The following is a 224,375-nucleotide window of genomic DNA, read 5'->3' on the forward strand; positions in this document are numbered from 1 at the left end:
CTGGAGCGCACAACCCTAGTTGTTTCTCTTCTAATAAAATTATTTTATTATTTTAAGCATATTGGAGATCTGCACCTCTTTGCACATTTAAACTCTGCCACCAGAGTTATCGTTGGGAATGTTTTTTCTTTAGTTTATATGCTGCTTTAATAATGAACCATGCAAAGAGACTGGTTCTGAAGTAACAGCACTGAATGCCGATTTATATATGGTATATTTCCCTAATAAGTGATGACTTATGCAGCTGAGTTCCATTTCCTGCATAGAAGTCTGAAAAAGTGCCAACAGCCCACTGTGACACCTACAGGTTTTGAATCAGTTACATAATGTATTTGCCTGAGCATCCAAATGTGAGAATTGCTCACAAAAGGCACCCTCAGTATAGAGAATGTAACCTTTACATATTGTACATTGGGAATTTTTATTTGTCTTTAAAACTCAGTTTTTAATAGAGAATTCAAGATTATTAAAAAGTTTCCAAGTACTGATTGGGATGTTCATACGAATGAGTCCATGTTTCAGTATAATGCCAACTTAACATTGTGGTAATTAGGTGTAAGGAAGAAACCACCTCTCACTTCTAGAAGTTGGTGGTTTACATCTGAATGTGTCCCTGATCCGGTAAACCAATTTAAGCAGAAACTAGTTGATAATTTGACAAGTAACAAAGTTCATAAGTCTTAAAAATGACAACACTGTCAAGATATGTTGAAATAACAACAAAATACTAATGGATTGTGTGCATTATAATATTTCACTGTTTGCCGAGTCTGAAAAGTCATAGGGTAGAAACAGCGCTGGTCACCCTGACAGAGGACCTCAATCACCGGCTGGACCAAGTCAGGTTAGCACTGATTGTGCTACTAGACCTCACAGCAACATTTAACAACATTGACCATGAGCTTCTAGCCCACTGCCTTGCCAATGCCAGAATATGGGGACAACCCTCCATTGGCAGATCTTTCTTTCTCTGGGGTCATGGACAGAGGGTAGCAATTGGAGAGAAGCAATCAAGCCGCTACCATTCACATGTGCAGTCCCACAGGGAGCAGTCCTCCAATCTTATTTAACAAGGCCAGCTTGTGTGGAAGTTCAAGCTGGGATGCTATCAATATGCAGATGACACCCAGCTCCTCCTCCTGATGGTTGCAAAATTATTTAGGACTGCATTGAATAAATCTCAAGAAGATACAACTTTTTGCCTATTGGTTTTGTTTGCTTTGGGTGTATTTCTACGAGAAACCACATTGTTTCTTTATATGGACTCCCTCTCTATGGATCACAAGAGCAGCATGGTTTGCATTCTACCACTTGTGCCAAGCCAAACTACTAGTGTCCTACTTGGCCGTAGAACACCTAGCCACAGTAATCCATGTGACTGTTGCCTCTAGACTGATCCGGAAACTACAATTGGTCCAGAATGCAGCAGCTACGGTCCTCACAGGAACACCGTGGAGATCCCACATCTGGCCTGCTCTCCAACAATTTCAGGGGCTACCAGTTGAATTCCAGATCAGACTTAAGATCTTGGCAATCACCTTTAATGCCATACATGGTCTGTGCCCAGTGAACCTGAGGGACCACCTCTCTGACTATATCCCCTAAAGAGCTCTACGCGCCACTACTTCCAACTAGCTGGTGATCCCTGGCCCAAAGGAAGCATGTCTGACTTCAACCAGGGCCACCTCTTTCTCTGTCCTGGCCCCCACCTGGTGGAATGAGCTCCCAGAAGAGATCAGGGCCTGCCAGATCTAGCACAGTTCCACAGGGTATGCAAAATGGAGCTCTTCCGCCAGGCATTTGGTTGAAGTCAACTGAATCAACATCTACTGGGCCCCCCAGGCCCCCTCCCCCAAACTGAATCATGAACTGACCAACCTATGAAGTCATTAACATGTTAACGTCGCTGCGTCTAGTTATTGGAATCTTATTGAAACCACTGTGACTACTGTTGTTTTATTTGACGTAATTACTGAACTATACTGTACTTATTCTTATGTTCTCCCATGTTCTATGTAAACTGCCCTGAGTCACAAGGGAGGGTGGTATATAAATATAAGAAACAAATGAATAAATAAAATACACAGTAATAGTCTTTAGGGTGTTCAAGATTTGTTGTAACGAAGCACCGAATGTTGGCCATACTAGCTGTGCGAATATAGATAAAACACTATGTTGATTGAGTAAAAAACAATGATGGTATCATTATGGCCTATGACATTGCCCATACGTGTTGAGAACACCCCTACTTCTCCAACTGGCTAATTTGTTTCGTGATTTCAATAGATATTTACATGCTGCTTAAAAAAAAATGGCATTGCTCTGACTGCATCCAAACAAACTGTGTTCCCCCCCCCTTTCTCCAAGACATTAACACAGCTGGAAACCCTGTTCCTATGGAGATGCTGACTGGAGGGCCTATTTTCTTGAATCAGTGAGGGAGTCTCACATACAACTTCCATTAACGCTAATCTCTATGCATGGAGAGCAAAGAGAGATCAGACTCCCGAGGTGGTGCTTTCCAGCTGAAATCCAGATTGTGAGGGAATCTGCAGTGTAATCAAGAGAAACCATATTGAGTTCTTGTCTTTTCTACAGCTTGAAAATGAATTACTGGCACAGGGAGGGGGGCTCGTGCTAAAATAAAACCAGTTCATTTATGGAATAGCATGCTGCTCTCTGAAAGTGTCTAGGATAACGTGTGAAGTATCAAAGAGCCAACTAAAGCAAGGACAATGGGGCTGAGAGAGGGGTGATTATGACAGGCTTTCTAGAACATCTGGTAATTAATCTTCGTTTTGGATTATTTTTGAGTGTGGGCAAATGTGCCTGCTATTCCTATTCATGGTAGGAAAATGTACAACAGTACATTTGTGCAACAGTACATTTGGCGAGATAATTAAACTTGTTGCTTATAGTAGGGAGGGAGGGAGAGAGGGAGGGAGGAACATTTATTTAGCAAAAAGCATACAGTAAAAATGCGGCAGGTCTTGAAAAACAATATTCAGGCTAATACTAAATGTAAGAATTTCTGTGCTGTGTATTTTTTCAGATGTTTCATAAGATCAGAAAACTATATCTGACCCTGTTTAGCAACACATGTATCCAATCGTTTCTCTTCCAATATGTGAAAATCTGAAAGCCACGATAAAATTCTCAGATCAGTTATATGGAAATATCAGACCAGGACAGCTGACTAACATCAACAACCAGTAACATGGAGGCCAGTGGAAGTCAGCAAATAAGTAAAACAATTAGCAATCCAGGGTTAACTCTGCATTATTGCTTTGCCATTTCTGTAGCCAACTTAAAGGGACACAAAGCAGAGATTTTTCTAGGTCGTCAAGCAATTGCCCTTTTTTTTTCCAGGGACAATATCTATCCCCCTCTATTCCTCTCTTCATCCATCTTGGGAATCTCTGTTCCTCATTGCCTGAAGAGCTGCTTTTGCATCCAACTTTAACTGTTCATATTTGTCAGGTTAATGTCATACATCAGGGGTAGTCAACCTGTGGTCCTCCAGATGTCCATGGACTACAATTCCCATGATCCCCTGCCAGCGTTTGCTGGCAGGGGCTCATGGGAATTGTAGTCCATGGACATCTGGAGGACCACAGGTTGACTACCCCTGTCATACATCATCAACTAAGGTATGTTTTGAAATGTTTCCCCTAAAATAATTAAGTATTGGCAAGGAATATCTTTACATTTTTTACTGTTAAGTATCGATGACATTTCTCACATGGCTGTTGAGTGTTTTTACTTGGCTGTTCTCCCTGAACCCCAAACTTACTCTACTGGATGAATGGAAAGTCGGTTTTAGAGAACCATTCGTGCCCCCACCCACCGCAATCTGAAGGACACAGATACGGATTTCCTTCTTTGAGGATTTTCTAGTAGCTAAGCTACCTTGGAGTACGCATATGTGCACATATCAATTCCAGCATTTGAGGTTGGAATTACTTTGGAATTACTTTGCCCATTTGTGGATATATCTTTAAATTCCTATTTGGACCTAAACGCTAACCATATTTCAAGTTTTAGGTACTGGGGTAACTAAGTATTGCTTTAAGACATGTTACCTTTTGAGGTATCAATACAGATGTATAGGAGGGTGGTAAGTATTTCACAAAGTGTGCTGGAAATTAGTAAGATACCATAAGCATAATCAGATAAACTGCTATAAAGAGAGAGCTCAGATTATTCCAGTTTTATTGAAGGTCCTTGGGAGTTTTTGAGCAATTAGTCCTAGAAGCCTATTTTTAAAAATTGCAGTGAAAATGCTCCTGATGTATTACAGCTGTCTGCATTTCTTTGAATCAGCATAATCATCAGATGCATGTTTTGGCTTGGGATGAGCACAAATTGCAGTTGGGCTTGCTAATGAAATGTAAATTTCTACAGCCAACTGTAAAGTGCTATCCTACCACTGTAGCAATAAAATAATTCCTAGATTATCTGGACTCCATAGTAGATGAGAAGGCAGTATTTCATTCTACTTGGGAGGCACTTCAAGAATTACGTACAACATTGTCATCCCCTGTGTTCCTTTGATTCTTTCTAATCTCCATTAAGAACTAGCAATCATCATTACAATCTGTGTCAACTGACCTCTCCAATGGTAGAGGGGGTCTCTATGGGTCGGATGGGTCAGACACGACTACACACCTAACAACAACAACAACAACAATTAATGCTTCTCCAGTCATTGTCTGGCTTGGCTCTTCTCCATGGCCTGAGTTTCCAATATGCCAGAAATCTCTTCTTGTGCAATCCTAGGATTTCATAGGCTTTTCAAAGCCACATGTTGAGGTTCTATCATCCACTGTAGGGGCAGCATATCCCAATGTGGTCACTTTGAGCTGAGATTGCCACCAAGACCTCCCTCTAGCAAATGCTCCAGATCATCATGGTTACATCAGTTTTGTGAGAACAGCACAACATAGACACCCCAGTGCTTAATTATATACTGTTCACAGAACAAGATTCAAGCAAAAAAACTTAATACAGGGGCGTGGAGGGGAGAATATGCCTAGATTCATTTGGAGTCTAGCATGGCTTCTGGGTGCTGCAAAGCATTGTTACAAGAGGCCAAAGCAGCCTGATTCTGCTGGCTGATGATATTGCACATTGCTGCAAAAACTGTGATAAACACAACTTCTGCCAAAGAATTCTGAGAACTGTCATTGTCTGAGAACCCTCAAGTGACTTGGAGATGCTTCCCTCCCTTCACAGAGCAACAGTTCCCTAAGAAAGAGAAATGGTTGTTAAATCTCTTTATGTAATGCAGATAGCTTCTTAGATTATAGAGAGGAAAGAAACACAAAAAAATAGATCCTGTTGTCTGTATAAAAGAGAGACTTCAGTGCGCTGTAGTCAGATTGTATTCTGAGTAAGAGGGAACAAAGCTTTTAGTTAGCTTCTCTCGGGATTGCAGAATTCACTCAGTTAAAAGGCATACATAAATCGTATCCTTACTCCTTTCTTGTAGTAAAGAACAAGTAGATCTTGATTTGTACATCTAAACAACCTAACAGGGTTGTTATTTAAAGATACAGATGATGTTTCCTTTGGCCTTCAAATGGCACTTATATATTCAGCAAGTAGACAAGAAAGACAATAGCTCTGATAGGGAGGTACAGTGAGGATGCTTTGTTTAAAGATTTTTCTGACTTCTAAACTACTTATTTGCTTTTGATGCAGATGTAAATTTAACTTGTAGTATGTCAGTTACAGAGCCTCTTGTGGCGCAAAGTGGTAAGGCAGCAGACATGCAGTCTGAAAGCTCTGTCCATGAGGCTGGGAGTCCAATCCCAGCAGCCGACTCAAGGTTGACTCAACCTTCCATCCTTCCGAGGTCGGGAAAATGAGTACCCAGCTTGCTGGGGGGGTAAACGGTAATGACTGGGGGAGGCACTGGCAAACCACCCCGTATTGAGTCTGCCATGAAAACGCTAGAGGGTGTCACCCCAAGGGTCAGACATGACATGGCTCTAGGAATTTTCTTATATCAACCATCTAGAATTGCAGAGAGGAAGCTGAACAGCTCGCTAACGTGAATGCCCTTGCTTAATAAAAAATACTAGACTGCAGCACTGTTTAACTATGCTGCTAAACCTAGGACCCAGATTCTGGTGTGCTTATACCCCACACAACCTGGTGGGCTCACGTTGGGGAAAAAACAGTGAAATGCTTTCACTGTTCCATAGAGAAGCCATTTTGTTAGCCTCAGTTCATCTGTGCACACAGTCACTCCATACTATACTTATCATTTGAAATTTTAAACTTTTGTATATTAATTTGGCCTCTGTGACGTAAAAGCAGAGCTTATTTCCAGTGTTGATCTTTGCTTACTAGATCATAGCATATATTAAAGGTCATGGAATGAATGGTGCCTCAGTACTAATGGAGGAAATATTGGCAGAGCTTTATTATAGCTTTCCATTGGTTACTATTCTGACCATTTCACGTGGAGTAGAAATGCATCAGCCATTCATTTAAAACATCTTAAAGGAAGTATAATGGCCAGTTCAGATATGCTAATATCCACAGATCATGGAATCTATAAAGAACACATTCTTTAATACCTCTTGGAAGTCTGCAAGGTGCTTTCTAATTATACGATCTAGTGCCAACATCATATTTGGTGTAGCAGAAATGTATTACGGTACAGAAGTGAACACTTTTTGTATATTTGTCCTGCTGTACCGTTTCCTATTATGGATGCCAGTTTTAGCAGGTATTATTTTAATGCTTCCTTTTGCTTTCAACCAAATTATAAAGGGGGGAAATCTACTTTAATATGTAATTCAAAGCCATTAAAATCAAGGGGACTCTTTCATCGACACAAAAGGAGATGGCAGGAGCAAACTTCCAGGAATAGCGGCAATCTCGCGAGAGACAGCACCTCTTCATTTTATGGACATTTACCTGGTTCTATTGTCAAAAGGAAGAGGAAAACTTCCTCAGGGGGCAAGCTTTGATTTGTCAATTGTTGTTGTTAGGTGAGAAGTCGTGTCCCATCCATCGCGACCCCATGGACTATGATCCTCCAGGCCTTCCTGTCCTCTAACACGGGGGTCATCAATCCCTGATCTGGTGATGGGCCGCCACGCCTGCCTCTCCCCCCCCCACACACACACACACAGAAGCTCACCAAGAAGCTCACCAGGCCTTAAAAAGGTTGGGGACTGCTACTCTAACATTCTGCAAAGTCCATTTAAGTTTGCACCAACTGCTTCAGTGACTCCATCCAGCCAGGGCAGCAAATTGCCAGTTGTGATACTGTAATACTTAGCAATTATATAGTGCTATTATCACACTAGTAAAAGCTCTCTAAAGTAATAGTATTATTTTAACATTGTGGATGAGAGAATGAGGCTGAGAAAGTGGACTTGCCTAGGCCCATTTAGCGATTGTGTGGGTAATATGTGTGGGTAATCTGAGACTAGTTTAAGGCCTGATTTGGATAGCCCAGGTTAGCCCAATCTCGTAAGGGTTGACTTTGGTTAGGATTTGGATGGGACACCACCAAAGAAGTCCAGGGTTGCTATAGCAGTCAATGGCAAACGATGTGTGAATGTATCTTGCCTTGAAAACCCTACAGGGTCATCATAATTCGGCTACAAATTGATGGAATTTTATACATACACACACATACACAAGACTAGGACTAGAACTCCCAGACCACCGCTCAATATCTAAGGCACTATACTCCATTGGCTTTCATCCCCATAAAGGATTTTCCCCTTTCATCCCCATAAAGAACCTTTGGATTTTCCTTCTCCAAATCAAACAATTTTGGGAGTATAGAGCACATATGAACAAAATTATCAACAACTGGCTCATCCTAACTGAATCCATGCCTAGCACAGACAATATAATACATATTTGACAAGATATTTTCTTAGTAGGTTCATTTATTTTGCATATTTCATATATTATTTCACATTATTTCATGTTATTTTAAAGGATTCATTTAATTCAATATAGTCGGTCAGTCTGGAAAACTTAGAACTTCATGAAGTCTTAGAACTTCATGAAATTGGTATATCTTTTGGCCACATAAATCGGAGGCAGGTTAGAAGACTGTGTTGCTGTTCAGTTTAAATTTTTCATTTCAATTGCTGTATCTAAAATTTATAAATATTTATTAGAAGTGTCATAGTACATAAGATTATTTATTTATTATTTATTACATTTATATACTGCCCTCCCTGGAGAAGATGATTTGTAGCAAAAGAACCTAAAAAGTTTGTTAAACTTTGCAGATAAGTAACATTGCAGATATGGGGGAAATGAAATAATTCCGCTGATAAAACAGCAGTTGTACTAGTGGAACAGCACTTTGGTTGGCAGCAGATGGGTGGATGACTACTGCCATATTCCCAGTTTCCCCTGAAAATCTCTACTTTGCCCTTTACTGTTCCTGAAGGTCCTTCATCTCCTAGGAGCAACATGTGTGTGTGTGTGTGTGTGTGTCTGTGGGTTGCATTGGGGAAGATGAGACAGGGAAATCATCTTTTGTTCTTTGGATCCATCCAATATATTTAAACATTCCTAAATCCAAAAAAAGAACAGATATTTGAACCACAAATTAATATATAGTTAAATAGGAACCTTCTTTGCTTACAATACAAATACAACAACAATTTTATAATAAATTCATAGTTCACATTGAACTTCTTCAGTTGTGAATTCCATTGACATGAATGGGAGTTGTCCAGCAATCTGGTCTTTACGGACTACTTGTTGATTTATATTTTAATCTTGTGTTCATATATAGCTAGAAGAAAGAGACACAGCCAACCTAATAGTAACCCAAGGTTCTGTAGAAGAAACATCAGCCAGGGTCGCTGTGACTGAACATGAGTCATTTCAGGAAGCTAAAAAAAGAATAAGACATCAGAATGAAAGCCAAATATATTAATCTCGGGGGGGAGGGAGCCTGATGGGAAACATTACAAACTTCATTATTAAAAAACTTCTATATATCTCGTTCCTAAATAAGAGATACAAATTCTGCAGCTTGTTTGGAACATATTATTCTACAGCATCAGATGATAAATTACTGGATGTCGGATCTTTTATCATCACAACCAATAAAAGTTTATATCCATAGGACTTTTCAAGTTATCATTTCATGAAAAATATGATAGTCATCCTTCTTCATAATAAAGTAGGTTACATTCCTTTGTGTCTGTATTGTAGCTGCTTGAGGATTGATTAGTGGTGGCCAGGAGGTTGTTTAAATGGGCTTCTAGAATCATAGAATCATAGAGTTGGAAGGGGCCATACAGGCCATCTAGTCCAACCCCCTGCTCAACGCAGGATCAGCCCAAAGTATCCTAAAGCATCCAAGAATTTTAATTCTTCCATTAAAATTAATGTAGTCTAAACCAGGGGTAGTCAACCTGTGGCCCTCCAGATGTTCATGGACTACAATTCCCATGAGCCCCTGTCAGTGTTTGCTGGCAGGGGCTCATGGGAATTGTAGTCCATGAACATCTGGAGGACCACAGGTTGACTACCCCTGGTCTAAACATTCTTTTCTTTCATTTTGTGTTCACTGTAATTCTCCCTTGTAGTAAAAAAGGTATGCCATATATAGATTCTTCTTTGGCGGCTAACATGGGTAGAATATAAAGATGTGGTCTGGGTGGGACCATCTAGTCCAGGGGTAGTCAAACTGCGGCCCTCCAGATGTCCATGGACTACAATTCCCAGGAGCCCCCTGCCAGCGAATGCTGGCAGGGGGCTCCTGGGAACTGTAGTCCATGGACATCTGGAGGGCCGCAGTTTGACTACCCCTGATCTAGTCTGCCTGGTGGGAGACTAGGGCAGGACCATTAGGACCCATTATGCACGGGGGAAATAACGCACTTTCGGGGTGGAATGGCGGCGACTAAAATCACCGATAACGCATGGAGCCGACTGCAACCGGCCGCAGCTTTGGTGCATGCCGCCGAAAAAGCCGTGTCAGTGAAACGCGGAACAAAGCGCAGCTTCCGGGTGACCGCGGCGCAACCAGAAGCGGCGCCCAGATCGCCGCATGCATAATTGGTTACTCTGGGTTTTGCTGCCGCCGCGCCCCGCCCCGTGCATAACCGGTGTGCGTCGCGTCTTCCCCCTCCGCGTTTTCCATGTGACCCGAAATCGCCGTTTCGGCGGCCGTGCATAATGGGCCTAGGTGGTGACAGGGAGTTTTTAAAAGATTAAAAAGTACAAGATGATATTGCCGTGCTTACCATTTCTGCCAATGATAAATACAGAAACATCCCAGCAGTGACAGTAAATATCCAGTTTTGAATCCAAGGGTTTGTTGATATTGAAAGGCCAGTGTAAAGCCCTATGAAGGCAGTTAGGGCGCTTATGAAATTCATTAAAATGGCAATTTTTGAAGAAAGCCCTGTACTTAGCAGAACAGCAAAATCTCCTGGGAAGATAAGGAGGAAGGAGGAACATAAAATATTAATTGGCCATGCCAATAAAACACTGGTAGAGTTTCGCAGTAATAGCAATCTCTGCAAAACTGAAATTGTAATTCAGCCTCTTTTGCATTACTGATGTGAATTGTTAATGCAGAGGGCTTCATTTTCACTCATTCTTCAAGACAGTTTAGAATATGCAGAGAGATTTTTATTTCTGCTCTCTGTAATTAGTCATACCTTTTTATTCACCTAAACTTTTTGCTTTGTGAATCTGCCACCATGCTTCAGAGTTCTTGCATATTCCCACCTTTAGCATTTAGCACCCTCTTCAACAAAGATCCAAAGAATCTGTTTTGGCAAACAGACACTAGAAGTTCTTGGACTAAATATGTCCCCTTATTGCCAAAATGCAAACACAGTCGGAAGAAAATGTGTGAGTTAGCAATGACGTATAAGGTAAAGGTATCCCCTGTGCAAGCACCGAGTCATGTCTGACCCTTGGGGTGACGCCCTCTAGCGTTTTCATGGCAGACTCAATACGGGGTGGTTTGCCAGTGCCTTCCCCAGTCATGACCGTTTACCCCCCAGCAAGCTGGGTACTCATTTTACCGACCTCGGAAGGATGGAAAGCTGAGTCAACCTTGAGCCGGCTGCTGGGATTGAACTCCCAACCTCATGGGCAAAGCTTTCAGACAGCTGCCTTACCACTCTGCGCCACAAGAGGCTCAAGCAATGACGTATACCAGCAAGTTATTTAGGACCAGTCCTCATGTTTGTTCGGAAATGACACAAGGACTTTGTGTCAGACATACGATGGAAGCCTTGTGCCTCCCAGATTGATCCTTTTCTGCCCCCAACCACAGCATGTGGAGAAGAGCTGCTTCACCCCAGCCCCCTCCCCCCCGACACACACAGACATACTTTTTCCATATCCTCAAACCACCCAGTGGGGCTACTACTTAATTTGTCACTACAAATACATTAAGTTAGAGTTCTCACTGTTGGAAACATTACTAAGGTCGCCAACTTCCAAGTGGATCCTCAAGACATCCTGTAATTACAACTGATCACCAGACTAAAGAGATCAATTTCCCTGGAGGAAATGGATGCTTTGGAGAGCAGAATCTATGGCATTATATCCTGTCGAGGTGTCCCCCTTCCCTCCCAAGACTGTACCATCCCCAGGCTCTGTCTTCAAAATCCACAGGAAAATCCCAACCCACAGATGGCAACCCTATAAATATTTTAAAAATGGAGGCAACAGCAGTACCCAGAAAGCAATTTGAGAATGCAAAAATGGAATGGGGCAGGGGACGGACGGACGGACGGATTGCTGCTTCTCACATGCCGGAGTTGGGAGTATAATAGATCTAGCATCCATCTGGATAGAACTTCATCTACTCTAGATTTGTGCTCCCGCATGGGAACTGGGGCAGTGAAGTTCCCATTGCAGAAACAATTTCAGTTTCATATGTCTATATCTCCATGCCAGTGATGCCTTAGACTTCTCCTACTTAGCTGAAATACAGTGAATATGTTACTGTAGACACACACCATAAATGGGAGGAAAACATTACATGCTTCATTTATTCCTTTGTACTTTCATCAGTCATCAGCTCGGCAGCCCACCTACAAAGTGGCTATGACTCACAGCTAGGGCCTGACCCATCCTACAAAGATCAGTGATAGAATATTACCCAGCTGCCACAGATCTTTCTTTCTCTCCTAGACTGGGTTAAAGAGCATAATTTCTTCAGAGTGCATTGTGGAAAAATAAGTATGAATAATTGATGTCACAATGCAATAACAATATTCTTTCACACGTATGCTAGAGTTTAAACCCATTTTTCAAGAGGGGAAAAGTAATAGTCCTTTACTTTGTACCAGCTATATGAAAAAAGATGAACGTGCTTACCCATCTCATGGGGAATTTCATGGCACAAAATAGCAATTGTTGTTGTCACACCTGTTTCTGTTGCTGAAGAAAATGCTGCCCCTATTACCAAGCCATCAGCAAAATTGTGTAGGCTGTCACCCACCAGAATCATAATGGCTAGAAAACTAATTCTTTTACCTAATTGAAATAAAAAGTCAGAGTAAATTCAATCATTGTATTGGATCGCCTTTCTATAATCAATACATTTACCAATTTTCTGTAGTGTATTCTGTATTTACCACCGTATTGTTTGCAGTGAAATCCTGTACAGCAGTGGTCCCCAACCCCCAGTCCAGGGACCGGGACCGGTCCATGGATCAGTCGGTACCAGTCCACGGCTCCTCCTCAGAGGCTGCTCTGCCACTCTGCCGCCTCCTCTCCTTTGGTCCTCTTCAGTGACCGCCATGGCTGGGGCTCCCCCCTCAGCATGGCACTGCGCAGCTGCTGCTGGCAGTGGCCCCCAGTGGGTGGTGGGAAGTCAGGGGCGCCAGCGGGAAAGCAAGGGGAGCAGGGGCTCAGGTAGCGGTGGCGACGGCCCTCAGCAAAAGACTACCCCCCCGGGCCTCAGTAAAATTTTCAAGCATTGACCGGTCCCTGGTGATAAAAAGGTTGGGGACCACTGCTGTACAGAGTTACCTCAGTGTACACCCACTGAAATGAATGAGCTTCAGTTTTAGTAACTGCATAGGATTATAGTGCTGGCTTTATCCCCCCCCCCCCCAAATATAACTGTATCAAGAAAATTCCCCTTAGTTGCCTGGGAACTTCATGAACTATTGGCAGGATAGCTAGATTTCCTTGCCAACTTGCAGAACTAAACCTAGATATCCCCACTGCAAACAGTTGCTCCAATAACATGAAATACATATTATAGAACACAAGAGTAGCATTTTTGTGACCCAGATATAGAACTTTGCACTTCTCCTTACTGAATTGCATCTTGTCCTCATTTGCCCAATTTTCCAGTGTGCTCAGATCTTGTTGAGCTCTATCTTCTGTGAGCACAATGGCTCCTATAAACTGGACCTGAATCTACCTATATTTTACCTTGTTCAACAGTCCAATTCAGCCCATATATATAGTATTGTTTTGCAGATAATTCCAGCCAACACTCACTCCCCAAATTACATAGCTATCTCTTGAATGCAGAAGAAGAAGTAGTCAACACTCGGAGAAAAGGACCAAGAAAAGATTCTTGGGCAGAATTATCCCAAACACTGATACAATTATTTTATAGCAAATGGCTGTACCATTATGAAGAAGAAAAGTAGGTTTTTATACCTCTCTCTTCTGCACCATAAGAAGTCCCAAAGTGGCTTACAATCACCTTCCCTTTCTTTCTCCACAACAGGCACCTTTTTGAGGGAGGTGGACCTGAGAGAATTCTGAAAGAACTGTGACTGGCCCAAGGCCAACCAGCTGGCTTCATGTGATGGAGTAAGGAATCAAACCTGGTTCACCAGTTTACAGTCTGCAGCTCTTAGCTGCTGCACCCTGCTGGCTCTCATTTTATAGTATTAGAGTGTGATGACTGAACAGTATGAAGACATCCAGAGATGGATTAAGATAATGGCATGGAAACGGGCAGGGAAGAAAATGCAGTATTAAGTCCCCAAACTGAAACAGGCTTTTATATAGAGAGGACAAAACTAAGCAGTATTCAGAAGAGAATGACACTACAAAATGGTTTAGGGGTCATGTTCATACATTTTTTTAGATGAAGGGCAATTAAATGAGCAACCAATATTTATAAATACAGCCTTATCCTCTGGATTCAATCCAGTTACAATGGGCATTCTCAAGAGGAATAAAATAATTGCGGCATTGGAAAGAAATATTTGATTATTATTAGAACTAGTAGAATAATATGATTATTGATCAGTCCACAGTATCATATTGTTTTTAAAATATAGTGACAACATTATATGCAAAACTGATGACTATGGACTATACGTTATACATGTTCCTTTGTACTATTTTCACAAGAGACTTTATTATTATTATTATTAGTAGTAGTATTAGTATTAGTATTATTAGTATTATTTTCTGTTTCTGATCACTTTCTATTAGTAGAAATAATCAAGGATCTTTAATGAGAATCGTATGTCTTCCTGCCTGCTTGTATCTTTTGGCATTACATAAAAGTGATCATTGAAATAATGCTTTTTTCTAGCCTATGTAGTTTCCATGGAAGTGTGATTTTTCTGTCATGTAAAAATAAAAATAGTGGAAATGGTTTTTCAAAGCATGCAACGCAGTGAAGGTTTGAACTAATATGAATCAAAATGGCATTTTTTCTCCGAGCAGGAAATATAGCATCTGAAGCTCTAAAATGTGTAGGTTTGTCAATTGGCCTGGATGAAAATGTCCTATGCTCTTAATCGAGGCTTAAAATGACACGAGGAAAGGCTGAAACCCATATCCCCACATTGCCACATGCACCAGAATGAATCTGTACACAGGGGTGGCCCTTAAAAATATTCTGGGGGATGTCAGAAACTCTTGTCTGTTTTGGCTCACTATTAAAAAACATTGTTATTTTGTGTCAAATCTATGTAATGAAAATATGGAGCACAGCCATTTAAGAAATGTGATTAATGTTCAATTGTAACTTTGAGTTATTGTTTGCACTCTGAAACCATTTCAAAGTAGTCATATAAATGTCATTACCATGTACACAAGCATGCAGCACAAGACAGCACGAGCAAAATGTAGCACTGGCAAAGCTATATTTGCAGGGGCATACAAAAAGTTGATTCCAATGTAGTTCATCACATGGGGACAGCATCCTCATAATCATTTCAAACCATCTTACTTGGCTGGAATTAATCCTGAGATGGGTGTTTTCCTATGGTCATATTTAGATGAAAGTGAGAACAAGATTTCATATTCTTGAGCTACCAGTTTGTATTAAGTGTACCTTGAGCAATTAAGTTCATATTAATATACAGTTCCCATAAATGTTATAGGAGATCCTGGTACAATGTATGAAATAATGAGAATTTTGCTCTGACTACAAGATTTCTCAGAAGTCGTTGCTGGGGAAACAAATGAGAAGCCTATGTCAGTATAATGAAGCTCATAATTACAGGTTTGTTTGGATGGCAGCAAGTCTTTATGAGAAGATATAACTATATAACTGGACAGTATTTTGTGATTATGTATACAGAGACAGAGAGGGAATGAGAATGGATGTGAATTAAGAGAGATTACATACTTTGTTGGGGTACATTTACATTCAACATATTGGATTTCAGATTCCACAGTTCTTCTGTTTTACAGCTACATTATTGATTTCCTCTGTGCTATCTATTCGATAACATACATTTTTGCCACTTCAACATCCTCAAAGTAACCTAACAGTAAGTAATATATCAGAAAGAACATCTATTATATAGCCCATAATTAGAAAGTAAAGGATATTTCTGCTCAGGATCCACTTCTTTCTACATTCATATTCGAGATGTTAAATTTAAAACTGAATCTACCTATATTTCATTTTGCTCTACATTTCAATACATTTTGGTAACATTTTTTGAACTACTCATTCTAAATTTGTCTCTTGTTTGCATAATACACTCCATCTCTACTCAATTTTTGTGATTGATCTATTTCTAAGATAAATGGTTAATTTTTCCATTACTGCATATTTGCCAAATTTAATTTCCCATTCTAGGTGGGGGCAGATACCTCGTTTCTACTTTACTGTGCAGATAATTCTAGCTGCTGTCATGATGTATTTGAATATCTCTTCTAGACCTTTTGATAATTTATTAGGCAGTGTACCTAACAACATATTCTTAGCATCCATAGGGAATTGAAATTTTAGTGTGTTCTCCATGTATTTCCATGTATTTCCGTCCAATATAGTTTATGCTTTTTTACAAGCCACCCACATATGAAAAAAAGTTTCATCTGTCTTGGCATTTCCAGCATTTACCTTTGTAATTTTTGCCTGCTTTTTCAGTGCCTTTGGGATAATAGACCTTCTAAAAATATATTGAATACCAATTTTTTCTTAATCCCTAACTGGCTGTAAATTTGATTTCATTTTTCCATAAATGTTCCCATTGATCCATAGATTTCTGGTCTCTAAAATTCTGCATCCATTTGATCATAACTTTTTTTCAGGTCTTCTTCTGTTTCTAGCTGGACTAACATCTTGTATATCTATCACAGCAAATGATCTTTTTGTTTTGTAATCAACTGTTCAAACTCAGTCATATTTCTTAACATTCTGTGGCAATGATCTTCTTTTGTCATGATACTGGTGATAATATAGCAACCACTGAATATTTATTTCTTCATCTTTAATATCTTGCCAAGACTTGAATTTCCCTCAGTATTTACCATATTACCGTATGTTATTTTTATTTCTCATGTATTTATCATGATAGGCTTTTACTTGATACATAAATGGAGAATTTGAAGGACTCAGTTATTCTTGGTTTCTTACAATTCCAAATGAATTTGTTTATCTATCTCTGCCACTGTTTCAGTATTTTTTCTTTTTTAAAATACTTACGTTTTCTGATGACTGCATTCTTGCCTGATGAAATTTCAGTAGTCTCAGAATCCTCAGGACCTTGCTAATTAAATTATGAAATAATAAATAATTGCAACGGGTTTGATTTCCCTTTTGATTTAATAGACGTGCAGAACATAATTGTATAATATGTTTTTTTCCAAGTAAATAGTGATAATTTATGAATCGACATATTTGACTCATCAAGCTTCTGACAGTGTTCTGTTGAAAGCAGAGCTGAAGAGAATAGATCTTGTGCTCAATGTTTAACAATGAAAGTATGTAGATGTTGGTGACAGATGAGCAATAGAGGCATAGGCAACCTATATCTACAAGCAAAAAGTTGAGTAGGAGCTAGGGATGCGCATGAACCAGCTCATAAACCTTTGTTTGTCATTAATTTTGGCTGGGTTGTAGTTTGTGAACTGCAGCCTTGCCACAAACTTTCACAAACATTTAAGGTAGATCATTGAGGTTCTTAAGTTTATGGGAGCAAATAGCAGGGGGTTCAACCTCTGCTTTGTCCTCCTCACAAAAGCTGCCAAACCATCTCTGCAAAAGCCACCAAAATATCAGAAACAGCTGAGCCCTTGGGACAGCCTGCTCCTAGTGCTCAGCTGTTTCGGCCACAAACCTCACAAACCTGATTTGGTTTGTATGCAAACTGACTGGAATTGTGGTTTAGTTCATGGTGCGACCTATATGAACCATAAACTGAGTCACATTTATTTATTCATTTATTTTTGGAGCTTCTAAACACAACTAGGATATATTGAGGAGGTGAACAACACAGATTTGGTCCAAGATAATTAACATCAAAAACCAAGATACATAAATAATCAATAGAAGCATAGTTTAAAGCTTTAAAAATATAAATAATTTTAAGATGTTGGCCCCACAAGAGGTGAGGGGGGAGGGAGACCCAGATCAGATATTTCAACTGTTGTTCCCACTGACCTCAACTATAGGCTTGGCAGAACAACTCGTCTTGCAAGGCCTGCAGAACTTTCCAAGTTCCATCAGGGCACTGATCTCCCCACAGAGCTTATTTCACCAAGGGCAAGCCAAAAAGGCCCTGGCTTTGGTTAAGGCCAAAAATACATCTCTAGGGCCAAAGAACACTAGATGTATTCAGATAGGCGATCTCTCAGATACACAGGGACCAGATTGCATATGATCTTGAAGGTTAATATCAGAACCTTGAACCAGATCTAGAATTCAAATGGGAGCCAGTGCAGCTGCTGGAGAACTGGCCTTATGTGGGCCCTCAAAGGTGTTCAGGTGAGGACCTATGTGGTCATATTCAAGACCAGTTGCAGTTTCCATAGCAGGGACAAGAACAGGCCCATGTACAGTAATCAAGCCTGGTGATGGTTATCACAAGGATCACTGTGGCCAGGTGCTCTGGGGCCAGATATGGCACTAGTAGCTTAGCTTGGTGAAGATGGAAAAATGGCAGCTGTGTTACTTTTGTAACTTAGAGCTTAAGAGAGAAAGTAGGTCCTTAGTTATCATTATGAATGCTAATTAATTTTCTGAAATAAAACCCTTATTCCTTCACAGAACAGGTGAGGGTGTATTTCCTATCATTCTGTTTATATATGTTTTTTGTATATTGTATTATTTGTTAATAATAATAATTAGACCTATTCCGCCCTTTGTCAGCCAGCTCAAGGTTCTCTGCTCTGTGTAATGTTGTATGCGATTTGCCTGAATGGATGCTAATCATGTATCATATGTTTTTGGGTAGATCACTGAACTGTCTTCATCACTGGCTGAAATCGTATTTCACTCTTTTATAATATTTGAAGCATGGGAAAATATTAAAATGTATTTTTTTTTGGTATTAACTGACACATTTTCATCTCATCTGTGTTTTATGGCAATTGTTCTCCTAAATATCGGAATTTTAGCATATGTTTCTGAGATAATATTTGGTATAAGAGATCAGCAATGTAAGTCACAGATTTATAATTATGATTCCATTAGGATATGAAAACATATGTTTTGCTGAAATTCCTTCATTAGTTAATCCAATAAGAAGCATTATGTTCCAATAGGCATGTCTTGTCAGATCTATTTGGGGGGGGGGGGAGTGGCATATTTCGAAAGATACTGACAGGCTCTAGATTTTACCTGAACATATTGAAGCCCACATTTCAAAATAAATGAATAAATGGATATCACACTGGCAAAAGAAACATATAAATATGTGTCAGTGTTTCTGATTTGCATAATCTTTACGGTTTTTCCCCACAAGTCTGAGATGTGACATCTTTTTTAACCTATGGGCAAGAAAGAAGAAATGAATAGTTGAGGTAGATTTGCCTCTTGCCTGAATGGCCGATTGATTCACATTCCACTGGAAGGTCATAGGAATGCCCTGAGTGCCCATTATCTAATGAAGGGCCCTGCTGGATGAAGATGCTTGGCAATTAATTCTAAAGCTAAATGAATGGAAACAGGTGCCACGTTGTCAGTCAGTTTCACGTTGAGATTGTATGATTAACATGACCAGTGCACATGATTGTCTTTAAACAAGATAGAGGCATTCTAGTTCTGATAAACATTTAATGACTAGAAATAAAGCCCATTTTATTCTGCAATAAAATGGGTGCTAGGAGCCGGTCTTCTCTCGGCCCCGCTAGGAGCTGGTCTCCTCCTTGGCCGGGCGAAGCAGCCAATGGGGAGCCGTGCTTTGCACGACTCCCCATTGGCTGCTTGGGCCGGGATGGACACTCGGAGGGGCCAATCAGGAGCCTTCCTCCAAGTGACAACCTTTCAAACACTGACCAATAAAAACTGCTCAGGAAGCTGAAAGAAAAAAAAATCTAATTGTTGATGAACAATATAGTTCCCATTTCAAGCCATTATCAAAAATTATTGCGTAAATGAAAAAAAATTAACTTACATGGTCAGGTGGTGACACCAAAAGAACAAATCCCTTTTCAATCAGGAAAAATCCATGAATCCCTCCAATCAAAGCCAGCATCTTCCAAACGTGTGCTTTGCCTTCATAGACATCTCCAGTCTCTTGTGCCTCATGACTGTGCAATCCAAGAATCTAGAAATAAGGTCGGTTTATTAATTTTTGAATGATTTGTTGTGATATTTGCCTTTGATCTTATTAGCGATGCACAGTCTAAGATCAAAGGAGCAGATTCAACCTCTGGCCCTCACAATGACACATAAAAGGTCCCCCCCCCCGCACGACATCCACTCTGGGTAGATGAAGAAAGGCAGGAGGAGGATTTTTATGATGGCAAACCTTGCGGCCTCATCCCAAAGACAGCCAGAATAATTTCTGACATCAGTGCATTCTTGCTAGAGCTAGCAGTCATTCTAGGGATGGGCTTTAAAAGGTTCCCCTTTGTTACAACCAGCCACCTACCAAGTAGTGTAAGGGTGGGATAGATGTGCGGGCTTACATGTGTGCACCCAGGTATATACTTGCAGTGATATTTAGGGGAAATATGAGGGAAGGCAAGAAACAGGGGCATCGTTAAACTAACTGAATCAATCATCAATCTGTCAATCATACAGTGATGAACGGCAGGTAAACAAAACGCAAAGAAATCCATGTCATGCACAAATAGAGGGAATGCCATAGAGAACAATTTTAAAAGTTCCCAGAGGAAGAAGTTATGATGTGTGGGATGGGATGTGTCCACCAATGGCTAGTTTGGGTAAAAACCACCCATGGATGTGTATGCAGTCTCCCCAAAGAGAAGAGGGACCAGAAGGTATGATAGATCCAAGAGGGAAGGCCTGAGATTGAGTAGGACAGTGATTTGGGAGGATAAAACTTTGCAGTTAAATTTCCTTCTCTTGGATTTAGTGAATAATGGAAGCTGCTTCCACAGGAATGAATTATTTGTAGGGGCCATTTACAACCAGTTGGAACTATCCCCCCTCCCAGCATGATACCTAGTGTGTGGAAAGGCTTTCCCAACAGGATAATGTGCCCTTGGGTCATTTGGCTCAGAAAACAGCAAGGTGGAAATGACAAAGTACCTTTTTCCTCCACACCACAGTCCCAATTTGAATTGGAGCCCAGCAGTACTTCTAGATGGAGTTGCCACTGGGAACTGGACATAGTCATTGATTATCTAGCACTTTGCCTGAATTTATGGTCCCTGCCACAAGTAATTTTCACCAGCAATATCAGTACTGATAGATAGTGCATTTTAAATGTTTAATGTCTGGCTATCTGACAACCAGCTTGTATCTGCAGACCCCATCAGACCAGCTATTTAAATTATAGAGACATTTCCAAGTAAATCACTGCCTTAAAGCCACTGGCAGCCAGAAGTAAGCAGAGCCAAGTCCCAGCGGTTCTGCCAGCACTTAATAGGCCAGCTGGCTCAGAACCTCCAGCAACAGCAAAAATGGTGTTGCTTCACCAAATGCCTCCTCTTGCATGGATGCCAGACTTGAGGAGGAGGAGGACGCAGTGGATGATGCCCATGATTAGTACTGCTGGTCTGATCTGAGCTGAGATGCCCCTTCAGAAGTGGTTTATGATACTAAGGGGCCACTCAGCTTCTCTCGTTCCTAGGTTATTTTAATTTTACAGTCTACCCTGGAAGTCTTATGGACTTTAATGAGCTGGAAACACAACCTGACTAAAATGTTTTCTTAATTGACTGCTATTGACATTTTGCTTGCTCTGTGTATATAAAACATACTGCTAGACTAAAGGTTTTCTCAGAAACTGAAGTGTAGTGAAGTTTCAATGTAAAGAGATGTCTTCCATTTGAACGTGCCAACATGAACCATACCTGTGGAATAAGATGTAGCAGAGCATCTCCGGAGAGGGTTCCTACTGCTAGCCCCACAAAAAGTTGTAAAACAAGAGTGTAGCTTTCTTGACAGGAATTGAATAGAATGAGAGCTGTGCCAAACATTGATCCCACTGTAATAAGTAAGACTGCAGCAGTGCTGTACCCATATTCTGCAAAATAGACAAAAACCCCAAGAGGACTTAAAACCTTGTTTTTTTCTCATGAAATGAACTCAAAAAAGGTTTTTTTAAAGCCAACATACAAGTGAAAGATCTCATTAGATCAGCCTTTCTCAACTTTTTTACCATTGAGAAACCACAGAAGTCCCATGGATTACCAAAGCATTGATGACCAAGTATTTCTGGAAGATAATTAGGCAAGATTGTCATTCTGTAGCAGACAAAGCAATGAAAATAAATAAGCAAAGATTAGTCGGTAAACCTAGGTCAGATAACATAAAGGCAAAGCTCAGTTGAGAAAAGAGATACTAGTTAATCAGAAGGATATATCAGCCTTGCCTAGTGTAAGACAATATGTAACACATATGGAGACAGATTTAAACATTACCATTCTAAACCAGATATTATTCATTGTTGTACTGATTTCAAATGATACACGAATGGGGATTTCATGCAGCAAATTTCCTTCCATTAATGAGCCGTCTCTGAAGCACTATGGCCATTTGAAACAATGCCACCCCCACCCACCCTTTTCTACTGCAGGATTTTCCTTGTGTTTTTAAAGCATTTGAAGCTGAGCATTATAGCACTAAACTAATATAGCACCCAACTCCCTATAGCATGTATCTCTGTAATCTTTGGTTTTGGATGTGCATGTGATGCACATTTATTGTATATTGTATAGCATGTATTTCTGTAACCTTCAGTTTTGAGAGAGCATGTCATGCACATCCAATGGGTATTGTATACATCTCAGATGCTGGTTATGGTCTATAATCCCATAATCTTTCTGTAAAGATAACTCATATCTCCCTCTGCCCCCAGTCCTGGAACACGTCAACATAAAATGGGGAAGAACATTATATATGTGGATAACTGTTATGAGGGAGGAGATTAGAAGTTCCCCTATCAGTCCTGAAACTAAGATTTGGAATCTATTTATGAGGTGGCTTTCTCCATATTATTTATTTATTTAGAACAGCTTTAGCATGCCTCTCTCTATGCAGATTCAAGGCAGCTTACAGTTAAGTAACTGAAATAATGGAATCCTGCCCGGAATAGCTAAAGGGGTTCCAGTTAACTGATAAGAGCCAAGGTGACTAGTTCCTGTAACCTAATCCATATCCCAAAGGCAAGAAGCTGATAAAGTCTTTAATACAAATGCAGTTGCTTATGTTTTTTTCCATGGAGAAGTAAATAACTCACTCCAGCAATAAATATATGGCATCTGATGACTGGAACATCCTGTCTCGTACGGACCATTTGTGAACAAGGTGGTTAAATAAATGGTGGCTGGCCAACTTCAAAAGTTACTGAAGAAAGCCATTTTTAGATTCATTCCAATTAGATTTCATACTTGGTTACAGGACTAAAACAGCCTTGGAGCCCTGGTAGATGATATATGCCAGGAGATGAAACAATGTTAAATCTCCTGGACTTCTTTTGATACCATTGATCACATACCTTAAAAACCGCTTTCTCCCACACAAGCCTACTCATTTATTTGGGTCATCCTGGAAGGCCTTGCTTTGGCCTTGCTTTGGTTGCACCTGCCAGCTGAAGTCAAATGAGTGATCTCCATTTCCTCTCATTGACAGTTAGTAAAATAATAATAACAAAAATCCAACTAATTTCCCCACTGACAAAAAAAAGAAAAATGCTTTATCTTTGACCATAGGAAAAAAAGAAAACTATCGCGGGATATCACAGGACTTGCATGGACCGAAGCTGTGTGGAAAGGGAGGAGGATGTGTGCGCAAGGAGAATGGAGCAAGACTGAGGGAGGAGGGGACTGGCTCATGAAAAATCATTTCCCCCATCTTTAAGACAATTATGAGTGTTTCAGGGCTTTAAAATAGTACTTAGCTTGGTCATGCAACTTACTTTCTAAAGGTGTTGGTGGAGGTTTTGTTTGTTTGGGCTCCACAGACTCACAAGAACAACTTAATAACTGCTGAATTATTGCCGGACTTATTTGCTTGAAGTGTTCCTTAGAAATTGATTGATGACTGTCATGGAAAAATATTTTCACAAGCTCCTTTGCAGGTAGACAAGCCTGAGTGAGATTCAAGAAATGATTACTAAATGCAGCTTAAAACACCAATAGTAGATATAATTATCAATATATCTAATTCTAAATATGGCCTGATCTATGGATTCTTCTTCTTCTTCTCCTCCTCCTCCTCCTCCTCCTCCTCATCATCATCATCATCATCATTTATTAAGCTTATATCCCACTGCTTTCCAAGGACTCACAGCAGCTTATAAACATAAAATCCCCACAAAAGTCCCCATATAAACCCATTGTACACCAGACCCTGAGAACCCCTACAGACCACAAAGATTGGCAGCTAAAAAATTCCCTCTCCCCCGAGCAATCAACAATCAAGAGAGAGATTTCAATAAACCTGACAGATTTGCAGAAAAATTCAAAATCTAATCATAGAATCATAGAATCATAGAGTTGGAAGGGGCCATACAGGCCATCAAGTCCAACCCCCTGCTCAACACAGGATCAGCCCAAAGCATCCTAAAGCATCCCAAAAAAGTGTGTATCCAACCTTTGCTTGAAGACTGCCAGTGAGGTGGAGCTCACCACCTGCTTAGGCAGCCTATTCCACCGCTGAACTACTCTGACTGAACTACTCTAATCAAACTATATGAACATCATAGTACTAGAAAAGAACACTTGGGAGTGTCCTTACATGGCAGATTTTTCAAGAAAAAGGCATAATTGTTTTACAATGGGAAATATTAAATAAAGCAGTCTTGAGCTTCTTGAGTTATATGTGAAGTATCCCTGCAGGACACAGTAATTTATATTTATGATTGCAACCTGCCACAAGCCATGCTATGGGAGTGGTAGGATATGAATGGATGGATGGATGGATGGATAGATGGACGAATGGATGGGAATGGATGGATGGATGGATGAATGGAATGATTTCAACAAAGGAAATTCCTCCCTAATTTCCTTTGAGCCCAGAAACTGGGTTGTGCCTCAAAAGCATCATGAGTCCTTGCCATTGCAAATAGCAAGGCCGCCTTGATTTTTCTGCATATTTGGAAGCAGCTACTATTTGAAATCCAGTTTTTAAATTATAGAGAATATTTTGTTTTTATTATGGGACACTCAGTCTATAACAAATATATTTTCCCAAAGATCAGTGACCTATTCATGTGGCATTTTATCTGAGGCAATTAAATTTGGTATCTCAATTTAACTAACGGCAGCAAAACCCAGAGCTGTCTGTTGCTAATGAAAATCAATGGCTTTCTTGTGAATGTGTGAAAAACAGAAGGTGAATTTTAGTGACAACATAAAAATGTAACCCTCTGAGCAGTGACCTTCTCAAGGGAATATCGATGTATTTAATAAGACAATAGAATCCAAAAGGAAGGAAGACTATAAAATGTGTGCCTTTCTCCAAAACTGCTTTCTTCTTTTATAACCCAAAATCCGAACCTCTTTTAACCTCTCATCTTTTAAAAAAGAATAGCCACGTTAGTCCTAAAAATTATTTAATTGGGTAAATTGCTTGTGAAACAAAGGTCCTGGTTTTGTGGATTAAGCTGTGAGACTCATTTACGCCAATGCGGTTCTAAGAAGTGATGGGACTGCAAGATGGGTCAGCACATTTTTCCATTCCACTTTTCCTTTATGCAGATGCTACCAGAGCAGTAAGGGATAACCCTCAATGAAGTGGCAATCATAATGCTCGTATAATATGGAAACAGAGCCAAATCAGCTCAGTTTCAAGCACTGGTTCACTACACTATTTAGATCAGGGGTAGTCAAACTGCGGCCCTCTGGTCCATGGACTACAATTCCCAGGAGCCCCCTGCCAGCGAACACTGGCAGGGGGCTCCTGGGAATTGTAGTCCATGGACATCTGGAGGGCCGCAGTTTGACTACCCCTGATTTAGATGGTTTATATACCAAGGTCTGCTGCTTTTAAGTAATCTAAGATGAAGCAAACATTTGTGTGAAGGGAGGTGTTTTCTTGAAGCAGCCGTGACCCTGAACATGAAGTTCAAAGCTTTTTGAAAAACATATTAGAACAAGCAATAATGCTCTGACTGGGTTCTAGTTACCTTAAGGAGGTTTTTTGGAGAGGCAAGCAGAAATGTTCTAAATAAAAAAATTGCTGTTGTTGTTAGGCGCGAAGTTGTGTCTGACCCATCGCGACCCCATGGACAATGATCCTCCAATAAAGAAATACATATGATTAAAAACCATCTCCCCAAGCAGAGTTCTTCTGGCTGGCATTTATTTGAATTTTTGCATGGATTCTGTCACTGAAGAATAACGGTAAACTCAATATGTTTATAAAACGTTTTTATCACCTTCCTTTCATGAAATTAATCCCCGTCCTGTTTTTGCCAACCCAATGTCCCTTTTTCTTTGTATCAAGGAAATATGGTCAGCCTAGGATTTGAGCATAGGAAGAGCAAGTGAGCCAGTCCATTGAGTAGAAAGGAAAAGATGGATAAGAGGAGCAGTAGAAGTAGATGGTGGGAAGGTAATAAAAATGGAAGGCAGGAAGCCTTAGGAAGAAGTGGTGCCCAGGAAAGGATAGGCCATGAGCTCTCTTGCAGACCACAGCTCATCAGTAATGTTGCCCTTCCCACAGGTGCTTGCTTACCTGCTCCCATTTAACAGTATTTTCATTGCCATCTTGATAACTGGTCATAATTATCCCATTGTTTGGTTTTGTTACAACTGGAGTATTTTGATGTTCTGCATCTGCTATTGTCCTCCTGGGATATGTGTGTCCATTTGAGCTGCAGTTCTTTCCCGCCTTTAGCATGCTCAGAAGCTGGTCTATTGCTAAGAGAATTCATTAGGGAAAAAATGGGATTGCCTATTAAACTAAAATAAAAGGATTCAAATATTTTGTTTCTATAAAGTGATAATTGTGGTGCACTGTGTGTGCACACTTTGAAAGCTCACACCTTGAAGAAATCTTTGTTGGTCTTTAAGATGCCATTGGATTCAAATTTAGTTGTACTACTTCCGACCAACACGGCTACCCACTTGCATCTACTGTAGATTCTGTGTTTGATAAATTAACTGTATTTATGTTATTTTACTCATTGATGTTACTAATATTTCTATCCTGTTTCTTCTCATTCTTGTTCAGTGCAGTTTTCAGTCATAGAAATGCCTGCAGCCATATTGTAAAATCACAAATAAATAAAACCCCAAAGTCAGCTTCTTAAACAGTGGCATAAATCTTTAAAACATCTTTTAAAAACTGCTGCTGGTGTTCTTAAAAGCACAGTAGTGAAATTCCAAAATCAGCCCATAAAACCTGTATCGTACACCAAAACTGAAAACCAATAAAAATCCTTTTCGATGGAACACCGTACAGATTAACAACACCATGAATTTACAAAGCAAATAAACAAACTTCCTCTGGGAAGTTCACAAATTGTGTGACAAGAGGAAGATGATGGAGATTCCACATCTGAGGTCTAGCAACAGAAAAGGCTGGCTCCTTCATGGCCTCTGCCCCAGGGGAACACAAAGTAGGACTTCAGATGATGATCTCAGATTCAGGGCTGGCTCATATGGGAGCAGGCAGTTAGTGCTTCCAATACTCTAATCCCAAAACACTCAACATAAGAAACAGTAGTGTGCTTACATTGTCATGGATCCATCATTAGGGAAACTAACTAGGTTTGGCTGAGAGCCTGATTGACTAACCAAGGGTCACCCAGTGAGCTTCATTTCTGAGTGGTGATTTGACCCCTTGGTCTTCTCTGTTTTAGTACATTTCTCTAACCACCATACCACATTGGTTGTTCAGTAAGGAGAACATGTTTGTGGTACATCTGTTTCAAACGTAGACGTTCTTATATGTTATTGGAAAATGTTCTCTAGTTGAAACTACAGGAAAATACCAAATAACACCTGTCCTTTCATATGAATTCTATATACTCTGAAATCTTGGTGGAACAAGAAACAGGATAGTAGTGAACTGAATGGCTAGATGATGTCTAAATACAAACCTGGTATCGCTTGTAAGCCTGATCCTAAAGAAGAGGCACTTTACTTAGCTAATAGGAGCTAATTTAGTTTCTGAAACAAACCAAGATTCTCCCAAGCAAATTAAGCCACCTACATTCCATATGCAACATCATTTATTATACTGGCCCTGAAAAGTTGAAAGGAGGGAAGCACAATTTGTCATCCAGTTCTCTTTGAGTGGAGGCCAGCTCAACAAATATTTCACATCAAGGAGATAACTGCAGATCCTAAAGCAATGGTTCTGAAGTGTAAGCTTCCTGTCAACATATTGTCCATCCCCCAGCTTTAGCTATGACCAACTTCATGCAAACTACAGGAAGCGTGGAGAGTTCTTGCAACCATATCTATATATCACGGATTAGTCATCCTTGAACGTCTTAACGTTCAAATCTGAGTTCTGCCCATCTGTTTAGTTTCTTTTCATACTACTGCAAAACATTCTTGTTTGGATGATCCATATCTGCACATATTTACAGTGCAATTTGCATAAGCAGCAACTGTGGCATGGATGCAATTTCAAGTGATCTGTGTGCTGCTTGGATGCAGTCGGGAAATTGTCAAAAGTATTATATAAAAATAAAGAACCATCATAACGTCACGCTTCTCTATATATCCCAGTCCACTCATAGAGCTATCAGTCACCATGGCTTGCTCATTTCCTGCACTCTCTCAAAAGCAGTTGTTCATGTTGCAGTGGCTGCGGAAGCCTCTGTGGCTATGGAGCTCCTCAACTGATCATACAAGTCCAGTTTTTTAGAATGATTTGTTTGAGTGGGTGGGTGAACCAGCTTGGTGTAGTGGTTAGGAGGGCGGACTTCTAATCTGATGAGCCGAGTTTGATTCCGAGCTGGGTGGCCTTGGGCTCACCACAGCACTGAGAAAGCTGTTCTGAGCGAGCAGTAATATCAGGGCTCTCTCAGCCTCACCTCCCTCACAGGGTGGGAAGAGGAAAGGGAAGGCGAATGTAAGCCACTTTGAGACTCCTTCGGGTAGAGAAAAGCAGCATATAAGGACCAACTCTTCTTCTTCTTCAGTAATATCAGGGCTCTCTCAGCTTCACCTACCTCACAGGGTGTCTGTTGTGGGAAGAGGAAAGGAAAAGCAACTGTAAGCCACTTTCAAACTCCTTCAGGTAGAGAAAAGCAACATATAAGAACCAACTCTTCTTCTTCTTAATCATTGCTGTTGTTGTTGTTGTTAGGTGTGACCCCATGGACAATGATCCTCCAGGATCCTTCCATTCCCCGGAGTCCATTCTTAATCATAAGACAGTCCAAGGCTTCCTTTAAAAACCCTCGCTCAACAGTTATGAAGGCATCCCATCTCCAAAAGACGGTCCTAAGAGTTAAAAAGTATACTGTGTTTCGGAATGTCACTGTGTTCTCTCTCTCCTTCTGTACTTTTCTACTGTACTGCCTTATTTTCCATTCTTCAGGTTTTATTCCCCTTTCTCTACTCAGGTCATAAGAACTACCTTTTCCCACCTCTGAAAGGCAGATTTTGCACTTCAAGTCACTAACAGAGATGGTAGATTGAGATTTGTAAGCCACTCTACCTGTGACATGGAGTTCAGTAGTGCTGTTTAGAGAACTGAAAATATAGCTCATGAAGAATTCTGGCGATGGTAAACGTAATTTACCCAGGCAGGCTCCTTGCAGAACAGAGGTAAGAATGGCAGCAGCCAGGCGGGGCAGTGTGTTTGCATCCGCTCCACTGTTGGTTAGCATACCAGCTTCATTCCCTAGAACATGTACCTGAACACACTGAAAAGGGAAGAAAAGGTGTTAACGCTTACATAATAAAAGTGTACTATAAATAATTGGATGGGATGGATGGATCAAGATGTTTTCATACAGGAGGCTAAATGCAAAAAGTGCCTTGTCTAGAAGTTCAGAGCTGCAGAATTCTGGAGTTCTTCATTTAATTAATTAATTTATTTATTTAGATTTCTATACCACCCATTTCTTTGCAGCTCTGGGCGGTTTTTAGTGTTTGAGCAGTACAACTCTGAGGGTAAACATCCGATGAGGGGAGCTCTGACTTTCTAAAGCTTATGTCCTGGGAGTGTTAATGTTCTTTAAGCTGAAATGTAAAGTTATTTATCCATTAAACATCATGTAATTAAAACCATCAGTTAGTTCAGCTCAAATAGCTTTCAGAGCACATAATTCTCCTGTGTAGCATGGAAGGCCTACAGAATCGGTATCACTGTCTTCCAGGGGGAATCAGATACCAAGTTTATGGGCAATAGGTAAAGGAAGCTCCTGTGGGCCCTAGGCTCATTTCCAAGAAAGAGGATTTCCCTTCAAGAGGATACTATTTTTAGATATGAAAGCTTCATTAGATGGATATGGATGTAGGAGATTCTTTAGATTATTAAGATCTAGTCCATTATATGATTAAAAGATAAACACTGGCATGTTGAGCCCAGGAACAAACTGGAAGCTGATGCAATTAACCTAGAACCAACTAGTTTTGTTCTTTACAGTGGTGCCAATATGAATGCTCCAATTAAGAAATTGGCTAATTAGAAGCTGAGCCCGAGGCTCTCCAAATTCATAATAATTAGCTTGGCCTTAGCACACTTTAACTTCTCTTCCATTTGAAGAACTTATGTTTAAAGAGGAATGCATCTGAATGGTTTATTCATATGGATATTACCAAATCTTTATCCAAGGCATAAAAAGAGTTGTTGTTTTCTCTGTGGAGAAAATAAGAGCTTCCTTCAAAAGTTTTATATTGTTGATGGTTCATTTCCAGCAGAAGACTGTCATTACTTTTAGAACAATAGATGACAATGAAATATAGATTACTTCTTGGCAGTTTTCGTCATCTGTTTCAATTAGCCCACAGGGGATTAAGATGAGAAATCATTTATGGTGTAATCCAAAATTTGATGCATTTGTTACCTGATCCTTTTCTTCCTTGGGTTCTCCATCTCTTTATGTTCTTTTGAACTTAACTATAGTACTCTTTCAGATCTCTTTATGAAGTTAATTTCATTTTCTTACAGTCAGCAGACATACGACTGCTTATCAACCACATTACAGTTAACATGTGTGATGTGGCTTCCTATGTTATTTCCAACACTTTATATTGAATTATCATCACATCTTTTAAAACCACCAAGTCAAAAATGCATCAGGAATTGGTCTGTCATGTAGAAGAGGTAATATTAATACAAAGCAATGATTAGAATCCTGTCATCCTTATCTAAGCAGATAGCTTTGCATCATTAGTATATGTAATAATTTACTTTTACCTGATTTGCAGAGATTTTAAAATGTTTTCTTACTGCATCTAGCGCATCTTCAGTTTCGTTCCTTGAAAAATAGGAGGAATCCTCATTGCTTCTTAAACTGAGCATACTGTTAAGATAAAATGTATAATTCCAGTTGCTTAGACTGAGATTTGATGAGCAGGTGTCTTGGTGATGAGTAATATAATACAGAAGAATGAGGGAAATTTTCTGGAACACTTCTTCACTAAGATGGTATTCTAAGCCTCCACCAGCAATTAATACGAAATTATCTGATTCAAGGCACTATAAACAAGAAAAAACAACAACCCTGCAATTAATTTCATGTGGGGTCTTGCATAAAGCTTCTGTGAACACCAGATGGTCAAAACGGGACTGGTTTAGTTATTCGATCTAACCATAATTCTACTTAGACATCAAGCACAAATGTGAAAAAGCCCATTCTGTGTATGTTCATATTGGGCTTTCTTTTTCATTATTATTTGCATGGACGAAGGCTAAGCAGTGCAAAAAGTTGGTTCAAGGTGTGAACTTTTATAACATTCAGCATAAAGCATGCTGAGGCCCTAAGTTACAACTAGTTTAAACAGCACCATAATATAACCAAAAATGGTAATTTAGTCATTTTGAATGTTAACAAATGGTATTTAAAGGCTTCTCCTAATTAATATACGATCCTAAGCACTAACTTATTTAGCATGTGCATAAATCCAATCCAGCTGGAACACCCAATGGGTCCAATTTACTCACTCCTTATAGGAGGCAGAAGAGAGAAGCTTTTGTCATGTCAGGCACACAACGAAACACCAGGCTACACACCCAATTTGTTTCCTGACCAGTTTTCTAGTGCTCTCCAGGCATGGTAAATATTTCCGTCACCCGTGTGGTTTGTGGATCCAAACCTTACTGTAATGGCAGTGGTAGAAGCCATGAGGCCCCTCAGTCTTCTTTTCTCTGAAACATTTGCCAGTTTGGATTTGATGTTTGTGGGAAATAGCTAATTAAACTGAGATTACCACATTTTGACCCCTGCAACATAGATGGAGCTTAGGGAAGCTGCAGAGAAATTTTGGATTCTGCTCATCCCTAGCAGCATGAAAACAATGTCAACTCCCTAGATTTCTTATACAGTGTCCATTTAAAATCTACAATTGCCTGTTTGTTCAATTTTTTTAAAAAAATCTGAAATTATACAAACTAATAAAATGTAGTTGTCTTTTGAAGGACACGGTACCTTCTGAAAGCACTTTACATGATATATGAATCAATGAGAGATGAAAAAAACAGAGATTCATTTTTGTTGAACTGTGTGAAACACATGAAAAGACAATTTGTTATTATGATCTCGGTCCTATTTTCTCTTACTACTTGGAGTACTGACCAGACTACAGTCTTCTTGAAACCCATGAACCTTTTGTGGACACATAGTTCTTTCAAAGAGCATCCTGATAATTTCTCTCGATTGGTTCTGGTGTTGTTCTGTGAAGTCATCAGCTGAAAGGATACGTAAAACATCTACCAAATAGCTTTGGCGGGAAGCATCATTGTTTTTCTCAATCTGTTCTTCCTCAGGTTGTGTTCCTGCAGTGTTTGGGCCAAATATAAAAGTCAGGGATGCCATCCAAAGAACTGGATGCTTAGTCAGAAAACACATTTCCTCTTCTTCCTGCAGGCTGTGGCTGTGTTGGGTGTTGAATCCTGGTATGCAGCTCGCAGCTTAAAACTTGAAACCTGAGAAATTTATATAATAAAGGGTGGGGGGGAAACCCCTTAATTAGAGTGGCTGCAATATGTTTGCAAGGTTTTATTAATTGGTTGCCTAAGCTGATTTGTGGTGACAAGCTGTTTCCGAACAATGGGGGTCTGTAGGGAGTTTACAGCAAGATCACAGCAGGAAGCTAAGTTGATTGTGGCTGTAACAGTTGTGTAAAATTATACATAAAAGATTGCTGGAGATTAATCATTCTTTTCCCTACCCCCCAATACAAAATACTTCAAGCAAACTGCTCTTTTCTCATTAACAAATTGGTAATGATAGGCTTCTGTGATAAATTTAAGTAAAAGTTACTAGTTTCTCTTTCATTGCGTAATATAAGGACTGGAGAAATCCAACAACGACTTTGTATTAATAACAGTACTTAGCAAACATACATACCAGGCTTCATTCTTCTGTACCACTAATGCCTCCATCCATAATCAAGGAAAGTAAGACCTGACCATTTTAGGTTTAATATGATAACTTCCATAAGTCTCTATAAAGGGATGATCATCTGGTTATACCTATTATGGGTGTTTGCTAGGGGCAATGAAGACACGGCTTACAAGAACTGGCACTCACTGAACTACGTATGTGTCTCACAAATGCTCCCCTACAATCTTGGCATGACATGAGCAAGAGAGAGTAGAAATTATTCTCTCTCTGCACACAAGGCATTCTAGTCCCCACAGAACAATTTTAAATCGATGGATTCAGTATGTCAGGTGAGATTTCCTGCATCAGAAATTGCAAGCAACTTATTTTCATTGAGGCAACCCCATGCAGGGCCCAAAACTTCTGAAAGCTGTTCCGTACATGGATTGTTCCAGGCATGTGGGGAGAATTTCTAAGCCAGCCTCAGGAGCCATGAAGAATACAGTTAGTTAATTTACAAGTGGAAGAGCCACAAGGACATGCGGGGTCATATCATTTTCTCTTCCCCTATAATTTCCCCAGTCCCGGGTTGTGTGGATTAACCCTAAGAGTGCATGTCTGTTCTACTCCTCTCTTTCCCACCCAACATCTGGCCTACCTTTATCCTTCCCCTCTGTCTTCAGCTTCCATCCCCAAGCAAATTCTATCCAATGGCCCAGTTCTGCACTACCAGCCACTAAGTCAGGCTCAGTTGAATGGTGAAGCCCACCAGGTACTCCTAGTTTTACAGTAGGGAACCATCAATGACTTGTATGTTGCACCTCAGTTTCTCCTAAGAAAAATGCCATGAACACAGAAGCTAAAACAAGGAACAGCAATTTAGACACCATGCTCCAATTCTAGTTTGTTGATGGCTGAATATAGTCCAACAAACCGGGGCTTGAAGATTATTATCAAATATGGATTTCAAACTAGATTCGTAAGTAGTTTGTTAACCACCGTTTGTTAAATAATGCTGTCAAAAGGGTCAAACGGTAGACAAGATGAGCCAAAAAGCAGAAAGTTGGATTACTACATAATCAGACTTTTTTTTTTTACTTACAACTGATAAATTAACACAAGTGTGATGCACACACCGGTTTTAACTAACCAGAATGTATCAAGATATTCAAATGTTTCCCTAAACACTCTGACTGAAAATTGCTCCAAGACTAATAAGCGCTGTATTGGAGTGGGGTGCGGGGAGATGATGTCACCTTTCCAACCCAACAGGGCTCCCAAGGCAACAAACATACAAAACCTTAAAATATTTGAAAAATAAATTTTAAAATGGAAGAAGACAACTTAGTTTTTAAACCCCGCTTTTCACCACCTGCAGGAGTCTCAGAGTGGCTTACAATAAGCTTCCCTTCCTCTCCCCACAATACACATCATGTGAGGTAGGTGAGACTGAAGACTATTATGCATGGGCTGAAATGCCCAAGATGGTGGCAACAGGGCCTTGGGGGAAATTCCCGATTATGCTTGGCATCACCGCCATCTTAGGCGCCAGCGAGCCCTGGCCTTACTCAGACCCTCAGAAGGCCTGCATTAAGGAAACATGGATTCTTCTGTGTTTCCGGGTCTGCTGCGGGTGCAGGCGAGGGCTAGGTCGGGCTAGCTCAGTGCATTATCGGAAGAGCCGGGCCTTTGGGCGTTTGGGCCTGGCTCCTCCCCCGACCTACAGCATCCCTGCAGGGATGCATCTTGCCCCTGCCAGCTCTGCAGCTCCATGGAGCTGACAGGGGTGTCCCCTCCCACCTCCACCATAGTGGGAGAGCAGCTTGCTTCTCCCCACCATCATGCAGTGGGGCCCTCCAAAAAAGTCCCCTGCTGCTCTGCAGCATGGTGGAACAACACTTCCCCAACCGCCATGGGGAAGCACAAATCCGGGGCAGGTGAGGTGCAATGGGCCAAATGCTCAAGAAAAGCTGGGGTAACCTGTCTTGGTTCAAACACGAGGAGTCAGCATGGAGCCTCCTGTGTGGTAAAGGTTTTGCTTTAAATTAAACATATGCCATTTTATGTCATTGATATGTCCAGCTACCTATCAAAATCAACCCATTTATTAGCTCAGGTTGGACCATTAATTCATGGCACCTTTGGATCAGAACTTACCTTTGAGTGCAAGTTTAACAGTGCCGGTGTGTCAGATAACTATGACAACTGTTCCAAGATTCCATCAGGTTGATATAAAGAAAATAGTACACCAACTCAGTCCAGATGTATTTTTCAGATACTATTCCAATATTTGGCCACACCCTTCATCCTAATGTAGCACCATTGCATTATCAAACATACAGTTTTGCTTTTCATGTAGATGTTAAAAGCTAATTTTAGCTAACCAGTTCAGGGATATGTGCATACATCACTCTGTTGACAACAGTGTATATTTAGCATTTCTGGCCAGTGCGCACAGCATCGGATATGGTAAAGTAATACAGTTTTGTTTGCTAAATAAAGTTGTGCTGCACAGTAGAAGCAGAAGTCGCTAATAGCCACAGTGCGTGGCAGACAGAATGTTAACCTTGCGTGGATGTTAAGAAAGACTGCAACAGTTAAAAAGAATATTATCTTTAGGATAGGATGAAATAAATGAGCACAGAAAAGCAACATTAGCAGGAAATCCCCGTAGGGAATTGTCTCCTCTTACCTTCGGTCAAGAGGGGAAAGGGAGGATTGTATTTCTTTGGCTTTGTGGCCTTTTGAATCCTGCACAGCATTTAGCTGCCGGGAAGTCCCATGTTTTTTAACATTCCTTGATGGTGCTCTGGAAGCTGTGTAGAGGATTAGTTTATTTCTGCCTTGAAAAGTTTTTCGTTACTATGGAGACACCTACTCTTAAAGTAACAATGGAGGTGGATAGACATTTTGTACAAGTTCTTCGTGGCATGTTTCAGGAACCACATTATAAAATAAGGGTAGATAAGCATTTGTAAATATATTTGTCACGCAAATGACTTTAAATTAAGATCCATCCACCAAACCGCTGAATTCCTAATACAGTTGCCTAGCCTTTCTTTTTCTGCACTCTGTTGTGAAGGATTTAGCTCCAAAAACACTTGTATTTTCACTTGCTCTAACATACAGAACAAGAATGATAACAGGATTTAAAATGTTTTTGCTTTCATCTGCAGGACTTGATTTCCCCCCCCCCCCCTTAAAAGGACAGAAAGAATCTCCGGACTGTGGAAGAAAAGAAGGAAAACCATGTAAACTAACCCAGACAAACGTATCTTATTTTGTACTATCGTGCTTGAATGCATGGTTTGTAAAGGCAGTCAGGGCAAGTTCTCATAAAGTAATTTCCTAATTACAAATATATTATTGCCAGGGAAATTGTACCTGCCAACAATTTGGGAATCTATTCAAATACTGACAGATTTCTAAACATTTTTTTCAGCTCCGGTACATGTAAATGTGTACCTAAAAAATTGGGTTTCTGTTCTTGTGTTCCAGTGCTGCAAAATATGTGGGATGCTCAACTCACAAGAAGATGGTGCATGCATATGAAAAGGATCACGTGTAGCATTCCTTCTCAGTACATGGGACAGGAGTGCCAAACTGTAGTACTTGAAATAGACTAGTGCCTTTTGATCTAAGTTCCTATACACTCTACATGATACTCTACTACACGTTTCCAGCTAGACATTCTTCAGAGTAGGTCATAGAGCACTGTTAATGTACTATAAATGGAAAGAAAGGCTCATTGGATATATGAAAAGTGGACAAATGAGAACAGGATGCAATACAGTAAGGATATATGCAAAGCTCTATATCTGGGTCACAAAAATGAGAAGCATGCTTACTGGATGGGAGAAACGCTTCTGGGTAGCAGTGTGTGTAAATGTGATCTTGGGGTACTTGTGGACTGTGATGCAGTGGTAAAGAAAGCAAATGCAATCTTGGGCTGTATCAATAGAGGCTTCACATCAAAATCACAGTATGTCATAGTCCCACTGTATACTGCATTGGTCAGACCCCACCTTGAGTACTGTGTGCAGTTCTGGAAGCCTCACTTCAAAACAGATGTGGACAAAATTGAGAGGGTGCAAAGGATAGCAGCGTGGATGATCCAGGGCCTGGGGACCAAACCCTGTAAGGAAATGCTAAGAGACTTAGAAACGATCAGCCTGGAGAAGAGAAGGTTAAAAGGGGACATGATTGCTCTCTTTGTTTGAAGAGGGCAGGGAAAGAAGAGGGCAGGGAATTTGAAAGATTGTCGCGTGGAAAAGGGCAGGGAATGGTTCCTGTTGGCAGCAGAGGACAGGACCTGTCATAATGGCTTTAAACTACATGAGGAATGGTACCAGCAAGATATCACGGTAAAAAAATTCAGTCAGAGTAGTTCAGCAGTGGAATCGTCAGTCTAAGGAGGTGGTGAGTCCCTCCTCACTGGTGGTCTTCAAGCAGCAGCTGGACAGATACTTATCATGGATGCTTTAGGGTGATCCTGCACTGAGCAATGTGTTGGACTAGAACTAGATGGCCTGTATGTCCCCTTCCAACTCTATGATTCTATGAAGGAGTTCATTAGCATTTTAACCGAGGCCACCTTCAACCATCCCATTCACCTATTGGTGAAACAAAGTCATGTTGCTAGTCATTAAGGGCCTTGAATTGCTTTCCTACGCCACTTCCTTTTTTTGTAATTTGAATCACTTTAGCAATATGGAAATATTAACAAGTTTTCTAGATCTTTGTCCTTGGATAATAGCAGAAAGCCTTCTCTGTGTGCCACCAACTCAGCAAAGAGCTTAATTTTATTTACACAGTAGCGTGGGAGATATTTTAATGACACCCCCTTGGAAATGTGAAGCTTTCTGATCAAGAACAGCAATTGCTGTGCAGCTCCCATTACCGAACTGGTGAATAAGTTATTTTGACAACCTTAGCAAATGAGCTTTGAGCCTTCTTACTAAGCACGGCAATTATAAGGAACAAAGAAAGGGCCCTGCATCTTTCACATTTCCCCTATGCTATCAGTGTGTTGCACGCACATCTCCTGTAATTAGATCAGTGGAGGCGTATTCTGCAGGAAAGGATTTTATGTGATGCACAAAATAAAGTGGTGGTGGAGTACACCAGCCCAGAAGTGCCAGCCCAGAAGTGAGGCCATGAATTAGGGGTAGTCAAACTGCGGCCCTCCAGATGTCCATGGACTACAATTCCCAGGAGCCCCTGCCAGCATTCGCTGGCAGGGGCTCCTGGGAATTGTAGTCCATGGACATCTGGAGGGCCGCAGTTTGACTACCCCTGCCACAAATAGTATTCAGACTTCAAAGCCACACAAGAAGCACCACATGTCAGTAATTTTGATGAGACTAAAGTTGCCAGTCAGGAAAATAAAATGCCCTGTCCCTTTAAGCAAGGCTTAATGCCTGGAAGAGGGCGGTTGAAACTTTTCATGGCATGAAGTTAAAAAATACCGTCTACTAATTGCTTGCGTAACAAGCTGATATTAAAGAGATAGCTAGAGGGGCCAGTTTAAAAGTTGGCCACCTTGGGCAGGAGTCTAATTGAGGAGATGAGGCAGAAATCTCAAACTAGTGTTTGTAGCATTTACCACAGAGCTTGTTGAGCTAACCAGGGTGTAAGCTGTTAAATAAAACAGAGCCCTCTACAGCCATTCCCCCCCCCCCAAGAACAGTATGCTATTGTTCTATTTTTACTTTGATTTAATTGACCTCCAGCTAGCCAAGCTGGGACTGGTTGCCAAGAAAATATTTCTGCAGTCTAAGATGAAAGTTGCGAGGCAGTGAGGTGAATATGTAGAATGTCTGACTACTCGACTCACATTAAAAACCCTGGTCAGCCATTAAGCTTATTGCATTTCCATCACTTTTATGTCATCTGCTCCCAAGTTTTGGCTTTTTAATTAGCCATGTGTTTCTTATGTGTGGTATGTGGACCATGCTGTGAACAGGAGGTCCAACTCTGTTCCTGTGTTTGCTGACTGGAGCCACATCGTGTCTTTTGCTCATTAAAAGAGACCTGTTACTAGCCCCTCTTCTCTTTTAAATACTCTGCTCTACAACTGGGAATGCATCTGCCATTAATCACAAATGTTGACATTTTTATTCCCTCTACTATGTTTTTAACCTGGAGCTGAACCCAAAGGACCGATAACCTTATAAACTCATTTTGTTATTCTAACAAGGCTTATGAATTGGTTAAACTTGGTTGGTTATTTTCATGAGGCTATTTACTTATTTACTGCTAATTTACTCTCCCCTTATCTATCTATATAGTCTAGTGAGGTCCATTTCATTGTCTGAAGAAGTGTGTGTGGACACAAAAGCTCACACCTTGAATAAAACTTTGTTGGCCTTAACGGTGCCATTGGACTAAAATTTTGTTCTCCTACTTCAGGCCAACATGGGTACCCACCTGAATCTATGTAAAAACTAATAAATTCTGCCCCATAGGATACAACTATCTCTCCTTCTCTCTACATTCATAACACACTTCAGTCACCCAAGCAGCTATCCCTCTTTTACCCTAGAGGTCTTCATTTCCAAAAACTATAAAAACCTACATCTAAAACCCCATATGAAGTCTTAGTAATAAAACAGACACAAAATTTGTGTATCAAAACACCATAAGTCTTCTTCTTCCTGCCCAGAGCACCAGAGACATTGAAGATTCATGATTGGCTATTTTGGGAAAAGGGCAAAAGGGTTGTGAGTCTCCAAGACGGGCCTGGAGGTCTCCAGACTGATCATTTTCCCTGGAGAAAATGGCAGCTTCTTGGGGCAAAGTTTATGGTGTAGCTGAGTAAAATCCCTTCCTGAAATCTGCCAGGTCTATGGTTGAGGCTGGGGTCGGCAAGGTAGATCTACTGCCCCCCCCAGGCCTCTGGGCCTTTGGGCTTGGAATGAACATCATTGGACCTCCTTCTCTACCCCCCCCCCCTTAGTAATAGGGGTTAGGAATGTTTTTTTTTCTGCCATGTTGGGAGTTTTTTAACTCTTTTAATGGATGTTTTAATGGGATTTTTAGACATTGTGATCCACCACACGCTGTTTAGGGAGTGGCAGGAAATATATCAATATTAATATTAACCTTGAGTAAGGGGGTAGGGATCTGTAAGGAGTTGGTAAAACCCATCCTCTCCAATTCTTTGGGGCTACTTAGCAGGGCAGTTTCTGCCAGTGGGATGTGTTCCTACATGCTGGGGAAGGATAGAATATGCCACACAGTTTTTGAATAGCTTTTGTGGCATGTAAATGATCAAGATCTGTAAATCATGACTAGTAAATTATCAGGAGAATTATCAAGAAAATCTTAGATTGAAGTTTGGCTACTCTAGAGGACACAGAACAGAGGCAGAGCAGCTGAAGCCAGCCCTCCAACAAAGCCGCCCTTTGGATTTTTAGCCCATTTGAGGAAATGTAATTTAGAAAGTGAAATTCCTATGAGTTGAAAAGATTAAAGCAATAGCTGCCACAGGCAGTAAGAAAGACTGAGTAACAAATGGGAGGACTTCCCATCAAAAGGAGGGAAAGTATAAAGTAAACAAGAGAGGGGACTTTTGCTGAGAAGTTTACAGCAGTGCTTCAGTCCGCAGGCTTTTAAGGTAAACCAGGATTTGCTAAGGCACTGCTCTTGCTACATGATATGGAAGATCTGTTATCAGAATCTCCTTTGGAGGGGGGATTGAAATAAAGTAGCTATTGATATATAGAGGCAATGAGCCCTTTCCTCTGTGCAATTACCCCAATTTAAACCACCCACCTATGTGGTACAGAAACAACTCCCCCTCTGTTTAGATCATTAGCACTAAGCGTGTTGGCCTAAGGCTACCTTGAGTTTATGGCTATGTCACATTTGAATTCAAGACATCTCTATTTACCTTATGATAGACCAGTTTCCATGCAGTGCATGTAAAGGACATTGATTTCGGTCACTATAGTCCCAACATCTCATAGACAACACTCATCACTGCAAAGGAGTAATATTTAATACCATCACCAGCCTCAGCCCCAGACTATTCACAGCTGGAATCTCCATTGGCTTGTGTTTTAGCGCGCTATGCAGCCATATAGATGGTATAACTATAAAGGCATCCCTTCTTTTATATACATGTAAAGAGAAAGGTTATATATTCAAGTTATATATTCAAGAGAAAGGTTATATATTCAAGTTCAGAATCATTAAAACCATATCATTTTCACATTAACACAGTGGTCCCCAAACCCCGGTCCAGGGACCGGTACCAGTTCGTGGATCAGGCGGTGCCAGGCCGCAGCTCTCCTCCTCCTCCTCCTCCTCCCCAGCTGCTGCCTTGGGGGCTGCCTTGCTACTCTGCCACTGGCTCACCTTTGGTGCGCTCCAGCAGCCGCCATAGCTGGCGCTCCCCTTCGGCGTGGCACTGCGCAGCTCCTACTGGCAGTGCCCTCCAGTGGGCGGTGGGAAGTCAGGGGTGCTGGCGGGAAAGCAAGTGGAGCAGGAGCTCAGGCGGTGGCAGTGACATCCCTCGGCAAAAGACTACCTCCCCCCAGGCCTCAGTAAAATTGTCAAGCATTGACCAGTCCCCAGTGATAAAAAGGTTGGGGACCACTGCTTTAACACACTAAAAAGCACTGCTTGTTAAGATTCTTAGGCTACCTCTCTGGGGAACCGGTCTGGAGGTAGCTTACAGAGTGAAATGTACATCCCCTTTCTGACACCACAGACATACCTAACAGCAGTGTCTACAAACGTTGGATGAGTACATAACATGGTCCCAATTCAGTAATACATGTTGATCCAGTTAGATAACACATTCTCGCCTAGGCTTGGCATGAGCTTGACCCCCACATCTGATTTCCTACTCGTTGAGAATGGCAGCTGAGTGTGTGAAATGACCCCAATGAAAAACATTGTAGTTAAGATGTTGTTAGGTGATTTGCAGTGTTAGATCTGTAATATCTCATTCACACATTGGGTGTTACATTCAAAACATAGTGGATGTGTACATCTCAGCCAGTTAGTACCATGAACTTACAAAGTTTACATATTGTGTTTGTACCAGAAAATCCTGTAATGAATGATGCCATGACATCTGGAAATGGAAATGCTAGAGCAAACGTGATCTCCTATAATGTATTTCTGTTTGGGTGTTTCATTTGAAACCATTAAAAATATTATAATTGTGCATGTGATGCTGCTGCCATCTTCTGGGCTGTCTCTGTCTTGTTCCTGTTTATGATTTGCTACTCAGTGAGGCAGAAACAAGCTATTTGTAAAATAGCATCAATTACAGAGTGGAGATAAAGAGTAATATATTATTTTTCTTGTTTCCTGTAAAGTATATGCCAGACAGGAGTTTGCCCAATTAAAGAATAGCTGGGTCACTGTAGAAGAGATCTCTTCCAGATGTATGAAATTGTACAATCTAAACAATATATAATGCAATAAATTAAGCACTTGCCAACTTTTAGGAAATTGTGAGAAACAAAATTCTGCCTAAAGCCTGTATTAGGCCTAGGTATGGTGAATTTGTTTAATGCCCCTCTCACTCTCAAGGGTCACCTGAGGTCAACAGTATTAAGTCTGCAGGTTCAGTGAACACAGACTCCAGTTCTTTAGAACAGCTCTTTTTATTTAGCAAACAGGCAAACCCATGCACTTTTATACCTTTCAGGCAGCCCTCTGCTGCCTCTGATTGGCCCTAAGCAGCGCAATCCAATTGGCTCTAAGCAGAGCAATCTGGTTGCACCATAACAGGTTGTATTGATCGGTTAGTTTAGCTCCAAAACCACATTAACATGGTTAGTTCCTTAGCTGGCAGAAGCCCTCATTTGCATCAGTGGCCAAATGCGTACAGACATAACAAACGCCACAGGAATATATAGCTGTAGCATGCCAAGTAGCCAAGGCAGGTGAGTAAAGACATGTGCAGATGTTCTCTAATTCAACAACTTTATTCCCACAAGGCACAAACCCAGGGTATTACAAAAACAGCTCTAGGTGTACTAAGCAAAGTAAACCAAATCCATGGTCTTTGTTAGCTATATGATGTCCTCCCCCCCCCCCCACATACACACATCATTAGCATCATTCTCCTCTGTCATCATTCATGGCAAAACACAGAGAAGAGACAAACTCCAAAATAACCCTCAGACAAAGGACAGTTCCCCTTTCCCAGTAATAAAGGTGGCAAGGGAGATCTGTGGGTAGGGGGTCAGTGGCCCCCACCAGAAGTTCTAGTCCTGGCTATTGCTTCACCAGTGTGATGTGGTGGTTAAGGGCGGTGGGTTTGATTCCCTACTCCTCCCCATGCAGCCAGATGGGCCAGCCACAATTCTCTCAGCCCCACCTCCCTCACAAGGTACCAGTTGTGGTGAGAAGGGAAGGGGATTATAAGCTCCTCTGAGATTTGTTCAGGTAGAAAAAAGCGGGGGACAAAAACAAACTCTTCTTTTTCTTAGAGTATGCTGGCACCAGCCCTGCCACACATACATATTTGCATAAGGGTGTTTCTGAACTTGGCGTTCAAATGAAATTCTACAGTTGAGAGTTTCAGTGAAGTTCAGTTCAACAGAGTGAAGGACTGAGGAGGATCATGAATTAGGGAAATGGAACCAATAGTACTTTCTTTAGGGAAATAGATCCTATTTAAAAGGGGGGATGACCTCTACCAAGTGTTTAAGAAGGAAAATTGGAATTTGTGTGTATGTCCCTGCCTTAAAAGCCTTACATAATTTTGAGACAATTAAGTTTATGCCTGTTTATTTAAGCAGTGACAGCCAAGAAATCTTTCTCAACAGTAGAACAAATAAGTCTTGTGACACACATGGCCTCACCGGTCACCACTGGCCAGTGGATTGCATCCGTGGGGGGGGGGGGCAGAAGAAAATTATGGTTGGCCAGCCATGAGACGACTTGTGCAGGGCAGGACCGGTTCTGGATTCCGTGTGTCTGGCCTAGCTGGCCCTGCACCACGAAGGGAGGGTCTGGGGATGGCTGAGCTTAGCCCTCCCTATTAAAGAGGTTGTTCCCTTGTGCTCAGCCCCTATTCCTTGGCAGTGGCCACTCTTGCATTTTCTGGTTTGGGTTGTGTCTATATCTCAGGGTTGTTTAGTGTTCTGATACTACTTTATTGTAGCTTTGTGTTTGGAAAACACAGCTGGTGGTCTGGGCATGGGCGAAGCTGTTTGGGGGGCAGTCCAAGCCTTGGCAACGAACTTGCCCATCATGGGGGCCTCCATCAGCGGTGGATGCTGAGCCAAGGCTCTGCCCCTGCTGGGGCAGCCTGGTAGCCTGGTAGGCTTGTATTTCCGAGTGGCAGAGGGTACCATTTAGAGGCTCATGCCACTGCCTGGCATCCCCCCCCCCCAACTGATCCCAGTTGGATCTACTTCAAAAGTGTATTCAACGTGTATTGTTCAACATGTGCAGAATGAGACTAGCTGGGAGCACATTTCCTAGTAAGAGAAAGAAAAAGAATTTTGTATGGCAAAGGAGAAGTGTGTGTGAGAGAGAGGAGGGGAAGTTTTCCCCCTTTGCCTGATGTTAGGAGTTTGGGCATGGTCTTGCTGCACACGATCCTTACCATAGTTGGGGAAGGCAGTTCTTTGAGAGCAACTGACTGACATTTTGGTGTCCAAAATTCCTTCCTATTTATCTCTGAAATGTGTGACCCTTTGTTTTGACCAAGGTACAATATTGTGCTGTGACATATGCATGGTCATCCAGGGCACTGGGCTTTTCTTTTCCAGCCTCCCCCCCTCCCCCTGGAACAGCTCCTAGTTGATAGTTTAGGTGGAAGAATGAGAGGAGGACTGAATGCAATTTCCCTTCACTCTTTCTCTCCTTAACCAGAACATATTATTTAATTAATTAATTAATTTTTACATTTATACCACACCCTTCCCTAGAGGCTCAAAGCAGCTTACAAAAATTTAAAATATACAACAATTGTTTAAAAGGTTTTAAAAACATAAAATTCATAATTAATATCAATCCTATTTATAGAACCTTCATATCACCTCCACTTTATAGGAGGTTTTATGGTTGTTAGGAATCTTAGCTTAGATCTTTAATATATTCTGTATGCTTGGCAGAAAATATTTCCACTGATTCACTGGGATGAATCATAAATATTGTGTATTATCCTGAGGCAAGATCTTCCACATGTTTCTGCTGAGAACAATGGTCTTCAAACTGTTACTTGTATTGGTTTGTTCAGCTGGTAAATAGAAGACAGCTTGCTACTGTCCCTCCTTTTTGTCAGAGAAAAAAAGAAGGTTCATTTGACCTTTTAGATCTCAGTGTGTTTCATAATAAGCTTTGTCAGGGTACCTCAAGTGAAAACTTCTGCCTTGTGCTAGGTAGGAGCCAGCGACGTTTCTGCTTAAGATCCCCTGGACTATTTCCGCACCAGGAATTTGCCCTGACTTACCACTCATCCAGTGGTGGGGCAAATTCCCAGTTCTGCTCAATGCTGGCATCAGACTGGGGCCATCCCAGGCATGGCCTGAATCAGGCCTTCATTTACCAGGGCCTGGACAGTCCAGAAGGGAAGAGTTGGGCCATCCTGGAAAGGGCAAAAAAATGCTTCAGGTGGCTCTGTTGCACAGTAAGGTGGCATTTGGTATTGGATCCAAATGTTCCTAAACAACAACAAAGGCTCCCACCGGCCCACAACATAGAGGAATCTCGCCTCCCTGCTTCCTGTGTAGGAGCACAAATCAGGGGCAGATGAGGTGCAACTGGCAAAATTCTCTCCCACATGGGAGCAGAAAGAGCTGGGGCAACCTGCCATGGCTCAAACAGTAGGCTGCAGCCCGGCACACCAGCCTCCATGCGGTAAACATCCTGGTGAAGTGTACTGCAAAATGTGTTGGAATCTTAAAAAGTAAAATAAACTGCCCTCCCTTTCTCCTTGTTTCTTTCCCCCCCTGGTGAGGCAATATTTACTTCCATCCAGTTTTTTCCAAAAGAGGTTATGGGTTATTTGTCTGAAGCACGACCGTATTGTCAGAATACTGAGTGTTGACAAAGCCGTTAGCAATCACTGGCTGTCTAGGTCTTCTTTTGTAAAAAATATAGCCTGCAAAGCCAGCAGCAGTGATGATGATGAGAACAAGAATAACCGCCATGGCAATCATGGCGTGTGCTGACCAAGTATCACCTTTTTTTCCTGAGGAGAAAAAAGACATTAAGCATATTAGCCATACAGAAACTCTTATGCTGTTATAAATAAACTCCCTTTATGTTTAAGAGAAACATCTGTGATGGATCTCCTTTTACCTCAAGAGCCATCCCTATGTGCTTATTGCCATTCTAGGTTACAACTAAACTATCCTGTTTAAGTCCAATTAAGAATACTAAGGCAAGAGCCTTTTGTGGCAGCAAAAACAAATAGGAATTGTTACGAAAGGCAAAGAGGCAGCATAACACACAACATCTCAGGACACTCCCTGAAGAAGAAGAGGAGGAAGAAGAAGAAGTCAGAACAGCTTTATCAGTGCCGTGGCGAGCCCAAAGTCACCCAGCTGCCTGCATGTTGTGGAGCGGGGAATCAAACCCAGCTCGCCAGATTAGAAGTCCACACTCTTAACCACTACACCAAGCTGGCTTTACAGGTGTTATACATGAAGGTGTCTGAGAAGCTGCAATTGCAAAAAGTTGTGATAATAAGTGTTGGAAATGTGCAGATAAAGTAGGTTCTTTTTATCACATGTGGTGGAAATATGAAAAAATGTATAAGTACTGGGCTAAGGTTCATACAATAATGCAGAAAATGTGGGAGTTGAATTTTCCTATGAAGCCTGAATACATGCTACTAAGTTTACCACCACAGTGCCTCCCAACACACACAAGAAATCTATTCTTCTACGCGACGACGGCAGCAAGATTAGTGCTGGCTAGAAAATGGAAAACGCATGAGCTACCGTCAAAAGAAGACTGGTTGAGTAAATTGGCGGATCTCGCCAAGATGGCTAAATTGACATTATTGGTTAATGGAAAATCAGAAGCCTTCCAGGAACAATGGGGTCCTTATCTGAACTATCTAAAAAAGTAAATCAGATGGGAAAGGAGCGGTTTCTAATATGCTTAGATTCTAAACAATTGCTTCACTAATGTTTATTATATGTATCTATTCTATTTCTCGGAAGGTCGGTAAAATGAGTACCCAGCTTGCTGGGGGGTAAACGGTAATGACTGGGGAAGGCACTGGCAAACCACCCCGTATTGAGTCTGCCATGAAAACGCTAGAGGGCGTCACCCCAAGGGTCAGACATGACTCGGTGCTTGCACAGGGGATACCTTTACCTTTATTCTATTTCTAACTTTTCTGGAAAAATAAAAATTATATATAAAAAAAAGGAATAAAGGTGTTCGAGAAAAGAACAACAATGTTACAATTTTATTGTCACTGGGTTCACTTAAGGTTATACAACATATTAAGGGATAACTGAGAAAATTTCAAGGTATGAGCACATCAGTGACGGGTTGCAGGAACTTAGACCTTGCCAGCATGTGGGGCCAGTGGCTTGAAACCCCTTATGTCTGTGGGGACCATGATGCCTATGAACACCTTTCCCAGTGTCCACCAAATGTTTATAGAACATGGGTGGGGGGGCCAGGTGGGGCTTTTGCCCAGCGTGGCTTCTGACTGGCTACTGGTGTTTTGATTGGCTTGGGAGATTTTTCACAAAATCGTTGCTTTGGCAGCACCTGCTGCCACCACAGTACGAGGATCTTGACAATATTGTATGCTGTGGCAGCCATTTTGTATCTTGCCCACCACATCATGACAGAATTCTGATGGTGCCCACAGGCCCAAAAAGACCCCTGACCCAGTGGCCTCTTTTTTGGCTTCTTTACTTTTTTCTTCTGGCTCAGGGTTCAAGGACAAAGGTATCAGCATGGCTTCCCACTTGAAATATGCTCATAATGATAGATAACCCCAGTGCCTGCCATTTGAGCAGGGTTCTTTTCATAAAACAGTCTTACCTTCTTGATTAGTCGGAGATGTTTCAGTTGCCTGAGCGTCAAAAACTGTAAAATTTTATAAAATGAAAACATTTTATATCACAGCAAACATGAATTGCTTCCAGTCATTTATTTCTAGTACACTAGAGAGGCAGATAAGGGGTACTTTGGGAGGGTCACAGTGCTGATTAATGATAAGTTTTGCTGGTGAACTGCACTAAGAGTGCGGGTGACTGTGAGGAGCTCAGTCCTTGCTCTGCTGTGGAACTTGATCCAAACTGAGTGCTATTAACCTGTAGAAACAAAAGGGTTCAGCATCTGACTGGGATGGGGGTGGGGGTGGGGGTGGGGGTGGAGTGACTCTCAAGAATCTAAATTTGGCTCTTGGCCTGCCATCTTTTTAAACTAGTGTGCATTCTCCTGCAGTTTCTCCAAACAGTTCAGAGCAGCTCATAATATGATTTCTGGACCTGTATCAAGGCAGCTTACTCTCTCAGACTTAATGAGGTATAGAAGGAAAAAAACCTTCACCATGTGTAGGAACTAGAGATTTCCCAGAATTGCAACTGAACTCCAGCTGGCAGAAATTAGTCTCCCTGGAGAATGGGAAGCTTCTCCCCTCCCCACACTCCACCCTCCTTACCTCCTCCACCAAAAAATCTAGAATTTCCCAACCTGGAGTTGGCAACCCTAGTTGGGCCTGGCACAAATAAGTCGTCTCTTGAAGGCCATTTTTAAAAAAACACACACACACACACACACATATATATATATATATATATACACACATTTTTCTATGAACTAGGGTTTTCTACGATTTGTAGGAAGATCTGTCTTGCCCATTCACTGCTCCATTCACTAGATTCACGTATCCAAAACTTTTCTGCTTTTGCTATTAGGATATAAGATGATTATGATTAACAGTAAATATTTAAGACTTACTTTTGCGTGTTTTACAAATATATCCCTGGGTATAAAGATGGCAGGCTGTAGCCACCCACTTTCCTTTAGTGTTCATTGCAGCACATGATAAATCTGTGTCATAATAGTAACGGTATTGTTTGGTATAATTTCCAGGCTCCCCAATATCCCAGTTGACAAAATCGACTGCAGTGCCATCTGCCCATACCCATTTTCCTAATGATATAAAGAAATGCACTTTATTATGACGGAAACGGGAAACAGAAGTACATTTATGTACAGATTTTTAATTGATTTATGTAATACTTTGATTTATATGCCACCACTTATGGCAATTGCCATCTCATGGCAGTTTACAATATAAAACCAATAAAATCACAATAGAACCTCATAAATCCCCCCCCCCCGAAAAATTACAAAAACTAGAAGCTATAAATGGCAACATAGACTTTACTAAATCTTTCAGTCCCAGCTCTGCTATTCTAGCCTTGGGATCAATACAGTGTCTCTAGATAGTGTAAAGCCCAGGGGGTTCATCTCAACACATAACTAGAACAGGACCTACAGCTGATAATTCCAGTTATACCCCTGGCCTCAACCAAATGCCTGGCGGAAGACGTCCATCTTGCAGGCCCTGTGGAACCTAGATAGCTCTGTCAGGGCCCTCAGCTCTTCTGGGAGCTCATTCCGCCATGGTTGAGGCCAGGCAAATGTCCTGGGGTCCCAGGACAACCAGCAAAGTTTATTCAGAGGTAAGTCCATCTTAGTTCAATGAGACTTACTTCTAGCTATGGTATTGAAAGGCTACTTTCTGATTATATTCAGATATACAGGGTATGTATAAATTCTAAAGGTACAGGTATCCCCTGTGCAAGCACCGGGTCATGTCTGACCCTTGGGGTGACGCCCTCCAGCATTTTCATGGCAGACTCAATATGGGGTGGTTTGCCAGTGCCTTCCCCAGTCATTACCGTTTACCCCACAGCAAGCTGGGTACTCATTTTACCGACCTCGGAAGGATGGAAGGCTGAGTCAACCTTGAGCCGGCTGCTGGGATCGAACTCCCAACCTTATGGACAGAGTTTTCAGACAACATGTCGCTGCCTTACCACTCTGCGCCACAAGAGGCTCTATGTATAAATTCTAGGACTCAATATAATGTTCTGGGGTTATTTGATTTTAAAGCTGCCTTTTGAAGCTTCAGTGCCTACAGATATTACTACCTAATTCAGTACAGAAATGTGTCTGGTTTGAAATATTCATCTGTGATTCAGCCTTGGCACCAATATCTGTAAACAGCCCGTGGCGCCACGGGCGCCACGGACTGTATAAAGGAGTAAGGGGTAGTGGGGAGGAGTTAGGGCGGGACCGGTCCGGGATAAAAACTCGGGGGGGGCCAATCAGGAGCCACGAAGCGGCTCCTGATTGGCCCCTCCGAGTGTCAATCCCGCCCCAAGCAGACAATGGGGAGCCGCGCAAAGCGCGGCTCCCCATTGCCTGCTTCACTCGCTCGGAAAATGGCGGCCCGCCTGGTGAGAGCCTCGGCTGGGGGGTGGGCCGGGAAGCCTTCTCTTGGCCGGCGGAGCGGCCTCGCAGCGTTGTGGACGCTGCGAGCCCGCTCCGCCGGCCGAGAGAAGGCTCCAGAGAGCCTCGGGGGGGGGGATGGGTGGGGGGGGAAGGGAAGCCTTCTGCCGCCCCAAGGAAGCCCCCGCCGCAAACACAACACAAGACTCCAGCCGCCGAGAAGCTGCAGAGAAAAAAGAAACACCCCCGGAGGAGCCTTTAGCCGCTAGCGCGACGAGAGGCAGCAGAAAAAAAACCCCCTGTAGGAGCTCCAAGCCGGCGCGCCGACGAGAGGCAGCAGAAAAAAAAACCCTGTAGGAGCCTTTCGCAGATCCAAGCAGCAGAAAAAAAACCCCTGAAGGAGCCTTTCCCAGCTCCAAGCAGCAGAAAAAAAAACCCCTGTAGGAGCTCCAAGCCGGCACGCCCACGAGACCTAGCAGAAAAAAATTAACCCTGTAGGAGCCTTTCGCAGCTCCAAGCAGAAGAAAAAAATTAACCCTGTAGGAGCCTTTCGCAGCTCCAAGCAGCAGGGGAAAAAAACCCTGTAGGAGCCATTCGCAGCTCCAAGCAGCAGGAAAAAAAAACCTTTAGGAGCCTTTCCCAGCTCCAAGCAGCAGAAAAAAATTAACCCTGTAGGAGCCTTTCGCAGCTCCAAGCCGGCGCTCCCACGAGAGCTAGCAGAAAAAAAAAAAAACCCTGTAGGAGCCTTTCGCAACTCCAAGCAGCAGAAAAAAATTAACCCTATAGGAGCCTTTCGCAGCTCCAAGCCGGCGCGCCCACGAGAGGCAGCAGGAAAAAAAAAACCCTGGAGGAGCCTGTCGCCGCTTCAAGCCAGCGCCCTGGGAGCCCCGGCAGCCGCGCACAGCGCTGCTGCTGGCGGCTCCCTGCCCTCATGGCCCCAGAACACAATGGAGCCGCCGGGAAAGCCGCAGAAGAACAAAAAAATGCAGAGGAGCCGCCGCAGCCCAGCGCACCACACCTGGTGCTCCTCGGCAAAAACTACGAGACGCCGAGGAGCCGCCGCCCGCCTCCTCTTTCAGGTAGCCTGTCCCTCGCTCTGTCCCTCGCCTGCCGCTCGCTCTGGTCCCCACCTGCTAGCGCCCATTGTCTTCTTCATACAATGGGCTTTTTTACTAGTAAAACCAATAAAACAAGTTCTATTCCAAAAGTGTTAAAAAGATCATAAGGGTGAGTGATCAGATCGCAAGAAATCTTTGTAGGCATATGTACCAAAGTTTTTTTTCCTTCATTTTAATCCTCTTTTATGTTGACTCCCATTGCTTTCTGTAAAACTAGGTGATCCAAGACCAGGAAATCTCCTTTCTGTGTGCTGGGGCCAAAATTCTTTCATGCTAACCACTAACTCTTAATGAGGCTATATTTCCAGACCACTCGGCCAGAGCAGTCTACTAGTACAGCCATTCTGTATTTGTGTCAATGGTAGGAAAGGTGGCATTGATACAGTCCAATCTCATTTGTTCTCAGAAGCTAAATAGGGTTGGTACTTGGAAGGAAGACCATGAGGGAGCCATGAGACCACCTGTGCTCCACTCCTGCCTTAATGGCTTCTTGTGGGGTTGCCATAAGCTGGCTGTGACTGGCACATTACACATATATTCACATTGAGTCAGTCTCTGGAAGCTTTTCTCTTGTGTCTTGCTAACAGCTCATGGGGTTGTTCTCCATGAATATGTTAAACCCCCTCATGTTCCTAGATATCTTTGTTTGGGCAGTGGTCAGTGCAAAGTTGACTTTCCAGGCACTTGAAACCAAACTACCATTCTCAGTGGACAGTTTGATAATGCACATGTGTATGTGGCTGAGAATTCTGAGAATACAGAGAAACATTTTGTGACCCTTTCCCAGAAAGCTTGTAAAAGGTGAGCTGATTATAAATTGAACAAAGGAAACGGAACATTCCAAACAATGACTGCTATTCCTTTTTCCCATGGGGGAGGGGGGGAAATCAAATATGCATATTTTTTTTAGCATGCTGTAGGTTGGATCACTATTAGCATTTCTCTGGGATCTTCTGCTTACTAAGTGCAATTTTCTTGCCTCCCTCTTGTGTAGGAGTGCAAAGTACCTCCCACAGTCCTCTTCCTAGGGAGATATTGCAGGCTCCCATGGGAAGAGGGAAGTAGTAAAATTGCACTCTCCAAACAGAGGTCTTTGTTGCTCTAGAAACATACGAAGGTATCCAGCCCTACATGTTTACTAATAAATATTGAAGGTCATACAGTTACCGTCCACATTTTTAAAAAATCCTATCCAAAAGTATGCATCATTAAAAAGTTGGATGTGCTCCTTCAGAAATTTCAGTTCAGCTGTGTCTTCTATTGAAGCCAAAGAGCCACCTAGAAAACATCAAGTACAAAAGATATATTAAAAACTTCTTTATTATTGACTAAAGCAAGGCAGCTTCACACAAGACTGTTCTGGATTCCTTCGAGAAAATGATCCAAATGTCTAAGGTAAAGGTAAAGGTATCCCCTGTGCAAGCACCGAGTCATGTCTGACCCTTGGGGTGACGCCCTCTAGCGTTTTCTTGGCAGACTCAATACGGGGTGGTTTGCCATTCCCTTCCCCAGTCATTACCGTTTACCCCCCAGCAAGCTGGGTACTCATTTTACCGACCTCGGAAGGATGGAAGGCTGAGTCAACCTTGAGCCGGCTGCTGGGATTGAACTCCCAGCCTCATGGGCAGACAGCTTCAGACAGCATTTCTGCTGCCTTACCACCCTGCGCCACAAGAGGCTCCCCAAACTTCTAGACAGACACTATTCAGGGAGGAGCTATTGCTCTATAGAGTCGAAAGGAGACAACATTGGCTCCTCTAGTGCTTTCATGATAGCCACTGCTTTTAAAAAATTCTTTACATTTTGGAGGCTTATTGTTAGGCAGGAAAGCTGCATGTAAATATCGCAAAAGAATGATTATATGGAATAAACATAAAGGAATGTATGTTTCCAAATCTTTAGGAATAACTTTTTATATATATTGCATTATATTCCAATAGCATTATGCTTAACATTTTATTGTCCTTAAAATATTTAAAGTGCCATAGTACTTGTACCCTGTAGAATGAAGGAAGAATGGAGGCTGAGAAAGCTAGGCTTTCCTGTTGAATTCACAGCAGAGGGAAAGACTGATTTCTCATTTTAAATAAAACACCTTTGCATTTTGCTTAGAACAGAAAGAATGAAGTCTCATAGGTTAAATGCCTCCAGAGCTCTTTCAGCCTAGCACAAGTAAATTTGGGAGGACGTGTGCCAACAATATCTCTTGCCAAGATGTTTTTATGTTAATGTGTATAGGAGGGAAATTATCTTAAAATATAAAGCAAAGAATAGTACAGTTTTGGTGTAAATAATTTTGGTATTCTTTTTCTGTGGCAAATTTTGCTAAAGTATCATAGAATCACAGAAATAAAAACCTGGAAAGGGCCTAAAAACCATACAGCAATCCAACTCCCTGCACTATGCAGAATAAAGTAAAGTGGTTCCCAAACTTTGGGTCCCAGTTCACATCCCTACTGCCCCCCCCCCAAATGAACACACACCTCTTTCCTAGAGTTAGGTCTACTGCAAGTACAAAACACACTTATTTTTGGTTGTTTGGCAGCAGCTATATTTTAGTGTGCAAAACATCTAGATATAGATATATAAGTTCTTTGTAAAAGTCATTTGTAAAAGCCATTTTAGGTCCTCATTGGGGAGAAAGAGAGATGGGGAAAGAGAGTGAGAGAAGCAAACAATGGAAAATCCCATGGCCAGGAGCAAGCAGGAGAAGGCTTTTCTAGCTTCCCAAAGATGGAGACTGATGAGGAACCGAACTCTGGGTTAAGAAATTCCTGGAGTGCTGGGGTGGTGCCTGGGAAGGACAGAATTTGAGGGGGAAGGAACTCAGCAAGAATATGATCCCATCCAGGATACCTTCTGAAGCTATTGTTTTCTTCAGGAAGCTAAGCAGGGTTGGCCCTGGTCAGCACTGGGATAGGAGACCACCAAAGAAGTCCAGGGTCACTATAACCCAAAGGCAAGCAGTGGCAACCTACCTTGGAACATTTCTCACTAGGAAAATGCAGCTGCAGCAGGAAGTAAGACTGCTGCCCCCTTACTGACCCAAAATTCCTCACCATTCCACTACTGCTCCCAATTTTCTCACCCTCTTACCCCAAAATTCCTCTTCACCTCCCTGGAACCTTCCACCACCACCAGGGGGGCAGTGGCATCCACTTTGGGAACCCCTAACCTAAAGCAACCCTGACAAATAGTGACCCAGCCTCCACTTAAACACCTCCAAGGAAGGAGCACTCAGAAGATTCCCAGGCAACCAATTCCACCACAAATCTAAGGAGAAGTTGCCTTGACAGCCTCATCTACACTGTGGATAAAAATATTTTAAAGTGCTGGTTCTCTGTCTGGGTCATTCCTTCTCCCTTGTAAATATTGGGACCACATTTTCCCCTTTCTAAACATCTTGGAACATCACCCATCCTCCAAGAGGCACAGAATATAATGGCTCTATGAATTTATTTGTTTATTTTGGGATTTATATTCTGCCTGTCGTCGACAACTCAGAGTTCTTGGAGAACTTTCCAGCTATTTCTTTAAACGCTCAAAGGTGGACACGTAACACAATAACATTTCAGTCCCCTTAGAACGGAATCACTAACAATCAACACTTTTCCTTTATCCACTGAGAGTAGCATTATGGTGAAATATGTTCATTATATCATTAATAATTTGCTGGGATACAGTTGCTCGATTTGAAATATTGATTGATAATTTTTGTTCAGAGAGTTGTAGAGATGGAAGAAGGTAAAACAGAGTAAACAATCAGATGAAAGTAGGAATTGAAGGAATGAGAAAAAAATACAACTGTACATAGGCCGGCTTCTCCCATCATTCATTTATAGTACATGTTCCCTGCTTTTACGTTTTGAAAAGACTAAAATCACATGTGATTTCCCTCCTTTTCACTGCAATTTTCCAAACCAAAGATATTTCATGTATAAATCTGGTGTATTAAACCAAATTAATATTTCACTCCACAGCCTAATTGGAGTTCACATTGTTATATTCTATTTCACAATTATACCCACCTAACTGAGTACATTTCAGGGATGCTGTAGGAGATGGCTGCCTATCAAAGGTGATGATATAGCACTGATCACGGAAAGGAATCCAAGTTTTCTGCATTTTATCTTGGGATTCAGGGCATCTTCCAGCGACTTGGGGATGATCCGTTGGACGTATACCTGTTACAGGAAAAAGAAAACCCTGATAACTTTAAAACAATATTTTAAGAACACCTGTAGATAGCACCATAATTAGCCACAATCTGGATGATTATTTTGTGCTCAGAATTTCCAATACATAATACAAAGTTTCTGTAAACCTGAGTATCATTTTTATATTTATGCACCAAATGATCTAAATTTTGCTCTTTCTTTTCCTGAACGCTATGTCACAAGCATATAATTAGATGTTGAAAAACTTCCGAAATCTGTTTTGTTGAAAGCAAACTCCATTCACAATCGCTGCACAGTTTTCCTGTTAAGCCAGAGAAAAATAGGCAGTTTTGTTCTCCATATCAAAGGGGAAACCCCCTGGAATACCATGAAACATGCTCAGAATGGGCACAGCAGATGTTTCCCTTCAATGTAGGGACCGCCAACATTCTGTGTATGGAAAAATCACCATGTACAAGTCTCCACTATTGGATGTGTTCACATGCAGGATACATTGGAACAAATGAGTTCCATTTGATTCCCATGCTGAATACTGAAAATTCATTACTCACTAAGGAAAAGACAGTGTCCTGTATCCATATGCAAAAGTTTCCTCACAACCAAAGGTAAAGGTATCCCCTGTGCAAGCACCGGGTCATTTCTATCCCTTGGGGTGACGCCCTCTAGCGTTTTCATGGGCGACTCAATAAAGGGTGGCCTTGCCAGTGCCTTCTCCAGTCATTACCGTTTACCCCCCAGCAAGCTGGGTACTCATTTTACCGACCTCGGAAGGATGGAAGGCTGAGTCAACCTTGAGCCAGCTGCTGGGATCGAACTCCCAGCCTCATGGGCAGAGCTTCAGACTGCATGTCAGCTGCCTTACCACTCTGCGCCACAAGAGCTCTTCACACAACCAAAGGTAAATTCCCCTAAATCCCATTGATTTAAATGGGCATCAAGATCATGTTTAATTTTTGCCACTGAAATCAATAGAACATAAAAAGTACTGGCATTGGGTGTATTAACTGTCCCCCTAGTATATCACCTGTTCCCCTGGTTTCACAAGAGCAGGGGGACATTGATATACATGAGGGATATACATGAGATGGAAAGGGTGGGCTGGCACCTGCTTGACAACTGGGCTAATCCCCTCCTTATGAATGAAGACGGCCCAGCCCCCTCCCAGCCCTGGCCTGATTTAGGGCCCCTGATGTACACAGCAAGGGAACAATGATTTTTCCACTTTCCCTATTTTGCCACAGCTGCCATCAGAGGCCGGGCTGGGCCAGGTCTGTGTATACGGGAAGAGCCAGGCTTTCCAGGCTGAAATCCTCCTTCCCACCTATAGTGTCCCCGCAGGGACGCACAAAGCCCCATTCAGCTTTGCAGTGCTGCAGAACTTAATGGGGCACTTTTACACCCCCCTGATGACATGCCACTATCCCATTTTTCTGTTGTGGGTCTCCTATGCCCCCCCCCGCCTCCCTTGCTGCCACCGCAAGGCATGGTGGAACCTTCACGCTCCAGGATTTTGCGTGCACATGCACAACTCCAGGGTTGACCATATGCGCCAGGGGACTTCTTCCCCTGTGTGTACATGGGAAGTGGTTGGGCATGTTGCCCCACCACTAGAAACTGGTGGTGGCCCAGTATGGCCGTCCCCATGCATAATCGGTCATTGTGAGTTGTATCAGTAATAATGTTTGGTGGAATTCAAGCCAATCTTTATTCTAGAACTTTAAAAAAAACGTTATTCTGTCAAAGCTTTTCGATCTGTTATAAATTGTGGAAACAAAGAAATGCCTATTCCAGTTTTATTATCTTTTTATTATTCTGTCTGGTACAACTAAAAGGGAGATTTTATAGTGACTGTATTGCTATGTCCCAAATTAAACCAATACATTTTTTTTCTTACCATTATACCGCTCACAGACGGCAGACAACATTTCATTGCATGTTCTTGTTTTCCATTGCCCATCAAGGTCTAAATAGACACAGGCTAGTTCCTCTTTTGGCTCTCCAGGAGCCCAATTAGTATATACCAGTCTCCGGTCTGACAACCATCTATAATTCTCATTGGTCTAAAAGGGAAATCATAGAAGTATAATACAGTGGTTTACAAAATGTATTTTAAATTGTGAAAACCAGTGAACCTGTGCTCTAAACCAGTGGTCCCCAACCCCCGGTCCAGGGACCGGGACTGGTTCGTGGATCAGTCGGTACCAGGCCGCGGCTCCTTTTCGTCCTCCTCCCTGGCTACTGCCTCAGGGGCTGCCCTGTCACTCTGCCGCTGGCTCACCGCCATAGCTGGGGCTCCCCCTTGACGTGGCACTGCGCAGCTGCCCCTGGCAGCGCCCTCCAGCGGGCGGCAGGAAGTCAGGGGCGCTGGTGGGAAAGCAAGTGGAGCAGGAACTCAGGTGGTGGCAACGTCCCTCCGCAAAAGACTACCCCCCCCTGGGCCTCAGCAAAATTGTCAAGCATTGACCAGCTCCCGGTGATGAAAAGGTTGGGGACCACTGCTCTAAACAAACTGTTCTGCAACTTCCAGAGTGACAGTTTTATCTCATGAGATGCCTCTTCAACTTGCATATACATATATCCAAGCAAAGATGCATACTCATCTATTAAATTTTAATCTCCCTCTTTCTACACTGCTATCAGGTTACACCTTTCACCTTCTCATCTTATATTTAATTCCAAACTGGGCCATAGAATGTGGATCACTAACTGGAGATAAGGAAATTGTTTCAATATATATCCTTCATGAAACCAATACTCTCGGTATAAACCCCAGCTCCCTAGCTAATTCAGGTAAGAGCTATCTTCTCCAAATGCTAAAAAGAAGGATACGGAATACTGAGAAACAGCTCATTGAAATGGGGAAGAATCAGGTATGCCTCCCTCCACTTCCTTGGCCTTTCTTTTACTCAGAATTCTGTAGCCCGATATTTTTCAAATCTACTAACTCTAACTAGAATGAATATTTTCCGTCATAGATAGTTAAAGGGCAATACCGAAATGTACAATTACACACATGTTACTAAGTTGTCCATTATTTGCAAGCAATGGCCCCATTTAATTGGACCCATCTTGCAAGCTCAAAATAACGCAACTGTAGATGAGATTCAATATCAAATAGCACATAAGATCCTATCTGAATACAAATCATCAGGCTGAGAAAATAGCATTATGCTTGCGTGTGCCGCCTTCTTACCACATAGCTGTTTAAACCAATCCATAAAGGCGCCTTGTATTTCACCACCATGAGCCACAGGAATGATTGGCTATAGGGATCCAGAATGCTGACAAGTTCCGAGTGTTTAGAATGACACATTTCTCTGGCTTCTTCCCATGTTGCATTTTGAATGAAATAATAGCTGCTGTTCCCATAAGATATAAAGCCAGATGCTGGAATTGTTGGTTCAAGGTGAGGAGATAGAGGGTCTATGAGAAACAGAAAAGGGTAACACTGATTTTAGATGGTACACTTGGACTAGTGACTGAATAAAGTGGACTCACCCTGGATTTCATAGAAAGAAGTGCATGCCACAACATAATTCATAGTAAAATGCATTTGCTCAAGTGCTTCCCTTGGGAATTGTTGGTAGTGTACATAAGATTTCACTGTAGCCACCTTAGACAGCCCCACTACTTTCCTCTTCTTTCAGCCTCAGATCTTGAACTAGAAAATGGTGGGTGGACCCCACTCCTATAAAGAGAGGCCACAGACTGGGCACTACCCATGGATGCATTATGTGTTCTTAGACTTGTAAGGTCTAAGAACTGGTTACTCCATTGCAAGTTTAAATCTCTCAAAGGGAAGTTAAAGAGACAGGTCTATCAGCTTTCAGTACTGAATTTGACACCCTTTTAGAGATGCCAGTCTACCAGTGGGACCTGGGGATCCCCTGGAATTACAGTACATCTCTGGACTACAGAATCAGTTCACCTGGAGAAAATTGATGTTTTGGAGATTGGACTCAGTCACATTCTACCCCACTGAGGTCCCTGTCTCCTCCAGGCTCCATTCACAAATCTCCAGGAGTTCCCCAGCCTGGACCTAGAAAATTTACCACTCCATCCCCTGTTGGTGGTTAGGGGGGACCTGGCAGCCTCAAGTCCTCTGAATACATTTTTGATTACAAACATTTCACTCCTGTCTGTAGGGTCTGAAATACTTTCCAAAGGAAGACTGTTGAGTTTCTAGGTGCTGGTGTGTGCTGCTAATCTGAAACAACCCACAGAAGCTCCAGCATAGATGCCGGTCCAAATTATGGAAAGGAGACAAGGCCTGGACCTGCTCAAGAGTTGAGTTCCTCCAGGATTGCCAGCTCTGTGTTGGGAAATAACTGGAGAAATAACTGGGTGGAGCCTGAAGAGAACAGGGTTTGGGGAAGGACCCGAAGTGGATATAATCCCATAGAGCCAACCTTCCCAAGTGGCCATTTTCTCCAGCGGGACAAATCTCTGTCAACTGCAATTCAGTTGTGATTCCCAGATTCCACCTGGAGGCTGGGAACCCGAAGCCTGGAAGCAAATTTATGGATGACTTGACACCCCCCCCCCAATTTGCATATCTCAACAAGCCCCACATACCCCTGCTCTTCCTGTCTCCCCTCCTCCACCTGATCCTTGGCCCTCTGCTCATCTCTGACTGTGCGGCTCTCCCCACTTAGCCCCCACCTTTTGCGCTTCATTCAACCCCACCTTTGCAGCTCTCTCTATCTTTCACTGAGCTGCCCACCCTTGCTGCTCTTCCCACTTACCTTCTAGTAGGTAGGTGGCAGACTTGCTGGCTTGGAGGGGATTGGCAGCACAGATTGGTTTTCAGGGGAAGGGGGTTACGCTACAAAACTCACAGGAGGATGGAATCCCATCTTTTCACCTCTTTCTTGCCAGGCATGCTGAGGCTACCAGACTGCAGTACTACTGTCTACAGCATCACTACTGGACTGCAATGCTTTTGGTGACCAATGAGTTCTCTGTGCTTGGACTGAGTATTTGGTGGGGGAGAATTTACCCCCCTTTTTTTTAATTAAGATTTTTCTGCAAACCCAACATTTCCAGAAAATGTTTAGTGCAAGTATAGCCCCAATCTATGGATTTAGATATCTGCAGATAGTGGGCAAACTTGGGAAATAGTATATAGATTCTAAACAGAAATCTCTTTTACACATGGGAGACACAGTAAATTAGAGTCTAACAGAATCACTGAATCCAAGGCAGAGTAAACAAAATCGGCAAAGTAGCCATCACTCAAGGACATGAACCAAAGCCTGACTAAATTAGTCAACTATACTAGTCAACCCCATGCATACTATACTATACTATAGTCAACCCCATGCATATATTCAGAGACTTCCTTCCTTCCTCTCCTTGACTGCCTGACTGACTTGCTTTCTGGCTACTTCTTTTGGAGGAGGGCTGCTTTTCTCTTTTGGCATGTCTTTTCATTCATTTGAGCAGAGAGGGGGAAAGCTAGGTGGCTATCTACCATCCCTTCCATTTGGAATGTCTGGAGGCCTCCTGACTGGACTTACCCCCCCCCTCCGCATTCCACTTCAATACTCCCCCCCTCCCACACACACCTGCCAGCACTTAACCTGCTTGAGAAATCCACAGCCTGATTTTACACAGACTTAAGGGCAAGCTGCCTAAATCAGCACTCCTCTGTGCTGTCACTGTTCACAGCACTGCTGACAAGAAGCTCAGGCCAGAGGGGTCAGCAGTGCTAATCCGTGCCTGGTCAGCCAATGGACCATTGGGCAGCTAGCCCAGACTTCTTAATGGTGATGAGCCTATAGGCCCATGGTGGGAAAGAAGACTTAAGAGGTCAAACCTATGGAGGTTGGTTGGGGCTGTAGAAGACCTTGCAACCCTGGGCCTGGGAGAAATCAGTTGGTCTTGCTTCTCAGGCTGCTGATAAGCCTGTTCTGGGAGCTTCCTTCTGGCCTCTTTTGGGGGGGTCAGTGGAAAAATAGATACCACATCAGTGGCTTCTGCCATCAAGCATTCTCCTAACGATGATAATGGATTAAATAATTCACTAAGGCATTTAAAATTAATGTCCTTATTTCCTTTGACTGCAGAAAAACTGGCTTTGGTGTCTGCAAATCTTAAATTAAAACTTACCAGGTTTTTTTTGACAGATGTATCCGTACTTTATTGAACACGGTCTGTTCCTCCAATTTCCTGCCCATTTATCAGGTTTCTTTATCATACTAACACAGTTGTCATTACTGGTACGGCCATAAAACAAAGGGTGGTATCTGTGGTAGAACTTCAAAGAAATAAACAGTAAGCCACAGATATTCTTATAGCCTAAAGAAGTATCAACTTACTCTGTTACCACACCCACCTGTTCATGTATGTTTTCATGTCTATTGTTAATGTCACATGTACATATTCTATTAGTTTAGGAGCCTTTATCTACTTATAATGAACTCCTTCCTTAAATCAGGGGAGAGACAGTGTATATGTGGTTATGGCTGAAAAAGAAATCTTTTAATGGAGCTGGTATTTACCAAGTAGAGCCTCTTGTGGCGCAGAGTGGTAAGGCAGCCATCTGAAAGCTTTGCCCATGAGTCTGGGTGTTCGATCCCAGCAGCCGGCTCAAGGTTGACTCAGCCTTCCATCCTTCCGAGGTCGGTAAAATGAGTACCCAGCTTGCTTGGGGGTAAATGGTAATGACTGGGGAAGGCACTGGCAAACCACCCCGTATTGAGTCTGCCAAGAAAACGCTGGAGGGCGTCACCCCAAGGGTCAGACATGACTCGGTGCTTGCACAGGGGATACCTTTACCTTTACCTTATTTACCAAGTAATGTTAACGCTTCTATATCATCCTATAAATATCCATTATCTATTATTTATAAATATCAGGAATTTTCCCCCAGGCCTCTGGAGGTTGGCAACCTTACATCCAGTACACTTGAAGGCAAACAAGAGCCAATGCACTAGAGATGCTCTAGCAATAGCAGATCTTTACATTCTCTGTTCCTCTCATTATTAAATGAAAATATCTGCCTTCAAGTAAAATTTGGCTTAAAATTTTCTCTACTACTTTTTATTTCCTTTGACACCCTGTCTTCCTTGGCTAGGAATTAGAGATGCACAGTAGCAAGAGATGGGGTATTTGGATTTGAGGCACCCCAATTATGGGATGCCTTTCCCACATCTGTCTGCCTAGCACTGAGCTTGTTAAGCTTTTCTGTACCAAAAAAATGCCTTTTCCCCCAGGCAATTTGTTAAGTTATTCTCCCTTTCATGCTAGTGCTAGGTTTGATTTTGTGCCTACACCCAGCATGGTGTAGTGGTTAGGAGTGAGCCGGGTTTGATTCTCCACTCCTGCACATGCAGCCAGCTGGGTAACCTTGGGCTTGCCACGGCACTTATAAAGCTGTTCTGGCCAAGCAGTAATATCAGGGCTCTCTCAGCCTCACCCACCTCACAGAGTGTCGGTTGTGGGGAGAGGAAAGGGAAGGCGACTGTAAGCCGCTTTGAGCCTCCTTCAGGTAGGGAAAAGCGGCATATAAGAACCAACTCTTCTTCTTCTTCTTAATGCACAAAATCTAATCTTGCTCACAATTAGTTTATTTGATTAGAGTTTAGCAGATTAATCATGGTACAAGGTCTATTCACAACTTGTTTGGATATCCTGGATAGATTTCCATATATGCAGTTTTGATACACAAATGGGAAAATGGAAGGAACCAATTGAATATGGAAGTGTTTGCAATCAGTACTTACAGAGTGGCTGGGAGCACCCTTGACCCAATTCGTATAACGCACACTAGTTCCATCAGTCCATATGAAAGTTCCAATGATATCATGCAGTCCAATCCAAGACTCAACCGGCGCATTTTTTAATTGTGTGGTAAGGAAAGCTGAGTGAAAAACAAAGATTGTTTTACCCTAAAGTATATATAGAGCAACCACTTGAATAGAGAATCTTGTCCATGGCTTTGATTACATTCTGTTCATGTTCTTAAAAGTATCTTTTCCTATAAACTAGTCAACGCCATGCAAAACATAGTGATCGCAAGTGGCACACTGGCAGGACTTTTAAACCAGCATTTTAACACTGTAGTTCTGCACAGAACTACTCCAGTCTGGAGTAACTCCACATAGGACTCCACTCTAAGGTTTATGTTAATTTGGTGGTAGACCTCGGAAGGATGGAAGGCTGAGTCAACCTTGAGCCGGCTGTTGGGATTGAACTCCCAGCCTCATGGGCAGAGCTTTCAGACTGCATGTCTGCTGTCTTACCACTCTGCACCACATGAGGCTCTTAAATTGATTAGGAACAGGTTAAACCTGAGATTTTGAAGAGGCCATCAGTTTCACTAACCTCTGCCACAAGGACATATTTATCACTCTTCTCCATTATGCTCTTTATCAGCTTAACCTCATAAGAGAAGAGGCAGAACTACATGGGACCAGTAGCAACAGGGTCCATATGGTCTAGGCCTAGAAGCATTCACTAATACCAGGAAGAATTAAGTTGTTATCGACATTTCTGGTCATCATTGGATTTTTCCACACATACTCATGGGAATATCTCATTTAAAGGCTGAGATCTCCTTGCTAGGGTGATTTCCTACCACCAGTTCTATCTTTCAAGGTTCAGTTTAGGTAAGAAGAGTGGAGTGCATGTTTGAGAATATTTATTCATTTAGGAAATTTGTATGTTTCTCGAGGAAACCTGCTTACAAAATAAAACATATAGAATTATCAATTATAATTCAATAGTATGAGTGCAACCACATCATAGAACATGGAGCAGCAAAAACACTGAGCATCTCCCAGGCTAAAATGTCTTATAAAATGCTGTTAAAAATCAACTCCTAAATTAAAACTCTGGGTATGCAGGAATGTTTAGCCTGGCAATCTAAATCAGGGGTAGTCAAACTGCGGCCCTCCAGATGTCTATGGACTCCAATTCCCAGGAGTCCCTGCCAGCGTTCGCTGGCAGGGGCTCCTGGGAATTGGAGTCCACGGACATCTGGAGGGCCGCAGTTTGACTACCCCTGATCTAAATGATAGCATAATAGGTACTAGGACAGCTTCAAGAATAAGGGCATTCCATAGATAAGTTGCCATTACAGAAAAAAAAGCCCTTTTTGTAGTTGACATGCCTCACCTCTGAAGGCAGGGATATGGAGAGCTGAGCTTGTGAGGAGAATCCTATCTAGCAGTCTGGACAATGTAGGAAACATCAAATAGATGCCTCACTTGAAATTTGATTCTAGTTAGAAATTTGTTTGCTAGGTTGGTTACAATGAATGGTGTTACAGTGACAATTAGTCATAACAAGCAATCACAGCTAATATATGCATTTTACAGTATTAATGACAGAACATTATGTTCTGTTTTGGAAGCTGATGCTTCTTCCCATGGCAGCCTGGTAATATAAGAAGCACTGAAGGAACTTTATAGTGAGTACTATACAGCAGGGGTAGTCAACCTGTGGCCCTCCAGATGTTCATGGACTACAGTTCCCATAAGCCCCTGCTATGCTGTTGCATGTATTTCAAGCCTGGTTAGGGCTGGGAGGGTGAGCTGAAGGCAAAAGCCAACTCTATCGTCCACAGCCTCTGACCTGATGGGGGATTCTAGCCCAGGATGCTGTGAGTAACCTTTCTTGCTTATTTCTTTATGTAGTATTCTATTTATTTAACTTCACTGAAATCACAGAGTTGGAAGGGGCCATGCAGGCCATCTAGTCCAGCCCCTGCTCAACACAGGATCAGCCCTAAGCATCCTAAAGCATCCAAGAAAAGTGTGTATCCAACCTTTGCTTGAAGACTGCCAGTGAGGGGGAGCTCACCACCTCCTTAGGCAGCCTATTCCACTGCTGAACTACTCTGACTGTGAAATTTTTTTTCCTGATATCTAGCCTATATCGTTGTACTTGCAGTTGAAACCCATTACTGTGCGTCCTTTCCTCTGCAGCCAAGGGAAACAGCATCCTGCCCTCCTCCAAGTGACAACTTTTCAAACACTTAAAGAGGGCTATCACAGTAAGATTTTTTTGTAAGTCACTTTGGGTCCCCGGGGAGGACAAAAGTGGGATAAAAATGTGCTAAATAAATAAATATTCAAGGTTGTTGAGACTCACCAAAGCCCTACCCCATCCCATGCAAACCAGATCCAACACTTCACAAATCAAATGAATAGATTGGTTCTACCCACCCATCCCACCAGTGATCAGGACTTTAGAAACCTAACCCCCTCACCACACACACATTCTACATGAATTAACAAAGTAATCACACCTTGAACTTCTTTGTTAGGTATAGCTGCCAGGTTTCCACCTAATGATTTGCAGGCATTACGTGAATCACTCCAGTTTTTTCTTTCTTCTTCATGAATGCCAAATATTTTGAAGCACTAGGGGGAAAAAAACCCATCAAGGTTCCATCAAAGCATTTATAAGAAGTCAGGTAGTGTGACTGTTTCAGTTCAGACATAATGCATACACATGGTTTAACATGCTTTGTTTATGAAATCAGGATTTGGCTTACTAACAATGGCACAAATTGTACTTTCCTTCAATATATTGCCTTCAGTCACCTTATCTACACATATTCTGCTACCCTGGTCTGCATCATAGCACTGGGGAATGAGCCAGCAAACATTAAGCCAAGATATCAGTATTTATTTTATTTGCTTGCTTGCTTGTTTGCTTGCTTGTTTGTTCTTTTGTTTGTTTATTCGTTTGTTTATTCGTTCGTCTGTTCGTTCATTCATTCATTCATTCATTCATTCATTCATTAGTTCGTTTGTTCATTCATTCGCTTTCCTAGGCTGCGGCTCTCTGAAAATGAAAACATAGTATACTGTGACTTATAAAACCAACTTCAAACCATGGCTTCAAATCCTGGTCTGATGTACCTTACCTATTCACAGTTAGGGGAATAACCAAGTTTTATTTTTAAATTCTAAAGCTTCTTTTCAGAAATTTTGGCTCTTTTGGAAAAGGACAATACTGAATCATAGAATCATAGAGTTGGAAGGGGCCATACAGGCCATCTAGTCCAACCCCCTGCTCAACGCAGGATCAGTCCAAAGCATCCTAAATCATCCAAGAAAAGTGTGTATGCAACCTTTGCTTGAAGACTTCCAGTGAGGGGGCGCTCACCACCTCCTTAGGCAGCCTATTCCACTGCTGAACTACTCTGTGAAAATTTTTTTCCTGATATCTAGCCTATATCATTGTACTTGTAGTTTAAACCCGTTACTGCGTGTCCTTTCCTCTGCAGCCAACGGGAACAGCATCCTGCCCTCTTCCAAATGACAACCTTTTAAATACTTAAAGGTTAAATACTGACCACGTTCTCTTTTATTATTTTGTTTTTGCTGTACAATGTTATGATATGTTTGAGGTTACCTTGTTCTGAAAAAGAAGCCAGCCTTCAGCACAGCCTCCTTGAGGTGCAGGGGATGTGGGAGCAATGGTTGAACGGACAGAACTGTTGTGCCTTTCACAGATGAATCTCTTCTCTGCACTACAGTATATATCATTCCATAAGCCTGAGGAAAGAAGGCATGCAATTAACTGGTAAGATATCACTTTGAAAAGACAAGCGGACCCAAATACCAGTAATTGTCTTGAAGAGGTCTGGCTGGGTCACCTGTACCACAGTGGTGAAGCTACTATACATTGTGAAACAATGGATTTTCATTCTCTCATTCCATCTCATTCTTGCCCTCCTACTACGTTTCAAAGAGCTGAAAACAATAACATTTTGTTATTCCACTTGCCTGTTCCCTTGTACATCACCACACACTCTTCTTCTTCATTTACATTATTTGGTTCATTGGGGGCCCAGGCTTCATAGGTCACCGGAGTTCCATCCAGCCACCTAAAGAAAATTATAGAAGTGAAATCATGCAGTTGCCCCCCCCCCCCATGTTACATTTATATTGAATTGGATGGCATTGTATAGGTTTTTACTTTGTGGCTCAGTTACCTTTTTAATAGCCTGCAGTATGGGATAACATGCAGCTAGGGCTGCCAGCCTGCCTCTGTGCTGGGCAGCCTCCCTCTGGCAGTGCCGCAGGGGAAGATGGGGCAGGGGAGGAATAGGTATTGGTCTGATGCCACAGCATTATTCCTAGCATATCCCCAGAAGTGATGTCACTGCACTGAGTGATGCTGTGGGACCCCATCCTCAACTTTATGCCTTTAGAAGTTTACTGATCACTGCGATGCACAGGCACAATGCCCATCAGTGTAAATGTATAGATCAGGGGTAGTCAAACTGTGGCCCTCCAGATGTCCATGGACTACAATTCCCAGGAGCCCCCTGCCAGCATTCGCTGGCAGGGGGCTCCTGGGAATTGTAGTCCATGGACATCTGGAGGGCTGCAGTTTGACTATCCCTGGTATAGATGATCTCTTGAAAAATAATAGTAACAGTAAAGGAAGCTTTTCTTTATCCTACAATAGCTTAAGGCAACATGATATTTTTTCTGAAAGGGAAACAGTATGGGAAGAAGGTAGAAGAGTTCTCTAGTACCATGGCCTGATCTCTATCAGCCTATCTTTGGCTATATCCTGCAGCTAATTACATTTTAGGAGTTCCAGCCATAGAGCCCCAATCTTACTTCAGGCTTCCATATTTCTTCCCTGCCTCCTTTCAGAAAAAGAACAGCATATGAAGAACCTGGTAGTTTGTTGCAGTGCACCATTTATCACAAGCTTCCGTTTATTACTAGATGGCATTATACACAATCAGTGTAACCGGAAATCTTTTGTTCACTTACCCAAACTTTCCGTCAATGCCCACAGCTAAGCCAATGTATACATCAGCCTTAAATGCAAGAAAATGGTTCTGAAATATATACAAAGAAAACCGGATTTAAGGGCCCTGCCAATGCAAAATGCTCAGATATTCTCAAAAATGTTACAGCTTGATTATTCTCGTCAAACCGATGATGCTGGTTATTATGAAATGAAGAAAAAGTGAGAGTAAATTTTTCATCGGCATGGATTAAATTTCCTCCTTGTGATTGCTTAAAAGGCTTTATTAGAAAACTAGGTAACACAAAACAGCTTGAAATAATGTATATGAAAATGTACTGCAGTGGGGAGCTGATGGGGCTGTGGCCTTGGCAAACCACTCCCACCCCCCCCTGTGATTGTACCAGGAGTTGAGGAGGGACAAGCAGCTGACAGTGCTTACCTGGCAGTGCCTTCAAGATGGCAGGCAAGCCAGAGCAAAGCCCTAGCTCCTACCTTTAGCTTGGAAACCAGCTAGAACAATGCTACCTCCCCCCCAGTGATGGCTGAAACAGATTCCAGGAGAGGGTGAAACAAAGAGGGGGAAGCCCCCATTAACTGAACTCTTTGTACATCAACATGAGTTGTAAACTTCTCTCACTCTATTATTGCTCACTCTATTATTCAGGTTACAGTTGCCCATTTCAGCATACTGACTCAAGGAGCAAGCCTAATCTGGTCTACTCAGAAGGAAGTAACATTTTATTCAATGGGACTCCTAGAACAGTGTCCTTAGGACTACAGCCTCAGTATGTTACTTCACTGGAGCATTCAGGTCTGATCACAAATACTTCATGCATTCTACTTTCTCTAGAGTTATCCCACTCTTAATTTACTAAGTTATTGGGTTTGATGGGAATTGTAGTTTTCTTTGGCTTCTAATTCAGTATGGAGAAACTAGCAATCCTATCAACCTCAGAAGGTGTCTTGCTGAGGAGAATTTGAAACAACACTTTGGAAACAACAGTGGCGGCCATGCTGGGATGCTGCTGGTTTCTCGTGGTGGGGCAACATGCTCCGCCACTTCCTGTGTACTGAAATCTCCTGGCACACATGGTCTGTCTTGTCATATCTCACAGTGGTGGCAGCAGGGGGGGGGGCAAAGGGGTTCCACTTCAGTATGGTGGAATAATGTCATGATACTATCCCACTATTGTGGGGGCAAAAAAAACCCCCTGTTTAGCTCCATGGCACCACAAAGCCAAATGGGGCATTTTGTGTCCTTGCTGGAAAACCGTAGGCAGGGGAGGAGATGGGCCTCAAAGGCCTGGCTCTTCCCTGTATGTATAGGCGTGGCCTGGCCTGGCTGCTGATGGCGTGGACACTAATCAGCATTCCCTTAACATGGGGCATCAGAGGCCTTAAAGCGGGCCAGGGCTGGGTGGAGGCCGGACTGGCACCAACGTCATGCATAAGCAGGGATTTCTTCTAGCCTGGCCTTCTTCCCCTGTGCATAACTGGTCTTTGACAGGAAAGCTAGGTACTGGTCAGGGTTGCTCTTAGCACCATCAGTGCACTCAGGCACTTGTGTACTATTGGTCCCCAACCTGCGGGCCATGGCGCCAGGCCGCGGCTCCCTCTCCCCGCCCCCCCCCCGCAGTAAAAAACTTCCCAGGCTGCAAGGGAGAGGGAATCAATGCCGGCCGCGCCCATGCGGGCGCGGCCCGATGCGTGGGCGTGGTCCGCGGGTGCGGCCCGATGCGTGGGCGCGGCCCGTGGGCGCGGCCCGTGGGCGCAGCCTGATACGCGCCCGCGGCCGATGCGTGGGCGTGGCCCGCACAGGCCGTGGGCCGCGCCCCAATGCCCTGCCGGTCCCCAACCTCAGAAAGGTTGGGGATCACTGTACTATAGGGATGAAGAGCTCGACTCCTTCCCCTCCCCATACTGTTCCTTAATAAGCATGACTAACTTCAATTAACATGGATCATGCAGCAAGTTACTCTCCAGGTTTGAAAAGGTAAGTTTTGGAATTTGAGAGGAGCCGACAAGTAGATAGAATAGCAAAAACCATGTTACATGTTTATGTGCTCGTTCATATATGGGTTATTTGAACATCCCACTGCACATTCACAAAGGCCCATTATGCATTTTTGCTTGATAGAAATACTTGCAAAAAGGTGAGCAGAGTCCCGTTGAACAAGGAGGTCCGCCATTAATTATATATGAATAGGAATCCATACCTTCCATTTATTACTTACATATTTCCACAAAAACATCCGTTCGTTTTCACTTGTAATGGCAGCAAGATCTCCATGATGCTTTCTGCAAAATTGTCGCGCTTCTCCCATAGGTAGAGCTGTGTCTTCAAAATAGTATTCATTGTCTCCATACTTAACCCAGCCATCTTCAATTATTTTGTAATCCTTATCTGTACAAAAAAAAAATACACAGAGACAATGGTTCTAGCCCAAGTTGGATATTGCATTACAGTACCTTTGGATGTTAAAAGGCTCTCAACATACCTGGAAAATCATCTGGCTCTGGTTTTAAGGTTACACCTGGAAATAAGCAAGCAAACAAACCATGGTTACAGTGTGTGTCAGTGTGATTTGTACATTAGTCCTTTCTGCAATGGGAAAAAAATTAATAAAATATTCTTTCATGCTTATTACATTTCTAGATTCTTGCTGAGCAAGGAACACTAGCATGTAAAAAGAATAACCAGCAATCTGTAATTCACAATATGAGAGTCCATCTTATCAGGTGTGTATAAGTCAGTAAGCAATCAAATAATTTAATTTCTGCCATGTTCCTGATGATGGCTAAGGGTGGTGACTTTGACCTTTTAGTGTCTTTTACAGAAAAATGAGATTCTACTCTTTACTTATGAGTTCCTATTGCACTTGAATCATCAGTGAAGGATCTTCTCTGGGAGCCAGTACTCACAGTAGTCAGGGGGGGGATCTGCTTTGGGTAGTACATGGCTGTGCCTCAAAGCTCATAATGATAAACTGAAAGAAACAAAGATTCTTCAGCCAGACTGGAAAGCAAGCAAGGGAAGGAGGGACGGAGGGTTTGGATGGCCCTGTCATTCTCCAGATTCCTAGGACTCAAAGCAAAGGTCATACACAGAGAATAATAGAGGGGCACACCACCTGGCAATCAGGTATGAGCTGGGCATTTAAAAGGGAGGAGGAGAAGGCGAAGGCGAAGGCGGGGGAGAGAGTTGGTTCTTAAATGCCACTTTTCTCTACCCGAAGGAGTCTCAAAGTGGCTTACATTCGCCTTCCCTTTCCTCTCCCCACAACAGACACCCTGTCAGGTGGGTGGGGCTGAGAGAGCCCTGATATTACTGCTTGTTCAGAACAGCTTTATCAGCGCCACGGCGAGCCCAAGGTCACCCAGCTGGCTGCATGTGGGGGAGTGCAGAATAGAACCTGGCTCACCAGATTAAAAGTCCACACTCCTAAGCACTACACCAAAATGGTATAGCGCTAACCACTACACCAGGGGTAGTCAAACTGCGGCCCTCCAGATGTCCATGGACTACAATTCCCAGGAGCCCCTGCCAGCATTTGCTGGCAGGGGCTCCTGGGAATTGTAGTCCATGGACATCTGGAGGGCCGCAGTTTGACTACACCTGCACTACACCAAGGACCCAGGAGCAAGCCTGACTGAGTGCACCTGTAGTCCTGGCAGAGCGAATATGCTTGCCGTTCCTTTTCGTCATTGCCACGGGCCTCCAGGCCAATAGCCCATTCCAATGTTCTCTGTAACCTAAATGCTCAGTCTTTTCCTGCTGGCAATCCATGTATCTGAACTCGAGCTGGTTTGCTGGGAGGGCGGTATAGAAATTAAATAAATTATAAAATAATAATATCCTTGTATGTGTATATATGCAGGAGGGATTTGCATCTTAATCAGGATCAGCTCCAGTTGTTTGGTTGCTCTCTTTCTCCATTATCCTTTTGGTAGTTTAATACAAATTTGCTCTGCCTTTTACTCCTGATTGCACAGTAGTATACCTGGAATTCAACCTGCAAAATGATTTGGTTCAGGCCAAAAACATATTTTGGTCCTGTAGGCCTGTCTAGTAGAGACTTTTCTGATTTTTTGCTTTGAAGAAAATTTGAAAACTAAGACCAGAATTCAATTTAAGATTGAACACTAGCTAGCTTGGAAATGTGGACAAAGAAGCTGTGTACCAAACAAACTGAAGTAAATACATTTTGCTTAATTAACCAGTTGCAAATTAGGAGCAGTTCTACCTTTTGTCACTTGACAAGTCCAGTAATGTAAATTGTTACAATTTTCCGCATCCCAAAACCAAGGCCAATTTGTTACACAGAGTTCTTCTTGATTATTGTCATATGAAAACCAAAAATTCCAATGTTCATAGTCAGTCTATGGTGGAAATAAAGTTATGTTATTTTTTAGAAGTCCAAGTTGTAACATGCAAGATACATTTGCAAGAGGAACTACAGACTGTCATTTCCTTATGAAATGGGGGAAATGACCTCTATTTTGTAGTATCAGATTTATGGAAGAAAATATGCTCTCCGATATGGTTTAACAAATGGATGAAAGTAGTGCGGTTTTGCATACATTACGTATCCCAGTTAAGGTTTGTAAAGTTGTTAGTTTCTTATAATTATCCCTTTGAATGTCATAATGATGGATAGCTTGTCTAGACCCTTTTTCTCTTTAGCTTGTGCTTTTCATTTCATTTAAAATAAAATAAAACCACCACCCCACACACACACACACACACACACTCTCCCCACCATTCCCCCAAAAGAGCTCACCTGGAACACTGTCACATTAGCACTGATCATCACTGAAAATCATGTCTGAGATTTCTACGCTATCCATATAATCCTTTATATGATTCCCTAGAATGTTCAGAGCTATTCATATAATTATCTCAGTTGAACAATAACATCTACACTAAGTAAAGAATATGGCCATACTGAAACAGAAAGAAGCTACAGACTTCTCAGGACTTCCTCAAAGAGACGATATAGAGTGATGGCAGCGGGTCTCTGAAATTCAACATATTTGTTGTGACAGATGCATTAATTTCATTTATATCCCATTGGACCTCATACGCTCTGGCCAGCTTACAGTTGTTCCCCCAGATTCACATTCCCCCCCCAAGAGTGGCAGGGTGTTATGTAACAAATTAGCACCCTTTGTTAGTCGTAAATTGTCCAAAAGCCCTCCCAAGCTAAGCATTAGCCTTGCTTGTATAATTTAATGTAAACTTTATTGCATATGACCAAAGGTCTTTGCAAATCCAAAATGCACAGCCTTGCTTGTGTGATTCCAAACAAATCATGTTAGCCTTGGAGGGTTACTGGTCTTGTAACTCTGAACAGAGCATGCTATCGGTTTCTAGCTGTTTATATATGTATCTGGACTGAGCCTGCTAACCATGTTTGGCTATTGATTGCTTATACATGGTCCAAGTATGTCAGCCCTGCAAGACTATTGAGTGAGTAAGGTAAAGGTGAAGGTATCCCCTGTGCAAGCGCCGGGTCATGTCTGACCCTTGGGGTGATGCCATCTAGCATTTTCATGGCAGACTCAATACAGGGTGGTTTGCCAGTGCCTTCCCCAGTCATTACCGTTTACCCCCCAGCAAACTGGGTACTCATTTTACCGACCTCGGAAGGATGGAAGGCTGAGTCAACCTTGAGCCGGCTGCTGGGATCGAACTCCCAGCCCCATGGGCAGAGCTTTCAGACTGCATGTCTGCTGCCTTACCACCTTGTGCCACAAGAGGCTCATTGAGTGAGTATACCTATCCAAATGGAACAGGTTTGAAAAAGTATACTCAAGTCATGGCAAATTTCCTTTCACTCTAGGAACCAATCCAAAAATTTAGAAGTCAGAAACTATTTCCGCATGGAGGTGGACAAATAGCGGCCGCGGCTAAGTGCGGCCACCATTGATGCTGCGGGGGTACCCGGTGATGCCATAGCCCCAGGAGTGTCATTGCACCACACTGCGGCACGATGGGGAATGGGCGGGGCACCCAGCCTTAAATAGGCCAGGTGCACGTGCTCTCACCCTCTCTGCATTGGCTGCTGCCTGGACAGCTACCCTCCTACCCCCCTGTTATTGGATTACTAGAATTTTTGTTGTCACAGCTGCGGTTATGCCTGGTAGGGAGTCTGTTGGCAGGGAGGTCCGTCTGCGCATGGGACTCCCAGAGGAGGGGGTCTCAATAAGGAGACCGGCAGTTACCCGGGTGTGGCCTATCTGGCTGGGAGGCCAGGGGCCCGGTGCCAAGTGGCCGGGGGACATCAATGGTGTTATGATGTGCTCCAATGGTGTCCCCCACTTCCACAGAAAAGTAGTTGTGGAATTAGTATATTGAAAATAGGGGAAACTTAAAAATAGGGATGGTTATAGCATTACATCACGTGAAAGTGGTTTTTGTTTTATAAAAATTCTCTAGTCTGAATACCAAGGTAGAGAAAAACTTTCTTGGGGAAGCAGCCAGGTTTTCCACAATGTCACATCATAGCAATTGCTGATTAAATGTACAAGTGTGTAACAAAGTTAATAATGATATCATCAGGGTCAGAAATCATAGTTATTTACTTACAGGAGAGCCATCACTCCATGTAAAGGCTTCGTCAGAATCCAAATCACTTAAACCAATCCAGATGTTACCACTTTTTCTAAAATTCAACAAGATACAACATAGGAGACATATGAATATGGAAACATTTCATGGCACTCATAATTTTAAAAATATACAACATGATGATGTGCTTGAATATCTCTCGAAAAATCAATATACCGCCGGGAGGGCAGTATAGGAATGTAATAAATAGATATGTTAAATAAATACTGTTGGTATAATGTACCAAGTGACAGCTAACAGCGTGAAGTTGATCAAACTGATCTAACTGACAGGTACTGATCATGTGAGAAGTGTCAGGTGCACAGGAATGACACAGCACAAATGCTTCTATTGGCTGGATAGAAAGCTGATGCAATATTAGAGAAGGTTGCATGTACATAGGTTGTGTATATAAGGAGTGATGGGAAAGCTGTTCTTCCCTCTCTGAAATGCCATTGTGTGCGCAGCACTCTGCTGGATAACTTGTAAATATTCTGTACATAAAATAACTGCTAAGGAACCTACAAACCTGTGTTTGCTTGTGTTCATCTGTCACATCGAAGTGACACACCACTACAACGGCTTCTGCTTTCAACGCAACGCTAACAGGGCTATGGGCCCAGAGGTTGCGCTGCGGTGGTGAGTTTGTGGCAGTGGTGTTATCCTGAGTGCTTGGATGTCTGCTGAGGAGAAGCAGTTGTCTGCCGGTACTGAAGGTACGGAGGCAGGCGGGAAGAGAGACGTGTTGGTGAGTTCTCCAGCTGCGATGATGAGCACAGCTGCTATCCCCGTGGAGAAGCTCAACTCGGAAAACTACAATGTGTGGGCGCTGCGGATGAAGCATTATCTAACCAGAGAAGGGCTCTGGAGGTATGTGGAGAATCCCCCTCCCAAACCGAGTTCACAGGAAGAGGTGGCTGATAAGAGGGCTCTTGCTACAATTGTGTTAGCTGTGAATGATCAACAATTGCTGCATATCTACAATGCTGACTCTGCGAGCGAGGCATGGACTGCTCTGAGCAATGTTTATCTCCAGGACTCGGCCGGTACGCTGATATCTCTGTCAAGGAGGTTGTACAGAACTCAGATGATGCCAGGTCAGTCTGTGAGATCACATATTGATGCTCTGGGTGAGTGCTTTCGTAATTTGGAGCTTAGAGGAAAAGATACCTCGAAATTGGATCGCATTTTCATTCTGCTTTCATCTCTGTTACCTGAGTTTGAACCAGTCGTTTCCAGCCTGGAGGGCTATGAAGCACGTGATTTGGAATGGAGCCAAGTCACTGGGCGACTACAAGATTTTGAGTCCAGGCAAGTTGCCAAGGGAGTCTTATCTGTGTCTGGGCATATGGCCAAAGGAAAATCGACTTCGTCTGTGGAGTGTAAAGAGTATTCCGGCTCCCAGGTGGCTGCTTTCTATGTTAAACCGAAGGCCAAGCAAGCGAGCAATTTGCAAAAGGTGTCTGGGAGAGTGAGAAAGTGCTGGATTTGTCAGTCAACGGGACACATTGCTCGTTTCTGTTCAAAAGCTAATTCCCAATCGGTGAAGGATGTTACAAATAGTGCCCAGAGGATAATGGGTACTGCTACGATCAAGCTCGTGAACACAGCATTACCCTCAGGAGGGGACTGGGTAATCGACAGCGGAGCTACAGGAATCTTCTGCAATGACCAGAGGCTGCTGACAGACATTCAGACATCTCAGCTAAAGGAAGTGCGGCTGGCTGATGGACAAACAACAGAAGTTGTCTGTATGGGTTCACTATATCTCCCACAACTTAATTGTACTTTTAAGAATGTAATGTGTGTTCCCTCACTTCGTTCCAATCTCCTAAGTGTGTCTGTCTTAACAAGTGAAATGTTTGATGTCATATTCACTAAGAAGGGGTGTTCAATTTGGAAAGAAGGAAAGGAGTTGGTGCAGGGGAGTTTGTCTGATGGTGTGTATCTGTTAAAGGAGGCTTCAGAAAGTGCACAGGTTGTTGATAACACTCCCATTCACAATAATTGTATACATTTATTGCACCGAAGGGCTGGGCATATAGGATACTCAGCATTGAAAAAAACCTTAGATATTCTTGGGGTTGGTGACATCTCGGAGTGTACAAATTATTTGGATTGCCAGGTGTGTAAGGAAGTAAAAGCCAAGGCGTTTCCAGTGGCTAAAAGAAGCATAAGAGTAACAAACAGACCGCTTGAGCTAATACACATGGATCTTATGGGAAAGATGCCATCTAGTGTCTCAGGACGGCAGTACATGCTTTGTATAGTGGACGATTATAGCAGGTTCTGCTGGACACTAACTATGAGGCACAAGTCAGCCACATTCAAGCTATTTAAAACCTGGTGTCTTAAAACACAAAAGCAGTTGGGGTGTCAACTGTCCTCCATACAAACAGATTTTGGGGGTGAGTTTATTTCTCATGATTTTGAGAAGTGGCTGGAGAAAAATGGCATCAGCCATAGGATAGCAAATCCTGGGTGTCCCAGTGAAAATGGAGTGGCTGAAAGACATATAGGCAGACTGCAGACAGTCATGTGGTGTATGTTAAAAGACACAAGGTCGTCTACGTGTCTGTGGGCAGAGGCTGTCAGTGCGGCCTGTTATGTATGTAACCGTGTGTGGTCGAGTTCTGTTAATCACATTCCATACTTCCTATTGTATGGAAAACTGCCTAAGTTGAACCACTTGCGAGTGTTTGGGTCTGGGGCTTGGGTGTCCATTCCCAAAGCAAAGAGAACTAAGGCAGGGCCACGGTCAAAGTTTCTGAAATTCATTGGCTATCAGTCTGGAATGAAGGCATATCGTTTTCAAGAGGGACAAGCTGGAGTGAGGTTCAGCCGTTCTGCTTCATTCAATGAGCAGAATAACTGGTCTCACATACAGAGTCCTGAAATGGCTATGCTGCCAGTCACTCCAGATGCTGGTGAAACAAATCACAATGACCAGGAAGGTCAAATGCCTGATCCATCTCAGCAGATGCAGGCAAGCTCAGAAACTAAGCCAAGTGTCAGAGCAACTCTGAGAAAGACTGCAGGGGTTCCACCAAACCGCTTGCAGTATGAGACTCTGGGAACTCCAGTGATAAACTTTGTTGGCACACAGGAGCCAGAGAGTTTCAAGGAAATTCTGGGTTTTGCAGAACCAGAAAGGGGCGCCTGGCTAGGAGCCATGCAGGCGGAATTTGATTCGTAAACAACGAAGTATTCACGGAGGCAGAATTGCCTGAAGGATAAATGCCTATTCTGATGCAAGCTGGGGCGATGACCTAGGGACAGGAAAGTCTACTACAGGTTATGTGATATATTGTTATGGTGCCTTGATAGTGTGGAAGACACAAAAACAATCACTTATAGCTACGAGTTCCGCTGAAGCAGAGTATTCAGCGCTAAGCCAATGTATATTGGAATTAGAGTGGATTTCACAACTGTTTAAGGATCTGCATATTGAGTTTGCTAAACCAATATCAGTATTCTGTGACAACACAGCTGTACAGGAAATAGCACACAATAAAGTTTTGAAAGGACGTAGCAAGCACATAGTGATACGCTATCAAACTGTTAGACAATCTGTAAATAGTGGTTTCATCCAGATACGAAATTGCAGAACTGATGAAAATGTATCTGATGTATTCACAAAGCCTGTATGTATAAACAAACATGAACTGTTTAGTAACATGTTAGGACTTTACTCTGTTATCTGAGGAGGGGTGTTGGTATAATGTACCAAGTGACAGCTAACAGCGTGAAGTTGATCAAACTGATCTAACTGACAGGTACTGATCATGTGAGAAGTGTCAGGTGCACAGGAATGACACAGCACAAATGCTTCTATTGGCTGGATAGAAAGCTGATGCAATATTAGAGAAGGTTGCATGTACATAGGTTGTGTATATAAGGAGTGATGGGAAAGCTGTTCTTCCCTCTCTGAAATGCCATTGTGTGCGCAGCACTCTGCTGGATAACTTGTAAATATTCTGTACATAAAATAACTGCTAAGGAACCTACAAACCTGTGTTTGCTTGTGTTCATCTGTCACATCGAAGTGACACACCACTACAACGGCTTCCGCTTTCAAAGCAACGCTAACAAATACATCTGTGTATCACCAGCCAAGTTCCCTAAGCATTGCTATATTGTTATATTCATGAACTGGGTATACCATCTTAAGTTAGTATGTTACTGAGACAGGCATTACTATTATTCTTCATAAAGGGTGGCTACATTATAAACGCCTTAACGGATGTGTGTATGTGAATTGCAAGCTAAAGCCACATCTTTTTCCTTCAGAAAAAAATCACACTAAAGACATGGCTGCAACTTACCCAGGGCTGCTGATTGATGATGCGGCAGGTGGCAGGCCGGCGTGGCAAATCTGCGTGGGAGCGAACACGACTCTGACGGTGGAGGGCGGGTCTGGAGGCACCTATTTAAGGCGCCACGTGCACGGGTCTGTCCTTTCGACTGCCAGATTCCCACACTCTCTCCCTTCTTTCTGGTTTTAGGTTTAAACAGGGCACGAAACAAGAGCCTGGGTTGTCAGGGCCCAGTTTGCGTGCTGGAGCCCTGAAATAGGAGGTCTCCATAAGAGACCAGCTTTGGGGAGTGAGGCCTACCCGGCTGGGTAGGTAAGGGCTCCTTGCCAGGTGGGTGGGGGGCTGAGGTGGGCACCCGTCAGTCACCCACCAAGCATGGGGTATTGGACCCTGGAGGCAAGTTCCTGTCCACCCGGCTGGGTGGGGAAAAGGCTCCAGGGTACCTCCATGGCCAAACGTGAGCAGATGGATGTCTGAAGGGGGCTCTACGCCTTGTGCCAGGCCAACCCTCCTGGTTTCTCAATAATGCTGAGGCCTTGTTAATGCCAAAACTGGAGTCGCATCATGCTTGCCAACATGCTGCCTGCTAATCAGTAACAGCCTTTGCTCTTGCAGTCTTCTCATCGGATGAAATCCCACTGCAAGAGACTTAAGAGTCTGGCAATGTTCAGGTCTAAGATTTGATTCCAGTAAGTTAGAGATGCACACTTCAAGGTTTACAGAAATTATTCAGCTCTATTTTTATTACTTCAAGTATGGAAATGCAACTGGAAAATATAAACTGTAACGACTGTACATATCTCCCTCACAGGGTGAATAACAGCTCTACAAACTCAGTTCAGAAAAAACTGTGCAGGAGGAAAGGTTTAAATCTCTTTCCCTTCTCTTGCTCCACAGCACTGATGTGAATAAGACCTAGCCAATGATGTTTTGTATTCTTAAAAGACGTAGCAGGATCCATTCATAATATCCTACTATCATACCTTATCAAACCTTCAGGATTCAACCGCTGAGTTGGTTGTAACGAAACAGGTTTACACGTTTCATTTTGTGAACTTTCTGAAACATCCGATGCCTTCATAAAATGGTTTCGGATTCTGAGATAGAAAGAATATTTTATGACACTTACAATGTATTTATTCTCTTTTGTTCTTCATAACTATGGATGGAAGCCAGGTCTCCTCCGATTTCTCTGCAAAAATCTCGAGCTTCAAACCAAGTTCTCTGTATGTGTGTTTTCTCTGTAAATGCCTAAGTTAAAATAAATACATAATAAATTCTGGTGCCAACAGCAGCTCCTTCCCGCTGGAACTCCTGTTTATTCCCTTGACATATCTAGATTATAGTGTGATTGTCTCTCTGTCTCTCTCTCTCTCTTTCTCTCTCTCTCTGTCTCTCTCTCTCTCTTACTTGGTTCTTCATCACCATTTTCCACACCAGATTCCATCACTTTAACCTTTAACCAATGTTACCTGTCCACACACACCAATATCCATCTTATTACATTCAAGCCACTTTTCAACATTTTCTATCTCTGAAGAATACTACCTGTTAATCACATCACCCCCCCCCCCAATCAACAAAACTCTTAGGCTATAAGATTCATTTAAAAAGCTAATGCTAAAATAGAACTTTAGAACTGCTCCCCCAAGAAATGGTGAAAGTAGAACTGTGAATTTCCTGATTTCTGTTGTAACTAGAGATGACCACTTTATGCCTTTGAGGTATTTTTGCAACTTTCACTGGGAAAATATTTACAAATTTTACATAGAGCAGGGCCACCATCCAAATAAAGAACAAAAACATATTCAGGTAAACTTGTTTCTTATGCTACCTCTAACATGCATCACCCCAAGGGTCAGACATGACCCAGTGCTTGCACAGGGGATACCTTTACCTTTAACATGCCATGTGGGATTCACTAATGCAGATCACATAGATCTCTGATTTGCCTCCTTTCCTATTTTGAAAATAAAATTACAGCAATCCTTCTCCTTTATCTACATATGTATTAGTCTGCATAAGAGCTTAAGGAGGGAACTTTGAGGCTGAGCACATACAGAAGACTAGTTAAATAATAAATAAATAAATAGTTTACCACATTTCTTAAATGTGGGTCAAAGTGTTCCAATACAAACGCTCCCATGACTCTTTTTTGCAATGTTCTTTCGTTGCTATTGCTGTTTTCCTAAATATTGACTCATTCTTTTGTTGCAGTAAAAAAAAGAAATAGCTAAGGAATTAATCAGAGGTCCCCAACCTTTTGAACCTGCAGGCACCTTTGGAAGTACATTTTACTACATCAGAATTAGCCCTAAAGGTGTTGTGGTATTCTCCTGTGGCATTAATATTGTCCAATTATAAATGTAATGATTTAAACAAAACAAAACAAAAACTGACAACATAAAAACTAGCAAGTCAAAACCCAGGTTAAAACAACGATTTTTCTTAACAGCTTTCTGGAGTAAGAGAGACTTTAGATGATGCTAGAAGACCTGTAGTAAGGGGTGCAAAGAGACCTGGGTATAAACTGCATGGTGCTTTTATTCCAACCCCAGATCAATTCAGTCCCTGCCCTCTACACAGAATGCGATTTCCGTTTGGATTTGGGGCGATTTTAATTTTCCTTCTGCAGCAAGAAGGATTGATCCAGACTCACCCTACCTTTATTGTGCTTTATCTTGGAGTGCTGAAAATCCTGAATATATTCAGAAAATCGCATTGTTTTGAATCTGGGCTCCCCTCCGTGGTAGAGGACCTGTGATTGGCTACAGGTGGTCATGTGACAAGCCTGCCTTAAAGGAGAAGCCCCTAAGTTCTCTCAACTTCTGTCGGTCCTGGATTTTTTTGTGTGCCTTCTTTGTTCCCCCCCCCCTTCAAGAAAAGAAAAGATTTTTTTCCTCCCTTCTCTGACTTCTTGGATCCTCTCCCCCCCCTTCAAGAAAACAAAGAAAGAGTCTGCATTTGCCTCCCCCCCCCTCTTCTGAGCCTCCCTAACCACGTGCAGAAGACTTTCCTGTTTCAATGGGGAGGGGGGGAAGAGGAAGGCCCGAGTTCAAAGCGGTCTGAATTCAACAGGATTGACAATGGAATAAAGAAAGTAAGTGCAGACTCTGCCTAGGAGAGAGTTCCATAGCAGAGGACAGGCTGTGAAGAAGGCCCCCATGTTTATTTACATTGCAAGCTGCCTTGTGAATCCTGCTGTGAGCTGACAGTCTTTAAACAGTCTTCAAACAGATACTTATCCTGGATGCTTTAGGATGATCTTGTATTGAATAGGGGGTTGGGCTAGATTAAGGCAACCGGATTGTCCCACTTTTGGAGGGATATCTGGGGGTACCTGGCAAATTGTACTTATGTTGAAATTAAAATATATATATTACAATACTATTTTTGCATTCTATGAAACTTTTTGTTGCTCCATATAGACCAAATTTTTAATCAAGAACCCCCCCCCACACACACACACACACATGATCAATGGTGTCCTGCTTTACCAATGTTAAAATCTGGTCACCTTAGGCTAGATGGCCTATATGGCCCCTTCCAACTCTATGATTTTATCATAGACACGTAACACTTTTTTAAGGTAACTATGATTTGTGTATAGAAACCAGTAAGGGAAGGAGACTTTAAAATTTAGAATTATTGTTTCAGGGCTGTGTTATCTAACGCGGAGTTCATTTGGGACTTTCGTCTTCGAAGCTGGCATGGCACACAGAGTGTTCAGGTAAAGACATCCTGGGCCACCAATAAAAGGAAAGAGATGGATTCTGGGGTAACAAGCTGTGAAGGAGGGGAAAGCTAACTGTTTGGGCTTTAACAGATCATTGTTCTGTTCTGTTAATAAGTTCTATGTTTTTGATACATGATATGACATTAAGTGAAAAGTTAAAATGTTTCATTCTCTTTGAATTATTGCAATATTATTTCCAAGTTCTGCCCCATAGAGCCCACTTGACTATCATTTAAATAAACATTGCTTTCTTAAATAAGAATGATGGTAAAACCAAAATTTCACTGTTAAAGTTAACTAGAGCAACATCATCCTCAACGTTCCTGAAAGTATTCCTATAATCATTTTCGATTTTGTTGCTTAAGCAAGTATGTAGTTTGATGCAAGAAACTGCAGTCCTACTTTGTAGCATGAACTCGATGTTTCTGCTCCCGACCATCCTTCTGGGCAGGGGGGCAGGGGGGGTTCTGTTGGGGCAAGAGTCGTGGTCACACCTTCTGCCCATTGCTTGCAGATGAATGCTGCCTTCTCCTCACAGCTGATAACATCCCACAATCCAGCTGCAGTCCCGGTTCTCATCGCAACACAGCCATGATTTTGTCCTTGGGGAGAGACAGTTGAATTAAACTTCTTTTTTATAATAAATAAAAGACTTGTAAGAAGATCATAGTCTGACGAAGGGTCCTTGCACTCGAAAGCTCATGCCTTGAATAAATCTTTGTTGGTCTTAAAGGTTCTACTGGACTCTGATTTTATTGTGCTACTTCAGACCAACATGGCTACTCATTTGAATCTATTCTTTTTTACAGATTGAACAAATAAATTTTAAAGTGCACAAGCCCTTTTTTGAGAAAGTAGCTTTGCCCAGCAGACCCTGGAGTATATTGATGTTATGGGATTTAATTGACGCTGTTTTTAGATTTCTGTCTCTGCTGTATTAAACTTAAGACATTATTCCCTTCACAATTTGTCTTTCCACTCAGGTGGTGATTCCTTTTCTACAGCTGTCTTTCCTCCATCTCCTCTCAAAAATGGTCATCTTTTCGTAATCCTCAACAATTTATATTTCTTGTCCTCATTGTCATGAACCCCGGTTCATGCCGGTTTCGTTTCTCACAGCCTGGCAAGGCCAGATGTTGTAAACCTGTAAATCTTTCCTTTGGCTCCATGACTCCCCTGCTTTCTCAGTGGGGCATTGCTAGCTATTTCCCTTATCAACTGCTTATATGACCTTGCAGAGACAGTGCAGTCTCAACAGGAATGTAACTGTTGACATCAAAGCCAAGCCATCTGGTTAGGCTGAGAATTCTAGCACCTTTGGTGCCCTGTGCTCTCCCGCCGAAATGCCTATGTCCCCCTCCTCTATTGCCTGTGGTCTATAATAACCCTGAGATGTCCAGTGTACTTTTGTAACTAACCAAGATCTTTGATCCAGAGGTCTTGGCCTGCTTCAGCAACTCTGTAGTGTTCTTTCAATAAAGCTCTTATTTGGATCTTCAACTGCCTGTTGGATCAGGGATGTCTCTTTATCTTGGACTCTACTAGCTGGGCTCAGCCTGATTCCTGACACTCATTCTCTCATCTCCATGGTAACCATCCCAGCAACTGAGGCTCAGTTCACCTCACCTCTGCAAAGAACCTTCCATGGTCACTCTCACTTCCTGCAGCAGGTTCACTACAAAGGTACCTACCAGGCATTCCTGTGTTCCAGTGGCTAAATGTTACTAAACGTCCATTAGTCCAGTTGTATACTCCTTCTTCCTTTATCCCTGATATGCCAATCCAGAAATATTTTTCCTGACGTAGCCCAACTAGACTAGTTAGGTAGGCTTGTTCATATCTGTAGACAAGAAGAGGTCATTAGTCTTGGCAAAATGATACTTCTACTGAACTTTTAAACTCAAGTGATAGTCCACGTTTGACACAATTGTGTATGGCAGAGAATATTCTGTCCTATAAATTTTATGTGAACTTAAGACAGGTAAATATAGGCACAGGCAAATTCTACTTGCCTGATTTATGCAGCTTACTTTAAAAGTGCAATGAGTGGCAGGTGGGGATATGCAAACAGAAGGACCAGTCTCTTAGCCTACATACCTAGTCTGCATGTACCAGTCCTATATCCACCTTAATTCAGTATGAGTTACTGAAATATACAAGACTACCTATTACTTACTTTACTTTTTGTCATATTTGCTGCCATTCTCACATTGTTAGCTACTGAAAATTAAGTACCTGGGCAGGGTAAGGCCCAGGGATGGTTGAACTGAGAAAATCAGAGCCCATGCAAAAGAGGCAAAGACTTTGCTTACAAATCCCCTGACATCAAACAATACATCCAGAAATACTTTCCAGGATGATACACAGGGACCAATTATACACGATGGCAGCCATGCCAAGCTGCCGCTGTTCCGTTACAGCGGGGTAAAAAGCCCCGCCATGCCCCACACATGCAGGGGGGAGGAGCTCCCCTGGTGCACACTGGATGCCCCAGCGCAATGGCCCCACGCACTGGGAGAAATCGGAAGCGGTGGCAGCGGGGGTGATCGAGAGCATAGGCCCCCCCGATGCAGGATGGTTGGGACCTGCATTTGACCTGTATGACCATTTACGCACTGGGAACTTCACTGCCTCAGCTCCCATGCAGGAGCACAAATCAGGGGCGGATGAGGCGCACCAGGCCAAATGCTCCCTTGTGTGGGTGCAGGAAGAGGTGGGGCAACCTGCCATGACTAAAACTCTAGCCTGCAGCCCGGCATGAAACCTCCAGTGCGTAAATGGTCTATGTGAATTATACACAGTGTGTGTATAATTGTGTGTTGTGTGTTCCTTGTAGGCTCATTCACACAACCAAGCTACTTGAGTAGTCCCGTATATGAAGAAATACTGTGCAGTCACTGCATTTGCAAACCTTCTGTCTGTAAAAGCAAACTGTCTTCTTGTCACAACTCCTGCCACTTGAATCTGGCGAGCATCCGGCAGTAGGTGTGCCAGTGATTCAAGTACTTCTCCTGCGGAGCTCTGGCCACACTGAATATGCATAAACTATGCATAAAAAGCATGGTCAGCCATGATCACCCAGGCACAACTTCTAATGTCCTCCCAGTCCAACTATTGTGAATGCATGCACAATGGTTTCAGGTGTAAAAAATTAAGATTTTTTAAAATAAGATTTTTTTAAAAGATCAGACTGGGTAGTCTAAGCTGACTTTCCTCAACTAGCAAAGGGGAGGGTTCTCAATGCATCTAAACGTTTTAATTTAGCAGCTCTAGGCAAGTCTTATAATATAGAAATACATGTCCCTTATTTTTATTTTCTTCACCGATCGATCTCAGTATTAGAACTGCTTCTATTTTATTCTTTTGCTCTTGATCAGCGATAGCTCTTTTGGTACCTGTCGTCTATGAACACCAGGGAACCCTGGTTTCCTTCACAGAGGTCCTTTGCTTCTGAAAACGTCCCCAAAGTTTGTCCAGCTGAGTAACAATAGAAGCCATGCCTTTTCCATCCCTGTCAGTAAAAAGGAATCCGTTACCTCAAGTCACTACAACAATCAATTGGGAATAGAGCCTTCTGCCATAAATAGAGAAGCATATATATATATATATATATATATATATATACACAGAGAGAGAGAGATGATAGATATAGATATAGATATAGATATAGATATAGATATAGATATAGATATAGATATAGATATAGATATAGATATAGATATAGATATAGATATAGATAGATACATATATGGTAAAGGAATTCCCCTGCCAGTTCTTGCTACCTGGGTGGAATAAGAAAATTTCCTACAGCTGTAATTCACAAATTCATTGAAACAGAGTTCCAAAGTCTTTTTCAGATGTCATGCAGAGTTGAATGAGAGTGGTAGGTTGGAGGAAGACAGGAAAGGTATATGAAGAAGAGTCGGTTTTTTATACCCCGCTCTTCAGTGCTTGAAGGAGTCTCAAAGTAGCTTACAATCACCTTCCCTTTCCTCTCCCCACAACAGACACCTAGTGAGGTGGGTGAAGCTGAGAGAGGCCTGATATTACTACTTGGTCAGAACAGCTTTATCATGGCCATGATGAGTCCAAGGTCACCCAGCTGGCTGCATGTGGGGGAGCAGGGAATCAAACCCAGTTCATCAGATTAGAAGCCGCCATTCTTAACCACTACACCACATGTGGTGGCCCGTGTTCTTGGCCCTGAACTGTTCTTTGAAAATCTGATGCTTTCTTTGGTTCTCTTTGTGTGATTGTTATTGTTAGTTACGAAGTTGTGTCCGACCCATCATGACCCCATGGACAATGATCCTCCAGGCCTTCCTGTCCTCTACCATTCCCCAGAGTCCATTTAAGCTCTCATTGTGTGATTAGGAATCCTTAAAAACAGGTTGCCTATGTACAGTAATGTCAAACTATTAGTTCAACAATCAATGGGTCTGAAATGGACTTTTGTATCTTTGTTTTAAAGAATATAATTTCACTTTAAAGTCACATACTCTAGTTTGATTTCTTCCCTCTATACATTATGCTTATGCATAAAGTGGGGAATAATTTTCTACCCAAAATAAATTCATTTATGAGCATAAGAAAATAGTGAATTGATTGAAGGCTACCAAACTCATGAGGCTCTGTGAACCTAAGGTGGTCGGATAACCTCTTGTTCAGAGGTCAGTGCTTTATTTGAAGCCTCTTCTCTGAAATGTCTGCATTCTGTTTCTGTCCAGTGACAGCCAGCTTGGTGTGGTGGTTAAGAGGTGCTGAAGACTGAAGCAGAAGACTGATATGCAGAAAGAAAGAGTTGTGTGGTTGCTAGGGAAGACGGAAGGTGTATGAAGGACAAGCATCAGAGGCAAACTTTTTGCAGCTTAACCACAAGCAGGAATATGTACTTAAAAAAAATATCCCTAGAACTGCCCTACCAACTTGAAGACTTTAAGAACATTAAATGACAAAAATCTTCACAAACTGAACTTAATTTGGAAAATGAAGAATTAATGTTGTGTTTGTAAACAGTTTTAGTTCACTTCTCAACAATATACTTACTTTCTGGCAGCCTGGGTTTTCCTCTTCTGATTCAGGAAGTGTTTCCGAAGGTTTCCTTTTACAGATGTAACCATGTTCTTCTTGACAGACAGAATCCACCCAATATCCATTCTGGAAATGGAAGGAGGAAGACATAATTCTCACGGAAGCTCCCCTTTTTCTTTGAATATAAATCTTAGAAACTTTGTTTCAAAAACTGGGGTATAGGAGAAGCCTTCTTCCCCAAGCCAAAGAAGGGACCCAGCAGAGACACAATGACCTATGCTTTCCATAAGGAGTAGAAGTACCATGGGACCAGAAACTGAGGGAGTGTGTGTGTATGTGTGTGTGTGTGTGGGGGGGGGGGGGTGGTTTCATTTGAACTTCTTGAAGCCTAAGAGGCTTTTCCCTGATGCCATTCCCAAGAAAGACAATAGGAGAAGTAATTGGCTCAGCGTGAACCTCTTCCCTCCCAACCAGAAGCCACTTGCAAAGGGAGAAACTTCACATCCTCTAAGTAGGGCAGAAGCCAACACAACCCTCACAGGAGGACCACATCTTTGGTAAGAAGATAGACAAGAGAGACAGCCTTATTTTTTATTGAAAAGAGACAACATTGTTTTTACTTCTCCTGTCATGATGACACAGTTGTCCAGGGAGTCGTATTGATAAGCTGGTTCTTCTCTTTGCCACTTGGTGTATGTCACAGGAGTCCCATCACTCCATTCAAAATACCTCACAGTCTTCTGGGCATTCAGTCCTATCCACAGCATATCTGTGGGACCTAAGGAGATAAATGCATATTGGGTGTTTGCTTTCTAGTGTCCATGGACACCATGGACTCTCAGATGAAGGGCTCCTTCTCTTGGTTTTTTTTTTTAAACTTCTTTAATTTTTCAATTTCTTTACATACACAAAAACACAGAACATGTCTTCTAACTTCTTGTGAGACTAAACCTCACAGACAGCAATGAGTAAAGGTTGCTATGCTAAAATTCCATATGCCATCAGATTTGTACGTGCTCATCCAAGAAACCTGAGTCAGTGGAACACGTTCTGCTGTATTGTGAGCACCATAACCATCTCAGAGAATGGTCCATATATCCGCTCATGAGGGTGAACAAGATTCAGGATCCTTCAACAATAGTGCATTTTCTCTTATCGGATCATAACTCTCAAGTTACTGAAGATATTGCAAAGTTCCTCCATAGGATTTTCTCCAAACAAACTGGGAATTGAAATGCCCTATCTTTCACACCAATGCTTTGTTATGGTTATGCCAATAATGGTGCTTTGACTGACTTTGAATGCTGCTTTCTACCATCCCACTCCCCATTTTGGACAAGGACTGTCTGCTCTTGCAGGGGGGTGGGAGGATGAGAGCTAGAGAAGTGCAAAGTGACAGGATTGTGTGTTGCTCCTGCCTGACACTTCTACTTTCAGGAGCTTTGACTCTTAAAAAGTGTATGCACCTAAAATCTTGTTGATTTATCATGTGCTGTTGGATTTAAGCTAGCTAGTTTACTTGATACCAACATAGAAAGCCCTCTGAGACTATCTTCATGTGTTAAACAGGATCTTCCTGACCGTGCTGAGAAGCAACTGGGCATGCTTATGTGAAACTTGCATAGCTTATAAAAGAGTACTGGTTCAGAAGGGAACAATAAAATACTGTGTCAAGAGCTGGTCTTTTTGCATTATTGTTACAAATGAGCAGCATTATGGCAACAGCTAATTGCATTTCTTGCATTTTGATTTGGTTGTGCTTCACATGTGGAATAAATCTTCCATGCAGAATGCTTTCCCCCAGTTCACTGAAGACCCCAGAAATATTCTTAAGTGTGGCAGAAGGAACCAGGGTTTGAAAAGTAGAGTTTAAGTGTTTATTAACATCCCGATCCATTCCTGACTCAGCTGATAGGTTTGTCTCTGGTAGGTTTGATTCTGGAATAAGCTATTGCTATGATTATTAGAATTAGGAATCCAGAAAAGCAGAACTTTGGAGGAACTTATATTCTTGGTACAAGTGCAAAGGAGCCTCTGTAAAAATTTACTTAGTTGCATTACCAATAAGATTATTGATGTACATATGAAACTAGAAGAACACAACACAGCAGAAATATTTATCATATGAGAAGCAGTGTTGAGTAGTGATTAGAATGCCAGAGTAGGACAAGATTCCTGGGTTCATATCACTACTGAGTAAGAATGTGACATCAGTATACAAGTACTTACTGTAGCCAAGCTGAGAAATGGCAAAACTGTGCTCTTCAATATTGTGGATACTGGCTAACTCTCCACCTTGATTTCGACAAGCTGACTGTGCATCATTCCATGTCTTGAGATCTCTATGAAGGTGATAACAGTGGCCTAGGTAAGGAACCCAATCATCTGAACATCTCACAGGCTTCATGTCATCTAAAAAGAGGACACACATAGTCAGTGGAAGCATAAAAAGCTTGAATCCTTCTACAGTTATAGCAAGATCAATGGGCCCCCCTCAGAACCTGTGACGATATCTAGCACAGGAAGGAAGAAGGAAGGAAGGAAGGAAGGAAGGACAATTTTCACTGATTCCCCCATTTTATAGCCCACGTTGCCCTACCCCCAGTGCTGTTCTTGGGAGACAGGGACGATCCAAGGAATAGCTTGGGTGTGGGACCATAGTCTTTTGCAGAAGGAGGTTATTAGCAAAAATCCTATGTCCCTGTACCTATGGAAATTCTAGGCAGAATCCAATCCAAAAACTGTGATCTGTATTATATGATTGATTCACTTATTCAAATAAAATATACTGCAAGCAAGGAGATATAAAAAGACAGAGCAAGACTTGGGGAAGACAGTATTGTAAATAGAGCTGTTAGCTACCAGTTCAAAGCAAATATCTCTCTTCTAAGGACTGGCATGTTTTGTAGAAATACTTTATATCTTAAGAGAATCTATGCATTTCTCAAATTATCAGTTTTTCACATGATGTTTGGGATGAGGATTTGGCTTCTGCTAGAGATGTAAAATTTCCGGAAATAGAACACCCATGGGGGAAAAATATTTCCCCCTGAGAAATCCCTCCCAATGGGGGGGGGGGGGGGAGGAATGAAATTTGTGCAATACTTTCTTATCCACCCTGAATTTACATTACTTGTTTAACATAAATACATCATTCATGCCATTATCATACCGAGTTTTATTTATTTGGCGCACATAATTTGGAAGTACACTTTCATTTTCTACATGTAAAATTGGGAATATTCTCAGAATTAGAGGGAGTGCATTGCAACCTACCATAACCTTTGCTACCTTATCATATGCCTATTAGTGTTTGCAATCTGGGAGTTGGGGACAAAATACAAGTTGAAAACATAAATAGTCTTTTGTTGGTAAAGGAAAGAAAGCGTGTTCTTTGAACAGGAACAGTTTCATACCATCACACCAGGACTAGCAGCATGACTAGATATTGATATTCAAGTGGGTAGCCGAAGTAGCACAACAAAATCAGAGTCCAGTAGCACCTTTAAGACCAAGAAAGATTTATTCAAGGTGTGAGCTCATACCTTGAATAAATCTTTCTTGGTCTTAAAGGTGTTACTGGACTTTGATTTTGTTGGACTACATATTGAGTTGCTTTATAGCACTGAAAACTACCTTACTCTTTAATATTATTGACCTTATAATATATGTAGCATATTCATTATGGTCAAAATTAGTACAATTTAAAACAACATACCTTTTAAAAATGAGCCTCTTGTGGCACAGAGTGGTAAGGCAGCAGACATGCTGTTTGAAAGCTCTGCCCATGAGGCTGAGAGTTCAATCCCAGCAGCCGGCTCAAGGTTAACTCAGCCTTCCACCCTTCCGAGGTCAGTAAAATGAGTACCCAGCTTGCTGGGGGGTAAACGGTAATGACTGGGGAAGGCACTGGCAAACCACCCCGCATTGAGTCTGCCATGAAAACGCTAGAGGGCGTTGCCCCAAGAGTCAGACATGACTCAGTGCTTGCACAGGGGATACCTTTACCTTTACTTTTACCTTTTAAAAGAGGCTGCTGTATAGGGCTGCAGAGCCCTGACCTTGATTGCCCAGACCAGCCCAAGGTTATCAGATCTCAGGGTCCTAGTTAGTATTCAGATGGAAGACACCAAGGAGACCCAGGTTTGCAACAAAGAGGCAGTCGAAGTCAAGCCATCTCTGAATGTCTCTTACCCTCAAAACCTGATGAGGCCCCCCATAGGTCAGCTGTGACATGACAGCAAAAGAAAAAAATGTGATCAGATCCTGTACATCTGTTCCGCAGCACTGAAGCTTCCCAAAGACATGGGAGCCACTTGTATCCATGTATGGCTCCCTGCATCACAGGAAAAATGCCACCAATATCAAAAGAAACCCGTGGGATCTAACACATATTAATTTCAGCTAATCAATGGTACCTGGAGAGATAACTGGGACATTTAATGAAGAGTTCAGTTTTTTGCAAATGTATCCGAGTTTTTCCCCACATGCTTTATTCTCCCATTTGCCACTCTGAGTCTGCATCGTTGCGCAGATTTTCTCTGGTTCTGGTGATGGGCTCCCTGAAGAAACAAAGATACAAAACATGCATTAACAGTGTACCCATTTTTATCATAATATCAAATAATGGTTTGTATCGTCAGTTTTATTTCCATTATATACATCTTGTAGGAACTGGAGATGGGGAGTGCACAATCTGACAATACTTCTGCTAATGATAATCTTTCTCCGGGTTGTGCCCAATGATCATGGTCAATATGTAGCCACATTCTATGGAGCAGGGGTAGTCAAACTGCGTCCCTTCAGATGCCCATGGACTACAATTCCCATGAGCCCCTGCCAGAGACTGCTGGCACGGGCTCATGGGAATTGTAGTCCATGGGCATCTGGAGGGACACAATTTGACTTTCCCCTGCTATAGAGCATAGTACTCCTGCCATTTTAAGGGATGTGGCATTGACCAACTGACTTCCTGGAAATGCCATTTCCTTCCATTCCTGTCTTTCTTGAAGTTCTTACGGGATTGATTGAACAGGCAGAAGAGATCAGGATTCTGTGATAGTATGTTTGATACACAGAAATTAGTTATGGCTTTGTCCTTGCAAGAAGGTGACCGTTATTTTGAAAACGCCATCTATGGCTTTCAACAGGAAGTTTGCACCATTTTCAGATACTCCAACCTCCAGTAGATTCGTTCCAATGTTTTGAATTTCTGACTGAATACCAAATAGTCATAGTTTTCGGCATTGCTTGTCTGGAAACTCACCTGGAGCCCAGTTCAAATATCGGAAAGGATGGTCACCAACCCACTGCCATCCACTGTCCATATCCAAACTGTTGAGTCCAATCCAGAGGTCAGTGTTCATATCGGTTGTTAATCCTGTTTCAGGGGAAGAAAAACAAAAGCATGATATTGCCTAATTTTCATAATGAATTGGCAGTGGTAAGCAAAGAAGGTGGATATGCATGGGAGGGTGTTATACAAATTTAACAATAACAACAACAATAACAACAACAACAACAACAACAACAATAACAATAACAACAACAACAACAACAACAACAACAACAACAACAATATCATCTCTGTTTTGTCACATTCTTTTTCAGAGCTCACATAACCCCAGGGAAGCAGTTCTGGCCAGGAAAGCAGATCAGGGAGAAACAGTCTCACTCTCCTTGCTCAGCATAACAGCTGGGATCCAAATTTGACTCCCACAGACTTCTTTTATGGTCAATATGTCAGGAGATTAGTCAAGGATTTCTAACATTAAGTTTTCCTTTAACATAGCTTTTCCCTTGTCATTTAGAAATATAGTTAAATATAATTTTCCCCCATTCCCTATCCTCATAAAATGATCATAGTTCAATTTTGAAAGATCTTCCTACAGAAACTCTGAATATTCTGAGAGACTGATCACTTACATATACCTCATTTTTAAAAAGACGCACCTGCCAAATACATTTCTTCATGCAGTTCCGTGAAGCTTAATAATTCTGCATTCTGTTGCTGACAACTTTTTCTTGCTTGAAGCCATGTAAGAGTTGAAGCCTTATTTATCTGGTACTGATTTCCAGTCCGATGATTTTTAATCCAAAAGTATTCATTGTCATCTGTAAATATCGTTTAATAATACTCTTGTCAAACCATCACAGAACCCTGAAGGAAAAATCTTTCAGCTTGTTCTGACATTCAGTGGACGTGAAGCAAGGCTTTATGACTGTGAGGAGGCTGAAGTGAGAGAGCGGGCACATGAACTAAACTTTTTGTCAGGGAGAAGATCAAAATTCTGAAGTACAAGTTAAAGAAGGGGACCTTGAGGAGTGGCCACCAGTTCAAGAAGGGAATCATTCTGTGGAGAAGTGTTAACTGAAAAGTGTTTTCAGGTAATGTGTCTCACCAGAACACTCGGGGGGGGGGGGAGATGGAATGTAAATAACGAACATAAATACGTGTTTGACAAAATTAATAAATAAAATAAATTTTAAAAATTAAAATGGAGGGGCAACTACAACTGCCCCGAGAGGCATGTATGGTATGATTTCACTTTTGCTTTTGCTACAGATTATAATTATGCTGTACCCCATGTGAGGCGCTTCCATCCTCCATCTCTGCATTGCATCAGTGAGAATACTGGAGGCCTTGAGTAAGAGCAGGGGTAGTCAAACTGCGGCCCTCCAGATGTCCATGGACCACAATTCCCAGAAGCCCCTGCCAGCGAATGCTGGCAGGGGCTTCTGGGAATTGTAGTCCATGGACATCTGGAGGGCCACAGTTTGACTACCCCTGAGTAAGAGTATGGGATGCACTACCTACTGATAGACGAGTCTAACTGCCATCAGTCAAGGTGAGCCATGGTATGACATGAATACACTCAATAAAGGTGAGTTATGTCGGGGAGAACGGAGAAAAGGAGGCTGGGGAGGGAGGAGGTAAAAGGAGTGCTACCCTTGCATGATGTGATGGCAGAGTACTGAATCGAAACAAACGTTGAGAGAGTTTTACCTTTTGTGGGACAATATCCTTTTAAGAAGTCTTTATCCACATCAGCAGTAGTTCCGCACCACAGCAGTTGGCCACTGCCTGTTGTGCATTCAGCATGCCACTCTAACCTATACCGGAATGGGAATACACAGGGTGCTCCATTGGAATTGCCGCCGATAGTAAACTGAGCTAAAGTCGAAGACAATGAATCATAGTTAATACAGCAATGCAACAAAACCTTTAAGCTAGAGCTCTAAGAGTGCCAACGTTCACTTCAATGGAAGAACTCATTGTAGGCTCACATTGCTTTTCATGTATGCAGCCTATGATATCTTCCATTGAAGTGAATGAGAAAGTCTTTTTGTCTGTTACCATTTCTTATTTGGATTTTTCAGGACATTTCTGGCCCTGACATTTTGGTATCACTTATACATTTAAGTTTCTCCAGTTCTTTTCCATTTATTTTAAAAACAAAATTACTAAAAAAAATAGGACGAAGATACATGATTTGGCCAGACTTTGATCATAATATATACATATTTTAGGAAATTATAGTGACGTCATACAAAGGTCTATGCTTTGAGAAGAAGTGTGTAACGCCTTAGCATTTGTGTCTGAAACAGTTCCCCATAACACAGATTTATTCCTAGGTGAGCAGGTGTAACACATGTCATTTTTGTATTAATAATTTTGTTAAATAGTTTAGGATTTAGGCCTAGGGAGCCAAAGGTCATTGAGCATGAGCAGTAAAGTTGCTCATATATATTTGCAAAATTGCAAAAGCTCCACCCCTCAGTCAGTCTGGCCTGTACTGAGAGAGAGAAGGCTTGTTGTTGTTGTTAGGTGCAAAGTCGTGTCCGACCCATCGCGACCCCATGGACAATGATCCTCCAGGCCTTCCTGTCCTCTACCATTCCCCGGAGTCCATTTAAGGTTGCATCTACTGCTTCAGTGACTCCATCCAGCCACCTCATTCTCTGTCGTCCCCTTCTTCTTTTGCTCTCGATCGCTCCCAGCATTAGGCTCTTCTCCAGGGAGTCCTTCCTTCTCATGAGGTGGCCAAAGTATTTGAGTTTCCTCTTCAGGATCTGGCCTTCTAAGAAGCAGTCAGGGCTGATCTCCTCTAGGACTGACCGGTTTGTTCACCTTGCAGTCCAAGGGACTCGCAAGAGTCTTCTCCAGCACCAGAGTTCAAAAGCCTCAGTTCTTTGATGCTCGGCTAGATTGAGGAAAACTGCTAATTCATTTGCAGGCCCAGGTCAGGGCATGTTCTCACGAGCAGCAGCAGTAACAGTAGCAAGGACCCTTGAAGAAGCAGATAAGAAGCTGCGGCCTTGTGCTTCTATAAGTTAAAGTTTGGACTTTTTATTTTCCTGTGTTACTGGGTATTGTTTGCTAGAACTGTCTCTGTTCTGAGTACCCTTCTGGAAGGATGCTAAAGTTGTTGCTATATTCATTGTCATTGGGATTTTGTTCTATATCTAGTTGTGAAGGCCTGGGGCTGATGATAAATATTGTTATACTGAAAACTATGTAATTTCTGGAATGTTTTAACTTTTGGAGTAATTTCCCATCTTGTCAAGCCATAAAGGTGCTTCCATCTATTAATTTGAACCCCCTCCCCCTTTAGAAAGGGTTATGCAATGTTCAAAGAAGCTATATCTTATATGACAAGATCTGTTTGTTTTGTTTATAATATTTTTTTCACATTCTCCTGGCTGATGAAATTGCAGCCTGGTTATGATATAGGAAAAATATGAGAGGTAGAATTTGTGACCCATCACACTGTTATAAAAAAGAACTACTACAGTTCATTGAAAGTTCACTAAGCAACAGGATGTGGCAGATGTTTTCAGATGCTTTCTTCAAAAGCAGGAAATATATAGAACCTGGATATACAAACTCCTTATAAGGGAAATGTAATTTTTGAAACAAAGGAATAGAATGAAATACGTTGGTGATAGGTTAGAATGGAAGCCCTCCGCATAACCTGATTGGTTAGAGGGACAGATAGGGATGACGCGTTGGGAGCTATACATTTAATTGGACTGTATCAAAGACTCCAGAAACCGCACCCCCTAGGTGCTTTCTCTCTATGCCTGCAGACATGTATTCTAAATCAGGGGTAGTCAACCTGTGGTCCTCCAGATGTCCACGGACTACAATTCCCATGAGCCCCTGCCAGCAAATGCATGTTCTAAATAAATCTACTTGCTGTTAGCTACCTGCCTTATGGTTGTTCTTTGTTCTTTACACTTCATGGTACATAACAGTTAAATGCAGGAGATTTAACATGGTTAATCAGATGCTCAGTGGAACACTGAAAACACACCCTTTGTAATTTACCTTCAAATCCTTTCGTGCACAATCTGTCGTTGGTCCCATCAATCTTCCAGGTTGCTTCAACATCAGGTCCATTATGCAACTGGACACGTCCAGCCTCATAAGCCAAAAAATGGTTGTGGTCTTTGATTGCAGGGAAGGTACCATTGAGGCATTCCCACTTTTGCAGATCACTGGTCTGATTGCAGGAGGAGAATTCAAGTTGTCTGAGGTCTGCAGATGCTCCCAAGCATGACTTCAGTCCCATGTTCAGTATCTGCTGACTGGAAGTCCATTTAAACTTTTGGAACTTATTACCCTGATTGCACTTGACGAGTGAGATGGCAGAGGTGTCTCCGGCTTGTATACAAAGATTATACTTCTCATAGTTTATCAGAAAAGTATCGTCCTCTGTAAAATTAAAGTCATAGTAACATTATGCCTCTGACAGGATGTCTGACAGGATGAAGACACCAATAGAGCAGGAGAAAGTAGGGGAAAGAGGGAAACTATGAAAATTATTTTATATTTATTGTTGACTGTGGCTGTTTCAGTGTGCAGTGTTTATTCTTTTACTTATTCTAGAGAAGATATAGCCATGCAAGCTGATATCAATGCTTACATAATTATAAAACTCCAGGAACTTTTATAAATAATTTTGAAAAGATTTCCTTTTAGTCAGGCATAGTTAAGAGCACAAGCATTTAAAAAAAAGAAAGAAACATCAGTACAGTAAATAATCCTTAGCAATGTTGGTTGCATCATTAACTTCCTGTTTATTGACAGATACAACTGAAACATGAAATACACCATTTCTTCCTCTTTGAAAGATCTCGCAGAATTAAGTTTAATCATGCTGTTTCTCAAGCTTTCAGTAGTCAATTTGGCAGTACTTGCTTATAGAGAATGTTATTGCCTTACTGCTGATAATGGAAATGAAGAGGGACATACCTGATACCTGGAAGGACTGCTGAATGAGTAGCAGGCAATTCAGGAGCAAAAAGAAAGACATTGAAAAGCACAAAGCCTTTGACAAACTGCTCTTGTAAATAAGATGGATCTATGTTAGCAGCTTTTCAGCAACTTCTTCAGAAATGGATCAGGCACACTGGCATTTTCAGTTCTATATTAGGCAATGCATCCTCTATAAGCAACTATATATAAGAAAATGTTGTGACGTTGTTGATCACGCCCCACTAAAAAATGACTAATTTCGAAGGAAGAACTGAGAAAATTCAAGAATGAAGTTTACGTCAGTCCCTTTCTCATGTATCCACTGAAAAAAAATCACCCATCCTATAAAACTAGAAGAATGTTTTAGCTGTACATTTAACTTTTCTCATGGTTTTGCTTGCTGTATTCAGCATGTTACAAATCTTTGCATATATCTGCTCACATAACAAACACATGAACACATAATGTTGCCTTCTACAGAATTAGTCCATTAGTCCATTGAGGCCAGTATTGTCTGCTCAGACTGGCAGCAGCTCTCCAGCGTCTAAAGCGCCAATTCTACATCGGCAGAAGAGGCCAGGGTGGCAATCATATGGAAGCAGGGCTAATCCCCACTTCCACATGATATTGCCAGAGGGTAGGCCTCTCTTGGGCATGGAGTATGTTAGGCCACTGTTGCCCCACTTTAAGGGAATGTAGATAGTTTCCATGTTCCTTTAAGTGCTCTGGGGCCAATGGGGCCTAACCTGGTGGAAGGCTATGTGGACGCAGAAGAGCCAGGCCTCCTACGGAGGCTGGAAGGGGACAAAAACAGGCCTTTTCTTTTTTGCAGGAAGGTGGCATTGTGTTCTCATTCAATGGCACCTTCCTGCAACCCCCCCTCCCCATGGCAGAACCATTCTACCCTGGATACATCCATAGGGATGCATAAATCCAGGGCAGACTGGATCCGCTGCTGAAATGTGTCCCCCATGGGCACACAGAAAGCAGTGGAGCATGCAGCTCTGCCGCAATGCACTGGTGATGTCCTGGAATGGCAGCGCTAGTGCAGAATCGCCCAAGTTAACTTATTCTGTATCTTTTACAACTTTTAACTGGAGATACCGGGAACTCTACCTGGGAGCTCCTGTCCCCTAAATATAGGCTCTGCCATTCAGCCATGACCCTCTCTTGGTTCACACTCCACTTTACATACCTTTGTTATTATTGTCATAGACATTTAACTGGTAAACAATGTTCTAGCCAACTGGAAAGAATAGCAATCACGTGGGCAATATTTGAAAGGCATGGCTACTTTTTTTTCAGAATGAATGTACATAGTCAGTGTGCTCTAGTGAGAACTTTTGAGGTATTTCAACTACGTTTTTGGGAAAGTTCCTGGTGAACTTGACCTACCTTGCAAGCTGCAAGTTCACTCTCTAGTTTCTCCACCTAAAGGAGCTTAGTAAGTAACCAGTAAACTGTTTCAGGCTGAAACCATAGAGATCTGCTGCCAGCTGTAGTAGAGGATGCAGACCGAGGTGGACCAATGGTCTTGCTGCCTTGAACTCACAGAGATCATGCAGAACAGAAAATGTTTCTTTAAATTAAATGACTATGTATAATACAGGAGAGTTCACTTGTGAGTTGCAGTTTTTTTTTTAAGTGCTATACTCAGCTCTTTACTTTGCTTAGGGCAGCAGAATTAGTCAAGTTCTTTTGAAGTTAGGTGGTTACAAGAAAAATGTTGAGCAACAGGATGTATGAAATGAATTCTTTTCGAAGTATGGTGCAGGAGCAAGCTATAACTGAAAACCGAGATATGTGCCCTCTTGCAGCTAGACCCAAAGTCTTGTGGCATCTCCTGTGCAGCATGGAAGGCTTTCCGTTTAAGCCATTCAGTTAACATACCAAATTTGTAGCATCTCTTAAGCAAAGTAGAAACCAACAACACATGCATTTTTTTATTCTTCGAGAAAGTGACTACCTTGCTGGATCAGGGGAATGCCCTGGACATAGTTTATCTGGATTGCAGCAAAGCTTTTGATAAGGTTCCACATGATATTCTTGTTCACAAGTTGGTAAAATGCGGTATGGATCCTAATTCTGTCAGGTGGATCAATAACTGGTTGACAGATCGTACCCAGAGGGTACTTGTTAATGGTTCAGCATCCTCTTGGGAAAGAGTGACAAGTGGAGTACCCCAGGGATCAGTCCTGGGGGCTGTGTTGTTCAACATATCTTAATACCACCCACAGCGCCACGGGCACCGCGGACGAAATAAAACGGTAAGGGGTTCTGGGGCGGGATGTGTCTGGGATGAGGAAGGGTCCGGATTGGACCCTTCCTCCGGACAGACAATCGGAGGGACCAATTGGCAGGCGCTTCACGGCTGCCGATTGGTCCCTCCGATTTCCAGCCCTGAGCAACTGCGAGCCGCACACAGCGTGGCTCGCAGTTGCTCCTTTGCTGGCGTCTGGCCGCCGACAAGGGAGCACCCAGCAGCCATGCTATGCGCATAGCACGGCTGCCAGGTGCACCCTGGCCGGCGGCCTGGTGCCTTGGGAGGCGCAAAGCACCTCCCGCTGCATCAGGCCGCTGCCTGCCGCTGCCGCCAACACTTCGCCCCCCCCGCCAGCCAGCACCCACCGCCACAGAAGCCAAGCTGCCGCCACAGGGACATCGCCCAGCTCCTGTGCCACCACCCGCGGCGAATCCAGCCTGCCGCCAACAAAACAGGTACGTGCCCGGCCGACAGGACGCCCCGGCCTTGCTAAGCAGGCCCGCACAGCCACGCCGCCCTCATGGCACGCCCTGCTCGCGCCCGCTGCATTTTGACTGCAACGGGCTTATTTACTAGTGTATAAATGATTTGGATGAGGTTTTAGAGGGGACACTTATTAAATTTGCAGATGATACTAAACTGGGAGGGGTAGCAAACACAAGTGAAGACAGAAACAGAATACAGGATCATCTTGATAGGCTCGAGAAGTGGGCTAAACTTAATGAAATTAAGTTCAATCGGGACAAATGTAAAGTTCTGCATTTAGGTAGGAAAAACCATTTACATCAAGATAGGATGGGGGAGAATTGTGAGGGCAGTAGCATGTGCGAAAAGGATCTAGGAGTCTTAGTAGACCATACATTGAACATTAGTCAGCAGTGTGACTCGGTGGCTAAAAAGGCAAATGGGCTTTTGGGCTGTATCAAACGGAGTATCGTGACCAGAGGCTGGATATCCATCTGACGGAGAGGCTGATTCTGTGAAGGTTCAAGTGGGTGGCAGGTTACCGTGGATAAGTGATAGGGATGTGAGTGTCCTACACAGTGCAGGGAGTTGGACTAGATGACTCAGGAGGTCCCTTCCAACTCTATGATTCTATGTCTATAAGACTGCAAGCCTAAGCCTTTGATGCAAGGGAGGTCCCACAAGCTAGGAATTAAAAGTCAAAAGAAATTCCATTTCATTATATTTGTTAATGCTCATGAGTTTTAGTGTGCTACATAGCTATGTTTTTTTCCTATCTGAAAAATGCCTAATCGCATAATAAAATGTTGGCCTCTAATCAATTTTAACAATTTATAGTCAGACAGCAAAGCCTTGTATTCTTGTTTATACTGAATCAACATTGTAACATGAGTAATCTGATGATCGTGCAACCCAGAATGAGGAAATAGGGATTACATATAAAATCTCAAGAAATATGAAACTTTAATTAAGAATTTTGATGTGAAACAGAATGACAGGAATGACAAAAAAACAGCAATGTTCGAGAAGCTTTAACTATCAATGATCAAACTAGCTAGATGGTATCAAATATCAGAACCTAAGAAGGTTAGACCTGGTTAGTATTTGGATGTGAGACCATCAAGGAAATCCAGGGTAAAGATTAGGGCAATTATGTTCAGATAAGTCAAAAAGCACCCAAATCAATGTTGATTCAGGCATTTTTCAGACTTTTCTGAGCTGAATTGCCCATCCATGCAATCCAAACAGGCTGAATCAGCAGTGGCCAAATTGTGATTCGACCACAATTCAGCCAGTTTAACTCCCCCCCCCCCGCTTTCTCAGCCTGCCCTCGCTCTCCCCAATCCCAATTAGGAGCTGACTCCTGAAGGCTTAGGGAGAGTGGGGATGAGGTGGACAAGTCCACCCTGCCTCCGTTGTCCCTGATCCCCACTTGGCATGCCCTTGAAATGCCTCTCATCTGCTTTCTCAGGTAGCAGAGACTGTGGAAGGCATTTTAGGGGTGTGAGAAGCAGCTTATCATGACAAATCAGTTGCTTCATGTGCCCTTTAAATGCCCCCCTTTCTCAGGCAGCAGCAGAGGGGGGAGTCATTTAAAGGGCCTGGCAAACAATCTGTTAATAGCAGCTGCTTAGCACTCTCTGTCCGCCCCCCAGCCTTCCCCCCCCCAGACAAGAGCTGCTTGTATTGGGGAGGAGAGGCATGGGAACCCTGTGGGCCATTTCGCACGGCTTCAAAATAGCACAATGGTTGCTAATTGGAAACGCTACTAATTTGCCATAACCCACGACGTCGTAGACAATCTGCAACAATCCTGAAACCGACCCGCCAAAAGCGCTTCGTTGTGGCGCTTTCAGGGGAATCCAGAAAAGTGGATTCACCCTCCGGATAGCGATACACTCCTGCAACCAATCTGCAACACTAGCGCTAAAGACCTGTGCGTTACCATTGTTGCTGGTTCTTCAAAGTCCCTCCCCCTGGCTCTCTCCTCCAAACTTCCGGCGAAGCGATCGCCATTTTTTTTTCTCGGAGCGAGCGGGGATAAACGCACCGGCGAGCCTCTTTCTGTTTAGAGGCTTCCCTGGCTTCAGTCCTTCACCTTTAGTCACTAAGCACAAACCACTTAAAAGCCCGTTTGCTGAAATAAAGTCCCTTTATTTTTTACACATAAATTCAGCCGAAAATCGAGCCCGTGAGAAGGGGGGGGGGAATTTTTTTTTATCACTCGAGGCAGCGTGCAAACGATCATACAATCAAACGACAGCTCACATTAGGCAGCTGGATGGGTCTCTCCGTAGCAACGAATCTACACAGATTCGTTGCTATGGGTCTTTTTTTTTTAAAAAAAAACCTTTCTTAAAGGGAAAGCGGCTGTTTGGGAACATGCTAACGGCTGCCCATTGGCTGCTTGACGGCCAGGGGCAGGACGAGCTTGGCAATAGCGCTTCCTTTCTAGCGATTTCTGCCGAGACCGGAAGCCTGTGGGAAACGCTAAAAAACGCAACTGATTCCACTACAAAGCCAGGTGTGCAAAACGACGAATTCCACTATTTTAAATGGCGATTTTTCATTCCGCAAACAATTTGCAACAAAGATCCCCGTGCGAAATGGCCCTGTGTCTGCCCTTCCTGATGTGCATGGGAAAAATTCGGCCAAATACAAACCAGGGAAGGATGCTTTGGATCCTTTTGGATTTGGCTGAAGTCTTGGGCCAAATCCAAACCAGTCCAATTTTTTTTTACTTTGCCTGGTTATGACATAAAGGCAAATAATGACATTCCGCCTCTAAACATTTCTTATCTTAAAAACCCTAATAGGTGATGATCAGTAGGCTGAGACTGGATAGCAAAAATGGGTGCAGCCTCCATCGAACCTCTGACTTGCTCTAATCAACGAATCTACTCAGTCCCTGAGACTCATCAACTTTATGGGTGTGATTAATGACTGGGGATAATGGAGCAACAGCCTACTCTCCCAAACTTCTCCAGAATCTCATCTACAATGCAGACTTCTTTAGAAGCTTGATAGGAACATTGACCCGTCCCCTGACCAATTGTTGCCTGATGTTAGTAATTTGACATAGCACCTCGCCAAAGACTTCTGAATAACAGAATAAATTTAGTTATGGAGTAAGAGGATGAATCAAAAACTGGTTCATTTACAGGCATCAGAGAGTAGGAATAAATGGACAGTTCTCAGAGTGGAGGGAAGTAAGCAGTGGAGTCCCAAGGTTGTTATTGAGGCAGGTACTATTTAATTTACTCATAAATGATCTGGAACTAGGGGTGAGTAGTGTGGAGGCCAGGTTAGCACAAAATTATTCAGGATGGTGAGAACGAAAGCTGACTGTGAAGAGCTTGAAGAAGACCTCCACAAACCAGGTAAGGGGGTGACAATGTGGTGAGTGAAGTTAGTAAGTCTAAGGTGAAGCACACTGAAACAAAAACTCCTAAATTCAAGTATAGCCTACTGGGGACTGAACTTGCTGAGACTCAGAGGGGAAAAGATCTTGGTGTGGAAGCAGATAGCTCAGTGAAAGCATCAACCCAGTGTACTGCAGCAGTGAAAAAGGCAAAGGCAATATTAGTTTGGTGTAGTGGTTAGGAGTGCGGACTTCTAATCTGGCATACCGGGTTCGATTCTGCACTCCCCCACATGCAGCCAGCTGTGTGAACTTGGGCTCGCCACAGCACTGATAAAACTGTTCTGACCGAGCAGTGATATCAGTGCTCTCTCAGCCTCACCCACCTCACAGGGTGTCTGTTGTAGGGAGAGGAAAGGGAAGGCGACTGTAAGCCGCTTTGAGCCTCCTTCGGGTAGGGAAAAGTGACATATAAGAACCAACTCTTCTTCTTCTTCTTCTTCTTCTTCTTCTTCTTCTTCTTCTTCTTCTTCTTCTTCTTCTTCTTCTTCTTCTTCTTCTTCTTCTTCTTCTTCTTCTTCTTCTTCTTCTTCTTCTTCTTCTTCATCTTACTTGATCTTAAGCGTGCCTCTGGACTTAAACCTCCTTTTCTCAGACCAGCTTGGCTAAACACCAGACCAGAATCCACTCCAGTTAGAAAACAGAACAAGATTGTCGTCATGTGTGTGTGTGTGTGGGGGGAGGGGGGAATGGAGGCCAGTCATATCTATAGAGGAGGGCTGGTATTGACCACATGGGGAGTGCAGGGCATGGAGGCAATGGCATTGGCAGTTAGGCATCTCTCTGTGGCAGGCCTGCTGATGTGCAGTCTTTTGTGGGACTACACAGAATCCATGAAAATAAACTTCCACATTTAGAAGCATTAAGTCTCTGAATCCCAGAACCAGGAAGCAACATTAGGGGAAGGGCTCAGTCTCTATGCCCTTTTGTTAGCCATCCGGGGAACTGGTTGGCTACCATGTGAGATGGGATACTGGAGTAGATGGACCACTGATCTGATCTTCTTATGGTCTTCTATAAGTAATTTAGCCATCTCAGTCAGACCTATCTGCCTCTCCCAATACATCACATTTGGAATAGTTTCCCAAATGTGTGGGGGTTAATTTTTAATGATTTTTTAAATTTGTTAAACATTTTTAGGTGATATGACCGTATATGGTCATGTCAACCTGCCGCCCTTCTCAAAATGGCCAATGATAGACCTGACAAGAGTGAGCATGTACACAGCTATGCTTCTCTACCATATTCTGCATGACTGTGCCACTTCTGGGGCTTCTTGAAGCCTGAAGGATGTTTCAGGAGTTTCTCAACAATAAAAAAGTTGAGAAAGGCTGCCCTCGGCACTTAACTGGATCTGGAAGGGTCAGGCAAATGGAACTTTGGGCTGTATTAAATGGAGTATCATGTCCAGATGACGGGAGGTGATGGTACCACTTTACTATGCTCTGGTTCAGCCCCACTTGGAGTTCTGTGTTCAGTTTTGGGCACCCCAGTTGAAGAGGGATGCAGACAAACTGGAGCGTGTCCAGAGGAGGCAACAAAGATGGTGAGGGGTTTGGAGACCAAGACGTATGAAGAAAGGTTGGGGGAGCTTGTTTAGCCTGGAGAGGAGACGACTAAGAGAGGATCTGATAACCATCTTCAAGAATTTTAAAAGGCTGCCATATAGACGATGGAGCAGAGTTGTTCTCTCTTGCTCCAGAGGGGCAGACCAGAACCAATGGGATGAAATTAATTCAAAAGAAATTCCAACTAAACTTCAGGAAGACGTTCCCAACAGAGCGGTTTCTCAGTGGAACAGGCTTCCTCGCGAGGTGGTGGGTTCTCCATCTTTGGAAATTTGTAAACAGAGGCTAGATAGCCATCTGATGGAGAGGCTGATTCTGTGAAGGCTCAAGGGGGTGGCAGGTTACAGTGGATGAGCGATAGGGTTGTGAGTGTCCTGCATAGTGCAGGGGGTTGGACTAGATGACCCATGAGATCCCTTCCAACTCTATTATTTTATGATTCTATGATTCGAGGTGAAACTTATCAAAAGAGAGCAGCACAATATCGTTCAAAATCTCTGCCTTCCCAGCCAGAATTATTTTTGTTGTATCAGGATTTAGTTTCAATTCGTTAACCCTTAGCCATTCAACTAGAACAGACAGCCAAGAACAACGGCATGACTAGGAGATCAGGATAAGGAATTAGAGGGATGTGTCATGAACCCCCCTAGGTTCCTGCCATGTTGGTGCCTGCATATTCTCACACTTCCCTGACTTCTCTGGCCAAGGCCATATAGCCATAAATGTGTCTCTTGAGAACCTCACTCCCTTCCTTTCCCAGCGGGGGGACAACCTCAATGAATGTATCAATCTTACTGTAAGTGTCCTTGCGGAGACAGCAAAGTCTCAACAATGTGCCAACCTCCCGATAAGGCTCCGGGCCATCTGGCCAGCCTGGGAATGCTTTCCTTTTGTCACCTATGCTCGCTCTCCCGCCGAAACCTTCCGTTCCCCCCTCCCTTATTCACCGGACCCTATATCTACCCTTCATGGTGCCTTTGTACTTTGTTATTATCAAGATCTTTGCTTAGGAAGATCTTGGCCTGCTTTAGCGATCTGTGGACTTTGCCTAATAAAGCTCTCTTTGAAATCTGCAACCGACTGTTGGATTTCGGATGCGCCTTTACCTAGGACTCCACAGGCTAGGCTCAGCCTGATACCTGACAGGATGGACATCATCAGCATACTGATGACAGCCAACTACAAATTATTTCTCCTAAAGATTTTTTAAAAATAAATGCTGAATAGCATAGTGAATAGGATTGTGCCCTGTGGAACTCCATGGAATAGATTTTTCACTGATGACTACCATTCTTTAAACAGCAACCCTCTGAGTTCATCCCTGTGGAATTATTTGAACCCAATAACTACTTCTGTCTCCAAATACCTCAACAAGATGGCATGGTTCACTATATCAAAGTCTGCAAATACATGGTGTAGGAGATATGGCCTTTGTATTTTGATAGTGGTCATCAACAAAAGTTACTGGGGCTGGCTCTGTCAACAACCATAACAGAAATTGGATCAAAATGGTCCATAAATTGACCAATAATGTATTGCGCACTTCTGATTGATCTGTTACAATTGATATTCAGATCACACCATATTTGGCCTCCCTTACACCTTTGCCTCTACCTACACCCTTGTTGGTTTTGTATTGTTTTGTATAAAACCTGAGAGAAGAAAATATGCCTTCCATAATTTCATTTGGATAGAACATCAATAGAAAATGCATCATTTGTGTAAAAGCAATCCAAATATTATTTTGAAGGAGCCTTGGTCTGAGGATCTGCAAGAAAAATTTCTCCATTTGGAGACCAATCCTTATACTTCCAAAATGCTTAAGCAGCTGAACAATCCCAGCATACTGAAGATTTTCCTTTGGAACCTTCTGATAGATAGAAGGGAATGTAATTTTATTACTCAACACTGGATCAAAGCAGCCATAGGTAATAAAAGAAAAAAAAACCCTTCATTTTTAATATTGAGAAATACATCACTCCATTAATTTGACCAAGCGTTGAATCTTTGATGCAACTAATTAAATCCTCTCAAAAAATCATAATCCAAAAGTTTAATTTCTGGTTTCCTACAGTTTAATTTTTTAATTTTTATTTAATTGTTCATTGCTCTGAAGGCCACAGTTGTACGCAAAGCTGGCTAACTATATTATTCACCTGTGTGCACTTGAATTGTATACAAGATGTGTGCCATGAGAAACTACCTTTACTACATTAAGTAACAGCAGCCAAAATAATCTGATAGCATCTATTGTAACATGTAGCATCCCAAGGTGTCTGCAACTGAGCTTTCAGAATCAGTTCTGCCAAATGATGTAAGGGCACTTCCAAGCATTTTGTTGCTCCAGAAAAAAAATGAATAAATGTGATATTACAAATATGACGAAAAAAATCTCCATTATGCACTGTCATATGATTCCAGTTGTGGCGAGAGCAAGGTACAAAGAAAGCCTAAGAATTTTTTTGTGCTAGAAATATAGCTAGCTTTGGGACTATTGTCATAGCATTGGCCACAAATCAGAGATACCAACAACTCGTGTTTCTGTTAAATGCTTGCTGTATCTCCTTGATGTCTGCTGATTAACAAAGAGAGTGGGAATGTGTGTTAATAAAGCAAATTATCTCTGGGTGAGACCTTGGCGAGAACACCAAAGTACTAAAGTGGCCAGTCTTGACTTTGCTGTTGTATAAAGTTTGCAGTGTGGGGGGTGGGGGTGGGGGAATATAATTATTTCACAGCCGGAGTACATCTTGGCATGTTCCCCATGCTGCCTAATGATAATGTCAGCACTGAGCCTGAGCATTCATAATAGGGGGGAGGGGGGAGGAATACCAGATAGTCATGAGCCCCCAGGCTGTGGGAGTCACAAGGATTCCTTGCCACAACTGAGAATCATGCTTTCATTTTTCTGAAGAGTCCATTCAAGTAGCCCTTGATGTGACCAAGGTGCAATCTTCTGCTGTGACATATGTGTGTAATCTAGGATACTAAAGTTTGTGCTGTGATCCCAAAACTATAACAGTGATGACTTGACAGTTAACTCAGGGTGACTACAGAGCCAGAATTGTCTTTTCCAGCATTCCACACACCCCAAAGCAGCCCTGATTGGTTCTTTAAGTGAAAGTATGGAAGGGAGTGCTGAATTCAGTCTCCCTTCACCGCCTCCCTCATTAAATATAAAGCTGTTATGCTCTTAGCTTAGATCTTTCATTGGAAAGTATGCATTCCAGAATATATTGTCACCGAGTCATCAGCATTTATCAAAAAACACACAGTATCATCATGAGGCATGAACATATTTCTGCTCTGAACAATGCTATTCAAATGGTTACTTCTATTAACCAGTTCAGTTCATTAAGTAGAGTGCAGCTAGCTACTGTCCATGCTTATTGTCAACGTCTTCTGCAGGATATTCTGGGTCGTTCTTTTGGAGCATGATCACGTTGTCATGATACACAGAGTTACTAAAGCCAGAAACAGTAATTTGCTGTCTACGTCTTCTCTTGTAAAAACTCCAGCCTACAATGCCTGCGACTGTGAGGATGAGACAAAGAATGACCGCCACCACGACTGTTCCATGTGCTGATGGAGAAGACTCTTCTTTTTTTACTGGGGAAAAAATACAATATGCATCATCAGACATATAATCACACAAATCCTTTCAATGATTGCGAGTGTGTCAAAACCATGTCTACCCCTTACAGATCACTGAAGGATGTTTGGACCTGGAGAACAGTGTGCAAGGAAATTACAGAGCAAGGAAATGGTTACCTGGTTGAGGGAAAGGACCAATGGCATAGACCCAGGATCTAGAACTGGGCACGTGGAGCAGCAACTCTATCATATATTGTAGAGGAAACAGAAGGTCCTTTCTAAGGAAACCTCTGACAATCCACTTCCTAACATACTGCAGCAGAGCGCTCCCCAAGCCTCATAAGGATTCAGCTGTTTTTCCTTCACTAGAAATACAACAATATCTTTATATATTCTATGTTGTAACAGAAGCAATATCTTGTGCAAGTCCTTTAAGGAAACTGGCGTGAATGGCAAGACACAGCGGATCTGCAACAGAGCGAACTAGGCTGGCAAGAAGTGATTGGGATGTGAAGTTAGTAACATTCATTTGCCATGGGGTTCTGTTAAAACTGCCGCACGTGTGCGTTTGCAGTCCCGCCGGACGCAAATGCACATGTGCGGTAAGTCCGCGCATGCGCATTAGCGCTGCCGGCATGCTGGCGGCAGCAACTCCCTCTCCCCACCCCTCCAGGCTGCAAGCAAATCAGCTGCTGAAGCGGCCGATTAGCTTGCGACCCAGCAAGCTTCTCTTCCCCCCTCCCGAAGCAAGAAGCTTGCCGGGCCACAATCTAATTGGCTTCTTTGGCGGCCGATTTGCTCGCAGCTTGGCGAGCTTCTCGCTGCGGGGGGGGGGGGGAAGAGGGAGCAGCGGCCCAGCGCCAAGGCCTTTGTGGCCCGGCACCGGGCCATGCCCCGGGGGTTGGGGACCACTGAAGTAAAGACAATGCTAGGTACTGACCTATTTAGCTTTAAAACTCTCTCATAACCCCCACAGAAGTCTAAGACTACGAGATATCGCAAAATCCCTTTCAACAATTTGGAGTGGGTTCTTTTCATAAAGCAGTCTTACCTCTTTGATTGTTTGAAGATTCTTTAGTTGGCTTAGCTTCAATAACTATAACATTTTAGAAAATGAAAAAAAATGTTAATTCTTCATATCACAGCAAATAGGAATGGATTTGAAACCACTTTTTAGTAGAGCAGGAAGGCAGAGAAGGGATACCTTTGGGCATCACAGTGCTGGTTAGTAATAATTTCTGCAAATCAACCACATTGAGTGTGCAGGTGACTGTGTGGTGCTAAGTCCTTGCTCTGATGTCACAAGTTAAGAAGCCCTGATTTTACATTATGCCCACAATATAAACTGCATAGCTTGACCCCACAAAACTAAATTTGGATCTTGGACCACCCTCTTGTTTATTTGGGGGAGGGTGAAGAATAATTTACTTCAGAAACCAGGATTTGCTTCCCCTGGTCTACAGTTTACTTCAGCACTATACATAACCATCAGTATATATACTTGACTGCTCACTTTTTAATCACTTATTATATGCTATATTCTTGTATCATTTCTAAGGAGGGGGGGAAGACCTACAAGAGGCCTATATATGACACATGTGCTTCAATAGCACCTTGGATTGCCAGATCCCAATAGGAAAACTCCTGCAGATTTGGGAATGAAACCTATTGTATGGTACAATGCCACAGAATCCACCCTCCAGAGCATCCATTTTCTGCAGGAATAGATCTCTCCAGGGGAATAAATCTCTGTAGTCTGGAGATGCCTTGTAATTCCAAAGGATCCCCAGGTCCCACCTGGAGACTGGCATCCCTAATAGCACCCCACTGGCATCTGAAGTGCAGTACAGAATATACTAACCTAAACACCCCACTGGCATTGGTGAGCCATGGCCAGAAGGCTCTTAGGATAGTATAATGTGGGGAGTTTCAAGGACTTGCAATGGGCATCTTATTTTCCCTTTCCCCATGAAGGCCTCTTTCACTTTCCTGAAAGTTCCCATATCCTCTCTCCTTTCCTGCTTCCTTCTCTCCTGAAAACCCATAATCTAACCTACTTTAGTCTACACCATCCCCGCCCCCCAGCAATCTCCAGCTCTCCTTCCTTCCTTCCTTCCTTCCTTCCTTCCTTCCTTCCTTCCTTCCTTCCTTCCTTCCTTCCTTCCTTCCTTCCTTCCTTCCTTCCTTCCTTCCTTCCTTCCCTCTCTACCCAAGAAAACTATTGCCCAGTTACAGATCGGCCCAGTTGTACAGAGAGGACTTGAAGGGGGCGCATCTCACTGTCCTTTATATCCCTTTATCTAAACTGTTTTCTCCTTACTTCCTCCTGGCACCCGCTCCCCCAATGTCCTTTTCTTCCCACCCATCCATCCACCAACAACCTAACTTTTATCTGACCCTCAGCATCGGACATATTTACTTCATACGCCACATCTCTCATCATCAGGGAACTAAAGTAGCTTATATCAGTCTCCTCTCCTCCATTTTATCCCTATGAAATAGATTAGACTTTTTCAGGTTTGTAAAATGATCTGTTTTATCTACTCATGGTTCCAATCTCAGATTTTAATTATTCACAGTTTTGGCCACATTGATAATTACATATATTGAATGTAAATTGTTAAGACTTACTTTTGGATGTTTTACAAATATATCCAATATGATTAACATGGCAGTACATAATGAACCACTTCCCATGTTCATTGCTCATTGCAACACACAACTTCCTTAATTCTGAATCGTAATGATAGAAATGTTCTGATTCAATGTCATTTCTAGGCTCTCCTTTTTCCCAGTTGACAAAATCTACTGCGGTATTATCTTGCCATATCCATTCCCCTAATCATAAAAAGAAGTGGAGTTCTTAACGACTGAAAAGGCAAAGAGTAGCACATCTATGCACAGAAAAGGATTATCAAACTACATTGGCTCCTTTTCATATTGAATTATCACATTTTGGATAAATTGAAAACAACTGTTACTTAATCAAAACAAATAAGGTATTAACAATATCACTGCCATTATTTTATGGACATTATCACTGCCATTATTTTCATTTTTTGTATGTAGGGGTCGCGGAGTGGTGGCAGGTGAGAACCATTGCCTTACACAGTCTGGGAACTGCATACCTGAGGGAGCGCCTCTACGAATATGTTCCCCAAAGAGTGCTGCACTCTGCAAATTCCAACTTACTGGTAGTCCGTTGCCCCAAATAAGTGTGATAGGCCTCGATCAGACCCAGGACCTTTTCAACCCTGGCTCTAGCCTGGTGGAATGAGTTGCCAGCCAAGATCTGGGTCCTATTAGAGATGACACAGGGCCTCTGTCCGAAAGGCCTGCAAGATGGCATTCTTCCACCAGGCATATGGTTGAGGCCAAACCTAGCTGTAATATGAAATCAGAAATGTCCCCTCCCCTTCCAGCTTGGTGTAGTGCTTAGAAGGCCAGCTTGGTGTAGTGGTTAGGAGTGCGGACTTCTAATCTGGTGAGCCAGGTTTGATTCTGTGCTCCCCCACATGCAACCAGCTGGATCACCTTGGTCTCACCACAGCACTGATAAAGCTGTTCTGACTGAGCAGTAATATCAGGTCTCTCTCAGCCTCACCTACCTCACAGGGTGTCTGTTGTGGAGAGAGGAAAGGGAAAGCAAATGTAAGCCACTTTGAGACTCCTTTGGGCAGAGAAAAGCAACATATAAGAACCAACTCTTCTTCTTCTTCTTCCTCCTCCTCCTCTTCCTCCTCTCCACTTCCCTCACCATCTGAAGATTGATCCAACTTCAATGTCAGAAATATTCTAGTCAATATGTACAGAATTAGAGCACTCTATTGGGGTTGTTAATTTAAAATTTAAATTACTCGCCTGTAATTTTATATTAACTTTGTATATGTTTTTATTGTTGTCAGATGCCCTGAACCTGTTGCTCTGCTTGGAACCAATCAGGGGGTTTGGAGGGCTGAAGTGTATAAATGTGCCTGAGCATGCCTGTCTTTATCTGTTCAATGTTTGGAGTTTGATGTTGGAGTTGCTAAATAAAAAGGGCTGTCTTGAAGAATTGGAGTCTGTATTTACCGAACCCACAGATATTATAATAATAATAATAATAATAATAATAATAATAATAATAATAATAATAATAATAATAATAATAATAATAATAATAAATGTTCTCTGCAAACTTGCCCCTGTGGAAGCTTTAGTCAATATCTGCCCTGCATAAATATTGAAGATTAAACCATTACCATCCACGTTTTGTATCAATCCTATCCAAAAATTTCCTTGATCAAGCATTTGCATATGCTTTTTCAAAAAGTTCATTTCCGCTAAATCTTCTATTGAAGTCAAAGAACCACCTAGAAAACATAAAGTACAAAAAAACACACACATTTAAACGTTGCCCTGTTATAGAAAATCAAGACAGTTTCACACAAGGCTGTTATGTCATCATCGAAATATGGCACTCCTTGACCAAGGTTACATATGATGGAAAGTGCCATCAAGTTGCAGCTGATTTATGGCAACCCCATAGAATCTTCAAGGTAAGAGATGTTCAGAGGTGGTTGGGCACTGCCTTCCTCTGCACAGCAATCCTGGACTTCCTGGGAGTTCTCCCATCCAAATATGAACACTCCTTAGCTTCTGAAATCTGACAAGATCAGGCTAGCCTGGGTTATCCAGGTCAGGGTAGATAGACATTATTCAGGGAGCACCTGTTGTCTCCACACCACCATAGCCTCCCACACAACACACACATTCAACCCCATGCCCTTACAGACTGGACAACTCCTCCCCTTCCTCTTCCTACTGCCAAGCTCTAGGACCGTTGTATTCTTGGATACAACAGGCTTTGCCTCTAGTATCTTACATAAACAGCAATCATAGCTTGCATGCTTTCAAATAACTTGTACTCTTTGTATTGTGCTTAGAATCGAAAGAACCAAGTCCCATAGGCCAGTGGTCCCCAACCTGCGGGCCGCGGCCTGATGCCGGGCCGCGAAGGCCATGGCGCCGGGCCGCGGCTCCCTCTCCCCGGGAAGCTTCTTACTGCGGGAGGGCGGGGAGAGGGAATCAGGGCTGGCCGCACCCATGCGGGTGCGGCACGCGGGCGTGGCCCAGTGCATGGGCGCGGCTCGCGGGCGCGGCACGCGGGTGCGGCCCGATGCGTGGGCACGGCACGCGGGCGCGGCCGATGCGTGGGCGTGGCCTGCGCGGGCCGCGGGCCGCGCCCCGATGCCCTGCCGGTCCCCAACCTCAGAAAGGTTGGGGACCACTGCCATAGGCTAAATGTATCCAGATGTCTTCAGGTCCAGCACGTATTAGTAGTAAATGCAGCATTCATTGCTTCTGTCAAAAAGTATTATGTTCATGAGTATAGGAAGAAAATCATCAAAAAAAAAGAGGCAAAGAATAATGCACTTTTGGAATAATGTTTGCTGTGCCAATCAGTCTAGTGTTGCTGAAGTAGCAGAAGGTTAAAATACATTGATTTTCCCATTAACAATTTACTGGGATGCAAATATTTCATTTGAAATATACATTTTAAATTTCTACCAGAGAGTTACAGAGATGAAAGACAGAAAAGCAAGGTTAACAATCAGATGTAAGAAAGAATTCATAGGGTGAGAAGAAACAACTGCACAATGTCCTTTTTATACTGTACATTCCTCTTGTTTATATTTTGGAAGCAGAAAAAGTGTGAGTGTGTGTGTGAGGTGAAAGAAACTTATTTTTTCCTATCCATTATAATTTGCTAGATGAAAAATCTTCAATGAAAAAGTCTGGTGGGTTGAACAGAATTAATTTTTCCCTTTGAAAAGAGTGTTCTCAAGAAATTGCAAGCAATCCACACACTAATTGGAGCTCACATAGTTATGTCCTACTTCAAAAAGACACCCACCTAACTGAGAACATTGCATGGATGCTGCAGGCCAGCTTTTATAATTATTTATGATCATATAGCAATGAGCACGGAAAGAAATCCAATCTGTATAGCCTTCATGTTGGTATTCAGGGCATTTCCCAGGGACTTGAGAATAATCAGTTGGAACTATACCTATCGTGGGAAAAAAAGAGTTAGTATCTTTACAAAAATCCTTTAAGCACACGCATGTGATAATTAACCACACCCAGGATGATTTTTTGTGCTGAGACTCTCAAATTCATAATATACAATATGTAAACCTGATTATTGTCTTCATCATTTACAATATGTAAGCCTAAGTATCATCTTCATTATGTTTATGTATTTGAAGGAACTTATATTCCCCCCCCCCCAACCCAGCAGGTTATGTTATAAGCATATGATTAGATGTCGTTGAGAAGCTTAAGAAATCTGGTCCATTGAAACCTCCACTAAAACAGTGTCTCTGTGTTATTAGAATCTCCATGACCCAGATCCCCCCTGCCATTTCCTTTCTGGGCTGCACTGTGGCTTGGTGGGAAAGTGGGGGAAAGCCAGAGGGATAAGTAATGAAAAAGAGAGCATGGGAATGAGCTGCCCCAAACCATTGTTTAAGGAGCTAAACTCCTCTTTATAGTGAAGACAAGCATAACATCTTTACTGATGGCTCTACTTCCAGCCACCCCACAGTTTCCCAGTAGGCTTTTCTTTTGCACCATGAGTTATGCTCAGAAAGAGGATGGGATTCTGTGACTAGGAGTCCATCCCCCCACACAATCCCCTTTAAATTGTGGACAGTTGGGATGACATAGAGGAAAAACGAGACAACCCCTGTTTTTGACTGGGACCCTTTGATTCAGGGTCTGCAGCTTCCCATGCAGGGACACATCATCATGTAGAAGTCCCCATCGTTGAATACACTCCTATGATGTTTTTTTTAATGTGTAAAGTGTCATCAGGTTGCAGCTGACTTGAGGCACCCCCAGATCTTTCAAGCCATGTGAGAAGTGGGAGTGGTTTGCCATTGCCGTCCTCTGCAGAGTCTTCCTTGGTGATCTCTCTTCCAAGTAGGGACCCTGCTTAACTTTTGTGATCTGATGAGATTATAGCATGCTGTCCAATGAATATCCAGTGAATACAGTCCAATTAATTCCATTTGATTCCCACATTGAATACTGAAAAAGTCACTGCTTACTAAAAGGTGGGGGGGGGGGGCGGAATCATGTCCTGAACTAATCTGCAAATAGGTCTTCATAACCAAAGGTGAATTTAAACCTCATTGATTTGAGTGAGCATCAATATAATGTTTAGTCCCCACCCCATGAAATTAATGGAGTCTAAAGGTGCTTGCACTGGGCTGGACTAAGTTCCCTGTTCAGCAGGAACAGCAATTACATAGACCCTCCAGGTTTCAGCAGTGGTAAATTCATGGGAAGGAAAATTCAAGTCATTGCTGATTATAGAGCCTAAACCAAACCTGTTAATGTCTTCTTCATTGTGAAGAAGGAAGAACTGCCCATTCCAGTTTTATGTTATTATTATTCTGTCTGGTATGGGCGGATCTAATAATGATTAAACCACAATGTCCCTTATTACACATTTCCATTATTTTACTTACCATTATATTGCTCACAGACAGCTGAATACCTTTTATTGCATGTGCTTGTTTTCCATTGCCCATCAAGGTCTAAATAGACACAGGCTAGATTCTCTTTTGGCTCTCCAGGAGCCCAATTAGTATATGTCAGTTTCCAGTTTGACACCCATCTATAATTCTCATTAGTCTAAAAGGGAAATCATAGAAAATAATACAATGGCTTAGAAAAGCATTAAGTTTATTGGGGGAGGGGGGGGAAAGGTGGAAAAGAGTGGACGTGTGCTCAAAACAAACCATTTTTGTACCTTTGGAGAAACAAATAGAAGTGTTTTGTCTGGAACCCCCCAACCTTTTGTATATTGCCCCCACCATAACAGACATTTTACACTGGTACTGACTATTCTTAAAATTCCCACAGGTAAATAAAATGGAGAGTTTTGGAAGTTCTTCTAAAAACTGCTATATATTTGACTAAAGCCAGCTTGGTGTAGTGGTTAGGAGTGCGGACTTCTAATCTGGTGAGCCAGGTTCGATTCTGCACTCCCCCACATGCAGCCAGCTGGGTGACCTTGGGCTTGCATGGCACTGATAAAGCTGTTCTGACCGAGCAGTGATATCAGGGCTCTCTCAGCCTCACCCACCTCACAGGGTGTCTGTTGTGGGGAGAGGAAAGGGAAGGTGACTGTAAGCCAATTTGAGCCTCCTTAGGGTATAGAAAAGTGGCATATAAGAACCAAATCTTCTTCTTCTAAAAATTAGGTACCAATTTTATGCAAAGCTGATTGAAAATTTTATTAATACATAGCATTGTCAACAGTGCCAGCTAACAGACTGCCTACATTGTTATAAAAGAAGCACCATCTGAATATAAACCCTCAGACTGAACAAATAGCATTACGCTCATGTATGCCTTGATCTTACCACATTGCTGTTTAGACCAATCCATACAGGTTCCTCATATTTCATCACCAGAAGCCACAGGAATGACTGGCTATAGGGATTCAGAATGCTGGCAAGTTCTGAGTGTTTAGAATGACACTCTTTTCTGGCTTCTTCCCATGTTGCATTTTTAGTGAAAGAATAGGTGCTGTTTCCATAAGATATATGGCCAGATGTTGGAGTTGTTGTTCCTGAGTAATGCTCAGGGTCTATGCCAAAGTCATAAAGAGAAAGGGTTAACACTGATTTAAAACTGTACACCTGAACCAGCTGACTGCATCAAGGGGACTCTCCCTAGATATCACAGACAGAAGGTTAGAGCATGACACAACATAGTAAAATACATTTATACAAGGACTTCCAATGAAAACTGTTTTTATTTATTTATTTTATTTATGTTTAGATTTATATACCACCGCTTTTCACATGGACTCATGGTGGTTCACATAATAAAACCAGTAAATAAATCCCTTAAACATCCCTTCACAACAAATGGGGGTAGGCAATAAAAATAGCCCCTTCTTATAACTCCACTCCCCCTCCCTCCCTGTTCAGCCGGGAGCCAAATTATCTCCCACTGGGAATGAGGTGCCATGCAGATTTTACTTGGAAAACTGTGATTCTACCCTGGCCTCAACCATACACCTGGTGGAAGAGCTCCTGCTGATAAATCCAGCAGGGCCCTTAGCTCTTCTGGGATCTCATTCCACCGGGTTGTTAGTGTACATAAGATTTCCATTTCATCTTTGCTTTCCCCTACTTTCTAACTCAGATTTTCAACTAAACTAAGGTGGATGGAATCTATCTATATATGGACAGGCCACAAGCTGTTTGCCACCCATCAGTGCACCATGTGTTCTGCAAGATTTGTGGTTTCCTAAAGCTGGTTTCCATTATATGTTGCGCTTTTTCAACAGAAAATGTCCAAAACCAAAGTAAATATGGACAGGATGAGACGTTGACAAATCTAGGGCCATTCCGCACCGGGATCCATGTTGCAAATTGTTTGCAGAACGAAAAATCGCCATTTAAAATAGTGGAATTCGTCGTTATGCACACCTGCCTTTGTAGTGGAATCCAGTTGCATTTCTATCGCTTCCCACAGGGTTCCGGTCTCGGCAAAAATTGCTAGCCAGGAAGCGCTATTGCTGAGCTCATCTTGCCCCTGGCCGTCAAGCAGCCAATGGGCGGCCGTTAGCATGCTCCAAAACAGCCCCTTTCCCTTTAAGGAAGGTTTTTAAAAAACCTTCCTTAAAGCGTTGATTCGTTGCTACGGAGAGACCCATCCAGCTAGCAGGTGGTGTTTGAGCTGCCGTTTCATCATTGCCACGCTCCCTCCAAATGAAAAAAAAAAAATCCCCCCCCCCCCTCACGGGCGCGATTTTCGGCCGAAAACATTGTGAAAAATAAAGGGAAAATAAACCAGCAAACGGGCTTCTGTGGTGCTTGTGCTTAGTGACTTTAAACAGAGGGACTGCAGCTGGGGAAGCCTCGCTGGCTAAATGAAGGCTCGCCAGTGCGTTGATCTCCGCTCGCTCGGAGAAAAAAAAATGGCGATCGCTTCGCCGGAAGATCAGAGGAGAGAGCCAGGGGGAGGGACTTTGTAGAAACCGCAACAATGGTAATGCACAGAACCTTCCCGCTAGTGTTGCAGATTGGTTGCAGGAGTGTAGCGCTTTCCGGAGGGTGAATCCACTTTTTGGGATTTCCCTGAAAGCGCTACAACGAAGCTATGAAACAAATATGAAACAAATATGAAACTATGAAATAAATATCCAAAAATTACAAATGGAAATCCAGTTTTTAAAATATCAACATAAACTACAATACCAAAAGAAACCCCAGATCATGTCACAGAATGTTTCTTTGCTGGTACCAGAAATTGCAGATCAAACATTTTTTGGCAGAGAAATTAACACAGCAATGGTGCATAACCTGATTCAAGTGTAGATATGTTATGAAAGAGGAGAGACAGAGATAGGTTAATAACTAGTTTCATTCTTTGACTGAATGACAGGCTTATTAGATCATGGAAACTCAGTGGATATTGTTTGCCTGGATTTCAGTAAGGCTTCTGGCAAGGTTCCCCATGATGTTCTGATGGGTAAACTGGAGGACTGCAGACTGGGTTTTCAAATGGTTAGGCTAGAAACCCATTCCCAAAGAGCGGTTGCCAATGGTATTTTATCAGATTGAAGGGAGGTGAGCAGCCAAGTGCCACAGAGCTCTGTACCAAGTCTAGTTCTATTCAACATTTTTATCAATGATCTGGATGAGGGGGTAGGCAGACTCCTCATTAGATTTGGGGATTACACCAAATTGGGAGGAGTAGTGAACACCTCAGACGATAGAGTTCAATGAGATCTGAACATGCTAGACAAATGGGTAAATGAGAGCAAGATGTAATCTGGCTAATGCAGCCTTGGGCTGAATCAACAGGGCCATCACATCAAAATCACAAGAGGTCTTAGTCCCACTGTATACCACATTGGTCAGACCCCACCTAGAGTACTGTGTACAGTTCTGGAGGCCTCATTTCATAAAGGACATAAGCAAAATTGAGAGGATTCAGAGGACAGTGATGGGAATGATTCAGAGCCTAGGAGCCAAGCCCTATGAGGACAGGCTGAGTGACTTGGGAACCTTCAGCCTGAAGAAGAGGTGGTTGAGAGGGGACATGATTGCTGTCCTTAAGTATTTGAAAGGTTGTCAGGAGAGGGAAAAGTTCCTGTTGGCAGCAGAGGATAAGACCCACAGTAATGGGTTTACACTACGTGTAGAATGATATCATCTAGATATCAGGAAACAATTTTCCAGTCAGTTCAGCAATGAAATCAACTGCCTAAGGAAGTGGTGAGCTCCCCCTCACTGGCAGTCCAAGCAGTGGCTGGACAGATATCCAGGATGCTTTAGGCTGATCCTGCATTGAGCAGAGGGTTGGACTAGATGGCCTGAATAGCCTGTTCCAACTCTATGATTCTATTATTCTACATCTCTAGCTGAGAGAGAGGGTAACACTGAGTGTGGCACTTCTGAGAAGAAGAGGGATATTGCCCACTAGCTCCTAAGAGTAGCCATCTGAAGATAGACAAGGAATGAAAAGGTGCTGACCTCACTATTCTAATCATAGAATCATAGAGTTGGAAGGGGCCATACAGGCCATCTAGTCCAACCCCCTGCTCAACGCAGGATCAGTCCAAAGCATCCTAAATCATCCAAGAAAAGTGTGTATCCAACCTTTGCTTGAAGACTGCCAGTGAGGGGGAGTTCACCACCTCCTTAGGCAGCCTATTCCACTGCTGAACTACTCTGACTGTGAAATTTTTTTCCTGATATCTAGCCTATATCGTTATCCTTTAGTTTAAACCCATTACTGCATGTCCTCTTGCTGCCCCTTCAGGGTCTTCTTCTCATCTTTGTACACCACACATTGCCTTTTCCAGCAACACCTACATTGACAAGTTCATCTGAAAGTTTTGTCTTTCTTTCAAGAGATAGCTAACCATTCTTCTATACTGTGAAGTTAAGATAGAAATAGCCCACAAGCTTCCTTCTGGTTTCCTTTCAAATGATCTGTAGAAATACAGATACCACAACTGTGCAAAAATAGATACCACAATTTCTGGCACCTGCTAGATCATTTTAAAAAATGTATAGTGATTATCATGATTTAAATAATTTACTATGGCATTGAGAATTAATAACATCATTTTTGTTACCAAAATGTTATATTGCAAGAAATGAATGAGGCCTATAAATTATCTTAAATTAAAACTTACCAGTTTTTTTTTGACAGATGTATCCATACTTTATTGAACACTGTTTATCCTTCCAGCTTCCTGCCCACTTCTCAGGTGTCTTTATCATACAAACACAGTCCTCATTGAAGTTATAATAGGACCTGTGGCCCTTCAAAGAAATAGATGGAAACTCATTCATATTTTCATAACTAAATAAACACTCTTTTACCTGGTCACCAATCCCATCTGCGTATTCCTGTTTTGGTATGTATTCGTTGTTAATGTCAAAAACATACATGATAAGTATTATTTCTAAGCTAAAAAGCTTTTACCTATACAGAACATCTTCCTTAAATGAGAGAAGAGTCGGTATATATTAGGCTATTGTCGCCAACAGGCCTGGAGAAAAAAAATCTCCTATTTCTTTATTAGATGACTAATGTGTAGAAATGAACATCTGAAGCATCTTCCTACTAAGCTTCTATTTTTTTTAAGTATTTCTCTAGGCCTGACTTTGTGATGGGGCATCTACTTGCCATAGAGAAGGTCCCACGTCCAATCCCCAGCAGCCCCAATTAAAAGGATCAGGGGATGGATGCTGAAGACTCTGGAGATCTTTTGCTAATCAGAGAAGACAATACAGATCTGGAGAGTAATGCTCAGATTCTGTATAATGTTCAATATACATGTCCAACTTCTGAGGCCCTCTTGATATTCTACTATGCTCACAATATTTCCATTCTGCTCTCTCTTCACAAAATAGTTGAAATTGTTCATGGTAGTTAAACTTGAAACCTGGCTGGGAGATTTCTGGAGATTTGAGGGCAGATCCTGGGGAGGGACCTCAGCAGGGCATTCTCTCCAAGGGAATAGATCTCAGTAGTCCAGAAGTGAACCGTAATTCCAGGAGGACTTTGGGGCCCATTCCACACATGTCAGATCATGCACTTTCAATGCACTTTTGAGAACCAGCGTGGTGTAGTGGTTAAGAGCATGGTTTCTAATCTGGTGAGCCAGGTTTGATTCCCCTCTCCCCCACATACAGATTGCAATTCCAACAGATTCCAATATCCACCAAATTTAAGAGAGGGCAGAAAGAGAAATGAAAGTCTTTAAATGGTGATATTGCTGAAGATTTCAGAGAGTGGGCAAGTTACAGATTTGTCAGCTGAGCATTATCCTCTACTTATTCCACTGGCACAATTCAAACAGAAGAAAAGAGAGAGCAGAATAAAAACTAGCTACAAAAAGCTCATTTAATTGCTACATTTAATGCTCAAAACGTAATCTTGTTCACATTTGGCTGATTTGTCCTCTTCTGAGATTCAGTGAGGGTTTAGGGGTCTATTCACAGTTTGGGTTGCTTATCCTGGATACTTTTCCATATTTGTAATTTTTTTAAAAAATGGGGGAAATGGTGATGCAAATTGAATTGCTTCAAAAAGAACAAAAGAATTTGCAGTCTGGACTTACATAAGTGCCAAGGGCACCACTAGCCCAGTTTGTATAGCGCACAGGACTGCCATCTGTCCATAAGAACCTTCTCTCTTCAATGATATCATGTAGTCCAATCCAAGAATCAACCGGCACATCTTCAAAGTGCATGGTAAGGAAAGCTGAGTGAAAGCAAAGATAATACAAAGATATATTTACATGTACACACACACAAAGAATGGACTTGCAGAATGAAGACCATGTAGTGCAGGGGTAGTCAAACTGCGGCCCTCCAGATGTCCATGGACTACAATTCCCAGGAGCCCCTGCCAGCAAATACTGGCAGGGGCTCCTGGGAATTGTAGTCCATGGACATCTGGAGGGCCGCAGTTTGACTACCCCTTATGTAGTCCATTAAAAGTATCTTTTTCTGTAGACTGATCAATGCCATGTAAATAATAATGATGGCAAGTGGAAGGACTTGTGAAAAGCACACAAGAGAAGCCTATATTAGGAGACCTTCCTAAAATTCCATGCTAATAAATGTTTGTACAGATAAATAGGACACTACAATAATGAAATGTTTCAGAAGGTTACATCAATAAAGGGATAAGAACTGTGGTCAATACTACCGCATTTCTGCCTATCTCTTTAAGTGTGCATTACTATGTAGTTTCTACCCCATTTAGAAACACGTTTAAGGGCTTGTGATTTGTTTCGAATTTGTTTGCTTTCAGGTTTCTGTAGCAGCCCAAGCCCTTCATTGTTCACTGCATGTCCCATCCTGTTGTTTATATTTGTCTTCATCTCAATGACAAAGACAAACTGTAAATAATGTAAATAAATAACTAAGGTAAAGGTAAAGGTACCCCCTGTGCAAGCACCAAGTCATGTCTGACCCTTGGGGTGACGCCCTCTAGCGTTTTCATGGCAGACTCAACATGGGGTGGTTTGCCAGTGCCTTCCCCAGTCATTACCGTTTACCCCCAAGCAGCTAGCTGGGTACTCATTTTACCGACCTCGGAAGGATGGAAGGCTGAGTCAACCTTGAGCCGGCTGCTGGGATTGAACTCCCAGCCTCATGGGCAAAGCTTTCAGATGGCTGCCTTACCACTCTGTGCCACAAGAGGCTCTTCAAATAAATAACTAAACAATTCAAATTACCATTAATTTGAACATTCCTCCATGTAAAAATAAGATCATTCCTCCATGTAAGATTGTCTTATGTTGGTGGCGGACCGATCAAGACTACGAAATCTCAAAAGAACACTTACTCATGATGGCAACAGCCCGTTGCTGCAAACAAAATGGCTACAGCATATCTTAAATCATAATGACTCTGAGTGCTCTTCTCTGGGCTTGATTCAGAATGGGCACAACTGAAAAAGAATTCCTTGCATTTTGAGCTGGATTGGGATCCAACTGACTTGTCTAAACTTGGAACAAATTTGTAAAGAGATTTTTCAAGAGCTCATCAATTACACACTTCTCTGACACCAACCTCTGTCTGTCACTCTCCTCTACTAAAAGCAATCTCTGTGATGTGGCCTATCCAGTGGCCAATGTTGGGACTGGGGGGGAGTGAAGGGGGGCAGGAGGGCATGTACATAGCTATGCTTCCCAACCATATTATGTATGATCATGCCACTTCTGGAGTTTCTTGAAGCTTGAAGAATGTTTCAAGGGTTTCTCAATGGTAGAAAAGCTGAGAAAAGTTGGCCTAGATGTTCCCAGGAACAAATGAAGTATTCATTGGTTTCAGGAAGCATTTAGCATATTGTTCTCAACCTTTCTTGATGTCAGTGTATGCCGCCCCATATGGAGTTTTTAATCTAAAGGATGAGGCCTTACTTGCAAGGGTGCCTTTCTACTACTAGACCTACCCTTTAAGGGTATGTTTCAGAAGGGGGTGTACTTTTGAAGATGTTTAGGAATTTTTTAAACTACTTCTCCAGGAAACCTGTCCAAGGTAGCTCATGAAATATAAAACATAATTAATTGGAATAACATTGAACAGATAAAACTGAGCACTTTCTAGTCTAAAACCATGGTCCTAAAATTCATCCTCTTAGTTAAAAGCCTGGGTAAACCAATGTTTGGTCTGGCAACTTAATGATAATAGGAGAACTTCAAGGAGAAGGGTATTCCATAGGCAAATGGCGACTTCTGAAAAAAACCTTTATTTGGTTGCCACTTGCTTCACCTCTAAAGGCATTGGCATGAAGAGCATGGTTTGTGAAGAGGACTTTAGAGGGCAGGCTGGACAATGTAGGAGACAGTTGTCCTACAGATAGAGCCTTGAGAATAGGGTTTTCAAGCTCCCGCCTCCAGAAGTCAAGGTTGCCAGATCCAGGTAGATAAACACCTGGAAATTTAACCAAAGCACTCTTGACTGTTAGCTCTTAGTGTATTGTTCATAGCCTGAGGCCTGATGGCCAGCCCAGCCCAGGATTCAATGAGTACTTTGTTTGTTTGTTTGTTTGTTTGTAATTTGATTTATACCCTGCCTCTCCCAACCAGGTAGTCTTGAGGCGGCTTACAAACAATAAAAAGAGAGTAGCCCATAACATTGAATAAAATTTAAAATCCACAATTCCATACAACATATATCCTAAAACCAAATTCCACAGACAGCGTTAAAACAATGCGTTAAAACCTCTGTTCCAATCAGCTGTTTCAATCTCCTGCTGCATCTTCAAAACAAACTCACTCAGGCACAGCTCTTCTGCGCTGGATATATGGCACTCAAAATTGGGTGGGACCCCAGTTTGTAACTCCGGGCACCCCCCTGGCCTTAAGCAGAAGAGCTATATCTTACAGGCCTGTGGAACCTTGATATCTCCATCAGGGCCCTTAGCTCTTCTGGAAGCTCATTCCACCATGTTGGGGCCAGGACCGAAAAGGCCCTGGCCCTGGCCCTGGCCCTGGCCCTGGCCCTGGCCCTGGCCCTGGCCCTGGCCCTGGCCCTGGCCCTGGCCCTGGCTGAGGCCGGACAAATGTCCCGGGGGCCCAGGACCACCAGCAGATTCATACCCACTGACCAGGTTGTTTGTTTCTTGCTTATTTCTTTACACTGTATTATGATTATTTAACTATTTAAATCACATTAGGGGATTTTGTCCCCGTGTGGGAAATTGGGGCAAAATATGGAAAAATATAAATATTCCTTGCTTTTGAGAGCTATCAGGGATGTCCAGAGAAAAATTCCTTCTGGCCCACGCCCCACCACATACAACCCAGATCCAACATAAACACAGTAAAATCAAATGAACAGCTGTCTCTACATTCTCCCCCCCAAAAAAAGATTAGGGCCTGGAATCTCCCCTTCCCCAACATCCACCTGTATTAACGAAGTGATCACACCTTGAACAGCTTTGTTAGGTATAGTTGCCAGGTTTCCACCCAGGTTTTTGCAAGCGGTACGTGCAGCACTCCAGTTTTTTCTGTCTTCTTCATCAATACCAAATATTTGGAAGCACTGGGGGGAAAGCCCTCAAAAATTCAATCCATCATGAAAATGAGAGAGGAATATACACAAGGTCAGGTAATAAGACTATGGCTGAATTCAGACATGAAGCCAAAAAAACTGTTTGAATGTGGTTGCTTTGTGAAACTAACAAATCCTATTTGCATCAATGAATACTGGTTATTCTGCCTTCAGTCCCCCCCCCCCCCACACACACACACTTGCATACTTTGCAACCCTGGTCTGCACTGTAGCACTAGGGAACAAGCCAGGGTTAAGCCAGAATGTCCGCATTCGTGCATCAGGTTTCAAATCCTGGTTGGATCTACTCTGACTTTGCATAGTTAGCAGAGTAACCCATGATCTCAGAGGCTCACCATAATTGTGCCACAATTTTGCTGTGAACTCTATTTCTTTTTTGAATAAATATATAAGCATAAGTGTGATTAAAGAGCACTTACTTGTTGCTGTCAAGGCAGAGAATGGTCTGACTGGGACTATGGAAAACCAGTTGTTCAGTCCTGCTCTCCCCTGTGCTTGAAGCACTGAAAAGATGTGGCTGCAAGGATCTTTCCCCACCCATGACATGTTATATATGAGAATGTATGGCCACATGAATTTAACATTTATTGTAAACTGTCTTGGCCTGCATGATTGCCTCTTTAACATTTCTATATATTACGATGGTTCTATAGCCAGTTTATTTTAAAGATTATAAACTAATAAATATTTTTTAAAGGAAAAAATGCTGCAAATTTCGATTGCAGGTTATTTCAAAACATTTTGGGGCTAGAAACATACATGTTAAACTGTGAAAGTACTCATTTTTATTTTACAATGCACTTTGCAGAATCTATGGCTCTTTGGGGAAAAAAACATATTGTTATTTTGCTTTCAGCACCATATGTGATATGTTTGAGATTACCTTGTTCTGAAAAAGAAACCAGCCTGCAGCACAGCCTCCTTGAGGTGCAGGGGATGTGGGAGCAATGGTTGAACGGACAGAACTGTTGTGCCTTTCACAGATGAATTTCTTCTCTGCACTACAGTATATATCATTCCATAAGCCTGAAGAGAGAAGATACGCAATTAACTGGTAAGGTGATATCCCTTTCAATATGCGAGCCAATTACAAAAGAAAGTTTACAAAGAAAGGCTTCATCAAGACAACTGCCATCATAATATAAGTCCTAGAAGGAGTTCTGTGCATAAACATTTAAGGCCCTGTCAAAAGTCAGGAGTTGTTCTGCATTATCCTTGGCATACCAGCCCAGCCACTTCGTCTTAGCTCGATTCAACCTCAGCCCACTCCATTTATTAATCAGTTTGTATTTCTAACTGCATTCCACTATTACAATGGAAACAATGTTACAGGATTAGCCATATCAGTGTGCTATGACAAAAATAAATAGGAGTCTTATTATATAGCACCTTAAGCACAAAGAGAATTTTCTTCCCGCATAACCTTTTATATACGGGAGCTCACTTCTTCAGATGTTGGAGTGCATCCTCACTCAGAGCACTGAATGGAGTGGTCTGTAGTCCACCAAAGCATATGCTTTAATGAAATGTTTTGAGTCTTTAAGGGGCCACAAAAAGACTCCGGTTTACTCCTGATGCTTTGAAAGATCTCGGGATACTGCAAGGTGAGGATGGAGGAAGTGATGGAAAGCTCCAAAGGAGCAGTCATATCCTTTTCTTTCTTTGTTGCAAATCTGCCTATCATTCTGGACAGGGAAAGAAGCATGACCCACCTACTTATTAAAGTGGCACTAATTTAGAGACAGAGCCTCTTGTGGCGCAGAGTGGTAAGGCAGCAGACAAGCAGTCTGAAAGCTCTGCCCATGAGGCTGGGAGTTCGATCCCAGCAGCTGGCTCAAGGTTGACTCAGCCTTCCAATCTTCCAAGGTCGGTAAAATGAGTACCCAGCTTGCTGGGGGGGGTAAATGGTAATGACTGGGGAAGGCACTGGCAAACCACCCCATATTGATTCTGCCATGAAAACGCTAGAGGGCGTCATCCCAAGAGTCAGACATGACCCGGTGCTTGCACAGGGGATATCTTTACCTTTACCTTTAATTTAGAGAAAAATGGTTTTAACCATGTTGGCAATATAAAGTAACGGGTCCTAATCAGCTAGTAACCATGGCTATCGATTTGGTATGGAACAGTTGTTGTGTACCACTGAAGTCAAACAGCTTGAACCTCTCATCTGATTCTTGTCCTCCTAACACATTTCAAAAAGTTGAAAACAATAAACGATTGTTATTCCACTTGCCTGTTCTCTCATACATGATCACACAATCTTCTTCTTCATTTGCATTATTTGGTTCATTGGGACCCCAGGCTGCATAGGTCACTAAAGTTCCATCCAGCCACCTAAAGAAAATTATATGATCGTACAGAGAAGTGAAACCATGTAGTTGGTCCTTTTTCACAATGTATACATTTACATGGAAATTGATGGTATTGTATGAGTTTTTACTTTGTAGCTCAGTTACATTTTTAATAGCATGCTGTTGGGGAATGCACTCAGAAACCGTTTATGCACTGGGAACTTCACTGCCCCACCTCCCATGCAGGAGCACAGATCGGGGGTGGGTGAGGTTCACCAGGCCAAATGCTCCCCCATGTGGCCGCAGGAAGAGGTGGGACAACCTGCCACGACTAAAACCTCAGCCTGCAGTCTGGCATGAAACCTCCAGTGTGTAAACGGTCATAGTCACATACAGTGCATAATGTCTCTGGGGAAAGGCATTCATACACTGTATGCAGTTAGGAGTAAGAAAAAAGGGAATGATGCATGTGATAGCTTGATTTCATACTTCCTAAAAGTGGCGTAATGCTCTGAGGATCCAGAACAGGGATCCTTGGTTTTAAAAAAAATTCTCCCCCATGGTTTGTGTTTATTTCAAGATAGTGAATGTCCATTTATGAAGATATAGCAGACTAAAATAATGCATAGTCAAACAAAAGGTTTCACTTTAAATCAGATGCACCCACAAGGTTAATACTGTGACTGTTTCTGAACAGAGGCGTTAAACTCACAACGCCTCCTGCTTGCAAATGTGCAGTTGGAAGCCATGCATTTGCAAGCTTCCTGACAGGATACACGTTTTCCTGCTGCCTTGTCATGGCTTTTTGCCTACCAATGAGGTGGCAAGGGAAAACAAAGTGAACTTCTCCCCCTACTCCTTGACTTGTCAATCACCGTAAGACACCAATCAAAGCACAGTGGTTGTTTTAGGGACTCGAACTTCCTTCCCCCCCAAGCCCTGAAATTAATTTTTTCTTTTAAAAGAAGGCACTTCCACATTGCTTGCAGTAATGACACAACACAGGAACATTTTTTAAATTAACACTTCAGCATTGCTATGGAGAAATGCCACAACAATAAAGCATCCCCCTCCCCCTTTGGGGATTCATGCTGTTTTGGTCTCTATTTACGTTTGAATAGATTTATGAGGGACTGGCCATGGTAACTGGACTCCGATGAGTGATTTTGTGTGAACAGTGAGGTTTAAAAATGAGAAGCATGGATGCCTAGCTGATTGGGAGAGGGCCGCTTCATCACATGCACCCCCCTCTTTCCCCATTAAACCCCCAATGCCAGAAAACACAAACAGGGGTGTGTCTTGGCTGCTTGATCCCAAAACAGATGAGGACAATGAACAGAACATTTTACTACTCTAACATGTGATTTAGTTTTCTAGTACTGGTCCCAGTGCTAGTCCTACTTGTGACTGCACCTTGCAGCTAAATCACATTTTAGAGGTTCCAACCTTAGATTCCCAATGTCATCTCAGGTTTCCATATTTCTTCCATGTCTTCCTTCAGCGAAAGAGCAACACATGAAGGATTCGGTAGTGTGCTATAGTCCACTATTATTACAGAGTAAATAAAGATAAGAATTCTGACCATCACTATGTACGCTCTTACCCATATATACACACATATTGTGGATTAGAGCCACATATTGGTAGACATCTAGTTACTCTGAAAACATTCAGAACTGGGGTTTTTTTTAACCCCAAAGAATGATGTTACTTTTGTTCCATTTTATAAATGTGTGCAACTAGAATTCTGTTTTGTACATTTTTTTTTACACTTTTTGTTTACTTACCGGAACTTTCCATCAACACCCACAATTAAACCAATGTAAACATCATCCTTAAATGCATGAAAGTTGTTCTGAAATACATAAAGAGAGAATGGGCTATCAAGGCACAAGATTTAATTAAGAATATTCAGATATTTTCCACAGGGTTTGTTAATTGGTTAATTGGTTAATTGGTCGATTTGGTTAATTGGTTGATTGGTTAATCTGTTAATTGGCTAATCTGTTAATTGGTCAATTGGTTAATTTGTTAATTGGTTAATTACCTAATTGGTTAATTGGTTAATTGTCTAATTGATACTTATAAGTTGCCCCTATTGAGCCTGTCATCTTGGGGTGGCATACAACATCTGTAACTGCTCTGTGGAGGCAGTATAAATAAAATGCTAAGGGCCCTTGGGGTGGAACCTGTCTGTGATGGGGGAAGGGAGCCCATTGGCCCCTTCCCCCCCAGAATGACAAGCGGAGAGCTCAATTGGCAGGCACACTGCACCTGCCGATTGAGCCCTCCGCTTATCATTCCAGGGAGAAGGCACCAATCACCAGCTGAGCGCAGCACAGTTGGTGATTGGACCCTTGGCCTCCGCCTGATTAGTCAGGAGGCTTGAAGAGCCTCCCAACCCGCCCACCCCCCCACATCTACCACCTTCCCCCCAGGCAGCCATGACCAGGCTGCTTACTGCGAGTACACGCAGGCGCCCGGCCCAACCTGCTAGAGGTGGCGGGGGGGCTTTGCCCCCCACCAAGGGGACAGGCCTGACGTGTCGCTGATGCCGCGGCCCTGTCCTGTTCCTACCCTGAAGCCCTGCAGCTGTCTGGCAGCAGCCCGGCCCCGCCACAGGGACAGCCCTGCCACATCACTGACACAGCAGCCCTGTCTCTTTGCATACCCCAAACACCCGCAGGTGCCCGCCAGCCAGCCGCAAGACTCGCCACTGACCCCAAACAACACACAAACGTGGGAGTCGATGCCGACACTGGTAGGCAGCCACCCCTCTCGACCCCACATACTTCCTCCACCCCACAACTCACCCCCGCACTCTGCTGCTGGTTCCCCACCCCCAAACACCTTGCCCCCACCCTTCTCTACCCCTAGCTCTTCCCCCCTCACTACTCACCCCCCACACCTGCCCAGCGGCCCCTTCTTTCCACTCCTGCCGCGTCCCCTTCCATTGCACCTATCTGCCTGCCTGCCTGCCTACCTGCCTACCTGACTACCTCCCTCTCCCTTCTTCCTTCCTTCCTTCCTTCCTTCCTTCCTTCCTTCCTTCCTTCCTTCCTTCCTTCCTTCCTTCCTTCCTTCCTTCCTTCCTTCCTTCCTTCCTTCCTTCCTTCCTTCCTTCCTTCCTTCCTTTCTACCCATCTATCCATCCAACCCTTAATCTCCTTTCTTGCTCCCATCCATCCATTTCTCTTCTGCTTTTCTTTCTTCCATTCTTTCTTCCAATGCTTACGCTCCTATCTCCCCTTCTCTGTCTCAATCTTCCTTTCTCCCTTTCTCTCTCTCTCTCTCCCTTTCTCTATGCCTGGCTGCCTGCCTACCTTCCTTTCCTCCCTCCACCCACTGCCCACTAGCGCCCGCTGTATTTTCTATACAGCGGGCTTAATTTCTAGTATTACTTACATATTTCCACAGAAAAATTCGTTCCTTTTCACTTGTAATGACAGCAAGGTCTCCACTCTGCTGTCTGCAAAATCGTCGGGCTTCTTCCATAGGCAGACTCGTGTTGTGAAAATAGTACTCGTTGTCTTCAAACTTAACCCAGCCATCTTCAATTAATTTGTATGACTCAGCTGTACAAAAAGTGCAAAAAGTACAAAAATGGTTCTAGCACAAGCTGCATATTGCATCACAGTATGTTTTGACGTTAAAAAAATTCAACATACCAAGAGTATCATTTGGCTCTGCTTTCAAGGTTACACCTGGAGGGAAAAAACAAGCAAATGTATGTCAATGCAATTTCTTTGCTCTGCAGTAGTTCATATTGCTACCAGCAATTCATGAAAATAATAATTTCTAGATTCCTGCTGAGCAAATAATGCTAGCATGCAATTGAATAAAACTTACTGGACTCAGTTCTACAAAACCTTTGTCAGGCCGCTAACAAAACCTATCCCCCCCCTTAATCTAGGGTTAGCATCAAGAGTGGGTCACATGGCTTCATATTTCCCCCAGCTCTATGTACCAAAGTTCCGTAGAACCTTGTCTTTGGCTTGATTTAATGTTCCTCCTTCAGCTATATTATTTGGGCGATATCAGGGTGTATCTTATTATTTGCTCTTATGCAAAGGAAATTAATACTGCTTCTCATGTTTTTTTTTCAGTGCCCTTTTTCCCAGATGCTTTGTTCTAAATGTTTAAACCCTATTTTAATACATTCAGCAGAATTTCCTGATTCTCTTAAGACTCTTTTTTCTTCTTGATAATTCAGATCAAGAAATAATAGAAATTGTAGCAAAGTTCCTTCACAATGCTATAACAAGTATTAATTAGTTAGTTATATGATTTTATCTCTCAATTTTGTAGCACTATTGTATATTATGTTGTATATTATGTTACTATTTTTTGTTATTATGCCAGTAAATGCTATTTTACTTGAGATAATCAGGAATATAATTCACTATATCTTTAGAATACCAGAGTTCTTGCATTCAGATAAAGGCATGATTTGTGTGTACATGTCAATATTAAATAAAATTAATTAATTATTTCCATGCTCCTAATGAAGGTTAAGTGCAGTATTGTTTTTGACATTCCAGTGCTTTTTTACTGAAATGTCAAACTCTGGTCTTTGCTTATGTATTTCTATCATCCTTGGGACAGATATCATAAGTAAATGCCCTTATCGGGTGCACAATAGTCAGGCAAAAATCAGTTTGGGAGAATATATGGCTGTGCCCAATGGGATAACAGCAGCTGGTGAGCTCTGAGCACTACTTGATGGGGGATATCATGCAAGAATCCCTCCCTCACCCACCAACAACTCTCTGGTTGCTCCTGGGTGCAGCTGCAGAAGGAGCCTTGCTGTCCATCTCCTGTGGCATCCAAGGCCTGGCTGGGCTGCTCCCACTTCCATTGCATATGACCTCCTCTCTGCCAGCTCGGCCAGCCACAGCAGCAACCCAAACCAGCCAGTGTTGTCAACACTAAAGGAACCTTCCTGCCCACCCCACCAACAAAGATAGGAAGCTCCAAATGGCTGGTGACATCAACAGCAGAGGAGCCCTACCACCTGCCTGCCTACCCTGCAGGCCACTACCTCCACCTCCCACCAACCACACCAACAGAGGAAAGGCACTACTAGTACCATTGCCACCTGGGTGGGCTTTGGCTGGATGCCCTGTACACCTCAGTGGCCATGGGTGACACTGATGATGGGAGGGGGGTTGGCTGGCTGGCAGGGTTGCCACTCCCCAGTCACCAGCAAGGGATTGAGGGTTGCCAGCTTCAGGTTAAGGGGATCACCTGGTTGTCATCCTCACCCACTTCCATGTCACCAAGCCCCAAACACCTGCTTGCCCTGAGTACCAAAAAGGTACTGGCTATGCCTCAAATCCCATAATAATAAACTAAAACAAGGTTGAGGTACAGGGTAGGAAATGAAATGAAGCAAATGAGTTTGGAGTTTGGCTTAATCAACCCATTGCAAATTAGGAGCAATTGGACCTCTCTTCACTTGGCAAGCCCAACGTTCTAAACTGCTGCATGATGACTTGGTCCAGAATGGATAAATAGCTCCAAGTGTTGTGCACTGGTTTTCTCCATTATCGTAGCGTTTGTACCAAGGACGATAGTTCAAATAGTCCACCTACAACAACAAAAATAAAGGTTCATTGATAGTTGTGATATTTACTAAAAACGGCAGATGTGTACAATTCCTTGTACAATGGAATTCATGAGTGTTGTTGTGTATCCATACCAAAATGTATGTAGAAGAACTTGGGCTGTCATGTCTTACCAAACAACTATATTTCATGGTCTTGAATTCATGTAAAAATCTTCAAATTATTATCCTCAATATTGTTTAGAAATGGATTCTGAAGGTTGCACAGTTTTAGAGAGATTAATCTGTAACAGCTTTCACTATTATAATAATTGAGCAGAGCCCTCCTAGGTGAGCCCTGTCTGGACTTCACTTCCAGTCTGCAGGCCCCCACCAACCTGGCCAGGGGCACTCTTGCATTATTGCTGCCAGTCTGCTCCTGACTGCTGCTGGGTATGGAGGTCGGTGGGGATGTGGGGCGGGGGGGATGCGTGATGAACGAAGTTCCTGCCAACATCTCCCCTGGGCCAAAAAGGCCTGCTGCAGCCTGTCCAGGATGGGGCAGGCCTTTTTGACCTGTGGGGAGTGAGCCCAGGGGGTCTCCCCTGGCCTCCAAAGCCCCATGGTAGCCTGTACAGCCCTTGGTGGGGTTCTTAGGGGTGGTAGGGAGGGAGAGGGGATTGGCTGCTGACTCCCCCCACCCGTCAAAGCTCCATGGCAGCCTGCACAGCCCTCGTTGGGGCTTTTGGGGGTGGAGGGGAGGGAGAGGGGACTGCCTGCCACCTCCCCCTGTCCCCTAAAGCAGTGGTCCCCAACCCCCGGTCCGGAGACTGGTCCCGGTCCGTTGATCAGTCCATACCAGGCCATGGCTCCTCCTCATCCTCCTCCCTGGCTGCTGCCCTGGGGGCTGCCCTGCTAATCTGCTACCAGCTCACCTTTGATGCTCTCAGTTGGTTGCCATGGCTAGGACTCTCCCTTGGTGTGGCATTGTGCAGCTGCTGCTGGCAGCGCCCCCCAGCAGGTGGCGGGAAGTCAGGGGCACTAGCGGGAAAGCAACTGGAGCAGGGGCTCAGGCAGCGGTGGCGACATCTTTTTGGCAAAAGACTACCCCCCGGGCCTCAGTAAAATTTTCAAGCATTGACCGGTCCCCGGTGATAAAAATGTTGGGGGCCACTGCCCTAAAGCCCCACCACGGCCTACGCAGCTCTCACTGGGGCTCTTGGGGGTGACAGGTAGGGATAGGGGAATGGCCACCATCTCCTCTTGCCACCCATAGCCCCATGGCAGCCTGCGCAGACCTCGGTGGGGCTATTGGGGGTGGCAGGGAGGGTGAGGGGACTGGCGGCCACTTTCCCTCACCCCCTAAGGCCCTCCGTGGCCTCTGTGGCCCTCGTCAGGGCTCTGGGGGTGCCAGGGAGGGAGAGGGAACTGCCCGCCCCTCCCCCTTCCCCCCCAAGCCATGTGGCGACCTGTGTGGCCCTCTCTGGGGCTCTTGGGTGTGGCAGGGAGGGAGAAGGAACTTGCCACCACCTTCCTTCACCCCCTCAAGCCCTGCGGTGGACTGTGTTGGCTGGGAAGGAAAATAGACTGCCTTCCATTTCCCGCCAACCCACAAAACGCCACAGCAGGCTGTGCAGCCCTTGGTGGGACTCTTGGGCTGTCAGGGGGGGGGGAAGGACTGCCTGCTGCCTTCCCCCATGCCCAAAGCCGCACTACAGCCAGTATGCCCCTTGGTAGGGCTCTTGGGGGTGCCGGAAAGGGAGAAAGGACTGCCTGCCACCTCCCCCCATCCCCCAAAAAACCACAGCATCCTGCGCCACCTCTACCCACTCAGAGCACTCATTGCATTTATTTCAGCGATGGGCTTTAATTCTAGTATAATAATAATTCACTCACAGGAGATCCATCACTCCAAGTATAGCCTGTGTCAGAGTCCGAAGGATTGATACCAATCCAGATATCATCTTCAATCCTAAAATTCAACAAGTCATGTAGAAGCTAGTGAATATGGAAATATTTCACAATCCTCACCATTTAAAAAATATACATAATGATTGGGATGAATTACTCCAGTAAAGCATTATACATCTACGTAGCATCAGCAGAGTCTTGTTATATTAGCGTATTCATGGGTTTGTTGTGTCATGCCAAGCAAGAATACCATTGGGACAAAGAATGTTTCTAAGCATCATAGGGCAATTCGCTGATTTCTCATAAAGGGTGACTACATTACCATCTAAACAAATGATTGCTAAAGCAATATCTTCTTTTCCTTTAAAAAAACCCATATTTTTTATTTTACTAGTAACAGCCTGCTGGTTGCATCAAACCATTCTCCTGGCCTTCTTGTTGCATCAGATCCCACTACAAGGGTATTACAATAAGCAGTCTGCCAAAGTTCAAGTCTAAGATTTGATTCCAATACTTAAGATCTGGGCTATTGCTTCAAGCATATAAATGCAATTGTACGTTTCCCTTCCACAGGGCAAAGACCAATTGCACAAAATGAGATTATAAAAATTATGCCCCATGTCCACAGCCCTGATATTTATCCACTGCTGCTTTTTATTCTTAAAAGACATAGCAAAATGCATCGATGATGTCCTACTTTCATGTGTCATCACATCTTCAGCATTCAACAACAGAGCCTCTTGGAGCATAACAGGCTTACACATTTCAGCCTGACCACTCCTGCATGTAGGATTTGTCTAGGATCATCAATTGTTTGGCTGTAGGTCTAATTCCCAAAATCAGGCCTGGTCCAGGGCAGTCCCAGGCCTGGTGCAACTCAGGCCCTCAGCTGCTCCACAGCAACACTTTTGCTGTGGTCTAGAAATGGGGCCTATGTCAGGCCTGAGTCATCTGGAAACTAAAAATCCAGGCCATTCCCAGTCGGGGTATTACCCCCTCCCACCGGAATGTCACTTCCATTCTTAATTCCACTAATAACCTCCCACAGCTTAAAAAAAATACACAGGCTGGAATGCATTACAATGCAATGCAATGCAATTCCAGCATAATGAAATCCTCTCCATCCCCATTCCCCCCCTTTCCTTTATATTGCAGGTTAGCCAGCAAAGGAAGCACACTAGAACGACTGAAGGCACACTGTGCAACCTCGGGTCAGCGAACAGGAGGGCTTGCTCATGTTCACCAGCAGAAGAGGCATGTGACACGAGGGCGCTCCTGCACAGCACACCTTGGTTCGTTCAAATGTATAAAGCCAGCATTAATTAGCTTTAGAGTCCAGCCTTAAAAAACAACACCCAAAACAGAATGATTTCAAGGGATGGGGTGGGTAGGGTGTGTGTGCTCAAATGTAACAAAATTCCACTGGAAGAAGATTGGTAGTTTTTGCCACATGGCAATGATTGATGAGTAAAACATATAATGGGGAGCTTTGACTTCCCTTCCTTCAGCTCTCCTGCATGTATACAACTCCTGGGGGCAAGCAGGGGGAGAGTGGGGTGATGGCTTCCCATGCAGTAGTGGGAAGAATCAGGGCAACTAGCTATGGGCCAAATCCAGGGGCCAGCACAACATAACATCCTCTGTGTGGTAAACGTCCCTGTGAACTCTCTGAAGAAAAAGAACCAGATGGCTTCATAAAACTGTTGAAATATTTTCGGATCCCAATAGAAAGAATTTTACGACACTCACAATTGTTTTATTTTGTTTCCTTCTTCTTCACTATGGATAGAAACCAGGTCTCCTCCAATTTCTCTGCAAAAATCTCGAGCTTCAAACCAAGTTCCCTGGTGATATTTTTTCTCTGCAAATATCTAAGTGTAAAATATGTACGATGTTATATTCTGGTGCCAACTTCAACTCTTTCCTTCTGGAATGTTGCTAATTCCTGTCTATTACCTGACTGATCTTGGCTCATATTTTGATAATTTCTCAGTCTCTGCAGGGCCATTAGATTCTACCACTTTGACCTTTAACCAATGTCTAATTTTCAACATTTTTGATCTCTGGTTTTTTCTATGTGCTTCACACATAGAAATGGTTGGCCCTTAATGGCTTTTATGCTATACACTTTATTTTGAAAACAGATGCCAGAACAGAATGTTAGAAGTGGGGAAAGTAGAACTGTAGATGTCCTGACTTCTACTGTAACTCGAAGTGACCATGTTATATATATCAGAAAGTTTTGATAACAAAATTCTTACTGAACTTATGCCTCAGCTATCATGCTTAAATTATACAAAATACCTTGAGGTAAAATTTGATTTCTACATTACCTGTAACACCCAAAGTGGGATTCACTAATGCAGTTTACTGAGATCTCTGTGATTTGCCTTCATTCCAATTTTGAATCTAAAATCATAACCATCCTTTATCTGCATATAAACTAATTTGTGAACTAATTGTATATGGAAGCAAATGACCAAATCATTTTGAAGTGGAGTAAATACAGAAGACTAGTTTAGCATGTAGGAAATATGGAAAGGATAACCTTTCTTAAATATATGGCAACATGGTCAACTACAGAAACCTATAACCTCTTTTCCAACTTTCATCAGTGGCTATTGCTGTACTCTAGATACTGACAAATTCTTTTGCTGAATACTTTAAATAAATTCTACCATTCCTTTTTACCAGTGCAAGGAAGTTTTGGCCAACCGGTTCTTGCATCAACAAAAAGTTCTTGTGTTGGAGATATATGTTGGAGATGGTGGAACAGCATGGTAAATGAAAGCTCATTCGTTATTCTGTCCTTCCATATGTTGCTGTATCATTTTATCACTTCTCCTTGGTTCTTTGTCCCACACAAGTAAGGTAGAAAAATAATGGAACAAACTCTTGTACAGAGTTCAAAATTGGTTGCAGAATTACAGCAAACATAACTGATTAGATCTAAAAGTACTCTTCCAGTCATAAAGGAATCCATTCATGGGTATACTGATAAACTGGAGAACAGAGGTGTGAGTGGTAAAATGAAATTCAGCAGAGACAAAGGCCCAAATGATAGTACAACAACAACAACAAAATAATACAAAGGTAAAAGACAACACCCTCCCCCCCACACACACACACATAGCAGCGCTGCTACAGAAGTGGATCAACATTTGAGGGGGCATCTGTAAGACAGGACTACGTAAAGTAAGTAAAGTATAAGAAATGAAGGCCTTATTCGGGGAGAAGAACCAGAGAAGCAAGAGCAGACTTGCTTTTGGAATTATTTCAGTACACATGAAGAGATTGAAAGAGGATTAGAAGAAGAAGAAGAAGAAGAAGAAGAAGAAGAAGAAGAAGAAGAAGAAGAAGAAGAAGAAGAAGAAGAAGAGTTGGTTCTTATATGCTGCTTTTCTCTACCCGAAGGAGGCTCAAAATGGCTTACAGTCGCCTTCCCTTTCCTCTCCCCACAACAGACAACCTGTGATGTGGGTGAGGCCGAGAGAGCCCTGATATCACTGCTCGGTCAGAACAGCTTTATCAGTGCCGTGGCGAGCCCAAGGTCACCCAGCTGGCTGCATGTGGGGGGAGTGCAGAATCGAACCCGGCATGCCAGATTAGAAGTCCACATTCCTAACCACTACACCAAACTGGCTCTATAGAACTATGGAACTATATAAATGAACTGAAAAGCAACAGTGGGAAATTATCTGCTGATGAGAGCACCCAGGGCAGTAGGACATTAGTCAAAAGAGATGACCTGCAGAAAAGAAGTTTAGCTGTCAAGGTCCATTTCTCAACAGGGCAATGGTGACTCAGGTGATTGGTGGGGCATGCAGTGTGTTGTGAATGAATCTAAAGTGGCTTGTATTTACCACTCTGCTCAGTGTGGTCCTCCAGCACAAGGAGCCTTCCTCAGATGGAAGTTTCCTGAAGAGCTTCTTACATTGGAGGCAAACTTCAGATCATGCTAAGCAGAGCCTTTATGCCAATAAAAGGTTACTGACTGACTGGCTAAGCAGAGCCAGTGATTCTTTGGGGAGAAAATCTGCATTGGTGCATGGGAAGTTAATGGGAGATGGCAGAAAATTAGATATCATTTTAGCATAAAGGATTTTGAACTGTTTTAGATATAAATGCTGCTTTGTTTAATAAAATACTCTGAGAAACACCATATGCTCAAGATGTTTATCTAGAAATTTTAATGTAACATTGATAAGCTTGATTTTTTTTCTTTCACTTCTTAAAAATATAGGTCACGTTGTTGGATGTTTGTACTAGTCTGTGCCCTTGAAAGCACAGTCATGTTCTTACACCCAATTACATGTAGCAATATTACAGAAGAGGGGCAAAGATACACTTGAGTTCCTTGCTGCTTTTCTACAGATACACTGGGAACTTCACTGCCCCAGCTCTCATGCAGGAGCACAAATTGGGGGCGGATGAGGCGCACTGGGCCAAATGCTCCCCGTGTGGGTGCAGGCAGAGGTGGGGCAACCTGCCACAACTAAAACTCCAGCCTGCAGCCCAGCATGAAACCTCCAGTGCATAAACAGTCATACAGAGGAATTCCAAAAAAAAACCCCTCTTGTGCCTAAATACAGCATGGTACTGATATAGCACTGATCAAGCAAGGAGACTTGGAGACTGGGGTGCAGCATTAGCTGGCTTTTTCTTTATCTGAAACAAAAGATTTTTTTTATATATGTGAATGCACGTGTGAAATTTAAAATGTATGTTTGAATGCACATGTCTAGCAAAAAAATTATACCTGTGAAACCAAGCTGTGGAAAAGATGGCATTAAATCAAGCTATATTACTTAGGACAGGGGTAGTTAACACGTGGTCCTCCAGATGTCCATAGACTACAATTCCCATGAGCCCTTGCTAGCATTTGCTGGCAAGGGCTCGTGGAAATTGTACTCTATGAACATGGTTGACTACCCCTGACTTGGGACATATAGAATTCCTCTTAAAAATGAGATTACTTAGAGAGGCAGCCAGTGGATATAATTTAGTTATGGAAGTTCTCTGTCAAGGTAAGTTTGGATTAAGTGATCCCTGAGCTTGCTTCCAGAGCTATCTTTGTATGACATTGTGTTTCATGCTTACAGCGATCTGCTGACTTGGGAGTGCCTCCTCCACTATCCTGAGGCACCTTGCAGAACGTTAAAGCATAAGACACTGGCACTGCTAGAAAAGTCATAGATGATGAAGAAAACATTTCTCTTCAAAATAAACATTGCATTCTTAAATAAGACTGATGGTGACACCAGCATTTAACTGTTAAAGTAAAGAGAAAAACCATAACAGATAATCCTCAAAGTTCTTGAAACGTTCCCTGACAGCATTTTCAATTTTATTGCTTAAGCAAGCATGTAGTTTGACACAAGAAACTGTATTCCTACCTTGAAGCATGAACTTGATGTTTCAGTTTCAGACCATCCTTTTGGGCAGGGGGCCAGGGGGAGTTCTGTTGGGGCAGGAGTTGTGGTCACACCTTCTGCCCATTGCTTGCAGATGAATGCTGCCTTCTCCTCACAGCTGACAACATCCCACAATCCAGCTGCAGTTCCAGTTCTCATCGCAACACAGCCATGATTTTGTCCTTGGAGAGAGCCAGTTGAATTAAACTTCTTTTTATACATATACCAATTTTTAATGCACATCCTTTTTGAGAAATTAACTTTGCCTGGTAGATCCTTGGAGTATATAAATGTAATGGGATTTAATTCCTGCTGCTTTTAGATTACTGTCTCAACTGTAATAAACGTGGGGAGCCTTTCTTCAAATCCTATTTTCTTCACTGTCTTTCAACTCAGCTTCCTCCCCCCCCCCCCGATCTCTTTCTTCTTTTTGTCTCCTTTCCTCTCAAAAAATTTAATTGTTTAAAACTCTCACGACTCTTGGTTTCTTGACTCACAGTCTTTCGTCTCTATTGTTACTATCTCAACAAATATTATTAACTTTGCTTCACCTCTGCAAAGAACCTTCCCTAGTCACTATTATGCCTTGCAGCAGGGTCACCCCAAGAACGCAGTCCACGATACCCCCAGTACTAATAGGCAGGAGTCCCAGGCATTTGGAACAAAACTGCAACTAGACTTTATTTGGAGGAAAATCTGGAGCATAGGAAAGAACAAGCAAGATGACTGTTGAAGATGATTGTCGAATCTGGAGCACGGGAAAGAACAGACAAGATGATTGTTGAAAATGCTGACCCTAGGTGGGGCCGGGGCAATTATACCTTCAGATCTCCGCCCACACAATCACTTTCCATTCCCATAGATAACTTGTTTGACTCAGGAAAGCATGAAAACTGGAGTCAGTCTGGCTCACCAGCAGGTGTGAAAACAACTTCACAGAGAGAAACCAACATGATTGTATTCTAAGCAGGGATAAGACATTACCATAACAGAGCCCAAGCTGCTTCACCAGAAGGCCAGGCAGAAGACAAAAGCACCCAACGGGAGAGGTGGTCAGGAGGAGTACACATCCAGCCCCGGAGTTAAACACCAATATAGACAGCATTAACATGGCACAACAAAATGTACCTACCAGGCATTCCTGCATTCCAGTGGCTAAATGTTAACAAATGTCCATTAGTCCAGTTGAATGTCTCTCCTTCCTTTATGTCTGATATGCCAATCCAGAAATATTTTTCTGGACGTAGCCCAACTAGGCTGGTTAGATAGGCTTGTTCATATCTGTAGAGCAGAACAGGTAATTAGTGTGGGCAAAATGATACTTCTACTGATTTTCCTGAATATTTAGACAGAATTGATAATCCACATATGAACGAGTTGGGTATGGCAAGGGTACATTTTCTGTTATAAAATTTATGTGAACTAGATACTACACAGATAATTATGTACAAATCAATTGAAGTTTTCTTTAAACATCCAATATACAGTCAATCAGGATGTTCCTTGGAGAGCATTATATTCTCTGGAGAGGATTCTGCTTTATGATTAACAACATGCTGACAATCCCTGACCCTAAAGAGGTTTGCCTGGTCTGACCAGAGCCCAGTCTGGTGGAAAGAGTTGCCAGTTGAGATCCCGGCCCAGATTAAACTATCAAAGTTCCATAAGATCAGCAAAATGGCACTTTTCCACTGGGCCTATAGTTGAAAACATGACTTCCAGAATGGTAAACAGAAATCTGGGATGCTTAGGAATTTTAAAAAGCACCCCCTGGGACAATGTGTATTGCCTTAAAAAAATTCTGTTGATTTCCCAGGCTTTCCCCCTCTTCCAATTCAATCCCCTCAAGGGATTGGCAGAGTGTTCTGACCTAATCACCATTGTAGACAAGCACCACAAAAGAATTTTTAAGGCCAAAAGCTGATGCTGTCATCCAGATAACAGTGTCAGTGAATCAAGAGACCCAAGAACCATACACCGAGAACTCCTCAAATAATAATTGTCTTCCAATGATAATTTAGGGACCCCTACAGTTGGATGCCCATTGGGAATATATCTCACAGCAATTTGATTACTCATTTCATGCAACCACACATACATACACTCTATTTTGTGAACAATTCAAAGTATTTTCAGTGATTGCAGTGATGTGCGTGTGGTTTTTCTGCAAAGGAAGCCTTTCTTGCTTGCGAAAGAGACAAAAAACCACAACAAGGAAGGATGGAAAATGCAGTATTTGCAACAGGAAGGTGAAAATGCAGTATTTGCAGCAGGAAGTCATTGCAAGATTACATAAAGAAACCAGATATAGCCAGGAATTCTGTTTCAAGCCAGAGACCTTCTTAGTCACTGCTATTCCTCTCACCCCCACCATGGGAAACAGTAGAGTATACCAAGCATCTATAAAACCCCTTTGTTATCTTTAAACCTTAAGAAAGCCTTTAGATTAGAGGGGAGGACTATGTTCTACGCAAATATGTTGCCATTATGTTTAATAATAGCTACTCCAAACCTGCAAATTGATTCCCTACCATTGAAAAATTGTGTCCCAAAATTTTGAGAAACTGGGGTGGGGGGGATCCATAGACTTGAATCTAATGCTGGTACTGTCCTACCCCAAAATCAGAAATAAACAGTAAAAGTTGTTTTCCAGAAATGCTGTATCCAAAATTATAATTAAATTTTCCCTGGACCGCAACCTTATTTCTTGTCCCTTCTTGAGCAGTCTTTTTCTGAAGTCAGAATCTACAGTAGATTTCTCAGTCCCTGTAATTCTAATCCCTGCCCTAGAAGAATATGGTAGCATATTGACTTGCTGGGGCTGGAGATTAGACATTTTAGGCAGGAGCAAACTAGGGATGAACAACAGTCCTAGCTTGTCTAGTTTTACTAGCCAGCCAATGTGATGTCTTCTTTGCCATTTATCTGCAGCCACTCCTTAGTATAGGAATATTTTTGATTTGTATCTGATGAAATAAGTTACGACTGATGAAAGCTCATACTGAAATATATCCTGTTAGTATTTTAGGCTAGTCAAAAACATGAAGGATGATCTCAATACTGATCTCAACTGTTTGCATGGCTTTTCCCAGTGCTAAGTGTACCACATTGCCACCGCTTTGAGATTCTTTCTTTTCATTTGGTTGCCCTTTTGCTTTTGAATAGAGAAAATTCTTTTCAGTACCTGTCCTGTATGAACACGAGGGAACCCTTGTTTCTTTCACAGAATTCCTTTGCTTGTGAAAAGGTCCCCAATGCCTGTCCACTTAAGTAACAAGATAATCCATGCCTTTTCCAACCCTGTCAATAAAAAAGAATTAATTGACCTCATGTTGGTACAATAATTAACAGGGAATACAAGTGTGTATCATTTTAAAGTATCATTTCACTTTAAATTCACATACTCTAGTTAGAATTCTTTGGTCACCTTTTTGGCATGCTGTGTGAAGGACTGTACTACCTCTTTTTGCACAAAACAGATGAGTACTGCAGAGGAGACAGTAGAGCTAGTAAGGTGGGTTGGTCAGATTCATAAAATCCCCATTCTCTTCTGCTGTTGATTCTTTATCTATGTACCCAGAATGCTTTAAGAAATTCCTCCCAGCTACTTCCTCATCCTGCTGCCTTCTTCTGTCTCTCCTCAGGCCTCTGTGGCAGCAATATCTTCTCTCAGAATCTTTTTTTGATCATCGAAATGGAAAGCTACTTGGAATGCCCTTTTGGCTCATTTATCACATGATGTATTTCGGCTAGAATAAGGAACATCAGTTTCTTTCACAAAGTAACAAATCCCACATGGGCTTTGCTCACAAAGCAATCTTTGCTGTGCAAAGTTAGCTTTAGCCCAACAAAATTTCCACTGTAAGGCTCCAGTTCTCCAATCCCTGCCTTCTCTTTACTCTTCCCATGGACTGGGAAGAGATTCCATGAAGGCACCTAAAGCAAGTGGTAAAGGTTTCTTAATCCAGTAGCATGGCCCTTTAGGACCGAAATGGAGTAAAGACTCTTCCTTAGCAAATAATAAACAAGACTGAAGCTGATACATAGAGGAAGAGAATGGTGTGGATGTTGTGAGGAGAAAGAGAAGGGGATACATCAAGCAGAAGTATCAAAGGTAAGCTTTTGTTGCCTTCCTCAAACATGAATGAAGAAAAATGGAACCAGCCCCAATTGGTTAGGAAAACTAGCCTGAAATCTGTAGGTACAATAACTGCTGAAATTTTCACACAACAGAATTTGAAGATAAAACTAACTTTGAGGCTAACCAGTTTTAGTAAACTTTGAAACAATTCACTTCTGTCTTACGTTTTGGCAGCCAGGGTCAGCATCTTCTGGTTCAGAAAGAGTTTCCAAAGGTATTCGTTGACAGATGTAGCCATATTCCTCTTGACAGAAAGTATCCATCCAATATCCATTCTGGAAATGGAAGAGTGAAGGCATGATCCTCAGTGAAGGACACAGCTCACCTTACCCATTGAAATTTGTTTCAGGTTCCCAATGCTTGGATTTTTTCTTCTATCCATACACATATTTCCATTTCTACATAAAAACTTGCATGAATTACCTAATATATTACATGAAATCTTCACACTAAACCAAATAACTACTGAGGAACAACTGAAATGTTCATCTCAGGTCTATGGATAAGAATGGAAAGACATTTTTAATGTTCAGAAAATCCTAGCAATTTGAGAATTTCTAGAGATGTAATAAAAAAATCATTTCCTCATTTGAGAATTTGAGGCTGACATGGCCCAAAGCTCCACATTTTAGTGTATACAGATTTTAGTTATATGTAGCACAGTATATATGTGGCAGTAAAAAAAAAACTCAGACCAAAGCCAAATAGCTTGTGAGATCTCCCTGATACTCATGACCAGAAAGAGAAGGCAGTTAAGGGATGGATGGAGGAGTAATTTGGTGGAGGAGACCTTGGAACTCTTCCCTCCCAACCTGAAGCCAGGAGAGGGTAGGCTCAGCAGACTCCCTCAGCAAAACCCCCACAGTGGAAAGGCATCTTTTGTAAGCAGGTAGAGAAGAAAGCAGCCTTATTTTAGTATAAGCAAACAGTATTGTTTTTACTTCTCCTCTCATGGTGACACAGTTGTCCACAGAGTCTTGTAGGTAAGTAGGTTCTCCATTCTCCCACTTGGTGCATGTCACAGGAGTCCCATCACTCCATTCAAAATACCTCTCAGTCTTCTGGGAATTCAATCCTATCCACAGCATATCTGTGGGGTCTAAAGAGATATATGCATATTGGCTATATGCTTCTGAGTTCATGGGTTATTTATTTATTTACTTTATTTATAACTGAGATATTGTCCCCACAGGGGAGCTGGGGCAGCTTACGACATTAAAAAATAACTACAAATACAATAAAAATAAATTCAATAAATAAAGGTTTTTTTAAGAAAAAATAAAAATTTATTAATTTCCACCCATTTGAGAAATCCTTCCAGGGTCATCGATAAACCCAAGGGTTTCACAAAACCCTCATTGAGAAAGACTGGAATAAGATATAGCTTTGATTATGTATCTAGTTTAGGAATGTAGGAAAGCTAAACTTTGGAGACACTTCTTAATATTGTCATTTCTTGTGGGAGGGAGCCTCTGTAACATTTTTGAATTGTGTAGCAAAAATGTTATTGTCAGAAACCAAATGAACACAACACAGCGGCAGTATTTAAAACAGTGGTGTGTAGCAGAGTAGGACCTGAGAGCCCTGGTTTCAAATCCCTACTGGGTAAAAATGTGATATAGACATCAATGTGCTTACGGTAGCCAAGCTGAGAAATGACAAAACTGTGCTCTTCAATATTGTGGATACTGGCTAAATCTCCATCTTCCTTTCGACAAGCAGACAGTGCACCCTTCCATGTCTTGAGGTCTCTATGAAGGTGATAACAATGGTCTCGGTAAGGAACCCAGCCAGCTGGACATTTCACAGGCTTCAAATCATCTAAAAAGAGAAAAAGCATATTCTGTGGAAACATGAACACTTGGATCTATCTTGTTTCTGCAGGTATAGGGATGGGGTAATTTTTACTGATTCTCCCTTCTTACAGCCCAAAATGCCCCCTCCCCTACTGGAATCCAACTGATGTTGCTGTCCTTCCCAGACTCCATACACAAATTTCCAGAAATTTCTTAAACCAGATTGAGCAACCCTTATCCCCCGCCCCCCCCCCATCCACTGCCAGTGGCTGGGGGGAGGGAGAACACCTCCCAAACCTAATTATATGGCACAGCTTCAAATGAGTAGCCGTGTTGGTCTGAAGTAGCACAATAAGATCAGAGTAGCACCTTTAAGACCAACAAAGATTTAATCAAGGCTTGAGCTTTCGAGTGCAAGAACCCTTCGTCATTCCACTTGGGGATGAGATTGTTGCAAACCTACCAATAAAGCAAATACATCTAAGATTTTTTAAAAAATAAATGTACTATATATCATAAGAGAAGCCGTACATTTCTGAAACGATAAATGTTTCTATATGATGTTTGGCACAGGGATTTGGCTGCTGTTCGAGATGTAAAATTTCTGGAGACTGAACACTTGTGGGGACAAAAAAAAATTTTCCTCAGAAAAACACTGATATATTGGGGGAAATGGAAATATATGTGGCGGCCTTGTAATATATTTATTATTTAAATGTCTGTTACATGTTTTCACTGCCTTCTCAAGGAAGAAGCTTTCCACGGAGTTGCAGTGGTTGCCTAGCAACTGGGCAGGAAAAGGAGGATGGAGATAATTCTTCTTCTGCACATGTTGGATAATGCACTTTTAATATGCTTTTACAGCTGATTTTTCTCTGTGCGAAACAGGAAAATCTGCTTCTAATGTATACTCAAAGTGCATTAATCAACATGTGTGGAAAAGTAAGACAAGCAGAGATAAGAACCAGAAGCATTTTTCTCTTGAGTGTGAGGGGACTTTCTGAAGAAGTTTCAGAAGAGATGGAGAAAGGCAGTAAGAGGAGCCGTCTTCTGATGTGGGTATTCAGTGTTGTGTGTTAGTATGATACCTGTTTTGACTACGAGGAAAAGTGGCTTCTCAGTTACTGTGAGGAAAAGTGAAAAGACAACCTGACATGAATCAAAGCCCAGAGACAATATACTTTCTGTTCTTTTTACCCTGAGTTTGGGATTACTCAATAAAATGTTATTTTCACTATTTTTCTAAAAAAACTCTCAGGGCCATTTCCCACGGCTTAAAAATAGCACAATGGTTGCTAATTGAAAACGCTACTAATTTGGCATTACCCACGATGTCGTAGACAATCTGCAACACTCCTGAAACCGATCAGCAATAAGCGCTTCGTTTTAGCGCTTTCAGGGGAATCCAGAAAAGTGGATACACCCTCCGGATAGCGATACACTCCTGCAACCAATCTGCAACACTAGCGCTAAAGACCTGTGCGTTACCATTGTTGCGGGTTCTTCAAAGTCCCTCCTCCTGAGCCTGTCCTCCAAACTTCCGGCGAAGCGATCGCCATTTTTTTTTCTCGGAGCGAGCGGGGATAAACGCACCGGCAAGCCTCTTTCTGTTTAGAGGCTTCCCTGGCTTCATTCCTTCACCTTTAGTCACTAAGCACAAACCACATAAAAGCCCGTTTGCTGAAATAAAGTCCCTTTATTTTTTACACCGTGAGAGGGGGGGGGGATTTTTTTTTTATCACTCGAGGCAGCGTGCCAACGATCATACAATCAAACGACAGCTCACATTAAGCAGCAGGATGTGTCTCTCCATTGCAAGGAATCTACGTAGATTCGTTGCTATGGGTCTGGTTTTTTTTTTTAAAAAGCTTTCTTAAAGGGAAAGGGGCTGTTTGGGAGCATGCTAACGGCTGCCCATTGGCTGCTTGACGGCCAGGGGCGGGACGAGCTTGGCAATAGCGCTTCCTTTCTAGCGATTTCTGCCGAGACCGGAAGCCTGTGGGAAACGCTAAAAAACGCAACTGATTCCACTACAAAGCCAGGTGTGCAAAACGACGAATTCCACTATTTTAAATGGCGATTTTTCATTCAGTGACCAATTTGCAACAAAGATCCCCATGCGAAATGGCCCTCAGGTTTGAATCCATTGTTTGCCCCACCTTTCAAGTGGGACATCCACAATTGTTTCCTTTTCTTTTCAAAGCTCTTCTGGTCAATCATCTGTCACTGTTATGGTATATATTATGTATTTATGTATTTTTATGCTGTTTTTACTGCTCTGTGTTCTAAGTTCTGTAATTCCGTTTTCTGTATTGTTTGACATATGTCTGATACTTTAGTTGCTCTCTGATTAATCATGATTGATATTTTTGCTGCATTATTTCAAATTGAGCATGCATGATCCTTTTTTAAATGTTTGAGTTGACCATGTCTGATACCTTTTACATAGTTTCTATTTGATCAGGCCTGATACTTTCCCCATTGCCTGCAATTTTATTCCTATTGCACTATTTTATTCCTATTGCACTATTTGCTATCTCATGCTAGTAATACTATTTGACTGCAATTTGATTTGTAATCTAACTTGAGTCGCCATGAGAAGGCTGAAGGCTACCACTTGTACTACCAGGAGGCATTTTATGACAAAAAATACTTTAAAAACATACATGGTTATTTTCTGCAGATCTGTTTAACTAGTAGCAATAGACATGAAAGCCACTAGTATCAAGCTCCCTGTACCCCAGGACAAGTGCCACCAATATAAGAAGAAACCTGAGGGACCTATCCAAATCTTTCATACCGTCCACTTTCAGTTGACCCTACCTGAAGAGGTAACTGGGGTGTTTAATGAAGAGTTTTCTTTCTTGCAAATATATCCAAGTTTATGATCACATTCCTTATTCTCCCATTTGCCACTGTGAGACTGCATCGTTGCACAGGCTTTCTCTGGTTCTGGTGATGGGCTTCCTTAAAGAAACAAAGTTCAAAATATTTACTGTGCTTGGTCTGTGTTAACAGTGCATCTGTCTTCATTATAATCACAAGCAATGGTTTGTCTCAACTTTCAGTTTCATGTGTATAAATGAGAACTCACCTGGAGCCCAGTTTAAATATCGGAAAGGATGGTTGCCAACCCACTGCCATCCACTGTCCATGGCCAAACTGTTAAGCCCAATCCAGAGGTGAGTGTTCATATCAGCTGTCAATCCTGTTTCAAGGGAAGAAAAGGAGTAGCAATTAATGGTATAATTATAGTAGTTTTATAGCTAGGAAGCTAAAAGGGGGGGAAAAGGCTAACTTGACTTGGTATAATTAAGGTTGCAAACTTATCTTGTGTCATGGTTCCTATACCTTTAGCAGCTGACTCTCAAGCCGAAATTAATCAGATCATGAAAGTTAATCTATGCAAGTGGAACATCAGGTAATGAATGTTTGCTTCCATGGAATGAAGCTTCCAGAAGATTCAGCAAGCTTAAATGACATGGGCCACTCATGGAGAATAAAAAATTGTTTCCTCATATATCATAGAGAACACTAAAGATAGCTAAAGTGAGAGCCAGCTTGGTGTAGTAGTTAAGAGCAGTGGCCTCTAATCTGGTGAGCTGTGTTTTATTTGCTACTCCTCCACATGCAGGTAGCTTGGTGACCTTGGGCTAGTTACAGCACTGTCAGAGCTGTTCTCATAGAACAACCCTGTCAGAGCTCTCTCAGCCTCACCTACTTCACAGAGTGTCAGTTGTTGGGAGAGGAAGGGAAGGCAATTGTAAGCCACTTTGAGACTTCTTCGGGTAGTGAAAAGTTAGGTATTTAAACCAACACTTCTTCTGTCACAGACTGTCAAGGATTAATTCCTCACAGAGGCTAATAGCCTTTGAATGACAGGCTGTTCAAATAGAATTCTGTGGAGAGCTTCAGTTAAGAAATGAGGGTTGAGAACTGACAGTTGAAGAAGAGACAGTTAGGCCCTGACTCTAGAGTGGGGAAAAGGCTTAAGGACTGAGCGGGTCACAATGGATCTTGATTGAAACTAAAAAGGGACAGCTTCTAGTCAAGAGAAGTAATCCTTGCCCAGTGGAAAGGGAATTAGTTCTAAAATGAAGAGTGATCCCTGGTCTGTGTATAGAGAAGTATTTGGGGGGACTTGGTTGTATATTCCTGCCTATTAAACCTTAAGAGTCACTGAATCTCAGGAACCTATATGAGAGCCAGTTTGGTGTACTGCTTAGGAGTGCGGACTTCTAATCTGGCATGCCGGGTTCAATTCTGCGCTCTCCCACATGCAACCAGCTGGGTGACCTTGGGCTCACCATTGCACTGATAAAGCTGTTCTGACCGAGCAGTGATATCAGGGCTCTCTCAGCCTTACCCACCCCACAGGGTGTCTGTTGTGGGAAGAGGAATGGGAAGGCGACTGTAAGCCACTTTGAGCCTCCTTTGGGTAGGGAAAAACGGCATATAAGAACCAACTCTTCTTCTTCTTCTTCTATATGTTTAAGCAGACAGTGGGGGGGGGGAAGCCTCTCTTCTCAAAGTTGTTGAAAAGCAAAAGCACTTACATGTTGGCAACATATTATCTAGTTTTTGTGTGATTACAAAGTTACATCAGTTTTTATTATTGGTTCACATCCTGCATTCTATCCCTGGTTATACTTGACCTTTTCTCCTCTAAGTTAAAAAACTGCCATTTCAGTTCAATTTATTCAGTTCAGGTGCTATTTCAGAAATAGAATATAAAAAGGTGATTCTGCCTCTTCTTTTAGTTCCCTGGGCTGGGTCAGCATTAAAAGCAACTGGGTGAGGCATCCATAGGAAAACAAATCAGAGGAAAATAGATATAGGGGCTGGTTAGCAAGAAAGAAGGGGGAAAGGGGAAGAATCCTGTGTGTGAGGGAAGAAAAAGTGTCATAATAGCACTGAAAGGTACTTTTCTAAAAACATGCAACCAGTCTGGGGGTAAACAACAGGATAGAACCCGTCTGGGGGTAAACAACAATGGGTTAGATCCTATGACTTCCTATCACCAAGTCATCATCTCTTTGAGGAAGACATTCATCATTGCAGGGAGAATGCAAATATGCTAGAAATCAGCTTCAAATCACTTCTTGTTAATAGCTCCCCTCATTATTCTGCATGGCAAAATTACTAGACCTTATGTTACAATCAAACATTTCCTAAGGTCCCATACACATTTCCCTTAACAATTATATTTAAAAAAATCATCTGACAAGGATTCTCACCCCTTATGTGGAACACCCACATAAGGGGTGAGCATCCTTGCTCCCTGTCCCCTCCCTCCTCCCCCCACCCCCATCCTTACCTGCTGGCATGTCTGTTGGCGGGAGCGGGGCCATCCCAGTGTGACACAGCACTATGTGTTGCTGGGCTGGTTCCACCCCCACTAGTCTCCTGAGGCTGCCCCCACTCTCCAGAGGGCAGGAGTAGCCTTGGAAGACTGGCAGCGGTAGCGGTAACACCCAGAGCACTGAGCACTCCTCAGTGCTCTGGTGCTGCTGTGATCCATCTACTGGAGTGGTCCTTGGGACATCATGTCTGTAGACTTCCATTGGAGGGACTGGACCAGTACATGTTCCACATCAATTTCATACTACACTGGTGGACTGTACGTGTTCCATGGAGAACAGTACATGTTCCATGGAGGCAATTGCATACTACATTGGATACTGGTGGACTGGAATTCTTGCATTGTCTGAGTCCAAAAAGCAGTTCCCCTTCATATCAAAGCCATGGTACTAGGCAAGGTGGAATTAATTTCTCCTCCCTGCCATTTTCCTGACTTAAAATCCATGATTCTGGGGCAGTTGGGACCATGGGGAAACAAAAAATGTGAATATCAGTATTTTTCTTTCTTTTCCAGAGCTCATTGCAGCTAGGAGGAAACATTTATGGCCAGGAAAGCAGACTGTAGAGAGTCATATAATCCAAATTTGGTCCTCACAGGATACTAGGTGACCTAGTCAAATATCCTTAACATATGCATGCAGTTTTCCCTTAACATTTGCATGTTAAGGAGATGAGACAGTCAGTGGTTTTTTCACCTGCCGCCTTAGTGGTAATATTATTAAGGGAAATTATGGGGTTTTATTGTGTTTTTATTCTTTTATTGCCTGTAAACCACTGTGAGCCCAGTTGGGAACAACAGTATATACATCCAAAAATAAATAAATTTAGAAATATAGTAAAATAACATTTAACATCTCTTTTTGAGCATCTCTTCTACCCCCAATGAATATACTATAATTTTTGAAGTATTTTCAAAAAAGGAATGTCCTGAGAGATTGATCAGTTATATATACATTAAGTCATACCTGCCAAATATATTTCTTCATGTAGTTCTGTGATGCTTAATAATTCTGCATTCTGTTGCTGACAGCTTTTTCTTGCTTGGTGCCATGTAAGAGCTGACTGAGAATTTATTTGGTATTGATTTCCAGTTCGATGGCTTCTAATCCAAAAGTGTTCATTGTCACCTGTAAATATTATTGAGTAATACTATTGTCAAACCACCTCTGAATCCTCACGAAAAATCTTTAAGCTTGTTCTGACATCCAGTGAACCTGAAGCAAGGCTTCCTGTGTGAGAGGAGGTTGAAGGTTGAAGTGAGAGAGCTGGCACATGAACTAAACTTTTTGCCAGGGAGAAGCTGAGCTGTAGAGATTGGAATCCTGAAGTAAAAATTAAAGAAGGGATCCTGAGGAGTTGCTACCAGTTCAAGGAAAATCTAAAAATTATATCAAAATTAATCAATTCCCACAAATTCAGAAAACCCTTCCAGGACCATCAAGAAACTCCAGGGTTTCATGAAACTCTGGTTGAGAAATCCTGATAATAGATCATTGGTTGCTTTCTCATTTCTCACTCTAGTACTGATGCAGATATGCTCTTTTTGAAGCCCAATGAACCCTATGGGTTTAGAAAACTGGATTAACTCTGCATTAAAAATGAACATGATTTCTGTTCATATCATTCTGATCACTGCTTTTTAGCTGAATGACACTCCTAGGGCTACAGAACCACATCCATGGAAGAGTGGGAGAGTGAAACTGCATCTGACCTACTCTAGAAAAAGAGGAAGGCCCCTTGTGCTTGTGGTATGCTGACAAAGTACAACTGCTTAGATGGAAAGGAAGTTTATTATTATTTTTATACTGAAACCCTTGTGGGATTAGCAATTTTTCTTATGTTTGCAACCACTGGAGACTACAAACAGAGAAATTCATTTGACCGGCTGGCATCCAGATCCGAGAGAATGAACTGGGGTGAGGGAGGATTTCCACTGTTCCGAGCAGCAAGTGTGATGGTAGATTAAAGGGGGAGAAACAAAGCATTGAGAGAGATTTACCTTTGACTGGGCAATATCCGGTTAAGGAGTCTTCATCCACATCAGCAGTTGTTCCACACCAAGGTTGTAGATTTTCACTGTTTACAGTGGTGCATTCAACATACAACTCATTCTTATACTTGAACGGGAATACACAGGGTGCTCCATTGGAATTGCCTTCTATGGTAAACTGAGCTTTAGACGAAATGGAATAAATAGTGTCATTAATACAGAAATCTTACAAAGTCCTCAGTCTAGAGCTCCAAGTGCACCACTGTTCACTTCAATGGAAACACCCATTTTGAGCTCACATGTTATTGTATGAATGCCGTTATCTTCTATTGAATTGCATTGAATGAGGAAGTCTTTCTGCCTGCTATCTTTGTAACCTGGGTTTTAAAGAAATTGGCCCGGGGTCTGACATCTTGCCATCACTTAGACATTTTACATTTCCTTGATTATCTTCCATTGAAGTAAATGAGGAAGTCTTTTTGTCTGTTATCTTTGTAAATTGGTTTTAAAGAAATTGGCCCTGGGTAAAAACCTGACATCTTGCCATCACTTAGACATTTCTAATTTCCTCAGTTCACTTCTATTGAATTTTTTGGGGAAAAAGTTAATTGCAAGCAATGGGATACATAATTTGGCCAGATTGCTTGTTCTGAATGTTTCCCCCCCCCCACTGCCTCCTGCAGGTGAAGTTGTAGCATGGCACAATGCAAGAGATTCAACATGGTTAATCAGGTGCTCAGTTTAACATTAAAAAAAACCCTCTGGACTTAGTTTACCTTCAAAGCCTTTCATGCACAGTCTGTCATTGGTTCCATCAATCTTCCAGATTGCTTTGACATCAGTTCCATTATTTAACTGGACACTTCCAGCACCATAAGCCAAAAAATGGTTGTGGTCTTTGATAGCAGGGAAGGTACCATTGAGGCATTCCCACTTTTGCAGATCACTGGTCTGATTGCAGGAGGAGAATTCAAGTTGTCTGAGGTCTGCAGATGCTCCCAGGCATGACTTCAGTCCCATGTTCAGTATCTGCTGACTGGAAGTCCATTTAAACTTTTGGAACTTATTACCCTGATTGCACTTGACGAATGAGATGCCCGAAGCTTCTGCAGCTTGCATACAAAGATTATACTTCTCATAGTTTATCAGAAAAGTATCATCCTCTGTAAAAGTCAAAGTACCAGTATCATAAAGTGCCTTATTGCCATCTACATGGAAATATCTGACAGGAAGAAGGTATCAAACTACATAATTAAAGGCAGTACAATGGAGCATAAGAAAGCAGGGGAAAGAGGGTGAACAGGAACAATACTTTATATTTACTGTTCGCAGCATTTTTTTTTCAATGCACAGTGCTTAATGTTATTCCGTAGATGGTTTATTTATTTGATTTATGTACTACCCTCCCAAGCTGACTCAGGGTGGTGTACAACAATAATTATAAAACATCAAGTACTTCTAGAAATAATTTTGGAAAGATTTCTTTTTAGACAGGAATAGTTAAAAACATAGTTACTGGATTGGTTTATTGATTAAAAAATAAGAAAACCCTTTGAAGTGCAGCCATAAAATCATAGAATAATAGCGTTGGAAGGGAGCTCATGGGTCATCTAATCCAACCCTCTGCACTATGCAGGATACTCAACAACCCTATCACTCATCCACTGTAACCTGCCACCCCTTGAACCCTCACAGAATCAGCCTGTCAGATGGCTATCCAGCCTCTGTTTAAAACATTCCAAAGATAGAGAACCCACCACCTCCTGAGGAAGCCTGTTCCACTGAGAAACCGCTCTGTCAGGAACTTCCTCTGGATGTAATTTTTTTAATGAATTTCATCCCATTGGTTCTGGTCCATCCCTCCGGGGCAAGGGAGAACAACTCTGCTCTATCCTCTATACTATAGAGTCTATAGGGCACCCTTTTAAATACTTGAAGATGGTTATCAGATCCCCTCTCAGTCACCTCCTCTCCAGGCTAAACAGACCAAGCTCCCCCAACCTTTCCTCATAGGTCTTAGTCTCCAAATCCTTCACCATCTTTATTGCCCTCCTCTGGACACACTCTAGTTTGTCTACAATACATCCCTCTTCAACTGTGGTGCCCAAAACTGAACACAGTATTCCAAATCAGTACAGTAAATGGTCTTTTGGCATTTTTTATTACACCGTTAACGTGCTTTTACATGAAAATTAAACATGTAATCTATCATTTCCCCATCTTTGAAAGATCTCATAGAAATTAAATTTAATGCTATTCCCTAAGCTTCCTGTAGTCAGTTTTATAGTAGGAATTTAGGGAGGCTGCCATTCCCTTATTGCTGAGTTTCCAGCCATGACAAAAATGAACAGTAACATACCTGATGTCTGCAAAGACTGTTGAATGAGAAGCAAGAAATTCAGGAGCAAAAAGAAAGACATTGAAATGCCCAAAGGCCTCAACAAAACCTCCCTGTAAATAAAATGGATTTAAGTTTGCAGATTTTCAGCAACTTCTTCAGATACTATATATACTTTTTGTTGCTACACTGTTAATCATACCTCCCCCAACACCCCCCCACACACACACACAAACTAACTTCCAAGAAAGATCTGAGGAAATTCAAGACTGAACTTCCTTTTTCCCTTCCTCATTTTTCCATTGAAGGAAACAGCGTCGTCCACTGTATCAACCGGCACAAAATGTATGTTGTGCATTCAACTTCTCTCTCTTTGACTTAGCATGTTCAGCAAGTTATGACTCTGCCTTTGCAGCATTACAAACATTTGGATCTTTGATCTGTTCACTTAGTAGACACATGAATGCCATAGGTTTGTAATGTTGCAAAGGCAAAGAGTCATGACACACTGAACATGGTCAGCAAAAGGGAGGGGAGAATTAAATGCACAACTAACACTTTTGCCTGTTTGTACTTTATACAGGATTAAACCATTAGTCCATCAAAGTTAGAATTGTCTACTCAGACTGGCAGCAGGTCTCCAGAGTCTAAGGTGAAGTTTGTTTTCATTACCTCAGACCTGATGCTTTTACTGGAAGATGCCAGGAATGCATCCTGGGAACTCTTGTCTGTTAAACAGATGCTCTGCCACTGAATCATAGCCCCTCTCCTGGTTCACGCTCTGGTCACCTCTCACGTTGACTACTAGAGCCTCCTGCTCATTAGCCTTCCCTCATCATGCTTTCTCTCCCAGTGTTACCATCCACTCTATTCAGTACTCTAATGACAAATTCATTCACTCCACTCCTCACCATGTGACGACCATCTCTAAAACACTCTAGTACCTTCTTGTCCACTTCAATATTCAGCACATAAACTCCCCATTCTCTGTTCCAGAATCTTCTAGGAACTTGCTGTCCCTTATCTGTTTGCTGTTGCATGCCAGACCCTGCACCAGACCTGCTGACCTGTTGCCAATTTTCAGGTGGTGGCTGGAGATCACTCAGGATTCCAACCAATCTTCAGAGAAAAAAGAGTACAAAGAAAAAAAAGAGAAGTTGGAGAAAATGGCTGCTTGGGAGGCTGAACTGTATGGCATTATACCATGCTGAAGACCTTCTCTCCCTAAATTCTACTTTTCCTAGGCTCCACCCCAAATTGTCCAGGTATTTCTGAAGCAGGAGTGGCAACTCTCCTGTCCTCCCACTGCATCTCTCATTCTCTAGCATTTCCACTTAAAAGAACTAAGGTAGTGTGTAATAGGTGCAATCTTTCACATTGACGCAGCTAGAATACGGGCCTAGGGAAGCCAGTGGTATTATTTAAGTACACTGAAATGCTTATTCAAATGACTTACCATAACTTAGGCCCATTCCGCACAAGGATCAATCAATTGCTTACAGAAAGAAATAACAAAATTTAAAATAGTGGAATTCGGTGTAACGCATACCTGCCTTTGTAGTGGAATCCAGTTGCGTTTCAATCGTTTCCCACAGATTTCCGGTCTTGCCAAAAATTGCTAGAAAGGAAGCAATTTTTTCCGTGCTTTGTCCCACCCCTGGCCATCAATCAAACAAGCAGCCAATGGGCAGTTGTTACCATGCTCCAGAAAAGCCCTTTTCCCTTTAAGAACAGGTTTAAAAGAAAGGAAGGAAGGAAGGAAGGAAGGAAGGAAGGAAGGAAGGAAGGAAGGAAGGAAGGAAGGAAGGAAGGAAGGAAGGAAGGAAGGAAGGAAGAAAGAAAGAAAGAAAGAAAGAAAGAAAGAAAGAAAGAAAGAAAGAAAGAAAGAAAAACACACGTTGCAACGAATATGCCTTGATTCCTTGATTCCTTGCTTCCTCCTAACGTAGAGCCCCATCTAGCTGGCAGCTGGCGTGTGAGCTGTCGTTTCATCGTTGCCATGCTCTCCCGAGTGGAACCCCCCCCCCCCCGTGCACGGGCGCGATTTTCAGCCAAAAATAAAGGCAACTTGCAAACAGGGCTCTGTTGTGCTTGGTGACTTGAGGTGAGCTTTAAAGCAACTCTGTGGAGGGACTGCAGCTGGAGAAGCCTCGCTGGGTGAATGAAGGTTCGCTGGCTCGTTGCTCTCCACTCGCTCTGAGAAAAAAAATGGCGATCGCTTCGCTGGAAGTTCAGAGGAGAGAGCCAGGGGGAGGGACTTTGCTGAAACCGCAACAATGGAAATGCACAGAACTTTTTAGAAACTGTTGCAGATTGTTTGCAAGAGTGTAGCGCTTTCCAGAGGGTGAATCCACTTTGGGGGATTTCCCTGGAAGCGGTACAACGAAGCGCTTTTCGCGGGTCTGTTTCAGGAGTGTGGCAGATTGTGTGCGACGTCGTGCATAACTGCAGATTAGTAGCGTTTACAATTTGCCAGAATCCTGCTACATTTAACTTGTGCGGAATGGGCCTTAGTATAAATGACTTCATATTACCGTAGATATGTCTTTGATTCTGTGTGTGAGTGGTGATACAGACCATAGTGAATAACAAGGTTAGGTGGGGATCACAATATATACAAAGTATCACTAATTGAGTACAAAAATCTTGCATGTAACAATGATTATGTATTATTTACACATTATAATAACAATTAGAAGTGAAGTGCTAATAAACAAAGCACAATATTATAGCTCTACCATGTATCATAAAACATTACCACAATGCAGCAAAATATTATTGTGACAGTCCTTGAGATGTGCTAAATTGTTATTGAATGCAGTGGGATGTGATGTGACCAACAGGTTCTGCACTGATTGCTATGGAGTTGCAAGTCCCAAATTTCTTGAAAAATACTGGTTCTGCATACATTTGCATTCTGATGATGATGATGCACTCCTTGAAGAAGACTATTTGGAATGGGTTTTACCAGTGCCTGTTGGAGAATCACTTCAAATCTAATAGCTATTATAATAATTGTATGAATATTACATATTCATTGTGTGGTCTCACTACTCACAATATTTTTTTAATCATTTAGAATAACATGTACTTAAACATTTTGTGCTCACAACAGCAGCTTTAGTTAAGTTCCACTAAAAAGTCAGATGGTCACAAGAAAACATTAAGGAACAGGATGTACCAACCAAGTTCTTGCAACACCATGGGGTGTTGTAAACTGTAACTGAAAAGTTAAATATATGTTCTCTATAACTATGCCTAGAGTTTTTGGGTGTTTTATGTCAAGCCCAGAAGCCTTTCCCTTAAGCCATTCAATTAACATTCCAAATTGGTAACAGCACTTAAACAAAGAAGAAATCAATGTATGTAAGAAATTCTATGTATGCAAGACTACAAGCCCAAGACTTTGCTGTGGAGGAAACCCCACTGAACTCAGTACAATTTTATTCTTAGAGAAAACGTGCAGCATGGGGCTGCTGGAATAAATTAAAAATGGCAAAAGAACTGAACGTAAACATTCTAGTCCAGGTGCCAAGTATTCCTCATACACTGAATTCTGAAAATAGATTCAGGTGGGTAGCCATGTTGGTCAGAAGTAGGAGAACAAAATTTGAGTCCACGCACCTAAATTAAAACTTTGCTTTGTTGGTCTTAAAGGTGCCGTTGGCACCTTTTGTTCATTGAATTCTGAAGCTTGCTTTATTTACTTATTGCTAAATTTATAACCCACTCCTATTGGCCCTGCCATCATGGGGTGGTTCACAACAATCAGTGATAGAATTAAATACAATAACAATTAAAATATTAAAAACAGTTAAAACAAGCAAATAGTTGACAACCTACTAGTTCACCTTCCATGTGGGAACAGATGCAGAATCTATCTGACTCATTGCCAGGGGAGGCCCTTAAATTGATCTAAAATTTCAGGAAGATAGATGCTCTTCTGGGGTCAGAGAACCAAGTACATTCCTAAGGTTACAAAAGTACACCCCACATCAGCTGTTGGGATGCGTTAGCAGAGTTGATCTCTTCCGGATTCTTAGGTGTAGCCATGGATCCTATACCTTTCTTCTGCTTGCATGCTGTTCTGTCCTCTTTTGCAGAGAAGATCCTACACTTCAGGGTGCCTTCCTTCAGCTCAAGGTGTCTTTAATGAGAAGGATGTCAGAGCCATGTGTTCTGCAGTACAATCGTAGGTTCATAGAGTTGGAAGGGGCCATACAAGCCATCTTGTCCAACCCCCTGCCCAATGCAGGATCAGCCTGAAGCCTAAAGAAGAGAATCCCAGCAACAACAGATGAACTGCTGTGATTTAGGTCATAAAGTGCTGTTATCAAGGTATGTGGTTTAGTTTGGTGTGTGAATACTGTTAAATAATGAGATAGCCAACGTGAGCTAAAAAAATACGACAGCTCAGTGATGTTTATAATGACTGTAACAGGTGCTTAAGTTTTACAAATATGAGTCATCTGTATGAAAAATTAACTTTGATTAACCATAAAACTCTTTTCTTTTGTACCTGATGTGAGCTGTTCGTTGGGGAAGGGGGACATATAAATTTGAAAATAAAATTTAAAAGGAGACTTTAGGAAAACTGTTAATTATGTAATTATTTATGCTGAATTTACTGTGAGTGGTTTCCATACGCTTTTGTTAGTTAATGTTGTCTGTGTGTAATAAAAGGTAAAATGGATGTAAACATTCTTTAATAGTACTATCACTGCATTATGCCTGAGAAGAACCTAGAATCATTGCCATAGGTGTTCTCCATACAGACAGGCTTGTGTCATTTCTCCATTGCTGCTGGAGCTGCTGATACACCAGAGCAGTGCTGGAGCTTTCACGTGACAAGGTTCCCTGCCCTAGCCCCACAGCAGTGCCCCACCCATACCACCAGGGCTTTTACAGGATTTTTTAAAAACCAATGATTAAATATTTAGGATGTCTCATCCTTTCCCCTCTCTCACCTGCAAGATTGTCCCTTCTTTCTTCTTTTTTGCTGAGCAGCCCCTTTATATACTCTTCTTAGTTGTTTGTCAATGGCTACCCCACCCAGTCCCTTTATTTTATATCTATTTATAGAAGATACTGGCCCATCCCAGGGAGTTGAGAGAAGAGACTAAATCTTCTTATATTCAACTTCTGAAATGGCATACGAGAGTTCCACACAATTTTAATTTAACTTGAAGAAGAAAGGATCAGGTAGAATCAGGTGCAGGATGTCAGATAATAAAACAGAGGTAACTTTGCATTCACACAAACACCAGATAATTTGGTGCCAACAAGTCAGTGATTCTGCTATTCTAAGCAGAAGAACAGTGGGGCAGTTGATGAAAGTGGGGAGGCACTCCTGGGGTCGGGGATACCGACAATCAGGGGATATGGCAGATATGGCAGTGGGAAGAGGCTAGGCAATAGAAAGAATACAAGATATGGATATGCTTGTAACCCTTATAACTTCTGGCCCATCCCTAGGAACACAGAGACTAGGGTTTCCATTTCTTCTTTTGTAATGTTCTAATTTTGTTTCGATTATGTTCAGAAGTGACATCTGGACACTGTGGATCTCACAGGAAACAATATCAATATAAGAGAAAAGACCATGGCATAGCTGGCAAATACAACCATAGAACAACCAAACAATTCAAAGGTTCATATAAAAGTTGTCTTCTTTTTTGAATTCAAGTTACAGGTATTTTTCTTTATTAATATACAACAAGGTAATATAATATAATATAATACAAGAGACTGGGTCCACGCCATGCAGGTTACTATAACACTTGGTAACTCCACCTGTCTGTGATGATGAAGCATTCTGTGACAAAGCTGAGGTGAAACAAGGTATTCAGTACTGGTACCTGGTCACATGTTAATGCACAAAAACACAAGCAACTTGAATTTAAAAAGTCAACTTTTGTATGAACCTTTGAATTGTTTGGTTGTTGTGTGGTTGTGTTTGCTACAGCTACAGGTGTTTACTCTTATATTGATGTTGAAATCAATTCTTGTGGCTGCCTATTTTTATTTGCTTGATTTCACAGGGAAAGCACACTCACAGAAATACAAGAACTGAAAGCAATTGTGAGATTAGGAAAGTCCTGTCAAAGTTTGGAAATACTAAAGATGATTCTAGGGACTTCTTTATTACAAAATGTGCTGTTAACTACTGAGACATTTTGGAACGAAATGTTATAGGTAGTAACTTGGCAGTAGCCAGCAGAATCTACAAAAAGTATTAGTTTTCAGATATTTTACAAAGCAGACAACTGAGTAAACAATGAAAACATTGTTAAATAATATAAACAATTCACCATAAAAATAATCCCTTTTGTCCCATCTATTTGAAACTTAGAATGTCTTTAGATAAGAGGAAGGACTATGTTTGGTGCAAATTTAGAGTTCCTGTCTGTAAAAACATCTGCTGCAGACCATCAAGTTCTTTCTCCATTGAAAATAATGATCCCAACATTCTGAAATTTTAAAACAAAATACACTAAAACTTGGGGCATTTCTGCACATTAAAAAAAAATAGTGTTACGCCAGCACAATGGCATAACACTAAAAAATAACATGCTTCCCGCCATTCCTCACATCCTGGCTTTCTCGCATCCCTCTGCCACCTTTTCTCGCTTCTTGGCACTCTGCATGCCTGTCTGTAATGGTGGAAGAGAGCTACGCTATACATGTGCTTCTCCTCCACCTGTCAGTCACACAAGTCAGCCAATAAACTTTCTTTTTTAAAGTGGCCGCAAGGTAAGTAATTTTTTTTTAAGTCAAACTTCTCCATTTAGACGCCTATGCATATAATGAAAGATGTGTAGTACTTCTGTTTACTGCAACCCCTTTTGTATTCATGTAGCCCTACATCAATGGAGACCCAAGTCACTGGAGTAGCCCACACAGTGTTTTTCTACCTGCACCATTTTAGGCTACTAGTGCCCTATCTGTCCTTGGACTGCTTGGCCACGGTGAGCCATGCAACAGTCACCTCCAGGCTTGATTTCTGCAAATTGCTCGATGTGGGTCTACCCTTGTCCCTGACTCAGGAATTGCAGCTGATATGGAATGCAGCTGCTTGGGTCCTCACAGGTACATCATGGAGGGCCCACATCCAGTCGGTGCTGAGACAGCTGCACTGGTTGCCAGTTGCAGCCTTGACCAGGACGAGGGCCAGGGCCTTTTCAGTCTTGCCCCCACACTGAGGCAAAATGAAGCTCCAAATTATAAAATAAACCTGTTAGGATCAATATTGCACTTCCTACTTACATATTTATAATTTGATAAACCAAAACTGCCAAAAACCAAGAGATAAAATTCAGGGCTTTTCTGCACATTGGCCATTGTAGCGTGAAGCCTGCTGTAATGCAAAGTGTGAGAAATAATCGTGACTCACCGGCACTCCCCACTTCTTGAGCTGTCTTGCATGTTTCTGGACGCTTTTCCCGCTTTAGTCTTGTTGCTCTTTGGACTGCTTACCAGTGTCAATCACTTTGCACAGCAAATCACCTCCTGGCATGGCTGATTAACAGATGAACTTCTGGTGATTGCCATTTCTTAAAAAAAAAATTCATTTGAATGCTTCTCTGCATATTAATAGAGGCACAGACATTTACTGCGAGGCGCGTGTCTGCCTATTCGTTGTTCCAGGTGGATCTCCATTTTTAAAAAGTGGATGTAGCACTTCTTCGCCTCCATACCTTTCTTTTGCTGGTGGCCTGCTAGTTGTCTGCTGGGGGAAAAGGCTTTTAGTTTGGTGAATCTATTTTTTGCAATTCTCCAACTAGCACTTTAAATGGCAGATATAGCTAGCAGTTTGCTGGCCAAATGCGGGAGGTTGGCAATGTCATGCGGAGTGGACAAAATATCGGGTCTTCACAAGTTACGGATTTTCACATGCTGAAAAGCCCTCAATTTCATTATGTTTTTCAATGCTCATAAATGTTAATGTACTATATAGGTAGGCTTTTTTTTAAGGGCTGAAAAACTTTCCATATTTCTGAATCATTTCAGAATAGTATCATTAAAAATAATTGAAAGATGTCTAGTTGTCTCATAGTAAAAATCAAAGCCCCTGATAAATCCTAAGACCAACTTCTAGAAAGACAGCAAGTTCCTGTCTTGTCTGTACTCAGTTTTGTTACATGAGTAATCTTATGGTTGTTTCACTAGAACCCAAGAAAGAGGAAATGGGGATATATATTAAGAATTCTGATGTGGAAAAAACCCCAGCAACGTAAGAGTAATTTTAGTTTTGAATGATGTTTGACCCCAGTGTCCGGCAAGTACATAGCCACTATGAGAAGACTGTTCTCTCACACACATACCCTTATGGTATTACCCCACGTCATCCTACTGTCAAGACCTGTTTTTGTACCCCACTGACTCAGACACCATGGTGTATGAGCTACAGGAGAGATCCATGTAAGGCAAGAACCTATGGAACCTATGGAACATCGGCCTAACACATAGGTCTAACTTTTGCCTTTGAGATGCACTCAGCCTCCTCAGTTCATCCAAGACCATGTGTGCATCTCAGTGGGCATCTAATGGGCATCTAATGGAGTGACTGCAGAAAGGGTGTAATGTGCGTGATCCACTTGGCTTTGGATAACCAAACTGTGCCATTTCACCAACTGGCATCTCCAAGTTGACTTCTATGGGAGACCTATGTAGAGGACATTACAGTAATCTAGTCTTGATATCACAATAGCATGGATCCAGGAGGACACATATATTCTAAATAGTCTTCTAACTAGATTCCTTCACTCCAGAATCTTTATCTTTGCTTTTTCTTGCTTCCAGCTGCTGTAGATAATGGAAGCTTGGGTTAGCTTGATATCTTTTTGCCACTAACAAGCATCTTATCTATAACAAAGCAGGACATGTGTAAAGTTGACTTCAGGTAAAGTTGACTTCAGGTAACATTAGAGCAGACATGTTTCAACCCCTGCTGTTCCTCTTTTGGAGGATGGGTCTGGGAGACTTTGTGGGAGGTGAATGGGCAATAGAATGAAGACATTTTGTAATGAAAAACGCTAAATGCTGTTGCTTGTCTGCAAATGGGGCTACAGGTCCTTGGACTCACTAGCTCTTCTGAAGGGCTCTGGCCTGCCTGCAGGACTGCCTCCCCCTCCCTTCACTCAGCACTAAAGAAAGAAGCTTGGAGGTATGGCCTGGAAAACAAAGCTTGATTGAGAGAAACATTCTCTCTCTCTCTGTCTTCATTCAGAACTGGTAGAGGAGGGGAATTTGCAGTATGAACTATGAGAGAGAAGGCAAAGCCACTGTGTCTAATAAAATAAGAAACCAGTACAAACGGGGAGGGGGGGAGTATGTATTTAATACATAAACAAGGCAATAAATGATACATTTAACAGAATTTGAGTATGCATAACATTACAAACACTGGGGAATAATGTCTACTTAAATAATGTCTACCCAATAGGGCTTAATGGCAAGGGGGGGGGGGTTCAGATCTTCTTCCATGCACCGACCTCAACCATAAACCTGGCAGAAAAGCTCCATCTTGCAGGCCCTGCAGAATACCGGAAGCTCCCACAGGGACCGTAACTCTTCCGGGAGCTCATTCCATCAGTAGGGGCCAGGACCGAAAAGGCCCTGGCCCTGGTCGAGGCCTATAACAGTGATGACTTGCCAGTCATGTCTAGCCCTCATTTTTTTGAAGTATGACTATATTGTCACAATACGCAGAGCTACCAAAGGCAGCAGCAGCCACTTGCTGTCTACGTCTTCTTTTGTAGAACATGTAGCCTGCAATGCCAGCAACCACGAGAATGAGAGCAAGAATAACCACCACCACAACTGTTCCATGTGCTGCTGAAGAAGACTCTTGTTTTACTGCAGGGGGAAAAATACAATATGCGCCATCAGATACATAATCATACTAATCCGTTTAATGATGTTTTCAAAGTCATATCTACACTTTACAAATCACAGAAGGAAACTTTGTACCGGAGCACAGTGTGCAAGGAACTTACAAAGCAAGGAAGTGGCTACCTGGGGGAAAGGGCCAACATGGAGGATGGAGCTAGAACTGGGCTTCTATAGCAGCAACTGCAAGGGCCAGGTAGACCTATGTCTAAAACTCGCTCATAGTCCCCTCTGAAGTCTAAGGCTAAGAGACATTGCAATGTCTTCCCCTTATAATAATTTGGGATGAGTTCTTTGTACAAATCTTACCTCTTTCATTGTATGAAGGGTCTTTAGATGGCATAACTGTAAGATTTTATAAAATGAAAACATCATTAATTCTCCATATCACAGCAAATATGAATGGATTTCAGTCACTTTAGTAGAACAAGAAGGCAGAGAAGGAATACGTATAGCAGTCACAGTGCTGGTTAGCAATAAGTTCTGCGAATGAACCACATTAAGTGTACAGGTGACTGTGTGGTGGTAAGCCCTTGCTCTGATGTCACAAGTCAGGAAGTCCAGCTTTTACATCCTGCCCACAATATAAACTGCATGGAGTAAACAAACTAGCTTGGCCCCCAAGAAACTAAATTCGGCTCTTGAACCATCCATCCACTACCCAGCTAACTCCAGCTCTCCTTCCTTCCCCCTGTCACTCTCTACCCAGAAAAATTATTGCATGATGCCAGCTCCCAAGTTGGATTCAGTTGCATAGAGAGGACTTGAAAGGGGTCATCTCACTGTCCACTGTGCCCCTGTCTCTACACTATCCATGTCTCTACACTAGCTGCTCTTTTCCCAACATCTCTCACCCCCATATCCTTTCCTTCTCTCATTTTGATCCATCGCCCAACAACACACCTATTATTTGACCCTCAGCTTCAGGTATATTTACTTTATTCCCCAACTTTCTCCACAATGGGGAACTAAAACAGCTTATATCAGTCTCCTCTCCTCCATTTCATCTTCACAAGATCAGGTCTTTTCAGGTTTGTACAGTCATCTGTCTTTTCTTATCATGGTTCCAACCTCGGGTTTTAAGTATCCACCCTTTCAGCCACAGTGATTATGATATTATATTGATTGTAAATATTTCTTACTTTTGGGTGTTTTACAAATATATCCAGTGAGAGGATGATTGCAGTGTGAGATGAACCACTTCCCATGTTCATTGCTCATTCCAACACACCATCTCCTTAATTCTGGATTGTCATAAATGTAAGGATCTGCATTGCTTTCTATTTGGGGTTCTCCATTATTCCAGTTGACAAAATCTACTGCAGTATTATCTTTCCATATCCATTCCCCTAATCATAAAAGAAGTATAGTTCTAATGACTGAAAAGGCAAAGAGTAGCACATTTATGCACAGAAAAGTATTATGAAGCGACATTGGCTCTTTTTCATATTGAATGGTTTCATGTGGGATAAAAAACTCCTGTAAATCAAAATAAATAAGGCAACAACATATTTATTTATTGGCCATCCCTCCCTAATTTATGTTTGGGGCAACTAACAACAATAAAATCACACATACAAAATACATTGTTCTATAACTATATTGTTAATAATCTATTATTTTATGGAAAACTAGTACTGTAAGCCCGTTGTAGCTGAAAATACAATGGGTGCTAGCATGGTGTGAGGGCGGTGTGAGGGTAGAGTGTAATGCTTTGAAGTCTTGGGTTTGACGGAAGGAAGGAAGGAAGGAAGGAAGGAAGGAAGGAAGGAAGGAAGGAAGGAAGGAAGGAAGGAAGGAAGGAAGGAAGGAAGGAAGGAAGGAAGGAAGGAAGGAAGGAAGGAAGGAATGAGAAAGAAGGGGAAGGAGAAAGGGATGGAAGACAGATATCTCCCCCCCAGCACAGAGGCCAGTCTGCACCTGGGCAACTCTCGAGGAGCACGAACATGCTCCTCGAGAGCCATCCGAGTGCAGGCAGGCAGTCCCTCCCCCCACCCAACCCAGAGTGCAGAGGCCTGCCTGTGCCCAGGCAACTCCAGAGGATTGCATTCTCACTCCTTGAGGGTTGCCCAGACGCAGGCAGGCAGTCCCCCCCCCCCAACTGGAGTGCAAAGGCCTGCCTGCGCCCGGGCAACTCTTAAGGAGTGGGAATGCCCCCCTCAAGGGTTGCCCAGGCACCGGCAGAGTCCTCCCCCCCACCCCAACCCACCCAGAGTTCAGATGCCTGCCTGCGGCTGGGCTGCCCAGGCACAGGCAGGCAGTCCCTCCCCTCCCCACATTACCCCTCTCCACCCAGAGCGCAGAGGCCTGCACCTGGGCAACCCTAGAGGAGCGTGAATAGGTAGGCAGCCCAGGAGCAGGCAAGCAGTCCCACCTCACCCGGAGTACAGAGGGCTGCTTGTGCCAGGGCAACACTCAAGGACACAGGTAGGCAGTCCCTCCCCACCCTATCCCACCCCACTCAGAGTGCAGAGGCCTCCCCCCCCCGCCTTCCTTGTAAGTTTACTATTGCACCATGGCCAGGAGCTGGCTTCATGCATTCTGATTGTACCCTGCCTTGGACAGGCCATGCCCACTCTCTGCCCACCCAGCCCTTAGGCTGTCTTTTCACTTTATTATTTGCAATTATTTTTCCAATGTGAATATTCCATGCCTGAAAGCTCTCTTGATGAGACTTCAGTGACAGATACTTTTGAAAGGTTAACAGAGGGAGTTCTTGTGCAATGGCCTGTATTGTTTCATTCTAAGGTTGAAAGTTTGCTTTCTTGTGCATAGGTTTCATTTACCATGGAACTTGCGTTTAAGTTGTTAGAAGGCTTGATAAATTTTTATATCACACCCACACTATCTTCATAGCCTGAGAGGAGGAAATATGCTTTCATTTTACTTTTTTAAAGATTAAAAATAAACCTGACAAAGAGGAAATGTCAAGGAGTCCCGTGTCCTGTCTGTGGTAGACTCAGAGGCTTTCTTTCTAGTGATCGACTTTAAAAAACAAAATTCCATCATTCTGCAAGCTGGTTTGACCAAGAATGCGAAGCAGCTGGAAGGGACCTTGTCATGACAGGTTCATAACCATGGAAACAGATCCTCTTGCACTGCTCATATAAGGTTAATCTACAAGTAAGTTTTTAAAGAAAAAGAAGTGTTTTTTGTTTTGTTTTTGTTTTTGCCTAACTTCAGTGCTCTAGCCATTTTAGAGAGGAGACAATCTCAGTTCTGGGACCTAGTCTTAAAGGGTCTGGATGAGGTCAATGTGTTGGAGGCCCAGGTCTCTGCCAAAAACTAACAAGCACATCTGTCAAATTTTTGGAACTGATTTTGCTTCTGCAAATAGAGCCACTGAGCAGGATTCAGTTCCTACTGATTTATCAACCTTGTCTAAGTGTCTTCTTGTATTAGTTTCTGAAATCAAATTTCTGATTGCTTCCCTTTCATCTGGTAAGGTACCATGGGAAGATATGATTCATCCAGAACTGTTTAATTTATATCATTGCTGGACTCCAATCTTGGCAAAGTTCAGATCAGAGTCCATCTATGTTTGTTGAGACTCACTAACTAACCACAGTATTGAAAGGTTATTTTCTAGTGAGCAGAAAGGCTATTTTCTAGTTCGGTGGGGAAAAATGTCATGCAAATTAAATTCTTATTTAAAATATATTCCTGGACAACCTGACCAAAACAGTCTTTTGGTGCATTTACTCTCTGTATTTGGATCAATCTTTCAAAGATTGTCTCTTATTTTTTGCCAGTGGGGTTGTCCCCCATCCATAAGTTAAGCCCTCTGTTATCCCTGGACATCTGTCTTTGGGCAAGGGTCAGTAGAAAGTTGACTTTCCAGGAACTTGCAGGACAGGTGAACCCAAACTACTATTCTCTGGAGATATAATGGAAATGTACCTGTATATGCGGTAGAGAATTTTCAGAATACAGAGTTTTCTCTGAACCTTTCCCAGAATACCTGTACAAGGTGAACTGCTTTTGAATCAAGCAAGAAAAATGGAACATCCTTAGCAATTACTGCTATTCCAACTTCACGTCTTTCATGGAGGAGGAAATCAAATATGTGTTCTTTTTTTGTCTGCTACAATTTGTATTGTGACTAGCATTTCTGTGGGAGCAAGGACTGCTTGTGGAGTGTGATTTTACTGCCTCCCCCTCATACAGGTGTGTAAATCCCCCCCCCATTCCTAGGGGGCATTTCAGGCTCCCATGGGAAGAATGGAGTGGTAAAAATGCTCTCTGCAAACATAAGTCCTTGCCACTGTGGAAGCTTTAATCATTATCCAGCCATGTATATATTATTAATAAACAGTGATGATTAAACTCTTACCATCCACATTTTGTATCAATCCAATCCAAAATTTCCCTTGATCAAGTGTTTGCACATGCTTTATCACAAAGTTCATTTCCGCTAAATCTTCTATTGAAGTCAAAGAACCACCTAGAAAACATCAAGTACAAAAAAACACACATTTAAACGTTGCCCTGTTATAGAAAATCAAGACAGTTTCACACAAGCCTGTTCTGTCATCATCGAAATATGGCACTCCTTGACCAAGATTACATATGATGGAAAGTGCCATCAAGTTGCAGCTGATTTATGGCAACCCCATAGAGTCTTCAAGGTAAGAGATGTTAAGAGGTGGTTGGGCACTGCCTTCCTCTGCACAGCAATCCTGGACTTCCTGGGAGTTCTCCCATCCAAATATGAACCACATTTGAACCATCTGAAATCTGATGAGATCAGGCTAGCCTAGGTTATCCAGGTCAGGGTAGGTAGACAGTATTTGGGGAGCACCTGTTGCCTCTAGAACCTAAGTAGGGTGGAAAGGAAGTGCCATTGGCCCTGCCAGTCCTGTCACACTTATTGTATTTTATCTTTTATTTACCATGAACTACTTTGCAGGCCTCTTGCAAGGTGATAAGGCAGCCTATAAGTATTGCAAATAAATCAATTTATAGAATATGCACTGAGGTATGTATTTTTGCCAAATCTTTAGGAATACATTCTTATCACTTTATATTGTAACTAGTAGTAGAGCCCGCTGAAACCAAAATTCAGCGGGCGCTAGGGGCCTGGGGAGCTTTCCCCCCCTTCCCCGGGGCTTGGGGGGCTTTTTCCTGCCCCCCCCCGATCAGGCAAAAAGCTCACCAGGCCCCGGGGAAGGCGCGATCGGGCAGCCTGACGCGTCGTAGGTGGTAGGAGCAACTGTGAGCCGCGCTGTGCGCGGCTCGCAGTTGCATGTGGCTGGGAATCGGGGGGACCAATCGGCAGGCGCTTCGCGCCTGCTGATTGGTTCCTCCGATTGTCTGTCAGAGGAAGGGTCCAATCCGGACCCTTCCTCATCCCGGACACATCCCGCCTCAGAACGTCTTACAGCTTTATTTAGTCCGTGGCACCACCCGCGGCGCCACGGGCGGTGTTAAGATAGCAATGTGCTTAGCTTTTTAAGTATTAACATGCTTCACTCTTGCTTTAGTCATGGAGGCTGGATGAAGAACAGAGGCTGAGAAAAGATTCAAGTGGGTAGCCGTGTTGGCCTGAAGCAGCACAACAAAACAAAATCAGAGTCCAGTGGCACCTTAAAGACCAACAAAGATTTTTTCAGGGCGTGAGCTTTCGAGTGCAAGCACTCTTCCTCTGACAAAGAGTGCTTGCACTCAAAAGCTCACACTTTGAATAAATCTTTGTTGGTTTTAAAGGTACCACTGGACTCTGATTTTGTTATTTTAGAGGCTAAGAAAGCACAGCTGGGATAAGGCAGCTGCTGAGTTTACAGGGAAGGCAAGGCTGATTTAAATCTTTTCCCCTTGCCTTTCTCTGCAAGCAGATTCAAAGCAGTTTAGTAAGATAAACTGCAGAAATCCTGATACAGAGAAAAATCATTTCATGTTTGTATTTTGTACCATCAATGCTTTTAATCCAGACAATGTAATATCCTACATAAACACCATTCACAGATTGTATGCTTTTCACATAACTTGAGCTCTTTGTATTGGGCACATGGGTTGGCTTCTCCTGCAAATCCCCCGTGTATACACTTTGGAAGTAGGAAAAGTGAGGTGAAAGGTACTTCTTTTTTGCTATTCCTATAATTTGCCAGATGAAAAAATCTTCAATGTAAAAATCTGATGGGTTAAACAGGATTCATTTTTCATTGGGGAAAAGAGTTTTCTCACCTGATAATAAGAAAGTGCAAGCCGTCAACACACTCATAAAAGCTCACATAGTTATATTCTAGTGCAAAAAGATACCCACCCAACTGAGAACATTTCATGGATGCTGTAGGCCAGGATTTCCCATCATTTCTGATCATATAGCAATGGGCACGAAAAGGAATCCAAGTTGTATAGCCATTTTGTTGGTATTCAGGGCATTTCCCAGGGACCTGAGGATCATCAGTTGGAGCTGTATCTGTCATGGGGGGGAAATTAGTATCTTTACAAAACATCTCTTAAGAACACACATGTTGCTAATTAATCACAATCAGGGTGATTTTTTGTGCTCAGCATCACAAATTCATAACTTACAATGTGTAAATCTGAGTATCATTTTCATCATGTTTAAATATTGGAATGAACTTACATTGTTTTTCCCTTCCCAGAAGGCTATGTTATAAGTATATAATTGTATGTCATTGTTGAGAACCTTAAGATGAAGTTGAAGAGTTGGTTTTTATACTCCACTTTTCATTACCCAAAGGAGTCTCAAAGCGGTGTATAATCACCTTCCCTTCCTCTTCTCACAACAGGCACCCTGTGAGGTAGGTGAGGCTGAGAGAGTTCTGACAGAACGGCTCTGCAAGAACAGCTCTAACAGGATTGTGACTAGCCCAAGGTCACCCAGCTGGCTGCATGTGGAGGAATGGGGAATAAAACTTGGCTCTCCAGATTAGAAACCATCGCTCTTAACCACTACACCAATACAGAAATTACAGAGGAAAAATGACCCAACCCCTGTTTTTCACTGGGACCCTTTGATTCAGGGGTGCTGTTTTCCATGTAGGGACACATTATCATTTAGAAGTCCCTATCATTGAGTACACTCCTATTCTGGATTTTTTATTTGTAAAGTGCCATCAAGTTGTGGCTGACTTGGGACACCACTAGGGCTTTCAAGCTATTTGAGAGGTGAGAGTGGTTTGGCATTCCCGTCCTTTGCAGAGTCTTCCTTGGTGATCTCTCTTCCAAGTAGGGACCCTGCTTAACTTTTGAGATTTGATGAGGTTTATAGCATGCTGTCTTCCCTCACCTATGGTGGATACAGTCCAATGAATTCCATTTGATTCGCACACTGCATACTGAACAAATCATTACTTACTAAGAGAGTGGGGGGGTGGGGGTGGAATGGTGTCCTGAACCAACCTGCAAATATGTCTTCATAACCAAATCTCACTGATTTAAATGAGCATCAATTTTATGTTTAATTTTTGCTGCAGATATTAACAGAATCTAAAAGTGCTTGCACTGGGCTGGGCTGAGTCCCCTGTTCAGCAGGACCAGCATTTTCGCCAACCCTTCTCAACTGTTGAGAAACTCCTGAAACATTCTTCAGGCTTCAAGAAACCCCAGAAGTGGCATGATCATGCAGAATATGGTTGGGACGCATTGCTGAGTACACACCCACCCGGGAGCCCGCCCCTTCCCACCCCCTCCATTTTGGGAGGGGGGGAAGTTCAGTGACCACATGTGGTCATATCACCCAATAAATGTTTAATAAATTTAAAATATATTTTAAAATTAATTAACTCCCATCCATTCGGGAAACTGTCGCAGGGCCATCAAGAAACCCAAGGGTTTCATGAAACCTGCGTGAGCAAGACTGATTTAGACAGACCCTCCAGGTTGCAGCAGTGATAATTTGGTGGGGAGGGGAATTCAAGCCGTTGTTTATTATATAACTTAAATAAAGTCTTTTAATCTCTTGTTCGTTGTGAAAAAGAAAGAAATGCCGATTCCAATTTATCTTCTTATTACTCTATCTGGTAAAACTAATGTACAGACCTAATAGAAATTAAACTGCTATGTCCCATGTTATACATTTCCATTCTTTTACTTACCATTATTCTGCTCACATACAGCTAAATACTTTTTATTGCATGTTCCTGTTTTCCATTGCCCATCAAGGTCTAAATACACACAGGCTAGATTCTCTTTTGGCTCTCCAGGAGCCCAATTAGTATATGTCAGTTTCCAGTCGGACACCCATTTATAAATCCCATTTGTCTAAAAGGGAAATCAGAGAAAAATAATATAGTGTCTTTCAGTCTAAAGAGAAACAATGGACATGTGCTCAAAACAAACCATTTTTACACCTTCAAAGAGAGAGTTTGTGTTACAGCAAAAAGTATAAAGATTCCTGTGGCATACCTTAAATTCCATGTTTATTAAGTTATACATTTTAATTTAATTAGATGCATCTTCAATATGCACAAAGAGGCATAGTCATCTATCATATTATTATCCCACTCCATCTCTCTATCATACAAGTAATTCCAATCTAAGCCATAAAATGGAATTAAGGAAAGGTAGGTCCAAAGGTCCAAAATCCCCCCCCCCCAAAAAACACCCTGATAATAAAATTAAAATGATTATTACTAGGTTGGGGGAGTAAAACTCCCCAAAATAATAGAAATAATAGAGCTTTAAGAAAGTAATGCTAGTCTTGGCCTGCTGACTGCTCGTTAAGGACTGCTATGGAGCTGACTAGCTGACTGCTAAGGAGCTCTGTTCTGACCCTGCTAACAACTGCCCCCCCCACTTGATCTGGCTGTGAGCTGTCGCCCAAAGCCACCTTAAGCTGCCTGGCTGGGGGCCAGGGGCGGGGGCCCTTTCAAGGCCCGTTCTTAGGAACGGGCTTTGAAGCTAGTAACTAAATAAAAGTCTGCATGTACTTTTCAGAGATATTTTGAGCTGTACATCACTGAGTGAACATTACTATTGCTGATTTAATTGCTTAGCTCTTCTTGGCAGCTTCTGGGGTGGAGCACAACAAATACACCAGTCTTTACAACTGTATTCAACTGAAGGGGGGCAGAAAGGTGGCATTGCCAAAGATCTAGTAAGCCAATCATCCAAAGATCCATTAAGCCACCATTAAGCCTGTTTCCCACGATGGACCAGAAGATATAGGGAGCAGGGAAGGGAGAGAGGGAGGGAGGAAAGGAAGGGTCTCATAAGCAGCATGCATAGCACCTTGGGCCCTGCTTCCAGAACTGGAAAGGACTCATGAGCTAATTTTTTGGATGTGTCCTACATAAGGTGCCAACTTTGGGTCAGAAAATTGTTATAAAGTGACAAGAAGAATGGGTGTGAATTGAGAATGTAAGATGTGGAGGTTGAAGAAACATTGAAATGAAACTACTTAGTCCAAAGCCTCCCAACTTTTTTTATATTGCCTCCATCATGGCAGCCATTTTGTGACTGGACCTGCTCCTCATGGCCATACTGGTACTGATTATTCTTTCTTAAAACTTCAAAAGTGTCACAGGTTCATAAAATGGGAAGCATGGGATGTTCTGTTATATTTCTACTGAATTTCCCCTAAATCAGTAAATTAGGCACTAATTTTATGAAAAGCTGATTGAAAAAGGGTGATCAACACTGTCTCCACCCCGTGGCCAGGATGGAAGCCATACCGGTATGAGTTGAGGGCCAAAGTTTCCTCCAAGAATGCCTGGAGCTGGTCCGCAGCGGCCCTTTCAACCATCTTCCCCAGGAACGCCAAATGCTAAACTGGACGGTAGTTGGCAGGATCCCACAAGTCCAGTGATAGTTTCTTAAGGAGAGGATGAACCACTGCGTTCTTGTGCAGCGTAGGGAACTCTCCAGTAGAAAAGGAGAGATTAACAATATCCCTGAGATGACCTCCTATCTGTTGGCCACCTCCCTTGAGGATCCAAGACAGGCAGGGATCAAGGGGGCAAGTGATAGCCCTCACTGAGCACAGCAACTTGCCCACTTCAACTAAAGAGAGCCAACTGAAGCCATCAAACATCACCTCCAAAGATGGCCAACAGGCTTCCAGTTCCCTTTGTGTATCAAATCCACAAAAAAGCTCACAAACCATTCTTAAAATGTCAAAAGTGTCACAGGTTCATAAAATGGAAAGTTTTGGATGTTCTATTAAGTTTCCACTAAATTTCCTCTAAATCAGTAAATTAGGTACTAATTTTAAACAAAGCTGATTGAAAAAAAATATTACTACATAGCATTTTCTTAGCTAACAGGTTGCCTACATTGTTAAATTGTAGCCTTAAAAGACGTACCATCTGGCTGAGTAAATAGCATTACATTCATGTTTGCCTTGTTCTTACCACATTACTGTTCAGACCAATCCATACAGGTTCCTCATATTTCATCACCAGAAGCCACAGGAATGATTGGCTATAGGGATTCAGAATGCTGGCAAGATCTGAGTGTTTAGAACGACACTCTTTTCTGGCTTCTTCCCATGTTGCATTTTTAGTGAAGGAATAGGTGCTGTTTCCATAAGATATATGGCCAGATGTTGGAGTTGTTGTTCCTGAGTAATGCTCAGGGTCTATGCCAAAGTCATAAAGAGAAAGGGTTAACACTGATTTCAAACTGTACACCTGAACCAGCTGACTGCATCAAGGGGACTCTCCCTAGATATCACAGACAGAAGGTTAGAGCATGACACAACAAAGTAAAATACATTCATACAAGGACTTCCAATGGAAACTGTAGTTAGTGTACATAAGATTTCCCTTCCACCTTTGCTTTTCCCTTCTTTCTCACTCAGATTTTCAGTTAAACTAAGGCGGATGGAATCCGTCTATATATGGACAGGCCACAAGCTGGGCACCACGTATCAGTGCACCATGTGGCTACCTAAAGTTGGCAGTCCCATTATAGGCTGTGCTTTTCCAGCACAAATTAAATGTCCAAAACCAAAGTAAAGATTGACAGGATGGGGAGTTGACAAAGGATTACCAGATTGCAGTACTGATTTGGGGTTATCAGGCACTTTGAAGTCTGGAGGCTGTGGCAGACTGGTTGAAGCAGAGTCACCTGAAGCTGAACTCTTCAAAGCCAGAGATCCTGTGGCTGGGTAGGAAGGGACCAGCTGAGCAAGTGTGCTTACCCAGCCTGGATGGCATGCAATTTACTGCTGCACAGACTGCCAGGAGTCTGGGGGCGATACTTGATGCCTCCCTTTCTATGGAGCCACAAGTCATCAAAATAGCTCTGCAGGCATTTTTCCATCTATGCCAGGCTAGGCTACTAGTGCCCTACCTGGCTCCAGATCAACTAGTCACAGTCATCCATGTATCACCTCCAGACTGGGCTTCTATAACTCCCTCTACACAGGGCCTTCTCTTGTCCCTACTCCAGAAACCACAGCTGGTCCAAATTGCAGCTGCCAGTCTTCAAGAGAACACCATGAAGGGCTGATATATGCCTTGCGGCTCCCAGGGGAGCCGCAAGGGAGTGGCTCCCATGCTGGTTTAGACCTTCAAGGCCATTTGTGGTCTGGGCCCAGGGTACCTGAGGGACTGCTTCTCTGAATATGTTCCCCAAAGAGCATTATGCTCAGCTAGTTCCAACAGGCTGGTGGACCCTGGCCAATGAGAAGTGCACCTAGCCTTGACCAGGGCTAGAGCCTTTTTGATCCTAGCCCCTAGCTGGTGGAATGAGCTCCCAGAGGAGACACAGGGCCTGTCAGGACATATCCAGTTCTTCAGGGCCTGCAAGATTGAGCTCTCCACCAGGCATTTGGTTGAGGCTGGGCCACCAGTAACATCTAAGAACACCCCCATCCAACACTCTCTCCTGTAACATCTATATTCTGACAATCAACCACAGTAGAGCAACAAGGAAGAGACTTGGCAGTAAAGGATGCAGATGTTGTTTAGATATTTTAATTGTTTGAATTTTAATTGTTTTATTCTCTATGGGCAGGTTTTGGGGTATAGGGACTTCAGGGGAATATAATGCTACAGAATCCATCCTTCAAAGCAGCCATTTTCTCCAGGGGAATTGATCTCTGTCATCGGGAGATGAGCTGTGGAACTGGGGAATGGCGTCCCTAAGACCTTTTATGCACTGGAGGTTTCATGCCAGGCTGCAGGCTGGAGTTTTAGTTGTGGCAGGTTGCCCCACCTCTTCCTGAACTCACATGGGGAAGCATTTGGCCTGGTGCACCTCATCTGCCCTCAATTTGTGCTCCTGCATGGGAGCTGGGGGAGTAAAGTTCCCAGTGCATAAACTGTCTAAGCGCCCCAACAGGAGGAAAATTACTTCAATGGCTTAAACCCAGACTAAAATCTTACATTGCAGGAAACAGGCTTTGAGGCCAACAAAATATCTTAAAACTTACCAGTGTTTTTTTGACAGATATATCCATACTTTTGTGAACACGTGTTATCCTTCCAGTTTCCTGCCCACTTCTCAGGCGTCTTTATCATAGTGACACAGTCATAATTGTGACGGAAACGGCCCTTCAAAGAAATAGATGGAAACTCACATTTTCATAACTAAAACAAACACTCATTTAACCTGTAACCCACCTGTGTAGTCACATCTTGGCATCTAGTCATTGTTATTGTCTCAAACAAATATGCTAAGTATTATTTCTAAGCAAAGACGCTTTTGCCTACTTACATTGAACATTTTCCTCAAATGTGGGGAGAGACTGTATATTTGGCTATTGTTGCCAACAGGCCTTGAGAAAAAAAATCTCCTGTTTCTTTATTATATGACTAATGTGTGGAATCTGAAGCTTTTCGTGTTATGGAGATGAACATCACCTGGCAAACATCATCCTACTAAGCTTCTGTTAAGAGAAATAAGTTTTTTTCCAGGCTTGACTTTGTGGTGCGGCATCTGCTTGGCGTAGAGAAGGACCCCCATTCAGTCCCCAGCAACCCCATTTAAAAGGATTGGGGGCAGATGCTTTAAACTCTTGAGATCTGCCAGTCAGAGAAGACAATATAGATCTGAGGGTAGAGCTTGAGGGGGGACCTCAGCAGGGCATTCTCTCCAAGGGTAGTCCAGATCTTGGTAGTCCAGAGATGAACTGTAATTCCAGGAGGTCTTATCTGGTGGTTTGGAATGACAGACTTCACTTCTGTACCCAATTAGAGAATTTTGACTAAATTTAAAAGGGTTTTGCTTATTCAAATCATTTAGCAGCAGGGCAACCCAGGATTTATCCATTAAAAGCTGATTAACAACCTTCAAATGTATAACAAGTAAGATGTGATACCAAGTAAAGTTCTGATTAACACCTTTTTCTGTACTATTTATTTTCTTTAACACCGTGTCTACATATGCCATAGAATGAGAGAGAGAGATTTTCAGGTTCAACATATATTACTATGTGATATTTGGGGTCGAGGCAGCTCACTTATAGAGTGCCTTTCCCAAATGTGTTGGCTTAGCACTGAGCTTGAAATGCTTTTGGTTCCACCTGGTACTTGTTGCCCTAAGCATTTTGTTGCGTTAATTTGGTTGTATTGGATTGTTCCCTCTTTCTTGCTAATTCTATAAGATCTGCTTTTATATGCCATTATGTTATTAGTTTTAATCATTATCAAATTAAATTTATTTAATACAGCACTGCAGCCAGATAAAACAGAAAGAAAAGATTAATAATTATCTATCCATTAAGATAGTTTCAGAAGTGAGCCATGTTGATCTGCAGTAGAACAACCAGATTCTGAAGTCCAGTTAGGGTGGAAGCTTTTGATAGTCAAAATTCTTTTTATCAAATACAAGTCAGAAAGGTGTCTTTATGTCCCAGTCAGAAGGTGGGTGGAGTGTTGCAGAAAAGGAACTCAGGATGCACTGGTACAGCATGCCTTGTAATCAGCTTGATCAGAGCTAAGGGGAAATTCCTGGGGGGTTTAGAACAATGATCCCATGAATCCTATTCAGCCCTGGAGCAGAGCATGTCTGAATCTTTACTGAACTCACAGACTTCATAGCAGGTTACTCTGGGAGAGACAAAAGGGCAATCCTAACCAGGCCTACTCAGAATCCTGCTCTGGTCTATTTAGTCAGTGAAAGCCTTTTTAGGATTGCACTGTAACTGGCCCAAGGTCACCCACTGGCTTCAGGACCAAATCTGAATTGCCCTACTCCTTGTCTGATACCATTAAACAGCACTGGCTTTTGATTTTCGTTGTTGAGAAGATTTTTTTTGCAATACTTTTTCTGCTAATGGTTGTATATATATATATATATGATGAAAAAAAAATGATAGTCCCTCTCCGCAGACATTTTAATCAGCCGTGCGGAGTGCCTGGAAGCATCAGAAAGTGGGAGAAGAAAGCGAGAGAGAGGGAAGATGAGAAATGGTAGTGGTGGGGGCATAGTTTTTTATAGCGTTAAGCAACTGCGGTTGCTTAATGCTATGTTTTTAGAGGTGCAGAATGGCCCTCAGCATTATCCTCTACTTATTCCACTGGCAAAATTCAAACAGAAGAAAAGAGAGAGCAGAATAAAACTTAGATCCAAGAAGCTCATTTAATTGCTACATTTAATGTGCAAAACCTAATCTTGTTCACTATTGGCTTATTTGTCCTCTTCTGAAATTTAGTCAGAAGTTAGGGACTATTCACAATTGGGTTGCCTGTCCCGGATACTTTTCCATACTTGTAATTTTCTTACAAAACGTGGAGGAAATGGTGACATGAATTGAATTGCTTTGAAAATAACAAATGAATTTGCAAGCAGGACTTACAGAACGTTTGGGGGCATTGTTGGCCCAGTTTGTATAAGCAACAGTACTTCCATCTGTCCATAGAAAATTTCCCTCTTCTATGATATCATGCAGCCCGATCCAAGAATCGAATGGCACATTTTTTAAGTGCATGGTAAGGAAAGCTGAGCGAAAACAAAGATAAATGAATAGACACACACAAGTGAATCAGGAAGTTGCACCAATAAAGGGAGAAGGTCAGTACTTCTGTGTTTCTACCAATCATTGTAAGTGTGCAGTTACTACTGCTACATACTACTAACTATGTAGTTTCTACACCACCTAATCCATCATGTTTAAGTGCTTATGATTTCTTTCAAATTTGTTTTAGATTTCTGCTGTTTTTCAGGTTTCCATAGTCCAAACCCTTCATTGTTCACTGCATGACCCATCTTGTTGGTTGTATTTGTCTTAGAGTCACGAACAAAGGTAGGCTGTAAATTATGTAAATAAATAATAATACATTTTTTTTATTTATATCCCGACCTTCCAATGCTCAGGATGGGTAACATCATTATCATTAAATCATATTTTAAAAGTTTAACCTTTAAAACATTCCAAGTATTGCAATTCATGCCCCTGACTTAATCTGAGATGGGGGAGGTTTGGCAGGAGTTGATCTTCTGTCTCTTTCCCTCCTATCCTAGTGGTGAGGCCAGCTTCAAAGTTGGATGTTATTTTTGGTCTCAACCATAAACCCAGTGCAATAACTCCATATTACAGGCCCTATGGAACTGATTTGGGTACCACAAGGCTCTGATCCCACCTGGGAGCTCATTCCACGAGGCTCGGCACTCTTGGGGGATTATAAAGGAAAAGGCAGTCACACAGCTATGCTGGTCCAAGACCATTTAGATCTTAAAGGTTAGAATCAGCACTTTGAACCTGATTCAGTCTCCAAATTGGATAATGTAGAAGGCAGTGGTTCTACATGGCCTTAAGAATAGGGTTGTCAAGTCACCTCTGGCCTCCAGCGGAGGATGGAAAGTAGGGTTGTCAGATCCAGGTAGGTAAATACCTGGAGATTTGGTGGTAGAGCCTTAGCTCTTAGTCCATGGTTCACAGACTGTGGCCTGCTGCTGGATTCCAGCTGAGGCCAGGATGCTTTGAGTACCCTTTTCCCTTCTTTATTGCTTCATATTGTATTCTGTTTGTTTTAACTTTGTTTGTTTGTTTATTTACTGCCCTCCCCGAAGGCTCAGGGTGGTTTACATGGAACAAGAAAAACAATACAGGTAACATCATTTCTAGAACAAGGTGAATATCAACAACAATAACATTAACATAATAACAACAACAACATTAAGGAATGGTGGAACTACAAGGAGCCTCAGCTCAACTCTTACTGAGACCCAGTATGTTGTATAGATTTGTAGCAGTCGTAGGGGGGGTGCTATGGGGCCAATTGGAAGCAATGGTTTAGGTCAACTTCAACCAAATGCCTGGCAAAGAAGCTCCCTTTTGCAGCCCTGCAGAATTGTTCAGGTTCCGTCAGGGCCCTGACCCCCAGGTGGGGGCCAGAATGGAGAAAGCTCTGGCTCTGGTTGAGGTCAAGTGAGCTTCCTTGAAGGTAGTGACCACCAGGAGGTTGGTGGTGGTACAGCGCAAGTCTCTTTGAGGGGTATAGGGTGTAGGGTCATCAGCTATTTAAATCACATTAGGGATTTTTGTAATTCACATTTGGTCCTCACTGGGGGAAAATTTGGATTAAGTATTCTAAATATATAAATAAATATTATCAAAGTGATTGCACCTTGAACAGCTTTGTTAGGTATAGTTGCCAGGTTTCCACCCAGGTTTTTGCAAACGGTACGTGCAGCACTCCAGCTTTTTCTGTCTTCATCATTCAAGCCAAATATTTGGAAGCACTGGGTAGGGGGAATGCAATCAATCATGAAATGACTGAGGAATATACACAAAGACAGGTAATGAGACTATGGTTGAATTCAGACATAAAGCAAAAACCTGTTTGAATGCGGTTTCTTTGTGAAACAAACAAATCTTATTTGCATCAATGAATACTGGTTATTCTGCCTTCAGTCTCCCACACACACACTCACATACTTTGCAACCCTGGTCTGCACTGTAGCACTGGAGAACAAGCCAGGGCTTAGCCAGAATGTCAGCATTCATGTAGTCATGCTCCTAAAACTGAATTTGGTGCACCAGTGTCAATATAGATTTTTGATGATTAGTCATGAACCCCAGATTGTTCAACAAGGTAACATAATTGGAAACAAAGGTCTGGACATCTGTCCAGAGTGACCCACTACCCAGGTAAGGATATATGAATTGTCCCTGGCATCATAGGTATGCAACAACAGAGTTGGCACATTTAGTGAAAACCCTGGGAGTCGAAGCAAGGCCAAAAGGAAGCACCTGATATTCATTGTGGGCACCATCAAAACTGTAATAACTTAGTGCAGCCTGATGAACTGTAAATAGGTATCCTTTAGGTCTAGTTTGGCAAACTACAGGTCCCCTTGCAGTAAGAGCAGCATATTGGCTAACATTCTAAACTTCTTGACCATGAGAAATTTGTTAAGAGGATGATTCATCTTTTTTATTGACTGAAAAGTATTTGGAATAAAAACCAAAGGAATGTTATAGCCTGGGAAATGATGGAATAAATAGAACCCAAGAACTTCAGGTAGCCAACTCATAAACATGGGAAAAACCTTGTAACCTATCACCCATTATTAGAATGGAGTCTAGTTATTGTGACCAAAACAACTGTGTTTGGTGGTCTCTCCCCATAGGGACTGAGCAGTACTTCCCTCTCCCTTGCCTGCGATTAGGGGGTTGGAATTGTTTGGGCATGGGTGTAAAGGGCCGTGGTCTTTGGTCAAAAGACCTGTAAGGCCAAGGCCTTGGAGATGCAAGAAGCACCTGTTCTATTCCCTTTGCTAAGATTGAGTGAAGGCAGACCCTGCAGTACTAAGGGATTTTGCCTGTAGTTTATAGCTGCACATCCATTTGAGGATGTCATCAATTTGAGCACTAAAAAGGTCCATCCTTTCAAAAGGGAGGCCCTATAATTTAGCTCTGGTGTCCAGTGGTAGAAGTTGGAAGATCTAAGCCAAGAAAAATGCCTCATGACTATGTCTGTTGCCATAGAGTAGCTATGGTAGTCGGTGTTATGCTGGGCAGCAATGACTTGTTTCCCCAGCTTGTTTCCCTCAGCCGCTAGGATCTCCACAGGTGGTTACTGATCCACTGGCAAATTTGGAATAAAAGGTTTCAATTTGTCCCTGAACCCCAAGGCAGGAGAAGAACAGGTCTTGTGACCAAAAGTACCAACCCCCGCCCGTTGACCTTCCTGATCAGAGGGTACAGAATGCTGTTTGGTTCTTCCTCAGTTTTGGATGCTTGAAAAGGTATTGGCAACCCTCCTTCCTCATCTTGTAAAGAGTATCAAGTATACGGGATGATACAGAGATAGCAGCTGGACTTTCCCAGTTTCTCTCCACAACCTTGTGTATGCCCCTAATAAATGGCGAAGCAACTGGTCTCAAGTCAGGGAATAGAGGACCTCCACCAGAGGTTTCTCTGATTTGTAGAAAGACATTTTATACTCCCGGTTAAATGCATTGGCCATGCAGATAACATGCTCAGAGTATAGTTTCCCGTGGCCAGTGGGAGAATGAGCCATCGGTTCTCCCACGGTATTGGATGGAGATGATAGAGGGAATGGCTCATCATCAGTGGCATAACTGCCTTGGAGGTCAGCAGTCATGCTTGAGTTAGGAAGAACACTGCCGTGAGATTGTCAAGAGTAGCATTGAGAAGAATACCTTATCGACTCTGCATAATCTTGTCTTGAGGGAGGCTCCGTCCCCCACTTCTTCCATTCAGTTGGAAACATCATTGGAATCCAGCCTTCTCTCAACACCAATGAAGCACCCAATGAACAACAATGACATGTTGATGGCAATAATGGCAGCAGCAAAATATCATCGACGGACTCCCTCATTGCCAAACAGGCATACTGGGCTGTCACTAGTGAGTGTTCTTGGGCAAGCTCCATCAACAGGCCATGGTGAAGGGGTTCTGTGCTGACATGACGGCAGGTGATTGGCTGGCCACTGAACAGACAGGCAAGCCGGTTGGAGGAGGAAGCACTCAGGGACGGGAAAGCTGCCCTGAGTGGGTGTTAAATGCTGAGCAGCACTTAAGCCATGAGACCAGCTCCTCCTCCTAGGCCTTACCAGAAATATTAAGTGGAACAGATGCTAAACTACTTTGCAGAAATTATAGTTCTTTTGGGAAAGGACAATATTGATAGCTTGTACTGTTATTGTGATTTGCAGTATAATGCAGTGATATGTTTGAGATTACCTTGTTCTGAAAAAGAAGCCAGCCTGCAGCACAGCCTCCTTGAGGTGCAGGGGATGTGGGAGCAATGGTTGAACGGACAGAACTGTTGTGCCTTTCACAGATGAATCTCTTCACTGCACTACAGGATATATCGTTCCATAAGCCTGAAGAGAGAAGATACACTATTAACTGGTAAGGTCATATCACTTTCAATATACCAAGCAGTTTACAAAAGAAAGTATACGAAGAAAGATTTAAGACAATTGTCATGGTAGTTAGCTTTATTATTTTTGCCACATCTTTGGACCTCTTTTCTTCTTGGGTCCAATTGGAACTCTTCCTTGGAATTTTCCATAGATAGGGAGGCATCCAGAATCACTCCCAGACTCCTGACCAAGTTCAAAGGTATCAAAAAGACCCTGTCAAGAGTCACAAGTTGCATTTCATTACCCCAGCATGCCTGCCCAGCCAAAGGTACTCTGTTTTAGCTGGTTTCAACCAACTCAATTTATTAATCAGTTTACAAGCCTAATTGCATTCCACTATTATAAATTTTGTCTTGAGTATCTGCCTTGAATGGAAATAATTTTAGAATGATAGCCATGTCAGTCTGCTATGGCAAAAATAAATAGGAGTCTTATAGCACCTGAAGCACAAACAAAATCATATTCCAGCATATATACTGGAATTCTCTTCCTCAGATGTTTGAGTGCATTCTCACTCAGAGCACTGGAAGAAGGGAGCTGTAGTCCGCATAAGCACATACTTGAATTAAATCTTTTGAGTCTTGAAAGTGCCACAGAGAGACTCCAATTTACTTTTGATGCTTTGAAAGATCTCAGGATACTGCATGATGAGGATGGAAGAAGAGATGTAAGGCTCCAAAGTAGCAATCTCTTTTTTTTCTTTTATGCAAATCTGCCTGTCTTTCTGGACAGGGAAGGAAGCATGACCCACCCACTTATTAAAGTGGCACTAATTTAGAGACTAATGGTTTTATCCATGTGGTCAATATGGGGGCAACAGAGGTCCTAATTAGCTAGTAACCATGGCTATCGATTCGGTATGTTATTGTGCATAACTACATCTGTAGTCAAACAGTTTGAACTTCTCACCTGATTCTTGCCCTCCTAACACATTTTAAAAAGTTAAAACAAAACAATCTATTATTTTTCACTTGCCTGTTCTCTCATACTGCATCACACAGCCTTCATCTTCATTTGCATTATTTGGCTCACCGGGGGCCCAAGCTGCATAGGTCACTAAAGTTCCATCCAGCCATCTAAAGAAAATTATATGAATTTTGAATTTTGATGTGGAATAATGCAGTTGGCCCTTTTACACAATGAATACATTTACATAGAATTTGATGGTATTGTATGGGTTTTTATTTTGCAACTCATTTATATTTTTAATAGCTGTTGGGGATAGAGAGTTGGGTTGAAGCTATGTTACAGGGTCTCAATCTATATTGGGATATCTCCATGTGGAGACACTGGATGGAAATTAGGGGGTGCGGGTATTAGTATGACAGTATCAGTGTGTCACTTCTCATACAACCCAGAAATAACATCATTGTGCTTGGTGATACTATAGGGTTCCTCTCAAACTCTATCACTGGGGAGGGGATTCTAGAGCATTGTGCCAGTATGATGATGTCACTTCTGGGGTCATGCCAAAAGCAACGTTGCAGGATCAGAACGATGTCAGATCCCAACCACTGAATCCTCCCACCAGTTGACAGCACTGGACTGGCAAATCTAGCTTGAGCATTAGAATAACACTCAAATCTGTTCTGTAAGGAATATCATAGGTGCCTCTGGGCAAATCTCTGAGCTGATCCTATCTCAGAATATTCTGTAAAATTATCAACAAAAATAAAGTCCTATGATAGTTTCTTCAAAATAAATATAATCAATACAGAAAATGAATATCTTTGAGGAAGCATTAGTTCATGAAGCTTGCTAGAAAGACATAGTATAAAACCTAGTAAATGATAAACACAGTTCGGAACTCCGGGGGGAGCACAGTGGATAGCCAGCTGAGTCCCAGGAAAATGGACTTGGCAACCCCCCAGGAGTGGTCACCATTCCACCATGATACTAGCGATCTGCCCCAGTTGGTGAAGAACAAGAGCTGGCGCACCATAGTCCTGGTGGCTTAGCTCACAGCCAACTGGAAGAACAGCACCACATAATGGCTAGAAAGTGTATTACAACAATAAGACCATTCCAGGGGACCCAGGCACTGAGGGCCATTTCGCACGGCTTCAAAATAGCACAATGGTTGCTAATTGAAAACGCTACTAATTTGGAATAACCCACGACGTCGTAGACAATCTGCAACACTCCTGAAACCGACCCGCAAAAAGCGCTTCGTTGTAGCGCTTTCAGGGGAATCCCAAAAAGTGGATTCACCCTCCGGAAAGCGATACACTCCTGCAACCAATCTGCAACAATAGCGATAAAGACCTGTGCGTTAACATTGTTGCGGTTTCTTCAAAGTCCCTCCTCCTGAGCCTGTCCTCCAAACTTCCGGCGAAGCGATCGCCATTTTTTTTTCCCGAGCGAGTGGAGATCAACACACCGGCGAGCCTCCGTTTAGCCAGTGAGGCTTCCCAGGCTGCAGTCCCTCCTCAGAGCTGTTTACAGTCACTAAGCACAAGAAGCCCGCAGAAGCCCGTTTGCTGATGTATTTTCCCTTTATTTTTCACACTGTTTCGGCTGAAAATTGCGCCCGTGAGGGGGGGGGAGGGGGGGATTTTTTTTTTCCACTCGGAGGCAGCGTGGCCACGATCAAATGACAGCTCAAACAGAGGCTTCCCCGGCTTCAGTCCCTCCCCTTCAATCACTAAGCACACACACTTCACACATTCCATTCAGCCGAAAATCGGGCCCGTGAGAGGGGGGGGGGGATTTTTTTTTTTCACTCGGAGGCAGCGTGTTAACGATCAAACGATCAAACGACAGCTCAAACACCCCAGGCAGCTGGATGGGTCTCTCCGTTGCAACGAATCTACCCAGATTCGTTACAATGGGTCTGTTTTTTTTTTTTTTTAAACCTTCCTTAAAGGGAAAGGGGCTGTTTGGGAGCATGCTAACGGCTGCCCATTGGCTGCTTGACGGCCAGGGGCGGGACGAGCTTGGCAATAGCGCTTCCTTTCTAGCGATTTCTGCCGAGACCGGAAGCCTGTGGGAAATGCTAAAAAACGCAACTGATTCCACTACAAAGGCAGGTATGCATAACGACGAATTCCACTATTTTAAATGGCGATTTTTCATTCAGTGACCAATTTGCAACAAAGATCCCCGTGCAAAAAGGCCCTGAATTAATCAGTAGCCAACAAGACATATAATACTATAGAACAACAGAGGCCAACCTCCCAGCTGCAAAAGAACAGTGTCACTGCAAAGAGACTGGTAAAATTGGCCACAAATTAATTAGGTAAAGGTAAAGATAAAAGTATCCCCTGTGCAAGCACCAGGTCATGGGGTGACGCCCTCTAGCGTTTTCACGGCATACTCAATACGGGGTGGTTTGCCAGTGCCTTCCCCAGTCATTACCATTTACCCCCCAGCAGCAAGCTGGGTATTCATTTTACCAACCTCGGAAGGATGGAAGGCTGAGTCAACCTTGAGCCGGCTGCTGGGATTGAACTCCCAGCCTCATGGGCAAAGCTTTCAGACGGCTGCCTTACCACTCTGCACCACAAGAGGCTCCTACAAATTAATTAACCCACTTTAAATTAGATTCATTATTAAATGACTGCCCACCGTGGAATGAAGGAAGATGATCTCTGAGATACCTTAAAGAGATCAGGAGACGTCCTAATTGAAAACAGTGGATTTATACTGCATAGAAATTGCATATTGTAGAGGGGCAAGCTATTAATGACAGGGTGTGGTAGGACACTTGCAAAAGACACTGCACCATTCTCCTCTATGTTGCTTGAATTCTGAGGCTGCAGGGGCTGCACTATGGCTCATTCCATCTAAGAATTATTCCCATTCCTAGGAATGTGAACTTCTTCCATAGGAACCCCTTTTGACATTCCTGTGACATACAAAAGTAGTATCCTTCAATGATGTATTTTCACAAAACGTTGTTGAACCCTAATTGATTGTATAATTGATTGAACCCTATTGATTGTATAGACTCCATTTGCCCTGATTGATTTTCACAAAGATTTTATACCAGCATAACCTGAGGATGGTCAAGGCTTCTGGCAGGGCAAACTACTGCTGCCTTTTCACCATTCCCTCACCCACTCCCCCTATTGACTCATTCTAAAGCAGGGATGCCAGTCCCCAGGTGGGACCTGGGGGTTCCCTGGAATTATAGCTCATCCCCAGGCAACAGAGATCAGTTCCTCAGGAGAAAATGGCTGCTTTGGAGGGTGGACTCCATAGCATTATACTCCACTGAGGTCCCTCCCTGCCCCCAAATGCTGCCTACATCAGGGGTCCTAGGTTTTAAAAGATTTCTTCCCTGTGGTTTGTGTTTATTTCAAGATAGTGAAGATCCATTGTTATGTGTGGCAGGTCCCCACTCTGTGGACTGGCATACTGTCCTTAACAACCAATGGTGCTCTCTGCAGCATCCTGGACAAGAGGCCAGGACTCACACACATGGTGCCTTTATAGGTGCCTTGGGTCCTGCCCTGCCTTCTGATGTGCACATGAAGCCTAATGAAGCAGTTGTGTCCACCTCCAGCCACCCTCCACAGGATCAACAATTGGCCAAGGTGGGTCTCAGCCGTGTTTTACCTTGAAAGCATTCAGAACTTTTCCCCCCACCCAAAAGAACAAAATTAATTTTCAGACTTGTTCTATTTTATAACTATCTTTTATTTATTACTAAATGATAGTATACGTAACAAAATGTGTGCAATTAGTACTGTTTTGTACACTTTTACATGTTTTGTTCACTTACCGGAACTTTCCATCAACACCCACAGATAAACCAATGTAAAAATCATCCTTAAATGCATGAAAGTTATTCTGAAATACATAAAGAGAGAACGGGTTATCAAGGCACAAGATTTAATTAAGAATATTCAGATATTTTCAACAGGGTTATTCTCTTCAAAGAGCAAACACATTATGAAATACAGAAAGATTAAAGTAAAATTTGATATGGTATTAATGATATTTCCTGCTTGTGATTGTTTGAAAGGATTCATTACACACACACCTGTGGTTGTACTAGGAGTTCAAGAGGGACAAGTGACTGCCAGTCTTACCTGGCATTTCCTTCAGGGTCACAAGCAAGTCAGAGAAAAACCCCACTGCCTGTTCTTAGCTGGGCAGCCAATAGAAGCAATTAAAAATATGCTCTCCCTGCCCCCCTCCCCCCGGCAAACTTCAGTCCAGGGATCTTAGAGCACTCAATTATTCAAGCTATATTTCTTTCTATACTAGTATTATCTGTTTCACCAGGTTGACTCAAGGAGCAAGCGTAAGCAGGTCCACTCAGAAGCATGTCACACTGTATTCAGTGAGGCTTACTCCCAGGACAGTGTCCCTAGGACTGCAGCCTCAGTGTTTTACTCTACAGGAGCATTCAGGTCTGATCACAAATACATCACACCTGTAAGCCTCCCTCGTCTTCTGTCCAATTCATGCTCTTAATTTGCTGGGCTGCTAAATTCGAATATCATTGTAGTTTTCTTTGCTATTTGATACAGTTTGAAGAAACCAGCATTCCCATCAACTTTAGCAAGCGTCAGGCTGGGGCAAGACTGGGAAGAATAAATTGACAGGAAAGATGGACACTAGACAGGATTTTTCCTATGCTCCATCAACACACACATACTTGTGCACACTAGGCTAAAGGGATCTGCTGCTTCCCTTCCTCCTATTATCCCTTGGTAAGTGTGACAAAGCAGGTTTAATGTGCAGCACAGAGATTACACTTATTATTATTATTATTATTATTATTATTATTATTATTATTATTATTATTATTATTATTTAATTTTTAGACCACCCTTCTCCCAATAGGTCTCAGGGCGGTTTACAACATAAATAGTTAAAACACAATAAAATCCCCATAAAAACCCCAATTAAAAGTTACATATAACATATAGCGGCGATGGTCACAATTCTGATCTTAGTTCAGCCTGGTGGAAAGAATAATGTTCAGAAGAGGGTGGCACCAATACAATAGATCTAACCATGATCTCGGTGTTAGAGATCTCAGTATTGGAGGGGATCCTCTGATGGATTAGTGGGCAAATGATTCTTGCAGCAAATGATTCTTCAGTGTGGAAAAGTAAGGTCTGTGGTTTGAGAAGAGCTAACAAAGGGACAGAGTAGCAAATACCGCTTTATGTAGATGTGTACACGTTCATGTACGGGTTTTGTGAAAACGCATTCACAAATGCACATTAAGCATTTTTGAGAATTTGATGGAAATAGTTGCAAAACCACTTGCAAAAATTTGATGGAAGTACTTGCAAAAATGGAGGTGTATGATTAATAAACCATTTCTACGTATTACTTACATATTTAAACAAAAACATTTGTTCCTTTTCACTAGTAATGACAACAACATCTCCACTATGCTGCCTGCAGATTCGTCGGGCTTCTCCAAAAGACTTCATTTTGTCGCTAAAATAGTATTCATTGTCTCCATACTTAACCCAGCCATCTTCAATTAATTTGTATGACTCATCTGTACAAAAATAACACAGAGACAATGGTTCTATCACAAGCTACAGTACTTTACATTACAGTACTTTTTGACAATAAAAAAATCAACATACCAAAACTGTCATTTGGCTCTGCTTTCAATTGTACACCTGGGGGGTGGGGAACAAGCAGAAATATGTCAACGTAATTTGTTTGCTCTATAGTAGTTCCTATTGCTATCAGGAATTCATGCAAATAATAATAAAACATTGTATTATAGATTCCTACTGGCCAAATAATGCTAGTGCGCAAAAGAATAATCAGCAATCTAATCACTATGCCTTTAGAATTCTAGAGTTCTTGCATTAAGATAAAGGCATAATTTGTGCATATATGTCAATATGAAATATATGCACAAATATTAGGAACATAGCAGGAATTAAAATATTTGATGTCAATATGAAATCAAATATTTTAATTCCTGCTATGTTCCTAATGAAAGTAAGTGCAGTATCGTTTTTGACATTCCAGAACTTTTTTTACAGAAAAGTCAGCCTGTGGTTTTTGCTTATATATTTCTATTGTCCATGAAAACAGAAGGCAGTTATCATGATAAAAGGTCCTTATCTGGTACACAATAGTTAGGAAACCATTGGTTTTGGGGAATACAGGGCTATGTCCAATGGTGTATCAGCCACCAGAGAGCTCGGGGCACCACTTGATGGGGGGGGGGTACCATGCAACTCCCAGTAAGCCCTCCGACCACCCACCCATGGCTCTCTGGCTGCTCTTGGGTGCAGCTGCAGAAGAAGTATTGCTGCCTTTGCCTCATGCAGCATCCCAGGTCAGGCTGGACTGCTCCTGCTTCCATTATGTGTGATCTCCTCCCCATTGGCCAGCCACAGCAGCAGCAGCCCCAACCTGTGATGTCAATGGTGGAGAAGCCCTGTTACCAGCCGCACCAAAATATTTAGGAAGCACCAACCAGCTGGCAACCTCAATGTAGAGGCGCCCTTCTGCCTGCCTGCCTGCCCTGCCTGCCCTGCTCTGCCCACCAACAAATGAGAGGCACTAATGGCACCACTGCCACTTGGATGAGCTTTGACTGGATGCACTGTGCACCTCAGTGCCCATGGGTAATGTTGGATGCGGGGGAAAATGTGACTGGCTAGCTGGCAGGAGTCCTTCAACTTGAAGCTGGCACCCCTTGCTGGTGGCTGGAGGGTTGGTATCCCCACCCACCCATATGCCCAGCCTGGGCACCAAATTGGCTAGACACATCACTGGCTGTGCCTCAAACCCCATCATAATAAAGTAAAACAGGGTTGAGGAGCAGGATAGCAAATGAAATGAAGCAAATGAGGTTGGGGTTTTGCGTAATCAACCAGTTGAAAATTAAGAGCCATTGGACCTCTCTTCACTTGGCAAGCCCAATGTTCTAAATTGCTACATGATGACTTTGTCCAATATACAGAAGAAGCTCTGAGTGTTGTGCACTGGTTTCCTCCATTACTGAAGCGTGAGTGCCAAGGATACCACTTCTCATAGTCAACCTATAACACAAAAAATAAAGGTTCACTGATTTCTGTGATATTGACTAGAAATGGTAGATTTGCACAATTCATTGTACAATGGAATTCACGAGTATTGTTGTGCACCCATGCTAAGATGTATGTAGAAGAATTTGGGCTGTCAGGTCTTACCAAACAAGTTAAATGGCCTACGTTTGGTGGCCTTGAATTCATGTAAAAAAAACCTTCAATATTATTTTCAAATGACTATCCTCGATACTGTTTAAAATGGATTCTGAAGGTTACATAGTTTTGGAGATATTAATATTATTATAACAATTTACTTACAGGAGATCCATCACTCCAAGTACTCTCTGCGCCAAAGTCCAAAAAACTGAGACCAATCCAGATCTTTTTGTCAATCCTAAAATTCCACAAAATGTTATGTAGAAGCCAGTGAATATGGAAACCTTTCATGACCCTCAAAATGTTGAAAATACACAACATGACAACTTTCTTGAATTTCTCTGAATATGCAGAATCAGTAGAGTCTCTTAAGTCTTGTTATATTATTATATTCATGGGTTGGGTGTGCCATGCCAAGCAAGAACACCCTTCAGGCAGAGAATGTTTCTAAGCATCTGTATTATATCTTGAGGCAACTCATTGATTTTTCATAAAGGGTGACGACATTATAAACACCTAAGTGAATGCATGAACTAGGAATAAATGCTAAAGCAACATATTCTTTTTCTTTTAAAAGAATAATCCTTGGAATTTTACTAGTAACAGCTCTCCTGGCCTGCTGGATGAATCAAATCTCACTGCAAGGGACTTATGATAAGCTGTCTGCCAAAGTTCAAGTCTAAGATTTGATTCTAATCCTTGAAGATATACACTTATGGGCTATTGCCTCAAGCATATACAGTATTTGCTGGCGTATAAGACTACTTTTCCCCCTGAAAAACATGCCGCCAAGTGTGGGGGGGGGGTCGTCCTATACGCCGGGTGCACTTCAGTTGGGATAGACATAGCTGCCCATAGTGGCCCATAGTACTGTAATGTGATGTAACAAACTCTATATTTTGAGTGGAAATGTTGGGGGGTCGTCTTATACGCCCAGTCGTCTTATACACCGGCAAATACGGTATATGCAATGAAAGAACATAGCCCATAGTGACTGTATGTTTCCCTTCCATATGGCAAAGGCCAGCTCCACAAAATCAGATCATAAGAATTATGCCCCATGTCCACAGCCCTGAGATGAATCCAGTCTATCCACTGCTGCCTTTTATTCTTAAAAGACATGGCAAAATGCATCCGTAATGTCCTACTTCCATGTGTCATTAGACCTTCAGCACTCAACAGCATAGCCTCTTGGAACATAACAGGCTTAACGTGGTTCAGCCTGTGAACTCTCTGAAGAAAAAGAATCAGATGCCTTCCTAAAATAGTTGAAATGGTTTCGGATCCTGAGATAGAAAGAATATTTTATGACACTCACAATTGTTGTATTTTGTTTCCTTCTTCTTTACTATGGATAGAAACCAAGTCTCCGCCAATTTCTCTGCAAAAATCTCGAGCTTCAAACCAAGTTCCCTTGTTGTATTTTTTTTCTGTAAATATCTAAGTGTAGAATAAGTATGGTGATATATCATGGTACCAATTTCAACTCTTTCCTTCTGGAACTTTAGTAATTCTTGAATATTCCCTTGACAGAACTTGGTTCATACCTTGATATTCTCTCTCTCTCTCCCTCCCTCCACTGGACCTCCATCAAATTCCATCATTTTGATTTTTAACCAATGTCACTAGTTTATTATATTCAAACAACTTTTCAACATTTTTGATTTCTGAATTGTTCTATGTGTTTCACATTTTTTTTCCTAATGTCTTTTGTGCTATAAGCTTCATTTTAAAAACTGATGCCAGAATAGAATGTTATAAAGTGGGGAAAGTAGAACTGTAGATGTCCTGATTTTTACTGTGACTCAAGATTATCATGTTATATGGACCAGGAAGTTTTGCTGAGAGAATCCTTACTGACGTTATACCTGAGCAGGACTATAATCTTTATATTATACAAAATAACTTGAGGCAAAATTTCTACACTACCTGTAACACACAAAGTGGGATTGACTAGTGCAGTTCACAGAGGTCTCTGTGATTTGCCTTCATTTCCATTTTGAATCAAAGATCATAGACAGCATTTATCTGCATTCAAACTCATCTGTAAAATAATTTTATAAGAAAACTCATATCTAGACCACCTCTTGAGGTTGAGTACGTATGGAAGACGGGTTTAGCATAATAAGAAATGTGGGGAAGTTAACCTTTCTTAAATATATGACAACATGATCAACTGCAGAAACCTATTTTACAACTTTCATCAGTGGCTAATGCTGTGGTCTAGATATTGGCACATTCTTTTGCTAAGGTTAGTTCTACAATTCCATTCTGCCAGTCCAAGGATGTTTCTGCCAATCGGTTCTTGTATCGATAACAAGTTCTTGTGTTGGAAATACATGCTAGGAATGGTAGGACAGAATGGTGATTGAATGGTGATTATTTTGTATAATATAAAGATTGGTTCTTCTGTCCTTCTATGCCCTGCTGTATCATTTTATCACTTTTTCTTGGTTCTTTGCTTACAGACATAATTTAAAAACTAGCGGTGTCGTGTCTGACACTATGGGATGGCCAATGCGGGTTGCCAGTGGGAGTCACAGATCACTTCACTTCCCTGCTGGCAGCTCTAATATATTACCAGCCCTGTTCTGGTAATATATAAGTTTTCCCTAACACATGAAAGAATAAGTAGCTTTTGAGCTAAATGACCTGGCACCAGAACTAAGTGCAGCAGTCACTTCATCTCTAAGCACTTTATAGTAACAATGAAATAACAGCACAAGGGCTCTAGTGTCAATCATTCCTTACCACAAGGGCACAATCAATCCTTTGCAGTGACTTCAAGGACTACTGATGGCAAAGTCTTACTAGAAATTATACAATATCTAAAGATCAAACCATAACAGCATCATCATCAAAGTTCTTGAAAAGTTTACTGACAAAATTTTCTGTTTTGTTGCTTAAGCAAGCATGTAGTTTGACACAAGAAACTGTATTGCTACCTTGAAGCATGAACTTGATGTTTCAGTTGCAGACCATCCTTCTGGGCAGGGGGGCAGGGGGGGTTCTGTTGGGGCAGGAGTCGTGGTCACACCTTCTGCCCATTGCTTGCAGATGAATGCTGCCTTCTCCTCACAGCTGACAACATCCCACAGTCCAGCTGCGGTTCCAGTTCTCATCGCAACACAGCCATGATTTTGTCCTTGGGGAGAGCCAGTTGAATTAAACTTCTTTTTATACACGTGCCAAAAGTTTCTATTAAATGCACAAACTCTTTTTTGAAAAAGTAGTTTTGCCTAGTAGATCCCTGAAGAATATCAGCAAAATAGACTTTATTTAACTTCAGAAACCTTTCTTCAGATTCCATTTTCTTCACTGTCCTTCTATTCATCTTTCTTTTCCTGAGATCCCTTTCCTCTTTTTGTCTCCTTTCTTCTCAAAAATTGTAATTGTTTAAACCTCTCAGTAGTTCTTAATTCCGTGCCTCACATTCTCTCCATTGTAACTATCTCAACAAACTCACATTGCTTCATCTCCACAAAGAACCCTACAGCTAATCAGTTTCCCTACAGCAGATTCAATATAAAGATACCTACCAGGCATTCCTGAATTCCAGTGGCTAAATGTAACTGAATGTCCATTAGTCCAGTTAAATGTCCATCCTTCTGTTATCTCTAATATGCCAATCCAGAAATATTTTTCTGGACGTAGCCCAACTAGACTAGTAAGAAAGGCTTGTTCATATCTGTAGGGCAGATCAGGTGATTAGTGTAGGCAAAATGGTATTTCTAGTAATTTGGCTGAACATTTATACAGAATTCATAATCCACACATGATCTAGTTGGGTACAGCAGGGAACATTCTCTGCAATACACTTATGAACTACACAGATAATTATGTACAAAGAGATTGCAATCTTCCTTAGAAGTACAATATTCAGAGGGTGAGGATGTTCCCCAGAGAGCATTACACTCAATGATTACCAAGATACTGGTAATTCCTGACCCTAGAGTGGTTTGCCTGGACTCGACCAGAGACAGGGCCTTTTCAGCCCTAGCCCCAGCCTGATGGAATGAGTTACCAGTTATGATACAAGCCCTCACAAAACTATCAAAGTTCCACAGGGCCTGCAAAATGGCACTCTTCCACCAAGCCTATGGTTAAAACCACAGTGACCTAAAATCCAGTTGCCCCCCCTTTTCTTTTCACTTTCCATTCCTTTCCCCCCCCCCCCTTTTTAAAATGTACACTATTTTCTCTTTTCCCCGTCCAAGGGGACCACCAACACTTGACCAAACTGTTGGTGGATAGAGATGGATAGGGGGTTGGGATGGGAAGTATTAATACTGTTATGGTTTTATGATGGTTTTACTGATGTTTTATTGATGTTTATTATGTTTGTTTTTATGCTGTAAGCCACCCCGAGCCTGTTCATGAAACACCAGCCCCATACCTGTGGGGGGGTGCAGAAGCCCTCCTAGCCTTTAGAGATGGAGCCCCTGTTAGATATGTTGTGGATCTTGTGGGTCAAGGACTCACATGCACTGTGAGAGCTACAAGCACAACAGCCTCTTCTTCCAATTCCCCCAGTTGACCCCACCTGTTCTCCCTCTAGGCTGCTTCTTCCCAAGTCTAGTTCAAGAGGTCCACCAGGGGGCTCCTTCTCTGGCTTCTCAGCAAGATCTCTGTCCCACCCCCTGTCCCATAACCAGTGGATTATGGCTGGAGAAGCATGAGAGAAGCCAAGCCTCTCCAGTCCACCACCGAGGCACCACTGAGCCCTCCAAGCAGCAAAGGGCAGGTGTGTTGTGGACACAAGCCTCGGCAGCTGATTGTGAGAAGGGTCTCCATTTCCAAAGGCTAGGAGGGCTTCTGTGGTACCCCCTCCTACCCAGGTATTGGGCTGGCCTTCCAGGCTGGAAGATGAAGGAGTCTTCCCTAGGCATAAGACCCATTGGGTTAGATAGACATTACTGCCAAGCAAACCTGCTTAGAATTGGTGTATTGGTGCCCTGACAAAATATGACCTAAACAGGACTAGGGAGGAAGGCTGGTAGGGAACCAGTATGCTTGTGCTGTTGTGTTTGTGCATGTGAATGGGAGACAGAGACTGGCTATGGAATAAAACCCACCATTTCCCCTTTCCTTTCCCCTTAGCAGTGTTGTAATGCAATAACATTTTTTAAAAAGCACCTGTGGGGGAAGGGGACAGGTGATCTTGGGCATGCACAGCAGATGGAAGAGGGGAGTACTAGGGCACCTTTCCCTCAGGAGAGATAGGAAGGGAGGGGGAGAGGGAATGGCAACAAGGAAAAGGACATGCCCAAACTATGCAGAATTGCAGGGATGGGGGAAATTGCATGCATTCCCATGTTGGGTGGCTCTGACTGAGACCCTGTTAGAACCCTCTTCAAAAAATGATAACCAAATTTCTTGGGATTCCTTTGCTGCAGGGCAAGTGAGGGGGAAATTTGGGACCACATCAGAAAAGGCAACTTTCAGTGTTGAAATGGACGAATAACTTGACCATATCCCTAGTGCAGAAACAGTCCCAATGCCAAGTGACCCACCTAATCACAGCTTCGAGCCTCTTTCTTTTCATTTGGAAGCCCATTTTGCTCTTAAATAGAGAAAATTTTTTTCAGTACCTGTCCTGTATGAACACGAGGGAACCCTCGTATCTTTCACAGAATTCCTTTGCTTGTGAAAAGGTCCCCAATGCCTGTCCACTTAAGTAACAAGATAATCCATGCCTTTTCCAACCCTGTCAATAAAATAAATATATTGACCATACATTATGCTAAGAATAAAGAACATTCACACACACACAGAGAGACACACACACAAAGCAACAATTCCCACATGGCCTTTGCTCACAAAGCAACCTCCCCTTTTGCTGTACAAAGCTAGCCTTAGTGTAATGAAACTTCCATTGTAAGGTTTTAGTTTGGAGATGTTTATAAGATTTTCCCCAGTCTCTGCCATCTCTTTACTCTTCCCCTGGACTGGGAAGAGATTCCATGAAGGTACCTAAAATAAGTGCTAAAGGTTTCTTAGGCCAGTAGCACGGCCTTTTAGAACAAAAGTGGAATAAAGACTCTTCCCTTGCCAGTAGTAACCAAGACTTAAGCTGATACGTAGAGGAAGACAGTGGTGTGGTTGTGGGAAGACAAATAGAAGGGGGATGAATCAAGCAGTAGTATCAGAGGCAAGCTTTTGCTGCCTTCCTCAAAACCAGCCTGAAATCTTTAAGTACAATGACTGCTGACATTTTTACACAAACAACATAATTTGAAGATGGAACTGATTTTGAGGCTAACCAGTTTTAGAAAACTTCTAAACAATTCACTTCTGGCTTATGAAAAAAACTGGAATCAGCCCCACTTGGTTAGGAAAACTAGTCTGAAATCTGCAGGTACAATAACTGCTGAAATTTTCACACAACAGAATTTGACGATAAAACTAACTTTGAGGCTAACCAGTTTTAGTAAACTTTGAAACAATTCACTTCTGGCTTACGTTCTGGCAGCCGGGGTCAGCATCTTCTGGTTCAGAAAGAGTTTCCAAAGGTATTCGTTGACAGATGTAGCCATATTCCTCTTGACAGAAAGTATCCATCCAATATCCATTCTGGAAATGGAAGAGAGAAGGCATGATCCTCAGTGAAGGACACAGCTCACCTTACCCATTGAAATTTGTTTCAGGTTCCCAATGCTTGGATTTTTTCTTCTATCCATACAAATCTTTCCATTTCTACCTTAGTTGCATACTGACCAGCATGATTTACCCAATAAATTACATGAAAGCTACACACTACACCCAAGAACCACTGAGCAACAACTGAAACATTTGTCTCAAGTCTATGAATAAGAATGAAAAGCCATTGCAGAAAATGTTAACAATTTGAGAACTTCTAAAGCTGCCTGTTATCAAAAAAATAATTAACTGGTTTATTTGAGAATTTGAGTTTGACATGGCCCAAACTCCACATTTTAGTGCATAGAGATTTTATATTTTTTACAGATTTTTATCTTATCAAAAGTGCATAAAGATTTTAGATACATGAAGCACAGTATATATGGAGTAGTAAAAAATATTAATTTCTTCAAGCAATCCAAATCCTGCACATAGATGAGCAGGTACTTGTGATCTCCATAATGCTTTCATTTTGTTAGACTGAATCTGCAGTGTTTGTTGTCATTTAATCTGTACTCAAACACTGGCAAGTTCACCCAGTTACTTTTTTTGGCTTCTGAGCTTTCTGCATCCTTTCATTTCACATTTCCCAGTTCCTATTTACAGCCATAAATTATAGAAACTTTGTTTCTAAAAGCGAAAGATTTATGCAATCTGAAGAGAAACCAGAGTATTTCTAAATAAAAATTATCCCAGGGGAATTTTCTTCAGCTCATGATAAATTAAGGTATTTGCTTTCTGATACGGACCCATTTGTGACACTAAGGTTTGCCACCTGTGCTTTGGCCACAAGAAAGATTTGAGCTGGCCTTGTGGCAAATACTGTGGGCAATGAGCAGAATGTATGGGTTAAATGTAATTTTTTATTCTGGTTAAGTGATAACTGTGATCTGTGTTTGTTTGTTTTGAACAATTTTATTGTTGCCTGATCTTGCGATGGCCTATGGCCTAGTGCAGGGGTAATCAAACTGTGGCCCTCCAGATGTCCACGGACTACAATTCCCAGAAGCCCCTGCCAGCGAATGCCTAGTGCAATAAAGTTTGGCTATTATTGTTTTCAAAAGCGGGAGGTGAAAGAGAGGCCTCCCCCACAAGCCAATGTCAGTGGACGCAGCAGAGAAACGGTGAACTACAGTTTCCATAAGAAATTGTCCATAAGAAACTACTGTGAAACAGTCTAGTCCTGCAGGACAAGACACTGTTGTGTGTGTGTGTGTGGGGGGGGGTATGTAAGGTCACTCAGACCAAAGCCAAAGAGCTTGTGACATCTCCCTGATACTCATGACCAGAAAGAGAAGGCAGTTAAGGGATGGATGGAGGAGTAATTTGGTGGAGGAGACCTTGGAACTCTTCCCTCCCAACCTGAAGCCAGGAGAGGGTAGGCTCAGCGGACTCCTTCAGCAAAACCCCCACAGTGGAAAGGCATCTTTTGTAAGCAGGTAGAGAAGAAAGCAGCCTTATTTTAGTATAAGCAAACAGTATTGTTTTTACTTCTCCTCTCATGGTGACACAGTTGTCCACGGAGTCTTGTAGGTAAGTAGGTTCTCCATTCTCCCACTTGGTGTATGTCACAGGAGTCCCATCACTCCATTCAAAATACCTCGCAGTCTTCTGGGAATTCAATCCTATCCACAGCATATCTGTGGAGTCTAAGAAGATATATGCATGTTGGGTATATGCTTCCGATTTCATGGGTTATTTTTTTGTTTACTTTATTTATAACCCAGACTCTGTCCCCACAGGGGAGCTGGGGCAACTTATGACATTAAAAATACAATAACCACAAAAACAATAAAATGCATTCAAAAAATAAAGCAATAAAACCAATTAAATAACAAATAATTAGTTTGATAAGTTAAAACAGAAGGTCGTGACTATGCCCTTCAGATGCTGAGAACTCACTGGGCCTGCTTCTGTGAAATTTGCGCAGTTTATAGATGAGTGTCAGTGCAGGACTGAGCTGTAAAACACTGTGGAGAACATTATTATTGCAACTAGGCAATGTTGTGGCAAGAGCCAGTTGCATTCTGTACATTTGATTTGGTTGAGCTTCATAGGCAGAATTCATCTTCCCTGCAAAACACTTTCCCCCAGCCCACCTGAAGAATCAATGTAACTGGGAATTTCCAGGATGTGAAGTATGTCAGAGGACAATTTAAGTCTGCACCTGAAAAGGTGAATTCTAATGCAGAAATGGGTGAAAAAGTCAGCCCTTTAAAAATGCAAATCCCAGGGATATCGCTAGTGTGGAAATGGTCTGAGTCTCAGTGTTTATGAACTTCTAAATCCATTTCTGACTCAGCTGAAAAGTTTGACATCAGACTACACTACTGCCATGGTTATGGTGAGTGGCAGTTAGAGTAGGATCTGAGAGCCCTGGTTTCAAATCCCTACTGGGTAAAAATGTGATATAGACATCAAAGTGCTTACGGTAGCCAAGCTGAGAAATGGCAAAACTGTGCTCTTCAATATTGTGGATACTGGCTAAATCTCCATCTTCCTTTCGACAAGCAGACAGTGCACCCTTCCATGTCTTGAGGTCTCTATGAAGGTGATAACAATGGTCTAGGTAAGGAACCCAGCCAGCTGGACATTTCACAGGCTTCAAGTCATCTAAAAAGAGAACAAGCATATTCTGTGGAAACATGAAAGCTTGGATCCATCTAGTTTCTGCAGGTACAAGGCTGAGATAATTTTCATTTATTTTCCCTTGTTACAGCCCAAAATACATCCCCCACACACACACCAATACTGTTCCTGTGAGACAAGGAAGACCCAAGGACCAGCTTGAGAACTGTGGATGCCCCACTCAATCTAAAATGCATTGAAAGTGCATTATACAACATGTGTGGAAAAGTAAGACAAACAGAGATAAAAACCAGAAGCATTTTTCTCTTGAGTGGAGATTTTCTTAAGAAGTTCCAGAAGAGAAAAGTCTACGGAGATGGAGAAAGGTAGTCATCAGAACAGCAGCCATCTTCTGTTGTGGGTATTCTAGGATGTCTGGTGTAACTGTGAGGAAAAGTGGCTTCTTGACTACTGTGAGAAAAAGTGGCTGTTAAGAGTGAGATCACAGAGACTAGATATATCCTTTTCATTTCACCCTGAGTTTGGGACATCTCAGAAAAAAAATTATGTTCACTATTTTGCTTTTAAAAAGTTTTGAATCCATTGTTTCCCCCACCTTTCAATAAAAGTGATTTGTTTCAGTGATGATCAGGATTTGAATGGGGCATCCACAATAGTACTTTCCACAGACACAAAAGCCACTAGTATTGATGGATAGCTCCCTGCACCACAGGCCAAGTGCTGCCAATATCAGAAGAAACCTGAGGGACTCATCCCATATTATTGACTTTCAGTTGACCCTACCTGAAGAAGTAACTGGTGCGTTTAATGAAGAGTTTTCTTTCTTGCAAATATATCCAAGTTTATGATCACACTCCTTATTCTCCCATTTGCCACTGTGAGACTGCATTGTTGCACAGACTTTCTCTGATTCTGGTGATGGGTTTCCTTAAAGAAACAAAGTTGCAAATATTCACTGTGCTTGGCCTGTGTTAACAGTGCATCTGTCTTTATTATAATCACAAACAATGGTTATCTCAACTTTCAGTTTTGTTTCAGTCATGTGTATTGTATAAGCTAGAGAATGGGGGACAGGGTACAATTGACAACACAATTATCCTTTTCCATTGTTCCTTTTAATATTTGTGAAACAGCCCTGGGGGTGGAGAGTGTCCTTGCTGTCGGAGATGGAATAGGGTCAATCAGGGTGTGGCCAGCAAAGCTGCTGGTGTCTGTGCCTGCCAGTGTCCCCTGGGTCCTAGCGCCCATTGTATTCCTGGTTGCATTGGGCTTTCTTACTAGTGATAATGATTAAAAGCGGCTGAGACTTACCATGGCCACTTGTTGCTGCCCATGGAGGGCTGGCTGGAGGCGGACATGACTGACCCCGCAGCCTGTGGGCCATTTTAAGTGATATGGTATTGATCAACTGGCTATAAATGAGAACTCACCTGGAGCCCAATTTAAATATCGGAAAGGATGGTTGCCAACCCACTGCCATCCACTGTCCATAGCCAAACTGTTAAGCCCAATCCAGAGGTCAGTGTTCATATCACTTGTTAATCCTGTTTTAAGGGAAGAAACGGAGTGGCAATGAATTGCATAATTCTAGGAATTTTATAACTAAGAAGCTAAAAGGGAGAAAACCTTAACTTAAGCTAATACATTTAAGTTTGCCAGCTTATCTTGTGACATGCTTCTATTCCTTTAGCGGCTGACTCTTAAAGAGAAGCTTGATCTCTGCATTGCAAGTACAACAGCAGGTGATGAAATTTTGCCTCCATATAGTGAAGCTTCCAGAAGATTCAGCAACCTTAAATGGCATGGGCCACACAGAGAACAAATGATTGGTTCCTATTTTTTAAAGAAGCAGACTCACATATCATAGAAAACACTAAAGATAGCTGTGACAGACTGTCTAGGTTTAATTCAGCACATAGTAAGAACCGGTGAATGACAGGCTGTTCAAACAGCATTCTGTAGAGAGTGGCAGTTAAGAAATGAGGGCTGGGAACTAACAATTAAAGTGCTGAACTGGGAAAGAGGCTGAAGGAGTGAATAGAACCCTATTCAAACCAAAAAGGGATAGCTTCTAGTCAAGAGAAGTACTTCTTTCCCAGTGAAAAGGGAAATATACATCTAAAATGATTCTCAGGCTGTGTAAAGAGAAGGATTTGGGAGACTTGGTTGTATGTTCCTGCCTTCTAAATCTTAAAAGTCACTGGGCTATTATGCATGAACAGGTTTTCACCTAAGTCAGTACGCAGACCCTTTTAAATTGTCATTTTTTTTAATGGTCACGTTTATACATGTGCTCTGATACTGTGTTGGGGGGGGGTTGCATACAATTATGCATTTGCAAGACATATGACAGCAAATCCTTATGTGTGGGGCGGTACTTCCTCTGTTGTGCTAGACACTCACTGGCAGGCCATGATCAGTTGCAATGTCACCTGACTGCCACTCTGGCACATGCTGCTGGCAGGGCCCCATGGGAATTGTAGTTCATGGACTTGGAGACCTCAACAAGAAATTTCCATGGGGACACACAGCCTTTTGAAAATGGCTAAATTAACCAGTCTAGTAAATGGTAATTCTTAGGAAGACTATCAAGATCAATGGCATTATTATATTGACTATCTTGCTAAGCAGATTGTATTAGATTTTGAAGCCCTGAATTGGGGGATGGGATCAGGATAACTAAATTCCTATCTTGCCTATGTTTTTCTATCTTTGTAATGAAAACAATAAAGTATATTAACAAAGGAATTTATGCTTTAGTGTTCAAGCAGACACTGAAAAGAAGGCCTCTCTTCTCAAAGTTTGAAAGACCTTGTGGAAAAACAAAAACACATGTAGCATATTATTGAGATTTAGTGTGATTACAAGTCATCTCAGTTTTTTTATTGGTTCACTTCACGCATCCTATCCCTGATTAACCCTAAGCTTTTCTCCTCTTAGTTAAATAAAGCATTTTGTTTATTTTGAACTTTCAAAAGTTTCTTGTGTGCCATTTCAGAAACTGAATATAGGAAGGTGATTTTGTGTCTTTCAGTTCCCTAGGCTGGGTCAGCATCAATATATAAATAAGAAAAAAATAGCTATAGAAGTTGCTCAGCAAGAAAAAAATGGGAAAGGGGAGGAATCCTATGTGTGGGGGAAGAAGGGGCGATATTGTCACAATTGCATTGTAAAAAACCATTCTAAAAACATGCAGCATATCAGGATAGAGCCAATCTGTGGGTAAACAACAATGGAGGAAGTAATTCTCCATGAAACAAAGACTTAGCAGCATAAAGTCATAAGACTAATCAAACTGGCTTTAAATATGCTAAAAAAAATACTTTCAAATCACTTCCTGTTAATAGTTCCCCTAGTGAATCTGTATGGCAAGATTGCCGCACTCTTATTAAAATCAAACTTTTCCCAGGGTGCCATAGACATTTCCCTCAATCATTATCAAAAACCATACACTACATTGGAGAAATAGGACTGGAATTCTTGCATTATTTGATTCCAAAAAGCAGCTCCCATTCATATCAAAGCCATGGTACTAGGCAAGGTGGAATTAATTTTCTCCTCCCTACCATTTTCCTGACTGAAAATCTATTATTCTGGGGCAGTGGGGACCACCGGTAAACAAAACATGTGGCTATCAGTATTTTGTGTCTTTTCTAGATCTCATTTCAGTCAGGAGGAAACATTCATGTCCAAAAAAACAGACTGGGGACAGTCATAGAATCCAAATTTGGTCCTAACAGGCTAATAAGAGACCAATTTTTTCCTTTTCATTTGTCATTTAGAAAAATAGTTAAATCTCATTTCTGAGCATCTCCTCTACCCCAATGAATATACTGTAATTTTGAAGCATCTTCCTACAGAAAAAGAATGTTCTGAGGGACTGATCACTTATCTGTATATATATTTTTAAGTTGTACCTGCCAAATACATTTCTTCATGTAGTTCTGTGATGCTTAATAATTCTGCGTTCTGTTGCTGACAGCTTTTTCTTGCTTGGTGCCACGTAAGAGCTGACTGAGAATTTATTTGGTATTGATTTCCAGTTCGATGGCTTCTAATCCAAAAGTGTTCATTGTCACCTGTAAATATTGTTTAATAATACTATGTCAAACCACCTCAGAATCCTGAAGTAAAAACTTTTGATTTGGTCTAACATCTAGTGAACCTGAAGCAACGCTTCCTGTCTGAGACCCTTTATGCACGGCGGCAGCTACTCCCGCCGTTCCCTGTGTACGCACGGGGGTGGGGCATTCTTGGCTGCCCCAGTGTAGCGCACACATACACATTTTGAGCCAGGGCCAGGAGGCCTGGGACACAGCTGGCCAAGGTAAGCAGTTAATGTTTTTTATTGAAACTTGTGAGATGAGGTGAAAAACAATTTTTTTAATTGTTTGAGTACCACCCCTCCCAGACTAGCTGTCTCGGGGTGATGAACATTGAGAAAATATATGACATTTAACAATAAAACAATACATACTCAAGTTATAATTAAAATTTAGTTTAAAGCAAATAACAAAAACAATATTTTGACAAAATTAAATAAAATTACTGAAAAAATTGTGAACACCTCTAGTTTCTAGTACCTGGATAGGCTGATATGGTGATTTCACTTTCACTCTTGCAACAATCTGTCATTATGGCATACCCTATCTGACACCTTCCCTTTGCCTTTCAGCACTGAGGAAACCCAGAATCCTGAGGCAAACACTGTAAGAAATACAGTCTGCCAATTGACCAGTCCAACTGCCACCAGTTGAGGAAGATGTTACAGAATGAATACACAAAATATATGTAGGTTTGACTGGGATCTCTATCAGAGGAATATTGCACATCAGAAAGGATGGAGTCAAACCAATTTACCGTATTTGCCGGCGTATAAGACGACTGGGCATATAAGACGACCCCTCAACATTTCCACTCAAAATACAGTACTATGGGCCACTATGGGCAACTATGTCTATCCCAACTGAAGTGCACCCGGCGTATAAGACGACCCCCCCACTTGGAGGCATGTTTTTCAGGGGGGAAAAGTAGTAGCCAGCAAATACTGTAACTTCATTGTGTTATATAAGTTATTGATTTATTGAATCATGAGGAAAAACAGAACATGTTTCAGCAGATCAATTTAATAAATGCATTTAATTAAGATATTTCTACAAATGTTTCAAAGTTCTATTCAAAGCATCCAACAATTATTCCCCCCCCCCCCAACAAGCAGCTTCTTGGCCAAAGTAACAGTTGGTGAGGGCCGGCACCAAAAGGGGCTCAGTGCTAGGCCTCACCACTCTGCTAAAGCTCCCTGCATTGCCGATATTCCAAGGCCATCCCTGCTCACCTGAGGGCAGGACCAGTTTCGGAAGATGGGTGGCAGTGGCAGAGCCTCACTGGTCTGTCACTGCCACCTCTGCTGCTCATCTTCTGAGACTGGTCCTGCTCTCCTGAAGACAGGACTGGCCTCCGGCTGCCTCCCTGCCTTTTCTGGCATGCTCCCTGCGGTGGGACTATGGACATCACATCTGTAGTCTTTTCCATTTCAGGGAGTGTGCCAGAAAATATCTTCCACATCAATAAGATCAGAATCAGAATGTTTAAAAAGCCGAGAAGATAAACTCCCTACTTGAGGCCTGAGTAGTAGTAGTAGTAGTAGTAGTAGTAGTAGTAGTAGTAGTAGTAGTAGTAGTAGTAGTAAGGACAGCTTTGGCATGGAGTTTTGTGGTGGTCAGTGCACGTAGCAGTACCATGTGACATACTGATCAACATCTGAGGAAATTATTTTCTCACCCACTAAACATGGATTTAGGTAAATCAAGGTATTTGTGAAGAATTAGGCTTCAGGTTCCTGATAAAGGGGTTAGGACAAGATGTAATGGGGGACACTACAAATAAATTTGGGCTGGGCAATAGCATCTGTATATGGTTGTGAAACTCATCCTAAAGAAACAATCTTTGTATCTTGATGATTTTAATTATTTCTAAGCCATTTCCAGCATCACTTTGCATTTAATCTTAAACTAGAAATATAGCCCATTGCAGTCTGAAATGCAATGGGTGCTAGCAGCCCCAAGGAAAGGTGATCCACGTGTTTCCCAGGGCTTGGAGAGCTTTTTAAAGCAGCAGGGCAGTTTTAAGAAGCTCTCCGAGCCCCGGGGAAGGCGATCCGCGCCTTCCCTGGGGCTTGGGGAGTGTTTTAAGGGCCGGGGGCCAGGGACCCTACCTTTGCTCTCGGCGGCCAGCCAAATAATGGCCGCCGTGAAGCGAAGGAAAGCTCTGGTGGGGGGTGGGGCGGGTTGGGAGGCGCTTCACGCCTCCCAATTGGTTGTTGGCCGGGCAAGCAGCCAATCAGCAACCGCGCTGCGCGCGGCTGCTGATTGGCAGCTTAGGGGTGGACTGACCAGTGGAGGGACCAATCGGGAGGCGCTTCGCTGATCAGTCCAGGGGAAGGGGCCTATCGATACCCTTCCTCATCCCGGACAGGGCCCGCCTTCGGTGCCCTTACTCTTTTATTTAGTCCGCGGCTATTTTAAGATTGAACTTGGAGCAATGAAGACTAGCCACAAGTGGACCTATGTCATGGAGAGAGAGTGAATGAAACTGGGGTGAGGGAGGACTCCTACCGTTCCGAGCAGCAAGTGTGATGGTAGATTAAATGGTAGATTAAATGGGGAGAAACAAAGCATTGAGAGAGGTTTACCTTTGACTGGACAATATCCAGTTAAGGAGTCTTCATCCACATCAGCAGTTGTTCCACACCAAGGTTGTAGATTTTCACTGTTTACAGTGGTGCATTCAACATACGACTCATTCTTATATTTGAACGGGAATACACAGGGGGTTCCTTTGGAATTGCCTTCTATGGTAAACTGAGCTTTAGACAAAATGAAGCAATAGTATCATTAATACAGAAATGTTACATGGTCCTCAGTCTAGAGCTTCAAGTGCACCACTTCAATGGAAACACTCATTTTGGGCTCACATTTCATTGCATAAAGGCCAAGTCTATTCTATTGAACTGAATGAGGAAGTCTTTCTACCTGTTATCTTTGTAACTGGGGCTTTTTAAAGAAATTGGCCGTGGGTCTCATGTCAAATTGCCTCAGTTCTCTTCCATTGTGAACAAAAATTAATTGAAAGCAAAAGGATACATCATTTGGCCAGATTGTTTGTTCTGAATTCCCCCTGCCCTACACACACACACACACACACACACACACAGAGACTCCTGTGGGTGAAGTTTCCGCATGGTACAATTCAACATGGCTGCAGAATGGTAAACATGGTAAAGTTGCAGCATGGTACAACATAGAATCATAGAATCATAGAGTTGGAAGGGGCCATATAGGCCATCTAGTCCAACCCCCTGCTCAACGCAGGATCAGCCCAAAGCATCCTAAAGCATGGTTAATTGGGTTCTCAGTTGGAAAAAAGCCCTCTGAAATTTACCTTCAAAGCCTTTCATGCACAATCTGTCATTGGTCCCATCAATCTTCCAGATTGCTTTGACATCAGGTCCATTATTTAACTGGACACTTCCAGCACCATAAGACAAAAAATGGTTGTGGTCTTTGATTGCAGGGAAGGTACCATTGAGGCATTCCCACTTTTGCAGATCACTGGTCTGATTGCAGGAGGAGAATTCAAGTTGTCTGAGGTCTGCAGATGCTCCCAAGCATGACTTCAGTCCCATGTTCAGTATCTGCTGACTGGAAGTCCATTTAAACTTTTGGAACTTATTACCCTGATTGCACTTGACAAGTGAGATGGCAGAGGTGTCTCCGGCTTGTATACAAAGATTGAAGTTCTCATCGTTTATCAGAAAAGTATCGTCCTCTGTAAAAGTCAAAGTACCAGTATCAGAAAGTGCCTTATTGCCATCTACGTGGAAATATCTGACAGGAAGAAGATATCAAACTACATAATTAAAGGCAGTAAAGGTAAGGGTAAAGGTATCCCCTGTGCAAGCACTGAGTCATGTCTGACCCTTGGGGTGACACCCTCTAGCGTTTTCATGGCAAACTCAATACGGGGTGGTTTGCCAGTGCCTTCCCCAGTTTACCCCCCAGCAAGCTGGGTACTCATTTAACCGACCTCGGAAGGATGGAAGGCTGAGTCAACCTTGAGCCGGCTGCTGGGATTGAACTCCCAGCCTCAAAGCAAAGCTTTCAGATGGTTGCCTTACCACTCTGCGCCACAAGAGGTTCTTATAAAGACAGTACAGTGGAGCAGAAGAAAGCAGGGGAAAGAAGGTGAACAGGAACTATACTTTATATTAACTGTTGGCAGCATTTTTTTCAATACACAGTGCTTACTGTTATTCTATAGATTATTTATTTGATTAATGTACTGCCCTCCCAAGCTGGCTCAGGGTGGTGTACAACAATAATTATAAATCATCAAGTACTTCTATAAATAATCTTAGAAAGCGTTTTTTTTATTATTATTAGTCAGGAATAGTTAAACACATAGTTACTAGATTGGCTTATCAATTAAAAAAAAGAAGGAAACCCTTTGAAGTGCAGCCACAGAATCATAGAACAATAGAGTTGTAAGGGATCTCATGGGTCATCTAGTCCAACCCCGAACACTATGCAGGACACTCACAACCCTATCGCTCATCCACTGTAACCTGCCACCTCCTTGAACCTTCACAGAATCAGATGGCTATCCAGCTTCTGTTTAAAAATTTCCAAAGATGGAGAACCCACCACATCCCCAGGAAGCCTGTTCCACTGAGAAACCACTCTAACTGACAGGAATTTCTTCCAGATATTTAAATGGAATTTCCTTTGAATGAATTTCATCCCATTGGTTCTGATCTGTCCCTCTGGGACAAGACAGAACAACGCTACTCCATCCTCTACATCAGTGGTCCCCAACCTTTTTGGGGACAGGGACCGGGGGGGAGATGGAGGCCCGGGGACCGGGGGGGAGAGGGAGGCGTGAGCGCCGGCATACCAGCAGGTGCAAACATGCAGGTGCGGAGCTGCTGCACCTGTGCATTTGCGCCCACCACCATGCCGGTGCCAGCGCCCCCCTCCATGGCACAGAGCTCACTGCGCTGCGGGGGGAGGGAGGCACGGCCACTGTTGCGCCCACGGCCGCACCTCCCTCCCCGCCACCATGGCCCAATCCTGGTCCATGGCCCGGGGTTTGGGGAACACTGCTCTACATGGTACCCTTTTAAATACTTGAAGATGGATATCAGATCCCCTCTCCGTCTCCTCCTCTCCAAGCTAAGCAAACCAAGTTCCTCCAACCTTTCCTCATACGTTTGGTACCCCTCACCATCTTTGTTGCCCTTCTTTCGACAGGCTCCAGTTTGTCTACTGCCCTCTTCAACTGTGGAGCCCAAATCTGAACACAGTATTCCAAATTAGCACACTAAATGGTCTTTTGGCATTTTTTATTTCATCGTTAACCTGCTTTTTATTGATATATGCAAATGAAATATGCAATCCACCATTTCCTAATCTTTGAAAGATCTCATAGAAATTAAATTTAATAACGCTATTTCTTAAGCTTCCCATAGTCAGTTTTATGGTAGGAATTTAGGGAGAATGCTGTTCCCTTACTGCTGAGTTTACAGCCATGACAAAAATGAAAAGTAACATACCTGATGTCTGCAAAGACTGTTGAATGAGAAGCAAGAAATTCAGGAGCAATAAGAAAGACATTGAAATGCCCAAAGGCCTCAACAAAATCTCCCTGTAAATAAGATGGATTTAAATTTGCAGATTTTGAGCAACGTCTTCAGATACTATATATACTTTTTGTTGCTACCCTGTTGGTCATACCTCCCCAAAACTTCCGACTAACTTCTAAGAAAGATGAGGAAATTCAAGACTGAACTTCCCTATGCCCTTCCTCCTACGTCCGCTAATGAACCAACATTGTCCACTGTATCAAACAGGCATGAAATGTTTGATGTTCATTTAACTTCTCTCTATTTGATTTAGCATGTTCAGCAAGTCATAACGCTGCCTTTGCAGCATTACAAACTTATGGCTCTTTGATCCGTTCACTTAGTAGACACATGAATGCCATAGGTTTGTAATGCTGCAAAGGAAAAGAGTCATGACACACTGAACATAGCCAGCAAAACAGAGGGAAGAGTTCAACACAAAACTAACACTTTTGCCTGCTTGTACCTAATACAGGATTAGACCATTAGTTCATCAACATTGTCTACTCAAACTGGCAGCAGGTCCCCAGAGTATCAGGTTACGTTTGTTCTCATCCTGATGCTTTTATTGGAAGATGCCAGGAATTGATTGGGAGCTCCTGTGTGCTAAACAGATGCTCTGCCATTGAGCCATGTCCCCTCTCCTGATTCACACTCTGGTCATTTCTCACCTTGACTACTAGAGCCTCTTGTTCACTGGTCTTCCCTCATCATGCTTTCTGCTTTCAGTGTTCCTCTCCACTCTGTTCAGTGCTCTAATGACAAAACCATTCACTGCTCTCATTGTTCTGACCATGTGATGACCACCTCTTAAATCTCTTCTTTCTTGTCCACTCCAATATTCAGCACATAAACTCCCCATTCTCGGTTCCAGGGTCTTCCAGGAACTTGCTGTCCCTTATCTGTCTGCTCTTGCACGCCAGACCCTGCACTAGACCTTCAGACCTCCAGCTCCACCATCTTCTGCTTTCTGAAGGTCTCCCACTTCCTGAAGCAACTTTGTCGCTGCTCCATATATCAGCAACTAAAAGGTATAGGTATCCTCTATGCAAGCACCAAGTCATGTCTGACCCTTGAGGTGATGCCTTCTAGCATTTTCTTGGCAGACTCAATACAGGGTGGCTTTGCCATTTCCTTCCCCAGTTATTGCCATTACCCCCACACACACACAGCAAGCTGGGTACTCATTTTACCAACCTCGGAAGGATGGAAGGCTGAGTCAACCTTGAGCCGGCTGCTGGGATCAAACTCCCAGCCTCATGGTCAAAGCTTCAGACAACATGTCGGCTGCTTTACCACCCTGCGCCACAAGAGCCTCAGGTCAGCAACTACCTCTCAAAAAAATCTGCATGATGCCTCCCTTCCTCTTTCCTTCATATTCCTTCTTACAACTTTCCTTCTCCATGAAGCCTTTCTGGGGCAACCCTTTAGTCCGCTTTATCTACCAATATTAAGCTTAAGTACATGCAAAATGATTGAAATTATAATCTTTTTATAGTTCCTCACCTTCCCCATTGTCCCTCTGTGTCAGACTGTTGTTTGTAAGCATCTCAAAGCAGGTACTTGTTTTCTTGTACTCTGAAAGCATTACACACATTTAAGAGTGACAACCACCACCACAACCAGAAGAATATATATGTTGTGAGCCTCCCTGAGACAGCTTGCAGGGAGGGGCAGCCTAGAAATCAAAATAATAATAACTCTATTATTCTATGATTTAATTTTCATACAACCCCTCCCCATATGGACTCGAGATGGTTCACAACAATAAAGCATTCAATCAAAACAGTCATAGCAATAAAATTACAGTAAAACACAAGTTTAAACACCATCACCACCTACATCCACCCCCTTCGTGCCATCACCACGTACTCCAGGTTGAACACTTTGGAATGGCCTGATCTGGTGGAAGAGTGTGACCTTGCAGGCCCTTCAGAGAGAATACAGTTGCTTTAAAGAAGACTGCAGGATTATTTATTATAAAAGTATTTTACTGGCTATGCACAGTGTAGGAGTGAATGTGCACCAATGAGAAATATTGAGGCATTTCAACTAAGCTTTTTAAAAGATCTGGATACACTTACTAGCTTTCTAGGCCATAGGCAATTCAAGTACCCTTCCCATGATGCACCATTATGTAAGCACCCGCACCTCACTATTCTGCATGCAAAAGCTAAGCTACTTTGGGAAAAGATAATTTGGAGCAGAGAAAAAGCAGGAATATATAGGGAGGGATGTCAACTCAGTCTTCGACCTCTAGAGTTGCCAATCTCGAGTTCAACCTGTTGAACTGTCACCTGAATTGTTTTTTGTATCACACTTGCTGAAGCGTTGTAACATTCAGCACATAAACTCCCCATTCTCTGCTCCAGAGTTTTCCAGGAACTCTTTCCTCTTTCCTTCATATTCCTTCTTACAGCTTTCCTTCCCCATGTTAAGTTTACAGTATTGCTTAGTTATTTTGATTGTGTTTATGATACATTATAAGCGACTATTTTGCTCTTTTGGAAGCATTATTGGCGATAGTTTCAGAGTCACAATTACACAGCTCCCTTTTTTCAATTTACCCCAATTTTTGTTCGTGGTAATCTCTGGGTGATGGTTGGAGATCCCTCGAGATTCCAACTGATCTTCAGAGAAAAAAGAGAACCGTTTCCTTAGGAAAAAAATGGCTGTTTGGGAGCCTGGACTGTTTGGCATTTTATCCTGCTGATGTCCTTCCCTCCCTAAATTCTGCTCTCCCCAGGCTCCCAAACGGGCTGGGTGTAGGCAAAAAAGTGCCAGTTCGAGCACAAGTGTGAGATTTCGGGGGGGGGGGCAGGCTATGCCTGCTTGCTTGCAGGCTTCTGGCAGCAGCCCAATCCTCTGGGAAGAATGACAGAAAATTGGAAGGCCAAGGAGGTTCATCAGGGGGGAAGTCAGCATGAGTTGCCCGTGGCTCTGTGGAGCTTGGCCCCCACGCCTATCAAGTTGGGCACTTTGTGGGAATGGCTAAGGTCATATCCCAACAGGGAAACTGGCTGGCATTTGGCCTCAGGCTTCCAGGAAGGCTCTTGGATCCCCTTTACGAGGGTTCGCACAGCCACAGCTTGTGACAGTCCCAGGTCTGCAAAGGAACGCCCAGACATCATGGCTGATAAACCCGCCGGCGAGCACCGCTCTCCCTCTCCCCCGCCCCGGGCCCCAGCCTGTTCTAGGCAATGGGCAGCTCAAGTACCCTTCTAACAATGCACCATAATGTAAGCAACAGCACCTCCCTATTCTACAACAAAAATATAACCTAGTTTGGGAGAAAAAAGCATGGATATATTGGGGGAGGGGGTCACTCAGTCCCTGTCCTCTACAGTTGCCAATTTTCAGGTGGTGGCTGGAGATCTCTCAGGAGTCCAACCAATCTTCAGAGAAAAAAGAGAACAAAGAAAAAAAGAGAAGTTGGAGAAAATGGCTGCTTGGGAGGCTGGACTGTACGGCATTATACCGTGCTGAAGTCCTTCTCTCCCTAAATTCTACTTTTCCTAGGCTCCGCCCCAAATCGTCCAGGTATTTCCGAAGCAGGAGTGGCAACTCTCCTGTCCTCCCACTGCATCTCTCATTCTCTAGCATTTCCACTTAAAGGAACTAAGGTAGTGTGTAATAGGTGAAATCCTTCAGGTTGAGGCAGTGAAGATCTGCTGCTAGCTAGAGTAGAGGAGATGGGCCTAGGACAGCCAGTGGTACTACACAGAAATCAGGCAGAACAGAAATGCTTATTCAAATGACTTACTATAACTTAGTATAAATGACTTAGTATAACTGGAGGTGTGTCTGTGATTCTGTGTGAGTATGGTGATACAGACCATGGTGAGTGACATGTAATCAAAAAACAAGGTTAGGTGGGGCACACAAGGTATACGAAGTATCACTAAATGAGTACAACAATCTTGCGTCTAACAAGGCCACACAATGATTATGTATTATTTACACCATTATTACAATCCCAATTAGAATTGAAGTGCTAATATACAAAGCACAATATTATAATAATTGTATGAATAATACATATTCATTGTGTGGTCTCACTACCCACAATATTTTTCTATTCATTTAGAATAACATGTACTTAAACATCTTTTGCTTACAACAGCAGTTTTAGTTAAATTCCAATGAAGTCTGATGAGCACCAGAAAACATTAAGAAACAGGATGTACCAACCAAGTTCTTTCAACACCATGGGGTGTGGTAAACTATAACTGAAAAGCCTTTTTGTTTGGTGGGGGACTTCAGTGCAAGAATAGGGGCAAGCAATGATCAACTAAGCAACTTGTTGCATTGGGAGGATGTTAATCATACCCCTTTCCCGTTTACTTTAAACAGACATTCCAAAGACTCAACGATCAACCTGGCTGGCCGCTGGCTAGCGGACCTCTGTATTAAATTAAACCTAAATATTCTGAATGGCTCCTCCTTTTATGACCCCAAGGGCCATTTTACTTTTGTTTCCCCTCGTGGCTGCAGTGTGGTTGATTATGCAATCATTTCCATGGATTGCATCAAAAATGTAACAAAACTCTCGATAGGTAACCACTCTGAAAGTGACCATTTTCCAATAATGCTTTCGTTAGATATTTGCCATGACTCAGATAGTCCCCTTTCCGATGCTTCTGCCAACTCAAATGCCCTCTCTTTTATAAGAATAATCTGGTCACCCACTGCTGCTGCACAGATTGAACTTTGGTTATCTTCTACAACTGCGATGTCATTAAAGAATGATTTATATGGCAGCAGCTCAATAGAAGAGGCGTTAAACAAATTTAATTGTATCATCGATAATCTTAGTCACTTTGCGCATCCCATTCCCTCTGGGTCAGCTAAACGATCTTTAAATGTCTGGTTTGATACTGTGTGTCTTCAAAAAAAAGTGTACATAAATATTTCCATCTGATGCGCTCAGGTTTACTCCCATGGAAGCCTTCCCTTTACAGCGATTTGAGGAAAGCTTGTCAGCACCTTTTCGTTCAGAAGAAACATATTCTTTCTATGGAAAACTGGTCCCGACTTTTATCTGCAGTCAAAAGAAATGATAATAAAGCCTTCTGGTCCCTGGTATCTGGTACTAAATATACTGCAAGAGTCACTCCCACATTAAATGTCTCCCAGCATAAATATAACACCTCCTACCATAAGCTTTTTAACGACCTCCTCCTCCATGATCTGATTTACCCCCTACCTCTGGATACACCTGAGTGGCCCCCTGACATTCAGGATGAGATTGTTGACCTTATCATGTCTCTCAAACTTAACAAGTCCAGATGGAATTCCAGCCGAGCTCCTGAGAAACAATGTGGATTGGTGGTCAGGCTCGCTTGCCCATCTCTTCACCCTGATAGATATGGCTCTATCCCGGAATCCTGGTTGAACTCCATTTTGATCCCTATCTTCAAAAATGGCGATCCCGATAATTTAAAAAACTATAGACCTATTAGTTTACTGTCCATAGTGGGAAAACTATATGCTAAACATCTGCTAAAAAAACTGCAAGATTGGATGAATGTTTCTAATTTACCGGGTAGGGAACAAATTGGATTTACGCCTCAGTATTCCACCTTGGATCACTGTTCAATTTTGGCCTTCCTTGCTGAAAAATACTCCCAGCAGGGGCGGGGGAAATTATATACAGCTTTTATTGATTTGCGTAAGGCCTTTGACTCAGTCAAGCATCCCTTATTATGGGAGCAATTAAAGAAGTTGGGAATAGAACACCGTCTCCTTTTTTTACTTCAAAAATTATATTCCTCTAATTTTTGCCAAATTAGATTAGATGGCTCGGGTACTTTATCCCATAAAATTCCTGTATCAAAAGGTGTAAAGTAGGGTTGTGTACTAGCCCCAAGCCTGTTAATTTGTTCCTTGCCCATCTACCTCTGCATCTGGCCACAGTGGACGGACATCCCCCAAAATTAAAATCAGCTGAGGTTCCTATATTATTATATGCTGATGATGCAGTGGTTCTCTCAGTCACAAAAACTGGTCTTAAACGTGCTTTACGTAAATTCATCTCCTTCTGTGATTTGAATTCCCTAGTTATCCATTTTGATAAGACCAAAATTTTAATATTTTCCAAATCTTGGAAGCATGCCACTTGGAGAGTTGCAGGAAAAAAGATTGAACAGGTTAAGTCCTTCAGATATCTGGGGCTTCTTTTTCATCATAACCTAAAATGGTCTACCCACCGTAATACTAGTCTTTCCTTGGCCAAGAATAGATCACAGGCCATTTGTCGCTTCCACTTCCAGAAGGGCAACCAATATGTGCCTGTGGCTCTTCGAGTTTTTCAAGCCTCCATGATCCCTCGACTGCTCCTTGGGATTCCTGTATGGATCCAGTCTCTGAATAAAGAAGCCGACTGTATGTCTACAGCCTTTTACTGCAGAATTTTAGGCTTACCGAATTCGGTAACCTATTTGACTCTATGTGCCGAGCTGGGTCTACACACTATCGAATCACGTGCTTGGATTTTATCCATCAAATACTGGCTCCATCTTTTCTTTAGCCCTCCGCCCAACAGTCTCCTTGCACTTCTTCCATCTGACCATTATACTTCGAAATGGTCTCAGGCCATTGCCTCTAAAATTAAATCCATAGGCATTGACCTTGATTCTTAAGCTAACTCTGGAGAGGATCATATTTTTCAAACTATTCAAAGAAGAATCCAGGATATTGATCTTCAGATAATTTATGCTGGTGCAGGGGGACCGTGCTCCCCACGAGCTTTCGGTTTATCCTATACCCCAAACACTATGGCACACTATTTTTCCAACCTTATAATACCTTCAAACCACAGAGCATTTATGTTAGCCAGACTAAATGTATTTCCTTCTGCAATGGTTGAAGTCAGGTATAGGAGAATTCCCCGCAATGAAAGAATTTGCAAAACCAGACTCAGTTTGCCATATCATTCTGCAATGTGAGTTGTATAACAACAAACGTTCTGACTTGATCTCCCCACTTCCCTAATGTCTCAGATGGCAGGGCCCTTGAATTGCTGCTTACCGATAATTGCTCGGAGACCACTGAACGGGTAGCCAAGTTTTTATCTATAGTAATGTCCCATAGGGTAAAGAAGTAAACGTCACTGGCTTCATCTTTTTGTATTTGCCTTTTGTAACTTCCCTCACAGTTTTTTTAGAGTTTTATTACAGAACCGATTGTATTGTATTGTGTGTGAACTGAAAAGCTGAATATATGTTCTCTAGTTATGCCTAGAGTTTTTGGGTGTTTATGTCAAGCCCAGAAGCCTTTCCCTTAAGCCATTCGATTAACATTCCAAATTGGTAACAGCACTTAAACAAAGAAGAAATCAATGTATGTAAGAAATTCTATGTATGTAAGACTACAAGCCCAAGACTTTGCTGTGGAGGAAGCCCCACTGAACTCAGTACAATTTTATTCTTAGAGAAAACGTGCAGCATGGGGCTGCCGGAATAAATTAAAAATGGCAAAAGAATTGAACGTAAACATTCCGGTCCAGGTGCCAAGTATTCCTCATACACCGAATTCTGAAAATAGATTCAGGTGGGTAGCCATGTTGGTCAGAAGTAGGAGAACAAAATTTGAGTCCACGTACCTAAATTAAAACTTTGCTTTGTTGGTCTTAAAGGTGCCGTTGGCACCTTTTGTTCATTGAATTCTGAAGCTTGCCTTATTTATTTACTTATTGTTAAATTTATAACCCGTCCCTATCAGCCCTGCCATCATGGGGCGGTTCACAACGATCAGTGATATAATTAAATACAATAACAAAATATTAAAAACAGTTAAAACAACTAAATAGTTGACAATCTATCCGTTCACCTTCCATTTGGGAAAAGATTTGGAAGCTATCTGACTCATTGCCAGGGGAGGCTCTTAAATTGGCCTCAACCATAGGCCAATTGGTTGGCCTATGTAAGAGCTCGGCCTTGCAGGATAGATCAATCCGCACATCAGCAGCAATTACAGAAAGGAGAAGCATTTCAACTAGCACACTCTGCCAGAAATCCCAAAACGTTTTAAAATAGTGGTGCAATGTAAGCAATATGATCATGAGTACATGCCTGGAAAGCCGCCAGGAAGTTGACGGGGAGGACCCTTTCAGAGCCCGTTCTTATGAACGGGCTTTGAGGCTAGTATAATATAATACAACAGACTGGGTCCATGCCATAACACTTGGGAACTCCACCTATCTCTGATGATGAAACATTCTGTGACAAAGCTGAGGTAAAACAAGGTATTCAATACTGGCACCTGGTCACATATTAATGCAGAAAAACACAAGCAACTTGAATGAAAAAAGACAACTTTTATATATGAATTGTTTGGTGTTTGCCAGCTACAGCAAGGTGTTTACTCTTGTATTGATGTTGAAATCAATTCCTGTGGCTGCCTATATTTATTTGCTTGATTTCGCAGGAAAAGCACACTCACAGAAATACAAGAACTGAAAGTATTTTGTGAGATTAGGAAAGTCCTGTCAAAGTTTGGAAATACTAAAGATGATTCTAGAGGCTTCTTTAATACAAAGTGTCTTGTTAACTACTTGAGACATTTCAGAAGGAAATGTTATAGGCAGTAACTTGGCAGGAACCATTAGAATCTACAAAAAGTATTAGTTTTCTGATATTTTACAGAGTTCTCAATGGACTAAACAATGAAAACATTATTAAATATTACAAACAATTCACCATAAAAACAATCCCTTTTGTCCCATCTTTAAAAACATCTGCTGCAGACCATCAAGTTGACTTGCAGGAGGCTGGAATAAGACGCAACACAACAATGTTGGGTATAAACATGGCCACAGCTTTATTACCTCCCCAATAACTTACCACAAAGCCAGATGTGTTTATTTAGATAGCTACCCCATGTTTTTCTCCCTGTGTGGGCCCAAAGCACCTTATTACAGTGTTTTTCCTTTTATTTTATCTTCAGAAAAACAACTCTGCAAGGTAAGGTCATGCAGTGAACATCCATGGTAGAGCAGGGATTCAGACATGAACCTCAAGGTTCCTAGTGTATGCCACAAAAAAACAGAATAAAAAATAGAGAATTCACAAGAAACATATATTCTGCATTATCCTTAACACTTTTCCTGTTCTTTCTTACTATTTGTGAAAATGCCTGCTAAGAGGACACTGTCCAGGGTGTCGGAGCTGGAATAGAGAAGTTGCAGGCTTCTCATTGGCTGGCCAGTCTTAGGCCCACCCCCCAGAAATCCGCAGAGCCCAGATGGCCCTTTTACACAATGGATACAATTTTATAGTTCTGCGCCTCTCCCATTGTCCCTCTATGTCAGACATCCTCTACTTTTCTAGGCCATAGGCAATTCAAGTACCCTTCCCATGATGCCCCATAATGTGAGCAACCGCACCTCACTTTTCTGCATGCAAAAGCTAAGCTACTTTGGGAAAAGATAATTTGGAGCAGAGAAAAAGCAGGAATATATGGGGAGGGATGTCAACTCAGTCTCTGCCCTCTACAGTTCCCAATCTCCAGTTCAACCTGTTGAACTGTCACCTGAATTATATTTTGTATCACACTTGCTGAAGTGTTGTATTATTAGACACAGGTTTACAGTATTGTTTGGTTAATTTGATTGTCTTTATGATACTTTATGAATGACTGTTTTGCACTTTTGGAAACATTATTGACTATAGTTTCAGAGTCACAATTACACAGCTCCCTTTTTTCCTGGAATTTTCCATTTATCCCAGTTTTTGTCTATGGTAATCTCTGGGTGATCGCTCAAGATTCCAACTGATCTTCAGAGAAAAAAGAGAACCACTTCCTTGGAGAAAATGGCTGCTTGGGAGGCTGGACGGTTTGGCATTATATCCTGCATATGTCCTTCCCTCCCTACATTCTGCTCTCTTCAGGCTCCACACCAAATCCTCCAGGTATTTCCCAAGCAGGCATGGCAACTCTATTGTCCTCCTGTTGTATCTCCACAGATAAGGAAGTGGTTTTCTATTCTCTAGCATTTCCACCTAGGTGGAGTAGGTGAAATCTTTCAGGCTGAGTTCTGTTGCCAGGTTGAATGAAGATACAAGCCTAGGAGGACCAGTGGTATTACTGATTTAAGTCCACAAAAAATCAAGCAGGGCAAAATGTTTTGTTTAAATGACGTAGAATAACTGTTCATTTAAATGGCATAGTATAAATGTCTTAGTGTATTTATTTATTTGTTTGTTTATTTATTAATTAAATTTCTATACCACCAACTCCTGGACTGGCCAGCTCATGGCGGTTCACAAAAAGCATAATAAAAGCGGAGCTCCAGCTGGAGGAACGGAGCGAGG

General features: G+C 42.4%; 4 protein-coding genes and 1 long non-coding RNA gene across 14 annotated transcripts; 1 reads left to right on the forward strand and 4 right to left on the reverse strand.

Moving 5' to 3' along the window:
- Positions 1 to 7,915: 7,915 nt before the first annotated feature.
- On the reverse strand, positions 7,916 to 36,111 carry SLC39A12 (solute carrier family 39 member 12). 9 transcript variants are annotated; one of them, XM_077303970.1, is made up of 12 exons: positions 35,971 to 36,111; positions 32,529 to 32,728; positions 31,151 to 31,432; positions 29,444 to 29,651; positions 26,501 to 26,685; positions 23,739 to 23,910; positions 21,673 to 21,845; positions 19,803 to 19,955; positions 16,892 to 16,955; positions 12,346 to 12,504; positions 10,248 to 10,435; positions 7,916 to 8,885 (listed from the first exon to the last, which is right to left on the reverse strand). In XM_077303970.1, exons 1-12 carry the CDS (start codon positions 36,038 to 36,040, stop codon positions 8,757 to 8,759), a joined length of 1,983 nt encoding a protein of 660 aa, XP_077160085.1. In that variant the 5' UTR covers positions 36,041 to 36,111; the 3' UTR covers positions 7,916 to 8,756. The 9 variants fall into 9 exon arrangements, with proteins under 9 accessions (XP_077160085.1, XP_077160086.1, XP_077160087.1 ...); XM_077303971.1 differs by having other exon boundaries at positions 31,184 to 31,432; positions 32,529 to 32,878; positions 35,971 to 36,089; XM_077303972.1 differs by having other exon boundaries at positions 29,528 to 29,651; positions 32,529 to 32,878; positions 35,971 to 36,089.
- Positions 36,112 to 43,213: 7,102 nt separating this feature from the next.
- On the reverse strand, positions 43,214 to 98,804 carry LOC143820648 (macrophage mannose receptor 1-like). Its single transcript, XM_077303701.1, has 30 exons — positions 98,667 to 98,804; positions 97,740 to 98,126; positions 95,415 to 95,582; positions 94,361 to 94,522; positions 93,675 to 93,788; positions 92,827 to 92,970; positions 90,638 to 90,820; positions 89,029 to 89,186; positions 88,424 to 88,534; positions 86,773 to 86,888; positions 85,069 to 85,217; positions 83,780 to 83,979; positions 80,771 to 80,892; positions 75,305 to 75,380; positions 72,960 to 73,095; positions 71,214 to 71,249; positions 70,950 to 71,119; positions 68,736 to 68,803; positions 67,731 to 67,831; positions 67,357 to 67,499; positions 66,242 to 66,356; positions 63,714 to 63,850; positions 62,098 to 62,245; positions 59,180 to 59,409; positions 57,881 to 58,046; positions 55,837 to 55,992; positions 52,976 to 53,086; positions 49,188 to 49,382; positions 48,267 to 48,311; positions 43,214 to 46,446 (listed from the first exon to the last, which is right to left on the reverse strand). The coding sequence occupies exons 1-30, from the start codon at positions 98,725 to 98,727 to the stop codon at positions 46,250 to 46,252; spliced, it is 4,305 nt and encodes a 1,434-aa protein (XP_077159816.1). The 5' UTR covers positions 98,728 to 98,804; the 3' UTR covers positions 43,214 to 46,249.
- A 9,511-nt stretch (positions 98,805 to 108,315) lies between these two features.
- On the reverse strand, positions 108,316 to 158,137 carry LOC143820538 (macrophage mannose receptor 1-like). Its single transcript, XM_077303498.1, has 30 exons — positions 157,909 to 158,137; positions 156,326 to 156,712; positions 155,559 to 155,732; positions 154,525 to 154,686; positions 151,293 to 151,406; positions 151,022 to 151,165; positions 148,041 to 148,223; positions 147,344 to 147,501; positions 146,567 to 146,677; positions 145,446 to 145,561; positions 143,394 to 143,542; positions 142,244 to 142,443; positions 138,597 to 138,718; positions 136,833 to 136,908; positions 134,840 to 134,981; positions 133,060 to 133,095; positions 132,797 to 132,966; positions 131,179 to 131,246; positions 129,334 to 129,434; positions 127,981 to 128,123; positions 126,953 to 127,067; positions 123,629 to 123,771; positions 122,195 to 122,324; positions 118,398 to 118,624; positions 117,498 to 117,663; positions 115,877 to 116,032; positions 114,222 to 114,332; positions 112,612 to 112,818; positions 111,032 to 111,076; positions 108,316 to 109,995 (listed from the first exon to the last, which is right to left on the reverse strand). The coding sequence occupies exons 1-30, from the start codon at positions 157,967 to 157,969 to the stop codon at positions 109,760 to 109,762; spliced, it is 4,353 nt and encodes a 1,450-aa protein (XP_077159613.1). The 5' UTR covers positions 157,970 to 158,137; the 3' UTR covers positions 108,316 to 109,759.
- On the forward strand, positions 151,877 to 162,564 carry LOC143820541 (uncharacterized). 2 transcript variants are annotated; one of them, XR_013225401.1, is made up of 3 exons: positions 151,877 to 151,961; positions 158,972 to 159,152; positions 161,991 to 162,564. It is a non-coding gene; the product is annotated as an uncharacterized LOC143820541 (long non-coding RNA). The 2 variants fall into 2 exon arrangements; XR_013225400.1 differs by lacking the exon at positions 151,877 to 151,961 and adding an exon at positions 152,181 to 152,309.
- A 4,643-nt stretch (positions 162,565 to 167,207) lies between these two features.
- LOC143820539 (macrophage mannose receptor 1-like) lies at positions 167,208 to 214,209 on the reverse strand. The gene is made up of 30 exons (XM_077303499.1): positions 213,994 to 214,209; positions 211,824 to 212,210; positions 211,075 to 211,248; positions 208,301 to 208,462; positions 205,814 to 205,927; positions 205,167 to 205,310; positions 204,225 to 204,407; positions 203,286 to 203,443; positions 201,618 to 201,728; positions 200,747 to 200,862; positions 198,695 to 198,843; positions 198,101 to 198,300; positions 196,474 to 196,595; positions 195,318 to 195,393; positions 194,870 to 195,011; positions 193,593 to 193,628; positions 193,332 to 193,501; positions 191,759 to 191,826; positions 188,008 to 188,108; positions 186,848 to 186,990; positions 184,263 to 184,377; positions 182,492 to 182,634; positions 180,125 to 180,245; positions 178,098 to 178,324; positions 175,842 to 176,007; positions 174,041 to 174,196; positions 172,112 to 172,222; positions 168,921 to 169,127; positions 168,088 to 168,123; positions 167,208 to 167,745 (listed from the first exon to the last, which is right to left on the reverse strand). The coding sequence occupies exons 1-30, from the start codon at positions 214,052 to 214,054 to the stop codon at positions 167,552 to 167,554; spliced, it is 4,293 nt and encodes a 1,430-aa protein (XP_077159614.1). The 5' UTR covers positions 214,055 to 214,209; the 3' UTR covers positions 167,208 to 167,551.
- Between the last annotated feature and the right edge of the window lie 10,166 nt (positions 214,210 to 224,375).

Source organism: Paroedura picta, chromosome 11 (genome assembly GCF_049243985.1).
Source record: "Paroedura picta isolate Pp20150507F chromosome 11, Ppicta_v3.0, whole genome shotgun sequence".
NCBI lineage: Eukaryota > Metazoa > Chordata > Lepidosauria > Squamata > Gekkonidae > Paroedura > Paroedura picta.

What these genes read in the sequence shown, in the direction of transcription:
- LOC143820538 (XM_077303498.1), bottom strand. Translation starts at nt 157,969, where the DNA reads ATGTCTTTCTTTTTGCTCCTGAATTTCTTGCTTCTCATTCAACAGTCT. An exon ending in ATATTTAAACTGGGCTCCAG is followed by an intron (nt 151,166 to 151,292) that starts GTGAGTTCTCAT and finishes TGTTTCTTTAAG; the next exon opens with GAAGCCCATCACCAGAACCA. An exon ending in CACCCCAGTTACCTCTTCAG is followed by an intron (nt 148,224 to 151,021) that starts GTAGGGTCAACT and finishes TTCTCTTTTTAG; the next exon opens with ATGATTTGAAGCCTGTGAAA.
- LOC143820648 (XM_077303701.1), bottom strand. Translation starts at nt 98,727, where the DNA reads ATGTCTTTCTTTTTGCTCCTGAATTGCCTGCTACTCATTCAGCAGTCC. An exon ending in GTGCACGAAAGGATTTGAAG is followed by an intron (nt 95,583 to 97,739) that starts GTAAATTACAAA and finishes CTTCGACTTTAG; the next exon opens with CTCAGTTTACTATCGGCGGC. An exon ending in TATTTGTAAAACACGCAAAA is followed by an intron (nt 48,312 to 49,187) that starts GTAAGTCTTAAA and finishes AAAATTTTACAG; the next exon opens with TTTTTGACGCTCAGGCAACT.
- SLC39A12 (XM_077303969.1), bottom strand. Translation starts at nt 32,801, where the DNA reads ATGTGTTTTCTGACTAAGCATCCAGTTCTTTGGATGGCATCCCTGACT. An exon ending in TTAAAATCTCTGCAAATCAG is followed by an intron (nt 29,652 to 31,150) that starts GTAAAAGTAAAT and finishes TTCCCTTTTCAG; the next exon opens with TGTGTTCAGGTACATGTTCT. An exon ending in TGCTACATCTTATTCCACAG is followed by an intron (nt 19,956 to 21,672) that starts GTATGGTTCATG and finishes CCTTATTTCTAG; the next exon opens with ATTCTTGGATTGCACAGTCA.
- LOC143820539 (XM_077303499.1), bottom strand. Translation starts at nt 214,054, where the DNA reads ATGTCTTTCTTATTGCTCCTGAATTTCTTGCTTCTCATTCAACAGTCT. An exon ending in GTGTCACCATGAGAGGAGAA is followed by an intron (nt 201,729 to 203,285) that starts GTAAAAACAATA and finishes TTCCATTTCCAG; the next exon opens with AATGGATATTGGATGGATAC. An exon ending in AAATGTTTTTGTTTAAATAT is followed by an intron (nt 191,827 to 193,331) that starts GTAAGTAATACG and finishes TATGTATTTCAG; the next exon opens with AATAACTTTCATGCATTTAA.